At 36.8% G+C, this 288,358-nt stretch overlaps 1 protein-coding gene across 1 annotated transcript; it reads right to left on the bottom strand.

Annotated features, from left to right (window-relative positions):
- Window positions 1-152,054: 152,054 nt before the first annotated feature.
- Window positions 152,055-287,692, bottom strand: TUSC3 (tumor suppressor candidate 3). The gene is made up of 10 exons (XM_030023149.2): window positions 287,512-287,692; window positions 235,418-235,587; window positions 225,013-225,130; window positions 222,453-222,593; window positions 221,749-221,889; window positions 211,913-212,002; window positions 177,168-177,231; window positions 163,103-163,177; window positions 160,628-160,718; window positions 152,055-152,340 (listed from the first exon to the last, which is right to left on the bottom strand). Exons 1-10 carry the CDS (start codon window positions 287,635-287,637, stop codon window positions 152,325-152,327), a joined length of 1,032 nt encoding a protein of 343 aa, XP_029879009.1. The 5' UTR covers window positions 287,638-287,692; the 3' UTR covers window positions 152,055-152,324.
- Window positions 287,693-288,358: the final 666 nt, after the last annotated feature.

Raw genomic sequence — 288,358 nt, 5'->3', positions numbered from 1 at the left:
TAAATTTTCCTTTTTTTGGAATAACTGTTTTACTATGAAAATGTTCTCTTCTCACTTCTACTACTCACAGCTGATACCCCAAACAATAAAAATCCACTAATAGAGCCTATCTAATGAATAAGGTCTATTCTTGTTGTCAGGCACTGACCATTAAGAATGATGTATCTTATGGTACTACTATGATTTTTGAAAGGACATTACAAAAGTGTGAGATCATTTCCACAGCACATCAGTGTGTGTTGTGACCACAGAAGAACATCAAATCATTCTAGAGCCAGAATTAAGATGGGAAATTAAGTTTTTCAAGAACATCAGCAGCAATTTCACATTAAGAGTCCGAGATCACCCTGTAGCATTGCGCAATAACACATTATTCTGCAATGTGTTACAACACATTACAGCAACGTAGTGTTCACTTCTTTTGGTTTATGTTAATAAGCAAAAACTATTTTAAAGTCCTCAGGAAGACAGGCTTTATAATAGCAGCTTGTACTGAAGCTTCAGTTTGTTATGTTTATAAACATGTTTATATGTTAGTAAAGAGTGGAAATTTGTCACCAAAACTGTCAATTTTCTTCTGTGCCACTTCCGCAAACATTTACTCATGAGTTTATTGTTTATGCAACTGTTTGCTGAAGGTCAGGTGCTCGAGAGCTTGGGCACATAAGAAATGTTGTTCCAGAACAGAATAATGGTTCAGTGATTTCCATATCCTATTCTAGTGATGGCCAGTGATGGATACTTCACATCTACTTGATGGTGCAATAATGTATCATGCAGATATGATTGTACTTATCCTACACAACCCTGGCTGAGGAATACTGAATCGTCAGAATTGCTAATACTAAAGCTGTTTAAGGCATTGCTGTTTAGTGGTAAATCCTTTTTTGTGAATCATTCTGACTCTATGGTGTTAGTCCAGCTTTAGGAAGGATAGCTCTGCTGATTTCAATACAGTTTCACCAAAGGGCTGGATGTCTAGGAAGCCAAGCTTCACTTCAGGAACAGGTGATGATTCTGGTCATTCATGATTTCCAGTGCCATTTCCAATCACAGATTTCTGGTGTCAGTGGAAATGTATACTCATCCTTCTAAAAGCAGGAACAAAAGTATAAAACTGTCCAGATGTTTTTCCATTCTACCTTCATAAAGTCCTATTTTTGTCAGAGTGTTACAGTTGAAAAATTAGAAGTTATATAGTGATGTACATATATTGAAAATCAATTATAAACACAAACTCGACTGTAGACACGTGATACTCTTACTATGTTAAGGGTTATTGTTCTTGTTGTTAGTGTTGACAATGTAGCAAATGTGGAAACCTGGAAAAGACAGACAGCAGGAACTAGATGAAAACTTAACTAGACTTCAAGAAGAAAAGGTGAATGTTTTTCAGCTATTTGGTTATGTTCCTCATAAACACTGAAAGCAGATAAATAGTTTCTACATTTTAGTAGAATGAAATCCAAATTCTTATTCTAATTATTGTGAATGTGAACAAACCAGCTTACTGTTAAGCAATGTTCCCAGAGAATGATGTGCTCTGTCCACAGCTGTGCTCTGCAACTAGAGGTAGAGCAGTGGTAGAACCTCAGGTGTTTTTAAAATTGTTTCATTACCAGACCAGGTGTAGGAGGCTGAGGTTCAGATTCAGTAGAACAAAGTTGAAGGAAAATGAAATAGAAGGGGACTGTTAGTCCACTTCTCTAGCTGTACTTATTTTCTTTCTGGCAGATATTCATCTGGCCTATTGCTGGAAACCTGTAAAGATGAAGACTTCCAGACTATGCTTTGCTGTCCTTTTCTTTCTTTATGCAGTCTGCCCTGAAATCTAATCTTGATCTTGCTGCGTTATACTTCTTTTTCTATCTTGGAAAGGAGAAAATACTATTTCATTTTCTCTTTGATTTCTACTGCATGCTTTGAGAACATTGATTGTTCCACCTTTTCTCTCAAAGCCGGACAGGCTTTATCCAGTCGAGCTCTCTTTTGAGTTATGGTGTCTGATTACTCTTGTTGCTCTCTTCTGAACTTCCCTGAAGAGATTCGTATTTTTTTCTTAGGTGACAGCTCAAAGCTTGGCAAAATGCTACAGTGAAGGCTCTTCCAGTTCTGAACAGTGAGAGGGATTATTTCACATATCTTTTGGGCTATCCTCACAGGATGATGTTGTCATTTCTTGAAATTGTTAACACTTTCAACAGTTCATATAATCCCTAGACTTTCTTTTTTAGGAGCTACTGCTCAACAAGTTGTCCTTCAGTCTGCATTTCTGCAATTCAGCTCTTGAGAGTATTCATTGCACATGGTCTTAATGTTTTTTTCTTTGTGTTAAACCTTTTAATCAATATGTCAGAACTGTTTTGATTGCCAGTGCCTCTTCCCTGTGATGCAGGATGTAATTAGGCTGATTTGACATGATTTGTTCTCCACGTATCTGTGTTGGCTGTAGCTTATATACTTGTCATCTCCCAGATTCTTAAAATGTGGGGTTTTTCTCCTACAATCTATGATACTACTTTCATATTTTATTGTGTTTGCCACTTGTTCATAAATATCTTCTTAGTGCAAACTAATGTTGAAAACCAAAACACATTTCAACTTTCTGACCCTTATTTCTCAGTAACTTTCCCTTTTTAAATATGATAAGACTTCAATTTTTTGGTTCTACGTACTTAGAGAGTGCTTCCCTGTTGTCATTAACATGTCCTGGTAGATTTCAGCTTGCTTAATGACATTTTGTAATTTGACCTTTTTGACTTGGCCTTTGCAACCCTGTATGTTTTTGTACTATTTTATACCTGTTTGAATAACAAAAATTTGTTTTTGTTTGTGTCGTGGTTTCAGCCCAGCCGGTAACAAAGGACCACGCAGCCGCTCGTTCACTCCTCCCGCCCCCTCCGGTGGGATAGGGGGGAGACGGAGGAGAGAAAAGAAAAAAAACTGGAACCTCGAGGGTTGGGATAAGGGCAGTTTACTGGGACAACGCAAAAAAAGTTACAACAACAACGACGGTACTAATGAAAGAGTATACAGAAAAGAATGATGCACAGTGCAACTGCTCACCACCTGGGACCCGACGCTCCGCCACTTCCCCCACCGAAAGTCGAGAGCAGGAACACCCTCCCCCCGGCCCACTCCCCATGTATATACTGAGCATGATGTCACATGGTATGGAATAGCTCCTTGGCTAGTTCAGGTCAGCTGCCCCGGCTATGCCCCCCCACCTCCCAGGTTCCTGTAAAAATTAACTCTATCCCAGCTGAACCCAGGACATTATCCACCCCTTATTCTATACCATTTACATCATGCCCAGATCTTACATTTTCCAATCAACCACTACCACTTTCCTTGTCTTATATATAGATATATATGTATATGGACCACCCCCCCCCCACACACACACACACACATACAAATAGTATTCCCTTAGTCAATGGGTTATCCCTCCAATGTGTCCATCAATTTTATTTAGTCCATGACTTTGAGGCTCCATCTGTTGTAACACTTCTTCAGGATAAGAGAGATGGTGTGAGGTGTTGGGTTGTTGTATGCTGTCTCTGGAACTTCTGGCTGGTACATGTGATGCAACCCACACCCTTGGTCTGCAGGTCGAAGATGTTGGATCTTGAGGAAATTGCTGGGTGCCAGTTCAAGTTCTATCACTGTTGTTCTTGGCTCAGTTTCAAAGTCCATTCTTCAGTCATTTGGGTAATTCTTACAGTAATACCCTTGATATGGCATATAGACACTATAGATACAATGACATACATTGGCAGGTTATTTAGCAGTTAAATATCATACAGCCTAGTTCACTGGCTATTCTCTCCCAAAATCAAATCTCCCTGAGGTACACATCGAACTTTCCCATCCTTCTGCATCACCCACCAGGTGTACCCAGGTCCCTGAGCAAAAACCACCCCTTGGATGGGTTTGTCTCTGCGTGAGGGAGGACTAACCCAGACTGTCTTTCCTAACATACTCCTCATGTGCACTACAGGAACTTTATCCCCTTCTACAGTATGTGGAAGTCTTGGTTGGGCGGGGCCCGCCCGATTGGTGGATCCTCTAGTATTAACTAACCAGGTGGCTTTTTGTTAAATGTGTATCCCAATGTTTGAAAGTTCCACCCCCCATTGCTCTCAATGTAGTTTTCAGCAGTCCATTGTATCGTTCCATTTTTCCGGAGGCTGGTGCGTGATAAGGGATGTGATATACCCACTCAATGCCATGTTCTTTGGCCCAGGTGTCTATGAGGTTGTTTCAGAAGTGAGTCCCGTTGTCTGACTCGATTCTTTCTGGGGTACCGTGTTGCCATAAGACTTTCTCTTCAAGGCCCAGGATAGTGTTCTGGGCAGTGGCGTGGGACACAGGATATGTTTCCAGCCATCCAGTGGTTGCTTCCACCATTGTAAGCACATGGCACTTGCCTTGGCGGGTTCGTGGGAGTGTGATATAGTCAATCTGCCAGGCCTCCCACTGTTTATATTTCAGCCATCGCCCTCCATACGACAGGGGTTTCAGTCGCTTGGCTTGCTTAATTGCAGCACATGTTTCACATTCATGGATAACCTGTGCGATAGTGTCCATGGTTAAGTCCACCCCTCGATCGCGAGCCCACCTATATGTTGCATCTCTTCCCTGATGGCCCGAGGTATCATGGGCCCACTGAGCCATAAATAGCTCACCCCTACGTTGCCAGTCTAGGTCCACCTGAGACACTTCAATCTTGGCGACCTGATCTGCCTGCTGGTTGTTTTGATGTTCTTCAGTGGCCCGACTCTTGGGTACATGAGCATCTACGTGGCGTACTTTTACCACTAGCTTCTCTATCCGAACACCAATATCTTGCCACAGTGCGGCAGCCCAGATGAGTTCACCTCTGCGCTGCCAATTGCTCTTCTTCCATTGCTGTAGCCACCCCCATAGGGCATTTGCCACCATCCATGAGTCGGTATAGAGATAGAGCACTGGCCATTTCTCTCTTTCAGCAATGTCTAACGCTAGCTGGATGGCTTTCACCTCTGCAAACTGACTCGATTCACCTTCTCCTTCAGCAGTTTCTGCGACTAGTCGTGTAGGACTCCATACAGCAGCCTTCCACCTCCGATGTTTTCCCACAATGCGACAGGACCCATCAGTGAACAGAGCATATTGCCTCTCATTTTCTGGCAGTTTATTATACAGCGGGGCCTCTTCAGCCCGTGTCACCTCCTCCTCTGGCGACATTCCAAAATTTTTGCCTTCTGGCCAGTCCATGATCACTTCCACAATTCCTGGGCGACTGGGGTTTCCTATGCGAGCCCTTTGTGTGATCAGTGCAGCCCACTTACTCCACGTGGCATCAGTTGCATGATGTGTAGAGGAGACCTTCCCTTTGAACATCCAGCCCAGCACTGGCAGTAGGGGTGATAAGAGGAGCTGTGTTTCAGTACCAACCACTTCTGAGGCGGCTCGAACTGCTTCATATGCTGCCAATATCTCTTTTTCAGTTGGAGTATAGCGAGCCTCGGATCCTCTGTATCCCCGACTCCAAAACCCCAGGGGTCAACCTCGGGTCTCCCCAGGTGCTTTCTGCCAGAGGCTCCAGGTAGGGCCATTCTCCCCAGCTGCAGTGTAGAGCACATTTATAACATCTTGTCCTGCCTGGACTGGCCCAAGAGCTACTGCATGAACAATCTCCCGCTTAATTTGTTCAAAAGCTTGTCGTTGCTCAGGCCCCCATTTAAAATCATTCTTCTTCCGGGTAACTTGGTAGAGAGGACTTACAATTTGACTGTAATTTGGAATATGCATTCTCCAAAAGCCCACAACACCTAAGAAAGCTTGTGTTTCCTTTTTATTAGTTGGTGGGGACATAGCTGCTATTTTGTTGATCACATCCATAGGGATCTGACAACGCCCGTCTTGCCATTTTACTCCTAAGAACTGGATCTCCTGTGCAGGTCCCTTGACCTTACTTTCTTTTATGGCAAAACCAGCCTTCAAAAGGATTTGGATTATTTTCTTCCCTTTCTCAAAAACTTCTTCTGCCGTGTTGCCCCATACGATGATGTCATCAATGTATTGCAGGTGCTCTGGAGCTTCACCTTTTTCCAGTGCAGCCTGGATCAGTCCATGGCAAATAGTGGGGCTGTGTTTCCACCCCTGGGGCAGTTGATTCCAGGTGTACTGGACACCCCTCCAAGTAAAGGCAAACTGTGGCCTGCACTCCGCTGCCAAAGGGATGGAAAAAAATGCATTAGCAATGTCAATTGTGGCATACCACTTAGCTGCCTTTGATTCCAGTTCATATTGAAGCTCTAACATATCTGGCACAGCAGCGCTCAGCAGTGGCGTGACTTCATTCAGCCCACGATAATCTACTGTTAGTCTCCATTCCCCATTAGATTTCCGTACGGGCCATATGGGACTATTAAAGGGTGAGTGAGTCTTGCTGATCACTCCTTGACTCTCCAATTGGCAAATCAGCTTATGGATGGGGATCAGGGAATCTCGGTTGGTGCGATATTGCCGCCGGTGCACCGTCGTGGTAGCAATTGGCACCTGTTGTTCTTCAACCTTCAGCAACCCCACAACCGAAGGGTCTTGAGAGAGACCAGGCAGGGTAGACAGCTGTTCAATCTCCTCCATCTCCAATGCAGCTATACCAAAAGCCCAACGGTACCCTTTTGGGTCCTTGAAATATCCCCTCCTGAGATAATCTATACCAAGGATGCATGGGGCCTCTGGGCCAGTTGCAATGGGGTGTTTATGCCAGTCATTCCCGGTTAGACTCATTTCAGCTTCTAATACGGTTAGCTCTTGGGATCCCCCTGTCACACCAGAGATACAGATGGGTTCTGCCCCTTTATAACTTGATGGCATTAGGGTGCATTGTGCACCAGTGTCTACTAGAGCCGTATATTCCTGTGGGTCTGATGTGCCAGGCCATCGAATCCACACTGTCCAGTAGACTCGGTTGTCCCTCTCCTCCACCTGGCTGGAGGCAGGGCCCCTCTAATCCTGGTTAGAATATTCGTTACTCACTTTTCGCACACGTGAATCAGAAGTCCCTTCAAGAGGATCAGAAATGTGATCAGCCCATCTACTGCATCTGGGGGACTCCTCACAGGAAACTGGAGCAGCAGTTTTCCAAGAAGAATCCTCTTTCCTGGTTGCTTTTTCTCGCAACTCCCGTACCCGTGCATCCAGGACTGAGGTAGGTTTTCCATCCCACTTCCTCATGTCCTCTCCATGGTCGCGCAGGTAAAACCACAGGTTAGCCCGTCGTGTGTACTTTCTCTCTCCTCTCTCTTGGGCAGAGGAATGCTTACTCCCAATAGCTGCGATGCGGGCCTGTACAAGTGGGGAGGAAGACATATCCACTTTGAATTGCTGGAACTCTCGGGACAATTCCTCTACAGCCGAGACACAGGCCCGTAGGGAGGAAGAGAGACTTCCTTCGTATTGCCGGAGTTGGACAGCCAATTCATCCACCGTTTGTCCATGGCCTTCTTTCCAGGACATTACTGCCAATGAGTTGGCATAGGTTGGTGGTGCACTTCGTAGAAACTTCCGCCACATGGGTTGTGTGCATTGGACTTCATCTGGGTCTATGGGTGACTGCGCATTTTCTGGATCATTATAAATCACCTCCAGCACGGCTAATTCCCTCAGGTACTGGATACCTCTCTTCATGGTGGTCCACTTGCCTTGGTGACATGTAACTTCATCCTTGAAGGGGTATCTTTCCTTTACACCTAACAGAAGTCGCCTCCAGAGGCTGAGGACTTGTGTTTTTCTCCCAATCGCCTTGTCGATGCCCCCTTCCCTAGATAGAGACCCCAACTGCTTGGCTTCCTTACCCTCTAATTCCACAATACTAGCCCCATTATCCCAGCATCGGAGCAGCCAGGTAACAATGTGCTCACCTGGGTGGCGGCTAAAATCTTTTCGCATGTCACGCAACTCGCTCAGGGATAGAGATCGGGTGATTATTTCAGGTTCTGCCTCTTCCTCCTGTTCCTGGTCGAGATGACCCTGGTTCATCTTCATCTCTCACTGAGCGAACTGATTTCTTTGTGTGTTTCTTTTTCTGTACAGGGGAGACTGATACTGGCACAGGTTGGTTCTCTGGTTTAGCTGCAGTATCTGTCACTGCGGTTGGGGTAGCCGTGCTGCCTGTTGCCGGGGTAGGGGTAGCCACGGTGCCTGTTGCCGGGGTAGGGGTAGCCACGGTGCCTGCTGTCCTGTTTTCCATCTTTTCCCCCTTTTCTCCCTGAGGGTGCTGCCTAATATCAAGCAGTGTTTGGTAGATACTGGCCAGGGCCCAGCACAGTGCAGCGAGTTGTACGTCTTTGGAATAGCCACAGCATTTTTCTTTCAAATATTCTACCACTTCATGAGGGTTCTGTAGTTGTTCAGGAGTGAACTTCCAAGCCACTGGGGGTGAGAAGTTCTCTAGATACCTGCCCATATCCTCCCACATGCCATGCCACCCATGAATATCCAGCTTTGGGGCAGATCTCTGGGTGGTACTCTTAAAGAGCCTTTTTGTAGCCCTAAACAAGACCTGAAACATATTCAGGAGGCATAGCACTAACAGCACACTGGCTTGTGCATCCCAAGGATATTCAAAGTTCTCAAAAGCTGTTGTAATTAGTCGGAAGGAGAAAAGGGAGGCGAACGGACGGGGGGAAGTATCACCCCCTAACTCCCCCATGGATTGGCTGTAATTACCAATAAAATCCGATAGAAGGTGCCCAAAGTATGGAAATGATATCACTGCCTCATACAGATACCAGCTTAATCTCATGACCAGTGATGTAATCATTTCACAAGTCGACATTGCCCAGTACAGCAAAATGATAATCCCAATCACTCTCCCAGAGGTGAGAAACATAACTACAGGCAATACATAGAGCATATAAGGACTTACAAAACGCCACCATGTAAACAAATTAATCAACATTGTGACTAACATCTATTTATCTAATATAAGGAATGTGTATGACAAATTTTTTTCAACACGCTCTAGCCAGATCTGTCGTTATCTCAACCCTTCGTGCCCCACGTTGGGCGCCAAAAAGGACTGTCGTGGTTTCAGCCCAGCCGGTAACAAAGGACCACGCAGCCGCTCACTCACTCCTCCCGCCCCCTCCGGTGGGATAGAGGGGAGACGGAGGAGAGAAAAGAAAAAAAAACTGGAACCTCGAGGGTTGGGATAAGGGCAGTTTACTGGGACAACGCAAAAAAAGTTACAACAACAACGACGGTACTAATGAAAGAGTATACAGAAAAGAGTGATGCACAGTGCAACTGCTCACCACCCGGGACCCGACGCTCCGCCACTTCCCCCACCGAAAGTCGAGAGCAGGAGAGCCCTCCCCCCGGCCCACTCCCCATGTATATACTGAGCATGATGTCACATGGTATGGAATAGCTCCTTGGCTAGTTCAGGTCAGCTGCCCCGGCTATGCCCCCCCACCTCCCAGGTTCCTGTAAAAATTAACTCTATCCCAGCTGAACCCAGGACAGTTTGTTATGTGCTTCCTTCTTGTGTATGAAGTCAATGAAGAGTTCACAATTTTGTTCTTGCTACACTTATCCTTCCTCATCTTTGGCGTAACTTTAATTTATGGCCTTAGCCTCGTTTCTTAGAGAGTAACCACTTCTCCTGAATTATCCTTCATGCCTCCCATGAAGTTTACACAACATTTTTTTAGTTTATTTTGATATGACATCTTGAAGCTTTATGTTTTCTATTTTCCTATTTACCTTCCCTCTTTTCCTAAGAATCGTGAACATTATCACTTCATGGTCACCTTTACAGAATTTGCAATCCATCATCAGATGCTAACTCATACTTATGATAAAAACCTCAGCTTTTGGATATCAGATGTAGTGATAAAGTAGAACCTTCTCTGTAACTTTTTTGCCTACCTTCTGTTTCAGAATTCTACCAGAAACTTTATGGACAGTCTTTGATCTGCATCTGCTGTGTTTGAGATATCTAAACAGTTAAAATATCCTATTGTATCATGAGCAATATGTCAGTTACTCCTGGTTTTTCTGTTTTAGATTCCCGCTAGTGTATCTTTTCTATTTCCCTTTTATTATTACCAAAATAATTTAATATTTAGGTCCGATTCCCTCTTCATTTCAGCTAATATTTTTTGAACCCTCCTTGTCCTTAAAGAAACTTTACTTAAAGTAAAACTTTAAGTCAGTTTTACTGACTTAAACTGTACAGTCTTACATACTATTGCACCAAAATTTTGGAATGACAGTTAAATCATAATCTTTTTGGAGAATAAACTCTTCCTTTATATTCCTAATAATTCTTGCATCTAAGAAATTCAGCAGTTGACCAATTTTCCTCCTTCTTGTCTGTCCTGTGCTTTAACTCATAAATAAGTTGTTGAAAAAATAAGTAATTAAAATCACAATGTTATTGTAGTGTGAGTTTGACTCAGCTGTCATATTTAACAAAGGATTCCAAGAAAGTGATATATAAGCAGGTATGCGATAGTATATACCAAAAGAATCAGTAGCCAGGACATGTCAGCTCTATTGTGCATGTCTTGTCTCCATTTCTTTAGGATTTAAAGATACCAGTAACCTGTTCTGAATGCCCAGATAAATGTATACTCTTTCTTTTTGCCAGGAAGAAAGGCTAAACTGCATGGAAACCTTGGTGTATGGTAACCCTGGAACTCTGCAAGTCTGCTGTAATAACTGAGTAAGACTTCAGAGAACAAGACTATAAACTCCAGAAGAAAGGCAGTAGATATTTTCTAACAAATCTAGGCACTGCCATTTTTTTTCTTTCATTCTAGAAAAGGCTAGCATAACATTGTTTTGTCTCTTCCTAGTATTTGACACCTGCACACTTTGTACTTCTAGAAAGAAATGCATATATTTATTTAAATAGAATTCCTTTTCTGTTTATAATACTCTGTGCTGAATTTCTTAGGCATCTTTCTATGCAGGATGCTTTCTAAGGTTTTGCTTTGAGCATTGTTTTGTGACAGTGCTGTTCCTCATTCTCTTCCACACAGTATTGCTGCACTTTCATAACCACTTATCTTTAGTTCCTTTCCTCTTTATTCCACCAAAACAAAGCCCTGATGTAGGTTTAGGATTGTCAATGAGGTTTGGAAATTAGAAGTCCTCTGGTTTTGATTAAGATTTCCAAACAAAACTAGATTTTATTTTCTATCACTTCTGTGTAATTGCATCTCTCTCTGTGTTGAAAGTTTTAGTTATCAACTTGAAAGATTAACCCTTTTCTGAACAATGCAAATGAAAAAAGAAAATAAACTTATACTTTAATTACATAAATGAAAATATTATCATATCTTTCTTTTAAAATATATGCAAAGCCTGTTGTTGAATTCTCCTAAGGTCATCTTAGTGGAGAGAGAAGAGATAAATATGTAGAAGGATACCAACAGATAACAGGAGTTCAAGGACCCAGAGGTAAGTTGTCAGATAATGAATTGTATAGGTGATGGAATGTATTTATTAGTTGTTCAAGTCAACTGTAGAATATCTTGCAAGGCCAGACAAAATTTTCTTGATGAAGTAAAAACTCTGCTGTAAAAAAATTTATTTACTTTGGTATCAGCATTCGATCTAGATCCTTTTCAGAACACTCTGCCCAACTGTTTTATAATAACTGATACAATGTGCTCTGTCTTGAGTTCTGGTTTCTTGGATGTATCCAATGCTGCATTGCATTCAAAAATTCCCCACACAAACAAACAAATAACCAATACGCTAGTTCCAATATTTTGTATGTATATTGATTTTACAGATCTGTGAAATGAATTTCAGATAGAGTTTTTATTACTGTTTATTTCTCTTTCTTTTGCAGTTTAGCATATTGGAATACATCTGTTTCAATTCAATGCATGCTCCTATGTGTTTTGCTTAGTGTTTTAGGAGAGTACAGGTACAGCTGAAATAAAAAAATTATTTTTATTTTTAAAAAAATGATGACTAAATATTCATGGCATTTTAACTCAAGGCTTGGGAACTCAATATCCTGGATCGCACAGCCATGTTATACTGTTAAATGATTGTGGTAGTAATAGCAGAGATAGAATGATTTACATGTGAGGTTCCCAGGGAAGTTGATGGGAAACTGTCCACAGATCAAGGGCAGTCTGTGGTTTTAAATGCATTTACGTGATACACAGTGTGAAAACTCCAGTACTGCAAAGATTTATACTTGTATTTAGCCCACTGTTTAGCTTGCCATAGGTGCTGATGGATTACTCCCTAATGGTGAAAAGAAGTTGTATCAGCTGTTTGTGAAAAATGGACTCTTCTAAGGAAGAAAAAGAGGTAATATATTTTGAAATATGGAACAGAATCAGGATTGCATTCATTAACAATGTAAAAACAGCTCATATCTGTGTATAATTAATTAGGATGTCCTTCACTCAAACCAGTTCTTATAAAAATGTTGGCCTAGGTCAGTACTAAGTTAAAGTCTATTAACTTCATACATCGATTTTAATGGAGCTATGGTGATGTAGAGCAGTCAGGAAATTGGCTTGCCACTGTGACATTAGGAGTCAGAGCCTAGAGCCAAATCAGCATTTAATCAGCTAAACTATAACTCCAGTGCAACTTAGGCATCTCAGCTCTTCAGCTGATCCACAAAATTTCTGTCTGACTGCTTAGATCCCTCATGTGCCAATAAACTTACTTTTGGTCAGCAATATTAGTTAGCTCCCTAAATTGTAGATGCACGTAGACATTATTGTTTAAGCCAGACATAGTAATTTACACATTCATCTTATACCTAAAGCCATGAAATCAATTTGCAAATGGAACTAGACACATTTTTATTTGAAGAAGAGGTTTTTTTGTGAATCAACAATATTTTTCATGGAGTACAAAATTATGAAAACTAAAGGTCCTTTAATCCAACTGGCGAATGGAACAGATGCCCATTTGCACCGGCAGGGAATTTGGCTCATACTGAAGAAACTTACAGTGACCCATTTCTTTGGTTCTAATAGGTTTCATTTATACCTTAAGGGTATGTTGGACGTCATTGTTCTCCTTGAAAACCCAGCCAATAGATATTAAAGGAAGTTCAAGAAAGAATGCCCATAGCAAGCAATTAAAAGAAGTACAGACAATGCTCAACCAAGGTACTTGTCCTTCTTATTTCTAAGGAAGGACAAGTTGTTAATAGTCTGAGAGAATTCCCTGATAAAGTCAATCCTGAATAATAACTTGAGAAGCTCACCTCTACTACACCCACAATTTATACAACCATGTTGCTGAATAGAAGGGGGATTGTTTTCCCTTGCTTTAATTGATTATAAAATGATGCAAACAAATATCAAGGGGGTAATTTTTAATCTGTTGGCTTTGCTTCATTCTGGTCATCTAAATTGATATGAAAATCCAGTTAATTGCCTTCTGTCATGGACAGCCTGCCACCAGGCTCTTTCTAACCTGTATGTAGGTGTTGCAAAAAGGATGTGGCTACAAAGACCAGTAGCTGCCACTGTAGCGTGTTTTGGCAGACTATGATCGTTGGGCATAAGTCAGGAGTTACTTAGACCACTTCTATGCATGCCAAGCTCACATTTTATCCTACATAAAATGTGAGCTTGGCATGCATAGAAGTGGGTGTGTACCCACTTTTTATTCCACAGCAGCAGAGATGGGAACTTTCTGGCATCCATGTTTTATCCTCTGTAGGGCTATTTCTTCTGATTTTCTTTAAATTTCATCTTTCTCTAAAGTGCTTTCGTGACAGCTGACTTGCAATGTTTTGGCATTTTTCCTACCAACTCTTCAGGTGTTTTCCCTAGAGTTTTGAAGTCTCATCTCCTCCCCTTTCTATATTTGGCATTGCCTGTTAGTCTGATAAGTCAAAACAGTCTGTATTGGTCCTGTTTCCTCTACTGCCAACTTTCTCTTGATCTGTAATTTGGTTTTTAACTCCTCTTTGATCAAATTCTTCTTAGGTATAAAGTGTATACATCCCCTATTTAATTTAACTTTTGCCTCCTTATGATGTTTTAGTATGTAGTTATAACACCACAGTCAGACACATACTGAGGGAAGGCAGGGTTAAGAAAGTCCATACAATACAATAGCATTACACTACAGTACAATACAAGCAACTCAGAGTACAAGGAAATCCACGCTACAGCACAATATTTGCATCTCTGAATTTGACACTGCATATTCTTTAATGGTGCTGAGAATGTCTACTTATTGGAGCTCAATGTCAGCTAAAAAGCCAAATTATAAAATGCTCAATTTTCATTCATGTCTGCACTAGTGAAACGAACTTTCAAAAAAAGGGCTTTCAAAGAAGCGAGAAGCCATGCTTTCAAAAGCAACTGCAAGTCATTTTGGGGCAAAGGTACATACATGGGATGAAGAAAGCAGAGAGATATTTTTGCTATTAATGCTGAATGAAAGAACAAAGTAAATTCAGCAGGACTGCCAATACAGCCTGTTATGTATATTCTCTATAATAAAATTTGAGTGAGACATTTCACATTCTACTCCATGGCTTCAAATGACTTAATTGTACCATTAACTCTGTAACCTTGCACTAAAAGTAACTGATGGTTCATGAAAAACCCTTAAAAGAAATAATCCCAGAAACTTTTCATATGAGATGGTTTTCAAAGCTTTCCTCCAGCTATTAATTGTTATTTAGTTCAACAATATATATGACATGTCACTACATTTAATTATATTAATTATATATAATGATTCTGACAAAAGACATACCACTTCCATTACCCAGCAAAGAAATCACTTCATCTAAGAAATGAAAAACTGCAAGGTGAACGAAAAGGACATCAAAGAAAAATAGGGAAAAGACAAGGAAAGTTAGAAAGAAAGTGATAAGGAGGTGGGAGAAAAAAAGAAAGGAAACACACAAGGACAGAGAGTCAGATCTTGTTTTTCTTTACTTTTATAGTTGTCCTCTTTGTTTAATCATAGCTTATTTGTAGATAACCACAATTTATAGAGTCATAGAATCATTTAAATTGGAAAAGACCTTTAAGATCATCTGAGTCCTACTGTAAACCTACCACTGCCAAGTCCACCACTAAATCGTGTCCCTAAGTGCCAGCTGTTTGCATATCAGGTACTATTGCTAGAAGACATTCTGCTTCCTATGGACAACATTGATAATGCATCTTCATAGATGTACCCCAGGGTTGAAGCAACTGGGAAGACTATTGGGTGGTCAACTTTTCTGAATATAAGACATCCAGTTAGCATCAAAGTAAGGCAAAAGAATAAATAATGTTACTATGACACACACACAAAGTTTTATATTCTCAGCCATTTTTACTGCAGTTCCACAGGAAATGTGGTTAATGTCACTACACATTTATAGGCACTAGAGAGAAAAATTTTGCTACAGAAGTATTTGAATGCACTTTTCGCACCAATATTCACCAATAGGTGCCCCATTACCTAACACGTATATAATGGAAACAGCTTATTTGTTTGTGGCTCAAGAAAATCAGTCATACTGTTACTGTTTTTCACTAATGATGCAACACAAGATTTGAAATTGTTCTGACACGTATAGTTTGGGTCTTCAGACTATCAAGTAACAAGCTGAATGTGATTGCTGCCTTTCTCTACAGCTCTTTTATTTTCCCTGAGACCACTATAAAAATTAGCTGTTGCTTTTTTTTTAGATGGAAGTAAATGTGAATACCTTTCCTTCATTTTTATTTATAGCTTTTTCATTTTCAACAATATAATGCAGTTTAATGGTACAACTGTTGGCAACAGCTTTGTAACAGCATGGCATTTACAGTAATACAGTCTATCTTTGAAATACATTTTTGATGGTGCAGATGAGATACATGGCAAATTGGTATGTGTTTCTTGGAAATGTGATCTCCTAAGGAGGAAACAGTGCTCTTACATTTGAAATTCAGGCAAAAGGTAAGGGTTATGTTCTTGTGACATAACTATCTACACCAGGGTCTCCAAGAGGTACCTCTTCAATGTACAACCCAGGAAGAAGTGAGTTCAGACAATGTGGTCATCTCCGAGGAATGACCCAGCTTCTTTGAAACTTGGCAGCCTGTCCTCTCTGACATGTTGACCTAAGCCTAGGACAGTATGGAATTTATTTTTCATAATCTCCTTCCCTCCTTTTCAAATTTGATAAAGGAGCCTGAAAACCTGCCACAGCTCAGACCTTGCTAGGAGCAGCAGGGGTGGGTGCCGACTGTACAGGGCCACCAGACTCCTAAACAATTGGCAGAGAGAGAGGTAAGCCTTACTAAAGGTCTTCGCATTGCTCTTCAGAAGTGGCTGCTGCTCATGATTGCTTGTACATGGAGCCAGGTTTTGGCAGTCTTATGTGGTAAGTAGTATGCATCATTCATTGCTGCCTTAAGTCTGGGCAATAGACATTTTGAAATACAGATCAGAAGGAAAAGGACAATCCAAGAAGACGACTTCTAGTTCTGTGTCAAGAGCTTGTTTTGCTGCTGCACAGTCTAGCCACAGTGGAAGAAAGAAAATTGTGTAATCACATTTAACAGGAGTATTTGCTGGTAACCAATGGGAAATGCTGAGAAATATAAGGAAGTGCATTTGACATTATACTGTTGCATGATGTCTGCAGCTAATGCCTGGTAGGGGTCTTGGAGTATTTTCTAGGAACTGGTAGGTAACAGTTGCTAAACCCATGCAGCCTGGGAGACTGCATCCCCTGAACCCTTGGGATGCTCAGACTGCCTTCAGCTGCAAGCACCTGGACGGAGCTAACCCATGATGCTCAAAAGCCACATTGTCACAGTGGGTCTCCTTAAGACTGTGACACGCAGAAACTAGTTTCATAGGATAAACCCTCCTTAATATCACTGCTGCTGTAAAAGTTTTCATAGGGAACAAACATGACTTACCTTTCTTCCTTGACTCTACTGGCATTCTTCTGCAGCTAAGCACCATGATTTATACATTTTTTTTGTTTTCTCAGTGCTCACAACTGACTCATTTTCTTAGAGCTAAAGCTGAAGGGAGACCATCACAGTCTTACAGCAGTTTGCAGAGAACAATAGCAACAATATTTAAAATTTCAGATATGTTTTTTTCCTGACTGTCACCTACGTTTTAACTTGGCAGAGGTTCTTGGGTAAAAAACTGTTGCTGGCTTAATATGGACAATATACATGGTCCTTCTTCAAATACACCTGGCAGTGTCTTCCAGCCGTCACTTTCAGTGACTCCATTAATCTGATCTGCATCCTCTCTGGAGCAAAAAATGTCAAGAACTATAACACAGTGTGATGTGGTATTAGAGATATAGTTGTCTACGAGGACATCTCCTTGGAATACTGAAGCTCAGTGTTGAAGCTGACGGCAGTAGATCTAAAAGGTTTTGAAAAGCACAATGCTTTCACTCAGAGCTTTGTGAACAAGAGTGTGAAAGCCAACTTTGAGCATTGACAGAAAGGTCTAATAGACATAATAATAAGAGAAAATATTAAAATTGATGAAGTTAGAAAAAGAAAATCACAGTGTTTCTCTTCTCATTGAATGCAGTGGTAGCTGCTGCAGAAGAGTAGATAAGAAGGAAGCCTGAAGATATTGTTTCATATTGAAATAATCAATCTATTTCTGTGGGATTTTCATATTGCCAAAACTGAAAACATGCAGTGTATTTTCCACCTGTGTTTGAGAATTTGAAATATGCCTTTGGCAGTTCTTCTGTGGGAATTAATACTGGGTTTTCTTATTTTTTGTCTTCTGACAGTTTTTTTTTACATCAGCTTAACTTTATTTTGGTCAGGAGCTCTAATCCATTTTCTGCTCTTTCATTGCTAAATAGAGGTGGTGAAATATTAATAACAATTGGTGAGATAGGTCCCAGAATAATAATAGATTTGTCATTAAAGACCATTTCACTTAATGCTATTCTGTCCCTTCATGTTATTAGTCATTTGTGAAACCTAGTTGTGTTTACCAATGTGATATTAATAGTTAAAAAATTCTGAAGGAAAATTACTCAAATAGAATTGAATTTGTTTGGAGATGCTTTACTTTCAAATACTGATGTCTGCCTCCTATTCGTCTTTCAACAACTGGGAGTCAAGAGCTGGAATACTTTTAGCATCTGTGCTCTCTCAGTATTATGTTAGCTCTAAATATAAGCTTGTGGAGGTATAAGACACCTGTGTCACCCATCCATCTACCTATTTCTAAAAGAATTGCCTCTCAAGCAGAAAGACACTTTCATTGTTGTGTTTATCCAGACTGATACCTTTGGAAAGAAAATAGCCAATACCTAAGATTAATAACAAAGCTCTGTGACTAGCCCCTGACAACTGATAACTGTACAGAAGATAATTTCTTTACACTGTCTACAGGAAATTTTAACCCACTATCTCCTATAGAATTTTTTTTTTGGTTTCAAGGGCCAACATTTCCTCGCTGCAGATTTGCTAGATGTATTTTCTTTTCTTCTTTAGGCCATGTGGCAGTGAGCCTTCTGCACTGAACCCTTGCCCCTGTATCTGGCCAGTCCTGCTACATGGCCAGCAGGGCCAGCGCTGGTAAAAAGGTAATTCTGCATTCCTCTAGTTGTGCATCTGTAGGCAGCTTTTTTGTCCACTGGCATAAATCAGAACCATATCAAGGATACCTTTTCTCACAGCTGTCTGGAAAGCATGATGAACTGTGCTGGCAGTCAGGGACAACCAGAGTCCAGCACAATTTTCTTTCCATATTCTCTTCTCTCAAATACTGCTTTTTTGACAGGATCCATGTCAGATAGTTTTAGAGGTGACTGTATCGGCTCTACTGTGATCACACCCCCCATGGATAGGAACCTGTTTGTGCTGTGAAGTGCTATGGTTATGGCCTAGTTCCACCTTCCTTTCAATTTCCTAAAAGCACCTGTCATTGCCCTTACCCCAACTTGCAGATACTAAGCCTTTTGTGTTTCATCATCCCATGGTGGAATTTCTCACTCCAGTTAACATATTTGCACTAGTTTTCCCCTCACTAGTGCAGACCGCAGTGGCATAATGTTTGGCCCATACTGACACCCAGTGTCTCTGGCAGGCTTTTATAACATATGCTTAAGTCATATCACCAAGTTTTGCTGTTGGGGTTACTTTGAGCTTGCTAAATCACAGTTAGTTCAGCTTTGTCTGTCGTGCTGCAAAATGTTTCAGTAAATATACCAACAGTCAGGCCTTGGGCTACTTACTGTATCTTGTTATATCACTCACCCTTATCCAACATGGCCAATTGCATTTTTATGCAGCAGGTTTTGGTGAATCATGGAAAATCTGTAACCAAAAGCATCACATGACAAGTCAGTTCTTATATTTTTGCACTTTTTATCTGAGCTGACCTTGGTTTTTACAACTCTCGGGTGTCTGTGAAGAGGTGGATTTTCCTTAGTGTCCTGGTTTCAGCTGGGACAGAGTCAATTTTCTTCCTAGTAGCTGATATAGTGTTGTGGTTTAGATTTAGTATGAGAACAATGTTGATAACACACTGATGTTTTAGTTGTTGCTAAGTAGTGCTTATCCTAAGTTAAGGATTTTTCAGTTTCCCACACTCTGCCAGCGAGCAGTGCACAAGAAACTGGGGGGAAGAATAGCCAGGACAGCTGACCCCAACCGACCACAGGGACGTTCCAGACCATATGACAACATGCTCAGCATACAAAGCTGGGGGCAGAAGAAGGAAGGGCGGATGTTCGGAATGATGGCATTTGTCTTCGCAAGTAGGGGGAAACATGTGATGGAGCCCTGCTTTCCTGGAGATGGCTCAACACCTGCCTGCTGATGAGAAGTGGTGAATGAATTCCTTGGTTTGCTTTGCTTGTGTGTGCAGCTTTTACTTTACCTATTAAACTGTCTTTATCTCAGCCCACGAGTTTTCTCACTTTTATCCTTCTGATTCTCTCCTCCATCCCACAGAATGGGGGAGTGAGCGAGTGGCTGGGTGGTGCTCAGTTGCCATCTGGGATTAAACCAGGACACTTAGCCATCCTGCTCATTTCTTTCTTGGTGATCTGTTGTAAATTAGATTAATATATTCATGCAACAGATCATCTTTCAGTGGTCACATGACATAGATCAGAAACAGAATCTACATAAGCACTCAAAAAAAGTTTTTTTAAATGTGTAACATCTTAGATTTTTGAGTCTACAAAACAGTACTGGTGAAATTATCCACCTTTCTGATTGGAGGAGAGGGCAAGTCTTAAACTCAGCAGGAGAAAGACATTCACCTTTTATCCCACACCTCAGTTAAGTTGCTCAGCAGAGAAACACATTTATTTTCCTTCCCAGATGGTAGGTACATAAATACACAAGCCTTCTACCTACCCAGACAGTACCTCAACCACCAAGGTTTTCTGAGTCTGTCTGCCTGGTTGAGTGGCAGATGGTAATCCATGTGTTTAAACTTCCAGATGAACACTTGATCCAGTAGGACAAAGAAACTACTTTTCTATTTTAATGACTATGTAAATTTTTTACATAGAATAGAACAATGATGTCAACAGGATGGAAAAGGAGTGGGGGGTGGAGCTGAATGAAATCCCACCTTTGAATTGCCAAACTACCATTTTTTTAGGGAAATGAAAACTATGCATTCACATCATCTGAAACAAATTAATCCCACTGTAGATGTGCATACTAAGCAAGGGGTTATTGCACAAAGGTGAAATAACTTCATCACCTTCTTCTCTTTCAATGTTTTTTTGAATCTAGATGATTAATTTTCTTGCCTTTTCTCCCAGTATCCAAGAGAAATGTGCCATGTGTCAAATGGGACATTTCACTGGTACAAATCAAGTTGGTTTTCTCTTTAGTGAGAAATTTTTTTAAGTTCTCCCTTGCCTTGCCTTACCTTGCCACTAAAAACAGGGAACAGAATGGGGACCTTCTAGTAGCTAAAGCCATCTAGATCTAAAAAATAAAAAGTCTTATTTTGGTTTAAACCTTCAGATTTTTACAGACACCTCAACTAAATATAATAAATTGAGTAGTAATTTTCTTAACCATTTTTGTAGCATCTCATTATACCATTGATATAAGTCCAAACTTCCTACAGACTCTTCTGGAAGTTCAGTACTCAGTCTGATTAAATAATTGGATATGTTTATTTCGTTTTTATTTATTTATATATATAAGTAGCAAATTATTAATAAACAAACAAATGAATATGGTGTATTCAAATTTGGTATACTAATATATAAATACATCATTTAATCTGCAGAATGAAATTCATAATGAAAAATGCAAATAACAACACTGTTTACAAGTCTGTATTAACTTTTTTATTATTACCTTAAAATATGGTAATTGGGTGACTGTCTTTCAGAATATGTTTTTGGGAAAATGGGCTAATTAATATGCTGGAGTTTAATGTTTGACTTTTGTCACTTGCCTAGAATCTGCAATTTGAAAGTTTCAAAATATCTAATTATAGTGCCTGCCTTGATCTGTGGTTGGTCATACATGTAGAGATTTTTAACTTGTAATGTGATGAAGTCTTCAGCAACCTCCCTCTTTTTGAAACTTTATGAAAGTTTTTATTAAGATCTCTTCCTTTCTCCTATACTATGACATTAATCTATGGAATTATGTCACTATAACAGTAGAGGTAATGTGCCTTAATGCTATACTTAATGAAGGAATGAACCAGTAGAGAGTAAAGCATTAGAAAATGTAGCTGTTGACTGCCAGTATGATTAAAGCTAATTTTTTTTTTCTTTATTTTCTCAAAGTTAACAGAATGGACTATGACATGACAAAAAATACGAGGTAATCAACCCTCCATTTTTTACTTCTTATTTCAATTTTAATATGGAATGAGGAGACTCTCCTAGTGGAAAGGGAACAATTGAAAAGGAATTTCATTTGGAGAATATATATCTTTAACACTGAGACATGATTAAAATCTGTCATTAGTCCACCTGGTCCCAAACACAGGCAATGCTGAAAAGATTACAGATTTAGCTAGAAGGAGGCCTAAACAGAAGGGGAGAGGGTGTTGTTTCTTCCACTGCAGCAGTAAAAATAATCTGTGATAAGGTCAGTGAATGCTTAGTACACCTTATGGTTTATAGGACAATTAGTGTTCACTTAGTATTTGAAAAGCTTATCAATATTCAGGTTGGTATAGTACTGGATTGCTCAATCTACCACTTTTATTGGTGATCTAACTTTCATATAGACAATGCTAAATATATTTTTATCCCATCTTTACTGTTTGTCTAGAAACAGTAAATTTCTTCTGGAATATTTTTGATCCATGTGCAAAGCTGGATGTATTTATGATGTGTGGCAGCATTCTGGAGGGTTTGCTGTAATGAAAAAAGACAATTTTCCAGGAGTTTTGTTTCTTATATTTTTAAATGCCTTTATTACACAGGAGATTAGTAGCCAAGATGCAGAACTGGAACACTTACATTAGCCATTTAGGGTGCTAGAGGTCGTCTTCTAGTTGTAGATTTGCCTTGCACTTATACATGCAATATTGTGAATATTGTGCAATATTCACTTGAGCACATAACTGGTGACATCGAAGTGATTTTCCTCCTGGTGGAACAAAGACTGAAGCCACCTAACAGGGCTCTAGCTAGAGGTGCCCACTTGAAACAAGGATGAAAGGTCCTCCAGAACTTCTCTACACATGCACAGTGCCTTTGGTTGGCAAGTGGCAATATATATGTGTCACAGCTGGTTAAGACATGAGGTGGGTCGTGGTCCTGGAACCATAAAAGTAGCAAATTAAACCATGATCTCTCATTCTTTGCTCTGCACCAGTTGGTAAGGCAAAGGCATCCATTAACTGCTGTATTACATCTAGCACAGATTTTGATGTTCAAGCTCAAAACAACCTATGGAATCTTTAGAAAAAGTCTTCCCAAAACTGTGATGCAAACAAAACCACCAACCTACTTTTTTAAAATATAGACTACCTAGATAATTCTCCATATCTTGAACACTACAAAGGAAAACCAGAGCAAGTACTAAAAGTGAGATGTTTTTGCCAGCCAAGCTTCTTCACAAAATGAAGATGTACAGTAGCATCCACAATATAAATTAACTAGCACAGTAATCAAAACTTTTTAGATACCATGAAATTTGATGCCAGACATGGGAACTGTGCAGGGAAAGCAGTTAAGAAGGTTTGCTCTTTTTCTACCTAATGTGCTATACAAAAATCCATAAGTCTTCTGATGTTAGTGATGTTGTAGTGACAGAGAATACATAGAAAAAAGGAAAGAACACAATCCTGTGACTGAACTTCAGGAGCTGAAAGGCTACACATATTTAGGCTTAAATAAAGCAGATGTACTGAATTGCCATGAATGTGTTTCACTGAAAAACTTTGACAAGGGATATGACAAAAAGCTTATGCAGTGATGTTTGCTGTATGCCTGCCTATTATCAGCCTCTCATTTTTATGAGCTGAACTGATTTGCAGAGTTCAAGCTTCTATCACTTATGAATAGAACGAGTATGAGATGAACCATGCTGACAACACTTCTCCTTAATAGATGATAAAAAGGGTGAGTAGGGTACAATGTTGCCTAGTAAAATAATAACTGTTTCAGATGGGGTTAATTACCTATCTTCATGATACAGATAAATGATCTTCAAGAAGACTTGCTTTGGTTTCAAGGAAATATATGGAAATATATATCTTTTTTTTTGTCATTTTTGTATACAGAAAGCAATCAAAGGGGTTAGGGACTTGAAAATAGGTCTTCAGAATTCCTCACTCTTCTGTGGAAATATTTAGCCTAACTTTAATGAATAACAATTGCATACCTTGTAATTAAGCCCTAGTCTGAAGTCACGTCATACCAGAAGAGATGTAATTTCAAGACCAAGCAAGCCTCATTACAAGATGATAGGAAGCCAAACCTTCCAAGTGTTGGTATTGCTCTAAAAATGTGAAAAGCATTTCTTGTTATCTTTCCTAATCTCCCACCTGCAGGTGGAATTGAAGAGGAAACTTAAACAGAATGAAGTGGAATAACAGTATCTTCAGGAAAAAATTATTGGTTAACATTCAAAAAAGACACAGGGAAATGTGGAAATGAAAAGGGAAGGTTATGTTAGCTGGTATCTGATCATTAATAGCATTTCTGAATCTAATCAGACCTCTAAATTATGTATGTAGAGGAGTAGAAATAACCCTACCCCGTCTTCTTTTTCCTCTGACCAACAGGTTTCATTATTGTTTTATCTGAACTGAGTGTTATGTACCTATCTCTGCTACCTGCGTTAAGGTCTTTGAATAGGAATGCTTGTCACAACAAAGGGAATGAGCTGGCTGTCAACAGGACATTAGAAATCTATGGCCTCTAGGTTTCTTATAAAAACCTTTTTACTAGTTTCAGGTAACTAGTTTCAGTGGGATGGGGCAAGAAACATTTTGATGTGGCACACAGAGGGCAGACGAAGAGTTATTTCTTAACCTTAGCATCTGAGAAAAGATTGAAAGGAAAGAACAAAACCAACTAACATCCATGAGAAACAAACAAAATCTTATATGGCACTATCATCTGGAGTCACTGATACATATATGTGAATGAACACCTGAACATCATTCATTGCAGATAGTAATTCATAAACATTGAAGCAAGTGTGGTCTTGGTATTTTATACAAATTACTGTAATCAAATTAACTAGCAAAATCAAATCTCTGGTAGAAAGATTATCTGCAAGTTTATGGCTCCATATCAGATTATGCTGTACACTTGCATAAGAAGATTTTCCTCTAAAAATTGCTGAACAGTTCACATGGATCATTGACTTTGCCATCTGACAAATGAATGAGGTAGGCAAGTACTAATCTAATTTGCAGATTTGGAAATGGAGAAGCTAAGTGTGTTTCTCAATGTCATATAATAAGTCTTGTTAGCAGTGTAAAGAATAGAAGCTACAACTTCTGACTTAGTTTCTCTGTTCTTTAAGTTTCAAACTGTTACCTTGCATTCACCTCTCACCTGTTTGCACACAACAAAAGGAACAGTGTCACCATTAAGGTTTTCCATTTCAGTAACAATTTATTATTAGAAAAATTTTAATTTTTAACAGCTCCAAATTTCAGAATTTTTCATGTAGAATAGGCTGCTCATGACAGATGAGCAGAATTTTTTCATAACAGATAGTGGGGCAGTATCTGCAATAACTAAGTCTGTAACAGTCTGAGATAATGTACAGAATCCAGTGGTCACACAGGTGTATCTTTTGGAAAAGGGAAATGCACATTAGTTCATGATGAATTAGTTTGTATTGTGTTTTCTGTATTATTATTATTTCCTGAAGAATGACTATGTAGCAATAGCAAAAGTAGGATATTGTTTCTGCGTCAGGATAAAGTAAAGCAAGCCTTCTAAGTGTAGAAATAGTCTCTGGTCAAGGGACATCCATGCAGATGCTTTGATTTTGGAACTGTCAGCTCAGTTTGGTCCCAGAGGACAGGGGATGCCTTTACAAAGTTTAATAAAACATATTAAAAATTCATGCAACTAATCATTTCTTTAAAAAAGGAAATTGTTACCATGCATTGTATTTTGTCATTATATAATCCTAGGTATTTCAAATAAGAAATCCTAAACATTCAATTTCTCATTATGTTATATTTTTGAAACGTAATCACATATATGCAAAATTTGTCCTCCCATTACAGGTATGTGTCCCATAGTGGTACATGAAGTTCTCTACTTTGGATTTGAAAGCTTAGTTGAAAAATATAGTTGTGAGGACTGGAGCGTCACTGAGCTCACAATGAAGATGTTGATTTTCATGTACAGGTTGATGCCAAGATTAAACAGAAAAAAAATTTATAAAAGTTTTATTTCTCGTTCAGGCAAGAAATTTTTATATGGGCATAGGACAGCGAAGGTTTCTTTTTTAATAATTATGTTCACACAAGGATTTGGCAATACATCAAGTACAGGATATAAGCATTTAAATGTCTAGAGCATTTTAGTTCCCATGTCTTTGGAATAGAATTCAAAATGCAAGATTTCAAGCCCAAAGAAAGAGGTATTCATGATCTTCTGCTTTCAGGAAACTGCCCTAACAAGCAAACTATGGGATATTCAAGGCAGGGACAGCCTCTGTAATTTGATTCTGATAGCAATCTCTTGGTAAGTCTCGAGTCCTATTCTCAGGTGGGTTTGGGACTGTAATTTTTGGATTGCAGAAATCTAAATTAAACCTGCGTCTGGTTCCGTGCCCCTAAAGCCCTCTTCATCTTGACCCTTTGGCTTTGCAGCACTCTTTTTAATTCTTAGACACATTTTTTCACTCTTAGTCACTCTTGTATGTCAGAGAACCTGTGATCAGAAATCAGGAGCTTAGTATCTCAGAATGATACAGGAAGAAGGTTCAACAAGTCAGAAAAAACCCACTATGCTGAGTATGCAACAGCCTTAGATAGTGATAGGAAATGCACAAGAGAGGTTGTTTGCCTAATAAAATTAACTCAAAGTCTTTCTACAACACTACAATGATGGATTTACTCATTTCTGCTAATAAGTTAGCATTCATAGAAAAAATTAATAGGGAAGTAAAAAAGGGACAATCAGACATCTGCAAGAAATATTGGAAAATTAAAGAGGAAGAATTAAGGAGAATTACATGACTGGAATGATTCTACCAGCCCACACTAACAGGTGCTGGATCAGTGTGGGTGTATTCATATTTAGTGAGCAGACTGTAATTCAGAAGCCTGAAGTAAGATGCTATAATATGAAACTCTTTTTTGTTGACTTGGATTTCCTTATGTAGCCAATGCCTGATCTTAGGGAAACTAAGTCTTAAGTGGATGAGGTACAAGTATGAAAGACATAGAATCATAGAATCAGAGAATAGTTTGGGTTGGAAGGGACCTTTAAAGGTCATCTAGTCTAGCCCCCCTGCAATGAGCAGGGATATCTTCAACTAGATCAGGTTGCTCAGAGCCCCATCCAACCTGACCTTGAATGTTTCCAGGGATGGGGCATCTACCACCTCTCTGGGCAACCTGTTCCAGTGTTTCATCCTCATTGTAAAAAATTTCTTCCTGACATCTAGGCTAAATATACCCTCTTTTAGTTTAAAACCATTACCCCTTGTCCTATCACAATGGGCCCTGCTAAAAAGTCTCTCCCCATCTTTCTTATAAGCCCCTTTTAAGTACTGAAAGGCTGCAATAAGGTGTCCCAGGACCCTTCTCATCTCCAGGCTGAACAGCCCCAATTCTCTCAGCCTGTCCTCATAGAAGTGTTCCATTCCTTTGATCATTTCTGTGGCCCTCCTCTGGACCTGCTCCAACAGGCCCATGTCTTTCCTGTGCTGAGGGCTCCAGAGCTGGGGCACCTTTCCATCTTCAGTCTGTAGCTGATACTCTTGCACTGAAGAGTCATCCTCTCTTCTCCTCCCTGATTTACACCAGGAGCTGCTCTGTCATTTTCTCTTCCAGGAGCCTGGCAGGCTTTCATTCTATGAAGGTGAATTTCAGTTCTGTAGAGCGTCATTTTACTTTGGAGTAAATACTTTGATTGCAGAGTAACATGTCTGGGTTATGCCTGTGTAAAAAAGAAATAACCTGGTTCCTAAAACTTCATACAAGGAATCTCTGTGGTGAAGCATGTGCTCTTAAAGTCAAAACTTCTTTGACGAAGATCTGTTCCAAGGGGATATTGTTACCATGTTAACACTGGACAAAACCTTACATCTCTGGTGCAAGGTTAGAATGGAGGAGTGAACAGCCCAGCAACATTCAGGGTCATTTTGGTTTGAAGTTGTGTAGAGGACAAATCTTTTCATTAACATAAATTGTCCTTAATAATCTTGATGGGAAGTTTTCTGGCTTCTCAAGAAACAGAGATGGGAAAATAATGAAGCTGAGTAAATGGAGTTTGAGTGTAAGGTTATAATAAAACATAAAGTTAATTCATCCAGTTTCAGGGTTAATTGTAAGGCTTCAATACAGCTCTGAAGCTAATGGGCCAAATTATTTTTTAATGTGAGTAGAAATAAGTTTGAAAGAATATGAAAGGTAGTTGCCTCAACATCTACATGAGACTGGAGGGTAAGTCCAAGTGCATTACACAGAAACATACTGTGTATAATTGAGATACAAGCAGGAAAAAGAAACACTTGTCTTGGGAAAACAGGATTTCTTCCACCCTCAGGCTGTAAATTCAGCAATTTCCCAAACACCAAATTGTCTTTTTACATCCTCCCCTCCCCAGAAGTTCAAGCTTACAGCTGTGGTGATAAAATAGAGAGTATTTTATTGTGTACTGTATTATTGACTGAGTGGTGAATGTGTTCTTAGCATTGTACAAACAAGTAAGATGACACAGAGCTTACCCTAAGGACCTTGTAATGTAGGTCAGACACAAGCAAAACAGCTTAGGCACATTAAAAACTGACTGACAGCACACACCCAAGGTGGTGAGGAAATTTTGGAATCTTTACAGAGGTTACATTTGAAAGGCTTTGTAGGGGGGGAAATACTTTAAGGAGTGATTTGAGGGAGATTGATGAGCTAGATAATATAAAAGAGATAGTTGGTACACAGGTCTGTAGGGACCTGATCCAGCCCTGCAATAACTGAACCTATAAAGTGCCATGAGTTTCAGGCATGGGGGTCAACAGAGAAGAGGGCAATAACGCAAAAGCCTGTGAAGGGACAATGCCAGAGAGGCAGAAAGGAAATTTGTGCTGTAGGTAAGGTAGCAAAAGAATGATGATGAGGCAATTCTGAAGGAGGAGGATAATTGGTAAGGGCATTCTAGAGGTCTTAAAAAGCAATTAAACATGGCTGCAATACCAAGTGTAACCTCTTGGCGCTTGGTTTTCTCTCTATGAACATGAAACAAAACAAATGGAGATGAAAATGACAAAACAGGTTGCATTTTGATGGGAAAAAAATCCTTTCATCAACCTTTCATCTGTCTTGTGTCTTTATGCACTCCGCAATGAAGCTAAATGAAACATTAAGGTTCATCCTACTATGCATTTTTTTTCACCTTTTTTCTGGGCTACGTTAGTATAAACCTGTCCTAAACCTATTTACTAATCATCTGTTAATAACCTTGTGACATCAGTTAAATAACCTTTTCAGAAATGCTTCTTTTCCCTGCTAAAAAAAAAATCTTTGCTGTCTTTTGCTTAAATAACATTCTTTATTCAAGCTGTTTTAATTTAATCAGATAAATTTCTCATTCCCATCTACTTTTGAGGCTTCGGAAATTCACCATTAGTACAAGATTTCATAAAAAAGGCTAACATATAACTACTGGTAGGTATTATTCAGAATAATAGTTTGTTTAAAGAAATGAGACCAACCTCCTTCAGAAAATGAACAAATATCCACACTCAAACCAACTGCCCAAGCAAAATTCAGAGCTGACTAAAATAAGAATGAAGTGAAGAAACTAAAGCTATCTTGCAGCCACATTTAAGGAGATAACATCATTTTCTAACACAGAGAATGGGAGACAGATTTACACCACTAACTCACTCAATAGGAATTTATACACTCTTCCCATCACCTGAAAATCCCAGAGGAATGAACTGCCAAAATCAACTGGCATGACATGTATGGCTCCTGAGGGACGGTCGCTGAGAGTCACACCTGCTGAAGGCAGTGCTGACCCTGTTGGTGATGGTTAACCCCGAGTTCTGAAATACCACACTGCATCATTGTCCTTATGTTGAACTCTCTGTTATCCTTTTCCCAGTATTTTTTCAAATTACTGATATTTTTAACATGGGGAAAAAAGAAACAAATAGATATGCCTGCTTTGTTTTTCAGTGTAGAAAAGACAGTATTAGTGAGGCTGATAACAGTCTAAGTCAGACTATAACAAACACTTAACTCTTCAGTGTGCTAGAGTATAGACATCTGTGGGTAGTTGGATGTCCTGGATTATCCAGATTTGATAATGGAGACATTCTGACACTGTTGGGAAGTACTATGTCAAACTCACAGTCTTTGTTGTCTTCATTGCTGCCAAAAGGGTAAAGAAAATTTGCGCTTCAGCCGTCACTTGGTGGGTTATTCCTTTTTCTCTCGAGATGCAAAGCTGGTGAAGACGTTGTCACCCTGGCCTGTGCCAGCACTCTGCAAGGCAATGAGCAAAGCTGTTTTGTACGGCAGTTGCTTCTTTGCCAATGCTGCAGATTTCAGATTTACTTTGCCCCAGCTGTTGCCTCTCTTTCCACAACCAAAATCAGTGGAAGCAACAGAAAGGCCTGAACACTGCTTCAGTAACTGATGGTGGCTGCCACTGCATTATCATTACAGGTTGGAGAGAAAAAAAGTTCTTGCTCTAAAAGTGACACAGACTTCAGATTTAGTAAAGCCCCAGAGGCAGAGCTGAATCTTTCCCTCTTACTGCGATAGAGATTGTAAAGTTAAGTGAGACACTGGAATTAGATCTTCGGTAGGGCTTGACACTCCCCTGAGCTGTTTGCCATGTGTGAAGGGCTCTCAGAATATCCCATCCCTTGCCCTAATTATAAACTGTAAACTGAATAGGTATGAAACCTGCTTTAAAGTTGTTTGTTTAGAATAACAATCTGGATGTTTTGCTTCTTCCTGAATTAATAACTGTGAGCTGTGACATCCATCTCCTTTCCATGTGATGTCCCCTTCTTTCGTCACTCATTATAATTTGTGGTCCACAAATGGTTCATATTAAATCCCTGTTAATAGCACTAAGGGGTCTATCAGCCACTTAAAGGAAGCCACTGGGGATTTGCCATACAAAGGGAGCTGTTAACAAAAAAACCCTCTGTGCCATGGTCTGTGTGATCTGTGACTGGAGCATTCATGATTCCCAAGTTATTGAGTGGACTCCAAATTGGCAAAAGTTGCCTGCAATCTCCTCCAACATGAGTCAAGATGGACCACAGGACAGCCCTGGGTAACTATATACCACGGGTAGTTCAACTACACTGGAGACTGACTCATATATCATCCAAATCCTGTCCTGAGCACCTAAGAACACAACACAAGAAGCAAACTACTACACACCAAGTGGCAAAGATCAACACTCTGCTTTCATTTAGGTAAATGAAACTTGGCTCTCTTTTCTCAAGCACTGTGGGAAGAGATACAGCTGAAAGATTGCTTTTCTCCATTCCTTTGAATTTTCTGTTAAATCTTTTGCTGATACATTCAATTTCCTAAAGAGAAAAAGCATATGAGACAAGAATATGATTAGGTAATTTTTTAGGATTTTTTCCACCTCCTTTTTCTGTCTAATTTCTTCTAATTACCTACTGACCTGTGAGTTGGGGTTTTTTTTCTTTCATTATTGTAATGGAAAAGACAGTGATGATACTAACTCAACAGCCAAATAAAAAATGATGTTGATTTATGTCATTACAAGCTGTTCCCAGATGTGAATTCTTTTAGTAATAGTAACACACAAAACTAATAAAGGGGGGTGGTGGTACCAAACAGAAATGAAAGATGGGGACAGATGGGAGCAGGCAGACATGTCAGAAAAACGGTTTCAGGAATGGCTTAGCTGAGAGGATGTGAAGTGTTATAAGGTGGATGAAAGTAAAGACTAAAAAAGGTATACTAGAAGGGCTGAGGAGCAAGGAGGGTCTTATGAGATTAAAAAGCTTCATAAGAATGGGAGAAGCATGAAGAAAAATAAGAGGATTTTTGGGAACACTGTAGAGATATTTTTAGTTTGTGTTACCTGGCAGGAGGTAAAAATCAGTGCTAGGTATTGGCTAGACCAATAAACAAAAAAAAAAGTTTGAAAAACAGTTTTTTACACATAAAGGAATCATTTGGGGAAAGAACTAACCATTTAAATGGAAGTCAAATCATAACATGTTAATTGCCAGATATTCTAGCAAACTCTGTTCTTTATAAACATATGCACTTGTGCAGGAAAATTCTGAGCTGCACTTCTTTTACACTATATTTAATGTGAAGATTTAAGAAACTGTACCCAGTTACAAACCTTGTAGTTTGAATCATTGAATTTATTCTTTCTCACAGCTTCTCTCAATTCTGCCTTCAACTTTCCCTTATCAATTACTCAAGTTTAAGTAGAAAGTGAAATCTAATTAAAAGCACCTTCAAAAATATACCTCACACTGCACTTCCCATGATCAAAGCATATATGATCACTCCTGTAGGAAAATGTTAGCAGAGTCCTTAAAGAAGGTTAGAAGTCATCCCAAACTGTGCAGAGGGCATTTCCCCCTGCTCTTCTATAGTAATATGGAATGACTTTACAGTTTGACGATCTCATTTCAGATAATATCAGACTGTATATAAATGGGTGTTGGTGGTGAAAATATAGTTTAAGCTGTAAATGCTAACAGGCAGTAGAGAATTTTTGGGCTGTATGTGAATTCCGATACTGAGCTTTTGAACATTCAATTTGAAGCCTGCTTCTTGCTAGATGCAACTTGTATGGGCTGGTTGTAAATTTTGAAAGTTCCTGGGCTAAACAAAAGTGGCACATCCTATTTCCTCCAGAGTCATGAGGCAGAACCAGTTAGGAGGCTAATTATACAGTGTGCTTCTGCACATAGGCTGCTTAGATTGGGAAATCTGGGGACTGTTTCTGCTGGAAAGAGGAGCTGACACCAAAAGAAGGGTTCCTGAAAAGAAGAAGCAGTCTTGGAAAGACAGGTTGGAGGAAAGATCTCAGAAGTGTGTGCAGATCCTGGAGATCAGGGAGATGCAGGAAGATGAATGCCAGGGGGTGCTCCAGGACCCTGCCTGGTGATGCCCAGGATGGGTAACTGGGTGCAGTGGCAGAGCAGGGACTGATACCACTTTTGAGGGTTGGGTAATGTAGAGCTAGAGAGGGGAAGTGAGTGAATGAGTGACTGTGTGAGATAATCAAGTAGGTTAAAAATGCTGATCTTGTTGGCTCTTAAACAAACCCCAGTACCAGATCAACTATGGTCTATCATTTACTCTGTCTTGTCCAATATAATAGGGATTTAGTACATTAGCATTAAAGTTCCAACAACAGTGAACCTTTGGAGAATGTAGGCAGAAAGCAAGGCAGTAACTCTTCACATGCCTGGTCAAAATATTTCATGGCAATATGATTTTAAGATGCAAAGTATTGTCTTTGTTACTTTTCTTTGGGACAGCAGAACATATTGAAAAAACTGTTTCATAACTTTTCTTCTCTTCAGAAGTTTGATTCTGTGGTAACTGAAATACTAGTTCTGCTCAGACAGTATTGGGGAACAGGCAATAAGCACAGCTCGAGGATTTGTACAAAATACAAACATGACAGTTTCCTACAAGGTACAGAGATGAAAATGAACAATAACACACCGCTTTCTCAGTTATATAGGCAAACTGAATTCAATTTAATTATTCTTACAAAAGCTCTTATAAGTCTTTATTTTTTTTCCTTCACAATCATTTTAAGATTATTTATTCACTTTCCAAATTTGATGTATCACCAAGATTAGTGCCCACTAGATATAATACTCTGACTGAATTTGTTTCAGGCTGAAAACCAGAATCTGACCTTTAATGACTTTGAATTTTGTATATGCAATAAACTTAAGGCAGAGATTGATTGTACAGATGTGCCTGTAGTTTTTTTACCGAAGGAGCACAAAATATCCTCTTCATGTTGACAGAGGGAAATAATTCAAGGGATCTGAAAGCTGTTATGAAAACCTCTGGGAAACAGAAATGTCAGAATATGTTAATGGATATATCTTTAAAAATGCATCTCATTCCTGTGAGCCTGTATACCAATTTTATTCACCATTCTTAGCAATTCCAGACACAGTAGAATAGATTCAAGATAACCATTTACAAAAAGCATTCCTTTGAATCTAACATGGCTTTCATCATCCAAAACTAGCTGAAAACATCATCCAGAATGATGGATGAAAAGGGAACTCTTTGGATTAAATGTGAAACATTTTCAAGAACATCCTTGCAGTTTGGCAATGAGCTTTGAGATAACCCCACTTGGGACAGGCTCAGTGGGAAAGTGGAATGGGATGGACAAAACTGATCTTTCTGAGCTGATCTTTCAACAAGCAGTGTTTTCCTGCTGATGAATGAGCCATGTAGTTTTATAACAAACTTTGTAGATGCTGTAATATCAGAAAGAAGCCCAGACTCTGTAAAGGGACTGCCTCACCTCTGCCTTGGCTTTTGTCTCTAGTAGCTGAAGCAGTCTCACACTGCCTTGCATAACTAAATATAGAAGGTTGCATGGAAGAAAAAATCTTTGGGGACCAGACCATGGGAATTAAAAACCTCAGTGCTTTTTGAAATCTCAAAGGAGTTACTATCTGTGGAAGCATAAGCACCTTAACAGAACAGATCCTAAGTTTTTAGTCCATAGTCAATTGCACGGGGTAAATTTTCAGCAGGGGTAATCTAGATGATGATGATGATGATGATGATGATAATGATAACAATTTCTGTTATCATCATTTCTGCTATTTTATAGCATCTGGATCCATTGTGTCAAGACCTGTAAAATCACATAGAGCAAGAGCAATGCAACATTTTCTCAGCAGATTTAAATGTCTGTGTCTAGGATTATATTGCTTATCCTGCTTGGTGGTAGGGTTCACAACCAATGCAGACAGATTAATCAATTCTGGCTAAATATCCAGCAGGTTAAGTTTTCTCTGTGTCTCAGTTATACACAAAAATTTTTAAATGCTGACCTGAACTGTTCACTTCAGGCCATACGTAGTCATAAGAGAACATTTTACGGCCTTTAAAAATGCCAAAACTCAGGAAACGAGTTTCAAGCCATTTCATAAGTCAAATAAAATACAGACACTTAGCACTCTGTGATACCATCTGGCTACTATAAAATCTAAGAGAGAATTGAAAACTGACTGATTAATAATATTGTAGGGAAGAATTAATTAAATAGTGTGAATTTTCTTTTCTGCCTTCCTAGAGACCTATGATCTCTGCGTAGTAGCTGAAAAAGTTTCCAAAGAAAACCCTTGAAAGGAAATCAGTTCTGTTCCTTGTCAGAAACCCTCAGTGCAAATTTTTGTGTCAACACATGTTCTTCCAATTTAGTGGCTAAGACAACATTGAGACATGGAGGGAGGCTAAACACATAGGATACTCTTTCGTAGATAGGCTTCTAGTTAATGAGAAGGTAATAAGAAATCTGATTTGGAAACAAAGTTTTGTGGCTGAAAGACAAGTATCTTTGAATAGATAAACAGTCTTATCTTTTTCTAAGCCTACATGTGTAGATCCTCAAGTTGAAGCAACTTCCAGTCTGTATGTGTAGATGCAAAGCAGCTTTGTATGTGTGGAGCAGAAGCAAGCAGGTCAAACCTAGGAGACAGATGATGTTAATTTTTGCAAATAGAGACACAAAAATCTGAAAAATGCTCCATTCTAAGTTGTGGCTGCTCATGCACATACTGAGATTTTTTTTCAAACTTAGAACTTGATCAATTTCTGTGCATTATTTTAAGATTTTCATAGCTCTGACAAACGGAACATCACAAAGTTAGTGCACTTTCCTTGGTCCATAGTGGTAGGATACTAGAACACCTCCATTTCCTTTTTTAATATTCTTATGCTTTCCATTAGTCCCTTCTTGGAAATGACTAATCTACTTTGGCTGAATTATTCCACAAAATTCTTCATGATGAAGTTATAGCTAAGTAATTTAATGTAACTGGGAAAGGGCTTTTTACTGAGAACTGTCAGATCACCTTATTATATTGCTGAACTTATTTAACACTAATAACATTATTTAAGCCAGGTTACACCCAGTAAAAAGATACTGCTCCATTTGCTTCACTCAAATTACCTACTTGCAGAAGATTTACTACTGGTACTTCCTGTGTTTCATTAATCTTTTGTTAGGTATTCAAAAAGTTAAAGTTCAAGATGAAACTTTTTTTTTATACATTCCTGCATCTTTCAGCATATTTAATGAATGATGCAACATTAATATAATTTTGGAATGTAGATTTATAGGGTTACGACGTAATTCAATTTTGTATGGAGAGTAGAGTCTTAATTTTAGAGTATAAGTCAAGTAAAGGTAAAATGTGAGAACAATATCAATACCAGTCCCCTGTATTTTCATACAGACTGAAGAAAATACAAAAGCCTAGACGCATTTCCTCCTTCCCCAGTATTGGCTTAGCAGACTAGGAAACCGATCTTGCAGTGTTCAGTGCAACAAAGTAAATATTACAGAAAAGTCCAATGTGGCTTTCTGTAAGAAATAATAAAACCATAAGAAGATGAGTATATCTGTTAGAAACCTCAAAATTATTCCTGTACATTTTTTGCAGTTTTTTCACAATTTTATGCTTTTTTTGGTAAGAGTTATACACAAACTCACCACAAAGTGCCATTGAAATTGAAGTGTCAAAAAACTTCTTGTACCCTTGATTAAGGGTTTATGACAGATATATGAGCTATTTTCCTACCAAAGTATTTTCCATCATAACAAATAACAACACACTGTTATAGAAAACAAGTCCTGCTAGGTGATGACTATTTAAAGGAAAAGAAAAATGCACAGGGGTTCTTGCACATTTGTAATCTTAAATTTCCCAGACATATTTTTTCGATGTCAAATAACTCTGTCAACAGCAACATATTAAAAATATAGTCTAATCAAAATGCTGCTAGATTTTACACTAAAGAAAATAATAGAGGAGAATTGCCTTCATGGGGCAAAGACAGAATTAGACATTCAGAGAGTATTGCCATTCTTAGATAGAGTTAGTTTTCCTATACTCTTATTCTAAAAATATTTTCCATGTTTTCGTTTGCAAGACTGCCCTTTACATCTCTAAAATTTGTGAAATTATTTATTTAGTGCTTTATTTAAAATAAATTCACAGCAATTAAAATTACTATTGAATGTTTCCAAATTAATGAAGGAATGGAATATTTTGAAGTTATTGTAAAAATTGCTAGAAGTATTTTAATATGCCTACTGAAGTTTGATTACTTTCAATTATAGCAGACTAGAATCAACCAGCTAAGTAATCCTTTTACTTTAGGCTGTTTTCCCAACTCTGTTTGAGGGGTAAGAGTCTGGGCAGATTGAAACAGAGAACAAAAACATCACCTTATCCAGTCTGCAGGCATTGGGTACAGTCAAAAAATTGAAAATACAACTTCAGGCCAAGATTTAAAAAATGGACTAACAATGAAAATTCTAATTCTTTAGGTATATAGTAAATATGCATACAAATTGTGAAACAGTTAATCCCCTAAATCCAATGAATTTGCAGTGTTCATGTAGCACAGAAAAAAATTAAATGTGCAATTCTAGGCACCTGTGATTTGAAAAGTTAAATTCAGTTGCCTTTGCTGAAAAGAACTTAGCCACTTACTCCTTTTATACTCTGCTACCCCATTCCATGCCACCATATACCTTAGTAGCATAGCACCACTAATAATTTGGGTTAGGAGGAATGACTACACAATTGAGCAAGCCAGAAACATTTAAAGAAAAATGTGTGTTGTCTTTCTGTAGGTTATCTCAGGTGATCTATAAATATTGAAACTTTGGTGTTTTTCTGTAGCCTTGTCAGAAAGCATGTTGGATAAAATGCTTTAAAATAGACAGAAAAGCCTTAAGTGTTTTCCACCTCTCCTAAATAAATGTCATGCCCACAGTGATCTCCTACCTGTCTATACTGAACAGTCACGAAACAGCTATTACAAAGTAAAATAGGGCTGTAATATATAATATCAGAAACAAATATTTTATTCCTGAAATCATTATACTTACTACACTTTAGAATTCCTTAGCAGGTAAAAATGTTAAAGAGTAAATGTCTTTCAGGAGTGTCCAGGAGGTACTCTTGAACCCCACTGTTAGGTTCGTACCTAACCAAACTTCATTGTTTCCTATAGTTCAAGGCCAGGTAGCTTATCAGCTCAGCATTATAACCTCCTGCCTTCCAAAGACCATCAGTTCTCACCCAGATTAGGTGTGGCGTCCTCACATACAGGGCAGTTATGACTCTATAGCTTTGGCAGGCAAACTTCCCAGAAAAAAAAATTGCTGGGTCAAGCTGCAGAGGTGGTAGGCAGGTGACCTTCCCTTGCTGGCAGCATGCGCTCAGCAGTAATGAAGTGACAAAACAGAAACAACTGGTTCCTGTTTCCCCCAAAACAATGGGTGTTTTTAATGTGTGTTCACAGTCTATTTATAAAGAATTAGTAGACTGGAAATAAATTACATCATTCCAACAAGGTTCCTCATTAGCCTATGCAATGGTTATAACATAGAAAATGGATTAACTCCCATTGCTATGAAGTGTATGAGGATTAGGGCTGGTTAGTGTTAATCCAACTGTATTGGGTATAGTCTTCACAGACAGTAATGAAATAAGCTAAAGTGGGAAGCTAAGTAAGCATATAGATTTTGTCTGATGGTCAGAAATGATTCCAACGTGATGGATTCATCAGTTTATGACCCTCAAAATATGACTAATCATAATAAGTTCCTAACCCTCAGACTGACAGTTCACTCCTACTCTGTAGCCTTTGTAGGGAAACATACCAGCAGGTAATTGAGAGATAGAGTGAACATACCAATAAGAATATAAAAATAAGAGCATAAGAATATGTAATAAAATGAGAGTTAATTAAAAGTTGTGTGATCTGAGGTAGGAGAATAGATGTGGATGTAGACAGTTCTGGATGATCATTATTTATCAAAGTGGAAAGTCAAGCTTTTTTTTTTTCTGTGTGTGAAAATAACTATCTAATTTTATTATAGGAAAGTCCAAAAAGGTATTGTTGTTCATCACTTTGCCCCCACAGCATGGGATATTATTCCTTAAGAACCCACAGAGTTTATATCTGAAGGGAGAATGCAGGATAAAATATTAAAATGCACATGCAACAATAAAAGCGATTGAGGATAACATGTGGGATGGTAGTCTGTGTTTTCTAAAATTTTTCTAAGATATGTGATGGCTTGTGATACTAAACCTCTTCGAACAATCCTACAGATGGCTGAAAATATGAACCTGATGTAAAATTTTCCTGGAAGTATGATGCTTTCGCTCATTATGTGTGATGTGTTATGAAATGGATGGCATCTGGGATCATAAGTGCTCTTCCAGTATTGTCTAGAAAAACTCTTACGTTGCTTCAGAAATGGAAAATAGCAAGATATAGTTCCTAGTGAGTGAAAGGTAAGTAAGTCACTTGTTCAGAATATGCAAGTCAGAGAAATAAAAATCACTGGAAAAAATAACGATGGGTAAAGAAGAGGATAGTGACATAGAGATATCACACAAAAGACAAAAAGCATGGCACCACCAAAATTGCTGAGCATTTCAGATATGTGAAAAAGCACAATCAGAAAGGACACTGCATACCACTTTGAGATCACTTACTTCAGTGTCAGAATTGTTGCCCTAGTAAAGCTCATAGCATTGGGAAGATCATACAGAGAGAAAATTAGAAAGGCAAAAGCTCAGCTAGAACTAAATCTGGCCACTATTGTAAGGGACAACAAAAAATGTTTTTACAAATATGTGAACAGTAAAAAGAATCCCAAGGAGAATATCTTTCCTGTAATGGATACAGAAGGGAACGTAGCAACCAGAGATGAGGAAAAGGCCGAGGTACTTAATGCCTTCTTTGCCTCAGTCTTTAATAGTGAGTCCAGTTATCCTCAGGGTACTCCACCCCTTGAGCTGGAAGGTAAGGATGAAAAGCAGAACATACCCCCCTTAATCCAGGAGGAAATAGTTAGGGACCTACTACGCCATCTGGACACTCACAAATCTATGGGACCTGATGGGATCCATCCAAGAGTGCTTAGGGAACTGGCAGAGGTCCTTGCCAAGCCACTCTCTATCATCTGTCAGCGTTCCTGGTCAATAGGGGAGGTCCCAGAGGACTGGAGGCTTGCCAATGTGACTCCCATTTATAAGAAGGGTCAGAGGGAGGATCCGGGGAACTACAGGCCTGTCAGCCTGACCTCGGTACTGGGGAAGATTATGGAACAGTTTGTCTTGAGAGCACTCACAAGGCAAGTCCAGGATAAGAAGGGGATCAGGCCCAGTCAGCATGGGTTTACGAAAGGCAGGTCCTGCTTGACCAACCTGATCTCCTTCTATGACCAGGTGACCCACCTAGCAGATGAGGGAAAGGCTGTGGATGTTATCTACCTTGACTTCAGCAAGGCCTTTGACACTGTCTCTCATGGCATACTCCTTGAGAAGCTGGCGTCTCATGGCTTGGACAAGTGTACTCTTCACTGGGTGAAAAACTGGCTGGATGGACGAGCCCAGAGGGTTGTGGTGAATGGGGTGAAATCCAGTTGGCGGTGTGTCACAAGTGGTGTTCCCCAGGGCTCGGTGTTGGGCCCTGTTCTGTTTAATATCTTTATCGATGATTTGGATGAGGGGATCGAGTGCACCCTCAGCAAGTTTGCAGACGACACCAAGTTGGGAGGCAGGGTCGATCTGCTTGAGGGTAGGAAGGCTCTACAAAGAGATCTGGACAGGCTGGATCGATGGGCTGAGGCCAATCGTATGAAGTTCAACAAGGCCAAGTGCCAGGTCCTGCCCTTCGGTCACAACAACCCCATGCAGCGCTACAGGCTTGGGGAAGAGCGGCTGGAAAGCTGCCCGGCAGAGAAAGACCTGGGGGTGCTGGTTGACAGTCGGCTGAATATGAGCCAGCAGTGTGCCCAGGTGGGCAAGAAGGCCAGCGCCATCCTGACCTGCATCAGAAATAGTGTGTTCAGCAGGAGCAGGGAGGTGATTGTTCCCCTGTACTCGGCACTGGTGAGGCCGCACCTCGAGTACTGTGTGCAGTTTTGGGCCCCTCACTACAGGAAAGACATTGAGGTGCTGGAGCGTGTCCAGAGAAGGGCAACCAAGTTGGTGAGGGGCCTGGAGCACAAGTCTTATGAGGAGCGGCTGAGGGAACTGGGGCTGTTTAGTCTGGAGAAGAGGAGGCTGAGGGGAGACCTTACCGCTCTGTACAACTCCCTGAAGGGGGGTTGTAGTGAGGTGGGTGCTGGTCTCTTCTGTCAGGTGGCTGGAGATAGGACAAGAGGAAATGGCCACAAGTTGAAGCAAGGGAGATTTAGGTTAGATATTAGGAAAAATTTTTTTACTGAGAGGGTTGTCAGACATTGGAATAGGCTGCCCAGGGAAGTGGTTGAGTCACCATCCCCGGAGGTATTCAAAAAGCAAGTAGACGGGGTACTTCAGGACATGGTTTAGTGGGCATGGTTGATGGTTGGACTTGATGATCTTGAAGGTCTTTTCCAACCTAAATGATTCTATGATTCTATGATTCTAAGAAGGTGTATTGCAGTAAAGTGTAAAAATAAAATAACTGCTGTATCTCAGATACAACTGTAAGGCTGTAGGTTGTAAATATTGTGAGGAAAAAGCATTTCAGTTCTTTTGACTCACATTAAAATACTGGGATAATTCAATACAAGTTAGCTACTGGCTGTATTAGCTATAATTGTAGCTGATAGAAAAAAACCCAAACAATGTCAAGCTTTTAGGACACTTGCGTAGGATGTTTGTCAATTAAAGTATCTCAAGGACTAATGGCAGATACCTATGACGAAAGGTAATTTGATGATGAAGTGTCCAAATTGAACCAGGAGATGAATTAGCCCCATGCAGGAGGAATAATTCTTGATATTATTAAGGAAAAGTTTCGTCCTATATCCAAATCTAGCCACCAGTTCAAACCTGGCATGCAAGCAAGAAATGTAGTTAAGTATCAATGACTATATTTCTGATCCATTAGACTGCAAGCTGGTTTTGGCAGGGACTTTGTTATTTATCTGGTATATTTTACTCTTGCAGAGCACCATAAATGTCCATAGTTGCTGAGAGCAATGATACTTTTTGAACCATGCTGCAGAGAAAATGGGAATGGGATGCTGAACAGGAAGGATGTAAAATGGGAGAAAGAACAGTTCAAAAGAAAGAAACAGAAGAAACAGAATTGATAAATGGAAAAGGGAGGAAAAAGATAGGAAAAACAGAATGGAGCAAAATGGGAAGGGCTATTGTCCCAACAACCTTTCTTAATATATAGAAGTCAGCCATCCATAGTATAACATCCCACAAAGTTATCCTGGCTCATATTGTGGTCTTTATTTATCAAAGCACAGAGTGCTGGAATGACCACTGACATGAGAATGAATTGACCAGGGATTCTGTGTGCATTCATCTCTGTAATGTACAAGGAGCAGCTTAGTAACGTGTAAGAAAAAAAATAGATTTGAAAGGAATATTTATCAAACCAAATGGATTGAGTCAATCTGAAGTCCTCATTTTTTTCAGTAAATTCCCTCTGATTTCAGCTGTTATGTACCATATGTTGCTTACTCTATGGCAGACAACTCAAATAATCAATTTCTTTACAGCAATATAAATGTGTGTTACTGAGTTAAGTGTGGCTAATACGGCTCTGCTTAATATTACTACTATTATTCTCTTAGGCCTGTAACCCTTTCTAAGACATTTGCTTAATATATCAAGGTGACGTATACTTGAAGCCTTGATTTCACAATATGCTTACATCTTTATTTAACCTTGTGTCTGTGATTAATGGAATGTGCTATTTCTGCTTTACTATAATGGATGGCTACATTGGACCAATACACAACTTAGTAATGACATCTCATTCCATAGAAGACATTATAACAAAAATACACAGATGAACCAGAGCTGACAAATGCATTTTTACTCTATGTTTTTTACCTCTTTCTCTTTGACATTTCTTTATAGCCTAAATGGCTTTTCCTGTAAAATCTCTCTGGTAACACTTCTTCTAGAAAGTTCACTTCTGACCACCCCAGGGATTACATTGCTCCAAGAAGTAAGGAGAATGTGTTGGTACATTCACAGACTGTACACCAAAGTGCAGATTCAAATGTGCAATTCTTTCATTTAGAAGGCAATTGTGTACTTCAAAGGACTAACAAAAGTATGTCATATCCCATGGTTACTAAAATGTTAAAGCAATTTTTTTCTTGATATGAAAGAATTATTTAAATCTTTTTGCCTACATGTATCAAGCATTACTTGATGTAATGTGATAATGTGACTTGCAACTTTTGCAATAGTGGACTAATTCATATAGTTGCATGAATATAGAGAGGACCATGCTGACAAGACTGAAGACTAAGATACATCTTGAATTTATTTATGAATTTATCTGCTGTTCTGTTTATACTTAAAACAGCAAATATATATTTTAGAAAAATTTTATTTATGAATATATAATGGATTTTTTCATTGGCTTAAAAGAAGGTAGTTCTAAATCAAACATAAAATGCTTAACTGATCGAAATTATACAACAGTGAAATTCTTGTCATCCTACCTCAAATGAATACAGTAAAATTGGAATAAGTTCAGGAAAGGATGGTTAGAAAGACAAGGAGTATCTTATATAACTTAATTAGCTTTTGTTCAAGAAGATTTTAAATAATGTTTCATTCAGGAAAGAGATAATCAATTGAAGAATAAGCTTCCTAAAAGGTGTGACAAAGATGACTAGGGAATGATGATTTTACTTTTCTAATAGCACAATGGGCTTCAAAGGAAATAATGAGCAGTGGGCTTAAAATAAACAAAAGGAATTACTTTCCCATACAACAACAACACATAATTAAACTGGGAATCTGATTGTAAGAGGAATTGCAAAAAGCAAAACTACAAACAAGTTCAGAAATGGATTTGTCAAATTCATGAAAAATAGATCTTTTGGCAACTATAAACGCAAAAGTCTTAGATGCAACCTCTGGAACAGGAAGTTCCTGAAGTGGAGACTGGAAAGGAAATGGAAATATCAAGGAGAATATTATTTGCTATGGGAATGATTGGTTGTCAGTTATGATTGACAACCATTATTGGTGTCATTAAAGAAAAGATACTTGTCTAGAGAAATCCTGTGCTGACCCTACATTGTCATTCTTCAGTCATTCCTTCCATTGCCTGTTGCACCTATCTTTTATATCTTCTACCACTTTAAAGTTTGTCAGTAAAGGCTTTTTTCTCACTTTCAAAGTTGATCTTGGAATTCATCCTGCAATGACCATAGCATCTATAGTACCAAACATTTGGAGAGTATGATTTAGAAGAGTATCCTACATCATAAAATAGTAACTTTTATGAAGCAAATGGAAGATCAAGGTCCTAAATATGTTTTGGACCTCTAAGGATAGAGCAATACATATAATAATGAATGCTTCAGTTCTTTTCAGTAAGAACAGGTTCAGGCTTTACATCAAAACATCTGTTAGACTGTCAAAATTGGTTTTGACTGTGTTAATGTAGACCTAATTTTTTCCCTCAGAATTTCCTTGAAACCTAATGCTTTACAAGAATTGTATTTGTCATTTTGATTATACTCAGCATCATTTACAAATGCTCATGTTATTCTAAAACACTCTGAATGACAAATCTTCAGTATTGATTATTGTTGACATTAATGCTACAGTTAACATCAAAATATTATAGAATTACTTCAAGATTTTTGAGGAATTTTAAACAGTCTTAACTGCTTTCTGAAGGTCACAGTTGCTTTTCCTAGGTAACAGATTTTTGTTAGCTGAAGTTATCCCAGCAGTGCTGCTTTTCTTTAAGAGATAGAAGCAAGACAACAAAGTAAGGAGAATTGAAGCCTCAGTTCAGCTCTGGTTTGCTTGTAATTACTAACAATTTGCTTGTCATGGTCACAAGATACATTGGATGTTCCCTAAGGGATTCTAGAACCTGTCAAGGATTGCAAATATTTTTATGACATTTAAAGTTGTCTTGTGAAAGAGATACAGCATAAAGTTGTATTCCTTAAAAATTAAATTAAATTGATAGATGTGCTCCCATTCCTCTCCTCTCCATTCTAACATGCACTATATTTGATAATCCTATGGCTTCTGTATGAAAGAAATAGAAACTGCTGTAAGGAAGTTTCAGGTAAGCGTACACAGTGCTCACTTTTGTTGTTGAGGCAGCATGTGATAATGCTCTCTGGAGTGTGAAATTTTCTAATAGAGCCTGCCAGAATACAGACTTCCTTGGATATTGTCACAAGTCTAAGTGTGAGTGTTTTTTTTTTTATATTGCTGTTGATTTTCAAAATTTCCTTATGTTTATTACAAATAGAAGTATTTCAGAAAAATTCTAATGTACTCTGAGCTTATATTTTGTGACAATTGTGACAACCTCAGAAATACATATTTATTCTAAGGTTATAGCACAAAAATATGTCAGCTACCAATTAGAAATTACGGTGGTACATATACAACTACAGTATCAACCTTTGAGTCTTTAGATGTCTTCAGGTTTAGAAAAACTTATATTATCAATAAAATTTAATAAAATTCTTTTCATAAAGAATGTTAAACTACAGTATTCTCTGGTGTTTTGTGAATTAACCATCAATGCAAACCAAAGATATAAATAAAAGTTACTACTAATGGTGTCATGGTTTAACCCCAGCTGGCAACTAAGCCCCACCCAGCCACTCACTCACTCCCCCACTCCGTGGGATGGGGGAGAGAATCAGAAGGGTAAAAGTGAGAAAACTCAGGGGCTGAGATAAAGACAGTTTAATAGGTAAAGCAAAAGCCACACATGCAAACCAAGGAATTCATTCACTGCTTCCCATCGACAGGCAGGAGTTCAGCCATCTCCAGGAAAGCAGGGCTCCACCATGCGTAATGGTTACTTGGGAAGACAAACACCATCACTCTGAATGTCCCCCCTTCCTTCTTCTTTCCCCAGGTTTATATGCTGAGCATTACATTGTACGGTCTGGAATATCCCTTGGGTCAGTTGGGGTCAGCTGTCCCAGCTGTGTCCCCTCCCAACTTCTTGTGCCCCCCCAGCCTACTCGCTGGTGGGGTGGTGGGAGAAGCAGAAAAGGCCTTGGCTCTGTGTAAGCGCTGCTCAGCAGTAACAAAAACAGCCCTGTGTTACAAACAGTGTTTTCAGCACAAATCCAAAACATAGTCCCATACTAGCTACTATGAAGAAAATTTACTCTAACCCAGCCAAAACCAGCACAAATGGACAGCAGCCTTTCCATGGGTAAAATCTGCCCGAATGTTTTTATGATGACAGATAAATCCCTCACTGGAAGGGAAGAGTTAAGATTTTTTAATGATGTTTTAGATCAACTGAAAACTACCTTTGGTGAAGAGTGATTTAGAGGCATATTCAGAAGATGTCTGCAGGACATCTCACAGGATTTTTTTTTTTAAATTTTTTTTTTTAAACTAGTTCTGAATCAAAGACTGAATGGTTGTTAGGAAACTGTTCATCTCTGTTCTAGAGGCTGGTCCTTCTAAGCTGAGTCTGTGAAAGACACACATACTGTCAAGTCTTTTGCTTCCTCCACCTGTTTTACCTCTGCTGGAGATTAGGAATACTTAACTACAGGGCTTTAGAAAAAAAAAAAAAATTGAGTAGTCATTTGTTTGCCTATTCTCACTGTTACTGTGAATCCAACATCCTTTATGTTTTATCTATCTGCTTAAAAATGTCTTCCCACTGCATTTAAGTGTAGCACAATGATTCCTGACAACCTTTGAAGAATAAATACCTGAGATTAACCTATTTGTTCTTCCTAGAGAAATATTCTGCTTTCTTCTGTTCTTTTGAATAATTAACTTACTATTCAGGCAAAGTTTAACTAATGCTTTACTTCCCTGACTTTCTAATTAAAGAGTGGCCCAACACGATGCAGAAGCTTTTCAGTTCTACTTCATGAATAAATGAACATTCCCTACTCTTTCAGATAATCCCAAGACTTACAACACTTTGGTATAATGATTTCAGTGAGTATACTGTCACTACTGATGGCATAGATGATTACAAAGTTTTCTCTTCAAGATACATAAAAGGCAGTTTTGGTTCATGATCTGTCAGCAGCTTGTATTTAAGGTCCCTTCCTGTATGTTTCCTTCATGCATGGCTGACTTTGAAGTATTTTTTCTGTATGTTATTAAAAAGCAAATGTTGCTGCCATTTATTCTTTTTTTCGGAGTACATAAATCAGATACTATGTGAGTGAGAGAGACTGTGTTTGCAAGTTAAAAGCTTTCATGCAGCATAAAAGAATGACAATGTCACTCCTCCTAGCTGGAAAGACTAGTAAAGGACAATAGTTTTCAAAAACACTGCAGCTGTTTTCAAATAAAGAAACACATCAAGACATTTATAAGGCGGGAGAAGAACATTCATATCATTCAAGTGAGAAATATAACTTCAGATGGTATCTTTGCGTCGTATACAGTACATCTAACCAGAGCATAAAACTTGCAATGATCTTTTTAGTTCAAAGGATACAGCTAAATATGGATATATTTAAGAGTGAATACATTTTAGGTAAGTGAGGGAAGTAGTAAATTGTATAGCAGGAGTAATGTTAAGCTGCTGTTAGCAATATCTATTTGCTCTAACTCCCAGGAATACCCCTGTGACAAAAGGTAAGCTGATTACTATGCCTGCCTGCCAAATGGCCCATCCCATTCAACACTGGAATCTGTGTAAGTGAAGCTAAATGCTCACAAAATGAAGAATGGCCCAATTCTTAGCCTGAAGCTAAATACTTCATGCTAAACACACCATCGTGCTGCCTTGCCTGAGAGAGAAGAAATTAGACCAAATGCAAACCAAAATCCTAATTTAGGAGAGCAAAAAGCAAAAGAAGCAGGAAATACCAACTCCTGACTATAGCAGTACAGCTGTGGTGTAGTCATATTAATATAGGCAGGATTACCTAGGAATATGAGTGACACAAAGGAGAATATTTATTAGACCAAATGGTGTTGCTGGAAAATCCAAAATGCTCCAGGACACATAAATTTTTCTGACTTGGTTACTGAGGAATTCAAGGAATACACAGAATCTGAAGAGGAGATCTTAAGCTCTGAACTTCACTCCCAGCTTGCTGCCTTTTTATTGAGATATATTATAATGCAGACAAAGCACTGAAAGCTCTGTAATGACAACGTACTGCATACCTATCCCTTGGAAAAACATGTGGGGTCATTGCTCTCTATGATTCACCCTGAGTACAGGTGAACCAAGTATTTACATAGGTTAATGCTCTATGACTAGTTAGTTCCTTTTATTATTCTTCAGGTGAACTGTGTACCAAGCAGAGTATCCACACTTTTCCTTATCAACATTTGAGCTCAGTTTTGGGATAGAGGTGTTTGTGTAAATTGTCATCTAGATATGAAGTTTTCTTATCTTAAAAATAAAGATAAAAATTAAAAACTTAAAAATTTCTCATTTGTTCCAGTTATCTAGAGGAGGATAAGATGAAAGGCAGTAATCTCTGGCACCAAAGAGAGGGATTTGGTTTTGTTGTTTCTTTCAGAGATGCAGGAATGCCCAAGATGCATCACTCAGGTATTTTTGCTTGCCTTCCTAGTTCATGAGGAACCTATTCCCTCCCTGGCAATCAGACCAACCCATTCAAACAGTGGTCTGTGATGCTGTTGGGCCAGTCAATACTGGTTTAGTTTTTGCTTGCTGACCTGTTTTCTTTTCTCTGAAGAGAAGAGTCAGGTAGTAATGGTGCTTGCTGCCCTGTAGAAGAAATTGTTTATCCTGACTGCTAACTGGGAAGAATAAAAAGGTGACGAAAAAGACTCTCAGCCCATGGAGAGATTTTCCTAGAGGTCTTTGTGTACTAATCAGGAGCTTAACACTGGAAGAATAACTTCCCAGAAAGTCCATTGTCAATACAGAAATAATGAAGCAGGGAGGAGTAGGAACAGGAGTGGGAAAAGGTTGAACTTCTATGGAATTATGAAGGAGTGAGAATCTGTACATAGTCACCTAACTATAAATGTGGTAATGGGAAATGGTCATTTTCCTTTGAGCTTCAAAGTCTCTGAGGGAATTTATGTGAAGAAGGGTGGCTTTGATGCTTAAAACAGCTGCTGTAATGCAGCTGCTGAGGGAAAGCAGACAAACCTGATTTCCCTTGCATCTGCTCCCAGGTTTGTGTAGTAGCCTCATAGAAATGTATTTAAACTTCCCCCCTCAGCTATTGTCTTTGCCCTTACACCATCACATTGCATGGGTGAGACAGTCATGAACTTTGGATTACCTCCACACAGGTTTCTGTTTTCTCCTTCAGTGTCTGTTGACTGTCTTATTTTCTCAGTAGAAAATGTTGTAATTATGGTGGGTGACTTGTTCTTGTAGGGTCAGGCAAAGCAGCTCCATCTCATTTTGACCTTTGATGAAATGAATCATGTCATATGTTTCACACATGCCCTTTCCAGATATGTTATGGCAATCTATCTGACAGAGACATGGAGGAAAGGACAAGACAAAATAATAACTGATGTTATCAGCAACAGCAGGAATGGCAGATCACAGTTTTTTTACTTTTTCCAGCTACATGTGATTTTTCTGATAGTAAAGTAAACATGTATTGCTTGTATAATACACAAACCCTTTTTCTTTCTGGAGTAAGTCAAGCCACCAAAGAAAAAAAAAAAAAAGCCACAATATACACTATCTCCTTTTTCTATCTCCTTTCTCTATCTGTTGCAACTAAGCCTTTCAGTGGTTCTGTTTCTGGAAAATTCATCTGACTTGAATAAAGCAGTGTAAGGCTTCTCAGCAATTATTTAAGAACATATTGCTGAGTTCAGCCTTTATGGAAACAATAGTTCTGAAATTTGTGTTTTGTAGAAGCAGTAAAAAAAGCATAAGCATAACCTAAGCATAACATTTTCACTTTATAATAAAAATGATCATAGATCAGCAAACAATTTGAATTCTTCTGAGCTGTTCTTGAGGAAAGTTTGCCAATAATTTATCCAACAGTGAAACAGATGTCTTCACCAATGACTTGAACAAAAAGGCACCAAATTCAGTATAAATCTTGCTATTAATGTAAGTTGAGCTAGGTTGAGTCTCCGAAAAAAACTATTTTTTTCAGAAATAGACACAAAGATGTGAATATGTGAATTAACCTTAACAAAGGAGCTGTCAAGTATCTACTCAAATAGGTGTTTGTATCAGCACGATTCCCAAGATACTCTGCACATTGCACACGAAGTGCACATATTTTTCCTTGGCATTGTGCTTGCATATCTGTGCATTTAAAAATATTATTCATGTATTAGCTCTATACAGAGTGGTTACAACACTTTATGGTAGTTCTTGGGTCTGAGTACTTACATAGCCACATCCCTACCCTGTAGAGGGGTGAAAGCTGCTGTGCACTTGGCTGTCCCTAGCTATGCAACAGGCTTTTCCTTCTTGATCCCTCTTCTCATTTTCCTGGTAATACACTTGGACACATGGTGGGCACAGAAACACGTATCCATTCTGTCCAGAGTTAACCTTTGTATTTTAGATGGGTTTTCACTTTTAAGAAACTTTCCTTCATTTTATAGACAATAAAACATTTTGGTCCAGTAATCCAAGTGGAGAGACTGAATTTTCCTTTACAGAAGAAACTGAGGGAGATGAATGGACACAGTTTAAGTGCTGCAATCATTATGTGTGTCACTAGAAGATCTTTTATTACCTTCATCAGTACCTGGTAAAAGCCCTCCTCCCCAGTTTTAATACTTGTGGTCTTGTTTAATATGCAATAAAACAGAAGACCCACAGGATCTCCAGGTGATGACTACTTAGTTCGGAAATGGAACACAACATAAATGGAATAACTCTCCATTTCCAGACTTCAGGTTTAGATTTTTTTTTTTTTTCAGTGTCCTAAAAACACCTGTGTCTTAAGCAACTAAATAATTTAAGTTTTGGAACAGAACTAATGTCCAAAGCATAAATGAAGCATATGGACTAACAAATAATAAAAATCTATTTATTATGAGCACTGTATGCTGACAAAACAGATTTTTGAAAATGTTTTCTGCAAAGTTGTGGTGGTGATAATATCTGGTAAGAGCACTTTTCATATTTCTTCAAGGGTCTTAGTGTTCCCACTCCTAATCTCAGATTGAACACAGTATTTCATCTGAAAAGGGTATTAAACAACATCTTTTTGCCAGAAACAGGTAATTTATTTGTCTAATGTCAGAAAGGAAGCCAAAGGAAAAGCCAAAGAAAAACTCAGTTCTGACTCTATTACCTGGCTTTACCAGTTAAGGCATACCTCTGTGCAAACATTAAAAAGTTTGCTTGGATGCTAACTCAGCACTGCAGAGAATGTTGATTCAGGATTTTGCCTCTTCACGGACAATTGAGGCTATATTTTGATCCAATGAAATTACTCTGTTATTTGTAGCTGCTTGAAATACTCATATGACATTATTTTACAGGTTCCAAGTGGTAATGTGTGTATACCTAAACACAGAAAGGGAGGCACTTTTGAAAAATGACCTATGTTTCACATAAGATATGTACCCTAATATATGTAGAAACAAAAATATTAATAATGCAGAAAAGCAGGATTGGATTACTATAGTCTTCTGTATATTCATAAGTAGACACAAGAAATATAAAAACAGTCTCAGCACAATAACTTTTAATTTTATCAGGAAAAAATGAAACATAATGTTCAAATAGGTACTGTGCTTGATTTTTTCTTTTACAAGTCATATAGATTAATTGCCTTCAGAAGGGGATATTTAACCAATTTCAAACAGCAGTAGGCAGAAGAAAGCTGTTCAGTTGTGGAATGAACACTCTGAGAAAGAGACAGAGCCACGCGTGTCTCTTAGCCTGGGGTACAATAGATTTTTATCAGAACAGAGGATGCTAAAGGCATTGTTAAAACCAGAAGTATAAACGCTGTCAATATGTAAAAGAACTGACCACAGTTCTGTTTCTTTCAAAGTAGAAAGTATCATGTGAATTGTGGGAGAGGAATAAGCCCATCTAAAAAGTGGGAAATGTGAAAGAAGGAAAGAACACATATGCGAGAGAAATGTCAGATGAAGCACTTCTGAGCTTTGAAATTTCAGAACAATCCACTTATATTCTCCAAACTATTTGGACAATCTTCTAAATAAAGAAAGAAGTACCATTATTTTCAGCTGGATTCTTCTAAAAAGACACATGATTTACTGAAAAAAAAATGTTCCCCAGCATATTTGAGACGTGTAACTTTTTGTGAAACTATGTGTGAGGGCAATAAAATATTTAAATTCCAATATACTCTACTTCAAGACCAAAAAATTTGAATTTCAAATGATTTTGTGATGCAGATTTGAAATAGCTCACTGCAAGTATTTGATATTCTCTGTGAAAAAGGCACAGCATCACATCATTAATATTTTTAAAATTTGAGAGATATCAACAATTTGGTTGATATTCTTACTTAATGTCTTTGCAATGGACGAAACCTTTCTTTATGGGAAACCATCATATTCCTTACGGAAATAGCAAGAATGCTTCTTTCCTACTAATAACAGGAATCTACCTAGCAGAACTCGATTTTTATGAGTTATGAATTTCTGGTTTAGTATTTAACCTGTTAGACTTTTTATTTATTATGTGTTTATGAGCACTTTGGATATGTTGAGTAGCACATTAATTACAGATAACTGTCATAAGACCTACCACAACTGATGATTCTTTTCTTGTCCATGGAAAGCAGAGTTTAAAAATCAAGACTTAAAGTGGATTATGAAATTCAAGGAAAGTTTGAGCTATACAGAGGCTTTGATATATGCTCTGATATGAAAAAAAAACAACAATTGAGCAAGTATACACAATTTTCAGTGGCTCTAAAGGAGAAAAAAGGCTTTTGTCAGCTCTGCTTGAGCCACTGCTTACAGAACACAATCCTGGAAATATTTTTTTTTTTTTTTTGTGGAACACCACCTAGATGTCGTGGTTTAACCCCAGCCAGCAGCTAAGCACCACGCAGCCGCTCACTCACTCCCCCCCACCCAGTGGGATATGGGAGAAAATCGGGAAAAAGAAGCAAAACCCACGGGTTGAGATAAGAACAGTTTAATAGACCAGAAAAGAAGAAACGAATAATGATAATGATGACACTAATAAAATGACAACAGCAATAATGAAACGATTGGAATGTACAAATGATGCGCAGTGCAATTGCTCACCACCCGCCGACCGGCACCCAGCTAGTCCCCGAGCGGCGATTCCCCGTCCCCCACTTCCCAGTTCCTATACTAGATGGGACGTCCCATGGTGTGGAATACCCTGTTGGCCAGTTTGGGTCAGGTGCCCTGGCTGTGTCCTGTGCCAACTTCTTGTGCCCCTCCAGCTTTCTCGCTGGCTGGGCATGAGAAGCTGAAAAATCCTTGACATTAGTCTAAACACTACTGAGCAACAACTGAAAACATCGGTGTTATCAACATTCTTCTCATACTGAACTCAAAACATAGCATCGTACCAGCTACTAGGAAGACAGTTAACTCTATTCCAGCTGAAACTAGGACACTAGAGTATATTAACATTTTCTCACTTTTAAATATTTTTCTTACTCAATTTGTGTATGATACTATTTTTCAACCACAATTTTAACACAAGCAGGGGTGGCTGTGACAAGATAACCTTAGTCTGGTATCTATACAGGCTTTGTTTATTAATGATGGCATTCCCTTCTTCTGTATACTTTTACTGAAGTGGAGAGCTAGTATAACATCTTTTCACAAGAGAACTCTGAACCCCTTTGCAGAAATTTCAATATAGATACCTCCAAAATGCTAAAAGAGTTTTAAATCACCAGCAATCAATACAAAGGATAATGTGAAATACACAACTTCTAGTACTGAGGAAAGGATATCACTTCTCTGTCCTTGATAGTAACACATTAATTGGCAAATTTTCTCTACTTTCTCCACAAACATAACTATCATGAGTAGTAATAACAGTAATGATGATCTTTGATAAGTTAAACTAAGAAATAAGGAAGCACAGCTCATAAAAATAGAACTTAAACTTTTAAACAGGCAATTTTATTCTGCACACAGCAATTACTCCTGTTGTCAGCAGGATGAAAATTTACTACCCCAGAAAGTCATAAAGACTCTGATGCATTCTTACACAACACAGCGTGAGCTGCATCTGAATGAGACTGTCCTTTACAACAGCCTCCCCCTCCCCCTGTACTACTCTGTACCAGTGCTTACATCTGTGACATACTATCTGAGGGTTTTGCACAATGCAGAGCCGGACTAAAAGGCACACCAGCACTATTTATGATTATTTCAAGGTTGAAAGTATTTTCTACCTATTTTAATCAAGTGTTTTTTTCATTGTTTCAGAGAATACATAAAGAAGTGCTTTTGGCAGGACTGTTTTTCTCCAATGCCCAAATAGCCGATGGAGCAGATCAATGTTTTGCTATGTCTCTTAGCAAGAATCTGACAAAGCCATGAAAAGGAAGCTCACTTGCCACCCAGAAACGTGACTACTCTTTCTGTGAAGGTGAAGAATAAGAGAGAATACACCATCAGTCAGAAGGGGAAGGGCAGCCTTATGCAGCACCAAACCCAGGAATAATATGAATCGTGTTGCTGGAAATTTGAATGCAATGGCTGAAATGCTTGACAACAAAGGATACTCCAGAAGAAAATTTTGCATATGCAGCTAAGGTCTGTTAAGGGCTTGCAATCTTGCCACAGAATTCAATCCTGATGGTGGGGCGAGAATAAAAATTAACTAACCACCTGATACAACAATGTAATGACAGCTGCAGGATGTTGATATAACATCCTAATGTTGAGGATTTGGTGTAATCTATGGCTGCAACTCTTCAAGAGCCCTACTTTCCAAGCTGTTTCTCAGGTTACCCAAGCCACTCTTTTTGGTCTTGCAAAAAACCTGGAGACATGTAAGCCTACTGGTAGCCAATTTGGCCCTGATTTCAGAAGTATTTTTATTAGCTATGGATGTCATGTCAGCTGACATGGGTATTTACTGACAGAGATTCTAGGTTTTAGTAGTTTTGACCCAGTCTGTAAATTTTGTACACACGTGGACCAGCACTTGAAGACAACAAATACATTGTTCCTGTTCCTAGTCCAATATCCATTCTGCAACACCTTTCTGTAAGTTCATGCATTGGAGATGTTAAATTGACAGAAATAAAAACTTAAATTGCATTTAAAAATATTCACACAAATGTACAGAAAGTTATTCTGTGAACACGAAGTACAAACATCTATTTCCTTTCTTTCAGTGTCAGATGAATGCTACATATTGAACATTTGTAGGATTCCTTTCTGTTTTGACAGACTGAACAAGAGATTAGTGATTGATCTCTTTGAATTACCTATATAGAGAAACTTCCTTACAGCTTCCAAGAGATCAAGTGAGTATTCTGGTACGATGCTTCATCAAAAGGAATTATAGATTAAACAAACAGTAACTCAGTTGTTTTTTTTTCCTGGCCTTTTAGTATAGAAATGTATGTTTATTCAGAGAAAGCTTGTCTTCTGCCCATTGATTGCTCACCTTCTCTTGTAAACATTGTTTATTTTGTTCATTTTTTAATCAATAAAAGCACAAGTCAACCACAAGTTCACAAAATATAGCAAGAAAAAAGAAGGAAAGAAACTTCTTTTACAGATAACCTTTTAAAATCAGTACTGCCATACAAGATAATTCAGAATATAGTACTATTTGGAGTTAAAATCTTCCTGTTTAATCGAAGTTCCATGACTATATCTAAAGGTGGATCCTGAAGATACCCCACATTCTACCAAGCACAGAGCTTCCTAAATCTCTCAGGTTCATTGTCTTTTGAATTAATTTCAGGATGTGTGCCTTCTACTAGAATCTGAACAATCAGATTGGCCAGGTTTGCCTTGTACAAAGATGACTGATATGTGGGAGTTAGAGATGCAGGCTCGGCCTCATCAGAGACATTTCTACTTGATGCACATAAAGAAAAAACAATAAGAAAACCCATCTTCCTAGAGACCTGGGGACTCTTCCACTTCCTGTTATACAGATGGTGTTCATTCACACAGGAATACATCTGCTGTCTTTCTCTGTCCTGTATGCTCCAGTTTCTGGAACATTTTGAATGTTTTTCTGCTTATACCTTCTTCTGTTTGTTTTGGGTTTTTTGTTTGTTTGTTTGTTTGGTTTTTTGGGTTTTTTTTTTTTTGTTGTTGTTTGTTTTTTTTTTTTTTAAATCAATGCTATATGGTATACTCACAGTGTACCACACAATCAACATCCTTTTTCTGAGTGCATATAATTTTTACATTATTCATCCTAAATGTTGATAATAGTGGCCAGATCATATCTTCAGCCAGTCTACTTGAATGATTTATTTCCTACTGTTTTGTTATAGTCACCTACCTCCATGAAGTAAAAAGTATTATATGACCTTGGTGTACAGCTTTTCTCTTTTTCAATGCTCTCTCTGTTCTGTCTGGAAAAAAAAAAAACAAAAAACCAAACAATCCACAAAACTTTGTAGATGTGCTTCCTCCAGTCTTGTAATCATTTGTAGTCAGTATTCAGTTTGGTATGATGTGCATATTGCATAGCATATACTGTGCTCTAGGAATTAACAACAGTAGTAAAACCAAAAAATATCCCTTTACATACCTTCCAACTCCAGCATGTAAACAATATGGTACACAAAAATTTGATCTATACCATCTTTTTCCATTAGCAGGTTGTCACAATTTACATTATCTATCTCATTTTTAAATCATTTTCTTCTCCGTTTATCATGAAACAAGGCAAGTTCCAGCATTGCTGATTCGAGATTTAATGTGACAGGTTTTTCCTCATTGATGTCATTTTCTTTTTGAAGCATATGAAGAAAAACTATCAAGAGGTAGCCATGAAATCACCAAATAACTGCAGACTAGTGTCCTGGTGTATTGGGGACCATCGAACTTTAAATTATTTTGTTGCGCTAACTTAGCACTGAAAATTAAAAAGGGTCATGAATAACATCAAAGCAAACTTGCAGCTTTTATTCAAACTAATAATTCTGTGATTATTTTTGTACTGTTCTTTCAGATCACCTCACACAAAGTTTTTCCAGTGCTGTCAAGCCAGTTTGTAATCTGAAATTGTTTCCCATGTTATCAGATTGATTCTGGAATGTCTTTAATTTACTGCACTAAGATAATATCATGACCATCACTTGTTATCACCTTGTATTCAGGTTTTATGTGAGCTTCCCAAAATATTAAATCAAGGTTTTGAAATTTAGTACCCACTGAAGGCAATACAACCTGAATCATATATGATTTAAAAACAGCTGCTAAGTTCTTAGTTAAATATGATTACAGATGATGCATCAAACTTGTAGCTTCTAAACAAAACCAGTAAATTTCTTTGCTGAACAAAGAAAGTTACAAAACAGTGAACGAATCTTAAGAAAAGTTAAAGCTTATATTTGGGCACTAGATTATCTCAGGTTTTCTCAGGTTTGCATATCCAAAAATTATAGCAAAACCCCTGAATAATATTGCCAAAGAGCAAAGAAACTGGGTGTTATTGTTGTATACTAACTTAAACAAGGAGGCCTCATTAGCTATGACAGCTTACATACACTATGTCTAGCCCATGCTGATTGCAAAAGAAAGTACTGGTTTGTATTTGTACTCACAGATCAAAGTTAGCACCAAGAAAATATTTTCTAAGTCAGAGAAGGGACATGAATATGAGAAATATTACACAGTGAGATCAGCCTGTGATTGCTTACAATCTTGTGCAGCTAAGTGTAAAGAAAGTAATGAGAGCTGTGTGTAAAGGCAGTAAAGACATTGTGATAACTGTCTTTCCATTTCTTTGTCAGCAGCAATTCTTTAGACAGTTCATTGGAAAAACATTTTGTATGTACTTAACTAGTCCATGTTGTTATCTTCTATTCCTGCAGCATTCATCCTTGTGTAGCACCACAGATTATCTCTAAAGTGGTTTATTTTTATTGGACTTGTGGTTGCAAGTAGATTTACTTTGTTTTGTTTCATGTCTGTGATGCCAATGATTTCTTAAAAAAAATCATCCACATTAGAGACTTCTTTGCTCCTTCCTCAGAATATTCTCAGGAGCACATGGTTGCAAATGACAACACCATTTCCTACTGTATTGTTTTTTCTCAAAATGAGATGCAGAGAAAAGAAAGTTTATATTTGCATGGCTCACAGAAAATCACATTACAATTGAACAGATTAATTAAACTTTTATGTTTTTATATCATCAGAGAGTAATACCAAAATATATGCATGCATGTGAGCTACATAAATATACACACATGTACTTATAGACATATATATAATAATCTTGTACAATGTTATTCTTTACTGTGAGAAAATCTTCAGATTTAGTGCAATATGTATTTTATACACTCAAAAACATGTATCTATGCAAACGAGGAAAATATGACTGAAATAACTTGCTGTTATAAGCTTCACACTCACCTGATGTCTTACCATTTAGGAAACATTTAAAGTAATAAAAGGAATATTAAATTTTTATCCTTCCATTATATTTGTCCTCATTTTCATAAAGATACAAGGAATGCCCATTTCATAAGTACTTTTGCAAAGTATAACAAATTATTTTCATTACAGAAATTCTACTTTCTTCCCATAATTTTTCTAGTTTCATGGCTGTACCTAAACCAATGAAGTTTTCTAAAAATCTGGTTGCAGACAACTAGTAAAATAATACACAAATTGCCATATTATCAAAAAAGTCCACAATAGCTCAAGGAAATATCACAGGTGTGAAAGCCAGCATGCCTAACCAAACACATAGATAACAACCCTGAAAACCTGCAAAAAGATGTATTAACAGATTATTCTACTTGCACAGCTTTACAGCTCTGCAAATCATATCACTATGGAGTACTGAATAATTTCACAACAGTACTGAATTCCATTACAGAGCCTTCATTACTGGATTATTGGCCCATTAAAGCCATCAACACATCGTTCTTGAATAATCACCATAATGATGAGCCACTGCCCTGAAACATAATGATGTGTATAGGCCCTGCAGCAATAATACAATCACAAATTAATGTATACTAATATAACAAAGCACTAAGTGGAGTTGACAACAATCAGTAAAAAGACTGGCATGCCTGTTTAGTATTCCCTAAAGCAATGAGAACAGTCGGTGAAGAACATGTTTTAAATACACTGTATCTAAGTGAAGATATGAAGAAGGAAAAACTATTCTGCCATCTCTTATGTCCAGCCATGGAGGTACAACAAAGTTGTGCTTGTATGTTTGTATAATGAATTGGTTTATTCCATATTTCTATTAATAAATGGGAAAAATCCGGGAAGTAACTGGGACACACAGAATGGTTTCACCAAAAATTCTGGAAACAGAAGTTCTGTATTTCCCAAGAGAACAGATACTGCAGAGCCACTAGTACTGCACATTTTTATATGTATCTTCCAAAACACCTTCAACTTTAAGCTGAAAAGACTCCCTTGTAGGAATGAAAGAGTAACTCAGTGCTCATTCAGTTCTTGTAATTTCTTCTGAAAGTGCCGACAGGGTTGCCAATTAGTTGGAGTTAAGATAGATTTTGTGATGCATCTTGAGATCATTATTGTATTTCATAGAGGTCACTGACCCACTGTTGGCTAGTAATACATTACTGATCGAGAAACTTCAAATTGTTACAATTCATCTACCAAGTTCTCATTCTTTTTTGAAGGGAATTATTAAATTTGCCTTCTTTTCAGATAAAAATTGGATTCTCTCCTGGAAGATACATTTTAGCTGAAATGCAAGTTACTGAACTCAGTTCAGGGGCAATTGGGTGAAATATAGTGACCTATGGGAAGTGATCCAAGGAAATAATCAGATTGCCCCTTGAGCCCCTCAGGTCTGTCAGTCTATGAAGTTTAGCTGAAGTATTCATGCTTTTTGAATCTGCACCATTGTACACTGTGATAAGCTGCTTCTTAAAGAAGAGCTTTTCTCGCATTTCTGAAGCGGAGAGGATACCCCAAAACAACTATTTCTTGCTCCAGTTGTATTGATGGAAGTGTAATTGCTGACTACAGTGCTTGCCACTATAACAAAGTGGAATCCATTCACCCATTATCCTTGAACATGGTGCATTTTCACAGTTAGTTTTTTTCATTTCAATCCCTTTAAAATGAGGGAGAGGGGGCAGATGAGGAGGGGTATCACTTCTAGATGATTTTTCTAAAAGAAAAAGCCTGAGCCTGGCAGGGCAGGTAATTTCATCTGATGATATTTCAGACTTCCATGCATGTGTATGCTTTCCACTTTCCTGGCTGTAATATAGTTTAGGACACAGTGGAAGGAGAATTATTTTTCAGTTTGGAGGGCACTGCTACATTGACTATATGGAGGCTGAAGAGTCTTCAGGACTTTGAAATCCATAGACTTAGCTCCCTGACTAAGTGTCTTCACTTAGTGGAGAGTTTCCTATTTCTCCTTAATGAACTCTCTGCAAAAGAATGAAGGCACTAAACAATGTATATTTTCTTTGGGAGAAATTTGCACATGGCTATAGTCTACTTGCCCTCTTTCGTTTTTGAGGAAGAGAGGTAAAACATAAAAAGCGTTTGCATAGGGCAGGTAAGGGTAAGATGCTGTAGCTGTGACCACACTCTTAAACTGTAGGTCTGTGAGTACAGTGAGTACAATGCATAAGGCTTCAAAACTCTTAATTAAGGAAGGTGCTTATAGTTTCCATGGTTGGAGATGGAAACATGCAGCCAAGCAAGTCAAGCTCCTTCTTGCTGTAAAACCTTCGCCAATGAACTTTTTGACAATATATTTTAATTCATCTGGTCAGAGGATGTGGCTGCTGACTACAGCATACGAGTTAGAGATGTAACAGATGGAGAGGGTACATGAAAACTTTAAATTTTTGCATACATAAAGCAGTAATACTCCATCTGGAACTTACTCTTTGTGCTTCATCAAATACCTCGTCAGACTGCAGCAGGCATCCCAGCTTTTCTGCTTCACAGAGAGACTGTCTCAAACTTCTAAATACCTAGACAAAACTTTTCAAACTACCTTTTCCTTGAATGTGTTTAATCCCCATAGGGATAGTTTAATATTCTTACCCTCACATCTTCAAGCTGTACTAAGGAAAATGTTGATGTTTCAACTCAAGCAGATTAAGATGCGTTCATATTAAGGAACTCAAATGTTTAATGAAAAAAAACCACACCAACTTATTGATCAGAAAACTAGCTTTTTTGAAAAAAAACTTAGGTACACATAATTCTGGGAAACTTAGTTATTAAAATAGCTAATCCTTACAGCATTAACGGTCTGTAAGTCCCTTTTGGCTAAAAATATAAGTGGTAGGTAGTGAAAAATACAAACATTCCTCGAATGTTTTTAAACTTCGCAGTTGTTGCTGTTGTCAGCTCTGTATTATTTTCATTATTCCTTTTTTATTTTTTGAATTAGTGTTAATAATTTGTTAGTCATAATTCTCAGACCACTTAATAGGCACAACTGTTACCTTTTTGCAGTTACTGCTGTGGTATGTATGTCCAGTACCCACAGATGGCTTTTATCCGTGAAAAATACTGTATTAATTAAATCAGCTCTTAAACACAGCAGCCTCGTGGAGCCAAACTTCTACAGAAAGAATATGGAACAACAACTATTTCTTCTCCATTAATTTGATTCATTGCATTGTTTACTTGTTGCCAAAATTTACTATAAAATGTAAATGAAAAGTAATACTTGTCCATATATAGTAACCATAGCACAAGATATACTGGACATATTTGTGCAAAGAGCATGAAACTAAATCCAAGATACATTTAATTAAAAAAAGATTATTCAGACTGCAACATAGAAAATTAAATTATATCTAGTTGAATTCTGGGACAGTATTAGGTCACTTAAATCCTAAACTGCATTCCAGATACACACTGTTTTCTGCCTCATCAATCACAGTAAGGAAGGAGTGTCACAGACTAGACAGCAGCACTTGCAGTGCTCCTGTCAGCAAATGACTGAATCTAACAAAGGCTATTGCTTTCAGCATATGCAGTAGTAGGGGTGGGATGGGAAAGGAACAAATGCAAGAACGCTGTTTCTGGAGGGTACTTGTGGGAGAGCACTGTCCCCAGTCCTCTCAAGCAAGCTTTGGCTTAAGCTCTTCAGTTGCACATCATCTGAATTCCATCCTGCAGCGTCTGCAGTACCTAAGGGGAAAAGAGGGAAGCATGCACACACTGACAGCACTGCAACTTGTCCAGAAAGGATTTTAGATTTGTATGTGTTAAAATTTGGCTGGCCCATAACTAACTCTCTCCTTTTGCACAAATGGAGGCATCCAATGGAATAATTGCATTTAAGGGATATGTCAGGGAAAATGGAGCGAGAGAACTCTTGCATTATATGGGTATGGTGCCTCCAGCTATTGACATCTTGGAAACTTTATCCTGCATCCTCCCAGGGTGGTTCTGCTCCAAGTGAGTAATACAGTTCAAAATGAGATACAGAGATAAGAGTTTAACACATTAATATATTTAATGAAGAGTGATAACTTCTCTTTTTAATGTTAACTAGCAGGTGAATAACCACTGAGGTACTTGCATAACTCCCCAAACCAGCCAGAGCTTTAAGGCAGTTCTGCCTATGTCTTTTCTTTCACCTGAGCTTTCCCACAAAACCAAACAGCTTTTATAGACCTGTTTTTATTACAACTTTAACTGGCAAGAGAAAGTCTTTTTTAAAAAGAGGGAAAAAATCGAATGTGAATAGGCAAAGGAGGAGACTTGGAAACAAATCTAACTCCCTTTGCCAGCCACGTCCTTGAGGAGCAGGACCTTTCATTTAGCAGTGTTTTCTTCCAGCAACCTTTCCTGCCTTCTTGGGCTGTAACGAACTAACCCTACACAGTCTCTGTCACCCTGGAGGGATAACTTTGGATTTACTCTCTGCTCAGCAGTGTCCCAAGCGCAGATGTTCTGCAGAGACACCTCTGCCTACCTCAACTTGCACTCTGAAACATTATCCCCTGAATATTTCCATCTGCTCCCACAAAGGAGTCAATCTCTTCCCCCTTCTTCTAGAAAGTTGTTTGACAAAGAATACAGAAACCAGGACATGACAAACTGAAGCCTTTTTGCTTCCCAAATTAATCCTGAGGTAGAAACATAAATGTATAAGGTGAGAACAAACAAATAAAAGAGCTGCTACTCACAAAAAAATGTAGGCCATGCATGATAAAATGAATCGGAAGAGAAAATGGAATGAAAGTTCATCAGTTTTAAAGAAAAATTTGTCAGTTTGCTGTTGAGCACTGTAATTAGTCATTACAGTAATAGATAGGGGACTTCTGCACTTTCAAAGAAATTTTTTTCAGTGTTTCCCAAAGCAGGAAGGAGGAGCTCCTCTGTAATCTGACCCTCTGGCTCTATTCAACCTTTGGAGTAAGGTCTGTCATGTGCTTTGGGAGGAGCTGATATGTTCACTGTTTTCTTGATGTTCATTGTCAATACATGGAGACATGTTTGAGTGGACATCCAACACATTCTTTCAAATGCTTGCAAATTACATTCTTCTAACAAGGGAAAGTTTTCACTTGCAGAAGTTTTCTCTTAACTATTGCAACTGTTCAGTTACCTGTTGCGGGTGGGTGGGTTGGAGGAAGCCCTGTGAATACAGCTGCTGGCTGGACCTTTGAACAGGCAGAAAGCGCAGGTGCATGGAAGCTGCATCATAGCCATCATGACATGACTGCACATTAGTTTATCAAAAGAAATGGTGAAGAGATGGCATGTTACAAAATAGAAATAAATCAAGTAACTCCTAGATTCCAGTGTTTATCTTAAAATTAAAACTTCAAAACAACCTTCATAAGTTGTTTTAGATCTATTTTTTCCACGGAAAACACTTGGAGAGTTACATGCAATATTGTCTGATTTAGATTACATTATGGGATGGTCTTGGAAATATTTGCTTCAATTCTTCTCCTAACATGGGGAGACTACAACAGTTCCCCAGCCAATTTTTTTATGTTTTGTGACCTTATTTACAGAATATCAACTATTGTCTTCCCATCTAATCAAAAAGTAATGTGATAATGCTGTAAATGCTGATACTGCAGGCTTCAGACTTTATCATACTGCAAGTCTGCTAAGCTTTTTACTTTGTGCAAGAGCAGGTTTTAAGAATTCTACCAGAATCACTAGGGAATGACGTCTGACATTTTCTATCTATTTTTTCTTGCATTTATGCAAATGTACTAATATACTAAGTCTTACTACTTATATTTCACATCAGCTCATCCTCATGCATTAGAACATTGTACCGCATGCATTAATTAAGAGTTAGCCCAGCCCGCCCATCTCCTAACTAGCTTAAAGTGTATTTGATGCCTGTTTATTGGACTTCAAAACTACATACGAGTATTTCTTCTTTTCTGGTTAGGAGGTCATCTAATTCAAAGTATCTCTAATCCCTCACTATTGCAAACAATTCCAAGCCCTCCCTTCTGCACGTCATGGCACATATGATGTATAATCTTTAGTAATGCTTCTCTACTTCTCACATTTCTATTTAGTGTTTGAAAGGTCTAAGAGATTTCACCAGTCTCCTCAAGGAAAGCTAATTTCACTCTTACCTGCTCTTCCAAGGACTATCATCTACTGGCTGGATTTCATATACTACCAAGGAAATCTGGAACTTGTATCTATTCCAGTAATCAGAGGGCACCATGACAACCAGTATCTTTATTTGCAGTACAGAATATAAGGCTTTATTCTCTCAAAACAGAGCTCTTTTTTGCCCTGCCATTTAAGTCTTTTTCAGCTTTTCAGTTTGTTCCTGTTTTGACTACTACTGCTGATCACCTGTACTCTATCACTTGCTTTGTCAAACACAAAATATCCGCTGCTCATTATTAAGATCAGTGCTTCTCTAGGGTTTTTATCCTCCCTGTGGTACACCTCAAAGTTTGCATGTTCTTCAGTTACTTTTCCATTTTTCTGCCATTTGACTTTGAGAGGTTCAGTAGCTAGTTTTTTTGTGTGGAATTTGCCATATTTTTCTTTTTAACTTCTTGTCATGACTCTAATTATAATTTATTAGGTGCATTTCTATTTAGAAAGGAAACATTTAAACAGACTAATAGGGTCAGTAACCATACTATTATGATGATGACACCCATTTGCACTTGGATACTTTAAAATTTTTTTGAAGAAAGAAACTGTAATCACTCCTCATCTTTTGTATTAATTCCCTCATTCTTTCTTTACTACAGTTCCCATGTGGTTTTTTTTGAACTTTTCAGATACTTTGGTCTCATAAATCTTCATGCCTAGTCTAATTCCCCTTCATTGTCCATTTCATGCACAAATCTTCAGCCAGAATTTTTGAGCAATACTGGAAATTTGCAGAATCCTAAATTTGCCTATCTAAATTCAGAACTCATTGCTGTTTTCTTAATATTGTTTAGTTTTGTCTCTGCAACACAGCTTCTTTCTCTCTTCACTACTAATTCGTTGCTCTACATTGGACTGACAGGTTTGACTAAGGAAAGCTGCAGATAACAAGGGAATGTGTAAAGCAGTGATAGGTGAATTAAGAAAGACAAGCTTCTATGAGCGGATCTGTGATTATTAGGATTCTAGTTAACGAGCAGAGAAAAATGTAGGTAACATAATGAAATTAGAAGAGTTATGAAAACGAGCTTCTTAGTATTTAATGAGGGAAATGGTTATAACCCTCGCCTGTCCAATATGACTCTTTCCACTAATATAATTGATAGGTTACATTGTTAGAACATCCCCCGTGCCATAAACTTCAAGAAAATACCTTCTAATGTTATTATATGCAATACCAGTTAATGCTTGCCAAACTGTTAAAAAAAACCCAAAGTAAATTAGTAAAACTCTGTAGAAACCAGTATCAATAGCTGCTCAATTCTTTATGCTCTTGGTAATGGTTACATAATGTGTGTAAAACTAAGTGGAGCTGTTATTTTTGTTGTTATATAAAGGTTGTTTTGGCTAATTTCAGTGGTAACAACTTTGGAAATCAGAATAAGAAAGCTTTTTAAAAAAATAAAATAAATAAATAGCTAACACTTTCTTATATTTAAATTTCATCAATATCTATAAATATATTTGTTTGGAATAGTCAGTGGAGGATCTACATTTGAATGTGTGGGTGTTTCTAACTTTCAGTAGTTTTAGAATCCTGTAAATCTCCCCACCTCATATACTGCTGCACCCTTACATTTACTACTTAAATTACTTAGAAATTCAAAGATATGAGAAAAGGACTGCACAGTATCATTTGTGTTGAAATCTTTAGCAAATTCAGTTGATTGCAGATCTCCCCTTGGACACAATACCAGTTCCTTCTTAAAAGTCCTTAAGACTCATATGTACAAGTTCTCCAAGGAGGCTAAGACTTCTTAAATACAAGGATAAGTATTTATACGTGCAGACTTACAAGGGTAGATAATATTTGTAATCAATTTATTTAGAAAATTTAGGAGAAGCTATAAAGAGAATATCAGGTTACAATTGTTACATCCTCAACATTTCAACTAGAGTATGTAAAACATTTAATATATCTCATTGAAAAAAAGACCTTCAACATTTTTTGTATTTACACCTGAGTTACCAGTAAACAGGTATTTGGTTTTCAAGAGTTCTAGCTAGAAATTGCTTAAATTCTTTGAATTCTAGACAAGCTAAGTACTAAAATAACTTTACACTGTACCTTGTGAAAGCTACAGCAGAAGTCTAGCTGACATCTTACTCAAAGACCCAGCTCCCTTTTAGAAAGAAAAAAAAAAGCTTGTCCTCCTCTCCTGCCCCTGCACAACAACCTGCTAAATAATTATGATCAAACTTCATCTTAGTCTTCTGATGATAATAGTCATATTCTGATGACAGTCTTCTGCTTGTAAGTAAAAGTGACTAGCTCAGAACCTTTCAGGCTGTGTTGTACAACATTGTTAAACAGCTAAAACCAGTGACTAAAAAAATAATTTTGTTTTCTGTAACAAGAGAGTTCTACTATCTGCTTCTAATTCAGCAGGCTACAAGGGGTGACACAATCACACCCTAAGGGAAAAAAAAAAAAAAAAGAAAAACCTGATAACAGTGCCCTAGCTTCATTTCTAATATATTCTGCTTTAATATTGCACAACTGTGCAATCCAACTGTGGAATCCAAGTGTTAGACTGTAGCACATAAAAAAAAGGTTCTTTCAAACTCTCTGAACCACCCAAATGTTGTTTAATTAGTAGGATTTTGGTTAGATCATATTCAATTCAATATTTAGAAGTTGATATATCTCTGGCATACTGTGTTTGCTACTATACAAAACAAAAGTTTGATATATGGATGCCTGCTGGATAGCGATGCAGTAAGCCTCTGAGGTATCTCCTCTTTCACACTTACAGTTTATTTAACCACATTTATCCAATTGCCCAATTCATTACTAGTAAAGGGGAGCTGTCTGAATTTTCAGATTTTGATTCTAATTCCACTAGCTTTTCTCCACCCTCAGTAGAGCATCAACTCTATCATCTTTTCTGACTTCAGAAAAATTCTGGTTTTGAAATCATTTAAATCAGAATTTATTCCTTATTTGGAGAGTTTGTTGTAACCCGATCCTTTCTGTCCTTCATGTCTGAGATTCTTGTACAATTCCTTGTGCCTGGATGTTCTTCTAGTTTTTCTGACCATCATCTCTTGTTATTAATTAGATAGTTTCTTTCACATAACTAGTACTAGTACTGGGGAGTCAGCTGCATCCTGAATTTCTATCTGTTTTCCTCCATTTCTCAAGATCTTCTCAAGATCTGTTCTCTCCCTTGGAGATGGAAATGCATGCTCAAACCATGCTTCCCAACAGTTCCTCAGGGGCCGTTCAAGGCTCTTTGGCATCAGTCAGGGGTGGGAAATAGACCCCTTTATTTCCTTCATTTGCTGCTATGCTGAACACTACTCTATGAAAACATCCAGTTTCTCTTAGATACTTCATTGAGAGCACCTCAGTTTTAAGTTTTACGAACACAAGACCTGTACCATGTGTATTTCACTGTATTCAGTTCAGAATCAGAGGTTAAAAACTCAGTAAAACTATAGGCAAAATTTCATAACTGCTTGGGATGCCTAAATAAACCCCTCTTACACTGTAAGTAAAATATACTGGGAAAATGATGCACTATATTATTAATGTTGGAAAAAATATACATATGTTGAAATCCACCATCCCTTTCCTGAAAGCTGTTGTAAACTTTAACTGGTGGCTACATGCTAGAAAGGCAGAACATCTGTTTCATTTGTGAAAACAATAGTCACAGGCTTAACAGAAGGCTGTTAAAAAAGAAATTGTTACTATATCATCTCAGTTTCTGGAACCTTTTCTAATTCCACACTGAAAATTCAGGAAAAATTGTATTTCACTGTAAAACTAAAACCTGGTATTGAATTTCCTGTTACCTGATCGTGAGTCACAGCTTTTAGTTGCAAAGAAAAAAAACCTTCAAGTTTTCAACAAAAGACTCCCCACAACAACTGGGATATTTGTCAATGTGAAACACAGTCAGATTACAGACCTCTACCATAGCATCCTGGTGAAGTGCTTCCACTAGAAACTTAATCCTAAATAGCCATAAAAGCTGAACAAGAGATTTTCCTTGTCAGCCAGGAAAAGACTCCTTCAATATTTCCTTACTGTCACTATTCCACTGTTATTCACTGCAGTCCATTCTTTTCTGTCCTTTGCACTCCCTTTCCGGCTTGCTATCATGCAAAGAGAAATGGGATATTGGAGGAAGAGAATTTTTTTTTTTTTAAAGTTGATCAAAGTTACTCAGAGCCAAGGAATATACAAATTGACAGAAAGAAACTTTCAGAACAAAGCAGAATCTAAGCAGTAATAACCTGGAGGCAAATTACTACTGAACAAAGTGGCACATTTTACAAACCTGTGGAGTGCCACATCAAAAAAACCTTGTATAGCTAATGAAAAGACTAAGAAAAATATCTGAATATTGACTCCAATGTCATTATAAAAACAAACACTGAAAAAGAAACAGTGAGCAAAGCCTGAAAGATATGTACCTGGTAGCTGGACATGATTGGATAAGAGGTAGCCTGAGGATCACCAGAGCGTATCAAGCCAGATTTCCAGATTTTTTTTCCCCTGAATGTATGATTTTTCATCTCAGCTAATTAGACCAACTGAAGTCCGTGCTATACCAGACATTAAAGAATCCACACAGGACAGTTGTTTTCACCAAGAGGTAGATTTTCAAATATCCAATAAGGCGTAAGCTGTCAGGAGTTTCTCCAGTGATTCAAACATTGACAACAGATCTCCTCTGTGTGGTATGATGTACCATAAGGGTTGAGCTCATCACACCACATTTTCTCCTGCAGTGGATGTACTAATAAAGCCTCTAGTCTCTGCTTGATGTCTTACATTTATGAAATTTGTAGTAATTTAACATCTCTGAAGCTCATCAGATTTGTTGGCAATTTACCTCTGGGTTCAAAAGTTATTAGGAGGGACTAACAGGCCTATAGTTACACAAACCTGTACATTAACTCATACATACCATACAAGGCTGAGAATGTTAATTTTCTGAGAAAAACGGGCTAAAAAAAAAAAAAAAAAGCACACATGGTTAAATGTTTCAGAATTCTTTGAATATACAAGTTTAGTGAGATCCTGTGAGTATGATTTAGGTAGACTTTTACAGTCTTGTCAAAGACTTGACAAGACTCCAATCAGGAGTCTGAGAAATGAAGTTAAACATGAATGGAAAGGCCAAGTATTGTTATGGATAAAAATCTAGCTAGAGGACCAACAGGAAGAAAAGTTTCATTGTGAGAAATGATTAATAGTTGTGTTTCATACAAGAACTGTCCCTGGAAAGCAAGTGAGCAATGAGACAATAAATCTGCAAATGATACTAAATTATTTAGGCTAATCAGGACCAGAAAGAGCTGTGAAGAGCTCCAGAACACTGTAACCAATCAGGACAATGGCAACATGACAAGCAGACAAAATGTGATATTGCCAAAAGCAAGGTGGTGTCCATAAGAAAAAGAAATGCGAATATTTTTTCTCAAAAATGCCAGTCATAAACAAACGGAAGAGTTGGGAATATCAAATTGGAAACAGTCTACAAGTCAATATTGCAGTCTTATCTGGGCTTTTGGTTACTTTGCTTTTAAAAGATGCTTCAAAATGAAAGAAGCTCAAGAAGGGTGAAAATAATGAAGCATAGGGAAAAATGCCATATGAAAGGAGGCTGAAAAGGTTAGGTTTATTTGCTTTAGAAAAGAGATGAGTAAGAGAGAACGTTAAGAAAACCTACAATATAATCAATGACAGACAAGGTGGAGTCAGCATACTTATCTCCTTGTTTCGTAACACAGGAACATGGGGACATTCAATTTAGTTCAAAGGCTGAAACCTGAAAGACTATCTGTACTTTTTCATATAAGATGTAGTTAAACTGTAACACTGCTGCTTTCAAGAATTTATTTAGGTTAAATTTAGTGAGATTCAAAGCGGAACTGAGTATTTATATGAGGATCAGGTCAGAGTCCTCCAAATTAATGACAAATAAAACTTCAGAAGTTAAATTCTGCCTTTTATGGCTTTTATGCTTAAATCAGTGTCTAAAAATTAGAAAGCAGCGGGTGACCTATGGAAGGGGGCAGATTATGCCATACATATGCCAGCTGCAGATTGCTTAACTCAGTCCCTCAAGCTCCTTAGTCCTGCTCTTTCTAAACATAAATTACTGTATAAAATGACCACTAGGCTAATCCAGTATGGCATTTAGTTTGCTTCTATGTTTCTGTGTAGTCTAATTAAATATGCAAGTTCTAATGTACAATTACTTCAGGTTTTTGCATTATAGCTCAAATCAGAATGCACCTCAAAGTGAATTCAAAAACGAATAACAAATGAAGGTAGTTACAAATGCAATCTGAAGTACATGAACAACCACTTTATTTAGCTAGCAAAAAATCTAACGGATGCCTGAGCAAGCTTCCCAGAGGAACAAACAAGCAATTAAAAAGTCAAAATCACAAAAATGTCAGTGGTTATTTTGGCGCTCTTCCCCACCAGGAGCACTCATTAAATAAACATGAGTCTTCTTTTTATATTTCTGTGGTTTGGCCTTTTCTTTGAGTTCTTATTGTTCCTTTGGGTTTTGGTTTTGTTTGATATTGCTTTCCCCTACATTTTATATTATAGCCTGGATATAAGGAATATAAATTGTAAACTACTCTTACCAGATGTCGGAATTACAGTTGTGTGAAAAAGGTCCCAGGTCAGAGAAGCTTATAAAAATGAGCTTATTGTGAATCAAAATTTTTTTGACTAGGATAATATAATGATAACAATAGGATAAGAATATCAGCTTGCATTCTGAAAAGAACTTAAGTGCCTGTTCTATTAATTTCACTAAGTATCAAGTTCTCAGTGTTGGTCTTTGTCAGTCTCACCATTAATTCTAAGTAGTCCACTAGATTCTTGGTTCTAGAATTGATCCATTAAATAATAGGAACCACAACATCAGAAAGGTCATTGTTTTTCTGGAAATGACTGCGTCTCATACCACAGAAGCACATGACACAGTAGAAAAAAATATTGTGTTGGTCCATTCCTACTGTAAAAAAGCTAATTCCTAACATCAGAATAGCACAAAGAAGTCTAATTCTTCACATTCACCTACAGAGAGAACAATATTAAGTAGCAGCTCTACAAAAGCTAACTATTGTATTAAAAAGTTCTTTTATAAAAGTGATAATGTACATATGGTTTAAAATACAATAAATAAAAACATATACTTTGATCTGAAGGTCAGAAGTCATTTTTTACTATAGAGTTTAGGTAACCATTCATCACATACATTGAAAGACATATATTATCCATTATACATATTATAGTACTAAATCATATATTAGTCATCTTTGATTCTGTATAGAAAGAATGTTTATGTGAATATGAACCATCAAGGAATGTGGTTATTCTTAGTTACATTAAAGAAAATGTTATTGGTTTGGTTTGGGGTTTAGGAAAAAAATTGAAATGAGTAAAGGTCCATCTTCATCATTGTATAAGTTGACAATGGATTTTGGAGAAATTCTTGCTATAATTATTCACTACAATGTTCCTTCCCTCTTTCTCTCCAACACTTGGTGCCAACTACTGTCAAAAAGACAACATTGAAACGTTTGAATTGCTAGATTTTGTTAGATGTAGCAATGATTACGTTCCCTGTCATGGGATATTTGAAAATATCCATTTTACTAGAAAATTGCTGAATTTTTCAATGCATAGTCAAACTGATTTCTTACTGAGCTCAGAAAACTTTTTAGTCATTAATTATAGCATCTAACATGCTTTTAAGTATCCCATAAAATTCTGTTAATCTTAAAGCAGGACACCTGGTCCCATTCAAAGTTCAGCTGAATATTTGGCAGGCAACTTGCATCAGTGATCTTCTTTTAAAATCCATCCTGTCACTCTCTCAGCAATGTTATATCAGTCTGACAGTGTTGCCTCCTCTCTCTTTCTCTTTTTAGTTTCATTAGCTCCTGGCAGTAGCCAAACTTGTTCATAAATGAAAATGAGAAGAGAAGACCTTGATGAGGTTCATTATCTCTGAAAGTGATAATTATGTTATGATCAGAGGACAAGATGTTGATGCAGCAATTTTTGATAGGTGGAGCCTCAAGCATAAAATTATATACCCAGTAGCAAATGTCCATGGTGATAGCTTGGAACAAAGCGAAGAGTGAATAGTAGCATTTCTGTAAAGAAAAATTGTGATGGAAGAGGCCCAGTGGAGGCATAATGGGCAAAAAAAGAATACATAAAATAGGTTGGAAGGATTGTTGGTTTCTGTTGGTAGTGTCACTGGAAACTAAAAGAAAGCTCAAGTGCTCTCGGGACAAGATATCTATTAAAACAAATGGTAAAAACTAAAAAATGAGATTAGCTGCCATGAGCTCGGAGTATGTTATGATCCCTGAAAATTATATCGATTTCAGTCTCAGGAACAAGGGAGTATAGAAAAAAATTTTACTTTAGGTAATGATACTTTGGGTTGGGACATTGTACTGATATTATACCAAAACTGGTTAAATAAAATAAATTTATGTTAAAACCAGCAATACTCCTGAGTCAGAAAATTGTGATTTACCTGACTCATCTTCTGCGTAAGCCTGTAGAAATGTTGCCATTACTGTTAAGGAAAGCAGGCTAGAATCATTATTTAAATCCCACTGATGACATTTGGGCCTACTTTCTTCTGGAAAGGCATTTTAATTTCCTTGCCCTAGCTTGTTGTCTAGGCTCCCTCAATAATTAACGGAGAAAAGTAAGCATCTCTGGAGGACAATTAACACCACCTGTATTAGGCTCCATCTTTGGAGGGAATTAATCAGTCTGTGGAGGCATATTATAGTCTAACTATTGTAAAGACAACCTAGATGTCTGGTTTAGACAGCACATAATTTTTGAATACTTAATTTATGTCATTTCCACCCTTGAACTTGAGCACATGGTTTGGATGAAGTGATTTTAACCATATAATCAAAGCCAAATTTATTTTGGGGATTTTGCTAAATCAAAGCTTTGTGAAGTCAAACGAGACATGTTTGTTTGCAGCATAGCACCACAAGCTTCAGTGAGGATTCCACATAGATTATACAGCCAAATATTATATGGCATAGGAAGAAGCACTAAATAAAAATCTAAAATGAATAATTCAGGGGAAAGCTATCAGTATCTTTTATCTCAGCATGGCCTCTCCTTTAATTCCTGGAACTATTTTATAGACTGTATACTTAGTCCTTGCCAACCAAAATATTCCCAGTGGACTTTCAAAGGTCTTGATTGCTTAGACTCATTTCAGATGTAAATCTGCTGAAGTCAAACAACTCAAGGGTTGAGTCTGGGTCTCGATTAGACACAGAATGACCTTCTCAGGACAAATCTGACCTGTAGTTTTTAAAGGAATTTGGACAGAAAGGGCATTAAATGCATTAAAGGAATATATAAAGGAGTAACCCTGAACTAGTTAATTCACAGACTATATAAACAAGATAGAAAGTATTTTGTGAGAAATATAGTTTGATTTCAGTTTCTCTTCTCTTCCTTTGGAGTTTACTTCTGTCCTTATTACAGGTATTCAAATGCTGAATGGGAATCTGTAAGCTGTGTGTAAAATGGAATTTCCTTTGAAAAATTTGACACAAAAAATATAAATATAAAAGCGCTACTTGCCTTTCGCTTTCTTTAGTTTATTCCGTTGTTTACTATAGAAAGAAATAGTAAAACAACAAAAATACATTGTATTTCACTTGTGATTGTGTTGTCAAAATGTCTGTGCTTTATGGGAGAGCTCTTTCAGTTACTCCTAAAATAGTTATTTTGAAACTTTATAACTGGGAGCCTAAAAGATATGGTGTAATTATTCCCCCTGTAAAAACTTGTACTGTTAATTTTTTTGCGTTCTACTGTATCCACTCTCTTTCAGTGCACTGTTTAAAAGAGAGGGTTTTTTAAGATACATTTTTCAAATGTGTCCTTGTATTTTAGGAGCTGAATATATATTTTTGAAAATCCCATAGATTTTAGAAAGGTGATATCCACAGTTTGTGTGTATTTAGGAATACACGGTAGCAAATGGAAGTTGAGGAATTGGAAATCAGTATGCTTTATGGATAGACTTAAAAAAAAAAAATCACTAAGCACAAGTCTGAATGTTTAATGGTATAACTATCTTCTAAAAATCTTCAAGTTCCACTGAGAAATCTGCAAACAGCTGCCATGAAGAGAAGGAATGAAAGAGGCAAAGAAAGGACTCGTATGGTTAAATTTTTCACATGGTTATTTTGGTCCGGTTCTCTTTTTTTTTTTTTTCACATTTGCTGTTAGATGCAGTTATGGTAAAGGAAACCTGCTTTGTTGACTATCTTTTTAACTCCAAAGTCTGCTCTTTCAAGTGCAGTGTTAAGGTACCATTCTTTAAATTGGTAACCAGCACTGTTTTATAAGAGTGCTGACTGTCTCTACCATGTAACATGTTCCCCCTAAGTACAATTTAAAAACTAGATTATGGTCACTATAATGAAACCAGGGAGACTATAACTTCATGAACTTATTTTTCACCAGGTCAGAACAGAGACTGTTTTCATCTGTGGATTGAAGTGTCTGTAAATAAAAGGTGGAAAGAATAAAAAAGTTGTATAATTGCTATTGTTAACTACACTGTGTTTCTATCTTTTTGTGAGATGCAAAAAGCATGTGCATATCAAACTGTGACCTCTTGAATGAAGGCACAACACTTGCTGTGTACTTGCTTATGGCCTACCATATTGGAGCATGAATTTTGTCCAGGAATGCTATCTTAAAAAAATATATTTTTTTAAAAAGAGAAACAAGAGAACAATAAATAGCTATGATAGTATGTCGTGGTTTAACTCCAGCCAGCAACTAAGCACCACGCAGCCGCTCACTCACTTCGCAACCCCCGCAGTGAGATGGGGAAGAGAATCAGAAAAAAAGTAAAACTAATGGGTTGATATAAGAACAGTTTAATAGAACAGAAAGGAAGAAACTAATAATGATAAGAATAACAATAATAAAATGACAATGATAATAATAAAAGGATTGGAATATACAAGTGATGCACAATGCAATTGCTCACCACCTGCTGACCGACGCCCAGTTAGTCCTCAAGCAGCAATCCCTCCCAGCTCCACTCACCCCAGTTTATATAGTAGGCATGTCATCACATGGTATGGAATACCCCTTTGGCCACTTTGGGTCAGGTGCCCTGGCTGTGTCCCTTCCCAACTTCTTGTGCCCCTTCAGCCTTCTTGCTGGCTGGGCATGAGAAGCTGAAAAACCCTTGACTTAGTCTAAACACTACTGAGCAACAACTGCAAACATCAGTGTGTTATCAACATTCTTGTCATACTGAACCGAAAACATAGCACTATACCAGCTACTAGGAAGACAATTAACTCTCTCCAGCCGAAACCAGGACATAGTAGTAATAAGTACCGAGCTTACTCATGTAATAGCTGCAAATACCTAGTGGATGTTCGAGCTTACTCACATAATGATTGCAAGTATCTAGTGGATGCTTCTTCATGATCAGAATCAAACAATGAATAATGGTTTTAGCCTTAACAGTTTAACAACATAGACAGAAAACAGGTTCACCTGGGCCAAACTGGAAGAAAGGTCATGTGACGTTATATGAGCAGACTATACTAGAGAAAAAACTTCAGCTGAGTAGCTCAGTCTATTCTTTCCACGTGTAATAAATTCCACATTATAGTTGAAAGGAGGAGAATACTCCATGTCTTCTACCAAAACAAAAGCAGGAACGTTTGGTGTGTTATTCCAAATTGTCACCGACTTTCCCTAGATAGTAAATATATTTCTAATGTCCATCTTTTTTAAGGGGCTAGGGCCCCCTACAAAACATTGGCTTGGTTTCTTTTTCTTATCTTATTAGTTTACATAATAATGATTGGTTGGACTCCTCCTAACCCATATAAACTATTTTGAATTAACATGAGATACGAATAGTTGTTTATTTTTTAAGCAAAATACAATAATCTGTTATCTGATAAAAACAAAAGTATTTTATTTTCTTCTGTTAAGAAGTTCCTGTAAATAGAACTTAGTTGCAGAGGAAGGAATAGTGCTAAGTGACAGTTTCCACTGATACTATAAAACTATAAATTAGCTAAACCATACCAAAATTTCTTAAAAATTATATGCTCAAATAACGATTAAAATTAGTGTTGTTTCAATATCTGAAAGGTAAACAGACTGGCCAATGTAATTATAAGCTGTACAGCCTGGGTGTCAATTCTGGGCAAGTAATAGAAGAGCTAATACAGTACTTGACTAATAGAAAATTAGAGGCAGGTAATGTAGTTAAAGATAATGAAATGGATTTTTGGAAAATACATACTGTCAGGCTAATCTGGTATTCCTTTTTTTTCCCTATAAGATTATAAGCCAATTGATAAAAAGTAATTATCAGTAAGGCATTTGTCTTGTTTCTGCATGACATTTTGATTAAGAAAGTAGAATGATACAAAGTTAACATGACACGCATTGACTAGATTGAAGCTGACTAACCAGCAGTCAAAACATAATGGTAATTGTCACTGAGGGGGTCGATTCCAGTTGGGTCTCACAAAGATTGATTCCTGGTCTCATTCTGTTTAGCATTTTAAGTAATGGAAAAAAAGCAAAAGATCAGTACTAACAAAGTTGGCAGATAACATAAAGGTTGAGAGAATGATAAAAAATGGGTATGATAGGTCACAGAGTATGAGCAAACAATACGTGCTTTAGTATAGCCAAATGAAACATTATACATATGGAAAAAAGTATGTAGCTCAAAATTAAAGGAGACTGTCTATGGAAGCCTACTGTCTGTGGTGTCCAAAAAGTTAAATTAGATTATTATAGAAGCCTTTTATAATTTTTGAGTGTATAAAAACAGAGGGGGGTAGGCTAAAAAATCCAGATAATAGAATAGCTAGAATAGCTTGTTACTGTCCCACTGTGAAAGAAGGTGAATTGGGCTCACCTCTGCTCTCAAACCAGAATTATAATGGGGACACTCACAGTAAGGAGTCCAATTCCACTAGGCTGTAGAGGAAAACATGCTTCAGGTAGCAGAAGAGGCTGCAGAAGCTTTGGGACTTTGAGGGCTCTGATTTAATTTCTTTTCTTCTCAGGTTCATTACAACTCCGTGTTTTCCTTTCTCTCCTTTTTTCTGTCTTTCTGTCTTACCTTCTTTCATTTTTCCTTCCATTTATCTAACCTTAAAAACTGTGGGAGTTACATGCTGGTTTGCTACCACTACTGTTCCCATTCTTATTTTCATTCATTCTTGTATTTTTGCTCCTTATGCGCAGCCAAATGTCTCTGTTGACCTGTTTTGTGTCTTTGGACAGGGACCACCAACTATTCCATGACTGAACAACATCTAGCTCAATTCTTAGTTACTCTTTTGGCACTACAGAACTATAAACCAGCTTCTAATCGTAAAAGTGTTGAAAGAAATCATACTACCTCCCACTCCATTTTATTCCTGAATATGTTCAATTGCTTTTGGATTTTCACAGAAAATCAAGTTTTTTGAATTGCTTAACTCCTCCAAATACTACTTATCTGTAGCACTGTAATGAAGCTTCAAGTCTCTGAAATGAAAAAGGCTACAGTATGTGAAATATTACTAACTTCTTGTATGAGATGGCTTTCCCCTGCCCTCAGATGATGTACATTCTTTGACCTCCCACTGTATGTTTGTATATTCAAGAGGATGGTTGCTTTAGTTCAAACTCAACCAGTTGTAACAATGCTTTTGATGCTTCCAGCATTGGTTTTCAAATTCCATCCAACATCTTAGCATCTTGAAGGCTTGTCAGTCACCAGCAAGGGTGACTGATTACTGTTTTTGCTGGTACTTTACAGTGTTTTCTCAGTGTAAACTTACCAATAGGTGATTAACACTGCTAAGATAATTTTTATTCCCTAATCCAATAAGCAAAAATTGTTCTGTTGGAACCATCATATCCAGTGACCCCATGTGTTTTGGAATTAACATTCGAGTTCATGTGTAACATCCAACCTTTCCTGCAAGGGAGATGTGTCACTGATTAAGAGATTGGCCAACAGTCAAAACCCTTTCTACTTCTTAATTTATCCACAATAAATTGCCTCTGGCCATGCCCCAGGAGACAGACCTGGACAGATGCAGGAAGACTGTCAATGCCCATCCTGAGGACTTACCCACACAGAGAAGTGGAAGATGCTAAATGCAGTCCATGCACAGTAATCTTCTCAGATGACTTAATTTTCCTGCCAATTCCCATAGTTAAATCAGATTACAAAGCAGAGAAACTTGCCTCTCTCATCTCTTCTGTCCTCCAGACAAGTGATACTAGGTGCTAAGTTCTTCTGTACTTCTTTTACTGCCAGTACTACTAACATATTAAGCAATTTTCAGGCATACAGATTCTTGATATAAATTACAGACTATTATACAAAAGAACGTATATGTTCCACTACCAAGCTAGCAGTAAATATATAGTGTTTATGTAGCATTTGTCTTGTCTGCTTACTTCGTCTCCATTAATCAAAAGATGGTGGCCTCTGTCTCCCTCCCTACTAACATTTTTCTCCACTAATCCAGACAAAGTGTCTTTACCTTCGGTACTGAAGGGTTAATCTTCTTCTCTCCTGCCTGGCCTGTGTGTTTGCTCTAGGAGTTATCAAAAGGATTTGGAATGAAGTGTGAAAATGAAGTCAAAGCATAAGCGTGTATTGCCTGATAAGGTAACGTTAAGCAGCAGTATAGAATTTATAAGATGGCTAAATTTATAGTTTGCCTATATTGAGACTGAGGGGTCAGAACAAGACAGTTAATTTGTGTTAATATTCTAACAGAAAATATATATTTAGGTGTCAGTGACTAGAAAATACCAAGCCTTCCAGCTTTCAAAAAAGAAACAGTATAGGAAAAAATTGAAACTTACAGAAAAGCTATAACAGAGTAAAGAAAAGGAAATACAGAGAGGGAAGGCAAAGTGAGACTTTTTATGGACAAATTTTTTTCAAACTATTTAATGTGCAAAGATTTGACAAATATCCTGTACAGGATAAATTAACTGGGCCAAATAGATGAAGAATAAATCATAAGTAATCACGGACAAGAATCACTTCTATTATGTCAAATATCAGAGGTCTCATCCTGTGTTACCTTGCACCTTGCCTAGTCTTTTTCTAATGAGCAAGAAGCATATGCAAGCTAGATATAAAATGCCATTCTAATATGTGAGGCAATTCATGTGCCACCTTTGCACTCTTCTGAGACTGAACAAGGTACAGGAAAGAATGAGTGTCCACTGGTAGAGAGAGATGGGAGGGTAGACATGGGTGTCTGCTGAAAAAGCCCACCCTCATTCAGTGTGCAGTCCACAGATACTCAGCAGAATCACTGCTCTGTGTAGCTTCGCTTTTGTTGTTTCTCCAGTCATGAAAATAAAAACTATAGAAGACATCCTTTGAAAATTCTGTCTGAAACAGATGATGTGGTGTTCAGGCCAAGAGTTACCTCACCTCCTCAAATTTTTGTCAACTGCTCAGACCAAGAAGAATGAGAAATATTACTAGTTCCAAGGAGGACCTTGGTTGATAGGCAGCATATGAAATAATGCAGATATCAAACAGGTTACAACAATGATAAAAAAAGTAAAATCACTTTGCTAGATAATTAATAGTATCTTTTTCTACTACTTCTAGGCTACCATGTATTTCCTCACTAAACTGAAAAGATATATTAATAAAACTGGGAAAAAAACCCAGTAACTTGAACTTAGGCAAAGAGGTAAAAATTACACAATGACATGAACAACTTAAGTGCATATGCTTTTACAATTCTTCCAACATGTAGAATTTTGTGTCATATGCTCTTTATATTTTCAGATAAGATGATCATTTTAAAACCACTGTGATGTTACTTGCCATCAGTCATATCACTATCTTTGTTGGTCTAAACTTTTCTACAAGTTTTGTTATAATTTTTCAGATAAAAGATATGCCCTGTTACATTATCCATTACAGTCCTCTGAAACAGATTTTTTTTTATCTGATTGTTCCTTCTAAATTTCCACATTGGGCACCCTATCTTACGGTGTTGCTTCTATCAATCTGCACTGATCAACTTTTAATAACTTTAGATATCTTACCTGTGTTTCCTTCTGGTCTGGAGTATATTAAGCAACTTGCCAGTTATGGAAACTTTGAGTGTACCTAGTTTTTAATAATTTTGATTTGTTGCAGGAAGCAAAAAAGGCTGGAATCTCAGCAGGATTAAATACATTTAGCTTTCCATAGTTCTATGAAATTAAATGGCAGTGTGCCAGTCTATATCCTGTGAGCTTCTACACATAAATATGGAAACAAACTACTTTTTCGCAGGAAATATTTGAGGCTTTTCTATATATTACCACTTTTTTTTTTTTCCCCCCGGGGAAAGTAGACTCTTCCACATACTACTCAAAGGGTTTGCAGTTGTGACAATGGGGAAAAAATGCAGTGCATTCCTCTTCGTAGGCAACAGAATGAAAACAAAGTCTATCTATAATTCAGAACTGCAGTATATCACATAAAATAAAATCATAATAAAATAATAATGATGCGATTCATGAACCAGAAACTCTGTTCAAGAAATGTAATAATAAAGTTAAGAACTAATTCATTAGTGATACAAAATACAAGAGTTTCCAAGCAGGAGCTGAGAAAAGTCTTGAAGTAATTTCTTCATTAGAGTTTATTAGAAAATTGAACATGAATTCATGCATAATTAAGGTTGAATTAGCAGCAAATATGAGACATAATATCCATAGCACCCTCACAAGTGATGAGTGTACTTTGCTTAAGAACAGCAAAGTCTGGCCAAGTGAATCCCACCTTCAAGATACTCATTTGCACTTTACTGCAGCATATAATGAGGTTAATGTGGTATTCAGTGTGCTTAATTAAAGGTAAGTTCCCAATGGTCAACTCCTTAATTAGGAAAGTGGCCTAAATAGGCCACTATTCCACTTTTTATCATTATGACTGTAATCAGTAGTGCAGTACAAATTGTATGACACCTCATACAGCTGAAGACTCCTACTTCAATTTAAGTGTTTACCAGAGCTATTCTTTTTATATGTAGCAAAATGGCAATATTTGCTTTTTTCAAGGACATAGGGTTATAGCTGAATTCATGGGGTAGATGGAAGATCAGAAGTCTAGGACTGAGGGACAGCATCTGCTTCTCTGCTTGGCTGATGAGATCTGCTGCTGTTGGGCTGCTCAGGCAGCTGTGCTGAGCACAGGTCCTTCTTTGGGGGGTTGCCTTTTCATACAGCTTTCTGCAAGTTTACTTTTGGTTTCTGTCTTCACCTTTATTAGCAGATTCAACTACTGTATTACTATTTACCACATCATGTAACTGCCAGGAGGACATTACATATGATGATGGCAGAAATTTGTCTCAGAAGTGGTTACAGGGTAAGGACTTGCTCCTGCTTTCTTCCTCTACATGGCCTTCCCAAAGTGATGTCAACCAAACATTCATGCCACGCTGGAGCATCCAGCACCATCCCACATGCCATCTCTTTTTTCTAGACTATACTCATTCCTTGCATTAAAACTGCATGTTACATTAAAAAGAAATAACTGAGTCATGAAACAAACATTGCAGGCATAAGCATTTTAATAGATGATCAACTGATTAATTCAGTTGCTAATTAACTTTAATAGAGCAATGAGTTTAGCATGTAAGGGATTGAATTTACAAAGCTGCAGGCACACAAATGACTTGCTCAGTATTCACTGAGTTTAAAACATGAAACACCGTCAAGTATGGAACAAGAAATGTGAGAATCAAACAGTCTACATGCTTTGCAGATGCAAAGAAAAAAGCAAGCCTGATGTGCCCTTTCCTTACAGAAAGCAGGGAGGTGGGAGGATGATATACAAAGACCCTTTTTTGGTGTCAATTTAAATTACTCCACGATGCAGACACTGCTGTGGTAAGTCTGGTATAAAGGCAAATTAACATTCTTAAGCCTGAATATAAATCCTACAGATAAACTTTTCTGTATCTAAATACAGTCCCTGGAATGGAGGGTGCAGTCCAGCTGGAATAAAACCAGTAACGTTTCTTTGGTGTTGGCTTTTGATATCAGATTTCAGGTTATTAGGCTAATATATTTCACATGTACAATTCATCTTAAAATAGGTGCAAGAATGAATTTCCAGTAAGGAAGCTGCTGGTAGCTGCAGTTCCTAGAACATGGAACTGCTACTGTTTTTTCACTGGTAAATTACAAAAGTAACTCACCCAAAAGCCTGACTAGAAAACAGAATGTTACTTTAATTCTGTACACTGGGATATTTTTACACCTTTTCCCAGCAAAGTCAAACACTGCATTTCCAGATGTGTGCAATGAAAACTAAGCATGAGATGCCACTCTTTTGAAATCAGTAGCACTTTTGTGCCATTCCTGTCAATGGCTCTGATATTGGATGAGCAGTACTTGATAGCCTGATTTCAGAGCTGGTAAGGGCATACAGCTTGTTTCATTGAGGAGCATGTATGTGTAGTGAACATCTCACCCAGAGGTATCTCAGAAATGCCTCCCTTTTGTAGTTTGGAATATCCTATGCACTCTTTTGACCTGAAATAAGTGAAAATTTTCTAGGCCATGTATTCATTAATGTAAGTGAATGTAAATATAGAAATAGTTAGAAACTTGAAATACATTATCACATTATTAATAAATGCTTATTATTTATCATTGCTTCCCATAGAAACTAAAAGGTAAATACATTAGTTTAAACCATAGCTTATTACCACTGCTAGCTCTTTCTATTAATATTCTTAAAGGTATCTAAAACATATGAAAATTTCTATCTTATTCTTAAAATGTCTCTGATTTTTTACATGTTACATAGACATCCCAAATGCAAAGCACGGTCTAGTAATTATAGTAAATAAAAGTAAAAAATAATCAGCGAAATCTCAGACTTTAAAATTACCTCATCATTGCCGATGTGCTGAATTTAAGTTTTCTGTTGAATATTCATATGATCACAACACTGGCAACTCTCCAACTTTCTCCTCTGAGCTTTAGCTGTTTCTTATGCGTGCTTTTTTTGTTTTTGAGATTTTCATTTTTATTAAAACAGTACTAAATCTCTAGGATTATAATTATAGTACTACTATACCAAATTTCTATTTTTAAAATAAGGGAAAAATATCTGCTTTCAGAAAAATTATTATAACAAGATTCAATACTTCTCTGCACCAACACTTCAAAATATTTTTCTTCTCATTCTGCAATATAGTAATTGTGCTTCTGAGACTTTTTACATTACTATTATGCCAAGGTACCATTAAAACAGAACTCTAAGAATAATTTGATCTAATCATCTGCACCCATTTTTCCAGCACAATAAATGAAAGGAACAAGCACATCATATGTAAAATAGACATTTTAGCTTAGTTAATATAAATATTTAAGCAAAGACAAATATGTTAGGGTGGAGGTTTTTTCCTAGTCCTACTACTGCCAACCCTAGCAGAACCCTACTACAGTCTCCTTTTTAAAAAGGAGAGAATTTTAATGCATCAATTTATTTTTGCTGAAGAATGTTGTGTTCACAAAGGTAAACCCTGTAGCTTAGGTTGCTCGTTGTTCTGTTGTATCTATTCTTGGAAATGCTAGGAAGAGCTTACTTCCCCCCCCCCCCCCCTTTTTTAATAATGATCTAAAAAAATAACATTTGATGTTAATGTCTTCTTCCTGCAGAAAGCAAGCAGTATATACGAACATATTGTAAATGGTATCAGTACAGCCGCTGTTTGCTTGTTGTAATGCTGACCATCTTTTGTCCTTTTTGTTTTCCTTTATTCCTTGCTTTCACTGCTAATGATTTAGCATTTAATGGGATAAAAATGTGAAAGAAGGGGCAGGACCAAAATTTGTGCATCTGCTATGTGAATCATCTATCCTAACACTGTCTGAGTCTCTTCTGATTGCATCCCTTCTTCTACATTTTTTAAGACATGGATCTTAGTCAAAACACAACATCAGAGAATGAGGATGGGTTTAGAAAACTGTGGAAGTGCATTGATCAGAACATGAAGAAAATCCTACTGTAGAAAGGCTTAATCAGCCCTTGCCATCACATCCAACCACAGAAGAAAATTAGTACTAATAGAAAAAGAACCACCAACAAGAGAATGTTAAAGAGATCTTATACCAGTGTTACTTCAGATTACAGGCATAAGAAATTCGGCCATTATTTTCTTGAGAAAACTTTGTCAATCTCATGTGTGGTTTATGATGGTGTGTTTTATGGGTTTAGGGCAATAGTTAGAAGGGAGATTTTTGTAAAGACACTATGAAGCCTACGGAAACTGTGTTTAAATATTAACTACTTAATTTAAATATTGGATATGTCACTTCAGGGAAGGAACAGAGGCAGAGTTCAGTGAGATAAAGGTACGTAAAACCCTTCAAGTTCTTACTTTAAACTCAACAGGTTTAAGTTTCAGTCTGCACAGTACTTTCTGAAAAGATCTGGAAGACAAATGACCTTTGATCTGTGCTTCAACAAAGAACTGTGGCTTAGGGTGCAATCTAACATGCTTGCAACACAACCAACTTTGATGTCCCGGCTAGCATTGCCCGCTATTCCTTTCTAGTACAATTTGGGCTACTCAGCCACAAGTGAAAGAAGTTGGTAGGCCAGCCTGGAGGAGGCTGCACTACTGCCCAGGCTGTACCTTACTTGGGGTTAAAAAATGGCTCCAGCCTTCCTGTCTTCCAGCTTGGTATTTTTCATGAGCACTAGACTAGTTTACAAGATTGCTTGATGCATAAGCAAGCTTGTCTGAAAATATACTTTTTTTCCTGGAATAAATCTATATTCTGTTGACACTGCAACCTGAGGTAATATTGTATATATCACCCTTTTTAATGTATGCTAGTCTGCTCATAAAACCATTGCTGCCTGAGCTTACATACTGTCACATTTTAATGCCCTAGCGACTGACACAAAAGAAAATGTGATATAAGCCTTTTCCAAAATTATATTTGGGAAGCAACCAATGCCATTTACAGTCCAATAGAAATGTAACTCTTTAATATATCAGTACATTCTGCTCTGCTCCAGTCTCTCTGCCTGAATATAATATCCCAAGCATATATCGCTTCTTTACTTATGCTAAGCACATACAACTAAATCATATTCCTGACTTTTCTTCTCCAGTTCTATGGCATGAAATGAGATCCAGATGTTATTAAACTATTCCATTTTGATGTCTATCCTATAAAGATATAACCTTTTCATATGATGTCATGGATTCAAGATCCATTCAAAATTCTGGTCATTCCTATCAGTCCAATACCATGACAGATTTGTTTTCAGAATCATCAGCTTTCCAGGTGTCACCTTTAACACATATTTAAACACAGCTATAATTCCTGAAATATAGATGAGTGAAAAGAAGAATCTGACCTTTTTTTTTTTAACTCCTGGCTTGTCTTGCTGTTAGTGGTTCAGTTCTTTGTGGACACTGTCCATGTATTTCCTTATTTGCTTATAGTGCTAAGGTGTTTAAAATGCTTCCTACCTATACTTTAAACTCTATTCACAATCAAACAACTCTTTTTGTTCATCGTGTTGAAATACTTATACAATCTCTCTCTTTGAGAAATACTTGCAGAATTGTTTGGGCAAGTTTCTCCCCAAATTTTGAACCAGTTCACTAAATGGAAAAGAAGCTATGCAAAACAGATTTTGGCCTGGATATAACCAATCAGTCACTAGGGACCAGACTGTAAAAGCCAGCTTCAGGTTGCCTAAAAAGTAGATGCAAAATTTCAACCAGACCCTAGGAATGGGATTCAGGTTAATCATAGAATTGAGAGAAGGATGCTTAATTCAACTTCTAGAAAATGATAGAGAGATGGAAATCTCACTCCTTTCTTGGACTGTGGTGTCTAACCAAAGGCAGCAGTGAGGGATAGTTGTGAAACTGGGACTCAGACTCAGAAATCTCTACTGCCCTGAGTGATGGGGCAGGACATTACAGCCACGATGGCTGCAATCTTTGCGCGTCTGAGCCTTTCCTCACCTCTGCAGGCAGGAATATAGGTGCCTACAGAAACCTTGATGGTAAGGATGACAGCACTCTGTTGTGATGGGATGGTCCTGGATTCTGCTCCCTGCTTTCAGGATTCTTAAAGTTTTTGTCCTATAGTCGTTTAATGTAAACTGTATCAATATGTGAGTAATTGTGATCAGTCAAGTCTCTGTATGCCTTATGCCTGCTTCAAAAATCAGGTGTTGTTGCAGCAAATAGTAAGCATTTAGTAGAGCGGCAGAGAACAGATCATGAAACAATTATTTTACTGTGAGATAGAAACAGTGGTGTAGATAATGGTTGGATACACTGAAGATTTTTTCCACAAAAGCATTTTATTTTATCCCAAGAGGGGAATATGGTTGATTAAACACAATTAGTTCCATCTTAGCAATGTGCTCAGATACCTGCTTAAATTTTAAGCACAAGTTATATGTTACATCTTTTAGGAATGATTGAGCGTCAGAGTACTCTATACTTCTAAATTGTTTTTTAAATCCTTACAAAATGGCCATAACACAAAAACTACTGAGATCAGTAGAAATGTAGAAAAATGGGACCAGGGGGTGAGGGGATGGAAGTCATTCAAACAACCTGCTGAGCATTCAGAATAGCCCCCTTGCTGTTCCCATATTACTCCTTCATGAAGTGACCCATTTTAAAAGCAATTAGGTTATGCTCCTGTTACTCTGACTAGGAATTTTCCAATTTATGATCTTAATGTGTTCAGAACCACTTTATACCCACTTCTTGTGTCAACACTTGTCCTTTAGCCTGAGGATTTTTCACCTCCCTCCCTATTGTTTTCTCTCTGATTTATTTATAGACAGTTATCCTCCATAGCCTGCATTTGCTTGACTAAAACAAGCCATGTTATTTTAGCCTTCCGTGTTAAAAGATGTGCTGCATTTATTACTCAACCTAGAAGCAAATATTTCTCAATATTGACTCTCTGTGACCCCCACCAGAAAAATTCACAAGCCATAGAGCAGATTTCAGCAATATTCAAGTTTTTCCTTACATTCACAGTCTCTGACAGTTAGCAGAGCACTGCAATTTTCAGAATAGGTGGTATCTCAGAAATAAAGTGGTACTGCGGTAACAATGGACAACTGTTGGCTTTATTTAATAGCCAAGGACAGCTTTCATGGACCTTTATTGCTGCAATCAGAAATTACATTCTTGTTTCCAAAATTAATTGTCATCCTCCCCTCCTCCCCCTTTAATACATATTTCATTCTAGCTTTGAATTGCTTCTGGTTTCTAGCCAACAGAATGGATTTTACGATTCATGACTGAAAAAAGAATGACATTGAATTTAACCTTCTAAATGTAATCCTTTTAAGTCTTGGTGGCTTATAATACAGCCATCTTGGTTTTAATGGCAGCTGTTTCCTCAGATTTACAGCTCAATTTTCACAAACACATGAAATATTTATTGTAGGTCTCAAATGACACGTGTTCAGGAACATTACAATAATGAATAAAGGCATTTTTGTAGTGTCACTAAACATATAATCAAGCCCTCAAGAGTCTACAGTTTTGTGCCGAAGTGCTACTTTATGGTTTTTTCCTTCTGGCATTAACTCTATTAGATGGTCTGTACAACCTGATTATTTGTCCTTTGTGGAACATTCACTTTTACCGTCTGTCAAATAAAAGCTGCTAAAAGACATATCTTGCAAAAAGTGTTTATAGAGACAGCCACATCTGCAGTATTAACTATACATTGAGAAAGGCTATCTGTTATAGATTTAGGGGAAGGGTAAGTTTCAGAAGACCTTAGCAAGTTTAAGGCTAAAAATTAATGAGAGTTTTCATGCTTGGTTTCCACAGTGTAAATTATTTTCTAGAGATTACTGTGACCTTAAACATGAATCTTGTAAGCAATTCTTAAATATTGTTAAATAATATCCACCATTCCATGCGAAATCTTGAAACAAAAATATAGCAAGTTTGTGTGAGAGGGATAGGAAGAAGCAGCATATAGGACTAACTGCCATCAGCTGCTGTGATCTTGGATGAGGAATTGCCACATCCACAACAAAGGGGAAAGAAATTAATATAGGAAAAGCTGGACAAGACATAAGGAAAAGAGTGTGGCATGTGCCAGGATCCAAAATGTCTTCCTTCAGCTCTACTTTTATCAGTTATTGCTCTAACTCTCTACCTAGTTTCGACTATTCTCTCTGGAGTTGTGGTTTGGATCTGGTTTTACATGATACAGATTGGACCCCATACAATGACCAACATATGAAGAATGTTTCTTGTCTGCCAAATAATCGAATTTCTAAGTTTTCGGTTCTTTCTTTTTATTGTTAAAATCCGGTTGCACTCCCTTCTTTTAGTTTGAATTGCAGGTACTGAATATCATATGGCTACTCTATTGTCATTTAGTTATGCAATTTAACTGTTACTGTTGTTTGTATTTCTATGATTTTATAAGTTTTATCTGTGTTAGTTCTCCAGCCTTGACTCTTTGGTTTTATTAGTCATGTTAAACTGTTTTTTAAGTCACATAAGGTTTCATAATAAATATTTAAAATCATGTGATACAGCTAAGTGAAAAAAGTGTGTAACAATTGTACACACAGACAACTATGTACACATATTTATGATATAAGTCCTTGGCAAAATTGCTTCTCCTTAGTGTACAATATTTTTTGCTATACTGAGAAGCATAGTTATTCCCACAAGTGCTAAGCAAATAGGCTTATACTTTTGTATCAAACTTAGGTTTGCTTTTAAAGCTCTGGAAATGGCCAGTAAATTCCAGTAGTTTCTGAAATCAGTCTACTTTTGTTATTTTGAGTTTTACTTTCCTCAAAAATCTACATAGAATATGTTGTAGCATCTAAAAAAACCAAACCAAAAACATTCTGTATGTAGAGACCTCAGTAAATAATAAGCAGTTAAGACTGAAAATGCTGCAATGAACTACATCTTCAGAAGAAAATGTTCTGGTCACTTCACTGCATTTCATTTCACCTGATGCATTCACTCATTGTAACAGTGAGAACTGTGATACTGTGTATGAAACAGGGAATCCATTTCTTCTGAAAATAGATTATTTGTATCGATGATGGATAATGTCTTAAATTGCTATACTAAAGATGCAATACATTTTTTTTATGCCAATGCCAATTATATGGCAACAGTCCAATGTGATATATGAAAATCACAACTGCAAAAAACCCCAACTTATGGACAAGACAGCAAAAAAAAAATTGATAACACTTTTAATTCAGTTGAGAGTAAACAAAATCTAAAAATTTAAAGGAAATAGAGAACAATTTGGTGTAATATGTTCCCTCCTTCCTGACATTAGATCCTCTGATGCTAGAATTTCATTACAGTGGCCAGCATCGGACATGAGTTGTTAGTGTGATATACCACAGTATTTCTTTGCAAAAATATTGAAAACCTAACTGCAGCATTTTTATTTCACTGAGGTACAGCTTTATTAATGTAGCCATTGTGGTGGCAGGTATTAATCACTAGTGACCTAGACAAATATTCCTCCTCAAAACAGGTAGGTTTTTCAATGTTGTTCATTGGTTTGATGTTCAAATAGAAGCTCTTGGGAAGTTTAAAGTTGTTATTCCTTCATGAATAAGAAACTGGAATGAAGGGGAAAAAATATCATCCAAACAGATCACAGTTTTTCCTCAATGTCAGCTTTAATGTACTTACACAGCTGCCATACAAACATCACGTTGCCTTACCTGTGAGATAAGCCAAAACCCCTACTTCTACGAGGAAAGTCTTTAAGAAATCATGAAGTTTCAGTCTAGGTTCTTGTCCAGATTTTAGTACCAAACCAGAAGCAACAATTTTCACACTCCTAAACTAGACATAGAAGTTTCACCAAGTGCCTTTCTGTGTTCCTTGTCTTGAAAGACTTTTATTTAGAGCTGAAATACCTCTGGGACCCCCATAATTCAATGTGAATACCATGAGCAACGCTTTATCTAGTGAAGCCAGGGCAAAACTATAATGGCTTTCTAGAAGAATAGTTCCATCAAATTAATAGCTGGCTGAGACTCAAAATTCTATGGCCTGAGTACAAGCTTTTTGTGAACCTTAAAAATAAATGTCTCTTCTTTAAAAAAGGTTGCTGAGATACATGTCTATATCCTATCCAAAACAGTGTAAAAGACTGATCCAATGAAACATAAAACGCTAGTTGTCCTCCACTGTAATCAGGTTATAACAACATTTCTAATAGCTACTATATTTAGTCATAGACATATAGATGATAGCTGTATTTGAAATCCATAGATGTGCTGGATTAGACAAAATTAATTCGACTGAGTTCTTGAGTTTTGTAATGTTGCTTAAAGAGGCCTTTTTATCCCTCACATTACAGCAGAAACCATCATATACCTGGAGCACATACAACATGCTAGAAGTGCAGGATTTGTGTAAAGAACTTGTACAAAAGAGAGTGTGAAAACAGAACCAGATGTTTGTGTTATTTTAGCCACTGAACTTTCTCAGAAGTCCTTATACATTTTCTCCCATTAGGGAACATTCTGCTACAAATGATGTCTTAGTGTTTTCATGTTCCAGAATCATCATTCAGTTTTAAAGCCTCATATATAGCTGATATCCAATAGCACAGCTCTTTCCTATTTTTACAGTTTGCAACCCTAATTGCTACTATTGTATAAGCAACAGTGCGAACCATGACTGCCTAGCTGAGTGTAGCATTGAAACAAAGCATATGTCAGTCTCGGTGAAAACAAGAAAAACTACAGTATCTGCTCTGTATCAATTAACCTAAATGAAAATAATTTGTATAAAATTTCTGATCTCTTTATTGCATGAAAAGAATAAAGCTAGTTATATGGCACCTCTTCTTAATTTTCCAGCTGAGTTCTATCAAAACTAACTAGGAATTCTAAAAGTTCTATATTTATGTGTCAGAAATATTTCTCCAGAACTATAGTTTCAGCAACTGGTGAAACTAAGTATAATTAGTCCTAGCTAGGCCTTTTTAAAATTTTTAAAATCAGAAGCAGTTGAAAGCTTTCTATTAAGGAGACAAGTTGGACCTTAATGAAATTATACACTACTAATAGTTTTAAAAGAAAGGCTAAATGTAATGGAAGAAGAGATATAATCCATGGTCAGTTTTTAATGTAATAAAAGCAATTGGCTTCTCTGACTTGAAAGAAATAGCATGTTCTGTGCTCAGTAATGCTAATCCTGGCAGTTGCTCCTGGCCATGTATCTCATATAATTTTGAAAGGTACAAAGACATGAAAAACTTCTTACATGAAACAGAACTCATGGATATTAAGATGACAGAGGGTGAAGTGAAGAGTGTGGGCTTTGAAGAAAGCAAGGCAATTTTCAAAGCAACTAACTTTTTATTCTTTTTCTAGAGTTACTCTGTCAAAGATACTTAGCTCAGCTGTCATTTCTTCCTTACTAAAGCCATATGTTTCACAACTTAAATCGACAGATCCATCTGTGTTATTGGTGGTGAATAGCAGTGGTTAAGTGCATACTCTGCATAGTGATCATTCTGTTATACCCAGACTCAATTTTGTTTTAAAGAAAAACCAACAACCAAAACTGCCAGCTATAAGTCATAGACTTTTTCAGGTTTCTGATTCAGGAACTGAGAGGAACGAGATCTCTTTTTTCTTGCCTGCATAATTTGTTCAAAGCCACTATGAAAAAAGTATTTTTTTCATGTAATTTCTTTAATATTTTCAAATGCAGAATACCTCTGTTCCAATATTTACAGTGGCTTAGAAGAGCGCACAGCTAGGATACAAGATATTGCTCCATTCCATCATGCACAACAAGCTTTTATCTATTGGACCAATTTAGTTTTAAATACCAGTAGGTAATAAAGTTTCAGTAACATCCACTGCCTCATATCACCGAGTCACATTCAAGAAGATATTTCAGCTGATAAAATACTTTATTTGATAAGCTGTGTTACATGGGTTACATTTTGCAGAAGCTGAGCTGTTCTGCTTGAGGAAGTAGGGGGACAGAAACTGAAACCATAGTGATGCTAGTATCGTTTCGGTGAGGTATCATTTTCCAGGAAAAAAAAGTTTGCTCTCACTTTCAAACAGCGCTAGCAGTGCCATTACAAAGTCTCAGAGTTGCATGCTCCTTTTAAAAAAGTCACCCTTGCATAACTAGCAGCCCCACCAGTACCAGCATGTTTCAATTTCTGCATCATCCATTACATTGCAGTAAGCAGGGATTCTCATTCCAGCATACCAATTAGCACATTGTTGATTTCTTTTGAACAAAATAAAAACCACCTGTCTCTCATAACGTCTTTCTGAAACGGCAGCATTTGAAGAGCCGGAAGAGATGATGTTTGAAAGCTCTCTGCTCAGGATTCCTTTAGAGGATGACTGATTTCACCTTAAGAGAGCATGTGTAACCAGATCTTGCCTAGCTAACATGTGGGAGGAGGCTAGTTCAGAGAGGCAAAATCTCTCCTCAACTCCATGATAAGGGTGACTTGGCTCCCCATGGCTGCTCTTCAAACTTCTGAGCTATAACACTGTCTGTCAGTGACCTGTGGGACGAGTGGCAGGAGTTAAAAGCTTTGAATCAATGCCTTTCTGGATTACTTGGCTGCTTTTCTTTCCCACATCCTCTGAAGTCCAACATAGGGCCAGTACAGAGAACAGTTTTGTTTTCATGCAGACACAGAACTGCTCTATTGAGAGAGAATAACTTTTTAGAGTTCTGACCCAGCGCAAAAGCATGAGCCATACTCAAGCTACCTTTCCATAGCCATACTGTAGACCTACCTTTACTTTAGGCCACTATATCTCACCTTCACCCTGAACTAAGTAAAATATGTATCTTCTCCATACCAATAAGATTCTATGGAAGAGTTGCTTTTAGTCTCATAAAATCAGTCCCAGAAAAAAAAATTCTCGATTAGCACAGCAGATTAAGGACAACAGTAGACTGAAACGCTTATACCTCAAAAAGTATGTGTCAGTGAATAAATACAAGCATTTCAGCTTTCTAGCAGCTTGTTAACCATGGCCAAAGTTATTTTGAATGAAACATTTCTACAGCAGCTGACAGGAATGAATCTTAGTACTGGAAGAATTGAGTGCTTTATGATAAACTTGAATAGTAATGCTGATGCACACCAAAATAAAAAAATAAATAACAAGCTTCTGCATGGAGTGCAGTTTTTCATCCACTTCTGTATCTGCTACGTGGAGAGCTGACGTTTTCACAATACTGCAGATGTGTTTCTATCACGTTTCTTTAAGCAGAACCTAGGTGCAGCTTTTGGTATGGAACAGGATTTTTGTTTGAAAAGGAAGCTGCTCTAAGAAGGGTAATTTAAATTTTTTTTTTATATATTATTAGCTTTTTTCTGATTAATAAAAACATGGATACTTTCATATAGGATACATATTCCCTGTGTCCGCCTCCACTAGATTTACTATAATCAGCTTAGCCATGCAAAAGAGATAGTGAAGAAGAGGTGCAAGAAACCCTGTCTGGGGTCTCTACCTCTGGGCTTGGGAGCTGCGTGTAGGCTTGGGCCCTGCCTTGGTGCCTGGTCCCAGCCCTGCAGGACCTCACCCTGACTCTCCTGGCTCCATGTCCCAGCCTGGTGCCCAGTGATGGCTGTGGATGACCCCAGTCCCTGTCAGCAGCCCTGTTCTTTTCACCCTGGCTGGACACTGGGAGCCAGGTCCTGCTGGGGAACATTCCCTGCACCTCAACCTCACCTGCTGCCCCCAGCTCACTGCCCTTGTTGGAGAACCCACTCCTGTTCATCCTCGGCAGTCATCTCCCACCTCTCACTAATGGTTTTAGCAAGGGTTGGTGGTATAGCTCAGAGATCATGGGTGTTCCCAATGTGTATAATGTTCACAAAATTCCTGAAAGATTTGTCTGCCACCTCTTTGGCCAGCATAGGTTTCGAGTCTACAACTGCCAAAGAGAGTAGTGAGCTGATAGGCACTTGGTTGGATGCTAATATGGAAGGACCTCCGCAGAATTCAAAAATGGGGTAGGAAGGAATAACACGATAAATATGAAATATATTGTGGAAATCCTGGAAAAACAAGATCACATCACTGCAAACAAAAGTAATAGTTGCATAAGGGACTTAGGTAAGACAGTCTAGAAAATACTATCAGCAATAGGTCTGAAATGTCCAATTTGAGATGATCAGCTCTGTTGCACTAGAAGAAACTGATGGAAAGCTAAAACCAAGTGTTGGAAGAGGTAACACACAAAAAATAAAGCAGTGCCTGAAAGACACAAAATTTCCATCTCTGATTTCTTTTTAACTTTATATGATGTGAAATTTTGATTATATAAACTGATTCTCATGTTACTAGTATGGAGAAAGACACCTGCCTGTGCGCCAAAACAAAATAGATCTCACTACAAATAGCATAATGTACAGAAAAGGAAAATATTAGTTCATTTTAGTCTTTTATAGATAGGATGTGTTCCACATTTGTATATACACGTAATATATGTAAACTGTTCAAATACTCACTTCCTCTGCTTCTCAAGTGCATTGCAAACTGTTCACCACTCTGCTAGAAGATTAGAACACTTTGTCTCCTGAAATCATGATCAGAGAGATCCTGAAATTAGGAGTAGAACTCAATGATCATCTCTGGCTCTTTGCACATATGTAGGTCTACTTATCTCTTCCATTCTTTTTTCCCCCAAAGAATTGGAGTAGGATTTCTAGACTAAAAGTAAAGGTCATTAATAGTAGAGGATGGTGGTTTAAAAAACACTGCAGTTCTTTTTTTTTTCAATAACACGGTAAGAGTTGTGTCAAAACACTTGTGTCAAATGAAGCCTATTTGTTCTTCTAGCTGTATATGCATTCATTTTGTCCTAGTGGTAATTTTAATTACAATTCAGGTGCTATAAAGAAGCTGATAACTTCCTAAATTTATAGCTGAAGAACTGGACCAAAGTTAATTTTTCTTCTCCAGCACAGGGTTTGATAAAGAGCTTGATCTTCAGTTTTATTTTTTTTCTTAGATGTGCTTAATTTTTCTCCTTTGTCAAGGGTTTTGAGCTATCTCTTCCCATGATAAATGGGAATCCTTTTAAAAAGCAGTTAGGGTCAGACTGCATACTGCCTGCATGTGTAGGAAATTTTGAAAAGGTTTCCTTCTTTCAAGTGTCCATTCCCATTACTATAGCTCTATTGCTTGCATTGCCAAGGTTGCTAGCTATGGGGACTGTTCCTATGGTATGAGCCAAGAAAACCCTGACTCTCAAAGAATCCTATTCTGAGAGATCAAAAGCAATTGTTCTTGTGATGGCTTTTTCTTCTGAAGTATCTGATTCACTGAGTTGCTTATACAGTATTCCCAGTCATATCAAATTATAGCGTAAAAACCCCCTTAGTTTTCTTGACATTAATGTAGGCTGTTTAAAAATAGTTATTCTGTCGTTTCCATTAGCTTCTTTGTTTATTAGAAAGCTTTCATAAAACATAACTAGGTAAATCTAGTGGATTCTAGGTATGGTCAACAATCCCTACCAGCAAAAGCAGAAACTCTCTACCTTTATAGAGACTAAATGAAAAGTTACTTTTGTCGCATCTGTTTTAATCTGTCAGTCTTACTACACTCCTACTTCCTCTGCTTTGATATTTATGTCAGGGTTCAATTTTTCTTTTCCAACAGAGACCAAATGCTAATCACATCAAGAAAAATTAATGGACACATTTTCAGAAGTGCTAATTAATTTGGCCTGATTAATTCCTGGCAGTTGATACTTCCCAGTCTTGATTTTCCAAGGAACTGGGCACCCATTTCAACTCTGGGTGCTAACTGAAGCAGCAAAACCACAGAATATCTATAAACCAGCCCAAGATCTCAGCCTGGGCATTCACACAAATGAAGGCATTTAGTATCGTTAAGTAATCTGGTACAGGGCAGTTTTAATTCTACTGAAAGGCTGAACCTGGAAGTCCAAATTTCATTTTTCAACTCAGTATCCCTGCTCTGAGGCCAGGGAATGCCTTCTGTATTCAGGAGTGAAAGGAAGCTGAGTCAAGATTTCAGCCTTTCAGTTCAATATTTAAAGCATATTTCTATTCATTAAGCCAGGCAGCAGGATGACTTTCTAACAATTATGAAAGATAGTATTCCTACTGCAGTAATACACCTGCTCCAGATCTGTCATGAATGATCTATCTCCACCATCTGAAATATCACTCCAGAGGATCTTATGTCTTTAAAGTCATGTTCCTAAACCAAACTTTTCAGCATTTCATTGACTCCTTTTCTCATTTTATTTCCTTTCCTTTCACCTTCTCATTTCCCTTCAGCTTGAATTAAGAAACCTATCCATAGCTCATCAAGGAACAAAAATAGGCACGCTGCAGATAACACTTTTTACAGTAACTTTTGAATTTGCTAGAAATTATTTCTAGACAGGCCAGCTTATTTCTGCTTATTGCATAGCATGAGGAAAAGTTTTAAAATGTGGCTGACCGTGGACAACATTAAAATGTTTGGCCAATGTGGAACAGGAAAAAGTGATGTGAAAAGGCTATAATGAAGCACTAGATAATCTGTCCAAAATTAATGTAGTCCATTTTACTGACTGATATCCTATGGTACAATAAGCAAAAGACACAAGATGTCACTGTAGAAGTTTCTCACCAACCTCTCTCTCAAGTGTTTCCAGGGGTACTCAACACATCAGAGGGCACTTCTCCCTTCACATTGCACCATGTGCAGCCAACCCCAGCCAAAGATATTTGCTTCCAGTAAGTGACAAGCATGCTCAGTGGGATGGATAAGCTATCTGAATGCTAATATAGGGTAACATATTTGGATTCTCACTGATGACTGCATGAACCAGTTTCCAAAGGAGCGTCTTCTGGAGCAAGTAATGTGTTTAATGTATTTGTTAGTGCTGTGCACTTAATGCACGGTACCTCATATTTGAATCCTAAGTGTTTTAAATGTATGGAGGTTTGGGCTTGTTGGATGCGTTTTTTTTTTTAAATAGTATAGTAGGGAACTTATGGGCAATAGTATTCCAAATATACACGTGTTTTACTGTTTGCTGTGTCGAACCAAATTTCAATGTCATGTAACTAGAAACTCTTATGAGAGAATCTCTCAGTGGTCCTGTCGTGGTTTAACCCCAGCCAGCAACTAAGCACCACGCAGCCACTCACTCACTTTCCCCCCACCCAGTGGGATGGGGGAGTAAATCGGGAAAAATAAGCAAAAGCCACGGGTTGAGATAAGAACAGTTTAATAGAACAGAAAAGAAGAAACTAATAATGATAATGATAACACTAATAAAATAACAACAGCAATAATGAAAGGATTGGAATGTACAAATGATGCGCAGTGCAATTGCTCACCACCCACCGACCGGCACCCAGCTAGTCCCCGAGCGGCGATTCCCCACCCTCACTTCCCAGTTCCTAAACTAGATGGGACGTCCCATGGTGTGGAATACCCTGTTGGCCAGTTTGGGTCAGGTGCCCTGGCTGTGTCCTGTGCCAACTTCTTGTGCCCCTCCAGCTTTCTCGCTGGCTGGGCATGAGAAGCTGAAAAATCCTTGACTTTAGTCTAAACACTACTGAGCAACAACTGAAAACATCAGTGTTATCAACTTTCTTCTCATACTGAACTCAAAACATAGCACCCTACCAGCTACTAGGAAGACAATTAACTCTATCCCAGCTGAAACCAGGACAGGTCCCCACCCTGAGAGTCAGCTTTTTTGAAAAGTTGTCATTTCTGACTTACTGTGTTAGTCTAGTTTAGCTGTTGTCAAATCAGCATTTCAATATTTAAGCAATGTAGCTTTATAAATTATGATGGTAAATTTCTCATCTGTGTCTCATTCTATAATTTGAAAATCTCTTCTCCTGCCAAGTTTTTCTTAAGCACTAAGAATGTACTGTAATAACAAACATCAGAAATAATTATACAGATAGAGTTTGTCCTTTTGGGGATTTATTTCCTTTACATCAGGTAAGCACTAAGTATACAGTTATATTTGCTGGAAGAACTACTGTGGAAATTGTGCCTAACTGGATAAATCAATGGATTGTTTGGGCAATAAAGCAAAAGATATTGCATAAGAAGCTGATAACTAACAGCGTAGGTGCTATACAATTGAATGATTAGATGGTCTAGTACATGTCTAGTGACAGAGTTTTCATATATTTAAAATTATTTAATGATATTATCAACCTCTATGTAAAACTAATGGAGTTTTCAATTTGCAATACTATAATTTTAGCATCTTTAAAAAAAGTGGTAAAGCCTCAGCCCTGTTTCATATGTTATTGTTATTATCTAAGCTAGATATAGGGAAGTTTGGGAGAGGAAAGGTTGTCTTTGAAGCAGGAATAGCTATTTGCACCATTGCCTTATGACAGCACTGTCTCTGTAGGGAGAATTTACCTCTGGATTGCAATTACAGATAAGAAGTTGTATGGGAAACTCACTCTAGCTTTATATTCACCATCTTGCTTAGTTTAACCCTTAAGCCTTCCTTGGTGTGACTAGTACCTAGCATTTTGCATTTTTTTGTCTCCAGCATTCTCCCATGGCATTCTTTAAAACTGGCTTGTACCATCTTGCTGTCCGACCCTCAAAGCCAGTTCTTATTCCCCAGTCTAAAATGTCACAGCCTGGGGTTTTTAAAGAATATTAGACAATTTTTCATGCTCACAAGCAATTTCTAGTGTTCTAAAATTTTGAACGTAAATTCCAATATTTTACAAAGGAACTGGAAGAAGATAGTTTGGCATAGCATCCTTCAGCCATCCCAGCCTCTCAAGATAATTTTGTTCAAAAGGATGTTGCCCCTCTAGTGATACAGTTATAGACATATTGATGGCATTTATAGACAGATTCCACATCATCCCAACTTTATGTCTTCTGTTGTAATACTTTAGCAAAAATTTTTAAGAATTAATGTAAAAGTCATCATGCTCTGATGAACTAGAAGTTCAGATTCCCATTCTCAGCCAGCCACCAGACTCCAGACACACTTTGTGCAAGGGCGTAACAAAGGACAAAGTATGAATACTCCTGGATAAGTACTCATACGCAGAAGGGTGCTGGAGAAAATGTGAACTCAGGATAGCTATGCTACCAGTAATAATCTAGATTAATATTTGGATTAAAGACAGAGTTAGGTGAAGAGTAAACATATCCGTAGTCTTAAACTGCTACTATTACACTGCTAAAACATTTGTCTAATTTCTTCCATAGGTGGACATGCTTTGTCCAGCTAATCTCATCTCGGCTTGGTGTGACAGAAACCTAATTTTTAAAATCATATGTTTAGAAATTGTTGCTCTGAATATTCTACAAAGCTGTTTATCCAATATTTATGAATATGAAAGTCTGCCAGCACTGAGTTGTGTTTAATAACAGTAGTTTAATGTTATTTGCAGGAACTGCATGATGTTTTTTTACTCAAAACCAGAACAGTTTAAATGTTTTAAAACATTGCCACAGTGTAATATATGCAGCAAAGATTTTTCTCCAAAATAAGGAGAAACCCATATACAGGATTGCTATTTACCAGTCACATGGAAGGCATTGTATCAGTAAAAATGACAGATTATACTCTCTGTAATAAAACCACAGGTGTTCATTTGGATTTGGATTTGAAATTATGTAGATGAAAATAAAACTGCACTTCTTTCCATGACAATTTCAATTCTACTCCACTTTTATAAGGAAATAGTCTATGACATAATCAAATAAATTCCTAAATTAAGTGAACATTTGTGGTTTTTAAAAAGATATGAATATAGCAACTTAAACCCTTAGGCAAAAGGAACACCACAGGGTTGTATTTTCATGAACTCCCATTCCTTCATACACAGGCATGCCTGTCTGGTGAAAGAATCTCCAAAGTCTCTCTCTCTTAATAAAAAGAAACAAGAAAGGAAAAAAAAGAAAAAAAAAAAAACAAACAAAAAAACCCCAACAAAAACCAATCCCAAAACCCCAAACCCCCACACATGACAGAGAAGGATAAAATGCGGAGTCAATAATGGAGGAACTTCACAAGCTGTTGGAAGTCTTTACATTTCACAAAGATATTAAAAAATTATGATATTGTGAGAACTTCCATAGTGGGAGTGCCAATAGCTCAACCTGTACTGAAAAAGAACACTGCGATGGCATTTCAGCTCTGACCTGCCCATTTCAGATTTGAAATCCAAACTGGGCAATGGAGAGAGGTTTCTTACGTAGCAATTCAGATGTCAGTAGAAGGTCCTTGGCACTGAATACCTTTGAATACTGCTGATCATTCACATGCCAAGTACGGCATTACTGGGCTTCAGGAAATGGAAGTATCTTGAACTAGAGGGCAGTTGTTAGTTAATTTTTAGTTTCAATTCACTGTGTCAGCTTCCGTATTGTAAACTTAAGATAAACATATGTTACCTCAAAATAATTAATTAATTAATATTAGTAATATACTACTTGAGAATATGTTTCCAGTAATATTGCCATCTTTGTTCCCATCACTGAGTTAGGTGGCTGTTTTTATAGATCTAGAATATAATTAGGCTATTTTAGTAATGTTCCACAATAGACAGGATCCAGTTCTAGCTCTCTAGCCCTATAGCTCATAACTGACATCCAAAGTTTTTTGAAGGGGCTTGTATTATTAAAGATACGATTCAGATCACCATTTTTTACCTAAGCAAACTCAGAAGATATTTTTCTTTATGTAGCTAACACTTATTTTAGAACTCCTGATCAATCACTATCTTACTATCTACTTGTTTAAGCAAGGGGGTTTTGGAGCGTATGAATTACTATGGTTACAGTCTGAATGGTAAAGAATGATAGATTGTCCTTGACAGCATTGCTTTGCAATAATGTTTGAAATAGTGGAATAAATTAAAAAAAAAAAAGAAAAAAGAAAATGTTGTTCTTTGGCACTTCTTTTGACTCATTATTCCTCAAAAAGTGCTGCATTGATTTCTATTATGACTGCAATTAATCAAAGGTTAATTTCTGATGTTCTGGCACTTTTACAGATCAGATAAATAAAATGAAATTCTGAAAGTGTCAGCAAAATTATAAGGTATTGGAAGGGTTAAAATATTCTTGCAGGTATGAATTTTTTAGCAGACATGAAAACAATGCCTAGCCTTTTTTCCTTACTCTTTTTCATTTTAAGAAGAACTTCATGTTTGAAAACTAATATCTTCCGGTATAGATTTACTTTTTCAAGAGATTTAGAAAACAAATGTAAACTCATGTGACCTTTTCCATGAGTTTTGAAAATAACAGTGTATCAATGAAATTGTTCAATATTGCTGAATGTGATTTCTGCCAACCGAGACAATGTATTAACAAAATCCTTCTCATACGGAATACCAGAAAAATAAATGAAACACCTATTGATCCATTTTGAGTGAATTCAATGGAAGTTATATTAAAACTGGGTCATTTTGTTGAGGCATCTGTCTCCCTAATAACTTTTCCATGTTTTAAAAACTCATGCTACACAATTCTACAAGAGACCTTACTATTTGAAACAGCATTTAAGCATCAATCTTGGACTATGAAGGAAGGAGGAGAAGCATTTTAATTATATATTTTAAAAATGCTCACTGTATACTTGGTTTCATTTTTCATTTTGTTTCTCTATTCAAAGTAGACTTGCTCTTAACAACAATGGCTTTTCTTTGATTTACATTCGTATTAGATGTGTATACTAGAAAAGTAAAAATTCTGTGGGATTCCATCTGTTCTGTGATCTTCCTTGAGACTGTTCTTTCAAAGGCTGGTTTCAATTCCCAAGACTTTTCGGTCACCCCAAGAAAGTATATGTTTTAGCATATATGCAAATGGTTAGGCCAAGTGTTTTTATCACTAACTTCGACAATAATATCAGCAAAGCCAATCTGATCGATTACCTACATACGTTTTATATTAGTCTTATCATAACATACAATTAACTTCTGAATGAAAGAACTGTGGGAAATTACCTCACACCTGAAAACAATAATGTAACTATCTGGTGTGAACAGAATGTGGCAAAACCATAGCAAGCATGTGCTTGTAGGCAGGGGGCTGGAAGGTACGTGCTGCCTTTTTTGGCTGGCTGCATTGTTACCTCTGAGTTCACAACTGAGAAAACGACCTCTGCTACCCAGCCTGACTCTGAGAACTAGAGAAAGCTGGGTCTCAGTAAGGATCTATTCTGCTCATAATAGGCTCAGAAAAGATGGGGTCAGGCTGTATAGTATGAACACAAAGCTTTTAGGTGACCTTTTTTTTCTCTTTTCCTGTTAACTAAGTCTATTTCTCAATATTACACCAACCTGTCACATCCCATGTTACTAATGATACACTGACTTCGGAGGAATTGTTGTATGGAAGCACATCCAGGATGAGTCCAGGCTACCCAGAGAGGAAAGGTTATGGACTCCTTCATCAGCTCAGCAGCTCAGGATTAGCCACCTGAACCATCTTTTCAAAGAGTGGGAAGAGTCTGAGATGGGAGTGAGATGATTATACAATAGTGGATTGCTTTAAAACCTTACTAAATTTGGAAGTGACTGTTCTAACCCAGCACTTGATTTTTATTTGCTATTATAATGGAAGTTTAACAATGATGATAATATCTCAACTGTTTGTATAATATTGTCTGGGGGTTTACAAGAAGTATCCACCGTCTTAGATAGGTGACGTGAAACTAAGTATATATCAAGCAAATCCACAGTCCAAGCTGCAGTCCAAATCAGTGTTCTGGGAACTAAAATGGGGCTAAACATATAAATTATTTTTATTGTTGTTGCATGAACACAAATGTTGGCAGATATTTTTCTGAGATGACCTGAAGTTAATTCCTTTATAAATGTTATTAAATTGAATAGCACACTGCAAATCCCTCCAAATAATTTCTGATTGAGGAAATATGTTATTTGACCAAATATGAAACTTCCCATTCTATTTTCTGTCCCTGTTTTAGTTAAATCAAAAGAAATCATGGAATGGAATTCCTCTTGAAAGAAGAAATTAAACCATTTTTATTTGAAAATGGTAGAATCAAGCATTTTGAGGTTTTCATTACCCCCCAACCACTTTTTTTCAGCCAAAAGCTGCTCTCAAATTTTATAAGCGGTTTAAGCTGTTTTTCTGAAAGGGTTTTTTTTTTGGCAAGCTTTGGTCAGTTATGTCAGTAAGCTGTATATTGCACACATATTAAATGAAGAAGAATATCTAGTCCTCCTGCTGAATGAGAGAAAATGAAGCATGGACTTACCCTACAAGTAGCCACTTTCAGACCTTAAAGTCAAGTGACTATGTGTCCTTCAGCTCCACCTGGCAATCTCACTGCAGGCACCTATGGTCACAGAAATAATGGCGCCAACTCACAATATTTTCCCAGAGCACTAATCCCTGCAGTCACTGGGATCTTCAGCAAGAAGATAAATTTCTAGACATAATGAATGTAAGTAAGAGCTTGGAAATGTGACTCAAATGCAGTATAAAATTTCAGAAACTAAAAGTGATTCTACAGTCCCAGGAGTATTATCCACAAACACTGTGCTTTTCAGGGCAAACAACCCAGAATTTTCAATGTGTGAGACCAGCAATATTGCAGAAGGCAGTGTAGGAAAGGATGGTTGAATGTTGTAGGAAATGTGGACCAGGAAGGGATGGCAAAAAATGTGGAATGTTGTCGTGCCTTCTAGAAACAGGGGTGAAGGAGGCCCTACAGGCATAAGTGTGATATGCTCTGTGGTATTTGGATATTTTGAGGAGCTCCAGAGAAAGGTTTGCAGAAAAGCAGAAGAGTGTCTTTGTCATTGTGTTAGCAGGCATTGTAGACACAAACTCTGTGAGAAGCAATATACACCAAAAGTCAGATTTTAAGTAGAGATGTCATTGTTTGGGGATGTATGTATGAAACACATTATATATGGGAGGTAAGCCAATGTATCTCAAGCCAAGCAACCCATGCCTGTGTCAGCAAATGAGAGCATAATTCTTTAGGATTTTTGGTTTTGTTTTTGCAGATTTTAATATTTTTAACTGAGACATAGCAACAACTAAATGCAAGGTATTCTTCTGCACCTTATGGAAAGGGATGAAATATGAAAGGAATGTTGCAGACAGTGGTTTTGAGCACCAGTTTTCTCTTATTTTTGTAATTCATCCCAAAATTTTGCTAGCAGAAAATGCAAGTGCTCTGTTGTGTTCTGACAGAACTGAGGTCACCAGATAGCTGTCACCAAATACTAATACATAATACATCATATAGAAAGATAAACTTGCCTTTTTCAATGACAAGATTTGATCTAAAATGTTTTAAGGACTTCTAAAATCCAGTCTATAACACATAATATTTCAGAGTTGGGGAAGTCTGTTCTCTCTTTTATTAATCTTCCACCTTATCTACACAAAATTTCCCATAGGCTTCAGTCAGAAAACTTGTCCTAGTGGAGAAGCTTATGTGAATTGCACCTGGTTTTGATTATTTTTAGCTTTTGTATCATATACTGATTCTCATTTGAGATTTTTCATTAAAGTTCAGAGATGAAATCAATACAAATCAAATGATATCAAAGAAGTTGTTCATTTCTTTAAAATGCATGCATGGTGTTCAACTTAAATAAAAATGAAGTCTGGCAATTGAAAGCATTACCATTTTAATTAAAATGACTTTGTTAACAGATTGAAAGGTTGAACCTTGAAAGGTTAGGTGCTGTTTGCAAACTACCAATCTCCAAGTAGGTAAATTAAGAATGAGAAGAATAAGAAATGAGAATAAAGTAAGAATAGAAATCTACTCATACTACTATATAGTAATATCATGGCATTTTTCAAATGGAAAGCTATTCCTAGCTCCCAAATGGCATCAAGTTCAGGGAATTTCAAACCATGTTAGAGGAGTTAAAGTTTTTAGGTCTTTTTTTTTTTTTTTTTTTTTTTTTAACAAACTGCTAGTGTGCAATGACAACTTTTGTATAAAACCAGCTTTTATGCTTACTGGAAAACTGAGAGCGTGTTGAAGTCTTACACATTCCTCATCTTTATTATTCTGGCTTCAGAATATCCTGAGCTGAAGCAGTCAAGTTCAAAATCATGCATTTGAAAACACAGAGCGCTATATGTTTCTTTCATCAGATGATGGGTTTGGGGCTTTGTTTTATTTCATAGGGTAGCCGTTGCGAAAAAGGACCTGAGGTTTACAGTTCACTTTACCAGTAATCCATAAGCTGTGTGACTTCTTGTCCTGTTTTTGGCTGGGATAGAGTTAATTTTCTTTCTAGTAGCTGCTACAGTGTTATGTTTTGGATTTAGTATGAGAATAATGTTGATAACACACTGATGTTTGCAGTTGTTGCTCAGTAGTGTTTAGACTAAGTCAAGGGTTTTTCAGCTTCTCATGCCCAGCCAGCAAGAAGGCTGGAGGGGCACAAGGAGCTGGGAGGGGACACAGCCAGGACAGCTGACCCAAACTGGCCATAGGGGTATGCTATACCATGAGATGTCATGCCCAGTATATAATCTGGGGGGAGTTGGCCCGGGGGGTGTGGATCATTGCTTGGGAAATAACCGGGCATCAGTTGGCGAGTGGTGAGCAATTGCATTGTGCATCACTTGTATATTCCAATCCTTTTATTATTATCATTGTCATTTTATTATTGTTATTCTTATCATTATTAGTTTCTTCCTTTCTGTTCTATTAAACTGTTCTTATCTCAACCCGTGGCTTTTGCTTATTTTTCCCGATTTACTCCCCCATCCCACTGGGTGGGGGGAAAGTGAGTGAGTGGCTGCGTGGTGCTTAGTTGCTGGCTGGGGTTAAACCACGACACTTCCGTTTACTAAATGTTTGCCCTACATGTTGTGAAATTATAATTTCTGGATGTTTGTTACTTTTGATTGGGTCCTAGCACACAGTTTACACATAAAAGAATTCTTTTCTCTCTCACCCTTCAGCAGAATTAAGCAAAGCAGTTAGCAACAGAATTCAAACACTTGGTAGTTTTTCCATAACTTCTATTCCTCCTACTGTACAGTGGTTTGATTCTACAGCAGTGGTGTCAAAATGTATAGTTTTTAATTTCAGGATTGCTGCATGAATGTGCCGTACATCATATGGATCCAGTTCCTTATAGGTTTAACTGTTTGGTAGTGCACAAGTTTTGAAAGCTTCACAATTTTTTAGGAAAATTATTCCTATTGACTTTTGGTACAAAACCCATGGAGCTTAAAATTGGTAGAGCATGGAAAAAAAATTATAATATTACTTTATAACAATAAAATAACTAGCAGTGATGGGAAGAGTGAAATCCAACTACAGCTACTTATCTTGCCTTACAGCTTCAACTCAGAACAACTTTACATATCTTAAAGTTACAGAAAAGAGTGCCATACAGGAACTGTCTACCTAGGTCAGCCTGTTCTGTTTGAGGGGACTTTGGTGAAAGAACTCATAGCTCTTATAACTGACTTATTGCAATTCATTATTATTGCAGTTTTCTCTGACTATAGTCAGATCTCAGTTGTTTTCTTGTATGGGTTGGCTTGTTTCTAAAAATTAAACTTTTTCTTTTAAAAAATCAAAAAAGTCTTTTTCTTTAGGATATAAAGAATGCAGTGGTGAAAGGACAACGTTGTGGGAAAGAGTCACTTCTGATCTAATGAATACAAAGGAGACATTTCTACCTCAGGAGGTGAATGTGTGGTCATTATCAGTCACATAAAATATTTTAACTGCCCTCTGAAGTTGTGACTTCTGGGCTCTCATAAATCAGATGAGATACTGGTGGTCAAATAGACTTATTTATATTCCCTGACTCAAAAGAACTGTTTTTCCACAATCATTTTCACCCTGCACTCATCATCTAGTCCTATTTTAAAATAACTCTAAAAGTTATTTTCCACTGCTGGCTGATTTCCAGCAAAGGAAAACTGGTACCTGACTTCTATGGAGTGAAAAATGAGAGCTTCCTAGTTTATCACTAACCTGATCTCCCATGAAATTCTACCATTTACCAATCAGCAGGACTTAGAAACCTAAATGCCTTTGAGTGTGTGTGAGCATACACCTCTTGTATATGCACACAAGTGCTAACACTGAGAGCACTCCAGGAGATCCAGAAATGTAAGGCTACCCTGCTAGGAATAATGTCTCCTCCCACTCTTCAAAGAGCTCTTACATCTGAAAGATAGCTGAGCCCCTACTAGTGTCTTCTTTCTGTAATAACTTCTTGCTGAGCCTTAGCTTTTTCTTGTTGCTTTCTTCACATTTCAATGAGATGTCAGGCTCTTGGGGAGCTTGGAGATCAAATGAGTTTTATGCGCATAGTGCTAGGGCAAATAAAGTGTCAAACTACAGATGGCACAAGAAGGAAAATAAAAGACAAAATCAATCCCAGTGCCACAAAAAACTTAGTCCAGACAAATTAAAAAACAAAAATGGAAATATCAGTCCACAAGGAAATAGTTTACCATGCCAGGGAAACTGAATGTTGTAAAACCATCTGATTCTGACTTGAACAGGACTGTCTTCAGCTCTGATCTCTTTTCAGCTCCTCAAAATAAAGGTTGAAATAGTCTTTTCTGAGGTATCAAGAAAGCCCTCAAATGAATTTTTTTTTTTTTTTTTAACCTTTAAGAGTAGCAGTATTGGCCAGAATTATGTCTTCTTCCTTTCTTGAAGATGATTTGTGGTGGTATTATAGTGAAAAGTACAAAATCCCAAACCAAATGTGTGCTAGTTTGGGAAAGCGGGATTCTATTTTGTTTAAATTCTGTTAAAAAGCTGGCTAGTTTGTTTCATTACAAGTATTCATCAGATTATATAGTTGGTTAGGAAATCCAGCAAACATGGTATCAGAAATTAAATTCTAGCATTCAGTTCAACAGAGGGCTTCATCATTTGCTGTGAAAGAAGATGGCTATTTAAAATGCACTGTGAATAAAGCCAGCTTCTAGGAGATGTAACAGAAGTTCTGTATGCAAAAGAGAATGAAGCATATTAAAAAACCAAGCTGTTTTTTGTAACTGAGCCATCCACCCAGAATCTGCCTTTTCATCCAGTGACCCAGCCAATATTGCAGCTCAAAGAGGTGTGGTGGTTGACCCCTCCGCTGTAAGTGCAGCTTGGTTTCTCCTGATTCACGGAGCACGGACAACCTAAAGAGCACAGACAGGATTGTAAGGACTTTGTAAGGACTGATGACTTGTACTCCCCTGCATGAAACTGGTATCAGGTCATCAGGTGTGCAGGGTTTCTGAAGGACAAACAAACCAAGTGCTGGCGTGTTACCTTGTAGTGGCATAGACATACCATAGGCTTACAAAAAGAACTGCTGCATGTCAGGCATCTATTGAGTCTCATCCCCTCTGGGGATGTTACTTGCTGCTTGGTTGCTTGGTCACTCAATTACCATGTAGCCTGGAACTTCTGTAAGAGCATTAGACATGTCTTCATCACAGTTAACAATAACAAGAAGATAAGTAAAACCTAAGGCTATTTACCTGTGTGTGTATGTCCTGCACTAGTCAAAAATAAAATTCTGGGAAGGGAAGAACTGAAGGTGTTCCTTGAATGGTAACTGGAACTGGAGTTTTTAATCTGTCCAGAAACTTTAACCACCAGCTAACAATTTCTCTTGAGGTGTAAAATTTGTCACTTTTAAGCTTCCCAAGGAAAATACTTCACAAAATCTAAAGAGGAAGCTAGACAGACAAACTGCATTTTGAAATACAGCTAGTTTTGCAGTATCAAGTCACATTTAACAATCAAGTAGATGCATTAGGTATCGACAAATTTATGTTTAGGTAGTGGATGGAATTCAGTGTTTAACCAATGGAGGTTAATCAATATGATCTCAGTTGAATTCTTCTCATACTAAAATAAGCAGGAGTTTTACAACTGGCTTCAGTGGTTGTAGAAATCACCCCCTTCCCAGCATAAATATAAAGCAGAGCTGATAGTAAGAACCTGGATTATCTGAACTATAGAAGAAATAATTTGTAGTTACTGCAGTATGTAATATTTTACTCTCAAGTTTAGTGGTTTTTTTTTGAAGAAATTGTGACTTCTAATCCTGTCTACGTGCAGAGTAATAGTCATCCCTTTTAACAAACACATTGAATTTGTCAGCTTTATAATTTAAAGAGATAGTATTACATAGTATATAACTATTTGCATATATATATATGCACATATTTTTATCTATGATTTATCTACATATATACAATACAGCTGAAAAAACCCTCTATACCTTTTGAACTTTCTTTGTATATTTTGAATATTCATTCCTCAGCTGACAAGTGAAAAAACTATTATTATATGCAATCTTATGAAAAATACTCTTCTAAAACTTAAATGGAGACTCTCTGAGGAGCCAGACTAAATTTTATGAAGAATTTAGCTACAGGGCAAATGCTTCCTATTTTCAATTTTTACAAGTCATCCCTCTCCCAGGATGCTCTCTAATACACTCATTTATAATCCAAATGATCTTTCCTACTGGATGGTTTTACCTAAGCTGTGTTTCTCATACCTGTGAGGTCAGAGAAGTCAATCTCATCAGTATTAAAGCTTGTCTAGAATTTTGAGTTACTCTTCTTAAGTTCACTGCAGCATGTCAAAAGCTCAAAAGACTCTTTCCAGCTTCCCTGGGAGTTGGTGGCTATACATGTAATTCCCCTCCCTTTCCTCAGCTCTCCAAAAATTGTATATTTGTAATGCTCTTTGGGCTCATATGTGGCCTTAGAATAATATAATTCTGGAATTCTTTCAAAACATACAGTTATTACACACTCTACATATCCTGAATAATTTCATAAATAACCAGCATATCACACGGTAAAAGAAATAGGATGTATTGAAGTGCATGGAGGGAGTGGTCAGTTGTGTGAGGGCCTTCAAAACCATATCCAGAGAGCATTATGCACCTGCTAAATTTAAGTGAGAGGAACACAAGCTGTCTCTCTCTGCTGTGCACTACTCTACTGTTCCAAACATTGCATTCATTATTAAAAAAAAAAGACTTTATGTTGACAAAACTTTCATTAAAGGGTGTGTTCACTGCAAGACAGGTTATTGGTTTGTGCTAAAAAGACAGCCACATTAGGAAACTGCTGTGTTTGGTACTAACGTATTAATAGAAATACAGTTTTCTGAGGAATGTTAGAATTGTTGAGACAGGTTGTGGAGGTAGTAAGAATACTGGATGGGACCTCAGGAAATCAAAGCAATACTCCTAATTTCACTAAATAATCCCTCTGTGACTTTTAGCAAGTTATTTGGGATACATTTTGCAAAAGCTCATAAGGAATTCAGATGCCAAAATCCCACTCATTTTCAGTGAGAATTAGTGTGCTAAATGTACCTGGGTCACTCACAGATGTGGGACATGGTGTCTGAAATTGCTTAGGGAAATGAGTCACTAGGGAATTAGGATGGCAAATTTTTTAAAGAACTTATTTGTAGAATAGTGTTGAATGATACTAAACTGTTTCACAGAGGTACAGGAAGAGCTCGAATGTTACAGAGGTTAACCGCTTAGAAAGATATATGGATATATATGCACAAAATGCATGTTTTCTATGTGACCTAGAGGCATGGTCTGCCTGGCTTCTCTTGATCAGGGTTAGAAAGCTCGCCCTACACAGCTGGAAATGAAGAAAGGTGATAGATCCCATCACTTCTGAAAATTATGGCCAGGTCATTTAAGTTACTTGAGAGAGTGCTGACTTCTTGGAAAATTAGGACTATTAATGCTTTGTTTCAGGTGACCCAGAGGTATCACTGAGGAAAGGGAACAGCCTTTGCTTTGTTTTGTTTTCTTCAGAGAGGTCATTGTCTGGAAAAAAGCTGATTCTATAATTCAGTTGATTATCCTGCTGATAATGACGACAGGAAAGCGCTGAAGATTTCTCATGTAGAACTGTTCCTTGTGATTAGCTTTTAATACTCCTAACCCAAAAGCAGCTTTCTCAGAGTCTAAGAGAAATCATAGTGTTTAATCATCTGGGACTGGGAAGGAGAATGCAGCCCTCACTGGATGACAGGAAAGGGTAGCACAGAAACATTCAGAGGCTGGTGATAAAGTAGGAGTTATTTCATCTTGTTTTTTGCTCCTCTGAAGGAGCACAGATAAGTTCACTGCTACAAGAAATAGGAAATGCCCTCAGGCACTGAAGATCTCAAGAGTGCGTGTGTGTCTCTCTCTGCCTCTCTCTCTCACACCACCGAACAGAGTAGTTCTTTAAAAATCCTGTTCCAGACAAATAACTGAACTCATTCCATAGAGCCAGGAGAGAAATGAAACTGCACTAATTTCCAGGATTAACTGTTGAGGAGGACTTTCACATACACTGGTCCAGCAGCTAGGGATCAGAAGACTGCATTGTGTTTTCCTAAAGGTAACAGCTGGTATTTCTGATTCACAGTCTGGACAAAAAAACAGACAGAATACATCATTTTCCTTTCCCTCTCCCTCTCCACTCCAAAACCTCCACAAATACATGCTCAAATATTTCTAAAAGAGGTAAGCATTTTTTAGTCTAAACCAATAATCCAGAAAAGTAGGTGGCCCTTTGGAAACATGTTAATTAGAGAAAGTTTCTTTATTCTTTTGATGGTGAGTCAGCAAATAGGAGTAAACAGAGGCTAATGAGGAATTCAGAGGTAAGCGGAGGCCGTGCTCTTGGTGTTTATTTTTTTTGTTTTGACAATCTGTTCCCCTGTACATTTGCCCTCCTTTTGGACTTCCTTCACCTTCCCCAGCTGGATGGTGCTCCTGGGCATGGACCTGTGTGCCAGAGCTAAGAGTACTCTCTCCACGTCCACCTGAACAGGCTCACCAAGGCGCGACCTCTGAGAAAGAGAAATACCTTTACTGAGGGCATCTGGCAGAGTTTGGGTGTGAGCCACACATCCAGCTGTTCGGCACTATCCATCTGGCAGGGCTTTAGGGCTCATCCTGAAGCTAATTTTTAGAGACCTAGGGAAAATTAGTCTTGGCACCTGATGTGCCTGGAACTTTCAAGCATCTCCAGGGTTAAACAGAGGCTGGTTTTGAGGAGTTTGACTGTGTTCTTGTATACAATCCTTTTGGATGTAATTTTGTGTATGTAATTTATGTTTTGATGGGAACACAGGTGCTATTTGAGGCTTCGAATTCACAAATTAAAGTGCACCTCAAGAGACATATATCCATGTAAATTGAAACTAATGAAGAGGTTCCTACAAAGCCTAGCAAAGCCAAGTTATGCAGCTTCACAGAGCTCTGCAATAAAGGCATTCTATAAAATTGAGTTAAATGTATTAATGCAGCAGTGTGCTACCATATTAAGTTAACATACTGCAGCATGAAATGAACTTTATCCCTTTAGAAAAACAATTATTATTTAATGTAATACAATTTCCTATGTGTTAGTACTGCAGAAACAAGGAACCATAGTCAAAATACAACTATCATCTCAGCAAGATAGCTTTAAAGATTCCACTTATTTACTTGCCCTGGCTTTTTTTACAGCCTTGGACTTGCTAAATGTAAACAAACCAATATGAATTTCAGACAGTCATTTTCCTAAAATTATCTAAAAGAATAATACATTGCCCAGAAAATATGTAGATATGATTGTATCGAATAACATTTCTAATGGTTACTCTAAGAAAACTGAAAATCAGCTGCTTTATAGTGTTTCTAATTTGCATTGGAATTCATTTTAAGCCAATTTCCATTATTTCAAATGTAACTGAACATGAGGGGTACTCCACCATTTATTTGAGGGATAATTCATGAACTTCTGTGCCTCTAAAATGAATATTCACTTTACCTCATTTGCAAGCTGATTTGTTTTAATACAGAAACATGACTGAGATCTACAGTTTCATTTATATACTGATCTATAAATATGTTTATTTCTTGTACTCAGTTAAATGTGATACATAAAAGGAACTTGACTAGAAAGCAACAAATCTTCTGTTGCTAGTGCTCTATCAGAAATAATGTTTTCCATTTGTATGTTGTGGCTTAGTTTGTATCCAAGATAATAAGCTATGTGATCTGTTATGATGATTGGCCAGACAAAATAAAAGATTTGTCTTCTCTGAGCTGGTACCAGCAGTTCAGCTGCAGATGTCACAAAGAAATAGAATACTGAATAGTTTTCCCTCTTTGAACATTACCTTTCATATTTGGCATGGACCTCCCATTAGAAGCAAGCTTAGCGGGCTGTACTGCCTAACCAGATTATTCTTGTGACTTTTTAAAACACTAACTGATGTAGCAGATTTTGCAGTTTACTACACCATGCCACAAAATTTACTTTACAGACGCATGAATGTATATGATTAAATGTTATGTTTAAAAGGCAACCGAATAATTAAAACTTTGCCTTCAAATGATGAAGTAAATGTGGTTAGAGGCCGAGATGAGCTAAGTGTTTTATTCCAAGGCACAATAGTACATTAATATCTTCACTGAATTAACTATCTGTCTTAACAATCTTCTCTACTACCATCTCTCAGGCAACCTCTTTTCTTATGTATTAATCTTCATAGTAGCACTGTAAAATAGGAAAGTATTATGTCCCTTTCAGAGATGCAGAACTACTGGGCATACTTCTTAAGCGTAGGCAGTTAGCAGAGGTGTCTAAGTCAGGAACCTAGATAAGTCAGGACAGTCAGGAGCCCAAGCAGTTTATAGAGTCAATGTATACCTTGCTCACATAAAACCTGAGTTTGTCTCTGACTATGTCCTTCTCTTGCATCTCACTGCACCAAGTGTTTCCAAGGACAGAATCTGAGCACATCTGGAGAAGAGCAAGGAGAAGAAGAGAAATGGGTTGTTTATTTTTGAAAAGTATTGATTAAATTACCTTCATCATATGTTTCTTTAGGGTTTGGTTTTGTTTTTTTTTTTTCATGCTCTTCCATGATATAGATGATCAAGGAAAAAACAGTGATATAAGATTAAAAGCTTTTCATCTGGTGCTGATGCTGCAAATGCTAAGCCTGATAGGTGGGTATGTGGGATGCAGCTATTAGCTTGAGCTGCACAGAATTAAATAATAGGGCTCATTTAGAGAAACTTGCAGGAATTTTGTGAAAGAAATGGGGTGGTCTGTGAGAGGGCTCTAGGTGGGGACTCTTTCACTATGACAAGGGTAGTCTACTGAAGGGACACCGGTTCCTTTAACAGGGAAGCTTGGCCATTTAGGGCCCACTTAGCCTGCAGTCGGCTGCACACATTCAATTATAAGACCTACTGGGAAAGAAACCGGTGATTATAAAAATCAGCAAGTGGCTCAGTTCTGACTGAGAGCTGCAGGAGGGAAGATACGATTCTGCAACAGGCCTGAAGCAGGGGGATTAAAGAGAAGACAGTGGGGAGTACATGTTTCTTCAATTTCCTTACCTGTGGTAGGCAGGGGAACTGTTTTGTTTTGATGTTTGCCTAAGTTTCATGCTGGAGAATAAATTGTATCCTGAAAAAGAAGAGTCCCTCCTGTTCTGGGGAAGGCTAAGCAGGTCATCTTTAATAAAATCCTCCAGTGACACTATGATTTAGCTGATAATATTACTTTAATGCCTCAAGTACTTCCAAGAATGATAAAAGATGGGGGGTTTTGTGGTTGTTTTCCTCTTTTCTTCTCTTTAACATACATGTGTTAGTCCTTGTAATATCGCACTGGGCCACATCCTGTCCTGAAAACTATCCTTTCATGCCACCTATGGCATAATGGACCTGTCAGACTCTCCATATTACAAGTGCTGTGGGTTCTGGAGTAGCATGAAGTTGCATTGACATCTCCATTGTCCCCAGAGGAAAGTGAGATTTTATTTTTCTCAAAGAAAGCCCTGGGAATCCTGAGCATTTATATGACATAAAAAGATACTTACCTTTTTGTCCCTTCCGCACTCACATTGGGTTGTGCAAAAAGCAGCTACTTCCTACAGGCTTTCAAATATATTGCTGCTCAATGATTTTAACATGGCTTTTTCCAACAGGAAGAAACTATCTATGGCATTTCCCAAACTATTTTATTTCCAAGATATTACTCATCTTTATTTTTTTAATAACCTTATAAATTAGTTTAATTCTAGAGAGCAGCAAAACCTGCTGCTCAGGAAGCAATTAGTGCTTATTAGCATGCAGAACTGGGTATTATTTTGCTTAGTGTGCTGTGTTTTAGAATAAACAATAACAATGTGACATTCAAATTCCTTGAGTATGTTGACAAAAACATATTTAGTCAATGGGGTTGCCAGTAAACAGCACTTTTTGAAGAGCAGGATATCCTGCTTATCACCGTTCATATTCGCAAACGTGAAAAATGAACAGACATTTTGAAATACAGAACCAGGTAGCAGATTAAAAAATATGTCTTAGGAGTTTCTGGCCCTAGTCCTCATTTTTGGTCTTCAGAAGACATCTTCTTCTCTAGCAGTCCACATGTCCTCTTCTTCTCAGATAACTAAGTAAATGTAGAAGTCAATGCACATAAACTAGGTGCATCTGGTTTACCACGTATTACCTGGGCAATATCAATTGCATTCTGCATTAGTCACTAGTAGGATAGTAGCTGAGGTACTACACTAATTTTGGAACGACAGACACTTCTATCAGCTTAGTTAAGTCCTGAACAATAATTTTTAGGTAAGTCAAAAAAAGTAAGGCAATACTACTTTCTGCACAAAGAGAAACAATGGCAATATACAAACATACGAAATTATACTATGAAGGCTGTCACTCTTGTTATTCAAAGTTTATTAGACATGAAAATTGTAACATCAAAAACTGCTCGTTAATCCTTTATTTTGCCAAGTGAAGAGGGGAAATCACTGTATCATCTTCTAGCCAAACCTTCATAAACTTGGGGTTCACACTTCACTTTTCTCATTCTGTCTAAATGTTGGGCATGATTCCTACAAACATCTATGCCTGTAAATACATTGTCCTCACTCACGTTAAGAAGGACATGAGTAGACTGAAAGGCCTTGAGAAGCTAGGATGATCAAGATGTCTAATCTCCTGTATAAGAATGGTCATGGAACTTCCCTAAATTAACTCCTGTTTGTATTTTTAGGAAAAAATAGTGCTTTATTTTAAAATTGCCAGTGATGGGTGATTGTTGCTTTTGGGCTTATGTTTCGTTCTCTGTCATTTAGTGGAGAGTAACAATAATTAGCAACTATTGAGAAAATCTGGAGCTTTGGCATAATTCCAAGAGATGGCTCAACATTTGAAGGATTACCTTTAGGGACTATTTATTCATCAATCCTCATATTAAAATACAGGAAATAGTGTGATGGGAAAAGGCAGGATAAAACCTTTAAAAAGAAAACCAGTCAAATTTTAATGCTTAAAAATATGCTTTAGTTTTGAGTAGCAAAGTTCACTCTATGAAGTTTGCTGGCTATTTATCACTCAAATTTCCCCACTGTGAAGATGCACTGAGTTACATTTGGGATGCCTTTAGTCTGTTATCTATGTAATGAAAAAGCAACATTGGTTTCACCCTCACGTAACCTAAAAGAGAATGAACAGAATTTTCTTTACTTTTAAAAAATTCTTTCCTCTTAAATCAAGATTGGACCAAATGTGCAAAAATCCAAACCCACCAGTTTCTTCTAAAAGACCTAATGGAATACTGACTACAGAGAAGGTCTGTTAAACAAATACTGTAATTATTTTCTGTGCATATGGGTACTTACCATTTTTCTTATCTCATCAGCTGAAATTTCCTTAGCCATCTGTCCACAGGAAAAGCATCTTTAAGATTTTTCAAGGTCATGGGTAAGCATTAAGTTCGGTCACAGTTTATGTTTCATCAGCTGTCTGTTTGAGACCACTGAACACATGATGCTCAAAACCAAATTTTCTTATTTCTGCACAAATACTGATTTTACTTCCACCTCCACTGTCAAATATATAAAGGCAGTGACAATCAAGTCACTGGTCATTGGATTTAGCATCAAGGCACAGCCATATGAAAGCATAGCAACTAGCTAGCCCAGTGCTGGGCCAAAACTAAGCAACGTGATACCTGGGATGGAAAAGCTGCAGGGAGGAGGGGAAAGTCCCATATTGCTGACAGAGTTGTCAGTAGAGCAAGAAAATGCTCTACTGAGCTGTGAAGAAAGAAGGCTTCTGGCAACTCTGTATGTCAAAGTGTGCTGAGGAGAGCAGATGCAGATGTGGAGACCTGCTGGCAATGCTGACACATGGTACCAGAGGCTTTCTCCCCTGTAAGAGGGAGCGCAGAAAGAGTTCAAATAGTGAACTGTAACCATCATAGCCTTGCAGTGGGTGGGTTGAATCTGCTCCACAAAATAAGAGAGGTTTCTGTGTGGTTGTTGCAGTGTCTTTTGAACACAGAAGGCTTGGAGGAAACAATGAAGTACTCTTCTCTGCAAAACCCTGTGCAAACTCTCCACCTGAATTTGGAAGAGCCCAAGCAACTTCAGTATCTGTAGATTCCCCCAGATAAATATCTGCAGTATGTTTGCAGTCCTCTAAGAATCCTCTTTGTTTAAAAAGGTGAAACAGAAGATTTAAGAAGTGAAAATCAACAGGGAAATATAAGGAAGTGTTTTGGAGAATCTGAATGACTTTGAGTAATGCAGATTTTGACCCATTTTGCTCATTTAACCAAGAGTAACTCAATGTAGTTTAATTTTGTAGCAAACAAGAAAAGGGGGAATTAAAAATACTAAAACTAAACCACTGTAAATTACATCAAACCAGAAAAGGGTTAAACAACACAATTAGAAAACCAAAATAACAATGTCTTGTAAGCCAGTTGGCTGCAACATTGCTGGCTTATTATTCTAAGCAAACTGTGGCCAGTCATCACATCATAATCCTAAACAGAAACTTGAAGGAAGTGGGTTTCAATGTAATTTCAAATTATATTTATTTTTTTAATAGTCTTCAGATTATATAAATTAATCCATTTTATCTTACATTTGCAATGGGCTAATTACAAGCATTTACTGCATCTCAGCAGTAAATCTGAGTAAAATACTGTATTGGTTTTGTGTGGCAAGGTTTTGGTAGCGGGGGGTGTTACAGGGGTGGCTTCTGTAAGAAGTTGCTGGAAGCTTCCCCTGTGTTCGAGAGAGAGCCAATACCAGCCGGCTCTAAGACGGACCCGCCGCCGGCCAAGGCCGAGCCCATCAGTGATAGTGGTAACGCCTCTGTGATAACATTTTTAAGAAGGAAAAAAAAGTTGGGACAGGCAGAATTCAGCAGCCGGAGAGAGGAGTGAGAACATGTAAGAGAAACAACCGTGCGGACACCAAGGTCAGTGAAGAAGGAGGGGGAGGAGATGCTCCAGGCGCCGGAGCAGAGATTCCCCTGCAGCCCGTGGTGAAGACCGTGGTGAGGCAGGCTGTCCCCCTGCAGTCCATGGAGGTCCACGGTGGAGCAGATATCCACCTGCAGCCCATGGAGGACCCCATGCCGGAGCAGGTGGGTTCCCGAAGGAGGCTGTGACCCCGTGGGAACCCCGCGCTGGAGCAGGCTCCTGGCAGGACCTGCAGATCTGTGGAGAGAGGAGCCCACGGAGCAGGTTTTCTGGCAGGACTTGTGACCCCGTGGGGGACCCATACTGGAGCAGTGTGCTCCTGAAGGACTGCACACCGTGGAAAGGACCCATGCTGGAGCAGTTCGTAAAGAACTGCAGCCCGTGGGAAGGACCCACGTTGGAGAAGTTCGTGGAGGACTGTCTCCCGTGGGTGGGACCCCACACTGGAGCAGGGAAGAGTGTGATGAGTCCTCCCCCTGAGGAGGATGAAGCGGCAGAAAACAACGTGTGATGAACTGACCGTAAACCCCATTCCCCGTCCCCCTGTGCCGCTGGGGGGGTTGGTAGAGAAGCCAGGAGTAAAGCTGTGCCCGGGAAGAAGGGAGGGGTGGAGGGAAGGTGTTCTGAGATTCGGTTTTCTTTCTCATTACTCTGCTCTGGTTGATTTGTAATAGAGTTAATTTTCCCCAAGTTGAGTCTGTTTTGCCCGTGACGGTAAGTGGTGAGTGATCTCTCTCCTGTCCTTATCTTGACCCACAAGCTCTTTGTTATATTTTCTCTCCCCTGTCCAGTTGAGGAGGGGGAGTGATAGAGCGGCTTTGGTGGGCACCTGGCAACCAGCCAGGGTCAACCCATCAGAAATACCAACAAGGGGTATTTCACAAAGTGATGGTACCTCAGTCATTTGCAGTCCTGTAAATATGCTCTTAGGCATTTCAGTAATAGCTGGCATTCATATGTTCTACAAATGCCCAGTGTGCATTCATTTCAGAAAGGAGTTTATATAAAAATAGTTCCCTCCACAGTGCTTGAAGGAAAGAAAGCAGCCTTCTTTAATTGTCATTGTGCTCAGGTCCAATTCATGATGAATAAAAATAGAGTGAAATGGGGTGATAAGGATCAACAACAGCTTCTAAAGTTTATCATTTTGCACTAATGGAAGTTTTGGGGTAAAAGAAATGAAGTTTATACTTCATGGTTACATACCATCTCCTCCTTTCCCTCAAGTGTGATCCAATCCACAGGCTTAAAAGCCAATTTTTTGATGACTTTTAAACTAAAGAAAAAGAGTTACTTCCCCTTCTGAGGGTTAATATTCTATTTTATTAACCTTTCTACTCATCTTTTTGTAGTTTTAATATACAGGGAGAAAGAAATCAGATAGATAAGGCACACCAATGGATAAAAGATTATCAGTGGTCAGGAGAATGGATAGAAAGCAGAAGGTACTCATACAGAGGAGACCTGTAGCCAGTTAGCTGAAACTGATAGTGAAAGATTAATCCAGCTAAGGAAATTAGTTTCTGGTCAGTAAAAAGTAATTGAAATGCTATTTATTAACACCAGCAGTCTCAGTGGCAAAATGGAGAAATAAGAATTGTTGGTGCAGGGCCTGAGAAATAATATTCTCCAGCTAACAGAAGCATATTAGAACAGCAGCTGTGGCAGGAACACAGGTATGAAAAGGCATGCATTGTTCAGGGCAGACAGAAATAAAGACATAAGGTGATTTTATCTTAAGGATATGAAAAACTTCAGGAAATAAGAAGATATGAGATGCATAAAGCACAATCTTTTGGAGTCAAAAGTCATGTGGGGAAGCATGATAAAAGATGAATTACAGGTAGGATACTGGGAGGTTATCAGATATAGATAAGGATAGAGATCTTCATGGAGTTTCTAGAGGGAGAAATATTTCCAACAGTTATACATCTATGAGAATCTTCAGAACTACTGGAGGTAAACTGACAAATAAATGAAGTGAATATTCATAGGATCAGTTAACCCGGGAGATGGTAGTTGAGAGATTTCTTCATCAAAAAGTTAGAGTACAAAAGAGGAAATGCTATTTTAAACTTAGTTTTGGTAAGTACTTAAGATACAGCTGGTGTTAAAAATAACCAAAGTCGGAAGATTGTAAATTAAATGGTAAATAAGTAAGAATAACTAAGGTACTTGATTTTCAAATGGCAGACTTAAAGAAAAAAATATGAAACAAGTTGGGGAAGATCAAGCAAACTGCTGAGGGACAGAAGTGTGACAGAAGCCAAGAATTTATTTCAGTTGAAGGTACTATAAATACTCAGGATCTACATCTCAGAAAAAGACAGAGAAATCCTTGGAGAAAAAAGGGTACACCTACCAGCATGAACACCTTGAGATAGATATTTGAACTATATATAGCATCTGAAAGGAGTGGGCAAAAGGAGGGATGATCAGCAAAGTATGTCAAACTAGAAGTCAAGAAGTATAGGGAAGTATTAAAACAAAGAAAGCTTGCTCTTGGGGACAGAAGATGGAGGTCACTAAACAATGACGATATGTGAGAGAAGAGCTAGTGTGTGGTTCCTAAATTGAATTAATAGTTGGCTTCAGTGTTCAAGTTACAAAGATGCTATTGGCCATGAAAGCAAACCCAAAATAGCCATATGAATGAATATGGAGATGGAGTTTACTCCCACAAAGTGTATGCTAGTTGAGAAGACTGGATAATCCCAGCCCAGAAAAGTTACTACAAGACACTGGGGGTCTCTTAGCATATTTTCTTCTCCTTTTTTTTTTTTTTTTTAATCTATTGTCTGATTCATGATTAGATTAGACTATTAATTTGAGGGTAGTCACAGTCATAGAGAAGAGCAAAGGTAGAGAGAACCCATATTAACAAAGAGGGTAAAATATCCTGAGGATCTCCCATTGTGTATCCCTTCACAAGAATTACGAAGGCTTTAAAAAAGGCTTGAAGAAGAGTAAAATGGAACCTGGACACAAATGGAAAACTGAATACAATGCAGCATAGTTTTAACAAATGATGATCATGCCAGACTAATTTAATAACTTCCTTTGATTTTTCCATAAGTAAACTCATTTGACTTATAGGTAATTATTGATCATGGTGAAGAGAGGATGGAGAAATTGGAAGATGGATGAAGAATTCACAAAACGTATTAAACACAACAATGAGAGTTTATTGTCTAAAAGATTATCAGTGGAGTTTCCATGAGATAAATTTGGGACTCAATGTTTTTAAATATTTTCATTAAGGATCTTAGCAGAAAAATGGCAGGGTATGGATGAAATCAACTGATATTACAAAATCAGTAAATGTACTCAGCATGAAGAAGAAAAGATCGATCTCAGGAAAAAAAAGGCGCCCTTGGTGAGAGTAAAGAAAAGAAATAGGATATATTCACCTTTACAAAGGTGTGATTTCTGCACTTGGAGACAAAACATACTTCAGCATATATAGGAATTCACTCTCTGAAAGAAACTGAAGAGAAATATGTACCTCTGTTGATAAAGAGGTGTCCAGTAGACTTAGACAAAAATTGTATGAGTATATAGATCCTGAAAAGATTTCATGTCAAATATTACGCTCACTTCCAGTTGCTCTAACTGTCAGAGATGCAAAGATTAGCTACTAGGGGAGCAGAAATCGTACTAAAAGGAAGCCTAGAAAAGTTGGGGCTCAGCACAAAAGTTGGAAATACACATAAATCTCTGTGAAATGCATAAAATGCATTAGCTGGTGAATACTTGTCTTACCAAGAATGCCAAAAATTCATAGGAATTCTCAGATTGTGTCTTGAGGCTGAATCATAGTGCCTATCTCAATTCAAGCAAAGCACTTGAGTCCCTTCCATGTTATTAATGGTTACTTTGCCAGCTTTTTGATCACTTCATTGCTGACCAATTCCTTCCATGCTTAGTCTGAAGGAGATGGTCCAACTATACATTTGGCATTGCTATCTGGAGATAAACAGCCCCTTACATACCTTTGAGAAAATGGTCCTAGCTATATAGATGAAGATTCATTCACAAGGTCTGTATTTGACCTTGTTCAAAATTTTGTTGTTATTTTCTACAAGCACAACATTGGATTAAAACCTATGCATAAACCAAATTTAAAATACTAATAATTAATGTCTATTCTTATAAAGACAGCTCCTCTCACTGATACACAGGAGATAAGGAAATGCATTCATATTTGAAGCTATGCATGTCAGTCCTCACATAACCCTGAGGAACCTTTTCTTCTGGGAGCGCAAAGTGTATGTGGTTGTTGCATTCCTGCTGCCAACCCCCCTGCTGCTTCCACTTAAGTAGAAAAGTTTTAGCACTTACTCTGTGCTATGAAATTTACATTGGATTTGCTACATAACCTTTTCCTAGCTGGCAACTGTCTGATTGCTCTGTTTGAGGGGATGGTGGGGCAGTCTGACCTAATCAAATCGTGTGTAGAGCCAGAGTTCAAGATGGTTTGGGGTTTATTCATCAGAAGAATGGTTTAGCAAAACTTAGTTCTGCTCCCATCAGTTAGTTTTCCAAATCAACATTAAGTTTCTGGAAGAGGCTGCAAACGTGGGAGAATCACACTGGCAGAGAAGACACCCTTTATGGGAAGATTTCATTCATTAACTGTCACAGCCAGGATTTTACTTATTTAATTTTCTCTCCATAACATTTGATATTTGTTATTGTGTTTTGTGTAAAAATAATCAATTAATCTGGAGACTTTTTCTGCATTAATAGGTTAATAGGATGAGAAGAATTAGAAAACCAGCCATAAACTATACGTCGAGTAAGAAATTAGTTTATCCCAGCATAATTGGAACGGCACAAGAAAGTGAGATGGTAAAAGAACCATTCTGGTTTTGGTTCCTGGTGTCCTGAACCTGTGAGTACAGCTTTCCTCAATCAATCAATCAAAAAACCATGGAATTAGACCTTCATGCAAACTACCACGTCCTTTAATTCTTCTGAAACACCAGGCATTATTGCCAAAGGTCACGCAGGTTAATGAAGGTGGAGACCTCCTGGTCTCCAGGACACCTCTGAAACTGCGTGCTCTAAAAGCAGAGGATTAGTAGAAAATTCAAGTGAACCAGGGATGTTGCATCATGCTGTATGTTTTCACTTGAGCCTGTAAGATCCAATACAGTGGTTCTCTATCCTGGTCTCTTGCCTTCATTTCTAACCTGGGGCCTACTTATATCAGAGTTCAGTGAAAATATATTTATGAAAGAGTTAATAATGAGTATTTTGATCTTCATCACCACTTTCCAATGGTAATCTAAGAGCTGCAGAGAATGGATTTAAAAAATTAAAAAATCCAAGACACAGTTCCCAAACTGTTGAACTGGTATAGTGAAACAATGCAGTAGCTGAATATTGTCACTGTTTGCACAAGGTAACTATAAACAACTATTCAGTGTTCTTAAATACAGCAGCAAATAAAGCAAGCTGCAAAACCTGACTGTATCTTCCATTTCTTGTCATATGTGATAGTATAAAACTAATATTAATTGCACCATTGTGAAAAGTATTCCATGGAAATTAAAGAATTTCCTGATCCCCCATGTGTAGAGATTTTAACATGGAACCTGCCACAGAATTATTAAGGCAAGGTGGTAGTAGCCGGGATTTCCAAATTATCACTCGGCCTGAAGGGCAGAAGTAGTTGGGATGAAGCTGGAAATTTTCTGGCTGTTTCAAGTGGCTTGGGTTTTTTGTTTGAAATATTTTGTTTTATAAATCAATAACAGAAAGCCCTGAGGACAGGGACTGAAACACTGGGACTGGTGAGAACATTATTCATCTTCCTCGGCTGGTTGTTCAGCCCACTGGCATACAATCTTACATGGAAAGCGATAGCCGTGCCTAACAGGAATGGATGATAACTTATCTAAAGGCTATATCTATTGAGTCTGTATTATTATATTGCAGGTAAAGGGAGTTTTGCAATTGACTCAAATAAAATGGAGATTTGGCTATGAGTGAGATTTCTTATGAGTGGGATAAAGTAACTTTAGGTTTTAAAGCTACATCACAGATATAGTAAATACATCTTTTATCAGTAGAGGCTGAAACTCATCCGTGTGTATCAAGCCAGCACAAAGTTTTTATACTACTGTCTATAGTTTACAGATTCCACTGCTGGAAGATATTATCTTATAATAATTTTAAAAGGTAGATAGGTTGTTATAACCTTAACATCTTCGCTTCAAAGAGGGAATCAGCTCCCCCCACAAAAGCAGTCTTATCAACTCGAAAAAAAGAAGGTAGTGAGGAACTCTTACACCTATCTGTCAACATGTGAAAGAAAATGTGATTTATTTTTCTGCACAGGCACTCTTACACACACAACTGACATGTATGTATATCCAGTTCAGTCACTGTTCATTTAATTGTGCTCCTTTTCATCACCCTTACCTATTCTATTGCATGTGGAAAGAAGGGTTAGGAGAGAGAAAAGAGTTTCAGAAGCACACACCCCACAACATATAGTAGAAGAAAGCCTATAGGTGCTGGTGACTCATTCTCGCCCACGCTTCTGAAAATGTCCACCTAAGTTTTCAAGCTCTTCAGAACAAAAACTTTTCTTTCCTAGTGTGTTCAAAAAACACTTGACACCATTATATATACCATTATAAAAACATCCATCATATACAGTTATTCCATGAATGTTGATTATTTCCTTCTGACTGATCTGAAAAATTTTTCTAACTCCTTACACTTGTACTTTGAGTATCTGTCATCTTACATCTATTCATTTATATCTGACAAAGCTAAATGTGCTCTGCTCTTTTCATCTTTCCTTTAGCATCTTCTTGTAGTCTTTTATGTTCCTCTCTGTGCTCTCTTAGATGTGTCAACATTAGTGATCATAGAAAAAGGGAAGACTTCAAGATGATCTAATAGATAGCTCTAAATCAGGAATTGGTTTGACAAAGTAACACAAGCTAACCTGCTCAGCGTGGTACACTGTGCCCGGTGAGGCAAATGGCAGAAATCATCTTAAGAGACAGCTAGACATTTTTATGGTGAGAGAAAATTGAAGGAGACAGTGACATATCAGAGGGTAAGGAGTAAGATAAGCTTAAGAGGGACAGACTCTTTGGGATAAGTTGGCTTTCCTTGTATAAGTAATTCTTATGCTTCTATGACACCTCTTACTTCAGCAGCTGATAATGCTGTATTTTACACTGAGGCAAAAAGTTTGCTAATAAAATCAAATTTGATTTTTTTTCGAAGCAGCACAGAGTTGCTTCAGGAGTTCAGAGCAGGTTAAATGTGACACATCTAAGATTTAATATTTGAAAAACTAGCTTTTCTAGCCAGAGATACTGCAGATTTAATGTGCTTGATAAATCACTGTCATTGCTACAATGGGACTGACATAGCAGGTATAGTAATAGAAGCCCAAAGGAAACACAACATGTTGAAGATGAATGATATCAAACAATACCTTTAATGGAAAACAACTTGGACAGAAATGCCCTGAGCTGCTATGGTTCTTTATCACAACATCTTTTAAAATGTTGCATTGTTTCAACAGTAATTTTGAAATTGATGTGTAGGTGTATGAATATACTGTAAGAATTCAGAAATGTAAGAGTATCTGATATAACATATATGGCATAAATTATTGAATGTAACTTTGTTTTTATCAGCTCAAACCTATCCCAAAGTAAAATACATGAAAATAAAGTGGTAAAGGTTGGTTGAGTTCTAAGCCCTGTATACATTGGGATATTTCCACTATGTCCTTCAAGTGTTAGGCACTATAATGTAGAGTACGAGCAAAAAATACCAAGAATATTATGATACAGACTACAGAATGAATTTTCTGAAGCAGTTCCTCAGCTAAACAACGTAACTGCATTTGTACCTGGGCAAAGTTTAGCTGCGAAAAAAAAGAGGCAGAATTTAGGGGAGTTATTTGCACCAATTTGAACAAGTAACTAAAGTGTTTCTCATTTGAAAATTAGATTCCAAAAATAAAACCTTACAAACTTTGTCCAGACATTGTCATTGGTGTTTATAGTATAATATGAGAAGCCATCTTGAATCTGCAAGTTATAAGTGACAGTTGGCTCTGTTTAGTTGGCATTGTACAGCACCTTAACATGCCATACACAGAAAAGCAATGATGTAGTCACTGACAAAGAAGTAAAAGTATGCAATTAAAAATCCATCTTGGGAAGCATGGTCTGCATTTAATTATTTTTTCTAATACACTCATTACATTTGTTTTGGAAAAAAAGATCATCACTTTCACACTCAGCAAGTTTGCCTCAGGGTGTGGCTGGATGTGTTATGTATGCCTGTCCATGATTATTTGGTTATCTTTAGGAGCTAGAAATGTTTTAGGAGTGTCTCACTGCTATTTCTGCCCCTGGGCTACATTGACCTTATGCCAAATATAAATATTAGCAACAAATTGGATGACAATAGTGTAGGATTCCAGTATCATTCATCATATTGGTCTACATTTAATAAAATATTTTTAGGTTAAATACAGTGCAACTTGGTCAGTTTGTGAAAAACAGGGCTCTAAGTGAGTGTGATGGGTTGATTCCCTCCAGCAACTAAGCACCCACCCAGCCACTTGCTCCCTTGCTGCCCCCAGCAGGATGGGGGAAAGAATTGGAAGAGCAAAAGCAAGAAAAACTCATGGATCAAGATAAACACAGTTTAATAAGTGAAGAAAAGACACAAAAACCCCCAGTTGGTGATGCAAAGGCAATGACTCACTCCTCCCACAAGCAGACTGATGCCTAGGCAGTCTCTGGGCAATGGCCACCTTGGAAATACTGCCACGCCAGTTTTTATTATGAGCATGATGTTAGACAGCATGGAATATCCCTTTGGTCAATTCAGGTCAGCTGTCCTGGCCGTGTCCCCTCCCAACCTCTTGCTCACCCCCAGACTACTTGTTGGGGGGGGCAGAGTGAAAAACAGAGAAAGCCTTGACACTGTGCAAGCAACAGCTAAAACATCAGTGTGTTAACAACACCATTTTAGTCACAGATGGAAAACACAGCACCGTACAGGCTGCTCTAAAGAAAGTTAACTCCATCTCAGCCACACCAAGTCCCGTATGAACTAAAACTTAATTTTAGTCTTCCCCTGCCAGGGTATGATCCCGCTGTCATTTGAGTAATTGCAAGTAGGCCCCAGACCCCAGTAAAAGTAGAACTAGATATTCTATTGTTTCTTGGAAGATCTCGCTACAATATTAAAGTTGTACCTGATTAAATGCCTTTGAAGTCAAATAAAATACGGAAGCAAATTAAATTGGAATAGTGAAATTTACAGAAAGTGGCTGGTGCAGTCCTTATGTCTCTCTGAAATCCAGCTGAAAACAAAGAAACAACTGAAACCCCTACCACTATTATTTTCCCTATATCTTCTTACCTTCATTTTCTCTTCAGCAAAGTCTAGACAATCACTGACAACAAGACTATAAAGTGGACACTGTTTACCCACACTTGAAATACGCTAATTTTTTTCTTGTGCATGATTTTATGTAGACGTCATTCATGTTCAGCATTTATTGCCAATTTCAGATGTGCAAGTGGAAGTACCTGAGTCCATCCCATCCCATTTGTTAATCTGCCTCCTTTCCTTCCAGCAGCTCCCTGTTCTGAAGACTCTGAAGGTCCTTGTCAGGACTGAATAGTCATATGTTGTTTTAACTGTATTAACCAGAAAACCTGTGGTTTCTGGCAGAACCTGTGTCAGCTGAGCCATATGACTTAAATTTACTCCCCCAAATGGATAAAAGATAAAAAACCTCACTGTAGAGTTTTACAGTTTGTGAAGTTTCTGTAACAGCAAGAAAATGAAAGTTGTAGTGTTTTCCTTTCTTTAAATGATTCAGAGTGGAGTGAAAATTGCAGATCAACTTACTCATTGGTGTAACTTCACTGGAGGTAATTTCTTTTGTAAGATTATGTCCTTCTGTGGCATTCTACCACCATTGCCCTGCCTCCCATTTGCCCTAGATGTATTAAACAGCAATATATCCTTTCACAGCCTATATATGATATCCAAACTTAAGACAACACTGAACAAAGTAAGTTAATAAAGAAAATATATTCCATTCAAAATGTCAAACATCATAAACTCTGGAGACAGAAACAGTGTGGGTTTGGATCTAATAGTCAATAATATGTAGCAGCTTAAAAAATTGATCATATAATTTTGCTAAGAAACAGCTCTCTGAATATGTTAGATTTATGACTGCTGAAAAACATATGAGCAATAAATCCTGCCTCGGCTGGATAAATGTGGTAAGTAATGCCAAACTGGGAAACAACTTTACCTAACGGAAATGTAAACAAAAAATTTAATTGGTCCAAGGGGATTCCTTATGTCATTAAATATGCAGTAGAGTTTGTATGCAACAAACTTCCTCTCCAAACTGATAATAAGATTGGATCCACAGCAGAATTGCCTGCCCCAGTGCTAGGTACATATGTAATCAATCTGTTTGTATTGTCACAACTGATGCATTGGATTACTCACTTTCAATATTCTTCATCAAAAATTAATCAGTTCATAGCTGGTTGTATTGACACTCATGTATTGACATAACCAGTGTCTCTCAAAATTCACTAAGCTGATGAGCACAGGCAAATAGAAGTAACCGGTTTTGCACAGCCATCTACCATATTTTTCTATTATTAAAATTTATAACAGAATTTGAACATCACAGTCTTTGCAAGACATTGTTATATTTTATGTATGCGGCTAGAATTATTGTCACTGTTGGTTGGCACTTGTCAAAAAGGCCGTGCTCTTAGTAATAACATTCTTCTCCTTTGGGAAACTTTCTGATTTTTTTTTTCTTATTTCAAGAAATATTTGTAGAATAGAAGATTAAAAGGAACATAAAGATCTTGAACCATCAGTATAGTATAGCTTATATAATTCATTGTACTATCATATTTTCCTTTTCTAGGATAACTGCCAATCAGCAGGAACAGTGATCCCCTGTGAAACTTACTGATCATCTTAATTGGCGTTCTTCTTCATACAGGTGATGATCTTTTTTTAAGATTAAGACCTGTGTTTACTCATATAGGCTGTAACCACAGGTAGAAACAGCCATACAATAGAAATGCTGATGGCATTCCTTGTAGCATGGTAAGAAAGGAAGTCAGACATTACTTGAAATACATCAGAGCGTACCAGCTCTTTTAGTTTAAATGGGAATTGCATATTGGCAGTCACTATAAATACTGCTGTGATCTGGATAAACATAAAATGAATCATACAGTGCTGCACATGGCTGCATATTTGCTCCAGATTTTATCACAAAAAGTATTCTTGCTAGTGCCTGTATGCTGTACTCATGATCAAGATTAGTTTCTCAAAAGAAAATGTAAATAACATCAGGGCTAGAAATATGGGGCTTGCTAGAAAATGAAGTGAGAAAGATTGGTGATATATAGTGGAAAATGGTATTTCTGATGATGCATTCTTCTTTTTCCTGCGCCTAGGTTCATCTTGGAGGAAGGGCCTTTTTCTGGTGTGCTTGCAGGAGCAGTACTAACGCTGATCCCTGGTATGACTCCAGGCGGAGCAGACTGGCTCCGGAGCAGCACCTCTCCCACTTGCCAAGTCCTGATGATCTGCAGTGTCTTGGACCCATCCTGGATCTCAGGCTGAGCTCACCCCAAGCCTGCATCCCTGTACCCACAGAGGTCTGAACTCAGGGGAGGCAGGGAGACAGGAGCATTTATTTCTGTATGGATGTAGGATATTGCTTCTGTGGGAGGCAGTAATCCTCCTCTGCTTACTTCACAACAGAGTGGAAGTCACAGACTTTTGCAAAGGTGGGATACAACCTTTATGAAAGGTGGCTTCTCCTTGGCTCCTGTCAACCCTCCAGATCAGTGAGAACCAGGATGTCATGTGTCAAGGTGGCAGGTTCTCACTGCTATAAAAGAAGATGCTTTATGCCCAGGTCCTTCTGAACTTGGACTTAAACACTTTGGGAGCTGGAACTATATGTCAGAAGACATGATATTTCTCAATCGAAGCAGATCAGAAAAGGAAGCTGGAAACGAGCACTAGGCAGAAATTTTTTTGGACAGCTGAACAGATCAAAGAGCTACATCCCAAGCAACCTATAGGATATGATGGCAAGGATAGGCCATGAACTGTAGAGTGCTATAGCAATATTGGAAGCGTAGTTCAATCAAATAAGAATTAGCCACTTTTCCCTGCTTGGGTCACATGCTGGTTCAATAATTAGTGCACATTACCTTGAGAAGTGATGAAATTTCTAACAGAACAGCTTTCTCTGCACTTGTCTTCTCCTCCCCTTTTTCAGAAGGTAAATCACCCTCTGCTTTTGTCCAGTCTGGCTCATTATTTGATTTTTCACTCCTCTCAGAGCTAACATAGAGAATATTCATGAACATTTCTGTCTTGCCCATAGGCATTATTAGTGTGAGGGTCTCTGCTTACCTTCTGTCAACTCTCAACTACATTGCTTCTTCCTACATTTACCTATACAGAAACTGGTATCTTATTAAATTTAAAGGCATTTTTTCCCATTCTCTCTTCTTTTCCTATGACAGAAAGCTCAGCTTTCCAAATAGGCTGTCCCCTGAAGGCATTTGGTAAAATAAGAAATAACCTTAAGGCAATATTGTGACTTTTGCAACTATTGCTGTTTTGGAGATGTAGGGTAACGAAGTCCATTCCTTCAGTTTTAGCTGCCAGAGGCATTCTGCCCACAGAGGACAGAGCTTATGTTTCACATTTCTTGCCTTTCATGGATAATGCTAGAACTAAGAAATCTTTGACATATTAAAGGAAATTTCATACAAATCCCTGTAGCTTCAAATTTTAAACATTTTTAGATAGGAAAGAAATGTTATTTTAATCACTTAAATGCTGAGACATAAGGCTATTTCCAAACTTGTTACAGGAAGGAGGATGTGCTGTCCCAAAATTCTGCTATACAGACTAGGTAATGGGGGAAATGAGGTGGACCCAGTAGTACCATGAGCTCTCCAGATGTAAAACTGGCATTAAAAAAAGAGAAAGCCTGACCAAGTAGCTAATCTTTGAGAAAAATATTAAAAATGACTGTCTTACTAAAGAAGTATTTCAAGGTTAGATCCCACAGCACTTTCAAAGACAGTCCCTGCTGTAAGGCAGTTATAATCCTGGAACATGACCAAATCTAGCACTGAATACAGTGCACATGGAAATTGAAATAGCTGAGATAAAATTTTGGATTATTCCAATTGCATTTATCTCAAAGACAAAGAGTTGAACCTTTTGCAATATAGAAGAAAATGGGGGCTGAAATAAAAATCTGTAAATTTATAAAGTATAAAAGTTTGTTCTTATTCTGCTAGCAAAAACATTCAAATACTTCAGCATTTTCAGCTGAGCCCAAGATCATGGAGGAATTCATAGATGAGATTTATTCCCTGAGTTAAAAACATGGAATAAAATCATGCCTGGAACACAACATTAACCATTACAAGCTCCCTAGACAAACTGCCTGTGGATTTCTGAGACTATGCCACGTGTTGTCAAAAGTGAGGAGGCATTGCATTCCTTCTCTGCATCCCTGTGAGCACAGTGCAGTGGGAAGCAGGCCCAGTGTTTTCAGAGAATGTGTAATAAAGGAGTATAACTCTGTCTACAGTGCTTATTAGTCACTTGCCACTGGTTTCCTGCTTGAGAATCACAGCACTGTGTAGTTCAGGTGTAGCCTGTTAACTACATTTCTCTTTTACTCATTCTTCCAAGACTTAAAAAAATCCCAAATGAGCTGAAGTGGGTCAATACATTCCCAAATATTCACTGAAGCAGGAAACATAATCTCATGGAATCCTGATTGTTTGCTCAAGAGACTCCTAAAAAAAGTGGATGCTGTGCATACTTGTTTAGGCTCAAAGACACTGAGACAAATGAAATTTGCTTGCATCTCACTCATCAGGATTTGATCTTTGTTTTTTCTTGCTGGTGTATAGATGTGACACTAACAGGAATTATTTCTGCAGACACAGATAACCACTAGAACTAATATTCCAGTAGCACTAGAGTCATATAACATTACAGCCAAGGCACAAAGTTCTAATATTAGTTAGTTAAGTCACAGCCTAATGAAGTTAATGTACTGCAAACATCCTTTCAGGAAAACCAAACAAATTTAAAGACTTCAATGAATACTGGTTACCTAGTTCTTCTAGAAGAGAATATCAACTATGCTGCACTCTAAATTACTAGGAGTATTCAATTAGGCAATGACGTTTTCAAACACTGAGTCTAAGTATTTGCCAGTCAAGACCAGTAGTCAAAATTTCACTCAAACTATTGTCTGCTAGCTAAACTCAACAGCAAAAAAGCCTAGGAAACTTAATAAGCTTAGTTTACACTGAAATAGAATTTCAGATTAATGAGCGACAAGGGATATTGTTCAGTTAGTGTCCCACGAGAGACATAATCAAGAAATATGAGTTCTCTGTACTCTTTCCAAAGGCACCTAAATTTGCACTATAGTTGTGTGCATATTTCTCCATATCTATACATGATGCAAGTGCTTGCGTGATGAGTTGCCAAACTGGAGCAAATTGACTCACATAATCCCAATACAGTTATTTCTCAACCCAGGAACACCACTAGGGATTAAAGAAGAGAAGTCTGTGCATGTGAAACTCCTGAATACCTTCAGTGATGAGAGACTGTTTTAGCTACAGCAGTCTCCATTTCTGCAAGGAGTCTGTCTGTCTCCCTGTCTAATGTGTCCCCTGGACTTAAACAGAGATTCCTGGTTGAGCATCCCTTAAGTTACAAGAGCAAGCAAAACTGCTTCTGATCATATTCTAGTGTTGTTACCTCATCTATATTTTAGTTATGTTTTCCATCTGGAATTATTTTAAAAAATTTCTCAAGAGTCCCTTCCCTTCCCTGACCTTCCCTGCCTTGCCTTGCCCTTCCCCTCCCTGCCCTGCCCTCCTCTCCCCTCCCCATTGGTTTTCTGAATGTTGCACAGCATTAAAACACCTTTAAATCTCCAAAAAACACACCAAAAAAAAAATCATCGGATGCATTTTGTTGAATCCCGGACACATCGTAATCATGTCTTAGTTCCTGCTATCAAAAAGAAAATCAAACCCATAATTGGATAAAGATTCTGACAGTGTCAAAATTTTGACAGTTGGGGCATCATTTTTTCTCTGTTTGGTAATGTGAAGTGCTGCTTTCTCTGCACAGTGGTAAATCTAAAATTATCTCATTTGCTACAGTCTGTTTGAACTTTCATTTCTCACCTTTCCTGTCAATCAGAGAATGAAGAAAGGGAAATAACTTCTTGGTGATTGGACACATGGAGCTTTAATCATCTGTCAGCTGCTGTAAATCAGCAGAAGGAACAGCCAAAGACTTAGTTCTAAAACTATAACCAAAGTGTCTAAAACCAGTCAGGTTTCTCTGATCACTGGATTAAATAAAAAAAAAAAAAAAAAAAAGAAAAAAAAGGTTAAAATTAAAATTAAAGTACAGTGGGCATCCAAAGATGTTGAATACCTAAGGGAAAAGTTGTAATGAGCCTACACTTAAAAGAATATGTATAACCTAGTGGTTAATTAGACTTTGGAGAACATAATGTGCTGAGGAATTTGATTAAATGGAGAATATCATGAATTAATTCCTCTGCCTAGGGTTTTTGAATGTAGATGCAATCAGTCCCATAAACTGTATTCTTGCACTGGATATCCTCTCTGAGGCCACCGGAGGCCAGCCATCTCCTTCTTCCTACCACCAGTCTAGCACCAGAATTAAGAAAAAGAAGTTCACAGAGATTAAACTGAAACAGAATTTGTATTAGGCGAGGCTCTTTCTAATTTAAAACGTGGTCAGAAGATTAGGTGAAGGAGTGGTTGCTTGCCATGTCTCATTGCTCACATTTCCTGGCTCTTCCTGGGCTTTGTCATCTTACTCGGTCCATCCTGGCTGCATGCTCAGCCCGTGCTAATGAGAACAGGGTGAGTCAGGAGGTGGTTTTTCTCTGTGGCCAAGCTATTTACAGCAGTAGGTTATTTCATTTTGGCAGTTCCTTCCCGACTTCTCAAGGCCTTTTGTCTTTTCTTGCTTATCCAACAATTACTTTTGTTTCTGTTTCTATAAATGCTTGCTCATATTATTGTTTACATTGATTTTTGTGCTAAGTGTTTACAAAGTCAGATTTGTTGTTTCTTTTCACCCTGTAAAACATCAGTTCTCATGGTTAAAGGAATTCAGATAGTTTTCCTGAAGGAGCTATATTTTTTTTAAAGTTCTCCATTCATGACAGAAAATGAATTTCAAGTCAAAATGCAGTTTAATGAATACTGACAATGCAATTAAAACTTTTCCTACGATGGGTAAATCCCAAGGAATTTGATGAGAAACAAATAAAGGTAGTTATGAATTGCAACTCCTTTTTCTTTGCAGAATAAAAAGAATGCAAATCAAGGGGCAGAGATAGTCGTGAGCAAAACATCCCACTACATTGTCATCAGAGCAACTTATCTTCGTTCTTTAAGTATATTCATATCTTTTTCCCCATTGCTTTAATGGTCCTCCATGGATCAGTGGAAATATTAGAACTGATTTGTCCTCGAGGCATTGAAAGAACTAGTAATAAGAAATAATTCTGATAATATCAGTGATTGACAAACCTCCAAAAAATATGGAAGTATAGTTAAGATAAGACTCAGTGCTCTCCTGTGTCAAAGATCCCAAGGCCCCTTTCAAGTGATGCATGCAGGCATTACAAACAAGCGCAAAGACCTTCGGGATACAGCAGTTGTTTAACAAGATAATATAATGATGCTATAGGATGCAGACAAAGTAAGGCAGATGCAGTTAGATCGGTGGGAATATTTACGTGCTTAGAAAATAAACATCTACAAAGTTGATGTTTACTTTTAGAAGTTCAAAATAATTCATCGCGTTATCCTTCCCCTTCTCAAAAAGTGATTTGTAGTCTAACCAGTTTGTTATTTTTAAATGTCTAGAAAAGTGGAAGGGTGAGATGTGTGGCAGAACATAGGTGAGGCTCATCATATTTGTGCTATTTCAGAGCAATAAGGGTAGGAAATTCCAAAACCTTGGAATTTTATTGCAAACATCTGCTCTGGGGAGAAGGGAGGAACATTACAGCAGTTTCCCTAGTAGCTGCATGCACTTATACACTGTGTGCTACCAATCCTGTGAGTGAGATCATAGCAGTAACAGGTAAAAATAAATGTGACACAAAACATGAAGGGCATGATGTGTGTGTGTGGGAAAAATCAGTGATCAATGATGTTTCATTATGTTGCTTGGGAAACAACACTTATCAGGGCAAAGTAGAGAAGTTGCCCTACAAAGAGTGATCAGAGGGGGGAAAGATCAGAAAGAAAAGATTCCTGGTAATGGATCTCCAACACATCAATCTCTACTAAACATTTGTGCAGCTTATTACTTTAGGAACATACTGATAAGATAACAAAAGCAGACACTATTAAACATACTATCAGCATAAATAGAGTTATTTAGTATCAAGTTTTATGAACCTTTAAACTATTCAGGTTTCCCTGTGAATTGATCAGCATTTTTGTTCAAAAGTAACATATGGAATGGGAGAAGGAAGATCATTCCCTACAGTAATATGCATTTTATAAATGTATAGCTTAACTAACCAAAAAAGTTATCAACAAGCATTTAAGGAAGCATCTAAAAACACATAAATAATCAAAATCTGTTTACAACTTACAGCTAATTTCCTTGAAATATTTACACAACTGATAATTCTATTTTACAGTCAAATTTTGCAACTATGAATATTTCCCCAGAAGATTTATGTGTAATTGCAAATGGTGGGTAATTTTATCAATTGTAGTACTCTTTTACAGCTTATTAGACACAGCTTAGAAACAGCGCCACTGGATTCAACAGATTTGGTACCATTCTAACATATATTGATTAGACTCCAGCAGTTAGTTTTTCAGTTTCTTTGATTTTTTATTTTTTTTTATTTCATTTCACTTTGGTTTTGTATTCTATTCTATTCTTTCTGTTTTGCTTTATTTTATTTTATTTTATTGATTCATCCGATCAATAGTTCCTAGTTGGCTCAGATTTTGGCATCTAAAAGCTCTCATTTTCCTTGGTCATACCACATCTTACCAATTACATGGGCAAACCACAACTGTGACTTGCATATTTCTCTAGGATAGGCACTTTGCTAATTTTCATTTGTTTTCTTGATGTTCATAGAAAGAACTCACATTTTTTTATTCCTTTAGACAACTTCAGGGCCCACCCTTCTCCAACCTGCAGAATCCTACAGAATCAATGCAGGTTGTAGGATGCAGTATGAGAAATGTTGGAAGTTTTTTAGTGTTATTTAATAAAGGTGAAATGCTTGGAGTTTAGTAAATAAGCACAGAGAATTTACTGTGCTTTCTGATTCATGAGAAAGCAAACTCCCCTGTTCTGGGCAGAGGCACATGGAGCTGTCTCCAGAGGCAGGAAACCCTGCAGGTAAGGAAGGAGAGAGCTTGGGGAACGTGTGGTGGTGGCTCCTCCAGCAGACCTCCAGCCGGAGGAGGTATGGGAGCTGTGAGCAGAGCGGGTGTGCTGTGGGCACCCTGAACGATGCTGCGCTCCCCCTTTCCCTTCACCCCTCCACGTCTCAGCTGGGCCAAGAGCGGTGGCGGCTCTTTGGTCACTGAGATGGACCCAGATAATGGTGTGTACACCTCGGGGAGGACAGGAAGCACTGGTGGGAAAGGGGAGTGGGTACCAAATGGACTGGCTATCCAGATTTGTGCTGGATACCCACAGGGACTCAGCAAGGGCTTTTGCAGTAGATAGATGATGTCCATCTCTGTGGCCCTGCAGAGAGAAATGTAACCACAGGATGTCACCTACTGGTTCAGTTCTCTCAGCAACTGAACTTGCATTATTTTTGTTTTTATTTTTATTCCCACAAATTTTCTAGTCCTTCTTTGCAATTAGAAAAGGATGCAAGAACTTAACATTCGGAGTTGTGAGGACAGTAGCATTCCTTAACATTGTTAGTACTTTTTCTTATAGAATCATAGAATCATTTAGGTTGGAAAAGACCTTTAAGATCACCGAGTCCAACCATAAGCCTAACACTGCCAAGTCTACCACTAAACCATGTCCCTAAGGGCCACATCTACACGTCTTTTAAATACATCCAGGGAGGGTGACTCAACCACTTCCCTGGGCAGCCTGTTCCAGTGCTTTTCTCTGTTACCATAGAGGAAGAAGAAGGAAATGGATTCAGACACAGTGCCGTTCAATAGTGTAACTACATCTCTCGCCCTGGCAACTAGCACCAGTACAACATACTTCATGAACAGTTACTTTGATGGACTGCACCCCTGTGACATTGGACAAGAGCAGTAATGGCAGGCAGTAAGTCCATCAAATGGATTCACATTGAAAAAGCTGCAGACCTTGTCAGAGGGTGACCTATGTGTGAAGGTATGACCATTAATTTTCTCCTTTGTGATTTTTTTTCCTTTTCATTAGCAAAGATTAGTCTTAATTAAACACTAGCTGTTAGATCAAAGGGAATTAGATCAAAGAGGGAAAAAACCCAATACATTAATGATAAAGTATTTGGCACAATACTTTCCCAACAAGCCTGTGAAAAAAGTTTTTGAACCATACATTGGTAGCCAGAGCCTGAAAGATAGAAGCCTTGTGTTTATTTATAGCTAGAGTCCTGCAGATTACCTTTTCTTTTTTTCAAGTCATATAAACATGTTGCTTTCAGGACTGTCTCCCGTAAAGGTATCCAGTTATTGACAATCAACCTGGAAGTGGTGCCCAGCTTCAGTAATAAATACAGAATAGTCTTGCCTTTGTTACAAATAAGCATCTCCAGTTTAGGAGGCAAGTGAATTTGAAGATGATTAAGCGAAAATCTGCTCAAAGTTTTAAGAAGGGTTTGACAAGAGAAGCAATTTTCCTTTGAGCTTGTATTCAGCTTTGAATCTCACTAGAACAGAGCTTTCATTTCGCAGGCAGTCACTCACTGCACACCCGAGCTTTAAAATTTAATGAATGCACCCTTTGCAGGAGGCTCTGGCAACAGCTCAGATATATTAGTAAGCGCAATGATGTCAATCAAAAAAAAGAAAAAGGAATGCAAGTGATGTCTTTCATTGTTATAACCATATTGGTAGTTTCCAGGCTTCTGTGTTTTGAATTCCAGAACTGTTCCCTATTTTGAACAAAACAGAACCTTAAAAAAAATGAAATCAGCCAATAAGATATATCTATTATTTTCCTAACTATACTAATTATATCATATTAATTAATATACATATTTTAGAGAAAGAGTTTCTAATTTAAAATAGCCAATGCTGATTTTCATTTAGCTATTCTAACAGGTAGCCACAACTCACATATGTAACAATTTCAGCTAGTGTTAGGGTATTAATATTTATACATCACACCAATAGGATTTACAAACATGCCACAGCAAGGCTGGGGTTAACCTCATGAATAAGGCAGGGCTGAAGGAAATGGGCTCAGCTGCTGGGAATAAAAGAGCAGGAGGAGGCAGATAAGGCTTTTCAGGGAGTAAGGAAGCCTCAAGGATGTGGAGGGGCTTGATTTCATGAGCCATAGTGGTATGTGACTGGTGTGGGGGAGAGCTGTGTTAGGAGGCTGGAGAGGCTCTTCTGGAGAGCAGAGGCTGTCCCAGGTACAGCTGTGGGATTTCTGCCCATTGCTGGGACTGTGCTGGCCTGTTGCCTTGTGAAAATTATTCATATGTGAATACACAGGTAAACCTCACCTGTAACTTAGCATTCTCTATCAAAGCACTTATTGCATGTCTTGTGGACTTGGGGCTTTTTGTGTTGTGCTAGGAACAGATGATAGGAAAAAAATACAAGTTTCCTTTGTGAGAATTGCCATGTGTGACATGTGAAGCCATTTCAGGTGCTGTGTCTATCTGAGAGTCCTGATTTTCTTGAGTTGATCAGTGATAGCTGAAATTGAGCTGTTTCTATCTTTTCCTTGAAGTTAGGATGCCAAAGGCCTTGCTGTTCTTAAAGGCTGAGTTTTATTAAGGTACTCCAAATAAGAATGCAGAGTGCTGTGTAAAATGGAACAAAAATATGAGTTATTTAACCTTGAGTTATCTTGCCTGTATCCTTGTACAATGGGTGATTTTCTTTGGTCCCAGTGAAGTACATGGTCTCTCGTGTGCTCCTGGGACAGGATGGTCTCTACCATAGCTGAGTTTTAGGTGTGGATCTGCTCTCTTCCACTTCTTGTGAGTGCCTTAAACCTCAGTCTGTGCTGTAGATACCCTGCTTGCTTAGTCTCTCCCCAGCCTGCTGTGGAGCACAGCCTGACCCTGTGCTCTATGAAGCCTGTGCCAGCAGAAGAGGTGCAGTACCCTCAGGGAGCGTGTTGTGTCCTTTGCTCCTGGGGTTGTGTCTGACTGGGAGAAAGCTGCCTTTTTGTCTGTGCTCGCCTCGAACAACACTGTAGGGCTATTTAGTAAATTGAGCAAACAACCGGTACCTTCCCTCACAATATCCAAGACAACTACGTGCAGATGGAGGAAAAAACCAGCATTGGTTCTTTTTTTATTTTCATTTTGATCAATTGATTTTATTTATCCACGTTCAAGTTACCTTTACCATCTTCTTGAGCTCACACCCGCTTGGAAATAATGGAAACTCATAACTTGCATTTATAACTGGAAATGTTCCATGTTTTTCTGTTTCATGGTGCCTGTTCTCTTTTGGTTTTATAGTCCTGGTTTACTGTGTTGGAAGTAATTCCTGAAATAATAGGTATAGGAGCCATGACTTGTAAATATAAAGGTGCTTTTTAGTATGAGACTTCTAAGCTTGATTTAATCTCTTTATCAGAAATACTATGCACTCTTGTTCTTGCCATGTCATTTTTGATTAGGACTTTGAAGATGATACTGATAATTAGTGCAAATGTGTGCCCGCTGGAAGCATGAGTGAAGGAGAACTCAGCCCAGCAGTCACCTAAACTGAGCAAATTGGTAACCAATCAATTATTCCCAAGTAGGAAGACAACTACTTTGCATAAGAAAAGATTCATGTAAAATGTAATTGTTGCTTTTATAAGCCAGGATTATTCATTATTATGCATCTCATAAAGCTGTAATCCTAATTACATAGAAGGCTACATGTCAGAACCACAAGCCAAATTACTCCTATATCCTCTAGTCCTAAAATATTTACTCTAAAGACATGGCTAATTGTGTAGTATTGTCTTTTTTTGTGAACAATAAGCAGATTTGCTTTTAAATTAATGTTTTACTGAGGCTAAATAGGATAAATAGAATACACGTTTTAGACAATTTAGAGCAATGAACTGCTAAAGGGATGAGACGTTATAGGATCTAAGTAATATTTTCTGGATAATTCTTGCTGAATCCTGTTATGTTGGATGGGACCAAGAAAACCTGACTGTATTCAGAAAAGTATAGTAATTCAAGAAAAAACATTAGTAACACCAACAGATAGTTACTCTAATGATTAACTGTACTTGAAGAAACACAATAAAAAGTCAATAAATTTCCAGTGCTTTGCATTGTATTAGATTTAACAAGGGAACACTGTGGTTTATATTAATGTACAAATTATGGATATGAGGTAAAGAGGTTTATTTTGAAGATTTACTATTGCTTTTTAAAAAATAAAACTAATCAGAAAACAGTAATACTGTATGTGTGAACATTTCCTTTCATTTTAAGAAGCATTACCTCTATGTAGAAGCTAACAAATTGCTCTTCAATTCCCAAAGTTACTCAGCAACTGGTAAGCGATTAGTGGTTTCTGATTTGTGCCTTTTGTACACAGATCTAAATACCTTCCTTAATGGCTTTGAGTATGCATCTACTCCTCTTAAGCTCACAAAAGAGTTGTACTTACATGTGCTTGTATTCGCACCTTTACAGGATCATGGTTTAGAATGCCTGTAGCTCTTTGCAGAATTTTTGGCATCCAGCTCTATAGTAGATGTGGTATTTTGTGCTGATCTGAAAGGCCACAGCAAGTGACAAACTACTACCTGATGAAAAATACTATCTGAAAACAGAATGAAGCATGCTTATTATTGTGTTTTGATATAATTACAATCAAATTCCCATCAAAGCTGAAAATAAGACTTTTTACTGATGTTCCTTAGGTGTTTTCTAGGATTTCACTGTTGAGAGCAACCACTTATGTTGTGGTGGTTCTTCCCCACAAACTACTTTTAGAGATGGATTCTATATTTAATGATAAACCAGTGCTGATTGAAGAAGACTATCTGTTTTATTTACCTTAGCTAGTCTGTGTATGAGGTGTGACCCAGCATCCTGTATTGGCTGTTGTAGCCTATGTGATAAAATACCTAATTTGCAATATTTGCATTTAATCCATCTGCGAGGTGATGGTGGCATAGATAGCAAACAATATGTTGGTAGCAATTTTCTAAATTTTCTGCTTTGGTGGGCTGAATTAATTGGTTTAGAGACTTGGTTATTTTCTCCACTAGATTTTATGGCGCTCTGGAAATGGAGAAACCTTCCCTTGGTGGAGTTAATAACACTGAAGATAGTTGTTTTCTTAAGCCCAAATCACCAGCAGCATCCTCTCTGTACAGAGTATGGGCTGAATGAACTCTTCCCAGCCATTTCCTCTATTCAGTGTTATGCAAAAGCTTTATTTTGTGTTTGGTCTTCTAAAAATATTGCAGTTGGGTTCTTTGTGCAGGCTGTAGAACTAAACACTGAATGCCAGCAGTTCCTTACAACAAACATGGCTTTCTGCTTTTAGTTATATTATTTAGGAGTAGACTTTTCAGTTACTTACCTGAATACCACATACTGTTGACCGTAACTAACACATAAGTTTAAATAAGGGATTATCAGCTCATAATATATCTGAATGCAAATAATATCTATGGGGAGAATGAGGCCTAATTCCATTATTTCTTCACAATACAATCACTGGCTTGGGAAGTATGGCAAGTGGGGACACCAGGAAAGCTGGCATGAATATACTTGTTAGTAAACTGCAGCTAGCATGTGATAACTGAGAGCCTGGTATGTATCAAGAGTACATTTTGTAGCTGTAATTTATCTATAAATCCACATATTGAGGAGTGCTCTTGCTTTTAAACTTCTGACACTCCTGAGAGTACTGCTGCCTGCTTTGCCCCATCTGCAAATTGTCCTCAAAGCTAGTCTGTATCGAGGCATTCTATTATACATCTTCATTTATCTCTTATTATCTTGCCCAGTTTTTTGTCTTTATTAATGCCTGACACGCTAGAGCACCCTTCACTGCTTATTTATATTAGTGTCACAAAAATTGCGACCTGCAAAAAGGAAATTCTCTCCCTCAAAAGGATGATAAATATCTACTTAAGCCTGTAATGGCATTAAATGTTAATGTTTTCCCAAAATGAATCAGACAGAAGAGGTGTTTGAAGGAAGAGTAACCCAGAAAGCATGACCAATTGAAACCAAAGTCTCTTAATGCACTTCTTCAGGTATCCCTCAGTGTGAATAACACTTGAAAGTACTAAGCCACTTCAGAAAGAAAAGTAATGATACTTGTGCGCTAATAGCAGTAGGGAGCCCCTTAAAGGAACAGTAAATTTTGAGGGTTTTTTTAATATGCCTAAGATTTGGCAAGAAAGGAAGGGGAAAGAAAGACCATGAAATGAGGCTTTTAAGCAGAAGCCAGGTTTAATACTGGATACCTCGGCTTATTGTGCACTGGTTATCCCGTCTTAAATTATGTACTGCTGTTGAAGAGCTCTTAGTGATCAAAATGTTTTTTCAGTTTTTCATGTAACTTAATTTAATTATAAACAGAGACCTCAGAGGCATTCAAGTGTCCCTGAATACTTAGGGAAAGAGGTGTAGGTTATTTGGGGTTGCTTTGTGGAAGCAATTTCTGGTGAGAGAGTTAAAAACAAACAAACAAAAAAACCCAAACAAACCAAACAACCCAAAACCAAAACACAACACCCCCCCCCCAAACTGAATGTTAATTAATATCTCAATAGTTCCTGGCTTGTATCAGCTGGTTGTCCTGTTGATGATGATGAATATATCCCTGAAAAGCATGAATTGTAGCATCTGTGGGTTTTTTATGGATATGAACACTAGGATGTAAGTAACCATGACTTGTCTGTCAGAGGACACTGATGTCTTGAGCATCCCTGAGAAACTGTGGAGACTTCAGATTTCTCCTAGCAGGAGTATCTGTGAGGACAGAGGTCTTGGGACCTTATGACATTTGGATAATTAAGTATGTAGCCACTTAAGACTAATTTTCTTGAACCCCTAAGAATTGCCTTGCCTGGCAACAGTTTAAAACATGAAAAATCCTGTATCCAAAGCTGCTGTGGCTAGATTTTTCAGGGTTATCTGTCTGCCTTAATTATAAATGACAGTGCCTTTGTCTGCTACAGTGATGCACTGGCATGAATGCTTTCAGTGTTCTTATTCTGTGAACTAAAATGTAGTCTTAGGATTTGCTCTGATGTGTGTGCCTGTGGCTTACACACTTTTTTTTTTTTTTGGAACTGGTCTGGGGAAGAAGCTATATGCCCAGCAGGAAATCTTGTCTGTCTTTGAGGAAATTCCCCCGAGACAGCATTTACGTGAGAACTGGGCACTGCTGGGCTACAGCTTTTGACAGGTGTGATTACCAAAAGGGATGTAGGATGAAGTCGTACCATTGCTGTCATCAGTTTCTTAACTTGCAGCACTTTAAATGCTCATTAAAATTCTCAGAACTTATAAAAATTCCTAAATAACTGAGCTGTGAGGGTAAGTTTGACATCAACCTACAATGGCTTCAGGATAGAGGCAGCATTATAAACCCAACAAGCTGTGACTATATCCCGCTCTCACTGAACAAGAAGTGCTGGAGAAATGCTTACTCTGCTCTTTCTACATGTTCTCTGTATTCAAGTATTTGTCTCATGATATGCTCATTGAAGATCTTAGGTGCAAGTAACTGCAGTGTTTGGATGAAAAATACTGTTTGCAAACTTTATTTTTGCAAAGCTGTATCTGTTGTTCTGTTGCGCTTTCAGCCTGTTCTCCAGAAACAAACGGGCCGCTACCTGCGGGAAGGCCTCTCTGGGCTGATGCGACACCATACAGCAGAGGCTGATTTTTAGCTTTGTTTCCTCTTATGGCTTTATAATACGTAAGCTGTGAAAAGGAAAAGACCATTCTGTTTCAGAGGGCAGGGGCATCGGGCCAGCCAAGCCCTCTTCTGAGAGACAATCCCCATGGGAGGAGACCAGCAGGGAAGCTGGCAAAGGTGAGAGGCTGCTTGGGTCAGGCGGCCATGGGAAACGCTGTGTGTGAGGGCAGGGAGCTTTGGCCTGGGGCTGGGCACCTCTGGGGTTAATGAAATTCTCTGAGAAAAGTCACAGCACAATCCAGTCGAGCTCTGCGGCTCTGGCTTAAAAGTGGCGAGTCAGAGATGCAAGAGGAGAGCCTGGAGAAAACAGGGCATCTGAGTGGCAATTAGCTGATGAGGATTTTAAGTGTCATAGTAGTAGGGCCATCAACCTGCCATGACCCTATCTGAGAGGCAGGTGGGGAAAAGAATTGATTAAACACAGCTGAGGATAGTGAATAATTATAGAAAAGGGAGGGCTAAAGGCTGTTCTGCACCAGGTACAATTATTCCTAGCTCCAAATACCTTGACTAGGGAGGACTTTCTATTGACACAGATGGACAGCCAAATCCAATCTCAGTATTGAGGTGATTTACTACTTGCCATCAGATGTGCTGGTGGTAGATAGCCCTCTCCAGGGCAAAAACTGGCTATGAGCTGCTTCTGATACTAATGATAACTTCCACTAGCTTTGACCAACAAAAATTTTCAGATAAGTAGTAAGCAGTTTTGTTTACCTTCATTCTGCAAAATGACTCCATTGCTAGTGAAAATACATACAATTACAAAACAAACTAAAACTGAGTAGGACTTTAACAGCTCTTCTTTAAACATAATGTAAAGCTATCCTAATGTTCTCTATCCTTAAACCCAGAGAATGAAAATTCTGCACCAAGTGCTACCGGAGGGGAAACAAATACTTATGGAAGTATGTGCGCTACAGCCTAGATAAACTCATATTTTCCACTGGTTTTGCCTGAAGCGCTCCTCAGTAATGACTTACCTTGAGGCTTTTTTTTCTCTCTAGAGTAAGACTCCTAAAGCTAAAATGTAACTATTAGAAGAAAAAACAAAGCTTTCCCAAGTTGGGAACTTCTGAGGCCTCTTCATTACTGTTTATACTTGCGAAGCATTTTTAAAATGCAAGGCAGAAAGGCTAAATACAAACCAGAGAAATATCCCTATTTAATTCAAGTAGGTTTAGAGGGACCAACACACAGCCTAGTGTTGTGGAAGTTACTAATCTCAGATAAAATGTACTGACCTGTGTTAATGCACATGTCCCTTGAAAATATGGAAAGATGCTTCTTTTGGCATCATACACTTATGATGTACAAAGAAAGAAATTTGGGTTTGCCTATTTATGTTAGCTATATCTTGCATAATAATATAGCTAACTGGGGTGAATGGAGGACACGGAATTTAAATTTTTAGCATAGGTAACTTCAACTTAAAAACCATTCTGCGAAGGTTTGCTCCCCTGCAAATACTGGTTTTATATGACACTGTCAGAGAAAGCAAAAGACTTGAGTTGTTTGACCTAACCTTTCTTTAAGGATGGTATTGGGTTCGGTTTGCCACATGACAGACAATAAGCTCTGAACTTGCGTGGCTTTTAGTGCAGCATGTATCTGTATTTCAGAGGAGAACATACAGTTCTCCTCTTCATACATGGACTGTGCATAGGTGAATGTTCACTCTTGGATTTGAGGGGTTCTAACAAGAAGCTGTCAGAAGTTGCAAAATGTTTTCATTAAGATCTCCTAATGAGGCATTCTTGTGTATGTGTGTGTGTATCTGGGACGGATAGATACGGGGGGTGAAATTCCCCTAGGACAGAAAATATAGAGAGGCAAAAAAAACCCACAAAGCCTCAACAAGTGTATAAAATCAACTCATATTAGAGCATGGAAGAATACATCTATACTACATTTTCCTCACATGCAAAACCATAAGCTATTTTTCTCTTGACTATAGTTACTTAGTACTACCAAACATAAAGAACAAAATCTTACTCAGTTGTTCATGTATTACAAAGAATTGGAAGAATAACTACCAGAGTTTCTAACTTGGTCTAAAGACATCTTAAATCTTTTAAGGATGAGGTCCTGAGTTTGTGTATGACTCTGTCTGACCAGACACCTGCATCCATGTGGAGGTCTGTTCTAGATCCTTAACAGGACACTGAGCCTTGTTAATGTCACTTGCATTACTATGGAGAGAGTTTTATTTGGCTGTTCTGAAGAGTATCTGGAGTTGAATTTGATTGGAAAGAGAATGGTGATTTTTTTTAAATTATTTTTTTAAATTTTTTTTTCACTTTCTTTGCAACATCAGTTGCAGGGCTTTGCTGCTATAAATCTTTATGCTTTGATCGTCAAGTATGGATTTTTTTTTTTTTTTACAAGTTTGTAGGTGTCCACTGCTGCAAACACGAACTAGTGAAAAATGTCATCAAGATTTTAGTACTGTGCTCCTGCTCACTTAGAATCTGGGTACTTTTAAGAAATACTGCTTGCTTATCTCCACTGTCAGATTTATACAGCATTTAATTTTCATCTAAATGGTCACTTTAATGACAACACATGCACCATTCCAACTACATCAACATCTAGTTAAAGTAACTAACAAAGTGCAGCAAAACAAATGTGGAGTGAGGTTTCCCCAGTCAGCTGGACCTGTGTAAAAACTTTAAGGCCCGTGATATAGAAAAAGGACACAAGGAAGAAGCTGCTAGTACACAAGGACAGAAGAAAACTAAGCTAAAGCTTTTGAAAATGCTTGCTAAGGTCTATAGAAAAGTATCTGAAACTGGGTGTGGGAAGGAAGCATATGTGCCAGGTAGCACGCAGCACAGCAAGCGTAAGAAATGGAGGACTCCACATTGCCTGCTGCGCGTAGACTTGCAGTTCCTACTGCCTGTGCTACAGCTGCATGGTTTCTCACTGCTTCAGTTTGTTCTTTAAATCAAACTCCAACCTGTCCCTATACTGCTGTGAACGCTATAGTTAGGGTGATAAACTCATAGCACTGGAAGTGGTCACCTATGAAATACGACAGGAACTGAGTTATCAGCTCCTTATGAATGTACAGGAAGGAAAGACTTACAACAAACAGCATTCACTCTAGCACTTCATAAAATGTTGTGCATTAGCATCAAAAGAGGATCCCAAGATTTTTGATGCATCACATGTGATGAAAATGTTTTGAAGTTGTTAATGACACATTTCTGTATATATTTAAAAACATGGTTGTATGTGTTCTTGTTGCTCAGCACTTGAATACATCGTGTATTTTTGTTCCATTGAATTTTGTACTTTTCTTCTTATAGGGCTTGCCTGACCCCATGCCTTGGGATTGGGGTCTTTTGAAAGGCTTCTTATCCTCCTGAGCTCTGTCAATACCTGTGTCTGCGGCCTCCTTGATTGCTGGTGCCTTCCAGTCCTGCTTATTTGTGCTGTCAAGAGAACAAAAGTTGCAGTAGATCACACCGGTCTTCTTAATGTCACATCCTTCCTCCTTCACAGCTCTTAATGAGCTGACAAAATGCCTTAGGAGGTCAGACCAAAATCCCATCTAGCTCACTGTTCTGGCTGATTGGAGATACTATTTAGAGAGAATGTGGTCCATTTCCCTCATACTCTCTCCAGCATCCAGAAATATTGTATTAAGGATGGTAAACAGAGTATGCTTGCCTTTCCTTTAGAGTTTCTTGTGGAACTGTGACCACGAATTTTCTAACTGTATTCTGAACCTGCTGATATTATCTAGCTCCACAACCTCCTGTGGCAGAGAATTTGAAAAAGTAGCAAGAATGTACTTCCTTTTACTTTATTTTAAATCAGCTGCACATTGGTTCTAGTATTGTAGGATTTGGGAATGTTTTGTATTCAGCTTATCTAATGCATTTACAAACTTGTAAGCCACAATCCTAGTCGCTCTTCAGGTTTTTTCTTTTCCTGGTGAAGAGTTCCGGTCTTCTTAGTGTCCCTTCATAAGGAGGGTCTATCTCCCTGATCAATTCTAAGTGCCTTTTCTGTACCTTGAACTGCGCTGTGTCTTTGAGGTGCATAGATCAGAACTACATGCTGCACTCACTCAATAGGAGTGCACAGAGCTTTTGTGTAGTTGCAAAGTGTTGTCCTCTGTCTTGTTACCCATACCCCTACTGGTGACACCAAACACCTTCTCTCTGGCTGCCAGTGCACACTGACAATTCTGCTAAAATCTGTTCAATTATGATTCTCCTGTCTCTTTCCTGAGTTTTAGCTGAATAAGGCATGATTTCTTTTTCTCTAGATGCATTGTTGCTCACCTGCCAACTTTTTACCCATTCATTGAGTTTTGTGAAGTTCTTGTGGACTTTTCTCCCCATCAGCACAGCACCACGAGCTTATCTATAATGCAGGTTGCACTGCACATGCCCTTCTACAGGTCACTGATGAAAATGTATTCAAGTGGTCCCAGCACCAGTGTTCAGGAAGGTCTCATTGCTGACTTTTCTGTCATGAGAAGTGACCATTAAGCCCCATCCTTTGCTTGGTATCTTTTAATTGGTTTTCAAGTCATGAAAAGGACATCTCTCCCAGTTCCAGATTAGATTCTTTAACAAAGCCTTGCCAAAGGATTTTTATCCTTGTGCTTTTCTGACACTATTTTAGCCCTCTACAAGCTTTGTGAACTTATTCTCCTTTATAGAAGTCCTACACCTTTCTCAGCTGACTATGTTTACCCTTGCTCTCAGTAAACTTACTCTTTATTGCAGACTTGACCATCCTGTCAGGATTGGAAATTGTTGATTGGTCTGTAGCTCAGTCTTCCCTCTAGACTCTCCTTTTTATAGATGACAGATGTGTTCACAATCTGTCAGTCCTCTGATACAGAGGCAGTCTGTAATGATAGGTGAATGCACCTTGCTCAGCAGTTCTGCAACCTCACATCTGACTTCCTTCAGAGCTCTTTGATAAATGCCATTTGGTCCTGAGATCTTACCAGAATCTAGCTTATCTGTTTAAAGCAATTACACAGAAGGTGCTAGACCATGTTGATCTAGATCTTCTGGCCTAGCTGCTACAGAGAATTTGGCTTCTCTGTCACAGTCTTTATCAGTAGGTGCCCCTTCTTAAACCTTTGCCATCAGCTCTCTTACTAGGTCCCTACCTGGTCCCCTGCTTTTTATGTATTTAAATAATTCTGTGCTACGATGATACCACCCTGAGTATCATCTTCAGATTATTTTTTTAGACCTGTTATGTTTACAGTTGACCTGTGATGTGCTGCGAGTTTTCCTGTTCCTCTTGCCACCATTCAAAATACAGAACTCTGAGTAACTTTCCTACTGAGCCATGTAAGTATGTTTTATTTCTTTTTGAGTTGTGGCACATGTTTTACCTGGGCTTCTAATACAGTATTTAACAGCCCCTAGGCTGGTTGTAGGCATCGTGCTATTTGGACTGTTCCTTTATTTGTTGTTTGTTGTGGGTTTTTTGTTTGTTTTTATTAACTGCCTTTATTTCTACATTGCTCCAACTTATTAGTTCAGATTTCACTTTGACTGGCCTCTCTTGCAACAGTATTAACCCTTATGTATTGTGGTTGCTATCATAGAGTAGCTCTCCCATGAATACTTCTTATGCTAGTACCCATGCACTACTCAAGCTGCTACTTTTGATTTGGTTATTATTTGAGATCTTCTAGTTCCAGGAGGCACTTATGTATCACTGGAATACTTTACACCTCATCATAAGCTGAAATACTTAATCTCATTAGGATGTGGTCTTGAGATCTCTCACTATTACTACCTGTCTGAAACTTGCAGTTTCTCTAGTCTCACTTCCTGATTGCTATTGTCATCTTGATCAGGGGTCACAAGCACAGTTCTAATTCTTTTTTAGAATTAGATTTTTTTTTTTTAATTAGGTCAGTACAGACTTCCAATCATGAAGACCTACTGCTATGCTTTTTTTTCTTGCAAGATGTCCATGCTGTTGCGCTTTATGTAATTTTTCATATATGGTGCCGCTTTGTCACCTGCATATCCTGCTGTACCGTTCTTAAGTCAGTAGCCTGGCAACAGTGTCCTACTGATTACTTTTTTCCCCACCAGGTCTCTGAATGTCTGTTATACCAGGGCTGTTGTATGTAGGCATATCGAAAGGTTTATTAGCAATTCATATAATACGAGATGTGTGCAGCTACAAAAATGGCATTTTTAAATGGCATTACAAATTCCTACGTAAGATTTTCACAAAGCTGGGTGAACACGGACAACTGGCAACTGCTGTAACTCCTGTTCCAACAGACTCATCTGTATTGCTTTACAAACATCATTCAGGATAATACATTCCTTCTGCTGCTACCTACAAAAAAAAGCATGTTGTGGATTACAAAATATTGTTGCCTCCCATCCTCCGATTTTACCACCACAGAGTCAGCTTAAAAGGATCCGAGTTCTGACTGATCTAAGCTTCCTTGCCTTTAAGATTCCACAAACTATTTTGAATTCCATCCTCTGGCATGAAAGAGAGATGAACTGGCAATGTATGTGCTCCGAATACTGCAGAGCCAGGAAAAGAAATGCAGGATGAAAATATGTAGAATATAATTTTATATTAATGGCTCAACATGTCTGAGATGATCAGAGACTACATATACATATACTGTTTCAAAACAAAGTCATGGCAAGGTGCATATAGTCATTAAATTATAGTTTCCACCATGGTATTTCTCTTAACAGTAATTGAAGAACCAACGATATTTTGTTCAGTTCTAAAACACATCTCAAAACCTTGTAACAAACTTCAGGTGAAAAGTCTTGGCAATATCCTTTGGATTCATGTACTAAAGTTAATGACAAAGCCTTAAACAGAAGCCCATTATAATGAAATTTATTTAAATTCTTGAGCACACTATATTCATAACTTTTTAGCACTTCCCAATGAGGTGTTTACTGTATGTTTCTATAAATTATGCATTCATTGCATAAAACTGCATTTGTGTCTCTAACAGCATACTATATAAATTATCACAAAAACAGGTGAACCAACAAAAGATTCTTGAACACATGTAACATTGGTGGGCAGATAATATCAGTAATAGCTTATCTTCATGGTAAGCAGCTCTAAATGAATCCCTCTTGAATTCATTTAATTAAGAAGCTGAAAAGAAAGAAAACAAGATTAAATGCTGAAAAATGCATATAAAATATAGCATCCCAATTATTTGAAAAGAATAAACACAGACTTCAAAACATTCATTTGAAAAGTCATTTGACATTTGTGTAATAATCTCTTAAGTTTTTATATCCCATTTACTAATTACTAAGCAAGCATGAAAGTTATCAAATAAAACTTGAGTGACTGAAACTTAAATTTGCCTATTTAAAAAAATTAAAAAGCAAAATGCACTTCAAACATCTGTTCCCTTTAATCAAGTTCTGCATCTGCTCTTACTATTTAAAGGGAGAACTACCTCTCCCAGGATGCTTCAGATTTATTTAAAACATTCTTTTCCTGTTGAAGTTGCTCCAGAGTGGGGAGGGTATAGAGAACTTGGCAAGGCTCTGTAGGGTTGCAGACTCTTAAATTCTTAATATTTTAATAGATGAAGAAGTTTCAGATGACATTCCTGTTTCTTTACTCCTGGAATGAAACTTTGTATTTTTAAAAAAGTAGACATACATTGCATATCACACCTTTCTAATTACTTTACCAAAGAACTGTTATCTCGTAAATTGGGAAATGGGAACACAGAAGGACTTGTGCATGACTGTAGACTGAGTTAACTGTACGAACACAAAGGCAATGAACTACTGAATGGAAGGGTTTCTTCACTGACTCTAGCTTCACATGGAAGATCTTTCATCTCATTATAGATATGCAGTGTGCTCTAGCATACGTGTTGTAGTAATTTCATCAGTTTTCCATTCATGGCATAATTAATTAATCATTACAAAACATAAATACAAGTGCCATAAGCTTAAAAGACTGTGTCAGTATAAAGATGTTTCCTGCTGCAAAAAGCTGACAAGCTCATTAGGCAAGACATACAAACCAAGGCAAAACAGATGGCAACTGGCTGGGTGCTGGAGGGTGAAGTGATTATTGAAAGGGAAAAACTAGCAAGAACCATGAAGAGGTGAAGTGTAGGGTGCTGTGGAATAATTGCTGGAGGTGACTTATTGATATGTCCCTCTCTTAAGGGAAGGCAAACCTCCAGGGTGGAATGCAGTGGATATGCAAGGAATCTGTTCCATAATAATTCCCTAAGCAACATAACCTTAGATGTTAGCAACACCAAGGGAGCTAGGGTCAGCACACCAAAGAAAGAGAAGCAACACGGAGGGTGGAGCAGAGTGGAGATGCTGCAGCCAGGCTCTGTGATATCATCACGGGGATAGGGAGCTGGAACTACTGGAACAAGAATGGAAGGTCCCTGCACTGAGTCCACTGAAGCAAGGAGGTGAAACAGTGGAGTTCTGTCAACGCTATTGCCTTACTTCTGATTTATAGCATAAGTGCTCAGTTCTGGAGTAGTGACATACTAAATCATGTTCTCTGGGTGAACTTTGCTCATTATAATCTCATTATAATACCAAAACACACCTCCATCCCAAAAGCTGCCTGCCTCTAAGGTGCGACTACCCCTCACTGAGCACGCGCTCTGAATTTTCTCTAGCATATACCTTTTCTGAAAAATCTAGAATGACAAATTGGACAACACCTGTTGGGATAGATCTCTAAAAAGAAAAAAAACCCCATGTCCCCTTATGCAAAGCAGGGGAAAGCAGAATGGGAAAGCAGAACAGGAAAGGCTGGCCAAACTGTGCCCTTCCAGACATTAACCAGCAGGAAATGGGTAGAATAGGTTGGAGAAAATGGTAAACTGTAAGACTTGCAGGAAAGCCACAAAAGCAAAAAGAGGCATTCTTAATGGTGGTAATCACAGAAGGAAAGCTCTACTCATAGAAGAGCATGCAAACTGCTTTCCACAGGAAGAAGTATACACAATTTGCCACAATATAATTTGCCACATTAAGAGAAGTAGTATAGAAAATGCTAAATGTAAGATGCTTTGTTTTGACAACTGTTTATTATTGTTCTCCTGTCTTTTAAAATAATCCTGATTTCTGCCATTTTGAAGAAAGTAGCTGATTTTGCTGAGCACTATAGACCTGAATGTGAATGCTGGTGTTTATCAGAAGTAGATTTACCAGTTCATAAACTTTAGGTGAATCAATTTAATTATGCATGAAATCAACATGGAAGATCTGAACAGTTGTTTGTACTACTCACATTTATTTATAAATTTAATTTTATATGCTGCAAATACTATTTGTTCTACTTACTAATATTTTACCAGTATATCTCCAAGAAATAACTATTCCATTTTATTCACTTGCATTTAATTTCAATTGCTCAATATTATACAGGATTTCTTTAGTGAAACTGATTTAATTACAATGAGGGTAGACATTTCTTATATCGTGTATATAGTGAATACAAGGAATTTTCAAGCTCTGGGCATCTTGCAATTTGTCTGTTCTTGTTGCATTGACTGTTTTTCTCTAAGCAATGAATGAATACTTCATGTCTGACTTAACATTTATGGTTTTTTGATGAAAATAAGGCATCTTTTATTTATCATGCTTTCTTGCAGCTTAGTTCATTTTCTCTGCTAGTCAATACAGAATATATATTTTCCATTCCACCAATACCGAGTTCAGAAAGCTGATTATTTTTTATGGTTTAACTAAAAACTCTTCACATTACTCTTTTCAATAATACTCAAATACAATGGCTATAAAGGATAATCTGATAATGAAACACTCAGCTACAGGTACGAAAAAATTCTTTAAAAAGCTACTTAATGTAAGCTGGTTAATGAAAACTTATATCATAACTCTGAATTTTCAGGTGTTCACATCATTTAAATTCAGATTAAAACAACAGCAAACGATAAAATGTAGACTTGAAAGGACAACTGGAAGTGTCAACAATAATGAAACCATGCTAAAAGTCTCATCCAGAAAACAGGAGAAAAGACAACACAGGGCATTTAATAAGTTTCAGCCAAAGCTTAAAAAAAAAAAAAAAAAAAAAGAGAGAGAAATTTTTTTTAACATCAGTAAACAGTGGATAAGACTTTTGTCTGTCTGCCTTCTTGAAGAAACTAGTGTTACAAATATTTACATTCCTAACATTCTCAGCAATACAATACTGTGCTAGTGTGCTGATGTCTTCTGTTTTGTTCTTACTATCCTTCCTCATTCTTTTTAATATTCTGTGTGCTTTTTGGACAGAAACTGCCTAAAGTGAGGTTTCCAGAGAGCCCTCCAAGCTCTTTCCTGGCTAGCAAAGCTAACTTAAAGTTCGTGTTTTTGACTTATAGTTAAGAATAGTATCTCTGTCATTCCCATGTGTATTAGTTAACTGATAAAATTATGTGTTGATATAATGAAATTATATTGCTCAACCACTGAGTATTTGATACTTAATATATCATTTACTCACTTTAAATATTGGGGTGAGAGGGCTTCCAAAAAAGATTGTCTCAGATATATTAACACTCTTGTCTTACCCAGAAAGCATTATAAAGGGGAAAATGTTCAACGGTATAAAATAAAATTATTGCATTATCTTTCAACAGTTAATGACAGCAATTAAAATGAAAGTTTTAGCAAAATGAAAAATTTCATCTAGTTCCCATAAAAAAGGTGGATTAACACAGGCATGAAAACGCCCTGCCATGGTAAAAATGGCTCTAGCAGAGAGATTTGTTACATGCTAGCTCATCCATCACGATTGTGTTCGCTCAGTAAGTAACCTTCATTATGACCTCCATTTTGCATCACCTCTCCCCTTCCAACGCTTTATTGTATAAGGGTATTTTAGCAGCATATTAATTAAACCATTTTTTCCCCAACCCTAGCCTTCAAGAAGAAAATTCTGTGGAAGGAAGAATCAAAAACTTAATTGGAAAATGTCTGAAGTGGATGAAAAAAATATAAACAAAATGTTACTCTCCCTTCCTACGTACATGCCCTCTAAAGAGCACACTTGCAGACCTGTGGACTTATCTAGCACTCCTCTGGACACTTTTCTGTTTGTCACAGAAATTAATAATGACAATGGCATTAGCAGGGTCAAAGAAATAACAGCATTCCCAGTACTTTTATTTATGCACATTAGAAAGGAAATAACAGTCTTTCTCCAATTTTTGACTCCTGTTTATCCACCTTTGTTTTGATTTATCTTCACTACATGGAGGTCACTGGCGAGAAAGAGGATGCACAGCAGGATGTGCTACTTTTTTATTGATGCATGCTGCTTCATAGAGGACTTACTTGGTTGTTCGGTGCCAGAGAACAGAAACAATTTAGTATATTTGACTTTTTTTTTTTTTTTAAAGTAGGACAGTGAAGTTGATGCTTCAGATCGTGCATATGGCATTAAAACTATTTCAGTTTTCTTTAATTGTTGCTTTAGGCATGCCAACATAAACATTCTTTCTTTTTTCTGCCAGATCATTAGTATGCGTTGTTGTTAGTATTGTTAAAGGCAAAGCTTTACTAGCCTGAGGACAATTTATCACATAAAGACTGATAGTTTCAAGGTGAAATCTACAACCAGTGAAAGTAAAAAGATAGACATATTTCACATCTTAAGATATATCTACACTGGCATCAATTGATGGGACATGGAAGTCCTTAGAAGATCCTAAGGAATTCAGACAAAAAAGATTAATGTATATCAGCATATATGAGTGAAGTTAAAATGCAGGATATTAAGTTAAAGGGGGAAAGAGAAAATAACAGAGTTTATATACTTGGTCCTCCTTAGTGTTTTGCACGTTCACTTAATTAAAATTCAGAACAACTATGCACATAAACCAAAAAGGCTTTTTTAAGAAACACTATGGCATTGTCATGAAGATGACATGGTTGAGATCACTGAAGTGTCAAAGAATCAATAGTATGTTTATTTAAAATAACGCAACAGAAAATGGGGTCAGAGCTACCCAAGAGACCAACAGAAACCTCAAAGATTTAACATTGGAAAGGACCAGATAAGTAAATTACACATTTGGGAAACTAGCAAACGAAATTTGATAATAGCAAAGCAAAAGGATCAGTTCTAGTGACGGTTTACAGTAATTCTGCATTGAGTGAGGATTTAAGATTGTATGATTAATTTATTGCCATGAAAACATGAAGAATCTAGGACAGTCCAAGTAAGCCTGTAAGATCTTGCTTAATTCTGCAGGAGCAGTAACATTATAAAAAAAACCAAAGAAAACTGCATAACACTTAGCCAGCTATTAAATGTTTCTCATGTACTTATGCATCCACAGGGTTCATTCTTTTATGAATTTACTTGATTGGTGTTACTAAGTTGTGATATTGAATCTACTTAGCTCCTTAAGACAGAATTAGGTTTATAGATGTAATAATTCCTTCACTGTAATGACATGATGCAGCACTATCTCATTTTAACAGGATTGTGATGAATCATTCTTTTCAGCACTATGCTGGACTTCTTTTCTTTCTTCACCAGCTTTAACATACTAACAGGTGCATTTCTTTTCCACATGCATTGCATATCAAATTAAATTTCTTAAAATTAAACTTTTAATAGAATTCAGAAGTTCTCTTTCTCTTCCTCTTCCCCCTACCCCCGATTCTTGATGTGCTTTATTCTTAGCTTGGATACGAACAGAAGAGTACAAAATCTACATAGGGCTCCAACTTCTGCCAGACACTCCAAAGAAAAGATGTCTGATATTTCACTAAATACAGGTTCAATTGTGGGGAAAAAAAAACCTTAAAAAAAAAAAAAAATCCATCCCACCCAAAATTTGCAGCAAACAGATTAGTGAGAGAAGAGGGAAAAGCCCTACATTACTTACATTAAATTCTTAAAGCTTACAATACCCGATACTACAAGATATGTAGTAGACCTGAGCAATTAGGTCTGCAATAACATCAATGGTATTGTGTAGGCATGCCAACTCACAGAGCATACTAATGTTCACAAGGTACTGTTCAACCTCAGACATCCTAGGTATCATACAGCAGTCAAAAAACCCTAATGCAAACACTCACAAAAGTCATGGAAAGTCTGGAAATTGGCACAGCCGTATAAGCATGTTTTTAATAGGTGATAAGAACATTCCTAAGATGAAAGAGCTAAAAATGAAACTAGTACAACTGTCAGGTTTTCTTTAATAGCTGTTAAATCACATGGCAAGGAACAAAACAACAGCAACTGCTTTTTCCTTTTAGTAAACTTGTTATGAGAAGATGCAAGTGAGCTCAGGCCGTGAGTTGACATTCTTTGGGAGTGCATCTCAAGTGAGCTTACGAGCTGCAGATCAAGCTCATAATTCCTTCTTCTTTTAAGTTTAAGACTTAAGAACTTAACTGGAAGTAAGAATACCTCACACTTAGGAAAACTGGATCCTGTCTTTTACCCCAAGTCAGTCGAGCTAGAAGGTAGTCTCCAGAGATGATGCTGAGAGGCTGTACAGACTATCCCAGATGGCAAACTATTAACTCCATACTAGTGAAATCTTGCAATATGATACTACTGGGCCCTTTACAGACCTCTTTCCTTAGCAGAAATGAGTAAAAAGCAGGAGCACACCTTCTGTACATATTGCAAGGGGAAGAGTTTCCTTGTCTTGAGTACGATGTTATTAAATGCTAGAACTAATCTGAGGTGATCTAAACTAAATGTCAATTAATCTGCATAAAGAGACCAAGCTCAGTAAACAAGAAAATAGTTCTAAAGTCTCGCAGCAGAACCTAATAGAAAAATTTTATGTATTAGCTCAAATGTTAGATCTAAGTTGGCTTCGCAAGGCTGAATCCTTACTAGTGGAACATCACACAGAATATAAAGCTAGATGCTGCACTAATCGCAAGACCTAGTCTTAGAAATCAACACTAAGAAGTATCTGAGAAAAACTGTAGAAGTATTCCTCATATGATTCTTTAACAGTGGCTGTAAAAACAACAGAACTGTTAACATTAATACAGTTCTTTTGTTCTCTACTTATTTCAAAATATAACTTTCTGAATCTGTTGTACTAATGTTTCCCTTACATATATATTAGTTGACATTTCATCATGCCAGATCTTTCAGCAAAATGTTACTATATCTACATTGCAACACACATGCCATCCACTTACTCTTCCATACATGGTAAGAGTAATGTAGACTAATATTCTGTGAAGGATTAGTCTACTAGTTTATAGAAATTAATGTCACTGGAAATAAGGAAATTCTCATCTTTTTAAATGGACTGTGGCCAACTAGAGGGGGGAAAACAGCACTCATACATATTATCTCTATTGTTAAACCCTGGCATAGCATGTTAAGACTATATCAAGTGTACACATATATAAATATTTATATACATATGTATATATATAGATCTCTACTGAACTGAAGACTGAAGCAATGGGAAGAACAGCATCATTTCAAATAGGATCAAAAGTCAATGGAACAAAATTGCTAATCCTGGAGAACAAAACAACAGGAAAAGGACTCTTCCTCATTAAAAATATTTAGTCATCTTACAAAACAAAGCTTTGGGAGAGAAAAATCAACAGGTCTCTGTTTTGTTCCACAAACTTAATGACTCAGGAAATGTCACTGTATTGCTTTTACCATCATTACCACAGCACTGAAGATTTGCTTAATTGCACCTTTCCTTTTCCCCTACCTAGGCTTTTTCATGTACATCTGAAAATGGTACCAGGATCAAAAGAAAATACTATGGGCCATCTGTTCCTGACAGGCTACTAAAAAAATATACAGCAGATCAGCAAGGAGAGGTGAATCAGAAGTCTAGACTACCTCTGTAGGTGACCTTCCTGCTGAAAGCATCCACCTACAAAAGGTAAGAACTGCATTTTCTTTCCTATTTTTCTACTTTTTCTGCTTTTCAGACAAATTATAACTGTTTAATTGACAGCTGTACATATAATTAAGAAAGACTGTAAGCCTTTCTTTCCTCTCTGGTGTGGCTGACAAAAGAAGAGGGTACTTTCAGTGACAAATCATACCTTAGCACTGTACACTGGTTTGGTGGTTTCGTGCCTTGTCTTATGTACATCTTAGTTATAAAGATGCACAAATAAATATCTAACAAAGGTTTATAAACTCAAGCATATGTTTTCTTTTGTGTTTTTCATGGGGCACTGTGTATACCACACGTCTGTGCTCAAACCCATTTAACTGGTCTGCATTAACAGTCATGTTAACAACGTTAGCTTTCCAGCCCTTTTTTGGTTTGCTTGAATTAATCACTATTCTTCCTTCTTCTTCCAGCTCCCATAAACTTCAGTGGTAAAAATTAAAAATCATTTACCTGAAAGCCATTCTTAAACTTATACAAAGCTATTAAAATCTATAAGATGAGAATGTAATGAGAGATTACCTGTATGGGTAGCCATGGTATTTGGAGCGAAATATCGACAAAAGGAAGCTGAAGAAAAAGACCACCAGACCCAGGCCTACCAGACATATTACTGGAAAGAAAAGAACTTTCTTTATTAGCACATAAAAGATTTAAAACTGGATTCTCTACAAAGAATATTATTTATGTCCATCATTTATGGAGAATTTTGACACAGTTAAATAAAAAAATGTTACTGCCTTGACTACTGATGCCCACTATCTTCTGACAGGATTTCAAACACATATGGAAATAATATTTATGGTTATTAAGAAAAAATAACTTGTCAGTGTGAATGTATTTTCAAGAAAAAAGAGTAGCAATTTGCAACTCAAATGTATATGGATGCAAACACCTTACTGCTGATAATGGATTTAATAACCCTGTAAATTCTATATATCGAGCAATATGATTTCAGGTATTTGCTTGTTCTTTCTGGAAAGAAAATTACATTTAGAAGAATATCCCTTGACTAATGGAATCATATTCTCTCTAGTCAACCATCTAAGGCTGAAGTAACCGCAAAGGCAGTTTAGTAACTACTTTATCTAGTTCTTAGTGGCTGAAACATTTCACTGTTGTAAGTTCCAAGGCTGGTAGCCCAATCACTTTTTACTCTGAACTTGATAGCAATATAAACCTTTAGGTTTTGAAGATAAATAACAATGATGCAGACCTTCCGATAGCATCCAGATGCAAGTGCTTTGAGCCTTTTCAGGCAAAGAATGAATTAGCAAAGTAAATGCTTAAATTAACAAATAAAGTTTGGAACACCAATTGGCATCCTGTGTAATAATAGCATAAAACCTTTTTGATCATGATAGCTTGCTCAACTGAGTGTAAATAAATAAAAAGAAAAGGCAACATGTTAGAAGCTGATGCATATAATTGAGATGTAACTCATCTGCATTAGATAATGTTTTGGTTCTACCAAGCTACTTTGATTTTAAAAGCTTCTCTTCTTATACTATTCCTACTTTAGCCAAACCTTTGCTATTTAATTGCAATATTCATGCTTCAAAAGTGTGCTGGCTTTGAGCAAAGGATGAGCAACCATGAAGCCGAGGAAACTGACAATGATGCATTTTTTCATTAAAACTGACCATGTGGAAACTGACATACGTCAATTGAAATATAAAATTTCTGCAGTTATTTTGAGAAAACTAGCCATGTACAAATCTTATAAACACACTTCATTATAAAGAAATCACCACTCACAAATATGATTTCAAAGCATGGATGAATAAATTGCAAAGAATGAACAGTGCAAGGCAGGTACATGGAAAGCATTCACAAAATGGCCACAAGCAGAAGAGAGTCTGAATTTGTACTGCAGCCCACTGTTATTTCACTGTGTCCGTGTTTACAGATCCAGACCTCAGTTGTGATCTAAGATCACATTCCAATTAAACTCATGTCACTGTCTCTTTTGACATCAGTATTAAAGCTAAATACTGTAAAAGATATTCAGAATTAAATTATACATCTACAGCTCATTGAAGAAGACCCTCAAATCACTATAGATTAGAGATCTCTAGCCAACATTCAACCAGCTATTATGAAGAATTATAGAATGCTTGTATAGAAAATAGTTGGCCAGCCCTATCTGCAATACTGTGTATTACATAGAAGAAGCTAAAGAACTGATCTAGAAAGAAAGAGGAAGCAGCATTGGAAGTCTGGTATCTTTCAAAGGTCTTCAACACCTTATACAAGAAAAAGAATAAGTGGCAGGGGATATGAAAAAAAACCATATTATAAAAGGTACAAAGGCAGATGGGCATACTTGTTTTGACCTATGTCATACTCAGTAAAAGTTCGCTCAACATAACAGGAAGTTTAAATCTGGATAAAATAATTTCATGTTGTGTGTTTATGCAATTAATTGCCAAAAAATCTTGCAAATATTCTGAATGAAAACAACATTCAGAAAAACATAAAACTTGCACTTCAGGCTAAGAATATTTAGACATTACAGATTGGGATGTGTTATGTACTACACCTACTGTTGGGGTTTCACCTTCTTCTGGAGACATGATACTGGCAAAGCATACCAAGTAAAAGAATTTTCACACTCCTTTCGATGTCATCGTCTTAAGCATCTTAACTGCCTAAATTCACTTTGAAAACAATGTTTTGAAACTCTTGTTCTTTATGTCGCTGACTTCCAATATAATACAAGAGCCAAAAAGCACTTATGCACTACTACATTGTGGAGATACTGTGCCAAGCTGTACCTTAGCTGAGTATGCTTAAAAGGTTTTTTTATACTGTTACAGCTTCATGTGAATGCAGTTTTATCAACAGAATTTTTATACTCTCCTCTTCTCCACACCACAAAGGGTAAAAATTCATTTAAGGTAGAGACCTTCTGAAAACTTAATCAGATATTAATTTGTAATTTCTCACTGTCTTCTAATTGTCTAAACATTGTCTTAGTTGTACTAAATAACTTACTTCTCCTTTTTCCAACATCCCCTTTGGAGGTAGCAGCTTCATTCAGGAGTACCATTCCCATGGTGATAGCAGCATCTGTATCGCCATTGTCAAGGAAAACAGCAGATGTGTAGATACCTCAGAAAGCCACAAAGGTACCCTACGAACTAAAGCTTTCAAGTTCATAAAATGAAAGAAAGTATTTATATATAAAACTGTATATCACAATCTGTACTGTACCAATACACTCACCTGTGGCAAAAATATGTAGTAAGATCTTCCCTTGTGCATTCTAGATAAAAAAGGAAAGAAGGTTCAAAAAGCTTTAAAGAACAAATCATCAAGTAGGACACAGAAATCTTGGACAGTTATGGAAATAGCTATTCCCCAATATCTTACAATATTCTGTGTATTGGTAGGAAAGGATTTTAAAAAATGAAAACTATAAGAACCAGAAATCATTCAGAGTTATTGCAGACAATTCCTTGGCTATTTGATGCAAACTGAAGCAGTTGGACTGCTTTATCTTCCTCTGCTTTTAGATAAGACATTAGCTCTCTCTTTAGTGTCATATTGCTTAATAGTTTAGCAGAGAAACATCTCAGAGGCAAAGTCCTCAGTCACTTTCAGTGTTTTATTGTCTCATTATAACCGTTACAAATGTGAACAAGTACATAATGATAAAACAATTTAACTAATTTAGCAAGATCTTAAACCATTCACTTAACTGTTTATTTGAAACTGCATAAACAAAAAGGAACAGTTACTACTGTGCATAACATCTGTTCTAAAGAGGAGGCATGCCTGAATGCCATACTGAAGCAGGAATGCATCATGGGAGCTATATCTCACAATTTCAGGAAATATGAACTTCACCAGACTTAAATGATTCTTGAATAAGGTTGGATTTTTAAACATTACTTACCCCAGGACTAGGTAGCAGGATGACTACAAACTTTAAGAATGACAAGATGTTTCTATTTACACACACAGATAACTCATGGGAGATACTTCAAACATGCTACATCCATAAACAATATCTGCATCCTGTAATACTATACTTGCACTAATCCTATCAATGTTCATATTAACATTTTTCATGTTAGAAATGTTCAAAATTAGACCAAAATGCTCAAAGACATCTGAAATTTCAGTTATACAATTTCAATAAAGCTAGGCCTGAGTAAATGGATTTAGAAATGTCAATGCCAACATCACCATACTTCATTAGAGATTAGCAGCCTGATTCAGGTTTGAGACTTCCAAATTTCATATACATAGAATGAGAAAAGTCAAATGAAGAATAACAGGATTAAAAAAAGCAAACACTGGTGGTGAAAGGAGGCAGATGCCAATAGGCGACATCAAGGAAACATAAGTTTTAACACCACCTCTTTGATATAGACATCCACCTACAGTCCTAAATTAGACACTAATTAGAAACACACTAGTAGCCCAAATTACTTTCTCACACCTGCACAAGGTATAAGGCATAGGGTCACTCTTATGAATAAATGGTTATATTCAAGTCTTCCAGAAGCTTATTACTGGATTTGACAAAATATTAAAAAAAAAATATTTGCAAAATGTTTTGCAAAATACCAACCTTGGAATCCATGAGAGTATGCAAATTGGAAGGGAAGGCCAAAATTACTTTGTAAAAACTTTGCCTGTTAAGATTCAGATTCATGAGCCTAAGAGACTGGAAATCTCCTGTGCTACTGCTATGCTTCAAGTAAGAAAAAGAATTGGAAAGAATGTCATGCGAATCATTCAGTTCTTTGCTTTCAAAAGTTACAAAAGCATAAAAATGAATTAATTGATTAAGCTGCAAAAAGAAGGGCTGAGGAAAAAAATTCCACATATATTTCTACCCTATTAAGGAAAGCCCCTAATGTAGCATTATCTAGTAACTTTATTTTACCAATCCCTCACTTAGATTTATAATAGTGTGTTTGTTCTTAGTTTAACTAAGTCATGGGAGAAAAACAGCCCCAAGATGTCAGGGTAACTCACTAGACCCTCTCAAGGAAGTGCTACTTTTTGTAAAGGTTTTGGACTGCCTTGTGAATGGAATTTATTTGCTTGATTATCTCATGCAGTATTGCACATAATGTGGTCCTTTGCTATTTCCTTTACCTGGTTGCTTCTGAGAAACAAACCAACCAACCACACACTAAAAAGCTGTTTGGTAGACAACAATTCTGTAACTTAGTTCCTATTTTCTTACCAGACATTGAGTTTAATTCACTTTTCTTACCAGCAGGAATAACAGTCTCACAAAAGTAACTGCTCTGCAACTGAGAATTTTAGATCTGTAACCAGCTGAACTGTGCTGTTTTTTTTCCCTCTCTTGGAGTCTCACATCATTACCCCTAAATCTTCCCTAACATTGTCACTATTTTTGCTTCAGTTGTTGCCTTCTAACTTTAGTCATCATTGTTGAGCTTTCAGCCTCACTAGTTGCCTTTTAGCTTCAACGATATCAGCTTCATAACTTCACACTCTAACACTGAGCATCTCACTTGCCTCAGCTCTGTGATGTTGAAGTAAATATTCAGTCTTACTCAGTTGTGATTTCAATGCAATAATTAGCTTTTAACCACAGAATATATAGCTTAAGTTATTTTTTCCTCCTGTTTCTAACATTGTATGTTATGTCTTTACATTATTTTGATACTCTACAAAAGAAAGCAACAGTCCTAGCTCTGAAAATAATGTTTTACAGTATCATATTTCTCTAGCAGTGCAGAATGCAAAATTTTAGCAAGTGGTTACTTGGACAGTTTTCCATCTGAAAAAAATGAGATGGTATCAAAAGATGTACTCATTTTCTAATTGCTCTTTATCTCCCTCACTACGCATTACGAAAAGAAGAGGGGAATGTGGCACTCAGATAAACCATGGCTAGCAAATGTTTTAAATTCAGATGCTCATGTTTTCTGATAAATGTATCCCTCTGTAGCAATTTTTATTTTGTGTAAATCCAGTTGTATGTCTTCTCAAATCTGGAATAATTTCACTTTTACATATTAAACTTCTGCTGCTCCTTTTCCCAGCTGGTACATGCTTTTCTTAGAAATTGACAAAATACATTAGTTAGTGCTTTTGAAAATTTTCTGAATATTTTGATACATGAAGAACAGTTTTAAAGTAGGATGAAAAAGACAGTGATCGTCAAAACTCTTAAGATTATTCAGAAAATGATTAGCAGTAACAAAGCATAATATTTAGCCCTGAAAAAGTCAAGATGCCTGATCAGAAGTATTAAAAAAACCCACGACACCAAACCCAAACCCAAAACAAAACAAAGAAGATTGGATCAATAAACTCTAGAATGATAGTTAACTTACAAAATGAAATTGATTACTAGTATATTTTGGATAATTTTTGTTAGCATACTTTAATAGAAAATTTAATCACTCTTAATTCCAGCCAGAATACCCAAAAGGAAGAAAACCTGATAGTTCATAAGTTTATTGTGATATATAATTTATATCTTTACTTCACAAATTTAGTCCTAATTAGTAGTGAGTAGGGAATAAAAGGAGAGAAAATAGGTTGACTAATACTTGATTACTTTAGTGAAAAAGTTTTGTGGTCTCATTCATATTCTGCTGGATTTCTGCCAAGAGTACAAAATCCAGCATTAGCATTATACACATAAAGAAACAATTATCTTTTAATTGCAGATCATGCAGTTGCTTAATAACACGAGCAAGAAAAATAGAGAACAAAATATTTGTCCACTCAAGTCTGTGCTCAGTTTACTGCTAACTAAAATGGGGATAGATTATCACACAAACTTTAAAACCTTCTGGTTCACTTTATCATACATGGAACAAAGAAAAGCACATACATCTTTCATGAAGGAGTAATATGATCAATGGGAAAATCTATGGTGTTTTTTCTTCTCTCTCTCTCTCTTTTTTTTTTTAGGGTTATTTTTTGGCTGAGCTGTGATAATTAGAACAGGAGAAATTCTTTGCTGGCCCCTTACAAGGGGGGCATATTTCGCTGAGAGAGATACTTGTCTTAACTTTTCATACTAATACTTAAAGGTCTAAAATACCTGCTATAATTTCAGAAATACTGACCACATTACAGGTTCTTTATCTGAACCATTTCCATGTGGATTTAACTTACAACCTACATTTGAAAAATGCAAGCATAACATGCATTTTAGTCATTCTATTTGGGAAATATTCTTCAGCTACATGCAGTTCTTGAAAACAAGGTATTAGCCACTTTTCCCAGCTCAAGAATCCGATTTTTTTTATCACAGGTTGAAGAAATTAACGCAGACAAAACATATGGTTCTGCAATGAAACATGGTTTCTTTCAAGACATTGTTGCTCCAGTTCAGAAAGAATTCTAATATTCCACTTACACTATTCAAGGTGCAATCAATTCTCAATTAGACCATAACCATCCCAGTGGATGATTCAACAGACCTTGAGGTCTGAGGACGGAGACAGGTTTAAGATACCAATGACTGTATGTTTCATCTCAGTGAAGAAGGATGACTCCCAACTCAGAACTTGAAAAAGCGGAGCACAGTCTGAAAATTATTTACTTGAATGTGAATTTAATTTAAGCATGAATTGTAAACAATCAAGATGTACTTCAGTATTTTTGAATTGTCTGAAATCTAGTTGTACTGATACTCACAATAAACCTGAACATTGATACTCACAATAATCCTGAACATTCTTTCAGCTTAAAACCTACTGGCTTCAGCTACACCAAATGGCTTTTCAAGAATTTTAGGAATTATTACACGAGTTGGCACTGGAGTTCCCCTCAGCTCCTTGAAATATGCAACTCACAACACTGAAGTAGCTGGAAGTTTGCATTTCAACCATTTAAATGCCAATCAAACTACACCACTTTTCTTTTTGATGCTTTTTCATCATTTTAACAGAGCAAAGAATCAATTTGATACTAATACAGAATCTCCTATAGTGAAAAAGTTTATTATTCATTTTATTAGTTTCAGCTTCAATTTACAAAACTGTCTTTCCAATCCACAGATAATCTGATGGAACCATCCCTCTTGTGATGCTCTTAGACACCTGAGAATGGAAAGGTCATATAAAAGTTTCAGGAGAAGGGAAAGACTCTGGAATCCATTTTACTGCAACTAATCCAACTGCAACAAAGTAGCATATACCTGTCTAAGTTTGTGCTAAATCACTAATCAAACATTCAGGGAGTTTCAGCCTGATTTACATCCTAATTATTCATACTAGTGTCATCTTTTAGGATCACCTAAAACTAACTCTGGAGAGATTATTTTTACGTATATTATTTATGACCTTTTTGGTTTTGTAAATTACATCTGATGGAGGTTCAGGGTTAGTCCTGTCCATCTAGCAAATTCTTATAGTATGGTTTGCCACTGTACAAAATAAATATTTTTTTCTAACCTTATTTGCATTTTATAATTTGTCTCTACAAATTTTCTTGCCTAGAGACATACAAATCACAGAACTATACACATCTCCAGAACAGGTAGATGTATAACAGTACTTTAGTTTCCTTCATGTTAAGCACACCAGAGATTAAAATAACGAATTTTTCTTAATAGTTTCCTTTCTTAACTTTTAAACACAGATACACTGCCTAAAACAAACTCTGAGCTATTTATAAGTATTTATGATGCTATATCATTTTCTCTCAGTATTCTAACACTTTATGCCAAACACGTACCTTATTTTCAAGCACTTTATTTCAAACACTAGACTTAGTATGTTGTCTCATGTTTGTTAGTACACACTTGATCATTCAGCATGTATACACACCATCTCTCTTGCTTTCTCTAAGCACCTATAAATCTTTTTAAGACTATCACACATTCTTTTTCTATATCATAAATCATCATCAATATGACTCTAAACTGGCATTATACTTTCCTTCATTGTTAAATACCCGTGCAGACCCCTTAATAGACACAGTTTATTCTTAGCTGAATGCACTTGAGGAATATTCAATTTAGTAAAAGCTATCTGTGGATCCAAAAGGTAAAACATTTAACTTTGCACTATGTTTCTGCATCTTTTAGCCACTCAGACAAATATGTTTCTTAACCATTAAAATAACCATTAAAATTATTAATTGATGCCTAAAGAAACCCTTAAAAATGCTGTTGTCTTCAAATTGCAGTCAGTGAACGCCTCTTGGTCTGTGGACTAGTGGTCAGGTATTTGCAAAAGGCAAATAAAAATGGGGCAATTGCCAGAACAGCCAACAGCTAAATTTGCTTTGCAGGGTCTGCACTTCCATTGGAAAATTTCAGAGCCAGAAATTGAAAATTATTGAAAATCACTGAACTAGAGAGTTGATAATTTCATACAGAGGACATATGCCATATTTGAAAGTAATTCACCAAATCCAGTATCATTCATTTAGCTGATGGAAGAGAATTATGATGTATGTTGTATGTTGCATTGACAAATGCCCAGCTGTAAATTTAACGTCTCTGCATATCTCTCTGACATCTAAGAGACTTTAGTATCTTTCTTAAAAGGTCATATTATGAATTATTTTAAGGTCAAGCAGTAGGAGAATGAGGTAATAGAAGGAAATTTCTTGATTTTTCTAGCTATCATCTCCTTATGCTTTGTTACGGTTAGGAAGAGTCAGGCAGACTCCAGAAGAGCCTACAAGGTTAACAGACAGTATTGGTGGATAAGCAAGTAAAGAATAGAAAACGTGCAGTATGTTTTGCTGCTTTGGATATTGATTGCCACAGTTAATTAAGAAGCATGTTTAAATATGATATAATTCTGTGCTTTTAGTTCTATCTTTTTCCACAGTGGTGTTCTTCCCTTTTTTCTTATCCTTAAGATCAAACATACAAAACCCTTATCTCACTTCTTTAGTTGTCATCGTCATTCACTTTTATATAATCTCTGGGGAACACAATTTGATTCCATTATGCACGACTGATAGTCTTACTACCAAGAGCTAAATGAGTATTGTTCTACCGACTTTGACTCAAAATTTCAGGTTCTTATGCCCAGTGACTTTGCATGAGCCCTACTGGCACACAGAAAGACATCTCCCATTTAAATTCATTCTGTGGTTAAGCTTCCTTATACCAAAGAGGCACTTAATACACTTCATTTAAATTCACTCTGTAGGACAGGAACTGTCCTTCATAACAGGTGTAATTTTAATGTTACAGAAAAGATTTGTCCTTTTCTTTGTAACCAATCAAATTTCTTTTTCCTTCTCAGTCAACATCTCATCCACCTACACAGCTGTCACATTAAACTCTGCCTTAGGAATTCAAATTAACAAACTGAAAAGACATTTCCATTTTTACTTAGGTACATGTGTTTTATCGGCATCAAAATTAACTAAGTTTAATATTAATAATGAGGAAAATTACCAGGTTAATAGTAACTTCTAATTCCTATAATAATGGTTAAGATTTATCTCCTGCACAACAAATAATTTGCTTAATAACTGAAACTCTTTTGATAATGAAAATATTTACTGTAACTTTTAAACTTACTCTGTATAATAAGAATTCATTGTTACTGCTAAAGGAAAAAAAATGTGACATATTACATTTAAATCAGTTTTATTTCTCCAGGGAATGGCATAAAGACTTGATCAAAATGGATGTTCATTAGAAGTACTGATTAGTGTCTACCAAAGGGAGAAATGAAAGAATTGAAGAAATCTTTCAACTTCAACACGGCTAATACAACCTTCCTTTTCCTTTTCTTTCTTGCTGTACCTTCACACCCAGAACTATATTTACAGCTCAACACTGCATACTCCAATGGCTGTTCAGTTTACTACAGTCAACATACTCTATCTAAATTCAACTGTAATTAATTACAACAGTAATACTGATTGTGCAGTTTACTTCACATTGTTCCTCTTAGAAAATGACAGCTCTTAATTCCACAGTTAGTTTTCTTCTGCCTCTATGTCTTCTTAATAGGTCTATCCTCCCTAACTCTAGCAACAGTACTTCAATACCCTTGTCTAGTTCCTCCTCCTTGTCTTTCCAAGAATGTCAAACTACCCTGCACTTTTTTTCTTTTAATAAACACCTGATTATTTCCACTGACTCTTATTATCTATGACCCCATTTCTGTCAGTATAGGGTTGCAAGAATAGACACCAGCAGCCTGGAACCTCTTCTGCATGAGGCAAGAGTAGAATTTTTCAACTTGGAAAGGAGGAAAGGAAGAGAAATCTATATGGCGAAATCTATAAAGCCCCAAATAGATGGAAAAAGGAAAAAAGGAAAAAAAAAAAAAAAAAAAAAAAAGAGAGAGAAAGGACTACATCCCGTGACTTATTAAAGTCACACAAGACTCAAAAAAATCCTAAAGGAGTAACTTCTGCATACTACATGAAGTTAACGCCAAAAAATTCATTGTTATAGAATGCTGTGCCATAATTAATTCAAAAAAGGATTAAAAAGAAATAAGAATGTATTCATCGGTGGCTAGGAGCTATAATATTCTGTATGCCTGATCTGGCTCAAAAATCCCTAAATCATTGAATATGGTTGGATGTTTTGTTTTGCACAGTCCTTCTCTAACTATCTTCTTAACAGTCACTGCTGCACTTATACACATGGATGTAAACTGTGATGATAACTTGAGAAGATGCTAAACTTTATTGTTAAATCATAATGTGTTTAGATATATGCTCTTCTTCTGTAGTAGAATTAGATATCTAGCCAACAAATAGATTGTCTTACCAGGATTACTCATGTGAATAAAGTTATTCATCTGTGAAAATTATGCAGTCTTAGGGTCCTCAGAGATATTCAAACTCTTCAGAAGCAAAAACCTTGCATTACAGTCTGCACAATGTCTAGCATGTTGATAGCTCCACATTAAGTTACTGCTTTCATATCCATTTAATGAAAAAAGATTTTTGTTTAAATAAAATCTATTCCATGCTCTTATTTTAAATAATTTTTGTTTGTGCAGTCTGCCACATTTATTCTATAGCAGCTATAGGTCCATTTCCTTGATGACTTTTTGTCGTGGTTTACTTTTTACTTTTACGTGATAACTTTTCTACTTCACAGGGAAGTCCCGATATTGATATAGTCCTACATAACCCCCCAAATTATGTGTGTAAATTACACCCAGTTGCTTGAAGCAGTGATCATCAGGCTGATGTGGGGATAAATACTATCATATATTGAATAAACCTGCCTTCACAATTGCAAATGATAACAAGGTTCTGTTGCTCCTGGGAAGTAAATCAAAGTTGGTCAATCTCAAAGAAAACTGAGAGCAGATATTTAAAAGACCAGTGTATCTTTATGGATGATTAAATGCAGCCTCAAATTATATTTATACCTAACTGCTATTCAGTATTACTTTTTCTCTGGAAATAAATATTAAAGCATTCTCTCTCTGCCAAAAAAAAAATAATCACCCCCCCCCCCCCCCCCGCCAATCTACAGCTAGGAAGGATCTGTAAAATAGCATGAATAAAAGCAAACTTTGCCTTTTGTTTTCTTCCTAGGCAGTAAAAAAGCTAAACCATAATGGATCTCATTATTCCACCCCATGGAACGTTCTCTTCATTTTTGAATTAAAACATCACTGAAGACTCCACTAATTCTACAAGGCTGGCAAAAAATCCAAAGGGAAGCCAAAACCTTATGACAAACAAGATTGTTATACACAACAGCACGAGCCATGAATTGCAGCTTGGGAGGTTCAGACTGGATGTTAGGAACAACTTCACTTCTGTAACTGCCCAGAAAAATTATGCAATCCCCATCCTTGGAGTTTTTAAACACTTGCACTAGACAAAGACATGGAAGACCAGATCCAGTGTTGGGGATAATCCTGCTTTAAGAGGAAGACTGGAGTATGCGGTCTTCAGAGGTCCCTTTCAACCAACATTTATTTGATTTCCATGATTATTTCTTGAAGTTAACTCCCCAAGACAAGAGCAAGGGAAGCCAAATAACAACAAAACTGAGTAACAGTCATGTTGTCAGCATAACAAAAACCCCTCAAAGTTTCAGAGTAGTAATAGCTTGAAAGTCACAGAAGTGTATAATACAACATATCCAACCATATTCTTTCACTGTTCTCTGCTAGGGTGCTCACCCGCAAGGACTTTTACTAGCTCGGGCACAGTTTTGGATGTCAGCTCTACGTATTTGCTCCATACCTGAGATAGCAGCCTCTTTCCTGAGCACCATCTGAGCGACTGAGCAGGCAAGAGTGTGCGTGCAGCAAAGCTTATCAACTCTGGATCAGCTTGAGCACTGGCAACCAGGTACTTTGTACTGCATTCCTACTAATAGGAAAATTGTATTGGGATACCAAGACAACTCTGTGGATTTGGATATATTACAGTTTAGATAGATGAGATTTCTGTCTTGGCAGGGTAGAGTTAAACTGTTGTGGACTACAATGCTCTTGGAACAAGAACAAAGGCAGTGATGCCATGCTGTGCTGGAGTTTGACTGGAGTTACCTCTGTACTCAGAGCCAGCCCGGTGTCTCCACATGCTCTGGACCACACAACCATTTCACCTCAAACACTGCAGTCTAGAACTAGCTTGGGCAAGTGAGTCTGAAAGATCTATAAATCCTTATTTCATAACGTAAAAAGAATACCAGAATTATGGGGGCTACTTCTCACACAAAGGACCGTTTCTCATTTTTTAAAAGCCTATTCAAATTTTTATTCACTATTCTGCAGCCTGGAATTCAACAAGGTCTATGTCAAAATATAGTGATTTTTTTTTTCTTCAATTTCTAAAAGGAAACTTTACCCAAGGTATAAGATAGTATGGACTTGGTAACATGGCCCCCATCAACCACCTCTAAGGAGACTCAGAATGAATCAGAACCCAGTCTGGGACTTTGGAAATGAAATAATGCCTCCTTGTTCTGAGGTACTTGCTTAGTGTGATTTTTTTAATGTCTTCAGAAAGTGTTAAATCTAACCCATCTCAGCTAGTCTGATCTGCTGCTAAATGCAATATCAGTATTTTGGCTGTTAGAAAACATATCACAGAAATAAAATTAAGTACAAAAATAATCAAAATGCCTTTTTTTTTTTTTTTTTTTAGAAGTGTTTTACTGATGTAACGTTGTACATGCTGTATTATTATAGTGACTTCCATTGTGTTACTACTAAGATGTTGTAACTATCTGTTAGGACTAAAACTACTTGTTTACAATATTATAAACATTTTGGACATACATCTAGTATGTAATCAAGAACATTGTATAGATTTTACTGAATTTAATTTTGCTTTTTAATATAATTGAAACAGAATATCTGACATCTTCACAAGTCCTTCTTACCCATGTCCTAATTATGTAGCTACAGCTCTGGAAAAAACAGCAGACCGTGACATGGAAACCATCTAGCAGACTGGGTAGAATCACTATCTAAAAGCAAGTATAGAAATGCAATGGAAATTCGTATTTTCTCATCAGAGGTATTAAATACTCACTTTATAGAGAAACACAACATTGCATTTCAACATCTAGTAAGAAGTGACAACCTTGTCTGTGTTCTTACTACTACAAAGCGAAAAGAAGCAACCAAATGAAGCAGGTACATTACCAGGATAGTAATGTCTTGTTTTAAAATTCAATGCATCTTTTAAACTTTAAAGGATAAAGTGAATGTACTACTGTTTATCAATCTGGCATACTTTTTTCTAATTCCCACATCTTCTATCAACATTTCCTGAATAAATAAATAATGAAGAAACAATGAAGCAGCTAATAATTACTATCAACATTGAAAGGATAAAGAAATATTAATTCTTTCATGCATAACTGTTAAAATCTGTCAAGATTTCATGTCACTTGTGAAATATGTGTGTGACCAAAAACTCAGCTCAATAGTATTGAGCCATGAAATGAAACCTTAGAGAATTCTTTTTGCAAGTGGCAATGAACAACCTCACTGAAAGGATTCTTTCAGCCAGCTGCTTTAATGTAGTTAGCCAACTTCCCAGTTTAAACAGTCTTTGCCAACAAAAAGATATCACTTTCATGCCTGAGTCAGACAAACAAAATATGTCATGAACAAAAGTTTTATTTATTTTTAATCTCAGCTGAGGTTTAGGTTTAGTTTTCCAATTCTCAAGCAGCCAACAGGATTTGTTTTAGGTAACAGATTTGTTTAAATTGTGGCAGTTCAGGAAAAGCAAAAAACATTAAAAAATAAATTGTGGCTATACAAAAGGAAGCAAAAAGATGATACTATATAAGATGAATACTATCTATTATTCAAGAAACTTTTGATCTGAAATATAATAGCTGGTTTTGTGTACTTTTAAAAAAATGTAGCAAATAAATTAATAATCACTGAGTTTTGACTTGGCAGTTTTCAGGTAAAGCTATTTATCTTTAACTCTCTCTTCCCAAGAAAAAGTGCCCAAATTTAGAAATAATGAACAAACAAATGTGCTTCCAAAACTTTAATGAATACAATGTGATTTTGACACAACATTAAACAGGGTATGATATAAAACTTGGAGAACTGACAGAATCACAGAATGGTTGAGATTGGAAAGGACCTCTTGAGATTATCTAATCCAACCCCTCTGCTCAAGCAACCTGCTAGAGCAAGTTGCCCAGAACCGTGTCCAGTCAGGTTTTGAATATCTTCACAGATGGAGACTCTACGGCCCCTCTGGGCAACCTGTTCCAGAGTTTGACCACCCTCACATTAAGAAGCGTCTTCTTGTCTTCAGACTGAACTTCCTTTTTTTTCAATTTGGGCCCACTGCCTCTTGTCCTGTCAGAGGGCACTACTAAGAAAGTTTGTCTCCTTGATTTCTTCCCATCAGGTATCTATACGCATGGGTAAGATCCCCCTGAGTCTTCCCTCCTTCAGGTTAAACAGTTCCAGCTCTCTCAGACTTTCCTCACATGAGAGATACTCCAGTCCCTTAAACATCTTTGTGGCCCCTTGCTGGACTTGCTCAAGTAAGTCTGCATCCTTCCTGTACTGGGAGGCCCAGAACTGGACACAGTATTCCAGTTCAATAGGGAATATTGCATTTACTCTGCAAAATATGATCATAACTTTGAAATTAATTTTGCAATGGCTATCTACGGAGCAAATAAGGTTTCACAGGTAGCAAAATTGTTGTGAGATAAATGAATGTAATGAAGCAAGAAGATATAATGATGGTGTTCTCTTTGGATAGTAAATGCCAAAGACGAAGGTAGATAGGGAAGCCAAAAGAAGGGCATGATCTAAGCCAACATAACCTCAGGGAGACAACAAGGGAGTAGCTATGATCATCAAACTCTGAAATATGGCCATTACTTCAAATTAGGAAATGTTGTTTTCTTGCTCTTGTTCTCCTTACAGGAATGTATCTGTGACAGGATAACTTTATTTTAGTAGCGGTTAAAGTTGACTACATTTTTCATTTAATAAGCAAAGCTGATTAGAAGCAGGGTTTAAAGAAACCAGATAGTATATGAGTTTTTCTTACAGATTATTAAGACATATTCACAAAAAAATTAATTTCACTTGCTCTGACTCAGTAAGAATGAAAGAGTAAAAGTAGGTCTCAGAGTCTTTCTGTGAGGAGTTGATGTCAGAACAAATGGAACTGGGTTATTTGTTTCACGAAGTAGTAGTAAACTGTTTAGATTAGGTGGGGGAAAAAAAAAAAACAAACCCAAAGATTACGCAGATCATCTTCATGAATCATTAGTAGATTTCAGTATGCTTTCCTTCTCAGTTAAAAGAAATAAAATAATATTTAATATCAAATTTTTAACCTTTATCATAAAGAGTGAAAAAGAGAAGAAAATTAGTTTCTGCTACTGAAAAGACAACATTGAAAGGAAAAATATTAAGATTAGTAAACAGCTATGAGTGTAATATAGGAGATAACAAGGTACTTATTAGTGAAAAGCAATGTCAGCTTTACTTGGCAGTAAATAGCAACAACATTGAATATTTATTTAAACATATAGTAAGTAAGCCAAAATACAATACCTGTTCAATGATATTCCCCAGCAGAGCAATTTCATTTAAAAGCACACTGTGCCTCAGCTTGCTTTACTTCTATTCATCACCAGTTTGAAGGATACTCAGCAGAAGAATAATATGCGATTCTGCAACAAACTGAGCCTGACTGCTTCCATGTATGTAACTCTGTAAAATAAAAATGAAAAACAATCCTCTTTACAACAAAGAAATCCACTTACAATGGCACAACGGGATATATGAGAATCAAAATAAAACCTGTTTTGCAGAAAAATACAGACAGCAACAGCTACAGGTGAACAGCACAGTTTATGTATGTATGTTTAGTAAAAAGGAGTGTTAAAACCAGCATATTTAGGCAAAGCACATATATACAGTGAATGTAATGTTTCATACACAAGTGCATTATGCTGGACTCTTTTTCACACTGCTGCCAGTGTGGAATAAAGAACATGCATTTATTTGCTCAGGAGATACAATTTTTGAGAAGGGAGGTGATGAAATCAAGGACATGCCTCAGCATGGTTTTGACAAAACGTAAAACGGAACCTTGCCTTTAAAAAAATCAGTCTATTTTAGTCTTACTCAGATTGAGTGAAGTTTCTTCATACAAAGTCTATTCCATCTTTCTCCATGAAGGTACAATTGTGTCCATAAAAAATCCTAATGCATAAAATGTCTTGTTTATATAGAATTGTAGTAAATGCAATCACAGATGTTAATACTAAATGTAAACCTAACATAGTCTACTTATTTTTCCACAAAACAATTATTGTTAATGGACTTATTTTGTATGTTTATTATTAAGAACATATAGCGTATTATTCAGAAGTTGTGTTTATTGTTAACTATCTATGATAGCAGAAAAGGAAGCAAAAATTTGAAGGACTGCAAACATGCAAAAAATGAGGGACATTCTCTCTCTTCTTCTACTACATCAGTTACAAACATTAAGTATAGCTTGTCATACTATTCTATGTGAAATTAAATATATCCATGTTCTCAAAGTATTATTTGTATGTATTCTTGTTAGGCACAGATGCAATTTTCACCTCAATTAAATAGAAAGAAAAATGCTCACTCCTATTAAAGAAAAAGGAAAATTTTTGCCCTCCATACAGATTCAGTGTTTTGTTAGTTTGTTTATTTTTTAACTTATACATTTTGCTTTAATTCATTTTACTCTGAATAATTCTGCCTGAATAGCATCCTTGTCAAGGTTCAGAACAATTCAGATTTGAAATACTCTGATGCTTCAGCATACAGAAGAATGCTTTCCTCTGCACTGGTTAAATTCTGGTTGATGGACTGTCAAAACATGCAGTCCACAAGATATGATAAAGTTTTTACTCAGTGGATGGTTATCTACTGTTTTCAAAATTCAATTATATTATGCTTATTCAAATAACCAATTCAAAGCTAAACCAGGCAAGAACTTCAGGTATCGAAAGATACCATCTCTCAAAGAAGACATCTTTTTTCTTTAACAAGATGAAAATCATTGATCTCATAAGAATATCTCATTGCAGCATGATATGACAATGAGCCAATCTGTATTTCTTGATTTTTTTTCAGGGCTCCTTATAAATCTCACGAAAGTTATACACACACACACATATATATGTATAAAACAAAGGAAGGAAATAGGAATATTTCACATTAACAAAAATTAATGACGAAGTTAAAATGCTTAACAGATTGTGTACTCTGACTCATTTGTGACAACACTCCTGCAAATAGTGACCCTCTGTCATTATTCTTCATGCAGCTAAAGCAATATATATACACATAGGCATACATAGACACCTGTAGGATCTGGATTCAAGTGTACCTAACAGATGGTAAACATCCATTTCTTTTTACAGTCATAGCACCAAGGTATAGCATAAAGCTTACAATAATTACAATATATACTGTATTTGTTAACACAATGTGAACTGAAATAAAAACAGAGCCTTTCATCAGAAAAGTGTAACAGGGTCTAGTAGCACTATTTAGTTATTAAGTACCTGTATGCATTTATACATAATCACAACTACTCTTTCTCTGCACACATGCTAAATTGTATAAAAATGAACATTGGGAACTAAAGAAATACAGTCTGTGTTGAAGAGCAACGTTATTATCACCATTTAATAAAACTGGTTGTCACATGACTCCTAAGACTGTAAATGCCTTCTGTATTTGTAAAACATTTAGATGAGAGATGTCATTTTTATTGATATGCTTTATACTTTGTTAAATTATTTTTCTCTTCCTCTTTATGGTAGCAATTTAATTCACCATAACACCATTGAAGGAACAGAATCTAAAGTATGTACATAAACACATATACATGCAGAGACTATATAGAGAAATCATTCATTTCCTCAAAATAATTTACTGACATTAAATTGTTCAGCTTTCATCCTAATAGGGAGGAAGAATCTCACCTCCAAAAAAGTAAATTTATGCTACTGGTTCTGATGACAAAAATCTGTCCCACACTGGGGAGGAATCACATTTTAGGTGCTAGTCTTCATCACCCAGCATAGTAACTTTATTTAAAAATATCACTCAAGTTTGCATGACTTCTGATTTCACTTGGGAATATCAAGTAACAACAAAGAATTTTGTTAATGAAACACATCAGCTTCATAACTATGTAGCTGTCAAACCTGTACATTAATGTTGTTTTTAAAAATGCAAGCAAATACGCTCTCAAATCTGAAAATTTCAAGCATGATTTTTCATTAGATATTCACACTTGAAAAATTGACTGAAAAATTCTCTCTCAATCTGAAGATTATCAGACTTCACAACAGGTAAACCAAATTTGCAGTGCTGTACTTGTAGACTACTTACAATGCATGACCGAAATTCCACAAAGACTAAAGGCTATAAAAACTAATTAGATTGTTAATGTTTTTTTAATCATATTCTGATTAAGAAAAAACTTAAGTCTTGTCTACCTGAGAAGGCAAGTTTTTATATGTTACAGCAGTGGTATGGTGATTTGATCTAAGGTACTAGCAGCATTGATATCACAACAATATAAGAAGGATATGGCTATTGGAAAGACATTCTCAATCAGAAATCTTTGCCTGACTGCTTGTTAAATTCCCAAAGTAATTAGTTTTATTGCATGATGTATATTTGTCTCAGGCTTTTTTCATTTGAGGTTTTTCCAGGAGCCGTTTGAGAAGCTTTCAAGGTATGAAACGCATCACCAGACCAGTCTCTCCAAAGATTAAGTCCTTAAGAAGACAAAATCATGAAAACAAAGATATTCTCCTTACCACTATAAACTAGGTGACAGATAGAGTCCTAGCTACCACCTGATACTCAGTGTAAAGAAAAAAACATGGACTAGATACAGTTTATTTGCAAATGCTGAAACTTCAACCAACAAAAACCAAACAAAATAAAACCTGAAACAAACAGAACCTGCCTAGAAGACCTGAATCAGAGACTGTAATTTGAAAACTAACTGATGAATATGAATTTCTGACTAAACATCTCATAGGGATTAAAGTTGTAACTATATTTCTTTAAATGTGAATTGCTAAAGGCATAGCCTTGCTTGCAAGGAAGTGGATGTTCTTTGATTTAGTTCTGGAAGCATTACGTGTATATTAAAAAGGTAGTAAGAGACAATTGTTACCTACTGCTCTGTCCCCAGAGAGGGGACAGGAATGGATAAATGTAAAGTGAGTAGCTACCTTAAACACAAAATCCAAGCTTCATCTTTATTTGAGAGGGCAAGAGATCTCAAGTTATCTTAAAGAGAGAGCATGCTAGTTGAAAGCCAGTTAGTTAAAATGTTAAATAAGGCAGATGTTTACTGTCCGGTATTGCCTTTAAAAAAAAAAAAAAAAAAAAGTCATTTTAACTGTTAACTTCTTTGTTCTACTACAAACATCCTTAGATAGATTATTTTTTTAAAGTTACCTAGTAATAAATCTAACTCTTAGGCTCCTCAAATTGCTTCCCCAAGACATTGTTCTCCACATACTCAGAACAGCAGCATGGCGCATCTCCTCTATAGTTGTGGGTCAGTCAGAGCGATGGTAGTGAAGAAGTCAAGAAAGTGAAAGACTGTTCCAGTGATGAAAGAGAACCAAAATAATTTGCATTCAACAACATAATGTGAATCACCTGAATTTATGACAGTACCTCACCCCATTTCTAATGAGGAATGGATCTTAACCACTTCAAGAGGGAATTAACAGGGTGTGTTTTTTCCACAATGAACTTTCAGACCTACATTCTAAACAACAGACGAAAATCAGAGTAGAAGTTTTCAGATGACAGAAGACCAGTAATTAATGTAAAAATGATGGCAAAAAGCTTTTCTTGAAGGGAGAACAGTGAGAACTGTGCAGCATTTGTCCTTGTATCTTTCCCTGCAGGCATATGATGACACTGTGAGCCCACTTGAAGCATAGATTATATTTGTATGCATACATATTTATGCAAACGTATGCACACACACCAGTTTTGTACACTGCAATGGCCACTGACTCATGAAATTTTGAAATTCATGGCCATCTGTGGCTCATCCTTACCTAAAATAGAACACATTTAAAGACAGCATTTTTTAAAGAAATTTTTACAAATTAGATTTTCAACAGTTTGCAAACAGTTTTCTCCACAATTTTTTGTGGTTCCTCCATAGCTTTTCATTGGGTAAAGTTCTTGAAGTTATATCCATACAACCAAAATAAAGGATCTGGTCACATGTGAGGTTTCTTTATTTTCATACTGCTTCTTTTCCTTTATAATAAGATTGCTGAATGACCTACATGGAAGGTGCATATTCTCATGAAATTTTATTTGAGGCTACAAACTATTAAGGGACTGAGAAATAAGATTTCTGGGTTTTGTTATCTTTTCTGCTTTTTGACACTGAATCCATTTAATATTTGGAAGCTCTGTGAAGTCTATCTGGCTGCAAATGCTCTAAGCAAATGCTTTAAATAAATTAGAGAATAAACTCAGTATTTCTCTTTCATTTAGAGGCATCAAGAGGGAGGACCAGGTAAGACGCAAAGCTAAAGTCCATGAGAAGAGATGCAACCATGGTTTGAGCAAAAGAGCTGTACAGCCACACGATGGATAAAACACCAAATGCCATGCTGGTAGGACTAATAGGGGAACCAAAGCATGAGTGACTGACACTTTGAACCAGGTCCTTTTCCAGCTTTAACATTCTCCTATCTCAGGTCTGATTCCACAGAAGCAATTTGAATTGCTAACTGAGATAAACATGTCCCCAAATCTGGCCGTTTTCTTTGGCAGTGACAAACAACTATTCAATGCATGCACATTTCTACAAAGCTGTGTTAAATATTTATCTACTATTCATACTCATTAAATATTTAGTGTTATTGAACTGCAGATGGTACATATATATAATCCCTCACTAGGATAGTCAAGGATAACAACAGTGTAATATATTTTTAAATTTCCCTAAATACAGCATATGCTTGTGATTTCCCTTCAAGAGTGATAGTTGTCATGGTTCAGTAAAATACTCGAGTTAAGTGTAATCTGTGCTCTTTCTCTTAATGCAATGTAAATAAAACAGAAACAAAGTAATTGGAAATAAGGCCTCTGTGAGTTATATGTTAATTCTTAAGGCAATCCAATTAACTTGTGGAGTACCCAAGGTCAAAATTGAAACATGATTTCAGGTGCTCCAGTACTCTTTCCCAAAATAAACATGATGATGTTTATTTTTTGTGGGTATGTGAATGACAGATGCTGGGGTGGAAGGACTGGATTAAACTGAGTTGGACTTAGTAGTAACATACCATACAAAGCTACTTCAGGAAGTATTATCATTTTGGATAACTAAGAAATAATTTGTCCTGAGCATACAAGACACGACACACATCTAATAAAGTGTACTGGAAACCAATCAAAAGCAGAAAATTTTTATAATGATTATCATTCTTAATGATAAACTGAATTGGGATTGCATGTTGAAGAAACCTCTAGATGAAGACTACCCCCGGAGGAGAAAACAGGCCAAATTCAAGGTAATATGTGTGGAAAGAGGTGAAGCAACACACTAGTTAACTGCCCCCAAAAAGAGAGAGTTACGAATTCCACATCAATAGGATAAACACTATTAATTTTTCTTCCTTGACTACGTTAACATTCAGGCTGAAATTCATCAGAGAGAGGAACATTATGGAAGGCCATGGATTACTTAATTACATGGATTAAGCCTTCACAATGGCCTATTTCAATTAAAGTCCATCAATTTTGCCAAGAACATATATCAGCTATAAGAATTTGCACTTTTCTCTTAATTTCGAGGGGAAAAAGAACCCCATAACATTCTTTATCACATCAGTGTTTTACATGTTTTAAAATTAATGTCTAGGAGTAGCATGACTTTCATCAGTATTTAAGTGTTTAAAAAGCAAAAGTTCTAAATCATTCTCTCACAATACCATTTATACAACTTACCATTGTAAGTTTCAATTCAGAAAAAAGGTTAAACATGTTATGGAGAACAAATAGTTCATTCAGTAAAGCAAACACTTTGAGACCAAACACCAAGGTATATTAATTTAACATTTTATTGTGTGTTTTCACAATCATATGCATATTTCTCCAGACAGGTTTTTTTTCCATGTTAACTATGTAATACTTCAAAAGTAGCACCTTGCCCAGCAAGATTAAGAATAAAATCTTATGCAGCTCAAAAACCCCAGCTTTCAGAATCTTGACTCTTTTACACTTGTTTAAATAGTATGTTTTCTAAAGAACAGCATAGTTTCACATAGCTTCACTTGAAGCAGTGTTCTCCAAATATGCTTATTCCTTTACTACGTAGTAGCATCTGTTCAGTACATGCAGGCAGATCAGAGTTTTAACTTGCTTAAGAACCCAATAGGGGACTTCATATGAAGTTATTAGCCTAGGCAGGTCTGTGAAAATCTGAAAATAGAAACCTAATGTAATTCCCTGTTTTCTTTCCATCACAGAAGATAGTATTATCTGCTAGGGATAGTACACATACAGCAGCCTATTTTCCCCGTAGCAGCCAGCCCTCAAAAGCCCTCATCATGACCACCGATGTGAAAAACATGAGATGATGCTGGTTTGGGTCTAACTTGTTCACATGCGTGAGAATAGCTACCAACTTAGAACATCTGTTAGCATATGGACATGATTTGCCAAAATCATTTTAAACCTTTTTTTAGACAGGGGATGTAATATGGGTATGAGTTTATTTTAAAGAACTTAAACAACACCGAGACTGAGTAATTTATATTTATATATACTTTGTACATAATAATATATGAAGTAACATCTCAAAAACTAAATAAATACAAAATGTCTTGACTCAAGTTCATTTACTAAACAACTTGGAAACCTCTGACTATTCTAATCACATATCAATTTCCAACAGTTAGGATAATATGCAAGTGTTTAATGGGGCAATTTCTTTTATTGTAGATATTCTTTTATTGTAGATACCCAGTTATAAAAGGGCATATCTGCAAATAATGCTTAACTGCTTCAAAATTTAATGTAGTATTAAACACAAAATAAATCTAAACTCACTTACTAACAGAAATCCTGAACTAATGAATTTGCATTTCTGGCAAAATGAAGACCACATATGACTATAGTAAGAAATGGGCAGCCAGCTATTTGAGCCAGTAGTTTTTTCAGGGATCTTAATTTTATTTAACAGTGAAATAGGAACATTTTAGTTTAGCACTAACCCACTTGAAATAAACACTTTCTTTCGGACAGTTATTATGTCTATGAACATCTCCAACTCAAATATAAGCCAACAGAATGCCACTCTGGTGAAAATTTCATTTATTATATTCCTAGCAAGCAATCACTCTAAGCAATGTCTCTAAGTGAAATCCAATCAAGCTCAGATACAGGCCAACAAGACCAGGACTAAGAAAACAGCTCAGGTGCACACACCAGCACACACAAAATGGTGAGGAATAGACAGAATTACTAGAGGTGGTGACTATGCACTTTTAGTGATTTTGTTCAGCTTAAACTCAAGTGCTTCACTGTAAAAAGTAGGACGATAATCTAGAAAATCAACACTGGACCCCACGAATAAAACTCCACATATTTACACTTGTCTCAGCATCCATGGTGTAAGTTAATAGAGGTGTTCATAATCCCACTTACTAAACATGACCATAAAACACATCAGCCACTTTTGATGGGAGAGTTTAATAGCTATGGATAAGTTTTACCCTAAGAAATATTTAAGGTTGAATTTTAAAAAAAATTATATAATACAGGTACACACGACAATCTCATACAGACTCCTTGATTCACTCATACATTAGTTCAATGAATGAGAGTTACATCTTCTGTGAGCTCACTGCTGCATTCACCATTGCCCCAAACCAAAACAGAGTCCAGAGACAGCAGCCAGCTTTCACAGGACTGGCTGGCTGAAACAGGCTGTGCTGGCTGCCTTCCACAAAGTCCATCTGGCACCTAGCACAGAATATGATCTGGGTTCCCAGCCCTAGAGCAAAAGTGGAGAAATGCTGCCTACTTTTGCAGCCTAGCTGGCTGGAAAGGGTAGCTGGTATAATTTAAAACCGTATACAAATCCTAGCTTATGCTGCTGCTTTGGTTGTCCCTAGGCAGCTTTTATAGCTATACTGCATTATTTAGGGTGTCTAGAAGTGCTATCAAAGGAATTAGCTAGTAGAGGTGATCTCACAAATCCAGCAACTGCAAACACTCTGCTCAGCTATACAGAGGTTTTGATACAACCAGCTGAAAAAGAAGTTATTCTGAGGGACTCCTCACACATTTATTAATTACTGAATAATAGTAAGACAGAAGATACAGGAGTCCTTCGATGAATCATTACCTTGTGTGTTTCAGAAAAACCCCAGAACTTAACCTCTCATTAAGAATAAAACATCAGTACCCTCATAGCACTTAATTCCCAAGTTACCTAATAGATTGGCATGCAACAGATGTCTTCCCCCGAATGGGCATTATGACACACAGTGTCCACGTGAGAGACTTTAATGGAGATGAAGGTAAGATTTCCAGGATCTCTGAAACAGCATTCTGGTAGTTTTGGGAAGTTTACATGACACAGCTTAGCCTAGCTGCCTAAGGAAAGGAAATTTTTGCAACTGTGATGCTTTGCTTAACAACGTGATTACTACTTTTTAATCAACTTAAGAAAGATGGCAAAAAAATCTCAGAGAAAACTGACATTCCTACACATTTCATTACAGCTGGACAACCAAACCAGTGAGTCTAATGAATGAAAAGCTGCAATTGAAGGTCAACTGTTAATAGTTGTTTTGGAGTACGGACTGCTTGCTTAACACATCGAAGCCAAACTACAATACTTCTTCTAATTTGGAAACAAAAGAGATTTTGAGATGATTTTCATGAACAGCATTCCCCTAAAACCACAAACACATTGTTAATATGAACTATTTTCTGAACTCTAAAATATCCCTGTACTTTTTGCCCTCATTCTGCTGCTAAGCACAATATAGGATATCTCTCATTGGTCATTAACTGCCTTTTTTTTTTTTTTTTTTTATAATAGTCAAAGGTAAAATATCCACTTAGATGCTGCCATATACCTACAGTTATTATAGTTATACATACTATAGTATAGGCAGCACTGATGACACAAGTCCAGAAAACCAGACAAGACCGTGGTTAAATAACTTTACTTTTCCCCTTGGCACATTCTAGGGTGGGAAATCTGCTTCCCCACTCCACCTCCTGAATCCTTTTGTCCAAGATAGTGTGGAAGTGTGATGAAAAGACTGGTCATGGCGTAACACAGGAAAGACAGCTACCATATAATAGACTCAAAGAAAGATTTCCTTATAGATTGTAGAGATGGAAGAGATGAAATAGCCATCCAGCCGAGCTCATTTTGTTGCTGTTATTTAAATAATGGTTTAGAATCTAAGGCTAGTCTGGGTCTGCAGTAACATTTTCTTTTGACAAAGAAATTACAGCCATTTTTGGAATAGCCTTCACCATAATAACCTATACCTTTGGGTCATATTTATGAACTCAGAGATGTTTTTAATTTCTTAGTCAGGACCTACGATATTTTCTCTTTTGGAATATCAAAGTGTTCTTTCAATTGGTTTCCAAGCTGTGAGGCAAAAAAGGTTGTTTGACCTGAATGTTGAAGTGCTGGAAGCAGAACTGAAGAAAGAGAGGCTTTACTATGACACTAACTCCAAAATAGACTTTGCTGAATTCAAATGCCGTGAAAAACACAAACAAAAAGTGTTACTTTGTAGTAGAAGCAAGGGGAGGTGTAAATCCCAAATTACCCCAAAGCTACAATCCAACTAACACCGACAGGGGAATGTGAGAATAATCCTGTGTTTGATGTAGTTACCTACCCCAAGCAAATTGGATACTGCCCCTAATTCAGCCACACAAAGTTCAGAGATATATATTAAGTTATTTCAACTACAGGTTTTGCAGATGACCACTAACTGCAAGTTCTATAGTAGCTTAAGTAATTTTTTGGATTTGGAATAGCAGAGAAACTTGTTGAGTATAGGGGAAATACCTGTATATTTGGAATGCTGCTTTTTAAATGCCAATTAACTAGGAAGGTGAGACATACTAGGCAGCCATGACAGGCATGCAAAATTGAGCATGAAAAATTAGTCTATATGATTGAGTAGTTCGATACATGCCAGAGAGGAAAACCGCACTAGTCATTCTTGCCAAAGTCATTTTTAGTACCATCTGAAGCACAGCCTGTACATTAATTTATAAACTTTAACACTTCCTTTAGAAAGAGGTATCTGAGTAAACACAGTACAAACTAACAGCTTCCTGAAATGAAAAGTTTATTTCTTGAATACAACTGTGGGTCTTTCATCTCCTTTCAAATTAAACTTTTCTGTAAACACTGGATTATTCTTGAGAGGAAGACTGACAGCTAATTGACAAAACACAAACACAAAGGGAATGGAGTTACAGCTGCCATTAAGGGACAACAGTCATATTTGTAGCAATGTATTTCCTTTCAGCTATTTGTATTTCAGGATTATTTTTTTATAGTAACAAAAAAAAGTATACTTCTGTCAAAAATGTAAATGTTTCAAATTCTCTGAAGTTTTATAACCAATTTTTTTACAACATGTCATATAGCACATACAGTCACATATACACATGCATGTCTTGGGATTTTATATCTGGGATTTTGTCATTATGTGACAGGGAAACAGAAGAAAACCTTAAAAATTAATATTCTTTATTAAAAACAATTTTATGTGTCAAACTATGCAAGTACATAAAGTATCAACATTTAAGTCAGTAAAAAGGGGGAAAGTATATTTTCACTACAGCAAGAGTTTTATTATTCTGTTCAGATTTAAGTGTAACTTATTATCTGATGTTGTTATAATAAGATATCATTTCAATGATCTAAAACTCCAAATACTGACATTTTAAGTTCACTACATACTATTGCTCCACAGCATTACATATTAGCATTACTCTTAGGATAAAGAGAACATCTCATCAAATTTTTAAGAAAACAGAATTCAGGCTGGCACACATTGTTTGAGGAAAACTTATTCACACTCCTTCATTAATTCTTCTTTTTCCAAAACCTTTTTTTTTTTAATTTAATCTCTCTTCTCCTCCTTCCTCTACAAGCTAACTTAGTAACTTCCATTATGATGGGAAACTCAAATCTACACCAGAATTTTCTTAATGGAAAAGAGGTATATGCTTGTTATCTTCTTCTCAGTACAAACTCTCTCATTTGGTCTTTGTTTCTGCTAAATAACTCTTAAGATTACAAAGAAGCAGTCCTTTGGAGAAGGGGACTAAGGAAAAGGAAAGGCCTAATATGATTAAACAAAAAATTCAAAATAGAACTGAATGCATAGAAAAAAGGGTCAAAACCAATTCAAAACCAAGTTTTGCTGTACTGTTTTTAATCTTCATATCAATATTCTAGAATAAGCCTATATTTTTCAGAACTGTACAGCTGATTTATTAAAAAAATTGTTCTCTGTTGCCCAGAGCAATTTTTTGCATGGTATATTAGGTCTAGTTAGCACATTGGAAGAAGTACTGCTGACATGACACAGAAACTGAGCAAAATGAAGCCTTTACTAGGACAAATTGAGAACAAAGGAATCACTCCATGTTTAGAATATAAAATTTGAAAGTAGACACACTTGACAAATAGTAACTTATTTCACAGTAACAAATGCTTTGAATCCATGATTTATGAAGGCAGCTATGGGAGTCACTTATTTAAATTCATTGTTTAACGCACTGGCAGATGCTTCCTAATTATTAGAATATAAGAGTGAGAACATTTTTTTCAATGGATGTGCTATGCCATTAAACATCTTGTACTTCAGCAGCTATCAAATTTGTGATGATGTATTTTATAAAGTTCTGTTTAGGATGGCAGGCATTGACTTAATATACCATAAAAGCCAGTAGCTAAAAATTTTATGTTATGACACAAAACCTCAGACCTATTTGCTGTGCTATCCTTAGCAAGTATTCCAGCCTGCAATGAATACAAATCAAATACTGCTGTCAGCAAGACAAGTTGCATTTCAAGTTCCTTCCGTCAGCTGTCTCTGAAAAAAACCACTCAAATAGTCAAGAGCCAAAAAGTTCCAGGAGTGCAAAAACCAGCACAAGTCTTATAGACATTCAGAATGATCATTACATTCAAGCTTATATAGAATATAATGCTAGCTTTACTAAAGAAGTCATAAAAATTAATACCTAGAAAAGGAAAGGTCAATAGAACATTGAATGCCCATGTATTTGGGACAAGGAAACCTAGGAATAATTTGAGGTAAAGTGAAAAATTCTCTTAAGATGTAATAAGCGTATGTGAGACTTTCACACTTGTACTACAGGGTGCAAGGAAGTTAAAATATTACAAGTACTGAATTGTGAAATTGTAGAATGTTTTCAGCTCAGAAAGTAGAGAATAAACTGAGTCATATTCTACAAATATCAGAGCTGTTCAAAACTCAATTATTGTGCCTAAATTAATAAAATAACAAAGTTGTACTTTCGAGACACATTCAGTGTTTTGAAATTTAAAAAAAATAAACAGGCCACTGTGGACAAATAAGCTTTTAGGTCAAAAGCAAAGGCCATATAATGAATTTAATTAACAAAGTGGACTGAAATACAAAGTAGGTATCTGAAAGAACAGATACAATACCTCATGATAAATTAGTTTCCTTTCTTTGCGGTAAGGAACAGAGAAGAAATAACTTTCCTTTAGCAGATCACAGCTTTGCAGAAATGAGGGCAGTTCGCAAATAAGAACTATTAATTTGGGCAAAGTTGTTGAAAAGCAAAAACCTTAGATGGTTAACTTTTTAGAACAGTGTATTAATCTACCCAGAAAAAGGCATAATACTGACATCAACACCAAATTTTATGTAATAGCATTCATATGTTCAATATGAAAGCACAATGATGCCTGAAAGAGGTAGATGAGAACATACTGAGAAGAAAAGTGAAAGAGAAAGATCAACAACTTGTCTGAGAAGGGCACCGTGAATAGGCAAAAAAGACAGGACAAGGCTAAATGAAAAAAAAAGAAAAATCCAGAAGTTAAATTGCTCACATGAATTTCTGAAAAGTTGATATACCATGAAGGAGATGGCAACAAAGTGAGTAAATCCAGTGAGATGTTTAAGATTTTGAGGGCTTTTATGGCTTAAACTGCAAATTACTACTGGGGGGGGGGGGGGGAAAGGGAAAAAGAGAGAGAGAGAGAGAGAGAGAGAGAGAGAGAGGGATGGATTAGAAAGGAAATAACTCCATAAGAAACCACACAAAGAAGAATCACACTACATGACACTGATTAAGCAGGTGAAAGAACATCACAGTGAAAAATAAACATAAATAAAATATAAAATAAAGCACATACAAAACTGTTCTCCTAATTAAAGCAAGAACAGAAAAGTTCCAGGTCTGAAAAATGTTTCTATGGATGTCCTCAGGCTGAATGGCAGTGAAAAGATGCTTTCAGTCTGTGCAGCCTAGATATCTGGACAAAACTGACATGCCTCCCAAGACCAGCAGCAAGTGAAAAGAATTTACAAATTACAGAATATTATTTTGGTGCTTTGTATTTAGTGGTTTATGTTGAAGGAGGTCCTGAAAAGGATTTATGAAACAGTAAAACCAGAAATATCAATTGAACAGTGAGAATGAAAAAAACCTGAGGAGGCCAAAGATGTTGTAGCCAGCCTCAGGAGCATAAAAAACCCCCACCCAAAACATTATACAAGAATTAAAACATTCTTTGTACCTCACTAGGGGCATTTCATTTGGTGACACTTAGCAATGGTCAATATGGGATTTCTATATACTATTTTGAACCATGGCATTACATTTAATAGTCTGCTGCAAAGCTGCCAATAAAAGTTGCAGATAGAAAAACATCAGTGATCTGCTGTCTAGAGAGGTGCAAAACAAAGTTAGTACTATTATCTTACCTGTGAAATGCTGTAACGTAGGTGGAAAAGGAAAGCCTGGGAGGCTTTAAGAGACAACAACTTTCTCAGCAATTTTAAGTAGGCATGTAGAGTACAGGTTACTTCATTGTATGAGGTACTGCAAGAGTAGGTCAATAGTTTTCATGCACAAGGAAGAAAAATTTTACATCTTAAGACAAAAATAACTACCAAGGGAAAAAAAAGAGTAAGAGTTGCAGATTGTAGATGAAGGGGAAAAACTGAACAAGTTAAGAACCATACGTTGTCTAGTAAATTAACTTAAAAGAATTCTTCAAATTAAAATTAATACACAAGAACAGCCTGACAAACTGATCAAAGATCTAGAAGCACTGTCAGAAAGATCTGCGTTCAAGTAGATTTTAAAAAATGTTCTAGTTATGAACGATCATGACATATTTCAGGTGGCTTAAGCAGTTACAAATTTAGTATTCAGATACTTAAATGCATCACAGTACCAGATGACTGAATGCTTTGAGAACATTCAGAAACTTCACCAACTTTGAGGTCATTAAATATTATTTTCCTCTTTTCTTGGCATCCAGAAAGATCCAAACTTCTAGACTTTTAAAATATCTACATTACAGTTGAACTATGATAGTTTAATTTTGCTGTTAAAAGTGTGTTTTTTCCCAAATGTTTGTTCCAAGCCAAAAACTTTTGTACTTTACTGTGGTGTCCATAGCAGCTAACTGAAAATTAATAACAAAGAAAAACATCTAGCATAGGAACACCTATTGCATATATGATGAACCTAAAACATGGTTCTCTAGCAAAGTGGCAGAAAAGACCATGGATGTCTGGGCTTACAAAGCTAGCATAAAGGAAGGATGCAAAGCACAGCCTTCATGTATGTGATTGGCAAAGAATTGTTTGCTTACCCATTGAGTTCCTTAGGTTTAGTCCCATTGTACATAAACTTGGACATTGTACATAAATACATAGCATTTTAAGAATATTTTTCATTGATACTTTTGTAAGAACATAATTTCAAGACAGCATGTCAAATCCAGTTAAAATTTAAGACTTTTACAACACATATAGCATTTTCTTAATACTTTCAGAGTCCTTGCAGCCCACTGAAACTAAGCAAAAACTCCAAGGCTGCATTTTAGATGCATGCTGGAGTGAAACTTACTCATTAGCTGAGCCTGAATCAGGGTCTGACAGGCAGAACCCTCCCTCAACCTGCTGTATTTCTCTGAATTTAACTAATTCACTAATTTACTGCTGATAGGGACAAGCAAGATCTAGTGTGGTCTTTCTTGTTTTCTCTAAATGAATTACAACAAAATTCCAGTCAACGATTGCAAGAAACCTCAGTGGTTTTGTCAGTTTTCAAAACTCATCTATACAGGCAGGTTTGTCTTTAATTTAACAACATGAACATGTAATCTGAAGAATGTTTCTCCACACATCCCACCACTTTAGTACAAAGGATTGTTCCCAGTGTTGGAGGAGCAGTTGTTGGCTTTGTAATGAATTTTGTCCCCCTTTCACCTCTCTGGACTTTCAAGATTCCTTTCAGTTCTTATAGACTAATTAGGCAATTCTTTTAACACAACAGATGATTTCTCAAAGTATCTTTTATTGAAAAAAAAAAAGTAAAAAGAAAAAAGAAAAAAAGAAAAAAGTTTTTTCCACACACCTATTTCTTTAGTTTACACGCAGTATGAAGCTCTAGTTACAAAACCTCACAGTGACTTTGACCTAAGCAGATTTCCAGTCCCATGATATTTGTAGAACAGCACAGAGGTTTCTTCTCTGTACCTAGAATAATTTGGGTGAAATGCTGATTCAAAAGAAGTCAATAAGCATTTTGCTATTGATTTCAACAGAGCAAATATTTCATTCTGATGGTTTATTGGTGATAGAATTTCAGAACATCAATATTTAGAAAGATATATAGTATATAATAAGCCACATAATTGCATAGAACAAACCATAAAGTAAAGACATTTACTCTATATTAAAGAATTTCAATCTAACGTATTTATTTCTATATAACATTTAGCTGCAGAAGACTAAACTGGCTGCCACAAGAAAAAAGCAAACTTTCAATATAAAAGAAAGGGTTCTGCAAATAACCTCAGACAAAAGATTCAGCAGGTAAACTGTCATCCACATGTTTTTGGAGGTTAGAAATGCCTCTATCCCAAGTTCCTTCTAAACTGACCTGGAGAGTGAATTATTTAGTGAACCAAAATATGGCTAACACTAAGCACTTGAATGAGAAAAACCATCTAGGGAAGACCTCATGACATGACATCCTCTCAGTAATGCTCCACATGCAGCCTAGTATCCCCTATTTAGCATTTGAAGTTTCTCTGGGGTGAGCTCTTTTCTCTGCTCCTTATCAGAATACTTTTTTTTTTTTTTTTTGTCATGAGGCAACTACTCCTTGCAAAAGGCAACTAACAGATAAAGCACTGATTTTTACTGCAATGTCTATCTCAAGAAGGAACTGCGATGGCTAGAAGCTGCTGTATGTAATGTATGTATGTGCTTACCCTTCTCAAAGATTATGAAGGGAAAAGGATTTGATGACACATCAAGATGAGGACAGTCACAGTCCTCTCAGTACTACCTCTACTATCTCAACTTCTCCTAGTAGGATGTAAGTTTCTCCCAATTCAATCTAAGTATCTTTTACATGTCCTAAAACTCCTTCAAGTAATAGAGAATGTGGCATTTGCCTTGATAGTACTCCAAAAATATAAGTTATTTTCAACACTATCTCTTTGCCTAAGCAGTTTAAAAGCCCCTTACTAGTGAACATCTTTTCTGTTTTTAAGTATCTATCTCCAGTGATCCATGTTCTCTCAAAAGCTAATCTCAACAGCTGTCATGCACTGCAACTGCATGTATTAACAGGACTATGTATTGCTCCCTACCAGTCCACATCTCATTTTCCCTTCCTCTTTTAATCTGGCCAACTTCAAAGGATGTGAATTAGTGTATACACCATGTGAATGATGAGGCTATTCTAGTGTGACACAAAGACAGCCCTAGCACAACTGCACAGAAGACTTTTCAATCTTGCAATGTAACAATAAAAATACACTAGTTTCTTTTTAATGACCACCTACTGAAATCTTTATTCTTGTGACAATACTTCCAGTATTTTCACATCTCTTGAAGTACACACACTTGAATCATTTGCAGTCAAATTTTATTTTATCATTTTATTAAATGCTGTGGACAAAGAAAGAATAACTTTGCACTTGATGGTCTTCTTTTCTCACACTCAAAGATAGATGCTATTAATGACACTACAGTTTAATGTTTATGTTGAGGTTAAGATGTAGAATGTTCCTTTTAAGTCTCTCCCCGAGACACTGTCTCCCAGGAAATACTCCTGATTTTTAGGCAGACTACCTGAAACTACCATCTTGAAGGTGTTTTAATAGCTATAAATTTGTACAGTAGCTTTTTGAAAGCTGTAAACTTTTAATATGTGCGATAACCTGCAGCAAAGAGTTCCACAGCTGTGTAACATGTAGAAACATTTGAAAAGTCACCTTCAAATTTAATTTCAATAAATTGAAAATTATTCCCTTTACACTTCTCTCCATGTCAGTCATTATTTAATGCACCTCACTCAAATCAGCCTGTTATCATTCCTTCCACAGAAGCACTTCCATACTTTAGTTTACCCTGTGTCATCTCCTGAGCTCTTTCCAGACTGTATTCAAACAGTGCATGAAACACAGAATTTATAGCATTGAAAGTGTTTTTCTCTCCTAATAATTCTAAACTTTATTTGCTCTTTTGTCCACTGAGTATTTAGAGATTGTTTTGATTATGCTATTCTAACCAAAAGACCTTACTCCTGAATAGAAACAGTCTGCTGAGAGCCAATCATTTTACAGGCTTTTTACTTTTATAGGGAAAATGTATGATCTGCTTTTTCATTCACATCACTTTACAGTTGTTACCAATACAGCAATAAAATGGCAGGTAACACTCTTGCACAGTTCTTCTGCACAGAACTCCACCTATACTTCTTTGCAGCTGGCCCTTCTCTTTACCCTTCCAAATTACTTAAGGCCAACAGCAAACTGTCAAGCTTTTGGAAAGGGATGAACAGTAAATAGCGACTGGGTTAGTCATAGCATAAACCCCTGTGAAACAGCACTGATTTCCTTTCACCTTGAAAAGTAATAATTTACACCTATCAGTTCCTTATTCATTCATAAGAAGAACTTATTAGACCTCATTCTGTAATTTCTTCAAACCTATTTGATGACAAAACTTCTGTCAGTTCAAGTGGACTGACAGCAGTAGCACTCTCATTCCTGTTGATGCCTTCAAGGAACTTCAGTAGATACGTGAGGCAAGAGATAAGGCAACTAAGAACAACAAAGTCAATATGAGACAAAATTTAGTCCTCATTCTGTAAGATGAATACTATAGCCTGACCTTTCATGTATTATAAAATATATATATTATCAGCTATGTAGCTTGCTAGAATCAGTAATACTCTGACACTGTTTTCCACTGGCAGAGTTCTTAGCACAACATCCAAAGTTGATCTAAAGGCCATCGTATGAATTCATTTGGACTCTTATTGTCAAAAACAATGTTTCTTATCACCCTGTCGAGTAATGCTAACAGGGAAACAAAAATACAGACTACTTTTTGTGATACTAACAAAAAGAGGTCTAGCTTTCAGCAGAGCCATGATTTTGCCTACACAGAATTCTCCAGACACTTAGCATATTTGATGATTAATTGAATTTTAATTCAATTTTTAATTTTTAATTGGATTTAGTTTTTAATTATTAGATATTAAGGGCTATTTTCATACATCTGAAATACTTGAGATTGCTGGTAAAACCCTAAGCCCTGACATACTTGTCAATCTTTATTTGCTATCTTGTATATTAGAAGATCAGGGATGAGAATTTAACTCAAGTAAAACACAAATATTAATTCAGAATACCTAAATGCAGTAATGATTCAAAGACTACCTAAATCTGGTAGTGGACATAACACATAATTCTTGCAGAAATGATCTTGAATAATTGAGTTAATTGACATATGCTAACAATAACCTACAAGTCAATGCAAATAAAAATAAATCCTCTATAGCTCTCTACAGTCAGCCCTTGACTAATTTCAGTGTAAATGTCAACAAATTTGAAGTGGGACATGTGTAAAAGTTTAGCACAATTGTATTATCATGCAAAATTTGCACAATACTTTTGAACGTGTTGAGATTTTGTGCATTAGCTAGTCCATAGAAAAAAATTACACTGTATAAGAAATAAAAGTAACAAGCCTATAAACAGCAGTTCAAACCAATTCACACAGTCAGCAGTTAAAACACAGGGCTTGAATGCCTTATCAAAAAAAGCATAAAAATTCATACTATGGTGATCATAAATAGCTTGTAATGGTATTTGTATATTATACAGTGTGCTAGGTTTTTATTCTGTATGTTTACATTCCAGTGCTAAACTTTGAAGTTCCAACTGGCTGACAATTCAACACACATCCCAGAAAGCAATGCATATTTAATGTCAATTTCCTAAAAAGGAGGTTATAAATATGTTTGAAAATCACTTTTTTTCCAGAAAATGCTCATAAAAATCTCTGAAAGAGACCAGAGTGGAATTTCATACTCTATCAAGACTAACAAAAACATTCAGAATTCAGTTTAAAAGTCTGACATATTTATCATTATACTAATATCTAAACTGCATTAAAAACTGCATTTCAGTACATGCAATGAGAAATTGGCTACACTATAAAAACACTGATAATAGTGTTATCTCTTCTGTTCCAGCGAATATAACCTCAAAGAGGAAGCTTCCTCTATTGACAATTCAAAGCCTTCTTGAGTATTCACATTATGACTCTGACACTTGCATGACTGATAAGAGACAAAGTCAGAAAAAGTTTGAAGGTTACTCTTTTGTGTCGCTTGAAAACGGTATTTTTAACACTGTCTAGCAACCCTTTTCTCGCAGTGTCTCTGTTGAGAAATGCACTATTTTTGGGTAGATACTAAAATGCAACTTCTGTGTGTTCGAAAGTGTTCTATTCCCTTTTTTTTTAGCTTGCTAAATTAAAATAAAATTGTCAGGAATAATAGAACTGACCTTTAAAATGAAAAGAGGAAACATTAAAATTAGGAAATATACACATACACAGACACCAATGTATTTGTTAGTTCTGTTAAAAGATTGAGCTTTTTAAAATGTTTCTGTCTAGGTTCTACATATCAACTTGAATATGTATTTTTACTAAAATTTCAAAAGAGTTATAGAGAATTATACGAATATTAAAGGACTGGATATTGTTTTTGAAAATCATAAATAAGAGGATATAAAAATATTTGTATAGCATGACCTGTTAAATACAGGAAAATCATAGCATATTAAAATAGGAAATTATCTTCATAGCATCTTAAAAATAAATATATGACAAAAAGGGCCAGGATTCACCCACTTTAATACTTAAAAATATGATAGAAAATCCACACTGAAATATTTGTTATGTACAAAGGACACAGTATATTTTAAAATTATTATTACACATTAATAGCATTTAGGTATTTAGTTACTTTTATAATTTCTCAGTTGAGAAAATCTTGATTTGATAATTAAACAAAAATTGTATCAACCTTTTCTCTGTAAGACCTAAAGTAAGTCAAGATCTAAAACTGAAGAATTCATTAAAATGTTTGTGAATTTCTGTTAGCTATTAATTATATACAGACCCCTCCTATAACACATTAGTTAGAATCTCATCTCAACACCAAAATTGTTTTACAAATTTGGAATGAAAAAAGCACTTTAACCTTTGGTAGTCATATTTTCTAAACATTCATTCAAAGAGGCACTGTCAATATAAAATGGCAAGACTGAAGAGGAAAGACCTTCAACTTAAGTAGACTCTTCAGAAAATATATTTTCTCACCTGACATACACTCTAGCAAAGCCTTAAAAGTATAAAAGCAAAGCAGGCAGCAAAGCATTTAAGTCAAGATTCTGAGGAACCTACTGAGGTTTGGTCTTTTCAAGAAATAGAGGAAAGACCAGCACTGAGCTACTAAGATAAAAACAGACATGACCCAAAGCTCTATCTAGCTGTCATTCATATATACATATATTAGCAGGAAATAGATATACATTCATTTGACAATCCATTACCAGAATATATCTGGTAAAACATAAGACACACCTTCTCCTAGGAACAGGGGTATCAGATACAAATCTGTGATTTGAAATGTCTTCATGGAAGCAGAGCCTCCTGTTCAACATCACCCTTCATATCAGAACAAATTTCAAAATTTGACTGGAAGAATACCACCAGTACTGATGCAAAGATGCTTATGTTGAGCTGCTGAGGACTCAAGGGCTATGTTTATATTAGCAAATAGTGCATATTAATTCTCCAAACCCAATATCCATACTAAACACATCTCAAGTGGTTCTACTTCACACTAACTCCTCTTTGGTCCAATGGACTGAACAAACCAGTAGCAGCTGGGAGTGTACTGGCTGAACTCCTGGAGTCCACCTTCTGACTTCATTTCATCTAGAAGGATCATAGTCCATGTGCCCTGTGTAACGTGAACTGAAGCATAGAAGGTGGGAATGAAAGTGGCATGGGCTTCAAAAGAGCACCCCTTATCTGAACTAAGCACTGGTGCAGGTGAACTCACGGAAAAATGGAATGAAAAGATAAGCTGAGCTTCAGCAGAACATTCCAGGCTTTGGAGGAGGAGAACAAGGTCAGGAGGTAACTCAGACCCCACTCGCAGAGAACGATATTACAGAGTTGAAGAACTGAAAAGCATTCAGAAAAAGAACTCCTTGTGGTAGACTGGAGACTAATTTTCCAGATAGAATTGAAACAGATACTACTAACAGCAGACCTCAGTGATCAGTATGTGACACCTGGCAGATTCCATCCTCAGTTACTCACTAGTTCAACAAGAAGCAGTAATATTTTAGGTGCATTTTTCATAGAAAAAGGGCATTGTAAAGACACAGGAAGTCTAAAATAATTTCAGATAAAGTGACCTGGGCTGATTCAATGAGTACCAGAGTAAATTAAACTGAAAGATTAATAGTAACACATTTAAAACTTTCAATTTAAGTTTTTACATTTCAAAAGAGTTCAACTGAAAAGAAAAATTAATGAGGGAAGTCATCTACACTAGAAAAATTTGGTGAATTTAATGAGTCAGAGACTAACTAAGTTTCTTAAGCTATCTTGAATCTGTATCCCACACATCTTAAAAATAAATAAATAAATAAATAAATAAGTGACCTTTCAGGGAAGGATTCCAGACCTTACTGATTAATAATCCCAAATGGAATACAGTGAACAACCAGAGCTTAGAAAGAATGGAAAGAGACTGAGTAGCAAATACATTTCCCTCTTAAAATGTCAAGCAGCTTAGTGATAAAATGAAAGTTGTCAGGAGTTAAGCTGAGGTGGCCCTGCAAATGAAATGAAAACAGATAGTTCATATTTCAGCCATTAAAACAGAGAACAAGCACAGAAGTTAATACACAGTAAAGGGTGATAATGACCCAATTTCCGAATTCTGTTTTCAGCAATGGTTACAATGAATAAAAGGGATACACAGGTCCACAGCTGACAGAATGAATCTGTACCACATAAAAAGTTGAAGGAAAACTCAAAAAGCAGAATTCCAAAACTAGTACATAAATCTTAAAGCCTAGTAGCAATTTTATTTTTTTATGTATGTATTCTAGCCAAGTCTATCTGAGTATGTTAGTGTAAATCTGTAGAACAGCACACAAAGAAACTAAATGCATTCTGGAAGGAAGGAAGTTAGATTTCAATAACATGAAATGCTTCTGAATAAATTTTGAAATAAAGAACAATTAAACGTATGAAGGAACATGAAAAATGAGAGGAAATACAGCACACTTATTCCAAAGAGATAGATACCAGATTCATCAGGCACAATCTCTTTTTAAGGTAATTAATCCTCTTGACAAAGAAAATGTGCTACTATTTATCTGGACTTTGGCAATTCATTCTATAACATGTAAAGCCAGAGAAAAATGGGTTTGGAACAAATGCTATAAGCAGGTTGAATAACTGGCTCAATGGGAGACAGAATAGGCTGTTTAAAAACACATAAAGGAACTCTAGATCTTGGGACTAATTTATTAAGTTTCAAGTTGATAACTTGAGTGCAAAAAGAGGTACTAATGAATTCAGCTGATGCCAGAAAGGAACCAAAGGAAAAAACACCACTACATTACATGGGAAGAAATGAAGGTTATATACTTCAAAAGTCAGAATGATTTCCACAGATTATGTTCTCATTATCTGAAGAGAACTCAGCTAGAAAAAAAGTATCCACTATATAAGTACAGGCTGAATATGATTCATTAATGTGATCTACCCATTAAAAAATGAAGTAAAAATCAAGGTACAAAGTATTGCATCTGCAACCCACCCAACAATTAAAACAAGTTTCATTTGAATACAAAAGATGGTACAACAGCACTGTAAAACAAGTCTGGGAGCAAAATCTTAATTAAAGTCAAAGATTTTGATAAGATGAAGATGCCCTTGCCCATGACTGGACAATGTACAAGGGCCCTCCCACTACTGTGTACTCTGTGTACTGTGCACTATGAATTAAGCATTAAAGCTATTTGCTGGATCAGAGCTATATGAAACGGTGTAGATAGTCAAATGAAAACAAAACAAAACAAAACAAAAAAAAACAACAAACCAAAAAATTAAGGGGCAAAGAAGAAGGAAAAAAACCTCAAACCAGTATTATGCATTTGGACTGAACTTGTTAACTTGGTAGTATACTTATGTTAATAACCCAACCTTACAGTATTCTTTAACTCTCAAAGGGAATAAGTTCCACCGAAAAGAGGCTCATTTTAAAGACATTAAATATATATCAGCAGACATGTGTACTAGTCACCTATACCAGCAAAATCCAGGATTCTGCGGGAAGATTTTTCTGGTTTGTTTTTTTTCCAGTTGTCCTTTTCTTTTTCAAATTGCTGTTGTGTGCTATCTATTTTCAAGATTCATTCTACCCCGTGGTATATCTACTATCTTTTTTGGAAGGTATGTTCTTCAATTTATGCAGAAAATAATCCTCTGAGTAACAGTGGTTTGAATGTCCCTCTAATCTGTTTCTAGATTTTTTTCCTCACCTTTAAAGAGGCTTGTTTGGAGGGGTTTCAGTTGTTTGTTCTTCGGTAAATGAAGCTTTCCAATATTTTAGTATTAGGGTTAGGGAAACAGGAAATTAAACAAACAGGAGAAAAAAGCCAGAAGAAATACAAATTAAAGTCTATGTACTGTTTTTATTTTTCCAGTTACTCAAGGTTTGCAAAATATTTGTAGGCCTGAATTTAATATAGTGTTTTTAAGGGATGAGAGGGATACAGCGGAAAGACCACAGTAGCAAACACACTATGGTCCCTCTGTGAGCACTACCTAAAGTGGCATATATGCATTCACATCATATCCTTGTGGTTCTGAATTTTCCAGAGATAATTAATAATAGTACAAGTGATCAATTATTGGGATATTAAATTGCTAACAGCATGAATTTAATTCAATTTGGTTCTTAAATCGATTCTTAAAATCCATTTTTAAACTGTGTAGCTGATCCAATGCTTGCATTACTTCCACTTACTGTAACATACTTCTAGTTAAATGCACGTTCAGGTGAAGAAGCTAACATTGACAAAACTCTCCCTAATTCTTTAGTGACACACAAAAGGGCTGTGAGAACTGCTATGCCCAAATATTTCTGCACATTTCCAGAGCTCAATTTTAAAGTTTTCTTTTTACACAGAAAGCATTTTAATGGCATTATACCTACTCGTGTTCTAAAGACAACCTATGTCTTTTTTTTCCCCATTTCCAGCATTATTAACATCTTAAATGACAGCACTGGACAAGATCAGATGGTGTTTGCTCATTCATTATACCATTCATTGAAGTGTTCTCTGTCTATAGGCAAATAAAACAACAATAATTCAAAAAACAATTTTCAGTTTAGTTCTATGACTGGTATTTAGCCACAGAGAAGACTATGGAACAATGCCTTCCTTTATCTGACAGGAATTACTCAGTCTGATTAATATGAACTACAGAATTATGGGTGTGCAAAAGGCACATGAACATTTTTTTGTTTGGAATGTTTTTTAGAACAGTGATTATGAAAAAAAAAAATCATAGACCAAATTCTTCTTTCATTTCATTGACCCATAGTAGAAGTGTGAAGGGCTGGTAAATGCAGACAACTTCCCTCTTCTAAACGATAATGCTATTTTCTCTTAACATAGAGCATTCTGCTATGCTAAGTGACCTCAGGACCTGTGAACGTGAAGGAGGTTATTTCATGTTTTTGTTTATTGCTCAAAACCTAGATTTGCAAGATGTTCAGTAAATAACTCTTTTTAATTTGCTCTGTACCTAAAGTTAAAGTGCTCCAGCCTTTAACAGCTTTCATATAAATATTAGTGACAGACTTTCAAGGGGAACAGTGAAAAATGTCTCCTCTTTTCAGTTCAAACATGTACAAAAGAACTACAGTCTATTTCTAATAACATGGAAGCTTAATTCTTTAAGTACTGAATACTAAGAAAATGTGATGTACATGAAATCTGCTCCTCAACCCACTTCTGTGCAACATATTAGCTTGATGCAAGATGCTTTTGAAACATTTAAAGAGCAGATCAATCTCAGTTGTGTTATGCAGAAGTAAACTCTAAACAGGGCTCTTGACCACCTTTTCTAACCAATACATGTAGAGTTCTGCAATGGCTTTTTAAGTGGCAGACAGGAGTGTGCTTGTCTAAAGGGTAGTGCAAAATGAAAATAATTCTTTGTTTAAATGCTTGTGCAAACCCCACTCTTCTTGTGAACTTGTTTCTCAACAATGTGGACATAAAGAGAGCTTGAATCCTGACCAGCAATCAGGGTAGAAGTTAAATTCTCTCCTCATCATCCTCCAAGGAAGACAGATGGAGCAGCTGGAAAATAGTAATTCCCTTTCAAATATTTCAGTGACTTTTTTGATAAATATTGCTTACCACTTACACAGCCACAGCAAGACAATAGACTTAGCAATGTCTGCTTCTACATATAAACATTGATAATGTAACAGCCACGTAAGCTACCCTTATGAGAAAAATCTAATTGAACTAATATAAAAATAATTAAATAATTTGAACTTTTCACCAGAATCCTAAATTAAAAGACTATAGTTCACATATTAGAGTATATTCTAGAGAATCCCAATAGTTTAACTTGAATTTATCCTTTGGACAGAACAGCAGAAAGCTTTAATATTAATAATACATGTTGTATGACATTTCTGATGACATAAGCATTATCGATTCATTGAGTATAATCTTCCAACAATTTTGAAATAGCTTTTTATATTTTCAAGATATATTGTAATGAGGAGTATTGAGAAGATGAATGTATATACATACATTCCAATTCTTTTATAATTACAACCATTGTAATAAACAGAAGTACAATACCAACCAATGAACATTAGACAAATAAACTGTATAAATTAATCTGAGAAGTGCAAAAAAATCAGGAAACAAGGTTCTTCACTTATTTAAAGATTCTCATTGTTTATTCTAAAGCTAAACCAAATTCATTTCTGCTACTAAAGCATTACTGTGCTGAAAGAAAAATGAATACATACATGTTCCTTGGATACAATTTTTTTTAATAGGTCTACTGTTATAAAAATCGGTGGTAAATTTACCACTGACTTGGGGGAAAAAACCCAAAGAAACCAAAACCCAAACAACCTCCCCCCAAACCAAACAAAACCCCTGCCAACCCAGCAGTCAACCCTTGCCTTTACGAGGGCACCTACTCTCACAATTATGCTCATACGTATAACCTTCCCAGGTAACAATTTATTCTATTTTAATTTTAGTATAGGAATAGTTTTTGCCTATCTGAGCACACTATCTGAAGCCAAAACCGGTTCCTCAGTTACCTGGGTTCAGACTCTGTTGAATTCTTACATAAGTATGCTGCTTGGCAGTGGGGACCACCCCCCCGCCCCACCCCGCCCAAGAATAGGGCACTTCTAAGTCTCAAAATGAAAGGTACAAAGAACAGTAGTGGTAACATCATTAACCTTGTGAATGTTCATAATGCTTCAAAAGAATATGTAAGGAAAAATAATGAAAACAGGTATGTGTGCCTGTCTCTCACTGTATTATCTACAAGATCTGTGTCTCAACGTATATAAAGAAATAAAAAAAGAAATTATTATGAATGATTCAAAGAACAGAAAAACAAACAAAAATAGATATCCTGCCATTTAATGTCCAGGAACTCTAAGAAATATTTGATATCTAGAAGGTGGGACGTATAATATTACCCTACTGCTTTTTAGAGGCTCAGAAGAACAACCTGCATGTACAATAAAACCTTTTAGTTTACCTTTTAATTTAGTCCTTATGTCTTCTTGTATTGTTACTTCTTCCAGGAACAGCCAGTAAACATGAAAGCTTAGCCAAAGAAAGGAATTAGTTGTTGGCGCCAGAGCTAGGCAAAAAACAATGTCAGAATAATTTTTGTTTCCATGAAAACATACAAAAAGCATTTTATGTTGCTCAAAATATCAAGTAGCAAATAACTGTTGCCTTGTAGATTTTAAAAAAAGTATCGAAAGTTCCTTATGTTTAATAAAAAATAACCACCATAAAAAAGAATAACCACAATAAAAAGGTATCTCTCTGAACCGGAGATTATGGGTGAATTAGTCCATGAAGGACTGCCTGAAGTACACTGCTTCATTTACATTAACACACTCAAATGCATGTTCCTTCTCTTGACATTGTTCACAGGCATAAGAGAAATCTAATCTGTTACATTGAAATGACAGCATTAGAGCTTATTAGCAAAACTATATGGAGAGGCAAGAGCTCTCCAATGGAAAAAATGCACCAGGTCTATAACTCTAGAAGGCTCTGCAGGATAGAGAATATTTTGATACTTGTTTAGTAATTCACAAGACAATTCCCAAATGCTAAAATTTTACTTCAGCAAAAGGAACATCTGCACCTTTGTACTACAGATTATCTTTCTGCAAGGAAGATGAAAGATTGACAAAATAATCCATCTGAAGTAGTGAAAGACTGTGTTGTGCAATAGGGAAAATATGGTAGAGTTCTTTCCTCTCTTCTCCCTTCCCCAGTCTCTCAAAATTGTTGAAAACTTGTAAGATTTCAGAAGAAAACAGACATGCTTAAGTAGTTTAATAGCTACAGGAAGAAGGTCTGCACAGCTCTATTCAGAGAACAAAATCTATACAGAGAAAAATCTCTCTGACTACTCCAGGCTTAATGTTTTCTCATTTCCAGTGTGGATATTGTAGTGATATCTTAAGAGTGCTAGTGCCACTTAAGCAAAAGTATGCTGTCAGGAGCTCTGAAAAGGTGTACTGCTAGGCTAAGTCTAATTTTATTAAAGCCAGTGTTAAATTCTATTTAAGAACTCAGCTAAATCAGCTTTTACTGAAGAGAAGGATAAAATCTACCTTGACTGTTCCTGAGGGAAATAAAAAAAAAGGATAAAAATAAATTAAAAGGTAAAATTAAGAATGATGTGGATGCTTAAACACTGGAACAGGCTGGGGAATCTCTAACCATGGAGACATTCAAGATTCGCTTAGACAAAGTCCTGAGCAACCTGACCAGCTTTGAGCAAGCAGCTGGACTAGATGATCTTCAGAGGTACCTTCCAATCAAAATTATTTTATTAGAGAAGGCTCTTACCTTTTAACATCTACACAACCAGTAAAGTCCAGGAAGACAGAAAAACTAGATTCCTACTTGGCGCTCAAGCTAGGTTTAAGAAAATGGCTTTTTTTTCTACTAGTAACAGAACAACATGAACAGGTTTTTCCCTTGTGTCATTCTCGTTTTCTGTCTTAACATACATTTTTCTGTATTGCATTATGATTCTATCTTCAGATACTTCATAACTTCTTATATTTGAGGTCTCCCTGACTTCTGACATAAAAAGAGGTGTTCTGTACAAAACAGTTGTTCTTTCAAATGAAACTAAATTGCTTCTAGGAGCCCATCCACACTTAACAAAAGGTGGCGAGAAGGAGTGTTTGTTAGTTGAAAGTGGTATCAGTCAATTAAAATTGGATTTCTGTTGTGACAAGCAGCAATTAAAATCTAGCGCTTTTTTTTATTTTATTGGATTTTATCATGACAGACTACTTGCTGCCTGATTACTTGTCTAAAATCCAGTTTTACTTGATGAGAACATGTTCCATCTTTACTCAGCCAAAACTACAGTACTTGCAAAACAATGGTTACTATGTTGCCTTTTACAGCATATATGCTTCAAGAATTGACCATTTGAAGAATCTAGAAGTTCTAATGCCTCATCTCAGCAATCCTTCTGTCATGACCATTTTCCTACATCCTTTGCTTCCCACAACAAAAAAGGGTACAAAATATTGCGTAAGGCTTCCCTTTTCTAATATCAAGGTAGAAACGTGTTATACAGAAAGTTATTGAAATGCCAGCTACAATCATCCTTACAATCTCAAAAATTAGGACAGATGTCTTACAGAGGTTAATAGTTTTCCCAACACTAGTTGAGATATGGGTGTTGCCCATTTGTTAATGTCCTGATCTGTTAACAGAACTAAGATTGTTTTATACTAGTTCTACATGTTACAGTGCCAATTGTTAAGTTTTTTGACTAAATCAAGATAGAAGTTTAAATTAAAGGCTTGAGAAACCCTTTACTAGTTGCAGCTTCTGAGTAGACTCACTGCTTTGATAACCACAGGAAAGCTATTTCATTAAATAACATAACATAAATAGCCTACTTCTTATTTCTATCAAGCATATTAACATAAATAATTGGCTATTCCAATAAAATATTAAGAAGTATTTTCAATAGCACTATGGTTGTGATTACTGTTGACAGATGCACCAAAATATTGCTGTGGTAAAAGTGACGCCAATCTGGACATTTTATGTTAGATACTGATATAATAACCTGTATTAACTTTTTTTTGTCCAAAAGCAAGACAAATCTATTATAATATATCACACAGTAAAGTGACATTTGTATATACTGAAACTGCTACCAAGCAACGTGGCCACTTTCAGAGAAGTCAGGCATTACAAATACCATCTTGGCAAACTGTACTTCAAACATGCTTCCAGATAGATAGAAGGCAAAAGGACAATGTATTTACTGTGACTTACTGAGCTTGAAAGGGAGAGTTATTCTTTAAAACTGTTCCAAGAAACAGTTCCATTTATTTTAATTAGACTCATATGAAAAAGTCATGTCAGAAAACACAGAATATACTTTAATAAATGACATTTTGTCCTCCTTAGCAGTAGAGGACTAATGTGAATTAAGAATCTTGATATTCTAAGTATAAATCTTTCACACAGAGCACCTTTATTTTGCATTGACAAATGCAAAAATGATACCAGAACTCAAAGATATTTTTCATTTAACTTCAGAAACATACAGATTACCACATACTCATACCAGCAAGACCATTTGAAAAGTGGTATTTTAGAGACTGTTCCTGAATAAAGATCGGGGGTTATAAAACTGTGAAAGGTAAGTAGGAAAAAAAAAAAAAAAAGCTAAATAAACTCCATAACTGAACAAATATTTATATTTGATCTGATATTTCAAGGGGTCTATCTAAAAGATCTGTTAAACAGATATAAATTGCTTCCTAAGGACATAATTTGTGTTATGCTTAAGCAACTTTAACAAGCTTTTAAAATATAAGAAATGTAAAAAAAAAATCCAATTAATATAGTGGCAAATAATACCATTATCCATTTCACAAAGCATCAGCTTATGTAGGAAAACCACCTAATATCTGACAATAAAAATATCGTATTTTCCTCTTCACACAAAAACTTTTCCAACTTCTAATAATTTCTTCTCAGAGAAGGAAAGAAAATTATGAGCTTTGGAAATCATCTTAATTCAGTATTTTAGATCAAGCTTGTCCTTTGCCTGTTCTCACTTATAGCAAACTTTCAACCATTTTAAACATGCAGTCTTGAGCATTCTGTACAATGAAAATTGTAGAATTTGTATCCAAATCAAAAAAATGGCTGCTAATCCCTGGACAGACATACATAAATGCTTTCTTAGCCATTGCTGCCATTTGATTAAAAACTGATGAAAATCTAATGAGAATTCTTTGCTATTTGGTCAATTAAATAGCAACAGAACTACCTCTGCAGGAGGCTCAAAAATGTGTAATTGCTTTCTCCCATGTCTCTACTTGTCTTACTACCAGCTCTATACAGATCAAGCTCTGAATAAAAATCAGAACTCTCCCAAGACTGTTTATACACAGACACCAATGGGATGTTTAGTTTTCATTCTCAATCCTGGTAAAATAGGTACAGATTTTAGTGTCAGTCAGTAAGGGCCTAATCCTAACAAAACTATTAGGCAAAAGACGGAGAACTCGAGAAATATAACAGAAATAAAGAATGTGTCAAGATAGAAGATTAGCACCAGTTTCATCAACCTAAACTAGAACTGAAATATTGAACAATGGTACTGTGTGATTCAGCTTTCTACATAAAAATTGATACTGCTTTCATGTGGACCCAAAACCTGAAATTAGCTGACGGCCATGGGGAATAAAGGAAGTAACTGCAACAACCTCAATAAGAGAGCACATCAACTTCACAGAATAGACCCACACAGAATTACAAAAATATGGTTTAAAAGCTTCATTCAAAGAATACACTCACAGAATTAAAGTAGTTTAGGTAATCAAGCAAAGAGTCATAAATGCAGTGCACAAGCCAAAAATTTTAAGAACCGGTAATGTTACTTGTACAAGATACTGGCACTAGTAAGTAGTGCTGTTCAAGCAAAGCAAACAAATGTCTTCTCATCTTTTGAAAAAATAGGAATTTAAGGAAAAGAAATGAAGTGTCATCTAAAATTATGACAAGAACAAAGCAAGTAACAGGAGATATCTGAGGCAAGGAACAGTTTATGAAGACAGAATATTATCACTTTCAAAGTCTGGTGGCATATCAGGCTTGACGGCTAGTACAGAACTGAACCACTAACTCCTATGAAACAAGAAAAGCTAAGAATTAGTAAATCTGAACCTAACAATAAAACAATTAAGCTTGGTGAGCTATTCTATGCCTTCTCTTAAAAACAGAATTTTACACAGTAAGACTGTTCACAAAGTTTCAGAGTATTACATACAAGTAATCCTTGCACAAAATTGGTATGCAAATTTGGAATTGGTACTAAATCCTAGACATTGGAAAGAAAGTCATGAGTTAAATTTCATCCAGATGTAAAGACAGCAGTTGCTGACTTAATGCAGAACAGTGTTACAGTGAATTATCATGGTTGAATAAATCTCACAGAAGTGTTAGATAAGCACTTTTATGACTTCAAATTCACAGGAACACAGATAAGTGCTAGAAAAATGAAACACGAAAATGTTCAATAGTGTTATTTGAAAAAAACCCGCAATGTAAAATAGGTAAAGTTTTACAGACTACTTATTAAGCTTCTAACACTGGTAAAAATCAGAGCTTTAAGTTACAGTTATACTGGTCAGTGATACCTTAAATAAATCAGGAACTTGGTGATCCTGCATTTTTTTAATTCTTAGAATCTGACTGTTTTACTTACTGACACAGACATAGCTCCAAGGAGATGAAAGTATTGACACATATGAACAAGGAGAGAGGTGAATCAGAGGCACAAAATAACTTACCTGAAGTCATATAATGAAGCAAAACCAGAAAAGAAGGTATGTATGTTGACTAATACAGTAGGTTAGTATCTAGAACTTAAAACTATCTTTACCATTATTTTCATTATTTAGTTTTGTATGCTAACACTCCCAACCTAGCTTTTCAGACACTCAGATAGGATATGAGTTCACACTCTGAAAACTGAGACAAGATGGCACAAATTCAGGAACAATTAAAGGGATATTTTAAAATTATTTAATGTAGGGTATTCTTCAGAAACGGATCTTTAAGAAGAGCAATATGTATAAAACTGGATATGGTAAAAACTAATTTGTCACAAACGGTGCTTTTTCTATGCAGTATTTCTCCTTTCTGTCACTCCGTAGGAAAGGGTCATAAATTTAATACTGCAAGGCAGTAATGAAAATCTCTAAATTTTTATAAACACAGTGTTTTACAGAGATTATTTATTACATTATCAATTCTACTTCTGCATAACAAAGTTGACAGATGGAATCACATCATTTTATGAATTTATGCTACATTCCTGATAAAAAGCAGATCAGTAATCACATTCAAACCATCATTTTTTTGCTACTCCAATTAAGAAGACACAAAGGGAGCTTTGAATAAATTTTTGCTTTAAGACATAAGGCAGTCTCCTTTAACTTGTGATGGTCAAAGCTGAAAATAGCTCAACAGGCCACTAGTTATGAAAAAGCTTCCTGACCACTAAGTTCACTGCCTGTTTTGGGGATTCCATCCCAATAACTTGCTTGAAAAGTGGTAAACAACAAAGAGCGGTAGAAACTAGCCAAGCCCCTCTTTACCTTCACAGTAGGCAAAGAGAGTTTCTCCTTCTGAACTCTGATGAACGTTTGCTAATTTGTGAGCAGGAAGGAGCAAGTAAAAGAATTCCTTCAAAGACAGCGGTAGCAGGATATAACAGTAATTTTGGCAGTATTCAACTGTGGTAACTTCTTAGTAAAGCTGATAAAGAATTTAAATTGAAGGAGTAAAGAGGTATAGGAAAAAGCATTCCGTAAAGTTCCATGGAAGAGTTACAGGCATGATGGAAAATGGTACAAAGCACATGAAAATATTTGCCATCTCCTTTTCTAACTATAATGCTCAAGAAACAGAAAGATAAGAGGTTACAAACCTCAAAGGTTTGTGTAAATGGAGCCTGAAAAGAAGAAAAAACCAAATTGCTTTTCACTTTGTGAGGAAGTAGGTTTCTGCAAAAAGACACAATATCCATTTATCTTTGGGCAGTGGAAATTGTGTGGTATGGAACATTTTATAACACATTCACTACAGCTGGGAGCCTGATAGAGAGAATTTTTAAAAACATGGCCACTCATTTCATTGCTCAAATTAAAGATGGTGGCACTTTCTAAACATCTGAAATTCCAAAACAGACTCTGCTTGCAACTGGAGACTTAAGACTCTAACAGACTGTCATACAGTGCTACAGAACTGCAATTATTTGCAATTGTAGACTCAGTATAGGAAGTGACAATCTATATAATATTTCCCGTCAAAATAAAATTAAAAGAATCAACTTACCACTTGTCCATTCTGAGGATTTTTATGTGCATAGGGGGGTCCACGGATGTGATTCCACATCTGACCAGATGTCATAGCAAATACAACACACTAGAAGAAAATAGAGAAACAATATACTCATTTATTTACCTGGAGGAATTGAATAGAAAACCATTCTGCTGGTGATGCTTGTTTTAGATACATAATTGTTTACCTAACCAGATGCAGTATCTACCTCTATTTGATTTTTAGGATAGGGTTTTCAGATGTGTTGGTGTCATAAAATTCTTAATGACTTCTGTTAGAAAATTAGTTAGCTCAAGACAGAGATTTTCAAAATCTCACTTGAAATAATCCTGTCTTTATGTGCATTTGAAATTGCCACATTTACACATCTATATCGCAAAAAGCACTCACAGCAGTAGAAAGCATTCATTGCAAATATTCTGCAAACTAGTGTTCAAGGTTTATAAAACCCTTCATGAAATTATTTCTGCCTCTAATCCAATACAAATATTTAGCTTACCTGTTTGCTTTCAGGTGTATGAAATGATATATAAAACCATAAGAAAAGAAATACAAATATTAAAAAAAAAGTCTGTCCCATTTTATGAAATTCTCATTGTGTGTCCTATATGACTGTGATTCATTTTAGCTATGACAAATAACAATGATTGAGTTGGTAGAAAAGTGAAATTCCCTATGGAAAGAAGTATGAAGTTAGGTTAGGGATGTATGACAACTGTAAAAACAGACATTCATTCTTGTAGAAGGTCATACTGCAGAATCTACATGACAAACATCACAGTCATAGCAAGAGTCATCATGACTATCTTAAAGAGGAAAATCTAGTATCTTTTGATTACCAAATGAGAAAAACAGAAATGGAAAAGTTGGATCATCTAAGTATGTCTTCAGACTTATCAGTAGATAATCCTTACAAAAACTCCAAGATAATTTAAGTACAGTTTTTACATATATGCTCATTTTTATTGTACATCAATATTCCCACCAGCATAGTATAGCCACAGTGATTTAAGCAGATGGATTATGAATGTAAAAATTCACACCGTGATGGTTAACTAAACCAGGGTTTACTAAAACCCTTTAAAGGGTTTTCCTTAAAAAATGTTTAGTAACACATTCGTGAATTAAATGTAAGCTAGTGTAGCTTTGTAACCCCATAAATGCAGCATTGACACCTCTAGCAATATGAACTGAACAAACTTTGCAAGGCCTTAGGACTGAATCTTGTCAGGCTTTATCCAAATCTGTCTTGGCTTTCCTGGATTATTTTTTTTTTAACCTCTTTAGCTGAAACAGCGATTTTTCCAAAGACTAGGTGGCTATGCCTAGTTTACATTACTTGTGCTTATCTTTGTATGGCATAACAATTTTTTTTTCTACTCTATTTAGGACAAAATAATTAGGACCCACATACTGATGTGGTATAGGCATGGGATGACAGCAGAGACAACAAAACTGGAAATACAGGATGCAGTGTACCAGTACAGAATTATAAGAAAGGGGGCAAAGGATTACACTGGAGACCCCAAGCCTATAAATATTATGCCAATGGTGAATTAAAGAAACACAGACATGGGAGCTGGTCAAAACCAGTTTTAGGGGTAACAAAGAGAATAAAGGACAAGCATCCAACGTATGCAAGACAATCCCCATTTACCCAGTAAATTTTGATGTAAAATGTAGTTGCAGATCAGTGAAGGAAGCACAAAGGGTAAAAGTAGCTCCAAGTGGATGGACCCTAGAGCAAGGAGGAAGAAAGCTGCAGCATCATACTCCTCCCAGCAAAGAACCTGGAATGCTGACAACTCACCATAGCACCCCCTTGCCCCAAACCAAAGCCAATGAATGATCTCAAGACCAGAGAGAAACAGTAGAAGAGTAACCATGACATCAGAGAAAGGGAAAGATACTAGAAAGTGTGTACATAACCATTTTAACTGTATTGTTATTACTGAGACTTTTTGCCTTTGTAATAGAAAGAAAAAGAAAATAATGAAAAAATACTTTTTCAGATCCAGTTTAATGATAATTCTTTGTCGCAGTGTTAAGATTTCAGTTACACTAAGAACAGATTCTTGGCTTTAAATATAAGGTGTGCTTCATTTTCCCCTTAACAGGATTTGGAATGTAACAGTATAGTAATTAATATGGCAGATGAAAGCATACTGGTAGTGATTATTAGCAAATGGATTATGTTTTAATTAATAATATGAAAAAACTGAAGAAAGTATATGCTTCCATTACTGGAAAAGGGTAACATAGTTATTTCTATACCTTGCAGATTGTTTCAGAAGATAAATTTATATTGCAATTTTGGTGATGAATCACACAGGAGGTAGCTTATGTGAAAGTACAAATGTGTAGAAACTGAAAATGTGGGTAAAAAAGGTGAGGTGAAAGAGATATTTTGAAAGGCCGAAAGTTAGCTGAAAGGTAAAACACTGAAAGAGAACAGATACATAGAGTACACAAACTGTGGCGCTCTGAAAGAGAGTTTTCTATGAAAGTAATTTTACTCATTCTTAAGTTACTGTATTTAATTTACATTCTCTAGGGCCAAATCAGCTTCCATATGGAACAATTAAAAAAACCCACCCCAGTTTATATACAAGTCATATACTTTACAACAGATAAATCTCTCAAATTCCTGAAGATCTTCAATGTTTGCCAATACAAATACACTGTCTCACAACATCGTAACATCTAACCAAAAAATATCTAGGAGACACAACAGTGGGGAGAAACAAATTCCAACTATTAATATTATTGAAAAGGAAAGAGTTAACAGTATGGTTGTTTATCCTGAAGGCATCTTTCATACTTGTCCAGTTCAGACTGTTAGTGACCATGAAAACTAATTTAGTACACCACATCCTGGATCTGCCATGATTTCCTTCCACCATGCACCTCTTTACTGTGTATTTCAAAATTACCTTTTGGGGAGCCAAAAAACATTCTCCAGCTTCTCCCTTGTCCTCTTTCACTCTTCATCTATTTTAAGTATCCTAAGAAGAGGGCATTTCCACCATATCCCTTAAGCAAGTATTTGGTATGCTACAGATAGCACTTGACATTCAAGTCCATTTTGCTGTGTTCTATATTCTCCTATTATGATCATCCAGGTAAAAAAAAATTGGAAACTACAGACTTCTACTGTTTGTAAAACACACCTGAAATACACACCATTATTTGTACATTTGTACATATATGATACATCACACTGATACACAATGCTTACCATTTCAAACCCCATAGTTTTCATAGGAACCCATGCTTTGGGATCCAGAATTTCCAAAACACCTAGTTCACTCACCATTACTGTGACTTGGTGTTTCCCAGGATAAAACTTCACCAAATTAATTCCTATGAATGAGCAACTTGTAACATGTGATTAATGTCTTCATATTTACCTTACGGGTTTATATTGTATTTATTTTAATGGAAAAATTCATATGCAGAGGAATGGCCCCTTTCTGCAGTTTTCTTGAATCTTGTCAAAGTACAAAGGATGAAAACTGGAGAACAGGAGAAGATTCAAGCCTAGGCATTTTTCTCTGAGCACTTAGAAAGATTTTCAACTCCACTTATCCAGAGTAGAGTCTGTATTCAGCAGTTCTACAGAGAGGAGTACCACGGACACCCCTTTCATCCACCTGCTCCCTTCTTTCTCCTTATCACCCTGCAAGAACAACACTTTAACTGCTGAATGCCACCTGAATTATCAGGGGAGTTCAGGGTTTAGCTATTTTAAGAGCTTCCAGATTTAGGTAGCTTATTCTGCATTTAAATGATAAAAGCAGAGTAGATCTACATTATTGGCTGGTGTAGTATAGAAAGGGAAGGAACAATGATTTGCTACAACACATTATGGTTCCAGGACCAAATGTCCACAGCATGTCTTTAGCAGCAATGAAGTTCACCCCTACTACCAGTCCTAGGTGAGTACGCTGTATGTGTAGACAGGACTGCTCAAGGACCTTGTTAACAACTTGCAAGTGGTGCTTTCTTGATAGCTTCACAGCACATGACTTTAGCCTTAGTTTCCCTGAGGGAAACGGCTTTGAGCTCACCCGTGGCACACTCGCGTGTGTACCACAAGGCTCCTAAGAGCAGACACAAGGTAAATAAGCACCAGGAGTCCCACCAGGACACAGAATTGCTAGCAAGACACAACTTTACAGGTACATGGGCAGAATTTCTCGACTGTTCTTGGTCTTGCAAGATTTGTCAAATGATTCGGGTTTAATATATCACGTTCTCAAAGGCGTAAGTTTTGTTTAACACTATCTCCCAGTTTATTAAACAAAATTACTAGAGACTTAAAAAGCCATTTGGCATGCCTTTTGAAGTGAAGCTTCCTACGAGCAGATACTATACAAAGCAGATCATTGGATTTCTCTCTGCTAGTTTAGACCCCAGAACATGGCAAATACTTTGTAACGTAAGAAAAATAATGACATTCTAGATTCATTTATGAATATAGTTAAATTCAAGCACAGTTTCAAAAAAAGGGGAGACACAGGCAGCCAGTTCTGTACTTAATTTCTATGCTGTTCTGTATATGTAAGTTTTAGCCATTTCACAATTATTGTTTTATAGAAATGTAATCTTTTCTATCCAGTTTAATTTTGCTTTTGTACTCAACAAAGGCTACAGCACTTCAATACCTGTACTCAATTTCTAAATAACGATCCATTACTTATTACTATCTCTAATAAGAGATATACAATTCAAGGACAGGGAGTACAACACAAGCAAAGAGAATGTTTTTCTGTATCTTTAAAAGGTACTGTGCATCTCTAAAACCTCAAACTATGGAAAGAAAAGGAAATTAATAACCTGCATTTATTGTTGTTCTTTTGAGATGTCTATCTACTCAGGTAGAGAAGCATAACTTTTTCTACCTGCATCTTTGAATAAAACACTTTTTTTTTTTATCCTCATTCCCAGAAGGGGGTAAAGAAGCCACTAGTAGCCGTGATACCCTTCAAGCTCTTTTGGAGCAATAACTGATGATGAATGTACTGCACAGTGTAGGTACTGTAGAGTGTATCAGCACAGAACACATTTCTCATAACCATTAACTGTTAAGACAACAGTAAACACATGCTTTGTCTCCTCATTCAAGTGACTTGACATATTCTGCCCAATAGAGTCAACTCCTAGGCAGCTGCCTTCTAATCTGAGCACAGACTTTGCTTTCCCAGATTCCACAAGTATACAAGCAAGTCTGAAATATACACATAAAATAAAAGTGAAAATTACCTGCAGAAAACCACAGTGGCAGCCTGCTAAAGAAAATGCTTTATAAAGCCCCCTAGTAGCCCACATTCTAGCCAACTGAACAGATAAACTCTCAGCACCAGTACTGTTGTCTAAAATGTAGCAATTCCTTATATAAAATGTTAGAAATTTGCCCAGATTATACCATCTGACCTTTTATTCTCTCTGCTTAAGAAATGAAGAGTCTTGACAAAATCTGAATTGCTTCTTGTTATCAGTATGAAAGGACAGGACTCTGCAAAAATCTAAGGACTGAAGTCCTTCCTCATCTTTGTGCTAGCATGTCAGAGGGAAAAATATCCATAGATGAACAGTAGGATTTGAATTAAAGTCTAAAATAATCTAGGGGATAAATTTTGGATGTGATCTCAAAAGACATCTTTTGGGATATTATGTACTGTGACTCAGTCATCCTGGTTTGCCATTCTAAAAGTCTTCTGGGTAATGTTGCAAGTGAAAATGCCTAAGGCATACAAGATACTACCAGAATCTGCAGTGCTTCAATGAGGGGATGAAACTGCTAATAGCATTGCTGTTGCACAGTCTAATGTTGAGGACAAAACCAATCCAACAGTCTTGTGTGAACTGGCATTAGAATCAACATGTGAGATGAAAGCTCTGGTCTTGCTTCTGAAAGTCTATCAAAACCATTAGATGGATCACTAAAAATTGCATTCCTAAATATTCTCCTAAAACAGTGCTGGAAATATTACCTATGAGACAACTTTTTGGTATCAATGGAGATATCAAATAAAAATTCAGTCAACATTTCTGGGATCCTCTGTTCTGCTAGTAAGAACAGCAGAGGCACTTTATGCTGCAATTTTTTTTCTAATTCTTAGGAACAGATCATTCAATCAGGGAGAGAGGCACTGTCCATTTTTCATTTAAATAAAAATATCCAACATTTGGGAGCAAAAAAAGCTCTTCAAAACAAACTAAGAAGCTCTGAAAAAACGAGGAAAAGAAAACAAGAGACTTGACTGTTTGCAATGACACAGTTTTCAGTTACTGAATTCCAGGATATCTATGAAACAGTTTCAGCTGAAATGAAAAATGTTATTTTCCATATGGTTAATGAATGCTGGCTACCTAGCAGTACACCTCCCCCAAAACAATCAAAACCCAAAACTGTACCTTTTAGAAGAAAGCTCCTGTGCTTTCTCAGTACTGCAACATCCGTAAAAAGAACTGCCAATAAGGAACAAAAGAATTGCCAATACTCCTGTCAAAAACATGGGCTTCCTGTAGTTTTTATGCATCTTGCCAGGCTTTCCCTGTTTAATTTATTTTTTAAAGTTCAAAAAGGAAAAAATAGTCGTGAAGAATATAATTCTTTAAAATTAAGTATTTATTAGTTATTTATACCCTTCATAAAAGCATTTTATTAGGCATGACTCGTTCCCCTTAACTGGACACCATCTTCTCCATTTTTCCTTTTAATGAGCTTTTATGAAAAAAGAAGCTCTAAGTTTTACTGGTAGAAAAAAGGACCGTGTAAGAATCATAACTACACAATACTTTAGAATGAAAATATATTAATATATAATTAATGTTATATATATAAATATATATTAATATATTAATGATCGTCCATTTTCTTCTATGGATCTTGACATATTCTAGTCATTTTACAGAACTGAGGTCATCTGTGCAAAACCCTGCAATCTGCAGTCCCTGCTGATTCCACCAAAAAGAACTTAGAACATTAACTTGTATGTCCATGTAGATCTGAATAAAATCAAAAGGACTTCTGGTAACTGCATGATCTTTGCTAAAACATCATTTTGCAGTATGGGGCTTTGACAACATTGTGAAGGCAAAAGAACAGTAAAGATTTAAAAAGGGAAGCATCAGCTCAACACCGTGATTAATTGCTGTATACTTTCAGCTATAAGACCTTTTTCTAAAACACCCTCTAAGTGCTACTCGTTTTTAAAGTAAACAGAATTTTACAGGAAATATTATGAGCAACAACAATAAATGGCATTAATGCCATTTTAATTCTTTTTAACTCTATTATTGCTTGTCAATACAATCAGCAGGATGATTGGCATTAATACAATTTCTTTAAATGTTTGGTCACATTTGGACATTGACCCTGTCAACAGGAGTTCAGTTGATTGTGATTATAAGTTTTCTACATTGCAATTTGCAGTTATGTTCAGATGTAAAATGTCCAGCTGCTGCTAAGGAGAACAGCAAATATTTTAAGAAACAATTATGTGTTAATTTTCTTAATTTAATTAGGAAGTTAATTATGTCTTCAACTATTTATTTAATACAGATTGTAATAGAATGATTCTTGATTTGAAAAACTGATTTTTAACTTCTGCAAGACAAAAAAAAACAATCCCTCAAAACACTCAAACATTAAACTTCTGATCTGAAACCCTGAGGTATTAAATTGGAATAAAATTGCTGTCTCCAGAGGTACATTGCATGGTTAAACAATGGAAGTACCACTGATTATGTATCTTTATATGTTTTTTGACACAAACATCTATTTTGGTGAGCTAATTATCGTTTTACACAGGTGATATCTAAAGATTAGGAGTCCAAAAAAAAGTTAGACTGATACATAACAAATTTGAGCTTTCTGGTGGTAGTGTATCTTTAAAAAGTATTATCATTGAAAAGTACTGGTAATCTAGAAAAATACATGGAACTCAATATGACAGACTTACTTTGGAAAACTGTCAAAACTCTGTGCTAGAGCTCAGGATGTTCCAAATGACATCATGGAAGAAAGAAGACATTCTGCCCCTGGCTGTCTAGATCAAAAGGAAACATTATTCTACTTGAAATCTAGTCCTGTAGGTGGTTTATTTGAAATCTTGTTCTTTATTCCTTCTTCAATGTATGGCATAGATTAACAAACTGCTTACACAAAGAATGTATGCCATGCACACTAGTAGGAAATGCTATGATAGCACATGAGAGAAAACAGCATTATCAGTTGCCATTACTCAAGAGTAATGCCAAATATTAAGGAACTCTGAACAAAGAGCTTGCTTTAAGATCTTGTTAATCATTTAGATATAAAAATTAATTAAAGCCCAACAGGTAGTAGGTAACTTCACCGTTGAACAGATGTAATAAAGGCCGCCAATGGGCCTATCAGTTGAAAGTGTCACAAAATAAGGTATCTTTTCATTGAAGTGGAATAGAACAGCAGACCATCAATATCACGTGGCTTTGAAAAGGTGAAAATGATTATAGGTTATATCAGTAACCTTCTTCTAGCAGAGCTAAAATAACACAGAATCATAGAATAGCCCAGATTGGAAGGGACCTCTAAAGACCATCTGGTCCAAGCTTTCGTGGGAAAGGGAGCCTAGATGAGAAATATGAATGCTGCTGCACAGGTAAACTCATATTCCATCTACAATCCTAGCCATGTGCTTTCAAGAAAGGTTAATTCATATTGACACAAGTTGAGAAAAAGTCTTTAAAATGATGAAGTGAATAAATAACCATTTACATGGAAAAAGAAGAAAAGCTTGGCTTATGATGTATAAAATAGATGGACACATTTTTAAAAAGTACTGTTCTCAATTACTATATTGCTAATACAGAAGGAAGGAGCTCTATTAAGCTGTAAAATGTTGGATTGGACTTGATAACCCTAGACACTATTCTAGTGTTGATAATAAACATGCTCCTGACTCCATGTCCCTGAACACTAAGCCTCAGATGCTGCTCCTCAGAGTTTTCCTCTTCTGTCAGTCACAATGATGGCAGAGTAACGAGTACTTATGAATATACCTTAACCTTCATCTACCATCCTTGCGTGCTATTTCCTGTCTAAAACTGAGACAGCTGACTATGCTGCACAGTCCATATTTTTCATCAGTCTACTCAGTTAGTTGAAAACTATGATATAAATAAACACACTGCAATACACTATTAAGCATGTTAAACCTTAATTCATTATTTACAACCTTGAGTATTTAGTTGACTAATATTTCAAACAGACTATTGGCTAGTTTTAGAATTTCCTCAGAGTTAACCCTATAAGATCATCCTATTCTCATTTAGGTTAACAGTGGAATGTTAAGGTCAGTACTACTGAAACCAGTTTTAGAAAGAATTCCATCTTTTTCTTTGTTTCTTAGTTCTTTTCTAATTTTCTTGCAAACATACTTTTCTTAACCTTTCGTTACTCTGAAGTGATACAGTCTGACATTAATATCCATACTAAACCAATCATAACTTTACTGATTTTACAAAAAAGGGCAAGTTGAACGATAGCAGTGAACATTAGTAACACTTTTTATTAGAAATATTTTCTTGCTAAAGTTCAAACAAAAATCTGCAGCTAACTATCAGAGAATTTGCTAATTTTCAGTGAATCACTCATAGTAACTGATACTCGCTGCTTATAAGAATTAGCCCCAAAATCTAGATTACGAATCTTTGTCTGATAGTACCATTCTGAACAACGAATTAATGCAATGGTTTTTAATTTACTGTGCAAATAAGGAAGACACATATGCTAAGATAAGAAACTAATAAAAGCATATTAGTAAGGAAAATCTGCATACCAGAGCTGCCATGGCCCAGCCAGTTTTGTTGTAGATGAACTCTAAGTTATTTCTTCGCAGATATAACAAGCCACCAACAAGAGATACCAGAAGAGCCAGTGCAATTGTACCAGAATAGTTAGGAGGCCTGAACACTCTAATCTGGAAAAGATAAATGCAAATACAGATAGCAAATAAATGCATACATACAGATCATCTTCCATATAAACAAACAGGGAGCATCTGAAATCTTGTTTCAGAGTCAGAAAGACTAATCCCTAAAGGGGAATAAGAAAATAAGAAAAATAGTACTTCCTTCAATAAGCACATAATATGAAAAATGTTTTAAGCATCACTTTGAACTGTTCAACTCCAAAACATTACTTCTTCAAGGGATTTGCAGGTTGTGTCTGAATTAGAAGCAGCTACCTTTGGATCGCAAAGCACCTTTTACTTATTAACAACTAATTTTCACAATACCATTGCTTGTTTTTATCCAGAATAAGACTACATAAAATTTAACACAACAAAAATGGAATATAATCTGCAAACTGCAGCAATTACCACAAGTACCATGACTACATTTCTTTTTTTTTTATGTGTTCTAGAAACTACACTTGAGGGAAAAAAGGTATTAAGGAAAGATGGAATTTGTCATCAGCCTGTCTCAGACTACAAATACAGATACATTTGGCTTCAACTTTTAAAACTGTAGAAAGACTTACATGAACATCTGTTCTGTCAGCTATCCATTTAGCTAGCTGCTCAGCTGCAAATCCGATTCTCTGCAGGTCAAATGTGTCAGCTCTCTTGGGTTTACCTTTTGGAGGAAAATGCATGAAAGTCGGAGCAGAGTTCATATTCAGCTATAAAACCAGGAAGCATAGCAGAAAAAAATTAGTAACTCTATCCTCAAAAATGTTTAGCTTTTATGTATAAGACAACACAAGTCTAATTAGCATGAAAAATATTATTTGCCTCCATACACTACTCTCTTTTTATACATCTTCATGTATAGTCCTGCAAAAAGAGTGCTCAGAATATTCCTTCCAGTAGATTCTTTGGGATGTTTAATTATTCAGAGTATTTCACCCACAAGCTTTTCTGAGTAAGAGTATCTTATGCTTTAAAGTTCTCACATGCTGTAAGAACTTTCCTGTAATTAGTAAAACAGAGACCCTACACCCATCCATCTATTAAAGTATATCAGGTTATAATTCTAAGGGAGGAAAAAAAGCGTTCAAATAGCTTGACATTGTTTCTCTTGCCTAGCTCTCACCAATCCAAAGTTAACTAGACTAAACTATTCTTCTAGCCTTCCACTGGCTTCAAGACAGACTACCCACTAATGACAAGTCTTTTTTAAATCCAGAAAGGCCTAGATAACTAGCTTAGACTACATAACTTGGCCTAGAAATTACATGACTGTTAATCCATGCGTTGATGTCACTGGACCTATTCACAGTATATCAAAAAACTCAAAGGTGACAAACAAATAGATTTATATTTACATTTGCCACTTTAAATTTTGACTTCAACTTTGCAAGGTGGTATAGGAGAATATAATTTTACTATATAAAATTCCTCCGTATTCAGTCCATCTCAGAAACGGTGCAATAAAATGCTTGAAAAAATGAAAATTAACATAAACAAAATCAGGGGAAATACTTAAAGACGATGCAATATGGAGATCTTTAAGTAACAAAGGCAGAGTAAACTTGTTTGTTTCCTTCCTGCAAGATGAGTTTTAACACGTTACCAAAACATCACATTTAATCAAGTACAGAACTGAATTTATCAATAGAAATTGCCAGCTATTAAAATATTTTCCATCTAAGCAAAAAATAGCCCTCTTCTTTAGTGAACTGATTTGGAAATAAAAAATTTTCTGAGAAAGGCTAAGACAAATGTTCTGAAATAGTTCAATAAAACATTTCATAGGATACAGAAACATTCTGAGATACAGAAAACTTCTGACATTGTATAGAGTTTGGGGGCAGGTGGTCTGCAACTGCTTTGTCATTTCTCTATAGACAGAGCAAAAGCTGAAAAATCAAAGTCACGTTACTTTTTTGGGTTTTTTGCTATGGCATCAGTATTACATAACTTGTTTGCACACATAAACCTAAGGTCAGAACTACATTTCCCCCAAATCCACCTTAAAATAGTCATTAGTTTCACTTATTCTTAACACTGTATTTCTCAAAGACAGTCAAAAACTTATATATTTTATCTAATTTGGTCTTCTACATGACTTTAAATGCATACCACCTGAAAATAAACTGAATCTGTGCCCTTTTACACAAGCAATAAGTTGGACTGGACTATTCTAATATGTATTGATTGGCTTCAGGCAAGATCAAACAACATATTTTGTATTATTGTAACCATGTAGGATAATCTAAGATGATTTTAAAGCTTATTTGAACTAAAATTTTTAAAGCAAAATCTTAATCCATTAATAACTATTCTTTACACAATACATTCTAAGATGTCAACTGGAAGCAAAAATATTTACTAAACACAGTAATTAAACTTATTAAATTAAGTATTTTAAAAATCAATATTAAAGTTTTCCCCTGAAAATTTTAAATTACTCACTTCACCAAAAGGTGGTTAAAAATACAGAGAACTTAAAAACTTGTCACTCCTCTTAATCTGCATTTTTAGCTTCAATCAACGGATAAATATCAGAGAAAAGCATGTCAGTATTTAGTGTAATTTTCAAGTGATGTGTTTTGCCTTGACTACTCATTTAAGACAGGGCCTTAGACTGTTCTCCAACAATTGATTTTTCACTCTTCATAGCCAATATATAAAATCTAAACCAGTCTCTTCTCTTTTCCCTGAAGAACTTCCAGACTAATACAAATATCACTGGAGTTGAAGAATATTGTATTACATAAGAGCAATTAAAGGCTGTTTTAGTTAAGAGTTTTTTTCCCTTAAAGATAAAGGAAATCTTTAAATGCAAATGTTAGTTCCATTGCACTTAATTCTAAAAAATGACATTAATAATTGGTTGAAAAAAAATTGCATATATATAATGTATTCTATAAACAAACATTATAAACTACACTTGGAAAATACTAGAAGTGGCTACTGGTACAATCTGTCTTCGCTAACGTCATAGAAACTGCAGTGCCTGGTGTTTTTAACCAGGAAGAATTTGAATACAAAACACAGAGGTACACACCTACATACAGAAAATAATGTCTTGTATCATTTGGCAAACCAACACGTAGTTTTAAAAATTAAGAATGTTTTACAGTATCCAACATTTACCTGTTGAAAAACATCTGCCCCTTCATCATAATCCACTATTGTGAAAAACAGTTTGTTTGAAAAAGCAGATGAATAGCGCCATGAATTAGCCAGCACTTGATATTCTTCATTAGCTTGCCTGTTAAGGAAAAGAAACAAACGTACATCCATGTGGCATTCGCTGGCAAAAAAGATCCTATAACCAGCTGCAGCTGTTAGATTAATTACACTTGCAGTATCATTCTCAACACCCATACTAGCAATTAAAAAAAGTTTCAGCTAGTTATCCAACACCTCGCTTCAAATTTGCCTTCTCCAAAATTAGAAATGTGTTAAGTCAAAATATACCAGAGAAATCCCAAGATGATGTTAACAAAAAGTAATGTTTTCCATACTTAAAAGTCTCAGAAAACAGGAGTGGCCTGAGTGGCAAGCGTCGTGCAAATCTGCTAACAGAGCCATGGAAGCAGATGCTTACATGGCCCTTGAGTATGATATCAGGATTTACTTGCTGGAGACAGCAGTGCATAAGGAATTCTGAAACTAGTGGAAAAATAACACAGAAATGTGACAGTAGTAATCTTCCTAAAATAGCAGAGCCATAGAAAGAGCCATAGAAACTGCTAAGCACTGGGGAAATGATACTAACTAAATGAAGAGTAGGCTTCTAAGTAGCATAATTCATGCAAGGTTATTTCTATAAAACTTGTTTTAAAAGTGATAAAGGATAACTTTGTACAACATATAGGGTCAAATAATCTTTCCTATCATCACTAGAAAGTCATATTGCTACTACTCAAATTTGTCAGAAAGCCTCTCCTTGGCTTTACTCACTGCTCTATATTCAGGTGAGGTTTTTTTTTGGTTGGTTGGATTTTGTTTGTTCATTCATTCATTCATTTTAAAAGGAAAAAAAAAAAAAAAACACCAAAACAAAACAAACAACTTTGCCCTGTCTGCACTGAGAGGAAAGGAGAAAAGTAATTCCAGGAGAATTCTGGTATCCTTACCAGCAGAGATGTTCTCTAAACACACAATCACAGAACCATAAAACCACAGGTTCTTCTACAGGACAAATTTGTATCAATGAATAATTCAGAAAAACAAAAGAAAAAAAAAAAAAAAAAAAAACTCGAAAGGATCCTTGCAGTACTTTTGGCTTTACACAGGCTCCTTTGCTAATTATTTCCATATTACTAATTATTCATATCTGCTGTAGAGTCCAAACCAAGATTCTACCACTTGGCAACCTATCTTTGCATGTGGTAAGATGCAGAAGTAGTATGAACGTAGATGAATAGTAGATGAATAAATGTATCCTGCAGCTTTTGTCGAAACACTGTTTCTATAAAACCAGTTCCACATGTTTGATGGTGCAGAACGCTGTTTATTTAAAAGCTGTAGATGCAAAAATCTGTTTTTTGCAAGAGAAACTCTGCACTAAACACACATAACACATATTGCATTTTGAGAGAACAAAGAGGGGGAATAGGATGACAGGACCACAGAAGTCATAAGACCTTCCCCATTTCCTCATATCTGAGCTCAGCCTTAGGCATGAAATATATTACATACAACTCCAGCAGAGTTGTGTTGTACCAATGCATATATATTGTACACGAAAAAATCTATCATAAAAAAAAAGTTAAAATGAAATTTTATGATCTTACCCCCCGCCCCCCAAGAATAAATCTTATGAACCACAAAACCCCACAACTTTCACCCTTAATTACTTGACTGAGTAAAATTTGCTACTTAACACACTTACTCAAAGTTTGCAATTATAAAAAAAATGTGATTTAGGCATTAGATTGGTTATTTCTAGAAACAGATACTAAGATTAAGTAGACTAACGTATTCACTGTCATCCTGAAGAGGGCAGTCATACAACATCAAAGGAATGCTGTAAAATCTTAAGTAATAGCTGTAAGGCACTATTCTGTTAAATCTGCTATATTAGAGCTGGACCATTTTTATTATAAGAAGATGATAAAAATCACTTCATCTTGATGCCATCACTCTTCTTAGTCTACCTTTCACTTGTGATGAAACAGTATTTCTGGGAAATTCAGGTACTGCATTTATACCCCCACTATTTGAGAGAAGACTCTTGTTCCTGTTGATCTCCACGTATTTTGCATCTTTGAACTATTTTGAATTAATTTAATAGGTAGAAAGTATACTTCTGAAAGTATCATTTGGCAAAAGGTTGTCTTAGATTTTCTATAAGAGATTCAAAGCACAATTTCATCCTCACACTGAAGATAGCAAAGCATTCTGTAATACATCCTCACAGCAGAAGCTCTTGAGGGATGTGGAGAAGCAGAAGTGAAACAAGGAGGGGCAGGAATACAAAGTTACAAGATTTCCACATACAGAACTGAAGAACATTCTACAGTCCACTATATAATAGCCAATAGATACAAAGCTGATACAATCATATTAATAATTTTTTGTAGTGTTGATTACTCCTTTTCAGATAGAATAATGGTAAAAAGCATAAGCACTTGGCTGAAAAAAAATGCAGCCTCCAATTAACATCAGGCAATATCAATTCTGTCACTTCTTATCTACCTATCTCTATCATTAGTTAATATCAATTCTATCAGTTTGGTTCTATGAAGTAATGTTAATTATATGAAATTCTTACAATAATTATATGAAATACTATAAAAGCATAGGGCAGAACTACACTTGGTATCAACTCAGAATAATGTTAGGACTGCTCTTGTTAGTTTGAGAGGATTTTTTGGTAGGTGGAGAAGATTTAAATGTTACTGCTGCTACAGTCACCTCTTTAGAATTTCATCATAACAGCAATACAGGAATACAGCAATAACAACAGTAATATTAACCAGCTGCTAGAAAATAGTGGCCATATCAAAAGGGAATGCTACTATTAGATTTATCTAGAAAATGCAACATACTGAAAAGTAAACTGCTAAGCAAATGCTCTACAAAAATTTCTTCCATTATGCAAGAGGTGCTCATGAAATATTAAAAGTTTTATTTAAAAAGATTAAATATGTGGGTGTCTATGGCAGATAGTCAGATTTGTATAGCTTGAGCTACATTAAATTAGATTAATTTGATTCTATTAGTCCAACATTATAGTAAGGAAAACACAAACAGAATATTAGAAGAACAAAAGAGACTGTGGAATTATTTGCCAAAGAACGCAGTAAAGCATTATTTTTTGGCACATTAGGGACTGTACAAAACACTTACAAATGTACAATTGGCAAAGAATGCACTACCAGGTCACCTACCTGCTCTTATTTATCTGTTTATTTAAATTGTGACCAAAGCTGCAATCTACCTCCAAAACAACTTTTGTTTTTTATTTGGAATAGTTTTCCCAAAATGAAGAGAAGAAGGAGCTAAGTGCATATTTTGACGACTTCTCAGTATTTAGAAGATAATAAATTCAGAATGCTTATTTGCTTTTATTTTTGTTTAGGGTGACTCATAATGTCACGATGAAAAGCACTGAAGAATCTACAAATGTGTCGAGAAAATTCACCACACACGACAAAATGAAGAGAGTATGGACACTAGTTGAAAACTACACTGTTTATGCAATCTAGATATCTATAATAGGAGAAAGCAAGCTAAAATCCATGCTATTCCATTTACAGCATCCCATGAAATTTTCAATATTCTGCAGATGAAAAGAAGCTACAAGATCATATTTTGTAGAAGTTGCAAAGTTAAAAAAAAAAAAAAAAAGAAATTGTGACCACTGGAAGAATAAGGAGTCTCTTATGATTCAAGTATAAAATTACTGCCTGTTAAACAGGACTCATCAATACTTCTATCAAGATCCTAAAGTGCACTGGAAAAGCAATTGCAGAACTTTCAACAGCTCCTTCCACATTTCCTGTTCCTTCTTTGAACAAAAGTTCAAAAGATAACTCCCTCTCAGTACAGCTAAGAGACCTGTCAATGATTTTCTCACTACCTGCTCTTGATCAACCAGAAAAAAAACTGAAAGGCAGAGGATCCTGTTTCTTCTTTCTGATGACACCTCCTTGACTGTCAGAATTCTTTTTGCTGTTGACCTACTCTTTGATCGGCTACTTGAAAACAGTTTTCTGAGATATCTTCTTGAACAGGGAAACCAAGAGAATTACTCTCTTTTCTAGATTAAAAACCTCCTCTTGAAGGTCTCACTGATAGGGTAGATGTTAATAAAACTATGTGGAATCTCTTCTCTCAAATATTTTGTCATTTCCTTTTGCACATCGTGAGTCAACAGCAGAAAGCAGCTACATTCAGAGCCCTTTATGAAACACACACTACATTAAGCTCAAAATTTAAAAATACACAAACTATACATTGAATTATAACTTACCTTTTATATAATCCTGTAAGAAATACAGAAGGAATAGCTTAAGCAGTTGACTGAGCTCATTCTGCAGCAGGCTTTCTGCAGTCACTACAAGCTTGTTCCAATAGATGCCATTAATAATTTCTGACAGAATTCAGCCTTGTCACTCAAATGAAATAAAAGAAGTCTTTAGAAAATATGTGCCACACCTGCAAAATTGACCTATCTCCCTCATGTCCCACATATATATTTTATGTATATATAGGTATATTTACACACACATATGTATTTATAGACACACACACAACTTTAGCTAATGGGAGTAGTCAGTGCTCCTTTCAATATAATGAAACTTCTGACGCTTTTAAAAATGCAATAGTCTGGTCAACATGGGGGTGAAGAAAATTACTGGCTACACAAATTCCTTTGTATTACCAGCCACTTCTAGCTGCTTCTTCATAAATACTGTCTTTGCAAAACTGTGTTTTCCCAGAATCTGGAAGCAGATTTGTTACTTCTACAGTAAAATACTATTCAACATCCTCCAGGACTGAAACAACACAATTTTCAGTTTGTGCGGTTTACAAGTTTGTCTCCACAAGTGGTCACCTGCCATTACTATAGTCTTCCTCTGTTGCATTTCCCCATTTTTCTCCTGATCATTTACGACGCTAATTGTAGGCTTTAATCTTGATTTGCGATGATTCAAACAGGCTCAGTTACATCTTTAAAAGAAATATTTAGGAATTCACAGGCATAAACAAGCATAGTAGAAAGAAAGCAAACCAAAATCAATTTGTTTCAGGTAGCTTGAAATTCACAGAGAGATGTACATGTCTAATTTACATGTTTTAACCATTATCTCATTAAAAAAAAAAAAAAGTGGCACAGGTCAAGGTATAGACCCTATCCACTGAAACTTAGCATCTTTAGCCTCTGACACTGCTCTGATCTTTTCAAGGAACACTAAGGAAAAAAAACAATGAAACCAAATATACATGTTTTTGTTGATGGGCTTCAGCTGTTGGGGGAAAAAAAAAAACCCACAAGTGACCAGTTTCATTTCTCTGACCGAGATATCCCTTCCTAAATGAAAATACCTCAACAATGAATTTGAAAAATGAACCAGACAAAAATGTGAACTGTTTGGCAACAAACAAGACATCTCTGATATGTACCTGCATGCAAAGCAGAGATGATTGCTTCTGCCAGTGAGATGAGAGAAGCAGAGCTTAGAAAGTAAAATAAAAGACCTCATATAATTTGCTTATGGAGTGATTAGATAGTACGGCAACAAACAAAAAAGAACGAGTTAATGATAACAATGAAAGATGCAGAGGAACAGTAAGCACAGTGATAGTTTCAGCAGGCTAGAGCTAAAGCCCATGTGCAGCTGAAAATCAAAACACTAACACTCAATCAAGTGGAGTGGGGGGGTCGTTGAAGTCTGGTTGGTAAAATGGTGCTGATCACTTTGGGAAAATGTAGTGATAATAAAATGGGGGAACAGATTCCAAGTACAGGCAAGAAGACAAAGAGCAGAGAAGCTGGAAGAGAATTTTCACCCAAAAATGCATTCAAGTCAGGCTAGTAGTTACTGTTTGCTGGGATGCAATACAAAGTACAGGCTGAGAAGCAGTCTCTTCATCCCTGTGAAGATGCTGCTGTCAAAGTGACTGTTCTTTTGTTCTCCTTCTTAAATATACAAGTAGTTTTTTTCAGTAGTGTGACTGACGTGGTAACAGAGAGAAACTATCTAGCTGAGTGAATACCCAAGCACAAAGGAAAAAGTGAAGCTGGCCTTATATCCCAAGGAGTCACTGTTCAGAGTTAGATTAGTTCTGACTGTTCATCTGAACAAAAAAAAAAAAATCCAAACTGATTCATCATCACAGTGCATCAAAGCGCCCTTTAGGATCTGCTTCCAATATGCTGTTGCAGAATATATACACCAAGAACAGTCAATTAAGACTAACCAAGTTTAATTTCCTGGGACCAAAATTGTTTAATCAAACACGTTTCCAAACATGCATGGAAAAAAACCCCACATGTTCAACTGTTAGAAACACATCCCACTTCCACCAATGACTTCACATTCAAGAGCACATAGGATATCTAATCTGTTATGGTTAATTCATCTCTGAATACCAGCTATGTCATATTGAACCTAAACAATTGGGTCAATAGGAAAACTGACATTTATGCTACCGCTTACATAGTTGTGAAGGCATCAGATGGCTTTCAATAGCTTTTTTTGAACAGAAAATTGAAATTTTCTTGTTCACAAAGCTAGATGGAAATGTTGTACTCCAAATTCTGCTTTAGGATAAAGACAGAATTTCCTTGAAAAACGCTCAAGAGGGATGACTAGAGGCACTACTAACATGTATACAGAGCTGTTGGTTTACAGAAGCCTTCACGTGTTAGGACTGGATTGATTCAGATAGCCTATGGATATATATTCCAGTCCACAGTTTGTGAAAATATTTCATTAAGATGAATACAGAACCGATATCTGTCTCAAAGATGACAACCTGGTAGTTGTCTTTTAGAAACACCTATAAATCAACCTAATTTGTTTTGGGCATAGAACAAATTCGGATCAGTAATGCAGACATATTTCTAACTTTTAAAAGTATATATTGAAAAGGGATAATGTAAAAAATTAGAAGGAAATCAAGCAAAATTAAGTAAAGGGAAAGCATTAAATGCAACAATATGATGTATATCAGGAACAAACAAGCCTAGAACTGGATGAACAGGCAAGTTTCAAAAATTGGCAAACAAAGCATTCAAAAATTTTTCTAACTGATCTTTCTCAAGATGATACATAAGATTATGTATTCATCTCCTGTATTGATAAAGAAACCCTTCTCATTCCATTCGAAAAAAAGATCTTAAGTAACTTTTGCTAGAGAATACCTACAAAACACACAATACACTTTGGTTTTACTGAAAAAAGATATCCTTTGACTGAAAGGATATTTTTTTTACATACAAAAGTTTCATCTAAATATCTGGAGTCCCAGGGACTTCTTTGTATGTGGCTTTTTAAGAGTAAGTTGGTATTATTGCCATATACATTCACAAATCATAACTGTTAAATGATTTATGTGATTGATGTTACAATGTCCTCCTTGCTGCACACAGAAAAGCCTTGGATTCTCTGAAACAAATTTGGTCAGTGTTCCACGTGTAGGTCCTTGCTATATGGATAGGTAAGACTTTTTTAAAATGTTTAAATATCATGCTTCCAAGCATTTTAAAACTTGGCTAAGATCACCTCAACCAAGTTTTATCCAAAATTTGGAACTTCTTCGGCATTAAAAAGGATGGGGGAAGGAGGAAAAAATCCTTCCTTCATACCTTCTAGACAAAGTCCAAACTACAGCACTTTTCAGGAATGGACAGGCACAGTAGCGTTCTCTGGTAGAGAACCTGGAGCACCAAACTGACTTTGCATTCACTTTGAAGAGTGCCAAAAGTGACACTAACTTTCTGAATGCAAGAAGCTACCTCTCCATCTTTGGTGGCACAACCATTCAAAAAACCTCCCAGAAAAGTCATATAGATTTTACTGTAAGCAGGGGCTCATTTTAACAACAAACATTCTAAATATAACCAAATGCAAAATCAGATACACAAAGAATATAGTTTAACAAGATAGGACACACATGATCTCTTCTGGCCTCAAATATGCAAATCTGCAATGGCCTGCTCTAATGATGATCAGGTTTCACTGCTCTTCTCCAGAAGAGGACCGCTTTTCCTACCATTGCTCCCCATCCTGTTATTTATCTTTTTTTTTTGTATAATGCTGTGGTTTTCATGCTGAGCATTTGATGTAGCTCTATGCAACAGCAGCACACAAACACCTTTTTTTTGCCTTTTGAAAATACTGTGCCCCTGTTCTTTAAAAGCTGGACATTTAGAAGAGATAAAATACTGAAATGTCAAATCTAGCCACCAAAGGGAAAAGACAAAACCTTTTCCTTTTTTTTGTTTTAGATAATCCTGTGGTGCATAAACTAACCAGGCTTAATTTTTAGGAGAAAAAAAAGTACTAATTCTTATGACAAAGTTATTCAAAGTCAAATATTTCAGTCTAGGTCATTTTTTTGTATTTGAAGTATGAAACTGATTTTTTTGTATGCAATTGTTCTGAAAATATTTTCATGAGTAACAATTAACTTAAATCTTAGACAAAAGCATCCTCATACAACATTACAGATTAAGTTAAAAATCTATTTTTCCTTTAGGCAAAGTGGCTAGTCTATAGCTAACAATAAAGTAATGCATGCATTTCAGTTCTGTATATCCTTTCAGTGCTCCTGTCCATTAATTAGCCATTGATTTGAAAATATTGATTTTCCTGATAATGGTTTTATGTGCAGTACGATCAACCTCATTAAATTCATTTTATTTCACATGAAAAAGTGGATCACACCTTCACATTTATTTAAACAAACTCAACTGAAAGCAGTATGTTGGTTTTTTCCTTCATTTTATGCTTAAATATTTTCAGTTGCTTCTGTACATAAATGGCTAGCCTGGTATATTACAGGATGAAGTTTATAAGCTCTTTTTCAGTACAGTAAACAATATACAGTTGTAAGCAAAATTAACTTCCTTAAACAATATACAGTTGTAAGCAAAATTAACTTCCTTAACAGCAATATTTATGTTGTTTTCACATGCCCTACAAAAGAGCTGTACATCATAACACACGGAAAGAATTTGCTATGGCCATTATAATGATGAATACACTGACCCTTATAAAGCTGAACTTAGTACATCTCTTGTAGCTTTATCTACTGGGTAGGAAAATAAGGAATGACTTAAAACAATATGGTAAACTTTCAACTCCTATTTCATCTCCTAAAGTTGAACTCTGGCAACACAAAGAAGAAATATAGCAACCAAGTGCTGGAAGTTTTAAAGAAAAAATTCCTTTGATTTAAGAAAGCTTCTGTACCTACTCCTTCACCTTCACAGTTCAGATGTGGAGGGTGAGCTCATGGGAATGTAATTTATATACTCTCCCTCAAAATTGACCAACTGACTTCAATGACAAAAAATTAATCTATAAAAAAAAACCCCTAATAGAAACCATGTATGACTACAGATACACAAGTTGAAGTTTCTATTGTAAATGTCGCATTCCAACACTCAAGAAAGCTAACAAGCTGCTATATTTACCAACTTTGTGCATTGTTTAAGGTACACCTATTTAAAACCAAGAAATAATATTTCTTCATATAAAGCTTATGTATTTCATAGTTCTACAGAATATTTTGCTGCCTATTTAAATACTGTTTAGAACTCCCTGCACAATAATCCCACCTATTACTAAACATAATAATTTCTAATGCATATTTTGGCTGAAGAAGGTTTTATTAGCTCAGTTTCTGATTTAGTAAGGTAATTAAATGCATGACTACCTTTCAGTCCCTTGGCCCTATTTCCATGTCTATCATTAGTCATTTTGGGATTAACTTACTGAACTAGGAACTTGCGGAGAAAGATCTTGAACTTAGAAGAATACCAGAGCCACTCTAATATGTACTCTAATAGGAGCCACCAGAACATATCAAAGTGCAGTGCCAGACAGTATTCCACAACAAGCACGTCCTCGTGGAAGAATGTACTTCCATGTAAGAACTGTCCAAAGCTGTGAAATCACGGGGTAACTCACATCTGCATCAGAGCCTTGGACATCTCTTAACTGAAGAAACCAGTGAAGTGTCATATTATTAGATGGCAATGAATCACTTCTGTCACAAAACGTCTTTGGAAAGATCATGGTCGACTGATAATAAAATAAAGCAGATTTCTTAAAGAGAAAGTCTTGGTCAGTTCTGTACATTCTATTCAACTGTAATTTAATAAAACGCAAAACTAGGAAGACTTCTAAAATTTGACATATAGATTAAAAGGCAGTTGAAAACATCATGTAAAAAACACATGAGCCTGTTAAACAGTAAGCATCTGTCCCATGCAAAGAACAATTCTACTCAGTATATTGCACATTGATTAAAATGTTCACTTGAAAACTGTGGCGAGGAAGATGAAAAATATCACTAAGGTATAAATTACCTGCAAACAGAGCACTGCCGCTGCGGCTGGAGAGCGGTGAACATCACTATCACAGAGTAGTTACGAGGTGGAGCCTTCACAAATCTTCGGAATTTGTCTCCGTTCATGCGGATAACAGAGCGCCTTGAGCTCCACTCCATCAGCTGTTCCACCTTCTCAGCCAAAAGATTCTGTAATTGAGGACAAAGATGAGGAATGTTTAAGCTTAAACTTCAAGCACTTCGTACCTATATTCTGCCTTTGCATCCTCAGAGCTCCTATGGACTTAAGCAGGAGGTTGGGGGTACCTCTATATAGCTTATAGCACAATTTAGTCTTCTATGTAGACAAGTAAATTTTAAGTATTTTAAAAAAATAAATCGATGTTGTCTTAAACAGAAAGGATACATAAAATGAAATCAAACAGGTTGCTACCGAAGGCAAAGGAGTAGAGTAAGGCTGACTGTCTAAATACAAGACAGCAGTACAGCAATCATTTACTTTCATTAAAAATTGGAAGCTTTAGAAAATGCAGCATTACATTATATTTATTCTTTTTAGTAAAAATCACAGCAGGATATTGTCAGTCACTCAAATATTACAATGAAAGAAAAATGTAGGTACAAAGAGAAAGAAAAAGTTATTACATTCAGAATTTCCTTACAAATATGTATCATACTGAATTTAAATTAATGTAAGTTTTATATTTTGCTACAGACAGGAATGCACTGTCTTATAAACCCATCTAGGCACATTCTGTTATGAGATCAACACACGAGATCTCAAGATTGAGATCCCGAAAATATGTTGGCTGAACTATAAGTGTATAAGAAAAAAAAAAATTTTGCTTGTGTGTGGCTTTTCTTTTGCATGAAAGCATTCCGTCACATGAATGATTGAAAAGCAGGCTGAGACATATTACAAGATGGCCCTCAAGTTAAATACATTCATCTAATTATTCCTATGAAAATCTATCTAATTATTTTTTTTTTTTAATCAAGTAAGCCTTATGTCACACATGCTCAGCAGAGACTTTTTAGTCTCCTAAATTACCTAGGTTCAGTGAGGTTGCACTGACCATGCTAGAGCAGGTGGATCTACACCTACAGCATATCAGGATGAATGCAACAATCCATCTTGTTTTAAGTCTTCAGTTTCCTGCTCAAGGACACTGTGGAAGCTGCCTATATCAAATAAGAGCTAAGAAGAGTGGAAAAAACTGGAATAGTACAACTTGCACAGAAGCTGAGTGTTGAGAGAAGGTGGGAAGGACAGAGAGGGGGACAGACAGAAACAAAGACTGGAAGTGAAGAAGGAGCACCAAACAAAAGAGAAACTGAGTTCAGAAAACTGGAAGGTGAGAGACTTCTGATAAAATACTCATGAGTTAATGAAAGGTTATACAAACTGATGAGGGTCTGCAGTGGAAGGGAAGAATAAACTAGCTTAACAAACATATGGAAATGGGGATGCTCTGAGGACAGAGAACATGATGACAGGCAAGGCAAGGATAAAACTCAAATACTGTGCAGTAACAACTGAGCAAGGATACAAGGTGGCTTTTGTAGGACTTTTTAAAAAAAACGGAATGAAATAGAAAAATTAGCTCATCTAGTAACATTTTGAAAAATCAGTAAGGCTATAAATAAGAGTATAGATAGATATATGAGGGGAAGGAAGGACTGAACTACATGGATAAAGGAAAATTACATTTTGCCTGTGTCATGGTTTCACCTCAGCCAGCAACTAAGCACCACGCAGCTGCTCGCTCACTCACTCCCTCTGCCCCGGTGGGATGGGGAGGAGAATCGAAAACAAGTAAAACTCGTGGGTTGAGATAAGAACAGTTTAATAATTGAAATTTAAAAAAAAAAAAAAAAAAAAAAAGGAAAGGAAGATAACAAAAAGAGAGTGAAATGTAACTCAAGAAAGACAAGTGATGCACAATGCAATTGCTTACCACCCGCTGACCAATGCTCAGCCAGTCCCCAAGCATCGATCTACTCCTCCCTGGCCAATTCCCCCCAGTTTATATACTGGGCATGACATCACATGGTATGGAATATCCCTTTGGCCTGTTTGGGTCAGCTGTCCTGGCTGTGTCCCCTCCTAATGTCTTGTACCCCTCCAGCCTTCTTGCTGGCTGGGCATGAGAAGCTGAAAAATCCTTGACTTGGTCTAAACATTACTTAGCAACAACTGAAAACATCAGTGTGTTATCAACATTCTTCTCATACTAAATCCAAAACATAACACTATACCAGCAACTAGAAAGAAAATTAACTCTATCCCAGCCAAAACCAGGACAGCCTGTCAGATCTTCCATCTTAAAAATTAGCAGATGATGCCCCTTGGAGCTCCTTATAAGGCACAGTTGGTCATCAGAAGTTTTGAGTCCAAAAGAAGCTTTGATCAGCGTAAATCATGAACAGTTCTGAGAGAGCCACATTTATTTAACTCTATAAAGCCTTTAAAAAAACCATTATTTTAGGTTTTCATTCCTATTCTCAGAATTTAGCTGAGATTTGTAATCACAAATGTGAAGGAGAGATTACAACTCTGTTTATCATGAGAATACCAATGAATCAATTAATACTATATTTTTTGTTCTGCTAAATGACACATGTTTTGGGTAGTTTTGCTTCAAAAAGATATTATGTAAGTTCTTTTCTTTAAAAAGAATCATAAAGGAGATTACATAAAAATGAAGTCTATTCATTTGTAAGACTTCCTTGGATTAGCAGTGCCCGGATTAAATCTTTCTGTTCATTTCAAAAGATTCACTAGTTTTGCATGAGGCACTCCAGTTGGTAATGTGCAATAAAACATAAGGAGCTAAAAAGGATGTGGACTCATATTTTCCAAAAGCTTTAATAACTGAAACAAAAAGATAAAACAAAGAGAACTAATAAAAGACATAACTTTTAAATTAACACAGGAAGGATGCATAATATCCTCCTCAGTACAGAAAACCAAAGACTTTTCAGAATATGCCTTATTCTGAGAAAAGATATAGAAACCCATGAAGTATCATTCATTAAGGGTATTAAAGCAAAAGCATGATCTTGACAGAAAAAACAGGGGAGAAAAATACCAGCTCTATTACTGCTATATAATTTGTTTCTACAAAATAATCAGTGATATCAGAAGAGTCTTACTCAGAGAAGACTCACACAAAGTTTTACTTGGAAGCCTGTTGCCAATAAACAAATGCCTTGATTCCTTCAGATTCAGCCATATATAATGTCACCTTCACATAGTTCTTGTGCAATACTGTGAAGTTCACCATAATGTTCTCAAACGCTTGGATCTTTTGTTTTGCTTTTTCTAAATGCACTAGGTAAAAAGCTAGTAACTAAGCTAAATTAATATGTTTACTACACTAGGTAATCAAGCTAGTACTTCAGGAGTATAAAGTCACTAGGTAAGATTTTATTACTTGCTGCACTGGATTCTGAAGAAATCTACTTTTTTCAAATAGAAAGTTATCACTGATTAGATTGCAGATAATCACATATATCATAAAACTTTCTGCTATAGGCCAGATTTCTCTTAGGTAACTGACTGCACTTAGATATCCTACCACTTTTTAGTTTACTTTATTCCAGAAAGTCTCCTTTTGCAGAGAGTAATTGATAGAAGAGACCTTGGACTGACAGCTCCAGAATTCACAATGAAGTCTGTGGAATATCCTATATTTTATGGCTTTCTGATTTGTAACACTTTACAGATAGATGAAGGTCTGATATGGTTTTGTCATTTATAAAACATTTGCACAATATATGCTGCTGAGTAAGTTATCAACCTTTTCCTCAACTCATTTAATAATGAAATCCAAGAAATAAATCTAGTGTTAAATGAGTTTCCATTTTAGCTGTGCCTTTTACTTTAAAGTTGAGTACCTGCATTCAGGAAGTGTGGCACATTTCAACATTCCAACTGTCTACTTTAGCTTTGGATCAAAAAGGCACCCACTTTTCAGATTCTACACTCAGAAAATTGACCAGTCTGTTAAAAAGGGAAAAAAAATGTATATTTTAAACAAATGCTCAAGCTACTAGCAGACTAGCCTTATGGATTTCATAATTCAGAATGTAACTCTGATATTTTTATAAGAAAATTAAAAGTTTGTAAGATAACAGTGTATAAAAAAGAAAAACAGATTGTTGAATAAAGGTGTGAGTATGAGGTCTACCTCCAGTGAAAAATTTTCTCCTGTGTAAAAGAACAGTGTTGAAAAGTGAAGAAAAATTGACAGAAAACATTTAGAAACAAACGGCAGAATTTTCCCTATTACCCTAATGGAATAATAATAAAAATAATAATCTCCTAATACCCAGGAAAGCATTGTTAGAAAAGACAATGATCTATCCCAAATTATTCTTGCCATGAAGGTACTGAAACTGAACATGTGCTCCAGTATTTTTCTTTTACCATTTACCATCCAACTATACAAAGCATACATAAAACTGTCACCAAAATGAATTCCCATTAGGATTCCAGACATTTACAAAAGTTTTATTAACTTGCATCTTTCCACCCCCTGGGGAAACTCTTCTGCCAGAGAAAATCTGGAAATACAAGAGGATGGCTAAATCAGACCACTAGACAAAACACATCTTGTGATGAGTGAGATACATGAACAATTGTTACTCATGTCCAGAAAATGAGACACACTATCTGATTTTTGCTCTAGACTGCTAATTTTCTGCTCCTTTCCACAGTCTATACAGGTAAAGACCCTACATTTCTTTAAACCCATTTATTTACAGAATTCCTCTGAGCACTTACTAGCTTTATACTGGTAACTCAAGGGGGCTGTTTTAGTTGAAACACTGAACAAAAAAAACCCACAAGCATAAATTTGAGAAGGGAAATTCTTCCTTTACAAAGGAAACTGCAGTTTTGTTGGTGCAAATAACTACACAAGGGTCAACAGATAACAGTTTACTGATAAAAGCATAGAGAACATTTAAACCAATGGGTGAAGAGGCAGCCATGTATAATTTATTTATTTTTATTAGCTGATGCCCCAAGCAGAATAAAAGAACCTATATGACCTATGTGTGGAAACAACACGAATGCTAATATCTGTAAACCAAACAGAACTATAATATTACTTGCTGTTCCTACACTATTTTGTAACAAAGTGAAGATATATGGGTTGTAGTGAGGTGGGTGCTGGTCTCTTCTGTCAGGTGGCTGGAGGCAGGACAAGAGAAAATGGCCTCAAAGTTGCACCAGGGGAGGTTTAGGTTGGATATTAGGAAAAATTTCTTTACTGAGAGGGTTGTCAGACATTGGAATAGGCTGCCCAGGGAAGCGGTTGAGTCACCATCCCTGGAGGTATTCAAAAAGCACGTAGATGAGGTACTTCAGAACATGGTTTAGTGGGCATGGATGATGGTTGCACTCGATGATCTTGAAGGTCTTTTCCAACCTAAATGATTCTATGATTCTATATGGCACAACAGCATTTTTTCAAAACTAAATAACCCTTAAAAATGTTTGCTGAGAAAATCCAAAATCCAGGAATTTTCTGATGCAACAAGGAAAGCAGTTCTTTATTTAACACGGGGATTTCTCCATAAAGAGATCACCTGTGAAAATTATTTTTGGTGCTGGAGTAGCAGCAGAGTCATTGGTATTTTGGCCTCAATCCCCTCAAGCAGATGAGCAGTCCCCACTGAAATAAGCTGCTTGGGACAGCAATTCTAAATAATTCTGCTTTTGTCCCTGTGGCTAGCAAGATTTTTCCATTTGCAGTTGTCCGTATCATTGAATCAAGAACAAAGCAAAAAAATAAAGTTAAAGTTCATCTATTATAGATCTCAGTTTCCAGTGATGTGCTGAAACAACTACGCCACCTGTCAAAAATGTAGGCAAACTGTGACAAGTTATGAAACAGAAGATGCAGGCCCAGCTTCTGGCATCTGCACCTGTAGCAATTCCCTATTAGGGACTGCTTCCCAGTGATCCCCCGTATCTCCTCTCTGCTGCTTAACCCAACAGAGCTTGGCATCTACAAGCCTTCCCTTTCGTACTCTGCGACTAGCAGATTAGCTACTCAAAACACAGCTTTATTTATTCACCCTCCCAAGACACAGTGCCTACAAGACAAAGCATAAACAACAATAACAACCACCCTGTATACACACATTTTGCCTCACTTGACTGTTAATCTTCCTTGGCCAGATTTTTCTAAATTTCTTCTGGCCCAAATTAAACCATGTCTGGGGGGAGAAAAAACAAACCAAACCAAAACAAAAAACAAACCAAACCAAACCAAACAACCACCCAGATCTTCCTAAATGCTGCTTGCTCTGTCTGTCCGATGGGCGCCACTGACATTTTCAAGACAAACCTCTTATTTTTAAAACAACAAAAAATTAAGATTTAAATACTTGTTGATTCAGGTTTGTTGATCTGGTAAATATACATCATAGCAAAATAGCTGGAGTACGGCAAAGGGAAGTTTCTCCTTGGTTCTCACAGAAGTTTTATCAGATTGTCTTCATTACATAAATGTATTTCTGATGGGTTTACATGACTGAAAATGTATTTTGAATTCAATTTCTTCTTTAGACCTCCTTTCATTTACTTTGCCTTCAGTCAGAACAACATCACACAGGTAACTTAAGGCATAAAGGGCTATTAAAAAGGGCAAAGAACAAAGTCCCAATGATACTACTCAATGCTTCAGTGTCCAAATTAGCCTCCTTTCATTTGAAACACACTGGCTCTTACCAATTTGCTTCTTTCAGGTTTCAGAAGAGGTTTCAGCTTGTTCTGATGTAAGACGGTGCCTCCTGAATACTAACAGACATGCGAAAATGGAAGCCCTCAGCTCTAGAAAGGTAGGGTCAAGATCTCTAAGACGAGATACAGGTACTAGAAAAAGTCCTCAAAAAAATTGGGCAGGGACTCAATCTACTGTCAACTACTAGTAAGGCTGAGGCATTGGTTATTACCAAGCCACTCCCCTTTCCTGATGAAAAATTCAAATTCAGTCCAGTAGCTCAAATTTCAGTTTCTGTAGTGAAAGCAATAAAGCAAGGAGTTTCTAATTAATGATTTGATACTATATTTGCTACTGCAGGTAAATTAACTACAGATTTTGTTGAGTATTTCTTAAATTATGATGTTGCAAACAAAAATGGAGATGGCTTGACTTCCATGTTTCCTTTATGTGTATCTTACTAAAACCAGCTAATGTAGACTGATGAAGACTCCTTTATTCACTTAGGTGCATCAAATCCCCAAGAAATGTTAGCTTTGTAGGTAATTATTTCAGGACAACACTCGTAAAATAAACCCCAAGGTTGCACTGATAAATCATAGTCTCTCAATCTGATGTATGTAGCTTAAATTCCAATTTGTTTTAACAGTCGTCTTTTTTTATTCTTTCGTTACACTACGAATAATAGTATAGAGAAACTAACTGTACTAATAAATGCATTTCTGCAGTATGTTGTAAGAACAGTTAACTCCTCTAAAAATGTGTCTGATAAACATTCACAGATATGTAATTACTGACTCCATTACATTAATGGAAGAGAGACAGTAGAATTAACATTGAAAGTGTTGTTACAGCCTATTTAACCTTACAGTCATTCACTATTCTCTTGTCCCTTGTTCACCTGATGCCTGCATATAAATGTAATTTACACTGCCAATGTATCAGTATCCTTGAACATATCAAAAATAGTTTTATCATTCGTAAACCTTGACAAACAATACTAGCATATACTTAGGTAATTTTAGGTACTTATATCATTCCCTACACACTAAAAAGGGAGAAGATAGATGACTACTTTCCTGCACAAGCCTTCTAAACAAGACCTCACATGGCTTATGGACTTGAAGGTGCTAAAGAAGAGTAATTTCTTTGATCTGCCTAGATCTTCACTCTTCTCTCCAACACTTCCTCGGTTATTCTGGAACCCGGCTAAAAACTTAAAACATACTTCATTTTTATCAAAGTTTATTCCTCTTCAAAGTAAGACATGCAGCACCAGTAGCTTTATCCAAAATATTTATTCCCTATTTTGAACTTGTCTATAATCAAGAATAGAAACCGCATGTCATGTCAAATTTACAAACTTTGTTAAATGTAATTTCTTGATTCACAACACAAGAAACCCTAGGTCTAGTGGAGAACTCCAGGATTAAGTATCTGGAAATTCCAGTGAGCAACACACTTTTCTGCAGCAGAAATTAGCAACATTTACATCAAATTCTGGAGGCATCAGAAGCACAGTACAATCTATTCTGTAAGTCATGAGGTCATAAACTAATTCTTCTACTGAGAAAGGCTGTATCAGTTTCCTTCCCTGTCCCCCTCTCCTCTGCAGCTTTCCATGATCTTTCAAAGGATGTTTTTCAATTAAAAAAAAAAAAAAAAAGACGACCATGAGTTAATGCAAATATTACTAACCACTAATATATACAAAAATCTGTTAGGATGCTTATTTCCCTTTCAGATAATTTATTTATTTACAAAAAGCCATTGCCTGAATATAACTGAGAAGCCATGTAAGCTGGCACGGCATGACTGACTTGATATTATGCTGCATTGACTTCAACTCATTTAGCTGTGACTGAGGATTTGCTTCTTGGAATTAGACACCTATTTTCATCTTTATGCAAAATAGCCTACATTTTGTGGTATTAAGCTTAAGAATATTATTTTAAGGCTGAGTAGATAAATCAGAGAACTAAAAGTACTGAGTTTTTTTATTTTAGCCCATGAGTTGCTCTATTAGTGATTTAAGAAAAATCTGGTTGCTTTCGTATTGCATGGAGCTGTCATTTTCTGATCATTATACAAGAAGGTATTAACATTTAAATTTTTTTCCACTGTAGAAAACACAACATAGAAAGTAACCTGCGTAATGGTTTACATGGATGTATTTTGTCCAGTTGATTTAAAAAAGATCCTTAATTTCCATGGAGTTCAATCAAAAATTGACAATTTCTTTCAAAATATAAGAAATTTATCCTATTTTGTAATTAAAACTTTTCAAAGTTTTCACAATTTGTCACAAATTTTATTTTTTTATGAATTGAAGTATTCATAAAGTTCACCTAATTTAAATAAAGTCTGTAAAGTCAACATTACGAATTACAGAATAGGACTCTAGTACTGTAAACAAGCACACAGTTTACTTCAGGAAAGAGAATCCCTACTGTACTGCACTAAATAAACACAAGTTAAACCGTGTTTACAGAAATAAGCCTGAGTGAGAAGCCCTATACAACTATAGGCTTTTTCCCTACCGTTTTATTTTACTTTTTTTTTTACAAGCATGGAAGTAATTAAAAACATAATGAGAAATATCAAAAGGATGAATTATGAATTAGAGAAAAGATACTACAATAAAAGCATCAGCTAAACCTTAAAGTACATTTTGCTTAGGTCACCTTTACACTGAAAGGATATTAGTCTCAGGAGAGCATAATATAGGACAACCAGGATGATTCCAAGAGTACTTGTTACACAAAAAGGCTAAAAAAATTCCATTTATTCTCAGTGGAAAACACTTCAGGGTGACCTAGCAAAAATATTGCTAAAGTTCTTGATTAAAAGGTGGGAAAAAATCCATAGCTAAATACTAAAATGATGCAAAAAATGTTAAAAACTAACAACATTTTGCACAGGTATTTCAATTCAATAAGATGATCAACCTCCTAATTCTAAATGACTATGTTTTTTCGGTATTCAGAACCTTCAGATTCCTGGAAACTGGATATGACCATACCTTTTAGAGTGCTAAGTTTATGATTTTTAAGCAGATACTTCAATTTAATTACATGCACAATTATTACTTCACAAATAAAAACTCTTTCTAAATCCAGGAACACATCTCACAGCTAGAGACTATCAAGGCACGTGTGACTAATATACTCATTCAGCCTGCCATTTTCAAATATTTCTGAGTTTTAGGTAAGATTAACTTAGCTAAGACAGCCTTTTAAACTAATTGCTATTTATATTGCCATTCTGAGTTTCAGAAATTCTTCCGCACATCCCCCAAGATTTTTTTATTAAGTTCAGCTTGCTGCAATACTCATCTCACAGCATTCAGCAGCCTGGCTGAATTTACTGTGGAGAATTATGAATTAACTACTGAAAGCCATTCAAGAACAATTATATACTTTGTGTACCTCCCCCTCGCCACAAGGAATACTGACTTCTCAGACACATTATTAACATTGTGCTTATTTTTAAAAATAACATAACTTTTGATCTCATTCTTTTCCCTTCACTTCTTTAGTGTTTGCTGAAATCAGCAGGCAGCCTTATTTAAACTATCTAGATAATTTGAAGAAATGGCATTTCTCTACTAAAAGCAAAGGCTCAATAGTACACAAAGACACAAGCCATTTCTCCTTTTTTCTCCCCAAATGTAATTTTTTCAGTTGTTTTCTAAGGCTAGAGTCCAAAGTGTCTCTGAAAACCGCAAAGTGAGGTCTCTCTTGAATTATATTCCTGTTTGACTACTCTCAAGCACTATTTGTGAAGAGAAGTTGAACATTTCTCCAAACAGTGCTACATAACCCACTGTTCCCTGTCAACTTTATTGCGAATTATTTTGTTCAGCTGAATCTCTTTAAAATAAGAGATCTATTAAGAAAAAATAGCGTTAGAGCAAGCCATAAGAACCCCATAATCCAGGATCAGGTTTCTCCTATACTAAACAGTTTTGTACATACCAGAGCATGTAGCTCATGTACTTTACACAGAATGAGGAGATGCTGCCCAGGGAGAAATGCAAATAACTTAGATAGTATGATCCTTTAAAAAAAAAACCCAAAACCTCTTCAGAATTAATTTGTTCTGTAATACTTTATGTATCCATAAGAGAAATACTGGGGAAAAAAAAAAAAAGTCAACATTAATTTGAATTTGCTGTTCCTTTGGGATACAATACAGGCAATCAGAATATTGACTTCAAGTCTGAAAGTGAAGAAAAGGGTCTGCATTTCTTATCTAGTCTGGTTGCAGGTTCCATTTACAACTCTAAAGCAATTCCACAGAAATCACAGTATGGCTGAGGTTGGAAGGGAGCTCTGGAGGTCATCTAGTCCAACCCCCTCTGCTCAACCAAGGCCACCTAGAGCTTGTGGCCCAGGACCATGTCCAGACAGCTTTTGAGTATTTCCAAGGAAGGAGACTCCACAACCTCTCTAGGCTGAGCCTTGCCAGTGCTCAGTCATCTTCACAGTGAAAAAGCATTTCCTGATGTTCAGATGGAACCTCCTGTGTTTCAGTTTGCACCCATTGCCTCTGGTCCTGCCACTGGGCACCAATGAAGAGTCTGGCTCTGTATTCTTTACCCTTTACCCTTCAGGTATTTATATACATTGGTAAGATCCCTCACAAGCCTTCTCTTCTCTAGGATAAACAGTCCCAGCTCTCTCAGCCCTTCCTCAGAACATTTTCAATTTCAGAACATCACATGGAAAGCATGATATTTAAAGGATGTGCGTGACAAGACATCACTTTACTGAACAGTAGTTCCGACCTATTTTTTGTTCTTTGTGAGTGTAAAGCAAGTTCTGCTCTATAGAGCAAGTAGCATCTAGAGGAAAGGGGACTTGAACCAGCATAGACACCAACAAAATTGCCCTTTTGTTCAAAGTGTATTTGTTCCATGTCTCATGATAAAGTAATTCAGAAATCTACATTACTGGAAAGACCCTCCTTTTCCTAGCAATATATACACAGTGCTGTTGAATTAGCATACCGTCACCCCTCTCCCCACCCCCACGCCTTACTTGCACATTCCTCTGCATATTTGTGGAACGACAAGATTTTATGTTGAAAGTTGATATAGCAATGATGATGGTAGCACCACACAGAAATAAATCACTTTAGAAATTTGAGGTTGCTTTGCCTTTTGTGGAATGCTGGCAACAAATCACAATTTGAAAGGGGGCAAAAAGCCAAAAGAGCAACAAAAGTTCAGGGTATTACTGGATTTTCTCTCTGAAAAATCTAAAGAACTTAAACGGCATCCAGATCTTCTCACTCTCTGTAAACAGGGATTCTAGAGAGACATTTTACAAAGCCTTCGACAGCTCTGCTCTCTTCACTGTGGTATCACCACATAGAGACTTATCCCTCAAAGCCCTGAAGTACTGTGCTACCACTGAAGAATTACCCAGCAATCAAGCCAGACAACCAAACTATGGGTAATGTTAAAAAAGAACTTTCTTCCTTTTCTTCAATTTTCTAAGTTATTTCAAACACCAGGTTAAAATACAGATGCTGTATTTTCAATCACTGAAAGTACAGAATAGATGACTAAGCTGCTACAATGAAAACAAGTTTTATTTAAAAAAGAAGCTTATGAACTGCTAGCTATGAAAAAAGCATCAAGACTTTACAATGAATTAGACTATAAAGGAAGACTGGGAAGGGGCAGGAGCACGTCCTGTTAAAAGAAAGAATGCTAAGAACAAATTAATTCAACAACCATTTAAGATTTAAAATGCATAGTAAATACAATACAAATCAAGAGATGCTTTGGTTCCATAAATGAGTGAAAACACACCAGAATGAAGACGAATAAAAGGGCAGAAATTAAATTGTTATAAGGGCACTTAAGCACTCTCTGGTAATCAGAAATATAACTGCTTGAACAGGAAAACAATGAGACCTCAATCAAACACACTGAAATAATTTTGACAGAATCCCCTTAAGAATAATGAATGAAAAAATTTTATTTTTTTAAATTGCTCCACAATGAATATAACAGTACTTTATCTTACTTTGTTATTGTATAACAGACAGTTAAAATTAAGTTATATAACATAAAAGAATTTTAGAGGAAGCTAAGTGACCTTTAACTATATCAACAAATCAGCAGAGTTCTTATAAATAAGTTGCTCCAGACAAGCATAGAAAGACCAGTTAAGTTGATCTAGAGGCCACATAAAGCATCTAGTTGAAAAGTATTCTGGATATGAGCTCTCTGGCTATTTCATCTCCCAAAAATTAACAAAAAAACCAACCAACCAAAAAACAAAACCTCATAGGCGGATGTCATGGATTTGCTTTTTTGGCATTACCGAGAGGATTCTCAAGTACCTATTCCCTTATTGGCACCTTTACTATTAATAAGAAAGGCTACCTTGCTGATTAACACACTGGGAAATTAAAAAATAGAATTAAATTTCTCATCTGATTCTCCACAGCAACTGAATAGTAAGCAAGTTAAAAGACTAATGGCAAAGGAAAGATGTGGTGATGATAAGCAATAAACACTTTCTATCTTGTGACAAGCCAGTTAGGTACTTTCTGAAAGAAGATATCTAACTATGCACAAACTAGTCTATGTACAAATTAAGAATTTCAAAGATTATAATCAAAAAGTTGCAGGCAAAAGAGTTATCAATCTTGAGAGTGGAAAAAGTTACTACCAAAGACACTGAAACATCTTCTAACTACCTACCACATATATGAGTAGCATTTCTTCCTTAAAATTCCAGGTGTTCTTCATGTTTTACCCATGAACCCAAGTACCCATAGGATTAAGCCTCCAATGTACAAACATGGTGGAAAAGAAATAAATATTACATAAAATATTATTACTATTCTCACTACACAAAAATGATAGCTCTTACACCTGCCAAGTCTGGAGTTATCATGGTTAAAAATAACTGGAGATTTTCCACAAAAAAAAATACTAGATTATTCTTTTGCTAAAGAGGAAAATGCCAATTTCAAGACCTAAACAAGTCTAGAAGTATTAAGCTTCAATTCTGTAACAGAACCAGTACAGACCACTGATTATTCTGCATCTAAAGTTAAGGAAAACAGAATACATGTGCTTTTGAAGTGTAGGGTGCTTAAAGATAGAGAAGAAAGGGAAAGAAAACAAATTATTTGGCAGTTTGGTTTTTGTGGTTGATTTTAAGGAGTTTGTTGACATAGAATAATGAAAAAATATAAAAGGAGAAAGGAAGCATGACTATAAAATCTGACGGTCCACAGACCTATCCTAGAGATTTGCTTTGAAAGCAATTAGAAGGATAATTCTGCGAAGCACTTTCCCTGATTTTTTTTTTTCAGCTGAAGAAGACAAATCACTGTTCCCGATTACCTAAATGCACTCAGATATATTCTGAAGTCCTCTGTAGATCCCGAGTCCATCACCGTAAGGACATAACAGAGGCTGTACCAGCTCAGGCCAAAAGTCAGCCCAGTCCACGTCCAACAGTGGACTCCTACAAAACATGGTAGGAACTGAGCAAACATATTATATATCCCAGTATACATTCTCCCAGCCCTCACCATTTGCATCTCAGGGATGTCCCGACATAGAAAACGCTATCTTTGTCTTTAAAATAAATCCACAAAGGATAAACACTGAAAAAGTAGATACCACTTATCAGCTCATTCCAATTTTAGTCTGGCACAACTAACACTCCATGTTGTTCAAGGGAGTCAGGGTTTCGTATTACATGAACAGGACACTAAAAAAAAGTGTCTCCTACAGAACTGTATTATCCATTGTGAAAAAATTTCCTTCCCCCTTTCAGGGTGGGGGAGAGAGAAAGATCAATATTAGCATTACGTATGTGGACATCCCTAAATAAAATTCTCAACTTGCACAATTCATTTTTCCCCCCTCTATATTTAGAAGAAAACAATTATGGAAAAACCTCACATTCTGGCAACCCTAGAGATGAAATTTAAAGTAATAGGAATTACATTCAGATTTAAGAAATCCACTGCAGACACTTCAACTCCTCCCCACACATTTTCAGTGAAATAATACATCAGTGACCGCAGGGAGGAGAAAGCATCACCAGAAGTTAGATGCAATTACTGTCCTAATCCCTACAGACACAAAGACAGAGAATACACTTTATCTCCATTTGACAGAAACCTATCCTTTTACAAGAACACCACATGATTTGCTATAAACTTTTAGGTCTGCGTCGCATTTAAAAATAAGTACATGAGCCATTACTTTCCAATTTACTTTCCTGGTACATAAGTACTTATCTCCCACTCCAAGAATGTAGTTCAACTGAATTGAATTTACTCTGCAAAACAATATAATTCTAATAAGGAAAACATTTTTTAAATGTATAAAATTATGAAATGTATATAGGACACAAGAAAAATAAAAATTAAAAATAATACAGTTAAACATTCTGCACTATATATACACACAGTTACATATGCACGACTGAAACTGGATGAATATTAAAGCAACATATTTTTATGGTTGATTATACACACAATCCAAATACCATTCTGATTTGACTGAAATCATCTGATTGCCTAACTGACACATTGTTAGTTTGGCTCGTTGGGTTTGGCCAAATACCCAATAATTTAACATTTTGTGGTACAAGGTGAGAAGAGACAGTATTTTTCTGAAAAAATACTGCTTTGCCAAAAACTACGCAAACATATGGTTCAAAAGACAAGTAAGAGTACAGTAATGCAAGTATTTAAAGATCCCATAAAATAGAACAGAGAGGGCTTGTGGGCCAGGTGGCTTTTTACCAGCTCTTTGTAAAAGAGGGTGGGTAGTAGTCTGGAGTGTGACTAAGTCACTTTGCATATATACAGTTCTGTCTTCAGGCTAAGTTACTAGAATCTGTAACACTAAAATAAAACTTTGTATTTATACACAAACAAATACCTTGTTTGAGGCACATAAATTTCCACTTAAAAAATACAGTTAACACAAGAGGAAAATTTACTCTCCTACTACTTCTAAATGGCATTTAAACAGACGGGCAGTGAGAAGTAACAAGATCCAAATAAAGCAGTGTTCAGACTATTAAAACTGCAAATTTCAACGAACACAAGAAATTTCAAGGAAGGGTATATTTCAAAAACATTAATGCAAAAAGCTGTCTACCAGAGGCAAGCCAATGCTTTCACAGAGACTGCGGATTTTAAAGGAAAGTTGAGCTGGAGAGAAAATTCAGTTCCTGAATCAACTGCAGAAACCAGTTAGAGCAAGCTCCATTACTTGCTGATCTTTCCTCACAGTCCATACTACCTTTAACTGCTCCTTTTTCTTTTTCCCCCTTTTCCATCACTCATTGACATGAAAGTACACACTCTTCCCATGGAAATGAATGAGAAGAAAAGAGAGAAAAGGACTACTGACTTACTACCAGCAGATTGGGCCACCAGAATTGTGAGTGGAGCACAGAGAATGGAAAAGAAAGATTCAGAAAGCCATGGAATTTCTTCTTCTTCTGGGAAAAGGGGATCCAGAAGATCTCCAGAAGATATTCTAGAAGTAACACAGGATCAACAACAATAGAGGGAGGAAAGCAGACCTGGAAAATGGTTGAGATAGTATAAGCATAAAGGATGCAAGCTTCTGCCATACCTACAGCATATGGCTGAATAGTATACTTTAATATGTGCTATAAAGCTTAAAGAAGCAAGAAGTTACATTCCAGGCCTTAAACAAAAAACTGTAAAAGAATCTGTGGCAGCTGTATTGAACACACAGTTGAACACACCTTTTACACTGCATTTCTTCTTCTCCAATATTACACTGATAAAGAATTTATAGACCAAAGTATGTTGTCCAGGGTACAAACATAATATTGTTTGTTTCATTTATGCTTTTAATTAATTTTGTGCAAGGAATTATTATTTCAGTATGTTCATTATTTACATAACCAGAGCACTAAGAAATCCTAGTCAAGGAGGAGAATTTAATTGTGCAAGGTACTGGAGAGGCACATAACAGATAGTTCTTGTCCCCAAGAGTTTGGAAGCTACGAATCAAGGAAGACAAAGCAGATCTCATTTGTTTATTTATTTCTTTGTTTGTTTATTCTGCACACAGAATACAAGAGACCAATGAAGACCATGGGTTAACTTGGTCCATAGTTCCTCCGCCACATTTACTGTCTAACCACTGTCAAGGTTTTAGAACCTTGACAGCAAAACAGACTTAAAGAGGGATTTAAAAGAACAGGAGTCTTTGCAATGCTTTGTGACGTGCTGTTTCAATGGGAAAATATTAATAAATTTCATCCAGAGATACTTGTATTCAAGATTTAAATGAACGGACAACAAAGACAGACACGGCAGGATAATGAAGAGTAGGAAGTTGGTAAAAAAAATTTGTTTATGCACAGAAAGAGTAAAGTAAAATATCTTCTGTAACTTTTGTTTATTATCCGTAGTTGCAGAAGTAAATGCTATGTCATTTGTCACAAATATTGAAGGACAAGGGCTAGAATACAAACAGAAGACAGATGTGGCAAGTAAAACACTGTCATTTTTGTAAGTTTTCAAAGCAGCTGTTGCTTTAATATTCATTAACTGTAGAGACCCTTTATTTTATCTCTGAAGCCCTAATTATTGTGAACCCACATTGTCATCTATGGTTTTTTGCAAGACTGCATCCTCTCCCTTTTTAGAAAACTTAATTAAATCTTTAATAAGCCAGTATAAATGTAAAGGATGTGGAACACAAAATAGCACCTTATGCATATTTATTAAATTTCTGCAAACCCTAAAGCATTTCTCCCCAAATTAATGGTATGGAAAAAATTGATTTCAGTTTACCTGCCAGTTTCTTTTCTTGTAATAATTCCATCTGTTAGTTCTCATGACAGTGACCTTACTACTAAATACTGTCTGGATATATTCTCCAGAACTTGGTATCATCCCTACAGCCTAAACCACAGCTGATCACTTCCTCAGGTAATTGATTAAAATAATGCTGTTCTAATCATTGTGTGAAATTAAGCGTGAAATCTACCCACCCTGAGCAAGTGGACAGCCTTGTTTTCATATTCTTGTTCAAACACTAGCATATAAAGTAGCCTAAGATCATTGAGGCAGTTAGCAATGACATTCAAGTGGTGTTACCACCATACAGATATGAGATCTCATACTGAAACTGGTGATATTGTAAGTGCAATTTCTAAAACTACTTAATCCAATACATTTACTTCAGGTAATTCATTAGACCTCTTTTGACAAGCAAAGATGGTAAGATAGATATGACAGATCACTGAGCTGAATACTGATGGTTGCATATATGCAAGTAATCTTGTCCTAACAGCAAATGCTACTTTCACATAGTACTAGCATATTCAAGTCATCCAGGGGACAGAGGAGGAGGGAAGAGCAGAGAGGACAAAACAATGTTGAAATGTTATAAAGAAGTGAAAAACTGCACTGGTTTTGGAGAAATTACATTAATTTAGAAAAAAAAAAATCTTAATTCCAACTCTGAGGCTTGTGATGAAAACCCTATAAATGAATTGATTGATTAGACATCAGCACACTGTTGATTTCCTCAGGTTGTGGAAAATTCAACAGCTATGAAAGCATGACTTGCATTATTCATCTGGTCCAACTTTGAGATCTACAAATGGCATTTAGAATGTCAGCACTTAATTTCAGTGCTGAGTACTCTGATAAAAACATTCAGCTAATATTCTAAAACACTGTATCCAACCAACTTGCAAATACCCAAACCCCAATGATTAACAAGATAGCAGTATATCCAGTTTGCCACTCTGCAATGCAGTTATGCTTTGTTGATACAAGTATGTGGCATAAAGAAGGACAACACAGCATACAAAATGAACTGCAAAACAAAAATCAGTTACAGAAATTGGGTTGGTTAGAGGTAGTTTTCATAGCTTAAGCCAAAAAGAAGCGTTAGAATTGCTAAATCTAAACCACAAAAAATATAAAATAAATTAAATCCCCAAGTAAACTAACTAGAAGTTAACGAAGTATCTTACAATACAAAATTTGCACTTAATCTCTTACCTCACTTTGTCTAAATTTCAGCTTTCAGCTGACAACAAAATTTTCTGATAGATGAGACACACCTTTCTAACAGATCTTTCTTCATATAAGTAGTTTTAGATTGTGGTCAAGGCCATCCTTAATGTTTGGTTTTAGCCAAGGACTGAATTCAAGCCTTTCCCTTCCAGGCAGATTACAAGTATTTGTTGCAATTCTTTCCTAAATACCCTATTATTTGCCAAACACATTCTTCAGCACTGATATCACAACTGGCTATAATACCCTATCAATGGTCTCATCCATGCCAGTACTATGTGCATATGCAATAATGTCATCAGCTAATTATTTCCTCTCCACAACAGCTTAGAATTGGTATTCACTTTCAAATGGCTGCCATTATTCTGCTCCCCCATCACCACAGTATTCCAGGACCATCTTGTAAAAGTGACCTTCATACTTTGTTCCCAGTCACACAGAGCAATCAGGCAGGTGAGTTCAACATACAGAACTACTGCCCCATTAGTTTTAAATCACAGGAAATAACCCATGTCATGTATAAACCTACTTGTCTCTCTCCAGATGACTGATGGAAGATGAGCAATATATTAAACAGAAAAGAGACATCTAGAATCATCTCATTCAAAACAGTCATGTGAAATCAGCATTTCTTATTTTAGCTTTTTCAGGATCTAATGACTTGGGGATCCTACCACTCATCCCTTCTATCAACATGTAATGTAGATTCAATTACAATGCTTTTCAAAAATTGTATGGTCTTGATACTTGTTGCTTCTACAAATTTAACCACAAGTGCCATGAACTTTCAGTTGGACCTTCTCGTTCGTACTATTCATGGTGTTTAATTTGATCTGTTGTCGTGGTAGACATTTTACACATTTTACACGTTTTGTGTTCTATCCCTCAGATAGCATCTTTCCTCTGGCAGTGTAAGACTTATTCCATAATATGTTTTTTTTCTAGTCCAAGCTTTCATCTTTAATAAAAATACAACATAGAGAGCTACTTCTTCAAAATAATGAAAGTTCATTTTTGTTACTAGAGCAGGTTCAAGAGTTAAATTACGATTTAGGAACCAGAACAAGGTTCTCCCGTTCAAAACATAAAACCATATTTTGTGCTGTTGTTAATGTAAACTACTGTTATATGATCATGGGTTTAGTTCAATTTTTCAAGAAAAACTGCTACTGTACTTCAAAAAGCAGTCAGGTTTTTTACTGGGTTGATCTCCATCACAAGTTCATTCCACATTCGAAGGACCATCATTGAAAGTACTACCTCGTGCCCTCACACAGGCCATCCTAAACACTAAAATGAACTGTCACTGTGTCTTTAAAACCCAGGAATTTTGGCATGCAATAAATACAGGCAAAACAAAGATCATGTTGCTGCTTGTTCAAGGAAGTGTATTTTATTATTTTTTTCTTATAAATCTTCAGAACAGATAGCAGGCGATTACCTCGCAAGTGACAACTGTCATCTCTTTGCCAATTGACCATATTAAGCTTTGGGGTTTTGTTTCCTCCATAGATTTAAATCACTCCTATCAGGCACTTTCTGTTACAGTTCATTCATGGTTACCTATTAAAGCATGCCATTGTGCACTTAACAGCTTTTGGACAAAACCCACAAAACAATGACATTTCTCAAAAAAATGTTTTTTTCCTGGAAATTTGGTCCAGGTAGATTGAGGAATTTTCACATTTGTTTACATATGACCAGGAATCCCAAGTACACCCACTGAGCATACACAGATCCAATGCACTGTTCATACATACATCCATCGCATATATATATTCAGTATGGAATTTCTAATGAATAACTGTACTGTGATACTGCATCTAGAAAGCACACTTTTACACAGTTATAAAAATGTGAAATGAAAATGGCCTTTTCTCCATTTACAAGCAAGTGAAAAGTCCATGTAAAATTAAGAAGTGTATTGCAGATAATCTGTTCAGGGAATGCAGTCATTCGGATTTTCATCATTAGAGCACATCTGCTAATTAGGTTTAAGTGTTGGAGTACTAATGTTCTGATGGATACAAACTGCAGTGTTCTACACAGACATACACTTCACAGGACTACATATTACCAAATATTATATCCTGTCTCCTTATATTATTATCTGATTATTTTTCCCCCATAGCCACAGTAATCCAGGACCATCTTACGAAAGTCTTTAAAAAGATGCATAAGAGCCATACAAGCAGAAATGGTCAATTCAGAATCAAGAAAAATAAGCATAAGTTTTGTATTATGGTCTTTAAAGTGTTATGCTTCATACACAGTCCAAGAATCTGTATTATTCAACTAGTCAAAATACATTTTTTTAAAAATCTCATACTTGCTACAGAAAATCTTGAACTTGGAGAACTAAAACTGCAGATGGTACAAAACAGAGTAGTTGATACACCAGATGATTGTGCTGCCCATCAGAACAACTTTGACAGGCTAGAGAAATGGGCCAACAGAAATCTCAAGTTCAACAATAGGAAATGCACACTTCTAAATCTGGGGAGGAAAAGCCCCATGCACCAGCACTAGCTGGAAAGAAAAGTATCTGGGGTCCTGGTGGACAACAAATTGAACACATAGCCAGCAATGAGCCCTTGCAGCAAAGCAGCACCCTGTCCTGCAGTAGGAACAGCATCACTAGCAGGCTGAGGGAGGGCATTACTCTTTCTTCAAAAAAAGTCAATATATCAGTATTTAATATATCAGAATATATCATGCTTTTCAAATGCATAAAATTTTTATTCAGTTATTCTCATTAAAACTTTTTGTGGTAAGTAATGACTTTCATTTAAGTTGTGAGAAGAATTAATTTTAGTCATATAGTTGCAATGTTGAGAAATAAGACCTATCTTATCTTTAATACTTCTGAAACAAAATCTTCCTCTTTGCATAAAGTACCCATTATTCAAAATGAGTATAACTAGCTCAATCTTTCCCTAAGAACCAATATTATCCTATTCAACACATAATCAGGGTAAAAAAAATGTGGTAGGAAGGGATCTCCAGAGGTCATCCCATTCAACCTCCTCCTCAAATCATGGCTAACTTCAGGAGTTACACTGAGTTGCTGAGGGCCTTGTCCAGTAGAGTTTTGAAAGTCTCCAAGGATGGAGATTCTGCAACCTCTCTGGGCATCCTCTTCATTATGAATTTTTTTTTTCCTTCAATATGCAGTGAAAATTTCCTTCTTGCTGCATGTTGTGGCCCTCACCGCTTGTCCTTTCACTATGCAAACTACTAGATTATGGATAACATGTCCGTACCCCACGTTTCTTGTGAAAAAGTTAAGGGAAAAAAAAAAAAAAGAATGAACAGCTCTGATCTTTCACCAATTCAGAAACTGCATGACTTGCAGAAAGGCATTTATCCACAGGAGGGAAGAATCCCTGCTCAGAGTATGTACGGTATAAAATTAATACCATCTGAAAAACTGGCTAAGTCTGACAAGCTATACCAGCTATCTGTATGTCAGTATATTGCATAGAAAGAACCAAACATACCTTTATCATAACAGCAAAATGTAGTCCAGTTTTGCAATTTTCAATCTGTTTCAAGACAAAAGGGTAGTGCCCAATTCAAAGGCCAAATGACCACATATTTACTCCCAGCTCAATCTTACTTATTTACTTACTTCTCAGTCCCAGAAAGCTGAAAGACTGTGTTCACAGTCTAAGAACATCATCAATAAAAGGTCCAAATATCAAACCAATTATCCTGAAATAAATATGCCCTTCAGCAAGAGAATGGGCTTTCACATCTTAAGTAGAGAGGCCAATATTTTGCTACAGTCTTGGTGGTGATATAGTGGAAAAAGGAGAACCTTACCCTCTCTGAACGCTGAGCCTCTCTGAAGAATATATTCTGTGAAGAATATATTTCCATGCAATGCTGATTAAGCTGTGAAAGCAAGTATTCTCAAGATGTGAACAAACCCCCTCAAGAGAGGTGGTAAAGTCATCACAATCAAATTTGTGCGTGGTAAAACATAAGTTTGAGTCCAGACTGATTTGGCAGTTTCACTTCATTCAGTACTCAAGGCTAAGAGAGAGAAAAAAAAAAAAATCTACTTCCTGCCAGAACAGGTGTGAGAGACTGAGTTAATGTCTCAAACATTGTGGTGGGGCAAGTTCTGCTTAAAGACAAACCCTGCACAACAAGGAACCAAGGTGAAAAGCCCATCAGCTCAGACACCAGCAACAGGAAGGGGAGGGCATGCTGGAGGGTGCGCAGCTCCCCGTTCTGATAAGCTATTCTGATACAAAGATCAAACAACGGCCACGTCTGCAGGGAAGGAGAAGTTACTCCACAAACAACCGCCAAGCCCAAAGGCTCACAAACTGCTCATTAACCTGACGAGTTTGGGTGCCTGCCCAAAGCAGGGGCAAGGACGATAAAAGGACACAAACTGAAGCCCCAGTCGCGCAAGCCCACCAGAACTGGACCCGTTGGCTGACTAAACCAACGCTGGACCCAGAACCAGTGAAATCTTTCTCTCTTCCTTTCTCTCTCCCTGTCTTCTCTCTTTCCTTTTCCACAATCCCTACACCTCATCCATTTCAAGACATAAACCGTTGACCAAGTCTGAGACTAAGAGTGGATCCAGCCGCCCCTGGGCCCTTCTCTGAGGAGGAGTCTGGAAAGCAAGGGGGTCTGCTCTGAACCTCATGACTCAACAGGAGGGATCTCCTTATTCCCTGAATTGATGTATATGGTTACCCTGGGTTACACGGGTTTACAGAAGTAGTCTTATGCCAATTCCTGTTGTGAGAAACCCTGCCACCTTCTACCACACCTCCCCAGTTCAGTTTGCTTCTGTCATGAATAAAAATCTTTAATTGATTGTTTGGTGTGGTTTCACCTTAATTTAGCCCAAGGGAATTTCAAATTAAACACGACTCCCTGGTCTGTCCAGTCTGGGTCATGACAACAGGTTCTTGTAAAAGAACAAATTAGCTATGGAGCAAGGTAGCTGTAAGGTGTTTTGAATATTAACTCTATTCAGTAAATTCAGAGGGATGTCTAGTGGATGGTAGGAGAAAAGAAAAGCACTCACTTTCTCTGACACCAAAATACTTGGCAAAGACAAAGAGTAGTAAAACGACAAGACATGAGCCGTAAGACTTGCCTGAGCTCCTCAGCCAAGCTTGTAAGATTTGAAATTCAGTTTCTTTGTGTTAGCATCTGAGAGGATGCTGAATGAACATAAAAACTAAACAAACTATTTCATGCATGGTTTTACCAATCTCTGGATTAAGAAGAACACATTCCTGCAACAGAAGGCACACAACAGCAGAATTTACATCTGATAAGATACTCTCAGTTTGGGACCAGTTTAATCCTTTCCAGATAGAGCTGTAACTACAGATCTAGACTCCTTAACAGCCTCTTTCTGTAAAGCACAGAAAGAGAGGTGCAAGATCTAGGATTGCTGACTTAATCATGACCAAGCATTCCTCTGAGAGATCCATTAGTGGAAAACGTTAGACTCAAGAAAAACAGAGCTGAAAGCAGCTGAAGGGTGGGAGATTATGGGTTGGTGAGGGTGTAACGCTTCCCCTCCCTAGGCATCCATTTGCAGATGTTGTTTTATCAAGAGTAGGTGAACTCAGCCTGAATGAGTTAAGCCATTCTTACCCACCTTGTATTGAGATCCTAGCCAATTTGATGTTACAGAATATTCAAACCACAAGGTAGTTTTTCACCACTTCTCTGGAAGGAAGGAAAAAAAGATTTCTTCTGATTATCAAAATATGGTGCACAGTTTGCTGTTCTGGAAAGAGATATCATCTGAACCATTTTCACTCAACAGATCACAGCAATAGGACAAAAATCACTTCTGTGACATGGGAGGCAATGATTACAGCTTAATGAATGAGCATCATCCCTTTTGTAGATTAGTGCAGAGAGTGGTCGTCATGAGATCAGAATCCATTACTAGCCTTGTACATATCAGGGAATTGCAATAAGGACCGGAGAGGGAAAAATAAAAGCACCTAACAGAGATCATTTCACATCACGCCATCCAGTTATTTTTCTTCTCCAAGTGTAGCAAAGAGTTTATAGACCTAATTCATGCAGCCTATTTTGAATTTTCAGGGAAGAAAAAAACCTCAGAAACCTATGAGACACAATGAAGACCTTCAAGCCAAAAACAAGGAACCTAATAAATCTCAAAGACAAAAGGAGGTCACAGAGAAACAGAATCGTGCTGAATCTCTGAGAACTTCACTTTATGTCACGATTAGAAAAGCCAGGTCCAACAGAATTAATAAAACATCTTATCTTTCAGATCAACAATCTGTGTCGAGTATCTGTAAAACTAAAAGTCCTTTAGTATCTTACAGTTAGAAATAGTACTTGAAGGATTTATCCTTGTTCTTACTTTGCAGTGTTTGGAAACACCAAGAAAGCACATGACACTTAAGTATATGCTAACAATCAGATTAGTATTACTAGGAATTTTCACAGAGAAAACCTGAATCACACCAGATAGCCACTGGAAATCAGATTTTGATTATTTCTAACCGCAGTATAAAACTCAAGCTTTCTAAGACGATGATTTGATCAACCTAGAAGCAAACGGATGTTTTGATTTTAGGGAAAGTTAACTCCTTAAAAGCCCAGAAAAATAATAATAAAAAAGTCCTTAAATTTCTGTCTTCATTTGCAAGGGGTATGGACTTTGAAGGAAAGCTGATGTGAAGCAAAAAAAATAACTGAAGTAAGAACCAATGCAACATTCAGTGTCAACTCAGCAATGGGGAGGAACTCAAATAGTGGCAGACACGCGCTGATGGAAACCAGGACGAAGAATGACATAACACGGGCTACACTTTCTGGAATGTTGTAAACTGAGCCTGTTTGGGTCCTGACTGACAGGATATATTTGCATATGTACCAGCACTAATGTGCACATGGTCTCTGATTTTAGAATAGATCATATAAATCAGAGGGTGAGGGAAAAGAAGAGACGACTACCGCATAATGAAATCAAGCCCTTGACTCCTTTCCACATTTGTCTCCAGATACCATAATGATTACAGATGTGCCCTCCAACCCCACCCCAAAGAAATCCAGAGGGATGATACTGAGATTTTACAGGAAAGAAAAAAAGAAAAAAATTCCAAACAATACAGATCTCTTCAGATACATCAACATTTGAGTCATCCTAGCTTGTTATTTCATTCAGTTCTCTCCTGAAAGGAGATCAACATGTGACTATCTTAGAACAACAGATAGAAAACAGATCGTGGGAATGACTTTTAAAATCCATCTGTACATACCAAGAAAAGCAGAATATTGAAAAGAATAAAAGGAAAAAAAAGAAAAAAGTTCAAAATTCTTGATAAAATGTTGAAAATATTCCAGAAAATAATGGGAAAGATGAAACCAAAGACTATAAGGAAAAATATCTAGATAATCACAAAACATAACATTAAGCAAGAAGTATGATGATGAAAAACATATGAATGAAAAACATCATATGAAGAAAAAAGTAGAACAGTTGGGAGTTACAACATGAAGAAACAGAATGGAAGAAAAATAATGCACTCTAACACTAAAGGGAAGAGAAATACAACATAATTCAGGAAATGAACAGAAGCAGGCTGAAATTTGACTTTGAACAGAGCTAGAGAACAATTTTTGGCAGAAAATACACGAGTAACTTTCCCCAAGGCAGCCACAAACATTCCAGGATAGAGTTTGCTCTGAGTTGAGCAGGCGTCAAGGGTCCATCAAAATATGTGAATATTCCATTTCTAGAGAAAACAGAAAAGCTAAGATAATAACAAAAATGAAAAGAAATTGGAACTAAATGGAAGAAGCAATCCAGACACAAAAAAAACCTCACCAGTTGGGATACAGGAAGGAAATAAGTAGACTTTTTGTTTAAGCAGAATATCAATTTAGTCACAGGAAGAAAAAAGTAACTTTTTCTGTGATGACTTGAAACTGCAGCTGGTGACTCTGCATTTTATAAAAACTCAGTGGGTTTGAAAGACAAGTTATACCTTAAAAACAAAAGAAAAAACAGGGAAAACAGACAATGCAAAACCGTACTAGAATAGTTGAAAGTTATTTCTAGAAATGTCAAAAATCTGCAAAATTCCTATCAGAGGAAAACATGAGGTTATAAGAGACTGACCTCTTATTATGCTTCTTCTTTATTTACAGGTTTTATATATAAATGTTGAAGGACAACATAGATACGAAACTGCTCCCCAAGAGAATTACACAGAAAGGGATAACACGAACAAAAGGAAGATAGCCAATAAAAACAGTCCACATAATGAAAAGATAAATATTTTTCTGATCTGAAGTCATTTAAAGCCAATGCAACAAGCAACAGATTATAGAATAACTGCCTTCCCTATCATAAATTTAGGAAAGAATTTATTCTGAGTACACAGGGGAATTTCAAGGAGAAATGATAGGTCAGGATGACTACTAGATACATGAAGAAGAGTACCTGCTGAGGTGGCAAATTTATTAAAAGATCTAAATATTACCCAGAGGATGAAGTGACCTGAACTTAGAAATGCCATTCTGTATCACAGAAATATAGCTAAGATGCACTCATTACATACCTCCAGTTCCACTTAAGTTACTTTATTTACCATACGAATAACCTACTGATCGGACTATTCCTTAATTTGTTTATTAAGAATGAGCATCCAATAACTGAGACTATGCAAGGACGTGTAGCAGGTAAGAGATAAACAGACAAAAAAAACCCCCACAACCCACCCCACACCCATTTTATTCAGGCTTCCTTGGGAACCCTCACTAGAAAGTGTTGCTTTTCATTGTCTGTTTCTATGGTGCCATTAAAACTAAGGCACACCTTCTCTCCCTGTCAAACACGTAGTGTTATGTGGGTAACTGTTAGACCATTTCTCTCTGGAAGATACAAAGACATATTACTGAGCAATATTCTCAGTGGTCTAAATTTCCCCTTTCTACACAGTAATTAAAAAAAAATAGGAGAACTCTTAGTAAACTACTCACCCTTTTTGAAAAATTAACCCAAGAGAAAATGATTCAGAAACTAAAACATATAGAGTTTTAACAGGAGAAAGGGATGACTCGAGAGACTAAAGCAAGGAAAGAACAAGGATATACCCTGAATGCAAAAGAAGCCAACCTGAAATGAGGGACAGATGGTAATCAGTTTATTTCCATTTCATATCTACTTTATAAAAGATTTTTTTGTGTGTGTGTGAAAAATGTAGCTGACTACACCTAAGATGGCAGACATTCTGGGAGACACCAAGTTGGGGAGGTGTGCTGGTTTTGGCTGGGATAGAATTTTCTTCATACTACCTTATACACAGCTATGTTTTGGATTTGTGCTGAAAACAGTGTTGGTAACGCAGGGCTGTTTCCGTTACTGCTGAGCAGCGCTTACACAGAGCCAAGGCCTTTTCTGCTTCTCACCCCACCCCACCAGTGAGGAGGCTGGGGGGGGCACAAGAAGTTGGTAGGGGACACAGCTGGGACAGCTGACCCCAACTGACCAAAGGGATATTCCAGACCATATGATGTCATGCTCAGTATATAAAGCTGGGGGAAGGAAAAGGAAGGGGGGACGTTTGGAGTGATGGCATTTGTCTTCCCACGTAACCATTACGTGTGATGGAGCCCTGCTTTCCTGGAGATGGCTGAACACCTGCCTGCCTACGGGAAGCAGTGAATGAATTCCTCAGTTTGCTTTGCTTCCGTGCGCAGCTTTTGCTTTACCTATTAAACTGTCTTTATCTCAGCCCACAAGTTTTCTCACTTTTACCCTTCTGATTCTCTCCCCCATCCCGCTGTGAGGGAGGTGAGTGAGTGGCTGTGTGGTGCTTAGTTGCCAGCTGGGGTTAAACCATGACAGAAGGCCATAAAGAATATTCCTTTTAATTTAAATAGTTGTTCTCAGAAGTCCAAAATTGAAGTACAGGATTAATTTTCCTTGAAAAGAGGATTCTTTACATAAACCAGTAATAGCACACTAGTTTTGTCATCCATTATTGAAGGAACATTATAATACATTGTTTCAGGGAGGTATATATCTATTCCACCTACCTAAAATATATATATATATTATTGTCATACACTCAAAAATTAATACCACTTTGTGCTACACAATTTGGTAAGTTTTTGTAAACAGCAAGTTTAGGTTAGATTATTTCAAGTATGTGTCATGTGATCCAGTATACTGTTCACGTGGCAATATGTGCATTTCAGCAGCACAAAGACAGCTGACCACAGTATAGTACAGTCACAGAACTGCAAGAAAGACTAAGAGAGAGCACACCAGTGGAACCAGATGGATTTGTTCAAACAGGTCAGATTCAGCCTGCAAAACACAGGACGTCTAACTCTGTCCACATCACCAAGAGACCATTTCAGCAGCCAGTAGCCTTAATGTAAAAGTGATGCTGCTTTTCCCTGAGAAATTCGTAAGAATAAAAAGGTAGCCTGTACCTGTAACTGTACGATACCTTAGATCTGTTCACACTGCACTATTTCAACAACTTTACTGGTTTCTAGATATTTACCATCACGAAAATTAACAGAGTATGTGAGGCAATGATCTGGACCAACGCGTTTACATTTTGATGTGTGACTTTAGAGAATTAAATAAGTAGCTCTTTGGCAGATATAATACATAGTGTCTTGTTAATAATAAACATCTAAAGCTATATGTATTGTCATTAGTTTTACAATACACAATACTTTCCAGTAAAAATGGTTTGATTGTAACTTTATGAAGAATTGGACTTCAAAAGTTTCCTACAAGAGTTCAGAAGTGATCTGCTAATGTAACTTGTGGCCCCCAAAATTTTAAAGAATTAAAAGCCTTCACCTAAATTATCAAATTGTACAGTTTTTACAAATTGTATATTTTAAGTTTTGCATTATAATCTTATAGTTCTCATACTGCTGCAGCAACAATTTGCACATGTTCCCATCAGTCTATAAGTGTCCAAGACTGAAGACTTTGATCCATTTTTCAGGGTTAAATATACATAGTCCATGCACTCAAACAGCTGAACCTGAAAGAAATAACTCTCTAATCTTGGTGCACATGCTACCTAAGGAGTCTTTTTAAATGATGGCCATACTTTTATGATCAAAGAAATTCAGAGGAGGTATTCTTTCCACTGCAGTTGAGTGTAAGCATGCTGGCTGCCTGCCCCTTAGCAAGGGCAGCCACAAGACACACTGACACAGTTGCTCAGCATGTGGAGTTACTAGGGAAAGAGGCAAATCAACAACCAGCAATGCACAGTGGTAAATTAAATAATCCACAGAATCATAGAATCATTTAGGTTGGAAAAGACCTTCAAGATCATTGAGTCTAACCATCAACCATGCCCACTAAACCATGTTCTGAAGTGCCTCGTCTACGCGCTTTTTGAATACCTCCAGGGATGGTGACTCAACCACTTCCCTGGGCAGCCTATTCCAATGTCTGACAATCCTCTCAATATAGAATTTTTTTCTAATATCCAACCTAAACCTCCCCTGGTGCAACTTGAGGCCATTTCCTCTTGTCCTATCTCCAGCCATCTGACAGAAGAGACCAGCACCCACCTCACTACAACCCCCCTTCAGGTAGTTGTAGAGAGCGATAAGGTCTCCCCTCAGCCTCCTTTTCTCCACACTAAACAGCCCCAGTTCCCTCAGCCGCTCCTCATAAGACTTGTGCTCCAGGCCCCTCACCAACTTGGTTGCCCTTCTCTGGACACGCTCCAACACCTCAATGTCCTTCCTGTAGTGAGGGCCCAATCCACATTTGGAATGTATCAAAAAATCCATCCAGGAAGATACTGGAAATACAGAGGAAAAGGAACCAACAGCAGCTCTTGACCTGAGACAACAGTAAAATAGATCATAGGATAAATCGAACATTGAGAGGTTTGGAGAATTTTTCATCTTATTTCAGAATCGGTTTCCTGAAATTCTCAGTCAACTCAATACAGCTATGAATACTAAAACATTCACAAAGCAAAATTTGAAATAGCCTAGCGTATACCTGTATACCTTCTAACAACATAAACTCAAAGGTGCACTTTTGTTTAAGAGGGGATATGTTGAGCATCCATCTGAGAATTTTTTCATATAATATTAACTCATGGCTATTCACCCTCCAACCATAGTTTTTGGGACAGGACTGTAATAGATGCTTTCCCAAAAATATGCATCAGTGAAGCACAGAAACCTCTAAACCATCCGTAACACAGTTTATAGGTCAGAATGACTTTTTGCTATTGCTTATGACTGTTTATATGACTACCTTATGACTTCTGGAGGCACACTATATACAGCAGTAATTTGTACTGACAAAAGACTTGACATCTATCCCAAACTTGAAAATAATGGAAATAAGGAAAAATATAGGCAACCTGAAATTGGAAGAGAGCCCACACACCTTTCTGCTCATCTTATTTATACTCGTAAGAATCTGAGCAAACATAACATCCTCTTGTGAACGTAAAGACACAAAAAACCTACTGTTATTCGTTCAAATAAAAATCCAGTACTGGAGTATAACAGTATTTCTAACTGAAGAAGAAATTCATAAAAATCTACACCTACAGGGGAATTAAAGAGAAAAATTATTCCTGGCATTACATAAAACTTTTAAAGAATGCTGAGAAACACTTATTATAATTTTTGTATTCTATAATATGAATTATAACACCACCAGTATTAACCTTTGATTGAGAAATTAATTACAGTAAAATAAACTCATGTAATTAGAAAATATCATGCCAGTGGAGATGAGCTTGACTGTTACTGTATCTTCATTTTCTAAAGCACCATTCATGGATATCTGGAAATCAGGTACACCCAGCAGCAACTGCAGCTGCTGATGTAAAAGTCTGCCTTATACTAGGACAAGCACAGTATACTTTCCATCAATACCACTATGTAAAGAGGAAAATGTATCTTACATTGACAATGGACATTTATGCATATGGGACAGCTGCCATTTTGGATATCACTCAAATCCACCATTGGAAGCTCAACCCTTACCACTTTTCGCTGATCAGACAGTTCTAATCTTGACATCTGTTGCATACTCTATATCCATAAACTGTTAAGAGGATCAGCCAATGAACTGTCCCAAAAATCATGTGATGAAAACAAAAACCCATGTTCTTTTATCTTGCATTGAGTATATTCCACAACATGAAATCATAATTCTAACTCCGTAACTGAGAAGTCTTGAATGTCTTGTCAGTATGAATGCCCTGGATCAAAAAAATTGCTCAGTATGTTAGATGTTATTGAGCAACACAAGTTGTAACTAGCCACTTCTACATAGCCCAGCCTCCAGAGGAAATGAAACATTTCTCTTAAGCTACATTTTTTTTTTTTTTTTTTTTTTTTTGTCTTTGCTGTCACCAAGAGAATATTGATAGCCAGGAAGCCTAGATTCTATTCCCAGCTCTGAGAAATAATAATGGTTAGAAAGGAGGTGGCAAATTAGTTTGGTCACTTTGAAAGGCAGGATGAGATAACGACTAAGATTTGGACAGACAATCAGTTTTCAGTCCGACATCAGCATTTGGGGGTTTTTGGGGGTTTTGTTTGTTTTTGTTTTTTTTAATTTGGAAAATATACTGCTTCCCACTTTCCAAGAACCATTTTAATTTTCTTGTCCACATCTCTGGCAGCAGTCCTCCAGACAAGACAGATAGAAATACAAGTATTTCCATCTTCTTTCATGCATATGCTTATCAGGAAGTTAACACTATTTGACGCATGGTTATCTACCAAAATCCATGTAGCCAAAATCCACTGGGCTTATCTGGGTACATGAATTCTCCATTATGGCAAACTCCCCCCCTCCCCCCAAATCTACTTCATATAATTGAATTGGCTAATCAAGAGATTATATACTATGTAGCCCAAAGAGACTCCAATAAGAGACTTATACTACATATAAACCATGCTATAAAAGAAAATGAGCAGTAGGGCTAGAGTGGGGTTGAAATAGAAAAATAAGCATTCTTGTATCAATACTTTTTCAAGACTGTATGAAAGATTCTGATATTGTCAAAGTTTACATTCTGCACTTTATTTTTTTCCACTTCAAACAGATGAACAGGAAAATAAAATAACATTTGTTAAAACTGAACTCCAACAAAGCCATAATTGAGATGTAAGCAAGGTCTGACTCAAAAATTTGATTTAATCATTCTGCAACTTCAGTTTTAAATGCATTAAACTTACATTAAATACATACAAAAGATCATCTCAGAAGGCAGGTGGGGGAAAGTGTGTAATTATAACATTGTGTTGGCTTGCTGAATGTATGCAGTGAAGAGTTTGAAGTGGGATGAGGAAAAAAGCTCAGGACCAGATGGCCTCCTCTAGTATTTGCTTACAGTGATTCTATACCCAACCAAGAGCAGCAAGGGTAAATGAGAGAAATTCAGTTTAAAAAACTGCTGCCAAAAAGAGGCCTTTCCAAAAAGGGCTGTAACCCTTTTACTGAGCTCTTATTTTCTCTTACCATTTTTCATGAGTGTTATCTACATTAATTTAACTCAGGTCCTTGTTTCAGTAATATGAAGCCTACAATCTTCACAAAGAGGGAAGGAAAGAGGGGAGAACACTTGTCATCCATCCTCCTCTATTAAGAGAATTGCAGAATATTACTAAAGGAATCTACACTACCAGCAGGTCCTTGGCATCCTGGAAACTGGTTTTAGAGAAGTTCACAATTTCCTTCAATTTATTAGTTCACATACACTTCCCTTCACAACCCAAGTGGTATACAGAAGTGATGACAAAAATCACTTATTCTTTAGACTGTTGTTTTAAGTATTTCAAAGCAACTGTTATTACAGTATGTATGCAATATTACACATTCATTCATAAAGCAACCACCTGAATGTATTCTTGTTCCTACATTTCCTTAAAAGGTAATTTTTAACATGGCACAACAGGAAAGTCATTGATAAAAGTGTTACTGTTAAAAAAGTTACAGATAGTGCTTCAAATAACATAAAGGGAAGTTGGTTTTGCCTGACCATGTGTAGCCCTGTATATTTGATGGACTTTTATTGTATATTCAATTTCCTCTGCTTTCATGACATTTCATAACATACAGCATAAAATTTCATAAATCCTTTTGATTACAGGTTTAACAGTGTTTCGCAGATTGACAAAAACTACCATGAGCACCTAGAGCACTTTTTTTTTCAAAATCAAATTAGCTAAATTTGACACTTATTGCATGCTACCAAGAAAGACATTAAAATATCAAAATCATTAACATTAGAGAGCTGAACTGGCCGAAAGGTAGGCTTTTCAAGTAGCTTTTTTTTTTTTCTTTTTTTTTTTTTTCCTAAATTGAAGGCTTCTAAAGCTTCTGAATTTACAGAAGAATTACATAGCACAGAGCGCATACCAAAACAACCTGTTTCTTTTTCCAAAAAGAATTTAAAAGAATTTGTGCTGCCATACCTCAGAAACAAAAAAAGCAATTTATCTGTTTAACACATCCTTTTCTTGGCTATGAAAAGGAAAAAGCAGGAACAAAGGGAAGTACCAACCTTTCCATTTTATAAAATGAACAAGTAACAAAAGAAGATTGGGCAGAGTTACACAGGAAACCAGTTACACATCTAACAACTGAATTCAAATACCTCAAGTCTCCAGATGATGCTTTAACATTAGGTGTGGTCTTCGCAATGACTCTCTCAAGTGGAGAGCGTAAGAGCAAATCTCCTTTTTCTACAAGGATATTAGAAAGTAGTACCTTGTTTCATTGCTTCACTTGAAATTAGTGAAAGCTCACTTCAGTTTCAAGGTCAAATTGTTCTCACGAAGAAATTAATTGTGAGCTCTCTTTTTTTTTTTTCCTCCAAACATCAACCTGCCTCTCTGAACAGACAGGCATTTTAAGGGCATTTACAATACCTATCAAAGACAATCACAAATATTTACAGCACTTTACATGGATAACAGTAGCAACATGATCTAGTCAATTTAATGGACAACCTACTATAAGACAAGAAAGGAAAGGTTCCAAATAAAAAAAATCCAAATTAATAAAAATCCTATTTAATATAAAGGAAAATTCACAATTTTCTTCTTTGTTAGAAATGACAAATTGTAATACAGAAGGGTTCAGATGACACAACTACCTAATCACAGAAGTTTGGATGCACATTCAGACTGCTGATTTTTCCTTCTCTCCTTTCATCATATGCAAAGAAATCCTCTTCTTTTTCTTTTGGTAAAACATTTCAGTAAAAAGATTCCACAAGCAATTAAAACCAAGTCAGAAATACTAGGCAATAAAGAAAGTTCTGAAGGCATCAAAATTAATTGAGTGTAAGCTCCACTTTTAAAAATTAGGCAATTTGTATATTGTACCCATTATCCCTGTGTTAATGTATGTTTCAGAGTAGCATGCCTGCTAATACTTTTTTTTAACATCTTTTGATCATGACTCATGTTCTTCATTGTGAGAAAAATCTTCATCTATCCTCACTGACATTATTTCACTGTCATTTTATTATTAATAGTTATTCATATATTCTTCACCATGTCTGACATTTGTTCTCCGTAGTTTTATTCTATTATGCCATCCTTTTATTGGTCACTTTATTGTGTTTCCTACCAATTTCTATTTCTCGGAAGGAAAAAAAAACCACACAAAACTATGACAGAACCACTAAATTTAGCATTCTTCTCTGTGACTAGTATCTCAACATTTTCAGACAACAAAACCTTTTACAAAGCTTTTCTTTTTCCTGTCAGCCATCCATATGAAGTTCTTGCATACTTGCAATTACCAGTATATTAAGGGGCAGAAGTACTACACACTTCCTTGAGCAGGAGTTCCTTTCATCGGAATACTACCTTTCCTGGTAAGTCATTCATTAGAAGACAAAGGACATAGCATGGTGCTAAATTAATGAATGGATTCTGTAGTTCAACAGGAGGTAGACAACCTCTAGTGATGGATAAAGCCCTTAATCCTTTTAACATAAAATAATTACTTTGTAGTTTCAGATCTATTTCTGAGTAGTTTAAGGAAAGACTATTCATAGATAACAGCACATAATTTTGATCTAAATAAAAAAAGTACAATTAATAAGACTAAAGCAGAAGTTCATTGTTGAATGCTAAATCAAGACCGTACAAGTGGTCAGGAAGCTTTAATGTAGAACCTAATGGTTCAAATATGTTAAGAAACAGCCATTTAAACACCCATACTCAGCATTAATTTCTGTGTTGAATATTAAAAATTCAGGTACTTAATAGTGGATAACTCAATAACTCGCATTGAGGGAACTGGAAGTGGAATTAATGTCTACGTTAGAAAAGCAAGAATTTGATGTGTTTACCAAAATAACATTGTGTTCTCATAAAAACATGGATATATGATGAAGTCCAGATTTCTACCTTCTAAAATTAATGTCCAAAATCAACCTGGAATCCAATTCCTGAAGGTCTACACATTTTTCATTCTTAGGGAAAGTGACTATAGATCTAATGATGAAAACCAGCTGAAAGTGTCTCTCTAAGCTCATTTTTAAAGCACACTTTTAACTCTTTGTAGACTCAAGATTCAATGTAAAGACTTGAGTGAAAATGTGTTTCCTCCAGAACATTTTTATTATCAAAACAGCTCATTAAATTCAGGAAAAGTTCCATTTTCACTTCTTGGGAGAAGTAGATTTCAAATTACTTTGGAAAACAAAGCTGCTATATCAGCTAATAAACTTCTAATTTTCTCCCTCACAGCCAAGCAAGCAGGAGTTCTGCATGAGAGCACAATGCATTCATTGCTCAAAAAACTGATGTTGCTATAACAGAACAGCTTCACCTAGATTTTTTGAAACACTTAAGATACATGCCAATAGACTAATACACTAAGACAATTGTAATATCACTTGAACAGTAGGACAAGAAAAACGCAATTAAAGACAAAAGTTCTACTTTCTATGAAACTACATGTCATCTGAATATGCAATATATGCTTGGACTTACGACCTCTCCAACATAGCTCACTTGAGGCTCTTGTAAAATGAACATACCTAAGGCATCAGTATATTTGTCCTAAATGTATAAAGGGGCTGAGGATGGAAATATCATTCAGTTCTTACATAGGTGGAACCGTCTCCATGAGTACCATTACTGATGGCACTACAGGTTGCTAAACCTCCAATAACAATATCTCAACTAAAAGCCTGGAGTGAGATGACTTCAGGCGTCATTGTTTTCTGGTGTAGCCCACTTACTAAGATGTTTTCTACGGTATAAAGTATTTTGCACTAAAATAAACTTATCGGCTTTAGTGCCTCCGCCCCCCGCATCTAGCATTCCATTAAACCCAAGTCAAATATGGTGATATTTGACCACCTATAAACTAAATCAAATACCACTATAATCTTGTGTTATACTCTCTTTTGCTTGGTATCTGTAGATGTAACATGGTATTTAGTTTAACTAAGTCACACAGAAGCAGTTAACTGAGGAATGTGGATCCACAGCAAACAGGAACTGAGACCAGGGCTAGCAATTCCAGATCTGAACAAATTTTGGCTTGCCACCAGGTACTTACAACCCAGATTTTGTGTAATCTCCCCCTCCTCCACATTGTTGTAACACACAAACAGCCTAGAACAGCAAAAGAAAAATGATGATTTAAGCACCTTTATGTTCCCAGCAAGGTCCCCATTACTTCTAAATACTCAAGGGCTGGTACTTTGAGCACTGGGCATAGGGCACTTCCTTCAGCCACCTCCACTGACAAAGGCAGTTACAACTGAGAAGGTGATAATAGCTTAAATGGAAAAAGTGAGGGTACAGAGGTTATCCTGAAGAACCCTCACTACTTAAAAGTAACCTTGATTTCTTCCACTGCCCTCCATGTGTTCCCCAACTTAGAGGTTTGGCAGGCAGCACTCACGTCCAGATGGTGGACAAGTAAACCTACTTGAACAGATTGTATTACAATGTTTTACACTAAACAGTTATTGGATTAAACGTATAAATAGCTGTGGGAACTCGGGACTTCCCTGTTTCAAATGATCATCATTCAGCTAGAAAATTACCTTCCCTCTTGTTGCTCCTCTGTGGCCCAGTGAATCCTGCAACCTTCTTTGAAGCTCTATGCCTGTGCAAGAGGACAGTTTGACTAGATCGATATCAGCAAGTAGTGCAATGCAAACGAATGGGTCTATAGAACAAAACAGCTGGTGCTGAAACCTTAATACCCACACCCTGCAGGATTCTGCTTCAAACTAATTCTAAACTGGTTCCAAGGACTGAATGTGGATTAGCAATTGAAGTGCATTACCTGCATTTCTGGAGTGCACGCTTCAGTTTAATTTCAGTAATAGAATCCAGTTCGCACACTCAGAGACCGTTTCAGAGTGCAAACAACGCATCGCAGAGGGAAAGCAACTGATACGTTTCAGAGCAGGAGTCTGCTTTTTGAATTAAAACAATAATGCAGACCACCTTAAGAGGATCCAAGCACCCAGAGGAGCAGACAGACAAGTGTTTAGGGTCTTTTACGTGAAGCAGGATATCATTTCCCAGAAAACAAATGAATATCAACTGCTCCCGCTATTTCAGTTTCCCAGACACGCTCTAACCACAACGCTCCTGTAGAAAAGGTTGAGATGTGACATTTCATTGACAAACAAAATCCTATTGTGAATGTTACAAGTTTATAGCACACAATGACATAAAAATGCCTAGTTTCTACGCACAGAGTGGGCTAAAACACAAGATGCCAAAATCAGATGAGGATTGTCCTTCCATACGTACAAAAGCAGAACTTCAGGTGCATATTACTTTTAAAGAAATTGAATAATGTTGGCAACCTCCAGAACCAATACGCAGTTACTCAAGAGCATTTTAGATTAACATTTTACTCTGAAAGCTACATTCTCCATGAGGTCTGGTTAAAGCACTTTATCATTTACAGGATTTAGGTTTAGAGTTACAGGAAGACAAAAACTCACAGCTGTCAATGCCAAGGTAATGCTATTTCACATAGAACAGGGCAAACCAGTGTGCGTATATATATCTGTGTGTGTGTGTATATATATATTAAAAAAAAAAAAAATCTGTATTGACTGATTTATCGAGCTTAGAGGAAACAAATAGAAAAATGAGAAAGCCTACCATGCATTTTAAGTGGAAAATGATTAGCAAGGCCCCAAACCAAAAAAAGCATAGAGGAAATGAAAAACAATGATAATATCTGCAGCCTGCCCAGCGGATATTAATAATGTTTTATCTTAGTTTCTAAACAAATTGCCCGCTAAAGAAGTTAGTGCACTGCTATCAATAAACAGAGATTTGAAGAAAACTTATAGACAAGAGCTTCTATCCACACCTAGCTTAGAAGAGAAAGTGTCTCACAACAGAAGGAAAATATTTACCCAGTAGCTTCAGTATTAATGCACCATTCCTGTCAAGTTCTGAACAATTTCTGCCTCACCCACTCAAAGCACCGTCACATTGTCAATAACTGAATCCTTCTGCTGTGGACAAGTAAGAGTCATAACAGTCCTACATCTTCAATTTGGATTAAGCTTCCTAGGACTGATGTCCTCCTTGAAATTCTAAAGAAATTCCTGCCATTCTCTTTCCACTTCATTTGGAAGCTTTGATAGAAATCAGGCATAGAGCTGAAAGATGAAAAAGCTCCCAATGAAATGCATTAAAGCTGAGCCATCATATGGTTGCCAAGAGCACAAACCATGACTAAAACATTTAGAAGTGTGATGCAAAAATAACGTAGAATTCAGACAACTTAGCACTACCAGTTTCTATCCTCTAACAGATTCCTAAAAGAGTTAAGGACTCTCACTCCTGCATACCTTTGATCATTGAACTTGGCTTCTCTTAAGTCTTAATAGTTAAACCTGGTAAACATTTTTAGTATTTTATAGGGCAAGGTCATGTCATGTTTCCTTAAAGAAAAAGAATACCGTTAGAATGATTTCCTGAATGAAATTACCAAATATTGCCATCTGGATTTTGGGATAACAATTACTGCTTAACTGTAATAAAAGGACACATTTAAACAGCATGACCAAAATATTCCTGATGGATCAAAGCAATATTTGTTTGGATGATCAAAACTTGTCTTTTTAGAAAAGTGTGTATCTCATTGTGTGCTTTTTAATATATTTACATGCAATTTGTGTGGCATCATATTTCACAGGCATTTTGCCTCAAATTCAGGTCAACTGCTCATAGAAAAGAAAAAGTTGATCAGATTTAACACTCTTACCTGATCAGGCCACTCATTGAGCAAGTCACATTTCAGCATGAGGTAAGTTAGGAGAATCCAGGACTTGCTGAGTGAACATGCAGGAGGAATCTGGCTACTAATGAAGTTTTATGTGCCATTAACAGCAATTCCATTTAAGGCATATGGCTGGTAGCTGATAAGAAGAAACCTTATCAACTTCAGTCATTCATCACCATAAAGATTGATCCACTTCAAACTGATTTTTGCAATACTCAACTACTAGATTAATAGATAACCCAAAAGCCTTCTTACAGTGTACCAGCAACACAAATGGTTAATAAAAATCTAAAACATTTTTTGGAAATGAGGTCAGAAAGGTACAATTGTAAAAGCAAATAAAAAGTTTAACTTCTTCATACTTTTACAATAAAGCACTGCATACAGTGTCATATTAACCTATTTATATATTCCATTAATTCTGCTAGTCTAGTTATTGTAGTAAAAAAAAAAAAAATCTTCTATTTCAAAAAAAGTAAGGCAAGGTAGCATCTCAAAGAGATTGTTGTATACAATAAAGCTAGAATGAACATAAATCCCTGGCAATTCATGCCCTCTTCAAGACAGCTTTTAGTAGTTTTTATTTCCCTTATGTACTTTTACTATCCTCCAGCCCAATAATAATAAAAACCCCAGCTTCATCAAAGAAGTTAACTTCAGCAAGTTGCCTTTGTTTTCCAAAACACACTGTTCAGGGAAACATGGGATGGGATTTCCATTTAAGTCACCAGGATGTGTAACGTTACACTGGACATGAGGTTTGCATGTTTAGCTAACTTGTTTTTCACTGGCTAGATCCGTAGATAGAAGGTAATGGAGTTCATTAACCATACGCATCTACAACTTGTAGTAATTCTACTTCATATCCAACTACCAAGTTGCATAGCCTACATGTAAAAAAAAAAAATATTCAGACACAGCACTAAAGGAGAAGGAAGAACTCTCAATGCTCTCTAGACCTCTGAACATGCCCTACACTTAAACATGCCAGACTTTGCAGTGAGATCAAGTTACGGCCCCACTGAAGAGACTGATGAAGTAGGTAGCAAGTGTATTAATTCCCCTAGGCATCTGATCTTAAGCACAATCTGAAAATACCTAATTGATACCCAAAAACATCTCAGTAAAAGGCATCACAGAAAACATACTTTAAAAAGCATGCTTGAAAACAAAACCCACTTATTGCTGTGTGCATTTGTGCACTCTAGTAAATTTTAGAGCGTTTGACCAAGTAAGGTGAAGGGGATTCACTATGATCTTCATCAACATGGAGATATTCAAGTCCCACATCTCAGGAGAAATCCCTGAAACCATATCCTGTAAACCACAATCAATAGGCATAGTTGCACCATCTTACATGATCTGAACAGGAACCAGAGTACATACTACCTTAACCATAAATACATCACCATGTGGAGAAAGAAAAAAAAAGAAAGCAATACTCTCATCAAGCAATTACATTCTTTCTTTGCTTTTCTATTGTTATCATTTTTAAGGACCATGCACATAGTCCCTGAAGTATTACCATCACCACTATCTCCTCCTGTAGCTGAAGTCTGCACAATACTTTACCAGGACATCTTCTATGTTAGGAAATTATACCAAATTCTGGACAGCCCAGAGTGGACAGCACAGCCTTACAGTTCTGACTCAAGCATCCAAAATCTAGAGAAGGACAAGATTTCAGAAACATCCTTTTGCATTATCTATTCCCCAGTTCAAGATCACTGACTATGCAGAGTGCTGGCAGTGCAACCTATGATGAGGTGCCCTACTCCTTCCGTTACTATGTTGCTCCACAATTGCCTCACCTAATTGTAGCTTGAATTCCTCTCTTTGGACAAACACCTAAACATATGCTGGCATAGCTAATTTATTCCTTCACTGTATGTAGTCCTAGCCCTGCAATTTCTAGGGTATCTAGAAAAGCATTACCTCTGTCAGTCAAAACAGATTTCTACTTGTATTCAAATACCTTCTATATACTGTTAGATAACCTTCAAAAAACAGAGTAGAGAAAGGAGCTATATTTCAAAGCATCCTGTCTGCTCAGTTTTATCATCCCCCACATTAATCACCCTTGCAGAGTCTGAGTCTCTAGTTATGTCTTTTACAGAAAGATGAAGATTCACATTAAAATACTTTAATAGGATTAAAAATAAAAATTATTTTAAGTTTCATATTTCTAGTATATCAGTACCCCAGTGAATTTAGTAATTATGGATTAAATGCAATTTTGATTTCATTCTAGTTTACTACCAAAAGTAGAAGATGGTCATATGGAGTTCATGATAACTAAGAGAAGGAAAAAGAACAAAACGTTTTAAGTAATAATTTGAACGACTCAAGTAAACAAAGACAAAGCAGCTACAATTACCAAGAAAAGTTTAAGCAGCACCAACCAAAAAAATGCCTCTCTTACTTTATTGTTAAAATAACTATATTCTTCAGCATAGTGCAGAAAAAACATTGCAATATAAATATAAGAATTCGTTATTCAAAAGAAACAGACTCTTGGAGGACAGCGCAGTTTTGAGTTAAAGGCTTAACTTTAGATGCAGAATGCATGGCTGCCACTGACAAGATCCAAGAAACAAAATACCTGAAAAAGCCTGAATGTGTAGTCAGCAGGACCTGATAAAATGCAGTATTAAGGGAGTTAGCTAATTAATTAGCTGAACAAGTGTCAATTATTTTCATAAGTCATGAAAAACTGGCTAAGTATCAAAGGACTTCATAAAACAATCAAGTTTCAAAAATGTTTAGGAGAAGTTATAAAATAAAACACAGAAATAACATTATACTTTAAGTAGGATTTTTTACTATATTACCTACACTTTTGCTCTACAAGCTCAAAAAGTCTCCATTGAGGAGACATTTACATGGCTCAGACATGAATACATGCATATCTAAACCTACAAAAGTTAAACCAGAAACGTAATGTGCAAGATTCAGGACTAGACTTTGTCATAGTTGGCCTATGTAAGGCAACTGGATAAGAAAAGTAACTGACCATGCTAGTTTTTTAATAGTAGAGAGGACAGCTGTAATATGTAATTCATAGTAACATGAAATTATTAAAAAGCCAAACTAAAAGCAGAGCAGAAGATAGTTTTTATCCTTCAAGCAGCAGATGCTATAGCCTATAACCTCAAGCAACTCTGTGAGCTCAAAATGTCATTCCACAAAGGGACTGCACAACTGTAATTACCACTTACGTTATAAACTCGATATACAAATGTTTTATACAACACAGCCAAACTCTGCTAAGCTTAATGACCAGTACGTCTGAAATTCAAAAGTAATTTGCTTTAGATTCAGAAGAAAAGAACAAGAAAAAGTAATGTAATGGCATAATTAGGCTAAGGACTGCAACAGCTTAAGACAACGATGAAGAACTTGGGTATTGCAAAATGGTATTATCAGATACAATCATCAGAAGAAAATAAAAACCTAACAGTAAATCCTATTAGGTGGGAGAACAGTCTCCCCAGAGAAATGACAGAAGTCCTGCCACCACTTTAGCAATCACAAAGAAGAGTGTTGTCATGAAGAAGCCTGTACTGGCACGGGTGCAAATCTTTTCCATTTCAAATTTCTGGGACTATTTTATGTCACCAAAATATTGCCAGGGTTTTTTTTTTTTAATTCTGTCATAAAAGCAGCAATCCATTCAATGCAAGTTATCAATTTGCTTATCTTTCTTAGAATGTGAAGGACTTGCAATAATAGCATATAAAAATAGGAGCTTCTCTATCTGAAATGCAGCTTTGAGGATCACTATAAAATATCTTTCAACTTATTTCATGGCAATCCCTTATTATTGAAGTTCTAACAAGAAAAAGAATCATTATTACATTTGATATATGCACCAAACATTAAAGAACATGTTTATATATATATATCTCTTATAATATCTCATAGCATTCAATGAAAAGATAACAATACTTTTTTATTATGCTTGCTTTCAGATTTATTAGAACATGAGGAAGAGGCCTAAAACAAATACAAGGTAAAGTTCCTTTTTTTAGCTCTGATCATTATCTTAGCCAATAAAATGTGACCTTCAAAACACTTTCAAAAAGGAAGAGGATAAATCTGAAGACCCAAAACAATAACAAAAAACCCCAATGCTTTCCCACTCTAATTGTACTGACTGATTTTTCCAGAGCACTTAGAACTCAAGCAGATACAATCTGTATTTTCCATGTGGTTGCACAGGATGTGCTGTATAAATGGTTATAGAACGGAACAGGGGAAAAGATCAATTAAGCCACTGATCTGTCTTATGACAGCAAGGATGCCAAATGGAGACATCTGGGACAGAAAAGTTTCAGTAATCCAATTACAAAATGCTATCAGGATGCTGTAAGCATCCTTTATTTCTCTTATTGTATGCAATCACTGAAGACATCATGGTTTTCTATACAGATTTGTTAAAATAAGAACTGCTAGTTAATTTTGTCAAGTTTCTCCAAAAATTGAGTTAATTAGGAATAGAAGAGGAAGGTATATAGAGGGTTTTGCTGGTTGTAAAAATCATCAGAAAATAAAGAATTGTTGCAAACACTTTTTTTCCCATTCTTTTTAGGACAGAATAGAGAAAAACATTTAGAACTGCATTTAAAGAATTTTACATTTTCAGGCACAACTTATCACTGTTGTTTCACTCCAAACCCAGGACAGTTATTTTAAAGCTTTAAGCACTGAATTAAAAAAAAAACAAAACCAAACCTCCTGTCTCTCTACGGCAGCAATAGATAAAATGGCAAATTACACAACTGGATATAAACCCTCCACTTAAAATACATCTTTAAAATGGCTTGAAGCCAAATCTATAGACAGAGTTTCCCTTCACAGATTAAACCTTTGTCACATCTCAATTGTTAATAAAGTTTTTAAAGAGGAGTCTATACTTGGTATAACTGCCAAACATTTTCCTGCATGCTGTTTGAAAAGCAAAAACATGCAGTACTCCATAGTCTGGAGAGCAAAACCAAAATTTTAATGATTAGAAGACCAAAAAGACTTTATATTCCAGTTTAATGTTAAACCGAATTTCAAGAGATAAAGAGAAAAAACTTAAGTTGTAATTATCACTATTTTGTTGAAATAGTATCAGAGATCCTGAGAGATCAAGAATCTGTCTCATACTACACATGCCATTTAATCTATGCTGAACATTCCTCATTCATCATACATCTTTTTTCTTCTTTTCTTTTATTCCACACGCTCTACCACATTCCTCGTAATTTCTTTCTTTAAATTAAATAGGCAGGCAGAACATTGATCAGAAGGAAAGAATGCTACAGGACATAGAAAACAGCATCAGGAAACACAGGAAGAAACTAATTAGTGCCTTTTCCATTTTGGAGCAACAGAGACCAAAGGCAGCAGGCTTTGCTGCACATTTTGCAGGCCCTAGCTCTGAAAGAGTGAGAATTGCTACATTTATGGTGAACCACCACGAATGACCTCGATACCGGGGAAGATTATGGAACAGTTTGTCTTGAGAGCACTCACATGGCAAGTCCAGGATAAGAAGGGGATCAGGCCCAGTCAGCATGGGTTTACGAAAGGCAGGTCCTGCTTGACCAACCTGATCTCCTCCTATGACCAGGTGACTCGCCTAGCGGATGAGGGAAAGGCTGTGGATGTTATCTACCTTGACTTCAGCAAGGCCTTTGACACTGCCTCTCATGGCATACTCCTTGAGAAGCTGGCGTCTCATGGCTTGGACAAGTGTACTCTTCACTGGGTGAAAAACTGGCTGGATGGACGAGCCCAGAGGGTTGTGGTGAATGGGGTGAAATCCAGTTGGCGGTGTGTCACAAGTGGCGCTCCTCAGGGCTCAGTGTTGGGCCCCGTTCTGTTTAATATCTTTATCGATGATTTGGATGAGGGGATTGAGTGCACCCTCAGCAAGTTGGCAGATGACACCAAGTTGGGAGGCAGGGTCGATCTGCTTGAGGGTAGGGAGGCTCTACAGAGGGATCTGGACAGGCTGGATCAATGGGCCAAGGCCAATCGTATGAAGTTCAACAAGGCCAAGTGCCAGGTCCTGCACTTCGGTCACGGCAACCCCATGCAGCGCTATAGGCTTGGGGAAGAGCGGCTGGAAAGCTGCCCGGCAGAGAAAGACCTGGGGGTGCTGGTCGACAGCCGGCTGAATATGAGCCAGCAGTGTGCCCAGGTGGGCAAGAAGGCCAGCGCCATCCTGACCTGCATCAGAAATAGTGTGTTCAGCAGGAGCAGGGAGGTGATTGTTCCCCTGTACTCGGCACTGGTGAGGCCGCACCTCGAGTACTGTGTTCAGTTTTGGGCCCCTCACTCCAGGAAGGACATTGAGGTGCTGGAGCGTGTCCAGAGAAGGGCAACCAAGTTGGTGAGGGGCCTGGTGCACAAGTCTTATGAGGAGCAGCTGAGGGAACAGAGGCTGTTTAGTGTGGAGAAAAGGAGGCTGAGGGGAGACCTTATCGCTCTCTACAACTACCTGAAGGGGGGTTGTAGTGAGGTGGGTGCTGGTCTCTTCTGTCAGATAGCTGGAGACAGGACAAGAGGAAATGGCCTCAAGTTGCACCAGGGGAGGTTTAGGTTGGATATCAGAAAAAATTTCTTTATTGAGAGGGTTGTCAGACATTGGAATAGGCTGCCCAGGGAAGTGGTTGAGTCACCATGCCTGGAGGTATTCAAAAAGCGTGTAGACAAGGTACTCCAGAACATGGTTTAGTGGGCATGGTTGATGGTTGGACTCGATGATCCTGAAGGTCTTTTCCAACCTAAATGATTCTATGAATTGGACTAGGAAAGGAATTTTAAAGCAAAAGGTACCATTCTGACTTCAAGGGAAGGAAAATGATAATAATCATCAGTAACCCCGGATAAACAAGATGGGCTCAATATGTAAACCCAAAGGAAAACAAGAACACATGGTGCAGAAACAAGGGTATCCTGCCAATCTATCCCAGTTAATTTCACATAAAACAGAGGAAAGTATGTTCAGGACTGAAGATTCTCTCAGGAATATTACCACATTTAATACTTAAAGCCTTAAAAAATTACACATTTGCTTCTACTTATAAGAAAAAAAATAACTCTGGAAAAACTGTCAAATGCTACCTTTAATCTCTGTCTAAATGCAGAAGACATCAAAGAATAATCTGTTCTTAACGGTCATGATGAGGACAAGAAATAACAGGCTCAAAAATGTGGAGATTGAACACACTGAAATTCAGGTTAGATCTTTGGGAAAAAAATCCTTTTAACAATAAGACACAGTAATAGGTTAACTAAGGAAGTTGTAGTGTCACCAGCACTAAAGGCTTCTAAGGGCACATCAGATAGACATTTGTCAGGAACAATAAAAGCACGGCTGAGCTTTGGGATAAAGCCTCAATTAGATTGTCCTTCCAACCCCATCTTCTACAATTTCTCTACAATTGCTGTAACTTCTACACCCAGTAGGGGAAAGGGTGGAAAAGGTAAGGAAAAGTGATTGAGAGACCAGTCTTGAAATACTCAAGTCAAACTAAGACATTACAGAACTTTACGTTACAGAAAAGTAAGGTAACTACAACGTTATTATACGTCATCAGAATCTTTTTGAGTAGATTTAAGCTCAACAAGAACAAAATACCTCCACTTGAACAAAGCCAATATGTTGGTCTACACAGGCAGCTTCCCTGCGTCAGATTTAGCAGTAATGAAAAACCTACCTACAGAAAAATTGCTGCTCCGATTGCATATCAGAGGTTTAACTAAGCTTCTGAATCATCTACCTGAAAGCTTAAAAATAAACTTTACCCTCTATGAGAAATGTTTTTAATATTGCAAAATCAACGTTCTTCTATGTGTTTCAGTCAAAAAAAATCTTATCTATATAAATATAAATTGCCCATGCGAAGCAATTTATAATAAAGCACCAAGCGGTATATTTCAAAGTGTAATATTGTCATTCTGATTCCTTTCAATTTTAAAGTTTTAACAACTTAGAATTTGTATAAGAGATATAAAAAGGATCAAAAGGATTGGGAACATGCCTTACAGAAAATGTATGTATGTTAATACAAAATATGGTATCTCAGATGCTGTGAAAAGAGTCAATTATTATTTTCTCCCATTATGAATATAGTTTCCAAGAGAACAGTCCTTCTTCAGTTACTTGCTGCTATTTTCATAGCCAAGAACTGTTTTTTACTCCACTTTAAATAAACGTACTGCTCAGCACCAGAATTAAAATCATAAAAGCAGTCTTTCCAAATCTAGTTAGCTCTTAAGTGTAAGCCATGGGAGAAAGTTATGGTGTTGCTCTTCATCTAATTTCCAAATTATTACACTTTATCTGTGGTCATTTTAAGACAGTCCAATGTTTTCTATTTATCTCCTCAGGGGTGAAAGCTGTCATGGGTGTCCACACTACAGAAAAGTGAACAGCAGGATTAAAGAGAAGCAATAGGAATGTTTGTATGTTTACATATTCATGCGGCCATTCCAGAAATAGCTTCCATGACACGAGATGACTAATCATCAACTAATTCAAATCCATTCTCTAATAGTTCTTTGAATTTTTACAAATTTAATCAAGTTGAAGATGGACAACAGTACTTTTCAGTAATTTGCCACAGGAGAAAGTTTCTTTAGTTATCATTAAGAATATTTTACGAATATTTTACTGTATAGGACAATGTATTTTAGTAATTTAAGAACTTACATATTTCCCACTCTAAATACAGCTATAACATAGTATTTCACAATCAACACAGAAAGTTACACCAATGTTCTCTAGTTTCCCCATTCATCTTTCTCTGCTAGTAGGAAGTCCTTCAAAAACATCTAATACCTTAACTTGGTCCTCTCCTTTCACCAAAGCCGTTATTTCCACCTTCCAGGCTCATACAACTGATCCGGACACCTCTAATCATTCAGACTTTATGCATACTTTTCTATGTAGTCAATGCTTTAAAATAAAATAAAAAAAAAACCCAAAACATTGTCTTCACCAAGGATACTTTCCTTGTTTAAGCTCCAATTCCAACATCTCAAGTTCTTCTTATTTTCAAGTACTTTTTAAGTACTCAAGGTTTTCAAAAAAGTTGATTGGGAAAGAAGTTTCCTTTCTCTACTCCTTAACCTCTTTTTCCACCCCAATGAAGACACACACAAAGCAAGCAGGAAAGAGGAAACTGAGATGTGACTTCTTTTTATCTCATGAGATACACATTTTAACCCTACTACATTAACCTCCCTCTTGCAGGGTACACTTTGAAACAATTCACTGTACGTTCAACCATTTTTCCAACTTCCATAAAAGCTATAGCAATCTTATCAGTTTTTGTATGGAAAAACTTAGGTTCACTTTACACATTTAACCTCCATCATCTTTGCCTTTTACCACTGTGCTTCTGGCCACTATTGTGAACAGGAACCTCCCATAGCACAAGATCCTTTGCTCTTTCAATTCATATAATTTTCCTCAGAACAGTTTTAAAATGTTATTTCCAAACTGCTTACTGTAAGAAAGTTCAGGTTTCATCTTTCACATACAGATGTTTTTTCCCATATATATTGGGCAAACTACTAGAGTTTTCAACATGAGGTTAGTAGGGTATGAAAAGGAGCCAGACTTTAGCTGTAACATACACAACTCATACAAAGTGATATTTATAATATAAAACCCTGAAAACCTTGAAGTTACACTTTCCTTTAAGCCTGCATTTAAAGCGAAGCTAGCACTTACAATGTTGCACTAGTTTCTGTAAAGGTGCAGCTGTAGTGCATAAAAACAGTGTTTTGTGTGCACAAGCAGTATTTAGTCCATTGCATTAACAGAAAAATACTAAACAAGAACAAAAAGTGGAGGTAAAAAGATGCAGAAGACTAAGAAGTGTTAATTAAATCAGTTAAAAAGGAAAAAACTTAATAACAAGCTTTACAGAGGAGAAATACCAGCCTGAACCATAGTACCAAATGGCTAGGCAAAAAGTATCCATTTCAATCCCGTTACATACCACCTCTGTAGTAGGACTGGGGAAACTTTATAGAAAGTAATTGTAGATGTCCATTTTAATTTGCCATTATTTACTTGTTAGGAAAGGATTCCATTTAAAAAAGAAATAAAGATTATTTCAGCTATCTTGGTAGCACAGCTGTCACTCCACATGAAAATGTCAACAGAAGTCACAATGCCAGTACATCACAGCAAGAGAGAATCAAGAGTGTCAAACATTAAACACATTTTATTAAAAAACCTAATAAGTTAAAGTTTTGAAAAGAAGTTAATTATAGCAGCAGAAGAGCAACACATTACTCCCTACTCTTTCCAGAAAGAGGAAAAAAGAGAATGCCTAGAGTGAAGGGGTTTGTTTTTTACACTGATACCCAAGGGATTTATCTCAATTATCAGATTACTACTTAACTTGGTAAGACCACAAAGTTGGACCACTATTTAGATACTTAAATAAGGATTTTACATACTAATTTTGGCCTTTTAGAATCACAGAATATCCTGAGTTGGAAGGGACCCACTAGGATCACTGAGTCCAACTCCTGACTCCACACAGGGCAACCTAAAAATTAAACCATATACCTAAGAGCATTGTCCAAAAGCTTCTTGAGGACCGACAGGCTTGGGGCCATGACCACTTCCCTGGGGAGCTTGTTCCAGTGTTTGACCACCTTCTCAGTGAAGAACTTTTTCCTAATATCCAATCCGAAGTTCCCCTGAGACGGCTAAAGCTTAAAAGCCATTCCCTCGAGTCCTGTCACTGGGCACTAGAGGTAAGACATCAGCACCTCCTTCTCTGCTCCCCCTCACTTTACTTCTTTGGCCTATAAGCCTTAATAACCTACATAGTTCTTTAAAGAACAATAAAGCAAACAAACAAAAAATTTTCCAGCTGTTCTTCTCTTTGTCTGAGCAGATAGTTCAAAGAGAGGATCTGTAAAATTGTTCTTTCCCTCTCCTTCCCTACCACAAAGCACAAGTCCTCTGGCAACACTGACAGCGGAAAAAAGATGTAAAAAAAAAAAAAAATATCAAAAATATAATTCTACAGTTTGGTAAAACGTCATCTCCTCCCCTAAATCAAGTTACAGAGAAACTGTAAAGAGACTCTACTGGTTGGCCTAGCACTGGGTGTACGAGAACCTGACCTGAAATCCAAGGCAAGCTAGGGAGAAAAGCGTAGTAAGCTCTAGTACACTGAAGCAGGCAAATATTTTCACTACACATTTTTGCACATTCCCCTACCGAAGTACAAAAGCTGCTGAAGATAGACGGTTGCTACTGAAACTGAATTAAAACTGCTCCTTCCTCCGCGTCTCTCTTATCCAGAAGCCACCATGAAGAGAGGGCATCAGCACTCACACCAGCACACGCGCACACCTGCTGCCATTGCTGCAGTGTTATTTATTAACTTTGGGCATTTCTTTTAAGTTGGCTCCACAAACACGGGGTTCAACTTCATTCACCTGACGGCTCGTCGTGGGTCAGCGCTCCTCGCCCTCGGCTGGCTGCTGAGGCACCCGAGGCCCACCGCGGAGGGAGGGCAGCCGAGCACAGGCCGGCGGCCCTTGCCTTTATGCGCTCAAACCCAGGGAGTTAAAGGCCCACGACAACGGACGGCACCCCTCCTGGGCTGGGACATCACGCCGGGGACCGCGAACCCGGCGCCGCGCCCTGCCGCCGCGGCGCTGGCTCCCGGCTGCCCTAGAGACGCCGCCGCCTCCGCCGGCGGCCGGCCATCTTCCGCGGGGCGGGGTGAGCGGCCGCCCGGCGCCCTCCGCCCCGCAGGCGCCCCCCTCAGGGCTGGGGAGGGTGAGGAGCCGGCGGGACAGGAGCGGGGAGGCCCGCGCCCGCGGCGGGAGGAGCGCGGGGGGGAGGCAGGGCGAAGAGCGCAGAGCGCCGGGCGGAGGGGGACGCCGCCGGCGCCCGCGGGCGCTGCCGAGGGGCAGGCGGCACGGCAGGGCAGCCCCGGCCCCTCGGCCGGGCGCGATGGCGAAAGAAGCGAACGTTTCTACCTCCTTCTTCTTCTGTCCTCCCCCGAGCTGGCCGCAGAGGAGGAGGAGCAGCAACAGCAGGAGGAGGAGGCAGCTCCCGGCCGGCAGGTGCAGCAGCCGCCGCGGTGCCCCGGTACCCAGCGCCATGTTCCCCCCCGCCGCCCGGCCGCTAGCCTCCGCCGGCGAGCACCTGCGGCTCCCCTGCCCACCTCCTCCCCGCTGATTGGGCTGGGGCCCTGGCCAATCGCATCGCCCCGGGGCGCGGCGGCTCCTGGGAAATGTAGTTCTTTCTCCCCCCCGCTCGCCGCGCCGCGTGCTTGCCGAGGCGGTTCGACGCCATTTCGGCGGCGGTGGCGGCAGAGCGGCGGCGGGAGCGTCGCTGAGGTAGACCTGGGTGCTGGGCACCTGGCGGGCGTTCACACGCTCAGGCCTACACGCAGATGGCGTGTAATGGAGACTTGCTGTCAGCTTTGTCAGGGGCAGCACGTTGTACCGAGGCTGTGGCCCCGTAAGTAGTGGTGGTCCCCTCCAGGGTGGTGGGTATTTCTGCTCACCTGAGGTTGGGGTGAGCAGCTTTACCTGCTGCTCTGAGTTCCTGCTGCAGCTGCGTGAAGCATGAAGCGCAATCATGAATAAAGACTGTAAAAAAACCTGAAGACCCTTTTCCACATGTTTGCATGCATACTCTTCTCAGATTTCACTATAAACACAGAAAGCCGCCTTTTCAGAAAATAATATTAATCTAATACACTAATACAATTAGTTTGAATTTAATTCCCAGAGCATTAGCCATGCAGCTTTAATTCATACTCTGGTTCACGGTACAGTCTTCAAATCAGTGATTGCATATTTTTTTCCATGAAGGTAC

The sequence above is a fragment of the Aquila chrysaetos genome, chromosome 1, assembly GCF_900496995.4.
Source record: "Aquila chrysaetos chrysaetos chromosome 1, bAquChr1.4, whole genome shotgun sequence".
Taxonomy (NCBI): Eukaryota; Metazoa; Chordata; class Aves; order Accipitriformes; family Accipitridae; genus Aquila; species Aquila chrysaetos.
Note: the sequence above shows the minus strand (reverse complement) of the source record. Positions and strands in the feature narration are given on the sequence as shown.

What these genes read in the sequence shown, in the direction of transcription:
- TUSC3 (XM_030023149.2), bottom strand. Translation starts at nt 287,637, where the DNA reads ATGGCGCTGGGTACCGGGGCACCGCGGCGGCTGCTGCACCTGCCGGCC. An exon ending in GAGGACAGAAGAAGAAGGAG is followed by an intron (nt 235,588 to 287,511) that starts GTAGAAACGTTC and finishes CCTCAATTACAG; the next exon opens with AATCTTTTGGCTGAGAAGGT. An exon ending in GGGCAGATGTTTTTCAACAG is followed by an intron (nt 222,594 to 225,012) that starts GTAAATGTTGGA and finishes CTGGTTTTATAG; the next exon opens with CTGAATATGAACTCTGCTCC.